This window comes from Panthera uncia (genome assembly GCF_023721935.1).
Source record: "Panthera uncia isolate 11264 chromosome B3 unlocalized genomic scaffold, Puncia_PCG_1.0 HiC_scaffold_1, whole genome shotgun sequence".
Lineage (NCBI taxonomy): Eukaryota > Metazoa > Chordata > Mammalia > Carnivora > Felidae > Panthera > Panthera uncia.
This window is the reverse complement of record NW_026057582.1, coordinates 47388603-47661905: the sequence shown is the minus strand read 5'-3', so window position 1 is coordinate 47661905 and position 273303 is coordinate 47388603. Positions and strand designations below refer to the sequence as shown.

At 41.4% G+C, this 273303-nt stretch overlaps 3 protein-coding genes and 1 non-coding gene across 4 annotated transcripts; 1 reads left to right on the top strand and 3 right to left on the bottom strand.

The window, feature by feature from the left end:
• The first annotated feature begins 34703 nt into the window (after positions 1 to 34703).
• On the top strand, positions 34704 to 64480 carry ABHD12B (abhydrolase domain containing 12B). The gene is made up of 13 exons (XM_049612793.1): positions 34704 to 34773; positions 39793 to 39920; positions 41051 to 41153; positions 42765 to 42884; positions 44819 to 44849; positions 48019 to 48064; positions 48171 to 48300; positions 48969 to 49006; positions 53097 to 53176; positions 61794 to 61876; positions 63101 to 63179; positions 63764 to 63882; positions 64007 to 64480. Exons 1-13 carry the CDS (start codon positions 34718 to 34720, stop codon positions 64032 to 64034), a joined length of 1041 nt encoding a protein of 346 aa, XP_049468750.1. The 5' UTR covers positions 34704 to 34717; the 3' UTR covers positions 64035 to 64480.
• A 55-nt stretch (positions 64481 to 64535) lies between these two features.
• Positions 64536 to 108550, bottom strand: PYGL (glycogen phosphorylase L). Its single transcript, XM_049612792.1, has 20 exons — positions 108112 to 108550; positions 102864 to 102965; positions 100099 to 100177; positions 96802 to 96905; positions 88485 to 88616; positions 84802 to 84913; positions 84251 to 84333; positions 81426 to 81569; positions 81104 to 81196; positions 80333 to 80479; positions 79832 to 79995; positions 79248 to 79362; positions 78618 to 78719; positions 78325 to 78472; positions 78144 to 78202; positions 77897 to 78038; positions 76272 to 76479; positions 67930 to 68064; positions 67429 to 67495; positions 64536 to 64883 (listed from the first exon to the last, which is right to left on the bottom strand). The coding sequence occupies exons 1-20, from the start codon at positions 108352 to 108354 to the stop codon at positions 64707 to 64709; spliced, it is 2556 nt and encodes an 851-aa protein (XP_049468749.1). The 5' UTR covers positions 108355 to 108550; the 3' UTR covers positions 64536 to 64706.
• A 13357-nt stretch (positions 108551 to 121907) lies between these two features.
• On the bottom strand, positions 121908 to 121990 carry TRNAQ-UUG (transfer RNA glutamine (anticodon UUG)). The gene has a single exon. It is a non-coding gene; the product is annotated as a tRNA-Gln (tRNA).
• Positions 121991 to 155166: 33176 nt separating this feature from the next.
• TRIM9 (tripartite motif containing 9) lies at positions 155167 to 180084 on the bottom strand. The gene is made up of 5 exons (XM_049614093.1): positions 179944 to 180084; positions 167896 to 168006; positions 166408 to 166561; positions 158505 to 158662; positions 155167 to 157311 (listed from the first exon to the last, which is right to left on the bottom strand). The coding sequence occupies exons 1-5, from the start codon at positions 180082 to 180084 to the stop codon at positions 157123 to 157125; spliced, it is 753 nt and encodes a 250-aa protein (XP_049470050.1). The 3' UTR covers positions 155167 to 157122.
• Between the last annotated feature and the right edge of the window lie 93219 nt (positions 180085 to 273303).

The window sequence follows — 273303 nt, the reverse complement described above, 5'->3', positions numbered from 1 at the left end:
GCCCAGCGCGCTCGGCTCCCGGCTCGGCCGCGGCCACCCGGAGCTTCGGACGCGGGGGAGGAAGCGCCGGGCCCGCGCGGGGAGGAGGAGCCAGGGCTACGCCGGCCGGGGCGCGGCTCCTCCTCCGCGGCCCGCGGCGCCAGGGCGGCCGAGGGAGGAGCGCCACGCGGTGTCCCGGCCCCCGCGGGGTCCGCCCCCGGCCCCCACCCGGACGGGTACGGGGCCACGGGTTCCGGGGATTGCTCAGGTAGCGGAAACACGGGGGGAGCCCGGTCCAGGGTTGGCTGCTGTGTGACGCTGGGAGGTCGCTTCGGGGATTTGAACTTGGAAAACGCAGGGTTCTAGGGGCGCAGGTGGATCGGCGTTCTCAGGTCGCCGTCAAGCAGGGGCTAGTGCGTCCACCCCTCCATCCCCTGCCCTCTAGCCTCTCCTTGCGAGCGCGCCGCTCACACCCCGCTCCGCCTGAGACACCCAGCCAGCCACCTCTGCGCGTGGAGGAAAGGCCTCCGCCTCCAGACAGCGGGACCTTAAGGTGGAGATTCAGGTGCCTCTCTTGCCCCCAGGCGGTCCTGGATTTCTCTGCCTTTGTGGAAGAGGGCTCCAGGGAGAGCGAAGAGCTCTAAGACTTCACTCCGAACTCTGGAACAAGTGTGATCGTCGTACCAGGTCTAGTCGGGCTTCCGCACCTGCCCACCATGTTCTCAGAGGCTCCCACCCGCATCAGGCCTTCCGCGGGTACATCCAGCCCTCAGTCACTAGCCACACAGGACGGAGATTCCTTGGAGTTGGTTGTTCTCCAGCCAGCGATTGTTCACTGTTTACCACCTCCTACCCCTACTCCACAGCTCCCCCAAATGCTCTCCTTTTTCACTCCTCCCGCCCCCATCTCTACACTTCTGATCTGGATGCAAACAGGATCTTAAACCCAAGCCAAGAAGCAGCAGCTGAGGGCAGGTGACATCCACTGTGCTCTCTCTTCCAACAGCAGAGTTCAATGTGTTGGCCTGGAAGAAGAAGCCGCCTGATTTATTATAACCCACAAGTCTGGTTATTTCAGCAAGAAACTGGAGACTGTTCCCTTGCTACTGAAAGAACGAGGGGTAGACAGGAAGGAACCTATCATTCAATGAGAACCCAGTGTGCTGGAAACTTAGCAGAAGTGATCTTACCTAATCCTCGCACCACCTTTAGGAGACAGACCTTATGATGCCCATTTTGCAGATGGGGAAACTGGGCCTCAGAAAAATTAGGGAGCTTGCTCAGGATCTTGCAGCTAGTACTTAACACAGCTGAGCTTCAAAAGCAGATTACATATGTGACAAAATTGCACCAAACTAAATACACAAATGAATATATGTAAAATTAGTGACGTTTGAATAAGGCCCTAGGATCGTATTAATGTCAGTTTCCTGGTTGTGACATTGTGCTACAGTTATTCAAAATTACCATTAGGTAGAAGGTCTATAAGGGATTACTCTGTACTATTTCTTAAAACTTAATGTGAATCTATAGTTGTGCCCTAACTAAAAGTTTGTTATTTAAAACATCTGTCTTGGGGCGCCTGGGTGGCTCAGTCACTTCACCTCAGGTCATGATCTCACGGTTCGGTTCGTGGGTTTGAGCCCCACATCAAGCTCTGTGACAGCTCAGAGTCTGGAGCCTGCTTCCGATTCTGCGTCTCCCTCTCTCTCTGCCCTTCCCCTGCTCGTGCTCTGTCTCTCTCAAAGATAAACATAAAAAAAATTAAAACAGTTCTGCCTTATTTTAGAACCAAACTCTCTTCTTTCAATACATACTCCTCCCCCCACCCTTTTTTAATACTCCTGTGCGTGCGCACACACACACACACACACACTCATGTACTTTGTGCACAGTTGTTGTATCCAGTAATAATTATACAACACACACTGTTAAGTGAATAACTAACTTGTTGCCAGAATACTTACGTAGATGTCATCTCATAAATAAGAGAAGAATGTTCATCGGGGAGGAAAACAGCCAACAGTCTTAGAAGGTAAGAATGAAGAGATGTATCTTTGTTTCACCTAATCTCTGCCATGGGAGCCTCATCCTACTGGTTCTCTCTCCAAGCATCCCTTTTACCTGCAAGAATCCTTAAGGTGTGGATTGTTCTTGGGAGCCACGGGTTGTGGGAGGTGGCATTCATTCCCTACAGAGAAAGGTCAGAATTGGTGGGGGTTGTGTGATTTGAGAAACACAAGATACTCTTTCTTAAGAGGAGTGAATGGGGCGGAGTTAATGCTGCGTCTAGAAACTTGAAATCACATTCAACCCCCAGCCTTGCTACAAAGGAGGGGAGAGTGTGAGGCATGAGGACTTGGTGGTGTAGCTTTGCAAGGACAATCCTACCAAGGCAGATAATTTAATACCATGTGCCTGAAATTTAGGCTACACAGGGTGGAAGGTTAATCTTGGTATGTCTAGAGTCACTGCAAAAAAGCAAGGACTTACCTTAGAACCTATCACTTAAGCTTTTCTCTGTTAAAAAAAAAAAATGAAGATAACAGCAGAAATGGTAGCTACATTATATACAATAGGAGGAAAAATGAAAAGAAGCATAAACATTTACCCAGCCTTTACAGACCACATTTCACTTTTATCTGTTGTAATTTATTTGCCTCTGATATTAACTCCCACAAAGAGCCTTGTTCAGGGACTCAGGATCCTTAAAGTATTTGTAGATGATGTTTTCGAGTGGCTTTTCTGCAATGTTTTTCAGTATTGGACTGGCTTTCTCAAGTGGCTAAAAGCTCTAAAAAGTTAACCAAGGAATAATCTAGGGAAGAGAAATTTATTCTGGTTTCTTGTTGAAGTAACTTTGTAATGAATAGTTTAGAGTCAGAACAACACAAATGAATTTTTTTTAAAGGAGAAAGAAAATTCAGGCTTTGTAAATTTCCCAGGATCTACAGAGTTATCTTTTTTTTTTTTTTTCCTGGGCAAGGAAAGCAGATAGTTGTAACCAAACTCATTCTACCCTAACCCAAAGTAACAGTTGGATGTAAGTTATTTCTTACAGCACAGTAAACAAACAACAACAACAAAAACAAAACACCTCTTCTGTCATGCTGTAGAACTCCCAGCTGCTTCTACACTTGTTTAATAAATGTTTTTCTTATTTCTCTGACCATGTGAACTAATCAGAACAAACTTCAGGTAAGTTGCAAAGCTGCCTCAGGTGGGGCTCAATGGTTAAAGCAGATTATCAGTTATAGTCCAAGCCAGGGACTGTCTGGATGAAAGGGACATCATATTGTCCCCCAAGAACCCAAGGAAATGGGTGGTGAAAGGAGGAAAGGGGAAATTTGGGTTCCATCCAGATATGTAAGTCAAAGGCTAGGAGAAAGTGTCAGTGGCAAATGGTGGTGGTTAAGAACCCAGGAAGACGCCAAGGAAGTAGACAGAAGGCAAACTGATTTACACTCTTGCCCCTGAAGAACCCTCATTTGGAATTTTGATTCTCCATTTTCCTTCATGAAATATATGAAAGAAGAGGATACATGGATTCAGCACAATCTATTATTATTATTATTATTATTATTATTATTTTAAAGTAAGCACTAAGTACATAGTCTGTGCCTACTACTGTCCTGGAAATCATGAGATATTCAAAAGAACCATCAACTTTGGCTCTTGCCCTTGAATGTATTATTCTCCCTTGGGGAAGTAAAAACATGCACGGAGAGAGTAAGGGAATAATGTGAGGTAGCACAGGATTCTAATCTAATCCAATTGGGAGGATATGCATATATAGCATGACAGGGAAGAGAGGGATGAGTCCCCTAAAACATGGCTTCTGTCAGGTCATTCAGCCCATGGGCTTCCGTGTCGGGTCCTAGATATCCTTCCTGGTAGGCAAGCATCCACTTGATCCCTGCAGATGAATGGATGCTCAGTGTCTCCAGACAACCTACCCTCCTTCTACTCAACTCTTACGTGCTCCCCTGTGAATCTCCTCTGTGCTGCTCTTTCTGCCCAGCTCATCAGTCCTAAGGAATATTTGATACCCTGTCTCTGTCTACTGTCTTTTAGTTGACCCAATGGGTAATGCACAGCAGGAAGTGATTATTGGACATGTGCTTTCTGGAGCTCATGAATTGAGCATTTAGGTGCTTTCCAAACACTTGGTTGGTGCTCACATGGAGAAGAGATGTTGCCTGTGTGCATGGCAGGGGAGGAGGTCTGCTCTTCACTTTGGCAAGGATCGATTTTCATGTATCTGGAATCTGGAAATGTTCTACTGTTCTAAAAACTATAAGTACCCGAAGATTGACACTCCAGCTTCACTCAAAGTAAAAGAAAATGAAATTCTAGTTTAAGAAACATTGGTGTTCTTTCCCCTCACAATCTCTTGAACACTTAGCCAACATGACATGACATTTTTACCTTTTTAAAAAAAAGACTTTTGAGTGGAAAATGATGTAATATTTTTTCCCAAGCAAGACTCCTTTAAGTTTTCTAGACTTTGATGTGCATCCAGAAGACATTGGAATCCAGAAACCTATATTTTATTATTTTTTTTATTTTTTTTAATGTTTATTTATTTTTGAGACAGAGAGAGACAGAGCATGAACGGGGGAGGGGCAGAGAGAGAGGGAGACACAGAATCGGAAGCAGGCTCCAGGCTCCAAGCCATCAGTCCAGAGCCCGACGCGGGGCTCGAACTCACGGACCGCGAGATCGTGACCTGAGCTGAAGTCGGACGCTTAACCGACCAAGCCACCCAGGCGCCCCTCAAGATATTTTTAAAAATCACCACCCTCCAAAACCTTGGGACACCCTCCCCCAATAGTATCTTAAAAATAAAATTTCAGAAGACAATAGTCTAAAATATACAATTTTAATACATAGCAACGACAGCCCTGCAGGCCGTTTGTTAATGCGTGCTCCCACAGCCTACCTGTTTTGTGCTCGGCTGTATCTGGGTCTGCAGGACACCCAGCAGAGAGAGGGCTAGGGGCCCAGAAGGCCTGTCCTCTGGGGATTGTGCAAGTGGTTCTTCTCCATCATCTATCCTTCATCTCACCCGCATCAGTTCCTGCCAGCATCCCAAAGACCAGGATGTTGCTTTCCATGATTAATCTCAAAGACCTTGAAGTAACTGAGTGACTGTTTGTCTTCAATCTGCACATTTTTCAGTGCTTTCTATTCTGAACCAGGCCAAAGCTGCTTGGGAGGAAAATGACCATTTCAGAAACAGAAAATGAGACCAATAGTAAGAGAGCATGGCTTCCAATAATGAGGACATTTGGGAGTAAACTGAATAATGAGGGCATTTTTGGATTGATGAGAAAGAAATTAAATATGCTATTACCAAAAAAAAAAAAAAAAACCACATAAATCTTTGATTTGTATTTTGTTTTCAATTGGGAGAAAATGGGTATGGGATGTAAATTAGAGCTCTTTCCACCAAAGTATGGAGGTGTAAGTGATGATAGATTTTATGGTAGTGAGCTCTGTGAGTCATATTTCAATCTACAAAAAAAAAATGCCATCTTAGAGGCTGGGGTTTTGGGGGCTACTGTGGAGATGCCCAGATACCACACCCAGACTTTAATAAAAAATAAAAATATATTTTTTCTGATTCTTGATTATTGGTAGGCTGTGTGATGAGCAACATCATCGGCCTATCTCTGGGTCCCTAAACTATAAATAAGATAAAAGAAAACAAGATCAGCAGAGAGAAAAATTAGGGCCTATTTTATGTGTGTCTGTTCAGAGGTCAAAGTCAAGAACAGGCAAATTCTGTGTGTGTGTGTGTGTGTGTGTGTGTGTGTGTGTGTGAGAGAGAGAGAGAGAGAGAGAGAGAGAGAGAGAGAGAGAGAGGCGGGGGGGAATAGGTAGGTGGGTGTGCTGGAGAGCTTCTGTTTGTCCCTCTGGATGCCCTCTCTGCCCTTCTCCACCTGCCCCATGACCTAAGAGGTCAGCTTAGATGTACTGCATGAAGGGGCCCTTTTGCACCTGGCTTCCCATTAGGTTCAGCTCATGGGGTCACTGGCAAAAGATTGGAGGAATGAAGGGGCATGAGATTGGGGTATTTATTTGGCCAGCTTGCCCCCTATAGGGTCTCTATAGGCTGGTTGCATCCCTTAAGACCACAGCTTCTGCCACAGCCCTCTCCACACAACTCTTGTCACCAGTTCTCCAGATATCAGTGGGGCTTGGTAACAGCACCCCCTGTTACCAGTTTCCAGGCAGGCCCTATCCTTGTTTCCCTGCACCCAGCCCACCCCTTTGTAATTAGTCTCCTTATTAACTATTCTCCAAATACCTAATTTGAGTTCATCCACTATTTCCTTCTGAGCTTTTGATTGATAAAATAGATATGCATACATTCCTTGCTCCAGAAACAGTGACTCTTCTATCTATCAGCACGAAATAACTTTTTTTTTTTTTATATCAGCATGAAATGAAATTTTCCACTGCACAGAATTTTAAGTCATTTCCCCAGAAGCAGACCCCGGGACGAGGATTTGTGTGCAAGAATGTTGTTAAAGAGATACTCCTTCATTCTGTAAGGGAGCGTGGTGGAGAAGAGAAGAAGGAGGGGAGGGAGGAGCAAGACAGGGAAAGCAGAAGAGAAGGACCCAGCCGAGGGTCCACTTTCAGGCAAAGCCCCAACCTCATCCGGATCTGGAGAGGAGCTCTGGAGCATAAACCACATTCCAGAATGTGCCCTGACTTGACTCAGGGGAGCTAGGCTTTCGATCTCCTGCACCAGTAAGTCAGGGACCCAAGAGCATCCAGGCAGAGCACCATCAATTTATAGTTCATATATATTCCCTGTAATTTGAAAATAGGGAGGGGAGACATGCTGATTATTAATTGGTTTAATAATGGAGTTATTAGTAGAGAGGAATGAGAACCACCTCCAGATACCAAAAAAGCTCACCGCAGATGCTAAGGGGACACATCCTTTGAAAAACACCACGTGGAATCATATAGTATTTGCTTTCAATGGACTCAGTTAATATACTTTAATATTAGTAAAAATCAAGACATGGCTTAATCTTCTTAAAAATCAGAGGCATCTTTGTGGGAATCTTAACTACCAGATGCAGGTAGTAAGTAGTTCTATGGTATGTGTGCGTGTGGCTGGAGGGATGGGGAGGGGGGGTGTATCAACACTTGCCATTTCCCTCTGAAGTTCCTAACACTTGGAAATTTGTCATAGCATCTTTTCTCATCTGCAGTTCAAACAGTTTTTTCCAGCAGGAATTCAGCTGAAGTTGAAATCACCATCTGGCATCTCATATTGAACCCGGTTCTTTGCGTGCCAAGAACTTCTTCTTTTGGCAATGACGTTGACTGTGATCTTTCGAAAATGTTTCCTGGGTTGGCAGTCTTGACTGAACAGAGCAAGAAGCCTGTCTTGGAATTTAGGAAGAGATATGCTGAGCAAATCGTGGCCCTGGGAAGAAAAGCGCAAGGTGAAAAGTTGAGCCTTAGGTTGTGAAACCCCAGAAGCCCTCTCTATCTTTTATTATTGAGCTAAAACCAGCTCAGGTGGAAAAAAAAAAATCTCAGCAATATGATCAGTAGCAGCACAAATGTTGCACAAGACCTACAAAAGGAGTATTCAATTTGAAGCAATAAATGTTATTTAAGACTTTCCAGGTGGGAGGTAACATCCTCTCTGCTGTAGGGAAATAGGACAACTAAGAAGGAGTCTCTTCTCCCAAGGAATTCACTGTCTTGGGGCTGGAGATGCATGGGTAGAAACAAGATAGACGATAGTGAGAAGGATAGCTGACGTGGTCTGCCTCTTCTCAAATGCCTGGGGACCCCTTTTTACCATTCCTGTTCTCCTCCATCAGCTCTGACATACTTTTGCTTCCAATGGCTTGCACCTATGGCTCTCCTGGAGTGGCTGCCCTTGAGTACTGTGTACATAGTCAGAGAGTGGGATGTGCTTGGGAGCTGAGTTGCTTACCAGTGACTGTTCGGTGTAGGGATAAAAAGGCTCAGCCGCCTGGCCTTACAGCAGGACACAAACTAATGTCCAGGCTTTCCCTACCGAATGAGGTGGAGAACTCCCTCTGGGACTCTGTCTAAAGCCACTCTTGCTCAGTCCCTTTCTCTTGTCCGTCTCCTTCTCTCCTTCATTTGCCAATCTTTTCAGGGAACATTTCCTTAATAAAACACTTCACTGCAAATCCTCCTCTCAGGATCTGCTTCTGGGAGCCTGACCTAAGTAAGACAGGCACTTCATAAGAACAGAAACAAAATGCTAAGACAGCAAAGAAGGACTGACTAATTCTGCCTGGAGATCAAGGACCTTTCCATAAAAGGAGGGTATTTGAGCCAGGACTTGAAGGGTAATTTGGATTTTGCCAGGCAGACAGAACTGAGAAGTGTCACAATAAACCTGAGGAAAGTACATATATGTGCAGCACTAAGGAAGGGAATGGTGGAGACTGATAGGACATGGGACTGCTAAGGAGTTAAGTGAAGATGGGTCTTGAATGTTATTAAGGAGTTTGGACTTTAAAAAAATTGGCCATAGTGAGTGATTGTAGGTTTATGAGCAGAGAAGAAACATGATACATCCTTTCAGAAAATAATTGAATGGAGGGGCGTGTGGGTGGCTCAGTCGGTTAAGCATCTGATTCTTGATTTCAGCTCAGGTCATGATTTCACAGGCATGGGATGGAGCCCCATGTTGGGCTCCACCCTGAGTGTGGGTCTTTCTTGGAATTTTCTCTCTCCCTTTTTCTCTGATCCTCCCCCCCTCCCAGACAAAGATGGATAAATAAACCTTTAAAAATTAAAAAATTTTAAAGAAAAAAATTGGATGGAAATATAAAGAATGGGTTGGTGGGGTAAGAGATAAACAATGGAAGCCAGTTGGGAGGGGTGATTGTCACAGCAATATTCTGGGTGAGGATGATGAGGGACTGACTTAGGGCATGAGAATGAAAAGGGAAGGATGGATCTAGAGGTTGAATGAATGGACTTATCAACTAACTGGATGTAAGTGGGAAAACAGTCATCAAAAGTGACTAAATATTGGTTTCGATCAAAGAGTGAATGATGGCGCCATCAACCAAGAGACAGAACCTAGGAGGAGAGAAAGATGGGGGAGAGAAATCAGTGAGTTCATTTTTAGATATGTTGAAATTGGATGAGACATCTGAAAAAATAATCCCTAATAACTCAAAGAAATTTGAATGAAATATGAAAATTCATCTGGGAATAAAGAACAAAGAAAAAAAAGGGATATTAGGAACAACTGGAATATTCAGAGACTCATGAAGTTCCAGTTCAAGGTTAGACCAAAGAAACACTTTTTAATATTAGCTCTCTGGATAGGAATCAAAACAACAAAATCAACCATAGAAACCTGGACACCTTTTAAGAATAAGAACACTTAACATTCACTGGTCACAACAGTGTAATGACTCAGTTTCGCCAGGATTTTATTTTGCTGATTAAAACTAGAGTGGGGTGGATATGGCTTAAAGATTAGATCTGATGTATTACATCTGTGTGACTGTTCGGAGCAATCTATGAAAGCAGAGCCCTATGATGCTGGCACTGAAATACAAGCAGAAAAATACCGCTTTCAGTGTTTGTGACCTATTATCTGTCTACCACAACATGTTGCTGGAGGAGGGACTCCTTAAGAAACAGTTCCATCAACTGACAGTGGCTATTTCCTTAATTATTGCTGTTCGTTTGTTTATGGGCTTGAGCTGATTTAAAAAGAAATAAATCAATATGTCCGTGAATTGTATTGACATTGCAAGCAGCACAATTAGAAGAAAAAGCACAAGTCCAAATTCTTAAAAAGTGTTTCAGTTTGAGGAACAATCTATATGAGTATAAAGTTGTTTCAAAAGCCAAATGAATTATAGGGCAACATAGAGGCTTCCTGACTCTGTAACAATGTTACATTTAGAGTCTTCTCTTTGAGAACCCTTGATACTTAGAGAAACTAACACATCCTTCTATCTTAGGTAAGATGTTAAAGATTTTAGAAACCAAGTTACCCATAGAAATGATACAGAAAGAGAAGGTAGAAAATCCAAAGAACAAGAGAAAGAGGACATTAATTGTATTTATTCATTCATTCTCTCTTCCTCCCTCCTTCCCTCTTTTCCTTCCTCCCTTGGTTTCTCCAGTCCTCCCTCCCCCACTTCCAGAAACACGTGAGGACCTACTATGTGTCAGGAAGTGTACTAGGAGTTAGAGACACCATACTGAGCAAGGGAGACATACATGATCTCTACCTTTGGGGATTTTAACTCTATCATACTTGATTTCAGATTCTGCATGTAAATAAAAGATGGTATCTCCTGTCCTTCACTCCTGTTCTCTCTCACCTTCATATTGTATATTAAAGCATATTAGGTTCACCCATTTTGGGGTTAGATGTGCTACCCATAACCCAACTAGGCTACCTTCATTTGGAATTCAACTCTCTCATTTAACAGTTGCGTACATTTGGTCAAATGACTTAACCTTTTGACCCTTCAACTCTTCATGTATTAAGCGTAGATAACAGCACAATAGCACATGCCTCTTGGGACAGTTGTATTACAAGGAGATCAATTCATTTAGAACTTAGAATGGGCAGTGGACAATCAATTGATGTTATCCATTATTATTTTTAGCCTGCACAGGAATAAATAGATGAAACAGGTCACATCTTTTAAAGAGCTTATAGTCTTGCTGTTGGAGACAGACAGGTACACAGATAAAGGCAATAAAGTGTGGTGGGTGAACAATGAAGGAAGAGTGTTTAGGTTGCAGTTGGTCACAAAGAAAGAGAGTGGTGAATTCTTTTGGTCAACTCTTTTCAGATGGATGTAATATCAATCCAAAGTAGTTTCTTATTTCCCTGACCCTTAGGTAAATGATCCTTCCCTATTAGATGCCTGTTTTGCTTGCTTTATTTGCCCATAGTTATTCAACTGTGAATAATTATGTGAGCACAAATGCAGGCTTTCCATGAAGGGAATTGTGGTCCCTCTTTATTTACACTCTGAATAAAGGAGCTTCCCAGAATTGGTAAAACTGGGTTACACTCTCCTGATTTCTTGTGTTCAGTGGCATATTTCTTAGAGAAATCAGAGTTGTTTTTGCAAAGGGAAAATTGGTCTTGTCTTATCCCAGGAAGCAGTCTTATCCCTCTTGCCCATGACTGGCTAAGTCATTTTCATGTGATTCAATTCTGGCCAATAGGACCCGAGGTAAGTTGGAGGTTCTGGGAAAGATACTCTCAATTCTATGAGACTAATGAAAGCAGACACTACTATTCTTCCCTGGATGTTGTTTGTCTGCATGTGATGGCTGATGCTGCTGTAGCCATCTTGTGACCATGAAGACAGATACTGCTGGTACCCTAAGGATGGAAAAGTAAAAAGATGGTGATGAAGTGGGTCCCTGAAGACATCCTTGAGCTGCTGGATTTACCAACGTGAGCCTTGATCCATCTCCAAATGTCTTGTTGTGTGAGAAAATAACCCCTTAATTATTTAAGCTGCTTTTACATGGGTTTTCTGTTAACTTTCAGTTAACTCCTTGTGGTAACTTGTCCCCAAGTATTTGGGGGCACTTCCCTGTGGGAAAATTATACACGTCCTCCCTTTTAAGCCCAGGCATGGCCATATGACTTGCTTTGACAAAAGGAATATGAGATAATAGTTAGATGAGTTAAAGAAGAAATGATGGATCATTTCCAAGTAGAAGCTTCAAGAGCCAACATATATTTTGTCACGCCCCTTCTCTCTTGCTCCTATGATCGGGGAGGCATGTTAAGATGTAGCCCCTGCCAATCTGGTTCCTCAATCACTGCAACAAGTTAGACCTTACCCCTTCTATGGGGGACTGTAGCATGAACAAGAAGTAACCTTCATATGAAGCTGCTGAAATTTGTTGTTACCACAGGCGACTCTAGTGTATTTCACCTGGGAAGCATCCTACAAGCTGTAGGGAAATGCCAAAGTAAAGGCAGAACCTCAACGTGAGGAGTTCCTGCAAAACACAGGCTCCCCTCTGTCGACCGTACACCCTTCCTGTTCAGAGAGATGAGCCTCAGAACAGTAATTTAATCCAGAGAATGCTTGAAAAATGTCTTCACTTCAAATGCATTATTCAGAGTAAATGAATCACAACTTATTAAGTGTCTCTTCTGTAGCTCTGAGTTCACCTCATCACTTTGCCCCCCCCACCAAGCTCTCCTGGAATGACCTCACCATGCACTCTCCTGACCACATCCACCTTCACGCCTTCCCAGGGGGCTTGGTAGTGGCTCAACAATCACATAGCTGAATTTTCGATGCACAAATACGGAACGAGGGTGACGCCTCTGTGGGCGGGACCGGAGGATGATGAGGGTGACAGCTAACACTTAACTAGCACCGGTTCTACACCAGGTACCATTCTAAGCTCAATTTAGTAACTCCCTTAATCCTCACCTTACGAGGCAGTATTCTTACCATCTCTTCTTTACAGATGAAGAACCAGAGGCCCAGAGGGAGAGAGAGAGAGGTTAAGCGTCCTGTCCAAAGTCACACAACTAAAACGTGGTGACACTCAGATTCAATTTCAGGCAATCTGGCTCCAGAGTCGTATTCTGTGATGCTTAACCAAGCCCTCGGCACGGCCGTTCTTGGAGAAACAAGAGGTTAAAAAGTCCAGGTGGGCTTCGCCTGACTGAAAACCCAGCTGGGTGATGTCTCACAATTTGCAAAGCACATCCAGGTCCTGGTTTTCCCAACTGTAACACGGCAATGCTTAGGGTTGCACCCTGTGTGAAGGAAGCGAGGCCCGGTGAAGACCCCAACATTGAGCCGGGCCTTGGTAATGTTATAGCGGCTGCTGTGGCTTGTAGGACAGGCCCCACAGGGGCAGAAGTCTGGGGCACAGGAAAAGTCCTGCACAAATATGAAATGACCGTTCGGGGATTTCTCTAGACGTCTGGGGTGGAAGGGCCTAGGAAAGGCTGTCTGGAGAGTCATTTTCTGGGAATCTACAGACAGAAAAGCAGCTGAAGTGAACTTGGCTCATTGGAAGGAAGGCTAGATAAGCCTTTTGGACTGGCTGATTTAAGAGGGTTGAGATGTATTTTCGCGAGGCCTGCAAGGTATGCATGAATATGCATATGGGTGAGGAGCTGGGGGCCAGGAGCTTGGCCCTAAAATTGTTTCAGAAAAGCTTTGGAGATGTAGCTCAAGAGGGAGAACTTAGTTTGGGAAAATGCAGTTAACTAACAGCAAGTCCTTTAGGTTGGTATCTCTAAAATCTGTTTCGAATTTGAACACGTGTCACCATCCCCATTATGGCCACTGCCAGCGCCCTACTTGGGGCCACCGCTGTGACTCTCCTAGACTTCTGCATCAGTCCGGCTGGTCTCCCTGCCTCCATTCTTGCCCCTGTCCCATCAGCCTGCCTCGCAGGAGACAGAGTGATCTTTAAAAGATCTTTAAAAGAAGGCAGGCAGTGCCTATGGCTGCTTCTCACTCTTAGAATAAACTCCAAACCTTTACTATGAAAGCTGTCTCTGCCTAACACCTGGCTCTCATCTCTCACCACTCTCCGCTGCCACCCCCCCCCCATCCTCCCCCCAGTCCAGCCCCCCTGGCCACACTTCTGTTATATGAACACACCCAACTCCTTCCTGCATTTTCCGCCCCCAACTGTCCGCATAGCTGACTCCTTCCCCTCCAGTGATCCAAACATCACTGTCTCCAAATTCTCGACCACCCTGTTCCCTGCCCCTCACCCTCTCTGGGCACCCTCTACACCATTAGCAGACTTCCTTCCTTCACGGCACTCACTGCTATGTGAAATGGCCTTGTTCATCCATTTGCTTATTTACAGGGCTCTTGCTAGAATCCCCTTTTAGCCTGACTGGGCCTTCTTCACCTCGGTTGTGGCTATATCCCCAGTGCCCAGATAAGTTCCCAGTGCACAGAGGCTATGCAAACTAAGAAATAAGTAATTTACATTTAATTTCCATCAGTAATACATTTCAAACAATTTACTTATATGCCCCAGTGGAAAAAAGAAGGAGAAAAAATTAATTTTATTTACATTTAATTGAATATTGATGTATTCTTTGGATGATGGCAATGAAATAGTGATATTTGAACACAATTTTGTGAGGTTAATCTACTCCTAGAAAATCTGAAATTACATACAGTTCAGGATAAATTAGTTTTACGTAGGAAATTAAAAACCCAGGAGCCAGGACTGATAGGTTCCTACATTTAAATATCATGAAAATATAAAATTTAAATACTATGAAACTATAAAATACAAGCTACAATGTTTCCATAATAAAGAGCTTATAGTTAGTAAGGGCAAGCGATACAATGTCAAAATCCAGCTAGCCATATGTTCTTTACTAATTTCTCTGAATAATATAATGGCACTGTATGTTTATTTGGAGTCCGTTGAAATATTAACATTATCCCTGTCTGGGTATTAATTACATTTGCCTCTTTGCCTTATTTCGGGATTAGATTCAGCATTTTTATATTTAAGGATTCTGAAAGGAAAGCTCTCTGGGCTATAATCACCTTCAATCCCCATATGACTAAATTTGGTCATATTTGCTGATTGTATAGACAGCCCTTTCTGAGAAGTAAATATTAATGCTGACTGGTTTTGAAAAAAGAACCCTTGGGGCACCTCTTCTTCTTTCCATTTTTAGACACCTCTGTTAGCTGCTTTAACACTCGAGTAGAAGTGTTTTTAAAGGAGCCTGTGAAGATTTGGAAAAGATTTTATTTTTAATACCCCAGATTGCATTCTCTGCATTTGGTTGGTTTTGTTACATGTGTTCCATCTGTCTTGGAGATATGGGAAACTCAGTCGGGAAAAAATGGAAAGGGCAAAATTGTTTCCCTAGCTCCATAAAATATCTAAAAATTACTTCACATGTAAGATCTGGTGCCTGGATTCCTTCACTTCTAACTTCTACACTGCCCAGGGGTAGTCTTCCCTCCAAAGCAGGAAGAGGAGAAATTGTTTAGTTACTCCCTTGTTGGAAAGTGTGCAAGGTAGAAAGCCTTTGAGAAAGGCTTCACCTTGAAAGATTTCTGCAAGACTTTATCATTTCAGGTGAATTTAATTAACACACAGATTGGTTCTTTTATTATGAATATCCTTAAAGTAAAATCCGCTTCCTTGCTGGCTACAGTTGATCTGGGATTTCTGGTATCTTTTTTTTAATGGTTCAGGCTAAGTACTGGATGAAAAACAAATCTGAAAAACCAAACAAAACATTTCTTTGCCTATCCCCAGCTGCACCTGACAGTGAAAGAAGTTGAAATCTTACTCCTCGCTGGACATTACATCCAATTTCAAGCTTCTATTATCTTTTTTGAAAGCCACTGCAGAATACCTCGTAACGTTTTTTGTTTTCTCTGAAAATCAGCTGGTTATGTTTGTAATTGGAGCACTTCATGGACAGGGTGTCTGGGAGATATAAGTGCTTTCATTCCACCCTACCATTGTTTAGCATTATTTTTATGCATTTATTGAGGGTCTTGGAGCCTCAGAGAGTGAATTTCTGGAGACTACAGCTCTTTTATGATGTGTGTAGCACTGAATAAAATATGGATTCTTCAGGATCATCTTAAAAGGGACTTTAATCTGGAGCTATGAAGTAACATTTCCTTGGTGTGTGTTTATCTGCAAATGAACAGAATCAAACATTCGACAAACAAAACAGCCCCAACTTTATGAGCCTACTGAATTGAGATGGTGTCAGTGTCCTAGTTTGTTAATTTGGGGAGGATCATGGTTTTAGCATTATTATAAATAAAGTCTATTAAATCAAACATGGACTCTTGGAGATGGTGATATTTAAATATCGTGTGATATTTCAATATTTTGCAGTTAGAACTCTGAGAACATAATAAATGACATTACATATCTAGCACAAAAATACCATGTGATATTTAAAGCTGGCTTTACAGTTTATAAATCATGGCTCACGCTGATAAATGTATACATTAGTGCCTAATGCACATAATATCAAATTTTCTCATATCCTATGACTCATCTGAGAGCTCTGTTCACTTGTCATCAAGATCCCCTCTCTTGTTACAAGACCTTGTCATCACCTAGAACTTCTTCACTTCTGACATCTTGAACTTTGAAATTCCACTGACCTCAACCCTATATCCTTCCTCTCTTACACCCCCATCCCACCCATCTTCAGTCTTACCAAGGTGTCTGGCCTTCACTCTCCCCAGAAAATGGCCCCCAGCCCTCTTGGTCTTAAGGACATTCTCCTCATCTGACACAATCTCCTTACTCCTTTGACTTAATGGCACAGCCAGTCAACAAATCCTCAACTTTGGATCCATTCATCTGTTTTCTTCGGCCCATGAGTATTGCCGGAGAAAATCACATACCACGCTAATACACATTCTGAATTTCAAACCTCAACTAGGCATTCAAGACCATCTAAAATTCAAGACCAATTATATGGTTCCCCGTAAAATCAAACTGACCTGGATAACACAAACCACAGATACTTAGAACAGAGCTGTATTGAATAATACATGTAATAATACATACAATAATATGTATGTATTATACATATATATAATAGATATATGTGTATACATACATATGTGTATACATATACATATATATAATACATATAATAATATATACTCAAAATATATAATAAAGTTCATTTTCTCCCCTGGATTTCATATGGGCCAAACTTTCCCCATTTTGGGGGTGTGTATTTCCTCTTATTTTCACTTTCTTTTGCAGTTTTCCAATAGATTATTTATTAAAGAGTTTAGAAGAATATTAAAGAATTTAAGATAAACAGAAGATATTTACTACATAGCTATTGCATGCTGAGCTCTGCTCCAGGTACAGGGATACAGCGGTGAGCCAAATAAACAGCTTTGCTCTCAGAGAGTCTGTATTTTAGTAGCAAGGGACAGAAAATAGACAAATAAGTAAAATATATACTGTCAGAAAGTTACAGGTGGGACGGCAGTGTCCTGGGGAGGCAGTGGAAACTGTGGGCTACGCTGTGGAGAGACTACTTCCTGTACTAGGTGCGAGGGTGAGCCAGACTGCCTGGGTTCCAATCCCCCGTCCCGCGCTAACTACCTGCGTGACCCGGGGCAAGTGGCCTAGCCTCTCTATGACTCAGTTTCCCTATCTGTAAAAATGAAGATTTTCTTAGTACCAACATCTTAGGGTCGTTAAGAGGATTAAATGACTGAAGACACAAGTAACATTTCCCCTGGTAGGCACTACATGATCGTCAACTTTGTAGCTGTCTCAACCATTGCTACAACCCCTCACCTTCATGGCCTGTGCCCTCTAGGCAGGGACAGAATCACCCTGAAGGGAAAGCTCCTTGCTTACAGAAGTCACTCGCTTCTGGGGCCCTGGGAGAGGCCTCAGCAATGTGCTTGCAAAAGTAAGATACATATATTTTGAAAGTAAGACATCTTAATTGCACTGTTTAAGATGCCACTGTGTTAGGTAGCATCGAGGTGGCTGTGGGCACTTGGGGATTCAGCTAAGAGGAAGTTAGGTGGGAGACACATTTGGTCTGAGTTTAGTGGGGAAACATCTATGTGTTTTGGTCACTTCTACATCAGTTTCAGTGAGAGCTTATCGTCCTGGTGTGGAGGCAGCTCCCAGGCTTCCTTCTACCCACTGTGCCATAGGTGCGAGGCAGGACATGGTAGAGGGAATGTGTCCCGTGCAGGCTGACAAAGGAGGTGGGGGCGGGGGGAGAGGGGGAAACAGGGTGCAAAATGTATAGAGCCAGAAGTTGGTCTATGGAAGTTGGTGTAATCCTCTGATATATAAAACCGTAAGTAGAGAATCCGCTTCTCAGGACACAGTCAAAACAGAAGTCCTTTCCTGTCAGGCACACACTAGATAAGGCAACATTAATAATTACCAGCACATTTTGATGGACTGAATGTTGGTGCCCCCACCACTTATACACTGAAGCCCTAACACCCACTGTGATAGTAACTGGAGATGGGACTTGGGGGAGGTAATCCAGGTTAGATGAGGTCGTGAGGATGGGGTCCTTATGATGGAGTTAGTGGCCTTAAAAGAAGACACCAGAGGGGTGCCTGCGTGGCTCAGTCGGTTGAGCGTCCGACTTCGGCTCAGGTCATGATCTCGCAATTTGTGAGTTCGAGCCCCACGTCGGGCTCTGTGCTGACATCTCAGAGCCTGGAGCCTGCTTCGGATTCTGTCTGCTTCTCTCTCTGCCCCTTCCCCCCTCATGCTCTGTCTCTCTGTCTCTCAAAAATGAATAAATGTTAAAAAAAAAAAAAAAAAAAAGAAGAGACCAGAGAACTTGCTCTTTTTCTCTTTGCCATGTGAGCACAGAGAGAGAAGGTGGCCATCTGAAAGACAGGACGAGGGCTCTCACTAGAGCCCGACCATACCGGCACCTGACTTCAGGTTTCCCGGCTCTAAAACTGTGAGACATAAAATGTAAAATGTCTGTTGTTTAAGGCACCCAGTCTATGGTATTTTGTTCTAGCAGCCCAAGCTAAGACATACATTACACTTTCTTTTCTTTTTTTAATTGGAATCACATCAGAGAGAAGTGTAATTCCTGCATTTGCAGAACAGAAGCCCTCGGCAGAACTACAAACAGCAAGTGGTCTGTGTGTAAAGTCACAAGCTTTACGCATCCCAACCATCAACGTTAAAAAAACAAATAGCCACGAACCACATCAGAAGAAATGCTGAGTTCTTCCTCTACTCTCCCTTTAGAAAATATTACAAAATTATTTTCATTTTAGAGATCGATCAGAGTTTATAGCCAAATATAATATTATATATATAGCCAAATAATATATATATAGACAAATACAATAATATATATATATATATATATATATATATATATATATATATAGCCAAATATAATATTATAGAGGCATGCCGGTCAATGAATATAGATCATACTATTTTCTGAATTTTATAGTATTTGTGGCATGTACCTGGGTTTAAAAATTTATAATGTGTGTGACTTCTTTTCTCATTCTAAATAATATCCACTTTGTCCCTAATTTTGGTTTTATAAATTTTGTGTTCTTTTTCTTAAATAGGCCCTCCTCCCAAACTACATGTATTTCAGGCCCATAAGCCCTGATCCACTTCTACCAGGAGGAAAGAGGAAGGAGGGAATGCCTTGGCTTTTTTTCCCACCTCATCCAGACTGAGCTGTGCATTCTGTTATACTTCATGTCTTCTGTCCTACAAGAGGAACACATGGTCCTACTCATTCCCTCCGCTTACAGCCTGATGGCCCCTGGCCTCCTACCCTACTCACCCACCTCTTCCGGTAGCTCTTTACCTCCACTGATGTCCCCACCCTTGGATGGCCATGTCCTTGCTCTCCACTGGCTCTTCCTTGTCACACCACAAGCGTGCTCACAAGTGTCGTTGATTCTGGCCACCCACTTCCTGCCCACCTCTGTTTTAGAAGTTTCCTGACTCCTTCCCTCTCTCTTCACTCTCTTTCAGTGTTTTGAAAGAGAAGCTGATATATATGGCCTTGGCTTCCTCATTCCTCACTACATTGAGATCTGGTTTCTTGCAGGTTTAGGGAACTGTCCCCTGGAGTCACCACTGCCAGACTCTGGCCTCTGATTGGTTCGCCTCCTATGGGGCCTCTCCAGTGCCTCTGCAAATGTCGACACCACTCTGCCCTGCATCCTCTCTGTCGTGCCCCCCGCCCCTCCCCAGGGCCAGTCCTTCTGGTTCACCTCCTTCCCCTCTGACCACTCCACTTGATCTTGGTCTCTTTGGCGGCCCCCTCTCCTCCCCGGGTTCCCTTAAGTACCTACCAGTGTCCCCCAGGCTCCGGCTCAGACCACTTGTGTCCCCATCTCCATGCTATTCCTGGATATGCCTGTTCATTCGGTAACAAGTCTCTGCTCTTGACTCTGCAGCGAGATTTCTATTCCCATGGTTGCTCCTGAACTTTGTAGCCACATTTCCAACTTTCTGCTGGAAAGATCCATCTGCTTCTCACATGCAACATCTTCATAAATGAAGACCCTCCTCCTCCTCCTCCTCCTCCTCCTCCTCCTCCTCCTCTCCAAACCTCTCCTCCCTCCGTGTTGTCCATGGTGAAAGGTGTCACCATCAATCACCCAGGTGTTCTTAGAGCCTCCTTCTTTTCCTCCTCCCCCCCCACCATCTCCAATCATTAACAAGCATTACTTATTTTATCTTTAAGCCAGATGTTCTTTTTTTTATTGAATCACTAGACCTCTCAGCAGTATGGTGAAGACTTTGGATTGCTTCTAGAATAATGCTTTTTAGAGAATAAAACAAAATCAAAGGATCAAAAAGGAAATAACTTTTTGAAATACGGCTTCTGAAATTATAAAAAGTTTTGATATGGTAATACATGTAATAATACACTAACAGTATTAAATACTTGGATCCAATGTCAGGTATAATTACCATCATTTTATTTTTTTAATGTTTATTTACTTTTTTGAGAGAGAGACAGAAGCATGGGTGGCATGGGGGGGGGGGGGGGGGGGGGGGGGGGAGGGGGGAAAAAATAAACAGAATCCGAAGCAGGCTCCAGGCTCTGAGCTGTCAGCACAGAGCCTGATGCAGGGCTCAAACTCATGGGCCATGAGATCATGACCTGAGCTGAAGTCGGACACTAAACCAACTGAGCCACCCAGGCACCCCTAATTACCATCATTTTAAAGTAATGAGGACCACAAATGATACTCGGGGATTCTTGGAGAAATGCGATGTGAAAAATCTGTGATTTCTTTTGATGACAAAGCCATACATACTGCTAATGTAATTTTCTTATATTAATCATCAAAGAATATGATAAATTTTAGTAAGAGAAAAGTAAAAATAAAGATATAGTGTTTCTCCCATACAGGTTTACAAACCCCTTGAGTTCTATCCAGACTAAGAAGACCTGCTTTAAAATGATCTCAGAGGGGCACCTGAGTGGCTCAGTTGGTTAAGCATCTGACTTTGGCTCAGGTCATGATCTCATGGTTTGTGAGTTTCAGCCCTGTATCCAGCTCTGTGCTGATAGTCTGGAGCCTGCTTCAGATTCTGTGTCTCCCACTCTCTCTGCACCACCCCCCCCCCCCCCGCCCCAACTCATGCTCTGTCTCTCTCTCTCAATAATAAAATAAATAATAAAAAATTTAAAAAAATGATCTGAGGAACTTTCCTACTTCCATTGCTCCTGCCACTGACCTAATTAGGGTCCTTCCTTCCACATGGAATCTCCACAGGTGCTTGATTGGCTCCTCCCCTTTCTTCAAAGCCCAATCTTGTTATTGCAGTGTTCCCAGCATGCCTGAGAAGAGCCCCCCTCCATCCTGTCACCTAAACTGGGTGCCGAGTATCAGGCTTTGTCTCCTCAGTAGAGCTCAGACTCGTCTATCTTCTCCACCCAGCTTGACCATCTCATTGGTCCATTTGATTGCTCACGGCCACCTCCCTGCTACCCTGGCTTTGCCTCACCAATCCTTCTGGAAGCACAAATCTCTCTAAAACCCAAATCAGATAATGACACCCTGTTGTTTCCAATCCTCTCCCGTCTTCACTATACAATTTGGGCTCCTTAGCCTCCCATGGCTTCTGCCCACCTTTCCACCCCGCTCCTGCAACTCTGTTCCAGCCAGCTCTCACTTCTAGAGTTAGCCAAACTGGAAGATAATTGAGGGTCAGAGCAAGGGCTCTGGAGCCAGAATACTTCAGTTCAAATGCTGGCTGCACCGCTCACGAAGGACGTGACCTTGAAGAATCACTCCATCCTTTGGGCCTCAGGGACCTCAGCTTTAATATGGAGCCGTAAGAGTGCTTGCCTCACAGAGTTCTGAGAACGAAGTGAGATGACACGTTTGAAGTGTTCAGAATGGGGCCATAGCATATAGAGAAGCAGAGAAAGAGAGGGACCCTGGTATTATTTCACGTTTCCCTTGTGGGGAATGACCTCTCTCATGTTTTCTGCTTGGCCAACTGGTCCTTTAGGACTCAGCTCAGGCACCTCCTCCTCCTGAGAACCTTCTGGAACATGGGCTGGGGGCCTGGGGGGGGGGGCAGGCAGGGTTCTGGGCTCCATGGCCCCTACCCAGCCATCACTTAGCTGCATCCCACAGGAGAATGTGTGGCTTTCTAGGTGTGGGAGGTGGCTCCCTCCGTTTGTAACCCAGGAACTGCGAGAGCCAGGCACAGGGCGGGTGGGTGTTCAGCAAGTGTGTAGAGGCTGAATGGATTAAAGAGAGAATTCAAATCAAAGGACAAAGTGTTAAATAAAGAGAAGCCAGTTCTCTCCTACTCTCCTGACAATTTGCTTTTCAAAGTATTATATACAACATGGACTTATTGTACTGTTTTTCTGCATGGTCCTGTCTGCAGTGAATCCCTCCCTGGCCAGTTCTGGGGCTCGATAGCATGAAGCTTCTGAAAAAGAGAAAAATGTAACATAGGGTCTGGGAGGTGTGGGGGGGGGGGGGCGGGGAGTGGGCAGGACTCTCCACCACCAGCCACTGACAAGGAAACCCTCAGGAAACAGGCATCCAAGGACAGGATATGCGCTTAATACTCTTTTAGCAAAGGAGACTACAACAGTAGGAGCAAGAATTTAAGCATATTTTTAAGAATGGAAGAGAAAAACCTGCTGTGTGGGGCCCTGGCTGAGGGCACGTCCAACATGGCGATGGCCCTGACTTTAGTTAGAGCTGTCCCCATTCTTTCCTTTTCAAACAGTACAAAATAATTCATGTCTTGGGAAAAGATGAAACAGTGCAGAAGGGGAGAAAGTAAAAAACAAAAAAACAAAAAAAACCCCCCAAAGCCCCCAAAACCAAAACAAACAAAAAAACAAAAAAACCCCAAACCCCAAACTTCCTATTCCCCAGAGGCACCCTCTGCCTCTGTGCAGATTCGCACCCCCAGGGAGGCTGACACTTGCAAGCATGCTCAAAACATCAGAAAGTGAAATCACGCCTGGATTTGTCCAGAGACAAACCGGATGGACATGTTACCACACTTTTTTTTTTTTTTTTTTTTAACAGCGGACAAAGAAACGATTTAAAATATAACATGTAAAGGAACCCTTTCTATCAGAGATGGCCTGGAGTATAGAGGCGCAGAATGGAGAGCAGGCTTTGGGGTTGGCCTGGAACCTGTGCTCTTCCTCGCGGCTCCCGCAGGAGAAATGGCCCCCACTCAGCAGGAGGAGGGCCTAGCATTTCTGGCGGGCGGGCGGGGACGGTCCCATTTAGAATGCCCCCCGGGGGCCGGGGGTCCGAGGTGGGTTGAGAGAGGGCCCGCAGCTTCAGGGCAGGGCTGGGCGCTGGGGCCTGGGAGCAGAGGCGGGGCCTCAGCCCCGGTGCGACCTTCCCCAGCCCCCTCTATGCGGCTACCAGCGCTCTAGCGACTTGACATTGTGGGAAGAAGGGAAGCTCAGCACCCGGAGGGCCGCGCTCCGGCGAGCGGAAGCAACAGTTGTGCGAAGGGAAGGGGAGACGGGGTGGGGAGGGCAGCGCTGGCGAGTCTAAACCTGCCGGCCTAACAAAGGCCTGGGGTGAGGCTCACCGAGGGGACCGTGCTGGGTGCTCCATGCGGGCAGTTCTGGGGCCACATGGAGAGGGAGCCCAGACCCTCCCTTCCGGGGTGTCATTCCCCAACTCCCCAAGGGACCAACCTGCCTTTTACTGTGGACCAGCCTGCCCTCAGTAAACAGCCCCCCCCCCCTTTGCTTCCAGGCCTCTCTCACTTGCACCCTGGCTTGGGGGGTAAAGGTGGGTGGCTGTGGTACCTTTGTTTACGAAATCCCCAGTCTGCAGCATCCAGGTTTCAGACAGGCAGGGATGAGATGAATCCTCTTTGGGGAGGCAGAGGTAGTGCGGCTGCGTTCCCTCATTTAAAAAGGAGCCCTTGGAAACCAATTTGCTCTAACGATGTTGTCAGCTCCAGTCCACCGTGGGTTCTCCACTAAGGCGGTCATTGTTACCTTCTGCACCGCTCCGGGCTTGCCTTCTGTGCCCTCCTGGGGTAGGAATATCTTGATCCACTCCTGGGGCTTCAACTTGGACCAGTCAGGAAGATGCTTGTCAGCTTTAAAATGCTCATACTCCTAAATGGATTAAAAAATAATATTTCTGCGTGATTTCCTACAGTGTTGGTTCCTCCCTCCAGGTTGGGAGGCAATAACCACCATCCCAGGAATTCTCAATAAATTTTTATTAGTTAAGCTTAAAAAATAATAATAATAATATTGTCGGGGTGCCTGGCTGTCTCTGTACAGAATGCAACTTTTGATCTCGGGGTTGTAAGTTCGAGCCCCACGTTGGGTGCAGGGATTACTGAAAAATAAAAAATCTTAAAAAAAAAAAAGAAAATTGTGAGTAAGCAAAGCAAAACATTTGGGAAGTGAATGAAATTAAGCGCTAACAGGGAGCAGAAAACATATGCTAGAACGGTAAATTCTGCTAATGTTTGATTTTAAAGTTTTTAGAATAATGTGTTTCTGTTTGGTTTCAATGATTTTAAACAGCTAGCTGGCTTCTCCTGGTCTAGAGTCAAACTTTCTGGCTCAAAGCTGTTCCCATTGTTCCTGCTCCTCATTGGCTCACTGCTGCCTCCCTGTGTCTGATCTAAAAATCACAACACCGTGTTCGGCTTCACAAATACAGGGTAGAACCCCCCTCCCCACCAGTCTATTAGCTTCCATGACAATAAATTACACAGGATTAAAGCGATACTTAAGTTTGTTAGCGTGAGCTGTACATACCACCTACCTTCCTTCCTCCTACCTTCCTCCTTCCTTCCTTCCTTCTTCCTTCCTTCCTTCCTCCTTCCTTTCTCCTTCCTTCCTTCCTTCCTTCCTTCCTTCCTCCTTCCTTCCTCCTTCCTTTCTTCCTTCTTCCTTCCTTCCTTCCTCCTTCCTTCCTTCCTTCTTTCCTTCCTTCCTCCTTCCCTTCCTTCCTTCCTCCTTCCTTCCTCCTTCCTTCCTCCTTCCTTTTTTCCGTCCTTCCTTCTTCCTTCCTTCCTTCCTTCCTTCCTTCTTTCCTTCCTTCCTCCTTCCCTTCCTTCCTTCTTCCTTCCTTCCTTCCTTCCTTCTTCCTTCCTTCCTTCCTTCCTTCTTCCTTCCTTCCTTCCTTCCTTCCTCCTTCCTTTCTTCCTTCCTCCTTCCCTCTTCCTTCCTTCCTTCCTTCCTTCCTTCCTTCCTTCCTTCCTTCCTTTCCAATTCATTGGGCCTTTGCTGGAAGGACAAATTTAATCCTTAGAGAGATTGGTTATGATTATATTATCAATGTAAGTCTTACTAATGATACCCCCTTCCAGAGACATCACATAACTTATCCATATCCAGTGATGTACATTATATGTTATTTGATACTGTTCAATAAAAATCCTACATCCAGGATGATTACAAGTTTGCACAAAGAGTCTCTGATGTGAGATAAATTCTGAAAAATGGCTCAAACAAATACACATCAAAATGCAACCTCCTTGTGCTCACCTGGTACCTTTGTCTTTAGTGAACAGATCAGATGCCCACCTTGATGTGAACTAGCTCCCTCTGTGGGTTTGTATTAAGCACCAGTTCTTCCCGTTTCTTGCTCATCCATGTAGTTTGAGATGCTTCTTGCTTCATAGAAACTGGGAGCCACACCGAATATCATGTTGTCCCAGATGGATTTTGGAAAATGCCTTCCATCCTGAGTAGATCAAGGAAGGGGCTGCTCCCTTTTGCAGAAGCATCACCTGCATGGAGGAAATTACCACTTGCTCCTAACGGTCACCCCAGATTCTTTCTATGCTGCAGCGGCGGCCTTAGTGTCGTCTCTCAAAGACACCTGCTGAAGCAACTTCGGTGGCTCCTGAGTGCTTGTCTTTCGATCTTACCGGTCTTTCACTGCTCAATACAAAAATAGCTCTGCAGGAGAAGACATGGGCTTTACCTCCTCCAAAGTAATTAAACAAATTTAGTGAAATTCAGTGCCCACATAGGATGCTGTAGCTCCCCTAAGGCAGATTGTCTTACACCCAACCCCATATCTGCTCCCAAAGGGAAGATGTGAAGGGCACGGTGTGAACGGGCAGCCAGTATTACTGAACACTTCAAGTTTGTGTTCCCACCTGGGTGACTTTGAACTTGCTCTTCCCTCTGGTTAGAACTCTGTTCTTAAGTCTTGCCATTAAGATCTCAAAAAGGGGTGCCTGGGTGGCTCAGTTGGTTAAGCGGCCAACTTCAGCTCAGGTCATGATCTCGAAGTATGTGAGTTTGAGCCTGGCGTCGGGCTCTGTGCTGACAGCTCAGAGCCTGGAACCGGCTTCCAATTCTGTTTCCCTCTCTCTCTGCCACTTCCCTGCTTGCTTTTTGTCTCTGTCTCTCTTAAAAATAATAAACATTAAAAATTTTTTTTAAAAGATCTCAAATAAAATAGTTTTTCTATGACCTGATTTCATTTTAATAGCATTTATCTGAATTTGTATCGTGTATTTGTTTGTATGATTATTTTTTTGTCTTCCCCCTCTAGAACGTCAGCATCATAAGAGCAGTGAAGTTATTTGCTTTGGTTAACATTGAATCCACAGCACTTAGAACAGTACTTAGCACATATGCTAAATAAATGCTTGTAGAATAAATAAAGAACAATGCAGAATTTCCCTAACTATAATCTTAGTTCTTGAGATCAGGGGCCATATCTTATAATTTCTGCTCTTCTCCTTAGAGCCTGGCATGGTATAAGTTGTACAGATGGTTTTTAATAAGTGCTTGTTGAGTGGGATTGCACAGGAGAAGGAATATGTGTGGAATCCTTAGGTGGGTCAAAGGCAGAGTGGGGCAGGACGCCACCTTTGCAGAGGGCACGATGGGCATACTAAGCTGGGAATGTGGCTCTTGGGTGTGGGGAAAAGGAGAATAAGGCGGTGGACCTGCAAGAGACCTCTAAACTTTCTCTTGTCTTGAGTTCTACTTTTCCATGATCATGCAGTTCAAAATTGTATAGATGTGAATCAGAGAGTGCCAGAGGGGCCAAAGAGAATGTATGTGATGGGGAGATTGGGATCTTGTGGCACTGGTCAGGTTGCTGAATGATTCCAGTTCTTCAATTTTTCATTCATCTTACAAAATACTTACTGATGGGAATGCAAGCTGGTGCAGCCACTCTGGAAAACAGTATGGAGGTTCCTCAAAAAACTAAAACTAGAACTACCCCAGGACCCAGCAATTGCACTACTAGGCATTTATCCATGGGATACAGGTGTGCTGCTTCAAAGGGACACATGCCCCCCCCCATGTTTATGGCAGCACTATCAACAATAGCCAAAGTATGGGAAGAGCCCAAATGTCCATCGATGGATGAATGGATAAAGAAGATGTGGTATATATACACAATGGAGTATTACTTGGCAATCAAAAAGAATGAAATCTTGCCATTTGCAACTACATGGATGGAATGGAACTGGAGGGTATTATGCCAAGTGAAATTAGTCAGTCAGAGAAAGACAAAAATCATATGACTTCACTCATCTGAGGACTTTAGGAGACAAAATAGATGAACATAAGGGAAGAGAAACACAAATAATATAAAAACAGGGAGGAGACAAAGCATGAGACTCATAAATATGGAAAACAAACAGAGGGTTACTGGAGGGGGTGGGGAAGGGGGGGTGGGCTAAATGGGTAAGGGGCACTAAGGAATCTACTCCTGAAATCATTGTTGCACTATATGCTAACTAATTTGGATGTAAATGAAAAAAAAAAAAAAAGACTAAGAAAAAAATACTTATTGAACACCTGCTTTGTTCTAGGTGTTATGCTAGGTACTGGGGATACCCGTGCTGTTCCAAACTTGACAAGTAATGTCAAACATAACAAGGATTCCCAATTCATACAGTCCAAGGTGATAGGGTTGTGTGTTAAACCCTATAGCCCTTCTGCTTAAAAACTGCTTAGCAGGTCACGTCACGATGCAATTCAACACTCGCCTCTCCATCATGTGCTGGTGGAGTTGCTAAGCAGTTTGTGACTGCCTGGTTGGGAGGTCTCCTTTGGGAGTTCCTATCCCTTTTGACACTTAGCAGTCAGGAGAGGGAAGAGTGTCCCTTACCCCCACCCTCAAGCATTCCTTTGTCTCACACCGTAGGGAAGGAAGAGAGTCTCCTGCGATATCAATTTTTAATTCGTTTTGGTGGGTGATGAAATTGATGAGATCGGCCGCATGGCCTCCTCTGTACATCTGTGTACCTATTCGTATTTATTACTAATTAAACTTCTATGTCAGTCTATGAGCCACAATGCTGATGACTGTATTTCTAAATGAATGCATGCAAATGTGCCTAGGAGCCGGACAAAGACAGTATCAAATATACTCATTAATAAATAATATCAATACTGTGCATCTGCAGGCTGAGATGTTTTTAACTTCAAAGAAGAGCTTTCATATCTATGATCTCATCTCACACTACATATTATTATTTAAAAACTCCTCTCTAGAGACAGGTTGTTCCACGCATGTAAAGCCGGGCAGGGTGAGGATAATGAAGACCCGCCTCAGGCTACCCGACATCACTCCGCAGGGCAGCCCAGCACTCGGGGCCCTCCAGTCTCGTGGGGTCTCTCTTGGCTTGTTTGAAAACTAAAGGCAAACATGAAAAAGTACACTCGTTTCAAGTGGTGCTGGGAGCACACACACACTCGGGGCAGGAACAGGGAACTAAGGAAGTGAGGCTACTTTCAGGACCGACTTTGGAGCTTCTGCAAACAATGAGAAACAGACAACTTCAAACTCACGTCAGGCATCCAGAAAGCCCAGAATTGGAAACCTCTAGTCTCCTGGGACTGAAAAGCCAGTTCCTGTTTACTCTATCTACAGCTGTGACCTTTTCCCTGTCTTCCCCAATTTCTCCAAGAGCGTGCCTTCATTTTCAGGAAGTTTTTTTTTTTTTTTTTTTTATTAACATATTTTCACCTAACCTTTTAAGGTTTTTCTGTTAGACTTCCTTTGGAGTAAAAACACCATGTCATTGTTTTCCTAAGGCTGGGCTGTGGTTATGGAAATGCCCTTCTCTGAAATTGCTCGGACATTTAAAAAATAACTCAAGGGCGCCTGGGTGACTCAGTCGGTTGAGTGTCCAACTTGGGCTCAGGCCATGACCTCACTGTTCGTGGGTTCAAGCCCCTCATCGGTCTTGCTGCTGTCAGCGCAGAAGCCTGCTTTGGATCCTCTGTCCCCTCTCTCTCTCTCCTTGTCCCCCACTTGTTCTCTCTCTCTCAAAAAATAAGTAAACATTAAAAAAAAATTTTTTTTTAAATAACTCAAATAAAAGTAAAAAACAAAACAAAAAAAAACACAAAAAACAAAACCACCCTGAGAGTGAGGCTCTCCCCCATCCCTATCTGTACGGTCCTAATACCAACCTGCAGTGTTTACACTTCACAAAAATTCAGGCTGTATCACCTTCCCTGGAGTGGACACTGTAAAGGTTGCTTCAGAATTTCCTACCTGGGTATCTGACCAGGTACTGTGGGTGGTGAATTCTTCCACCCTGATTACTCATGAAGAAAGAACTAACTTGTGATTGGCTCTTTTAATTCTTGCATTTTCAAGGGTAAGTGGAAGGACTAGTAACCCAGGTTACAACTACCAGTTGGTCCCACCTACTTTGCCGTCACTGCCCTGCCCCTTGGGCTGCTTTGACACAGGTTGGTTTCTTACCAGATACCAGGTGCCCTTTGAGAATTAGTCTCACTTTACCTGCTGCTGGTTTTTTTTTTAGTGTTCTTAAAAATTTTTTTCTTAAATGTTTTTGTTTATTTTGAGAGAGAGGGAGAGCAGGGGAGGGGCAGAGAGGCAGAGAGGGAATCCCAAGCAGGTTTCGAGTGTCAGCACAGACTCCGATGCGGGACTCGAACCCACGAACCACGAGACCATGACCTGAGCAGAAACCAAGAGTCAGATGCCCCTCGCCTGCTGTTTTGAATGAGTGTAGCCTTTGCGCGCAGTGGGCACTCAATCCATCCTGAGTGAATGTAGCTTAACATCATCATTTGGTCTCTGGGGGTCTGAGTGTCCTCTATGTAAAATGAGAGTACTGGCAAATGACTGCTTATATTTCTTCCAGTTTTAACATTCCATGAGGCCTTTTGGACAGCCATTTAAAATTACCTCCCATCACGAAAGCTGTTTCCAAGCAACAGAACAGTACTTCCTGACTCTTTGCCTGACCTCTCAGCCCACAAACATGTTTCTCACCGAGCCTACAGCATGATAGTATCTGTAATGCGTATTTATTTATTACCTAGTGATACATCTCAGGTTGTTATTTAGCTTTCCGGCTGTGTGGGTCCTGTCCTTGAGATTAGAGTGTAAGCTTCCCAAGCCAGATACTATCCAGAATGTGCTCAGTAAGTATTTGTTAAATAAATAAATATTACAACAAGGAATAATCTTCCTTCTGTCTACAGGGAATTCTGGGCTTAAGGGAGGCAGAAGAAATCAAGGGTGAAGCCCCAATTTGCGGTTTGGGAAACATGGTGTGTGATGAGGCTGCTCTTCAAGACAGGGAGTCCTGCAAACACGCAGGTTTGGGGCAGGGAGTAGAGGAGATGAATTTAGAGAAGAGCTGCATTCTATACATCCTTCTTGAGATTCTCAGAGAGCATTGGCCAGGCCAGGTAATTATTTTGAGACATGAGGTCCTGGCCAAAGGAACATACTTTGTGTTCAGCCCAAAGCTTCCCAAATAACTGAATGTGTGTGTGTGTGTGTGTGTGTGTGTGTGTGTGCTTTCATGTTTGTTTACTTTTGGGAGGTGGGGAGGGGCAGAGAGAGAGGGAGACACAGAATCCGAAGCAGGCTCCAGGCTCTGAGCTGTCAGCACTGACCCCAACTCGGGGCTCGAACCCATGAATTTTGAGATCATGACCTGAGCTGAAGTCAGATGCTTAACCGACTGGGCCACCCAGGCGCCCCTAACTGAAAACACTGGTATAACCTGCGAAGAGAAGCAGGGCTAGGAAGGAAGCCTGCAGACCAAGTCACCTTTAAGGAATGGCCAGGGGCATTTGAAGAAGAGCATCCAGAGAGGGACAAGGAGTTTTAACTGCTGGGCCTTCATCTGGGCCCAGTGCTTCCATAGGTACAGGGAAAAGGCAGAGTCCCAACTCTTGCCAACGGAGCGACAAGGGAGCCCTTGGGCCATGTCCTGGACCGTGCGTGGTTCTTGGGAAGATAGAAGGCACTTGAGCACTTCACTCCCAGGTTCAACTCTCCTATCACTCTCTCTTCTCAAAGAAATCACCCCTTCCACTAAAAGGAAGCTCAGAGGAACACTCTGGAGTTCAAACCAAGAGTAACCATCCACTCTTGTAACTGTAACAAATCAGGCTTTAAATTAGACCTGATGTAGGCAAAGACAATACAAAACTTTAAAAGCATAGAAAAATGAATGTTCTGAGTGAGTCACCTCACTCACTCACTATCATCTGGGACTGTCCTCAGACTTCCCTTTAATGTTTCATTTCAGCATCAACAGCATCAGTTTGTTTCTTTTGGTAATTGCCTATTGGCATATGGGAAACTGAGGCAAGGTGAAGACGTCGAGCAAGGGGGTGCACGGGGTGCTCATGCTGATGGGATTGAACAGTGGGGTAGCCATTTTGGAAGAGAGTTTAGAAGTCCCTCAAAAAAGTAAACACAACATTACCATATGACCCAGCAAAGGGCATGGGGTTTCCTTTTGGAGTGATGAAATATTCTAAAATTAAATAATGGGGAGGCACTTGAGTGGCTCACTCGGTTGAGCATCCGATTTCAGCTCAGGTCCTGATCTCACAGCTCGTGAGTTCGAGCCCCGCATCAGGCTCTGTGTTGACAGCTCAGAGCCTGGAGCCTGCTTCAGATTCTGTGTCTCCCCCTCTCTCTGCCCCTCCCCTGCTCATGCTCTGTCTCTCTCAGTCTCAAAAATAAATAAAAACATTAAAAAAAATAAAATAAAAAGAAGAAAATGCAAGGGGGATGAATACTTTCAAGATAAAATTTCTCTAAATAATATAAAATTAGCGAGTTGTTTGCTACTTCTTTGTTCCTCAAGTGCTTTGTCACCAGCAGTTTGTTTTCACAGCTGTGTGGCAACTGAGAGACAGTGTTATCTCCGATTCCTTTTTGCCAGAATACCTCTTTCTTTTTTCGTTTTTATTTATTTAGGTAATCTCTGCACCCCATGTGGGGCTTGAACTCATGAACCCCGAGATCAAGAGTTGTACCTTCTTCTGACTGAGCCAGCCAGGCGCTCCTCCAGAACAATTCTTGGTGGTAAAATTAATCTATCTCTAACTGAGATTTCTTTTTCTACTAGAAGCGTAAATAACATCCACCCATTGGTTTCTGAAATATGTGTACCAGGGGTGTCTTGTCATTTCTACAAAATCACATAAGACATGTTTACTGATATAATTTGTCCATACATTTCTTAGATTTCTTTTCCACAAGTCAGGTTTGTTGAGGTACAATTTATATTCGGTCAAATTCACCCTTGAAAGGTTTCCAATTCTATGAATTTTGGTGAAAGCTTACAGTCATAAAACCACCACCACACTGGAGATGTATACTTTTTCCATCACCCTAGAACGTTCCCTCATATCCCTTTGGACTCAACCTCCTCTCCCCACATCCAGGCCCTGTGCCCCCCTGACCTGAGTGCCCTTAGTGCACTCTTCAATTCCTATCCTGTGTTCTCGTGATTTCCTCCGAGATAAATCTCTCTACCGAGCAGGGCGCTGCTTTGTATCCCAACGTGGTACCAGGCACTTAAAAGTTGCCTAGCGAATAATGCTGAATAAATGAACGAATCACTTGTGTTTTAGATTCTGCCAAATCCAATCAGAGACTCTGCTCTCTGATTTCCAGGACATGCCATTTGAAAAGGGGCTATTAATGTCAGGGAAAGCTTTCACCTAGAGTTTTAATCTTTACAGTCTTTTTTAAGCACATTTTTTTTTTTTAAAGTTTATTCATTTTTGAGAGACAGAGAGTGAATGGGGGAAGGGCAGAGAGAGAGGGAGACACAGAATCTGAAGCAGGCTCCAGGCTCTGAGCTTGTCAGCACAGAGCCTGACGTGGGGCTCGAACTCATGAACTGTGAGATTGTAACCTGAGCCGGAGTTGGGCTCTTAACCGACTGAGCCACCCAGGCACCCCTCATCTTTACAGTCTTTTTAAAAAAGGGGCCATAGTGATTTCCAACTTCAGGGATTTGGCTGAGCATTTCAAACATTTTGCTAGACTTGGGGCCTACAACTTTTTGGCTGAACCAGCTTGTGGACCTCTATCCTCTCAACTTGAATAAACAGATGGAAATGCAATCTGGGACCAAATGCAGCTGCTGCATAGTCCTCCCGCAGTGCTCCCTGTCTCTGATCGCTCCACCTCCACATGGCAAGGCCTAGGGTCTCCTCCAGAGCTTCCCTAAACAGGTTCTATGGGATTCCAGACCCATTTTGTGAAGGACATCTGCTTGAGTGGGAACGTAACCTCCCTTACCATGCAGGGTGTGGGTGGCCCTGAGAAAACTCACCTGCAGGTGGCTCATCAGTCAGGCCCAGATCCCTTCCATCCTTCCTGATCTGATTCCTCTTCTGTCTTGATAGGACCCAGAAAATTGACATCCCCAGAGCAATTACAAGAGGCAGTGAACAAAATTCCTCCTTGGCTGGCTAGTTATAGGAAATGGCCTAGTCCTTGAAGAGAATGGCCCTTTCTTGAAAGGTATGGGTGCTTTTCTCCAGACTGTCCTACTGGACCCAAGCAGGGGGGTCCCTGTGCACTTTCTGGGGTTTGGCAGTCCTCCCTTATGCCCTTTGCCCCATAGCACAAGCACCACAACAAACAAACAAACAAACAAACAAACAAACAAAAACACATACACACAAGCTCCCTCCTGGGGAGGTTGCTCCTTGCCTCCAAGATGAAATCTTCATACTGGCATCAAATTGCATCTGATAGAGACCGCATTCCCTTCCTTCCTCCTTTGCCTCCACACTTTGCCAGGCGACTTCCCTGCGTGGCAATGCATTATGTAGGCCAAACCTGTCAAGGCGTGAACCCCTGGATACAGGGCAAGGTTCTGAGAGATGTTGCTAAATAAACCAAATGGCAAAAAGGTGTTAATTTTAGTGTTAATTGTGTAGTTCATAACCCTGTGGACCGATAAACCATTACTCAAGGGAAGGGGGCTGGAGGTGCGGGGGAGGGGAGCAGGGATGCTGGAGATGGGTAAGCTTCAGAAAAAGGTAAAAACAATAAAGACAAAGAAAAAAAAAAAAAAGAAGAGGGGTCAAAGTAGAGGAAAGCTTATACTCTTCATGCAGATCTAAAACTGTGACCATCAGATTTTTGCGCTATTACCACCATGATAAGAAATCTATTTTATTTCGTCGCGCGGGGCGCGCACACACATCCACAGATGTATGGAATACACTGGAAAGTAAAATCGTGCACAGCTAGCCCCAGGCGTGGGTGACTGGCTTCTCCAGCACAGCCGGGGGGCCGGGGTCACGCCGCCAGCAGCCGGAACCCCGAGGCCCGCCCCAGGCCGGCAGCCGACAGGGCCCCCGCGCGGGGGAGGAGGGCGGGCCGGGCGCCCGCGGGGGTGGCTCGGGCTCCCGGCCGGGGCTCCGCGGTGGCGGCTGGGCACACGGCGCGGCGCCGAGATGGACGCGCGGGACTGCGCGGCCGCGTGGTGGGAAATGGTGGCGCGGAACCTGCGGTGAGTGCTGGCCGCGCGCAGGGCCCGGCGCCCCGTTCCCCCCCGCCCCCCCCGCCCTGAGCCCCGGGGATGGGCAGGGCGCATCGGGCCCCAGGCGGCGGGCGGACCTGGCCCTGGGCCTCCCCGCAGGGTTCGAGGGCCCCCAGAGCCCCGCGAGCCCCGGCGCCCTTGGGCTGCATGATCCTTCGCCTAGGCGCCTGTTCGCACCCGCGAGCCTCTAGGGTTTGCTTTTTCAGGAGCTTACATCCCCTTGGGGTTTCTGAAATAGAGATTTCCAGAAAGATGGCTCAGGTTCCTCTACCGGTCTCTTACCTGCTTTGACCATTGTGCTAAAATTCCGGGCGGATTTTTAAAAAGACCAGTAATAGTGACAATACGAATCTACCATGACTCTTAGATGGCATCCACTTAGGTAAAGGCCTGTCTGTGTGGGCGGAAGGCCAGCTCCCCCAGGGGGAACTCTCTTGGATGTATTTAAAGAACATCCCTCCATAATGCTAAAAATGTATAGTGCATTGAAACCATACCTGTGCCAAGTTCTTACATCCTTTTAACTCTGAAATGTCTGTATCAAGTGGGTTTAAACTTCTTCTTTCTCCTATTTTAAATCCGTGGCTTTAACAGTAATGTTAAACTACCCTGAATCGACCAGCAATATATTGCCAGTCTCATTTGCATTGAATCCAGGTGTTGGTTAGAGACCCTGGACTCAGGAGACTCAGTATCTTGATTTGTTTTGTTGGGGTGGGAAGGTATTGGCATTTCTGTTCACCTTCCTTTATATTCCTATGTTTTGTTTATTGCTGATTACAAAATATCCAAGAGTCACATCCAGACACCAGGGACTTCACTTTGAAATGTGTGAGTGATGAAGACTAAAACCGATCTTGTCTCTTCTATTCCTTCTGGAGCAGAGAGCAGCTCTCCCCTGGGCCAGCAGTGTAGACCCACACTGACCATTAGTCAGAATATCCTGACTGATTACACTTTTCAACTTCACATTCCTGGGCCTTACCTCCTTGACATGGTTGTTCTGAAAAAGCTGGCATTTTCTGCTTTATCTTTCATGCTCTCTCTAGAGTTGACGGCTGATTATTTAACATTTATTTGGCAGAGAATCAAAGCTGCAGTTCATGCTTTTAGAGAACAATCCACTTTGTTGATAATGGAATGGGACATGGGGAATTGGGGACCCTCTCTTACTTGCTTTACTAATTACTAAAAAAGAAGTCTCAGAAGATGCTTCCTGAAAGAATAAGATACAAGCACATTTCGTCATCTCTACTGCTCTAATTTAAGACCTGCTGAGGCTGAAGCACAGACCGATATCCAGCATCCTGGATCCTTTTGTTTCTTGGAGCCAAGTTAGTTTAGATCCGCAAGCATTCACGGAGGGCTGGCCCTGTGTCTGGAACCGCTAGTCGCACAGGTTGTATTGTGATGTGTTGTGTGACTCAAGGAAAACATTTAATGAAAAGGTGTTTTCAGTGATTATTTTTTAATGCCTTGGGGATCTGTTTATTTTGCAGATATTTCATAAGGTGTAGTTGCTACTTAAGATAGACGGGTCCAGGAGAGTAAATCTTCACTTGCAATTGGTTTTCTTCAAACTAGAAAAATGGGAAATGTGCTCAGGAAAGAAGCTGAGGGAAGCCAGTGGGCTATTTCCCTCTTCGTTGCTCCCCATTCACCCCGAGTCTTTGCATTTCTGGATAATTTAAGAATACCCCCCGCCCCCCATGAGCAGGCTGGTAGACGGATTCATTCTTTCCACAGCACTGGCTGTCGCCTCCCCGTTGGGCACTAGTTTAGGCTTGAGCACAAAGAAGTAAATAAAACTGGCACAAATCCCTGCTCTTGTGAAGCTCACATTGATTAATTTTCTTTTCTTTTTTTCTTTAAAAAATTTTAAATGTTTTATTATTTATTTTTGAGAGTGAGAGAGAGAGAGAGGGAGAGACAGAGCATGAGCGGGGGAGGGGCAGAGAGAGAGGGAGACACAGAATCTGAAGCAGGCTCCAGGCTCCGAGCTGTCAGCACAGAGCCCGATGCGGGGCCCAAACTCACGAACTGTGAGATCATGATCTGAGCCGAAGTTGGACGCTCAACCGACTAAGCCACCCAGGTGTCTCTCCCATTGATTTTCAATTGTAATTCAGAAAAGAGAATGAAGCCCTTCTTCTCTACCCTGAAGCTACTAATACGCATTGCTTCCTTCTCCCGTAGGAGAGAGATCCACTTGCAGGACAGTTCTCGGACCCGAGCTAGACAGGGAGCACCGTAAAAATAGCACTATATGCCATGTGGTTCTCGTCAGTGGGAACGCAGGACTGATAGTGGGAAAACAACTGGAGAACAATTACAGGTCAAACTGAGGCCCAATTATAATTAGTGGGAGGGGTGAAAAGAGAGGGAAGGTCACCGTGGAAGGTCTATCTCAGAGAGAGGCTTCAACAAAGAAGAAACCCTTGAGTGGATTGACGGAAGGGGAGGATTTGGTCGGGAGGAAAGAAGGGAGGAGAACACAGATATAACTTAGGTGCTCGGTGATCAATTCATGTTGGCTGAATGAATGGGTACATGGGACGCCTGTGTGGCATTGTCTTACTATTTGGAATAGCTGTCTTGCCAAATGGGGTTAGAGTTGGGCTTCCTAAAGCTGGTGCCTCTGAGCGTGAACATGAATGATTCGCCCCGCAGCAACTCAGGTTCCAAGGTAAGAATGATCCAGTTAGGTTCTGTGGCCCCTGTGGGATGCTGTGCAGTTACAGCCACAGCTGATCAAAGGGCAGGCGAAAGAACACCAAAGCATCAAGGTGGCTGTTTGATGTGGCTGGCCGTTAGCGGGGATTGGGCTGAAATTGCATCCTCCACTCAAATAAGGTCTGTTAGCCACTGGTGACTTTTGATCCCCCGCTGATCTAGGGGAAGTCAAATTGACAACCCCTAGTTAAAAGAAGTTGCTGTGCATTATTGATGCTCCGAGGGATCTGGTCACTCTGTTCTCTTCCCGCAGTGCTTCTCACAGAAGTGCCTTGAGCTATTTGAGAGAAGGGTCCTGTATGAATTATTCTTTAAAAACAGAAACATATTTCCCTCTACTGCTTCTGCTTCCCAAGCACCCTGCTACCTTCAAAAGATAACTTAGCGGGAGACTAACAGGCAGGGTAGCGTGAGTTCAGAATCAGGAGAAAGAAAGCCTGAGCCAGCCAACTGGAAGGAAGCATAAGAATTCAACCTGTGTTCCGTTCTGCCCGTCTGGACTTGATCTGGGGCTCAAAGTGGCTTCTCTGGGGTGTTGGTTTCTTATCTCTAAAATCAGAACAACAATGTCCTCTCCTTCCCACCTCCTTCATGGAGGCTATTTTAAAGTATTATGAAACAATCATTTCCATTTTCTCCTTGCTGATTTTAGGCGTAGGCAGTTGCCTATGCCTGCTACTTGGAGGGCTACCCATTACACTTAGCCCACGTCTCTTTTCCACAGCCTGCAGAATTGCTGGAAATTCATTGGTGATGCATGATCTTCTCCCTTCATGCCTCTTCCAGACATATAAGCACTCTGAATTTTTAGTATTAACACGAGGGAGAATTTCTTTTTAGAGGTCTTTCTTTAATGACTTTGGAGTCAGAAGGCTCCTTGAGAACACAGGAACAGGAAAGGAGAAGAGTGTGGGAGGAAGAATGGACCCTAAGAAAGGCCAAGGGTGCAGAAGGGGAGAAGGCGAGAGTGGGGGTGGTCCTGAAACAACTTCCTCTAAGGACTGAATTTTGTTGCCAGAAGCCAGTCTTGTTCTTGAGGTTCATTTGTGCCTGTGTGGATGGCAAGCAGCATTCACCGGGACTGTGACAGCTCAATGGACATCTTCATAGAACTCTGGGGTCACACCGACCTGTGTACACGTGACTCGGCCATTCATTGGCTCTGTGGCATTGGGGAACTTACTTAAACTTTTCAGTCTCCTCATTTGCAAGTTGCAGGTAACAACAGCTATATTTTAAAATGCTCTGGTCTAGCAGAGAAATCAGGGTTGGGGGGGTGGGGAACAGTGCATCCAAAATGCTTTCCAGTCCCACAACCTCATGATTTGATACACTGAGCAGTCTTTTACATTGACAGAGTGAAAGAGGGAAAGGGATTTCTTTAATGGATGATGTGGATAAAAACTGGAAGCAGGAAGTGGTGACACTGACTTCCTGTGTCCCTCGTTTCTCAAAGGTAGGAGGCATTCAACTCTGATAAGAGATGTGGCTTGAGACGGAGGTGGCATTAGTGACCCCTCATGGACAAGTCCTAACTAACTTGTCTGCTGATGGCTCCTGGTTTGGGTGGTTTGTGTCATGGGAACAAACAGTAGAATAAACAAAATGTGTATGGCCTGCTGTGTCCCATTTCCTGACCAGGCCCCCGCCCTGATGCAGCAACAACCTCCAGGTACTCCCCTGCTCCCCACCCTGCTCCTCACAGCCACTCTTACCTGGGATGTCACGTCAGAAGTGGGGATTTTTCTTTCATTGGCTCATTTCTTCTTAAGACCCAGCCAGAAGACTGGGGAATCTGATGATTTTTCATGCACTGCTTTAGACTAATAATAGTTAACATACACAGCACTAAATCATGATGTGATCAAAGACTGTGGCACCTGTTAGTAGTCTGCATCCTATTTCCTGATGACTTTGGGGTCCAGCCTTGGTCTTCTTTGGGGATGCACTGGGGGAACGGGCCTGACCCTGGTGCATTCATGCCCCCTCCCACTTCTGTTCTGTGAAACCTGGGCTTTTTCAGCAGCTGGTTGGGGCCTTGATTTATTGCCTTCCTTTCCTATTCTCCTTAGTGCCCAGTCCTGATCTGTCCTAATTACCTACAATTCTGTAAAACATTTTGCTTTAATGCCAAGTCACCTGTAATTCCCAGTGTTAGTCTCTGAAATTCTATTTGGTTGTTAAGAGAAAAACCACACCAAGACAAAACTTGGACTAATTTTGAACACCTTGTTTTTGTTTCACAATATCTTTCAGATCCATTCCACGTTCCTGTTCAACACTAGGAAGAAAAATTGCGGCTCTGTACAACAGCTTTACTAGTAAACCGTTAAAAGAACACATTTTTCCTCCTTTGATGAACATGCTAATATTTTTTAATTTTTGTAAGTATATATCTTTCATTAATTTGCCTATATATTTTTTCCCAAATAAAGACCTCACTGCCTTTTAAGTTGTGACAATGAAAAAGGCATGTCAGCTATAATATTGTAGCTAGAGGAGCGTCTGGGTGGCTCAGTCAGTTTAGCATCTGATTTCAGCTCAGGTTGTGATCTCACAGTTCATGGGTTTGAGCCCTGTGTCAGGCTCCACACTGACAGTGTGGAGTCTGCTTGGGATTCTCTCTTTCCCACTCTCTCTGCTCCTCCCTCACTCGCACTTTCTCTCTCTCTCAAAAATTAAAAAAAATAAAATAAAATTGTGGCTAGATTTCAATGATCTGAAACCTGTTTAACACTGGCTTTGGGGTCTAGCATGAATCCTTGCAAACTGTTGGGGGGAGATGGATAGAAAAACATGGCCTTGTGGGTGGGGTTTAACTTCAGGAGCTCAGTCTTCATATTAGCTGGTAATATGGATACCTTACTGCTTGGTATATTCTCTACTTTCTTGCTTCTTCATTTTACCTGTACCCCTTGAAAGAGAGAGAAAGCAGAGAGCTGGGGTGGGGAGACACTGATGTGAGTAATCTGTTTTCCCATGTTTTTTCTACTGAGTGCTGTTAATTAATGTAACAGTGTACATTGTAACAACACAGTCCTTCCAGCGCACAGCCAATGCTCTCACTGCCTGGTCCCACAGGTATGTTGATTCTGGCCATCTCATGGTTTGTGGCTAATGATTAGATTTTATTTAGTGGAAACAGTAACGCTTGACATAGGAAGAATCCTCATTCCTTTCTTCTAGACCCTCTTAACTTTTTAGGGGGATAGTCTCCTTTGTTTTTAGCTTAAGACTAGGCTAAGGATTGAATAAACTCTATTATGGTCTATCACACTGGTGCTATTTTAAAATCTTGCTTTAGGGTTTTTTGTTTTCTTGTTTTCTTGTTTTGTTTTGGCACCTCTCCTGTGGGCTACTCCTAGTTTATAAAGTAAAATACTTTGCTAAGAATTTCGTGTGGTAGCTTGCAACTTAGAAACCATGTTAACCATGAGACTAACTACTTTTTTCGATAGTGATTAAAAGACACGGAATTTGATTTGGGGTGTTGATAATGACTTCTGCTTTCTAGTCAAAGCACCCTTTCTTGTGGATTTAAAGAGACCGGAGTTAAAGATTGCTCACACAGTGAACTTCTATATCAGAGTCGAACCTGGGGTGATTCTGGGAATCTGGTGAGTGCACTGAGGGACACTGGGCCGCTTCACGGATGTGGTTTTCATGTTACAAGGGCACGGGTGAGCAGCACGGTGTGAGTCACCTGTGGAGAGGTTGGTGTTTCTTGCTGTTCCATATACCTTCCCTTTGTACGGATATCTGACCTACCTGAATTTGCTTCTCACTAATTTTACCTTGGAGTGCAAAGTCTTTTGGATGTTGCTCTGTGCATTGGCTCTTTCACCGGGTCTGAAGGACCTGCCCTGCCTCACTCTTCTGCCTTATTCCACACCAGCCTTCCTACACTATTGCAGACCTGCTGGCCTCCTTGCACACCAAGCCACACTCTCGCAGGATATGCTCTGAGTGCAACACTTTGCTCCCTCCTTTCGGCCAGCTAACTGCCTACTCATCTTCAGGGTCTCCATTTCAATGGTAATTTGGTAATTTTCAATGAAGCCCTGCCTCATCTCCCATTTTAGGCCACCTGTGCTTGTCCTGTACGGCATTTATTCCCACGGTAATTCAATCAGTGCTTGTGCGATTATTTGGTTAATGCCAGTCTTCTTTACAAGACTGTAACTTTTGTAGGTGACTTTGTTGGTGGGTTTTCACTGCTTAGCACAGTGCTTGGCACAGAGAAGACACTCAACTGTCAAAATCATGAGCGTTCTGTTGTTTGTTTTGCTATGCTAATGTCAGTATTTTTTTCTGTTTGGTTCTACTGCTTGTTCTTGGCTGCCATTTTTCCAGTGTCCTGTTTTATGCTTCCTCTTCCTGAGTTCAAACGTGTGTTCCTAGAATGTGTGGAAACCAACATGGGTTCACATAACTTCTTCCTAATGTGCACCGTGTGGTTCAGCTAATTGTGCTGGCATTTGAAAATCTTTTTATTCTTTGCTCCTGCCCTGGCTTATCCAGCTGGCAGTGATGCCTGTCCTCTTGGTGCTGATGGGTTTGATGTCAGACTTTGTGCCCCTAAACGGTTGAGAGGACTGAAGATTTATCATTACGTAGCCAATTCTGCAAGTCCCTTTGTGACATGTCATATGGCAGGATTTGCGTCCTCAGGATTCGTTCACTGATTTAACAGGGTGGAGGAACTGGCGTTTAGGCAGGTGTTTAAAATCACAAGGTCACAGCTTTCTGGAGAACAGCTTCATTTCACACTAAAGTTCTTTTCTCCTACCTAAACTGGTTTCCCTTTAAATTCTTTCAACTTGTTTTTTTCAGCGAAACAAATAGCAGGTGACAAATACCTATTGTCTTTTACTTGTTTCCACCCAATGGACTTCATTTCAATGGACAGCACCTAAGATTCGCAGTCTGGGAAGATTAATAGGTTTAGGCATCAGAAGAACTAAAACAGCAAATGGTTAAAAGGGATTGTTTCTGTGCATGAGGGAGGTGGGGTAGAGTAGTGCTTTCTGCTGTAAGATGTTTGTGGTATTATATTTTAATTTTTACCAGGTGCATATAATACTCAGAAATTTCTATACATAAATATGTAGTATATATTTATACATATATAAACATATAAATCTATATGATTGACGTAAGGAGGGCTTCAGACTTTGGCTAGGAAAGCCAATTCCCTCTGTTTGTTAAAACCTTTCCTTGCTCTTCAGGCACACGGTTCCCAGCTGCCGGGGTGAGGATGCGAAGGGAAAGGACCGTTGCTGGTACGAAGCAGCCCTTCATGATGGCAATCCAATCATTGTTTATCTTCATGGCAGCGCGGAACATAGGTCAGTGCCTTTGCTTGGAGTTTTTTGTTTTTTAAAGAGAGAAGTAGCATTTCAGCCCCATAGGGGAATAAAAGGCAGAGCTCAGTTTTCAATTCTGTAAGCATGCCTCCATATAGTCTTTTCTCCTTTGTGGAAATTTGAGGGCGTTCTGGCAATAGGCTTCTCTTAAAAAAAAAACCCTACATATTCCATATGTAGAATAAAGTAGATCTTTAACTGAAAGACTAACTTCTAAAATTTGGATCCCAATTTCAAGGAAGGCAGTGGTTCCTTTACTCCAAAGAGTGTCTGAAATGATGAACTGAGCCCACGGATAACTGGAAAGGGAACAGGCATGAGATATGGGGAAAAGGAGAGCAATTTCCATATCAATGGTCTTCTCACAGAAGTACATGGAGATTCCTTAATTACCATACATCCTATTAATCAAATGCATGGACTCCCTATGAGACATCATCTGGAATTCTGACCACTGGTACTGGGGACCATCTGACTGGTTCTAGTCTAGCATACTGATGCCTCAGCCCACTCTCTGTTGTTCCATCCTTGCTTTGTAACAAAGAATGCCTCCCTGAAGTCCTGCTCCCTTTTGATGTGCTGCCAGAGCCTCCAGTGGGCCTGTCATCGGTGATGATTATCAGCTGTGACTGCATCGCTTTGGGTTGGGGGAGGGGTGACGTGCCTCAGAGACCTACAGACCCAGCTCTGTCTCTGAAGGGACATTGCACACTAAGTGACAAGCTCTGGAATCTGCCCCTAGGCTCTGTTGCCTGTGTCTTTTTTTCACTCTCTTTTTCTGTCTTGATGGCTTTCTCAAGACTTGACTTTGCACCAAGGGCTTTCAGGAGATGTCCATTTTAGAGAGATATTTACAGAGGCTTTCCATGAAATTCAACATCTTTCAACACTGTTTAACATTGTTCTGATTGGGCAAACTTGGGCACGGTGCTACAGTGTATGTATTTGGCCCACACGTTCATTTCTGCCTCTCTGTGTGAATCTGCTGTTATCCCAGATTTACTGGCTCTGGGGTGAGCCCCAGCTTCTTCCTGTTTCCTGCCAGAAGTCTCAGCTTGCTACCAGCAGTACTGAGCCAAAAGGAGGCCAAATGGGAGGTCACCAGGACCTTGGTGAAAATAGTGGTTCTAGACTTGGGACCCAGAGAAAAACCCCGGAGGGTCCCTGAACCTCTTCCACAAAATTGTACAGAAAATGTCAAATGTTAAGCTTTTTCTGGGAAATGGGCCCATAGCTTTAATTACATGTTTTAAGGGCTCCATGATCCACGGAAGTTGAAGACATTTGGCTCTAAAACAAAAATTCAAATGGTTTTTAAAAGAATCCTCTGCCTTTTGAATCATCTTTGTCTCCCTTTTATTAATAGAGAGTAGATGATATGGTTATTTGGGGGAAAAAGGGTTTCTTGTACCTTCGGGACTGTGAGTCTGTCTCCTTCACTTCATCTTGCACTTAATGGCAGGGTGAACAGGGTACAGGCACATCTTAGTTTAGTGAACATGGCTGTGTCATCCTTTGTTCTGAAAAGCCACTTTCCGGAACTGATTTTCCTTTAGCTTCTAAAAGTATTCTTAGAAATAAGTTTTGCTGTGTAGCAGTGAAAGGAAGTGGATTACCAGTAGTTAATCACATGCCTCTTTTGAGAAGCACTGGCCACCTGGGCATCCGGCACCCATACAGACTCACACAGCAGCGGTGGGGAGCCATCCATCATTCACCCTGACACATCCAAGCGGGCTATGACACCAAAAACCATTTCCCTTCCTCCTAGTTATTTACTTTCCTAACCTGAAAAAGAAAGGCATGAGGTCAGATGCCAGAACCATGATAGTGATTTTTATTGGATTTGTCTTGGTAATTCCTAATTCTTGCTTTTTTTTTAAATTAATTTATATATTTTTTTACCTCCTTTACAGGGCAGCTCCTCACAGACTTAAGCTCGTAAAGGTATGTCTGAAGGGGCCTCAAGGTACCAATTCTATGTCTTTATTTATTCCCTTTTGGGCTACAGCCACAGATCTTTCTCAGCCCTCAGCACGGATATCTACTGAGAGCTCCTGAGAGTGGGTTTGGTGTCTAGTGCTCAAAGTCCCTCACATGGGTTTCTCTTCCTGCAGTCACCACGGGGGATGAAAACAGAAGTGAACATCTCTGAGAACCAAAACACTTTCATAAATATATTACCTTCATCACCAGATGGAGTTGAAGACCTATTTGATTTTTCTGAGGGCTGGGAGGAGGGTTGAGAGAGTATATTAAATGTGAAAGTTACTCCTATGGGAAACAGCCCCCCCCCCCTTTTTTTCTTTTAGTGGAAGAGGATAAAGACATAGAATGTCTGCTTTTAAAAGTCATTCAGGGGGCACCTGGGTGACTTGGTTAAGTGTCCAACTTCAGCTCAGGTCATGATCTCATGGTTTGAGGGTTCCAGCCCTGTGTCAGGCTCTGTGCTGACAGCTCAGAGCCTGGAGCCTACTTCAGATCCTGTGTCTCCCTCTCTCTTTCACTCTGTCTTTCGTGCTCTGTCTCTCTCTCAAATATAAATAAACATTAAAAAAAAAAAAAAAAGTCATTCAGGCTCTGGCTTCAGTCCCATGAAGGGTTTTGCAAGTGAAATGGTGGCCACACTGCTCTTCTCGCTAGCCTGCTACCTGACTACAGTTTGTGGGGCGCGGCCCCTGCATTTCCAAGTGTGAGGGAGCAGGCTTTCCACTCAGCCATATCTGACTCATGGCTGGTAGGGCAGCTACCTGTTCATCTTCTCCCACACCCTGATTGGGTCACCTCTCCCTCAGGTGACCAGGCTGCTTGTCCAGTTATTGACCGCAGGACCTGATCTCTCCTCCCACATGCCCTCCCACCTCAGAGCCCTTTCCTGGCGTGACAGCGTTAATGGGAATCCTGCCAGGCCCAGCATGGCCAAGTGCCCCCTTCATCCTCCCTCCCTTATTCAGACAAGAAACTCCTCTCTTGTCTACTCCTCCCTGTCTTCACTGCCTTCTCAGACTGACTCTTGCGGAGGAGTGGTGGTCTGGATGCAGTTCTGCCTGGGATGATCATGTCTATTAATTTTTAGGTTTGCTTTCTACCCTGCACCTCACTCTCCACACTTCCTAGGCCAGATGGTGGTGAAGCTGATGTCCATGAGAACATGTGTTTTTCCCTCTCCCACTCTTGGCAAAGCTGAATTGTATATCCCCTGTGTGCACAGAAAGGAAAAGAGTCGTAGGTGTAGGTGTGAAAAGTAGCCAGGTCATGCTTGTGATAGTTGGGGTGGGAGGGGAAGGTATGATAAGACTTCTTCCCCCAGGCTGACCCTGGATACCTTGTGCCATGGTCATCATTTCCCAGCCTGACCAAACATCTTAGCCCTTCATTCTCTTCTTTGAATGGATGATTTCCTTTAAAAATTAAATCTTGGGGTACCTGGATGGCTCAGTCGGTTAAGTGTCCGACTCTTGATTTGTGCCTAGTCATGATCTCACAGTTCGTGAGTTCGAGCCCTGTGTCAGGCTTTGCGTTGACAGTGTGGAGCCTGCTTGGGATTCTCTCTCTCCTCTCTGCCCTTCCCCATTCACATATGTGCCCTCTCTCGCTCTCTCAAAATACATAAACTTAAAAAAATTAGAGCTTTACTATTGTTGTCGTTCCTCTCTTTCTTCTTGCCTTCCTTCCTTCCCTCCTTCTCATTGTCTCATTCATTCATCCATTCATTCATAGCTTCAGTCATTCAACGTGGCTGTTTTCATTAATTTGTAATCCACCTTACCGTCTTTATCTCTTTATATAAAGTTTTTATATAACTGTGATTGCATCTGCATGTAATTTTATGTTGTGCTCTTACTTAATACTACCTTATAAACATTGTTCCATGTTTTCCCATAGTTATCACAGTCACTAATTTAAAAGGTGATCATTCTCCATTATATTTATTGACAATTGTTTATTTACTTAACTATTCCACTGTTCTTAGATACAACATTATCTAATTATAAAGTCAATAGTCCCCCTGCTAAAATCATTTAAACAATATTGATAGAGAAAACTTTGAGCCTTTAGTTTATTCTTCTTTTGGAATTTTCTCCTAGAGATCAATTCTTAGGAGTAAGATCTGTTACTGTTCTTGAGTTGTTTCATCAAGTGGTCTTTCATTGTATAGTGATCACATGAATACTCCAATTTCCCCGGATGCCTAACTGCTCTGTGTCTTGGATAACTATTTTGGAGATATTACAAAGTTTCACTTTGTTTCTCATTATCAGTTGGATTTATATTTAAAGATTCCTAGTGAGATTCAGCTACCTACCTCTATGCAATGGCAGGGGAAGTGCAGTGTTTGGACATAAGCAGTCCCAGGTGTGAATCCTGGTTCTGCCTCTAGCCATTTGGGTGACCAAGAACTAGTTACCTAAACCCTCAGACTCAATTTCTTTATCTATAAAATGGGGATAACACCTACCTTTTAGGGACTATTGTGAGGATTAAAGAACATTTTCCATTTTTGTCCCCCTTTTCTCTTTGCCTATCATTGCAATTCATTTCATTTGAAATTATATTTTCGTATTCCTTCCTCATACATCCACTTGGGGCTTGGCAATGGTTTCACAGAATCAGGCAATCTGTTTATTTTTGATTGGTATTAACTCTTTGTTCATATTTAATATAAATATCTTCCCATTATTTGACTCCTCTGCTACAACTCTGTGTAGACCTTCTGTTCTCAAGGGAATTCTTGAAACAGACATTTACTATGTACCAAGATACTTTAATATGTCATTTCACGTATTCTTCCAACGATCCTGAAGATAGCCACTAGTGTTTTTCACTTTTCAGAATAATATTTACATATTCGGATGTTTAGTGGCTTGCTCAAGGTCACACAGCCAGTAAGGGGCACAGCCGGGGTGTGAGCAGGCTGTCTGACCCTGCTCTGCCCCCGCCTCGCTCCTTTCCTTTTGAGGCTGACCTTCTCACATTTGAAGCCAGGCAGCAGATTTCATCTATTCCCTGCCTATGAAACCATCACAACTAGTTTTATGGAAGTGTTGAGGAGGTTATACCACCTTTTCTGTTTACACCCCCTAATTAAAATGGTAACAGCTCCTTTGTCATCTAGGTGCTGAGTGACGGTGGCTTTCATGTCCTGTCTGTGGACTACAGAGGTATGTGTTAAGAACAGTATATAAAGACTTTTCAATAAGCAGGAGGGCTTTTGATGGCCCCGGTTTTGGAGGTAGTGATTCTGTGCTTGTCTTTCCTTACTTCCAGGGTTCGGGGACTCCACAGGGAAGCCCACAGAGGAGGGGCTGACTGCAGATGCTATTTGTGTCTATGAGTGGACCAAGGCGAGAAGTGGTACCACCCCTGTGTGTCTCTGGGGCCACTCTCTGGGTACAGGGTAAGTGGGGTCTGAAGATGGCTTTAGGTGGGTCCTTAGGACTTTGGTGTCATATCAAAGGCAGCAGTGAACAGAAGAAGGAGCACTGAGCCAGGAGAGGGGGCTCTGGTTTCTCTCACATCCCACATGTGGCTAGAGACAATTGCCATCGCAGATGCTAGTTTGTAATGCACGGGAGGGTGTAGCTCTATGGTCATCTGTGACACTGAAACCCATTCCAGAACTCTCCTTGAGAGTTTTATTTTTTTTTTTAAATTTTTTTTTTCAACGTTTTTTATTTATTTTTGGGACAGAGAGAGACAGAGCATGAACGGGGGAGGGGCAGAGAGAGAGGGAGACACAGAATCGGAAACAGGCTCCAGGCTCCGAGCCATCAGCCCAGAGCCCGACGCGGGGCTCGAACTCACGGACCGCGAGATCGTGACCTGGCTGAAGTCGGACGCTCAACCGACTGCGCCACCCAGGCGCCCCTCTCCTTGAGAGTTTTAAAGAAAAGGATTCTTAATTTAGGGCCACTGGAACTCCTTGAAATCCTATGCGAAATTTTGTGTCTGTGTTCTAGCGGAGGGTCCAGAGCTTTCATCAGATGCTCATATTGGATGTCTGTACTGTTTACTTGACTGTTAAGTTACTGCTTCACAAATGTACTAATTTTCATTGCTTTACAGAGTTGCAACCAATGCCGCAAAAGTACTGGAAGAGAAAGGTACCATAAAATGCTCACACGTTATTTCTTAGCTGGGGGTGGGAAAGTAAACACTGTGCACGCTCAGAACACAGAGATACCTCAAGCACCCCAACCTGAGACAGTTTCTGATAGTGTAATAAGCTTTTTTTTCTATTTAATACAAAATAACAGTTGCTCTTCAAGATCATGAAATTAAAAGTAAATGCTGAGGAACAGTTAAAATTACCTTTGAAAAAGCCCTCACTGTGAAGTAAATGTTACTATGGAGTAATTTGGATTATAGGGGAGGAAAAAATACATTTATGAAATAACAAGCAGGACTTGCTTGCTGCAGCCCTTCTTCCATCACGTTTATGTCAGTGTTTCCCAAAGTGTTCTGACAGCTGCCTGTATCAGAATCCCCAGAGGTGCTTGTTATAAGCACACAGTTCCTGGATCCTAGCTGTTTTCATGAATTAGAATCTCTGTGAATAGGACAAGGGGATTTTGATGTACGTTAAAAGCACGTAATCTCTTGCGTTATATCTTAAACCTAACTTGTCAATACAGGTCAGGTTGAGTTACATAACATTTGAAAGCAAGTCACCTGCTATACGCAGTCTTAGTTATGGAAATAAAGCAGATACTACTATTTCCTGCTCCTCTAAGTTCTCATAGCTCCCTGCACACACTTCCTGCACAGTGTTGATGATGCTGTATTTATCTGACCTAAATTCTCACACAAATGAGTACTTCACTTCTTAGATAAGCAATGACCTTAGAACACTTTAATTCCATTTACATTCCTGACTTATGAACTCTTGCTATCATGTATTTTAATTTCCTCTTTCTTACTCGCTCCATAAAACATTACTATTCTTATAGTATGAAGTCAGTATTTAGATTTACCCTTTTCTTTGCTTTTTACTACTTATAGCATTTCTGTGCTTTCATTTGGGATTTTTGTTCTGCCTGTCTGTGGTGAAGAATTCTCTCAGTTTGGGCCTGAAAATATCTTTATTTTATCTTCATTTTTGAAGGATATTTCCATTGGGCATACTTGGTTGGTAGTTATTTTATTTCAATACTTTGAAGACATCATCCATTTTGTTCTGGCTTTCACTATTCCATTGGGAAGTCAGCTTCCAGTCTTACTGCTGCTCCTTAATTTGAAGATAATGTTTACTTTTTCTTCTGGTTATTTTGAGATTCTTTTTGTCTTTGGTTTTCAGCATTTTTACTGTGATTTTCCTAGGTGTGGGTTTCCTAGTACTTATCCTGCTTGGGGTTCATAATACCTCTGAACTCTGGCTTGATGTTCATCCATTTTGGAAAATTGGTCATTATATCTTCAAATATTGTGCCTACCTCATTTTTCATCTTCTCTCCCCCCAGGACTATAATTATATGTATTTTTTTAGATCTGTTCCCATGTCCTGTATGTTTCCAATATTCTTTTCTGGGTTTTCCAGACATTTTTCTATTTGTGCTCTAGTTTATTTTTATTTTTTTAATTTTTTAAAAATGTTTATTCATTTTTGAGAGACACAGAGAGACAGAGTATGAGTGGGGGAAGAGCAGAGAGAGAGAGGGAGACACAGAATCTGAAGCAGGCTTTAGGCTGTGAGCTTTCAGCACAGACCCTGATGCGGTCCTCAAACTCACAAACCTCAAGATCATGACGTGAGCCAAAGTCAGACACAACTGACTGAGACACCTAGGTGCTCCTGTGCTCCAGTTTAAATATTTTCTTTTGACATAGTACACTGTTTACTATGTAATACCAAATTTTATTAAATATTAAAATTTTAATAAATATTTTACTATATTACAGTTTATTTACAAGTTATTTTAAAGTCCATATATCATAATGCCAATATCTAGTTCCTTTGTTGATCTGTTTCTGTTATCTGTTGTTGTTGTTTTGTATTTTTGGTCTCTTTATGTTTTTGTTTTTATTTGTTGTATGCCTAGTTATTTTTGATTAAATGTAGACATTGTTTATGGAAATTGTAGAGGTGATTTGAGGGACTAGGGATAATATTCCAGACAAAGTTACTTTTCTTCTGAAAGGCAGTTAAAATAGAGGGGAGATCACCTTAATTCAATCAGAAATTGAGCTGATTTGAAGCTGGGCTTCAGTCTTTATGACAGCTGGTCTGTTTCTAGTTCACCATTACTCCCAGGGTGTAGTCCTTTGAAGTCCCAACAAAAGTCTGAGAAATTTCTTGAGCCCTCCTTCTTGTCAGATTCTGAACTCTAATTTTTGTCCTTTTGATCCTGTGGGAATGCTGAAAGTTCTCTCTAGATCTAAGGCTCTATGAGCAGCCACCACTGTTGCTTTCAAAGTTTCAACTGCTTTGAGGGGAAAAGCAGCTCAAAATCTTGTGGCTGTTTTTCTTTTGTTATTGGCTCTCAAAATCTCATTGATTTAGTAGCTCTGAGATGCCTTCAAACATACACATATACATATAGTAGCCCTCCCTTATCCATGGGGAGTATGTTCCAAGACCTACAATGGATGCCTGAAACCACAGATAATACCAGACCCTATATATACTATGTTTTTCGTATATGTATATACTTATGATAAGCTTTTTTGAAAAAATTTTTTTAATGTTTATTTTTGAGAGACACACAGAGTATGTGGGACATGGGGGAGGGGCAGAGAGATGGAGACACAGAATCCGAAGCAGGCTCCAGGGTCTGAGCTGTCAGCACAGAGCCCGAGGCAGGGCTCGAACCCACGATCTGTGAGAGCATGACCTGAGCCAAAGTTGGATGCTTAACCGACTGAGCCACCCAGGTGCCCCTGATAAAGTTTAATTTATAAATTAGGCACAGGACACCTGGGTGCCCCAGTTGGTTGAACTTCTGAGTCTTGATTTTGGCTCAGGTTACGATCTCCTCGTTCATGGGATTAAGCCCCACATGGGATTCTCTGCCCCTATCCTACTTGCACTCTCTCTCTCTCTCAAAATATAAATTAGGCACAGTAAGAGATTAATAATAACACACTAACATATATAACAGTATACTATAATAAAAGTTATATGACTATGGTCTTTCTTAAAACATTGTACTGTATTCAGTTCCTGTGATGATGTGAGGTGATAAAATGCCTACACGATGAAGTGAGGCAAATGATGTAGGCATTGTGTAGTGTTAGGCTACTACTGACCTTCTGATAATATGACTGAAGCAGGATTATCTCCTTCTGGACCATACTTGACTGCAGGTAACTGAAACTGCAGAAAGTGAAATTGTGGATAAAGGGGACTACTGTGTACATATACAAATTCATATCCCCGTCTAACACACATTTTCTCATTGTTCTTAGAGGGAGTGTTGGCTAAAACAACCTAGTAAGCATCTAGTACTTTCTAAACAATGAGCTGCAGAACAATCTCCCTTCCTATAGTACTTTGCTTTCTTAAATTATCTAAGTCATGAAAATGTGGTTTTATGTTTTAGAAGAAGGTAATGGTTTTCAATTATCATGTGCATAGAAATCTCTTGGGGTGGGGGTGCTTGTTAAAAATGAGCATTCTTGGGGGTGCCTGGGTGGCTCAGTTGGTTGGGCACCTGACTTCTGCTCAGGTCATGATCTCATGGTTTGTGAGTTTGAGCCCTGCATCGGGCTCTGTTCTGACAGCTCAAAGCCTGGAGCCTGCTTCAGATTCTGTGTCTTCCTCTCTCTCTGACCCTTTCCAGCTCACATTCTGCCTCTCTCTCAAAAAAAAAAAAAAAAAAAAATTAATAAATAAAAATAAGAATAAACAATAAAAAATAAATGAGCACTCTAGGGGCACCTGGGTGACTCAGTCAGTTAAGCATCCAACTCTTGATCTCAGCTCAGGTCTTGATCTCAGGGTTGTGAGTTCAAACCCTGCCCTGGGCTCCATGCTGGGTATGAAGCCTACTTAAAAAAGTGTGCATTCTCCACCCCTCTCCTTCGAGATTTTGACTGACTCAAGTCTAGTGTGGAGTCCAGGAATCTGCATTATTAATAAGCTTCACAAATAATTTTGGCATAGGCAATTCATGTACAAGACCTTAGAACTCCTTATTTAAGAAAGGTAGTATTTATATATGATAGAGGAGTTACTTCTTTTTTATTATTTTCAAGGATTCCCAGTTGATGCTATTATCCTGGAGGCTCCATTTACCAACATATGGGTTGCAACTATCAATTATCCCTTGTTAAAGGTGAGTCTCTGATTCATCTTCACAAGATGTTAAAGTGTTTCCAAAGCTATTTCCACACACTTATGCTTATTAACCATTTTCTGGTATTATATGTTTCTAAGTTATTCTAACCTAAGACAAGTTATTAGCCAGTTGCTATTGAAGGAGGGCACAATGCTTTTGGATTTTCTAGTTCTTTTCTTTTCTTCTAATAAATTGAGACAGTGGCTTATTAAGGGCCAAAGTTTTTTTCCTCCTCTTCCACTAACTGTATCTTTTATCATGTAGTTTTTTAAATAGACTTGACTTAGGTTAGTTTATTACACTTTCTTTTTAAGGTGATAACATGCCTCTCATACATCATTTTTAGCCCTATTATTGTCAGCCATATATTTTTCATTATTTTATGATTAAAAAAAAAAGTCTTTAGAGAATTCAAGGAAACTACCAAATGGTTTTATCCCAAGTAGAGAAGACAAACTTCCCAAGAAGATAGACTTCTATCCCAAGTAGAGAAGACAAACTTCCCAAGAAGATAAAGTTTAAAGAATTGGGCAACAAAGTGTCATTTTTAAACCTGTCATGTAGATTATCCTAATTTAATATTTTCATTATTAATTTCATAATTCCATGCCTAATGTTCAATTGCTTAGAGTCATGCCTCCATATAAATGTTAGTAAATGAGACAGAGAAAGAGAGTGGTAGGATTCTCAGAGGGGATACATGACAACATGATCCAAATTTTTAGATTGTTGGTTAATGTCAGAAGGCATTTTAAGGGTACTTTAATTCAACTGCCTACTTTTGGATTTTTTTTTTTTTTTTTTACAATAAATCACCATAGAACTTTCTGAATTTGCTTAACTATTTCTGGAGAAGGTAGCTCATTACTTCCTGGGACAGCTAGTTCACAGAACCACATAATCTTGAGAATAACTGTATTATAAACTCCATCTCAATATAGGAATCTTCCCATTAATAGATGATACTGAATGCTGAATAATTTAAGATACAATAAAACACTTCCAATTGGTTTTAGACAATTAAATATTCATCTTAAGGTAACCACTAATGAGCATTTATTATATTACTCTAATTACTAATAAATTCACTAACTTGTAAGTATAATTCAGGTACAATCTTTCCATGTACTTTTGTTTCTTTATTGAAATTCTAATTTTGAAATCTAATAGGGAAACACACAATTTAACAAATAATTATGAACAGAACATCCGTGTAACTAACACTTAAGTCTAGAAATTAGTATCACTAGTACCCCAGAAGTCTCCTGTATGACATTTCCCAATCCAATAAGGCTCACCTTAGATATACAGTCCTTACACTGAGTTTTATGGTCATCATATCCAAGCTTCTCTTTATAGTGTTATTGCCTATGTGTGCCTCTCTGAGCCATATAATTTTATATAATTTAATTTATAACTTATATATTATATAAATATATAATTTGTATAACATTGAACATAATACCAAATAGTATATCATCGTATAAATATACTATACTTCATTGACCTGTTGTTTATGGACATTTGAGTTGCTTTCTCTTTGGGGTAATTAATAAAGTTGTTATGAATGTTCTTGAACATGTATTCTGCAAACGTGTATATGCTTCACTGAAGTATATACCCTAGGAGTAGAATTGTTGGATAGTAAGATATGCATATGTTCAGCTTTAGTAATTACAGTGCTAAACAGTTTTCCAAGGTGACTTTACTACTTTACTCTCCCACCTGTTGTGTGTGAGCATTCCAGTTGCTTCATATCCTTGCCCTTGTATGCATATCTCATTGTATTTCCCTTATGACTAACGAAGGTGGGCATTTTTTGAAGTTTATTAGTCATTTAGATATCATCTCTTGTAAGATACTTGTTTATGTCTTTGCTCCTTTTTAAATTGTCTTTTTTTATTTGTAAGATAAGTTTTTTTTATAGGATAACTCATTAGAAAATTATTTGTACTGCAAGTATATTTGCTTATTTTGCCTTTTTTACTCCCTGAATGATATCTTATGATGAAGAGATGTTCCTAAATTTAATGTAGACCAGTTTATCAACTATTTTTTACGGTTAATATTTTTAAGAAAAGTGTCCTGCCTAATAAAACTCTGGTTACCAAAGATTATGAAGATATTCTTCTATGCTATCTTACAGAAATTCTGTTTTACCTTTTACATTTACAGCTATAATTTACAGGTTGGTTTTGTATATGTACGAGGCAGTCCATGTGGATATCCAGTTTTGGTTTCATATCATTTACTAAACAAACCTTCCCTACCAACTCTACAGAGCCAATGTTTGCATATATCAGGGCTTAATATATATGGATCTGTTGGTAGATTCTCATTTTTCTCCCTTGTCTATCTGTCCATTCTCATATGAATACTGCAATCTCTTATGTACTATGGCTGTATAATATAGGTTTTTGTAACTGCTTCAGCTTTTTCCTTCTTATTGAATATTTGTCTTGACTATTCTTGATCCTTTGTATTTTGACATACATTTTGGTATATGCTTACCAATTTCTATAAAAAACATCCCAGGATTTTGACTGGAATTGCATTAGGTCTATAACATGGGTGAATTGATACTTTTCTAATATTGAATCTTCCAAATTATGAACATGGTATTTATAAATTTATGTTGACTGATTGAGGTTTTCTTAATTTTAGTTTTAGGTCAGGTTCTCCTAGAAGCAGAACCTATGGCAGAGATTTGATGTCACGATTTATTGAGAGAGTACCATAAAGGAGAAGCCTGCAAGGTCATTTGAATGAGGGTTGTAGGATAGGGAAGGGGAAAGAGCAGAACAAGATGTAACTTCAGGTAAAGTGTAGCTTTGGTCTAATCCACATGGGACTCTAAGCTGCGAATTAACAGGGGTGGTTGTTTCTGTTATCCCCAGGGTCAGAGGATAGGTTGGAGGAAGGTGACATAACCTTCTAGGGGTGATGGCTTTGGTTATCCAAGGCTAAGGAGAAGGGAGACAGCCAGTGTTTATAGCAAGAATTATTTTTTAGTCTTTTCAAAGAACCAACTCAGACTTTGTTGATTACCTATGCTGAATGTTTTCTATTTTATTAATTTCTGGTTTTACCTGAATTATTCCCTTTCTTCTGTTTTCTTTAGATTCAATTTATTATTTTAAAAGTTTCTAGGGATGCCTGGGTGGCTCAGTCGGTTTTAAGCACACAACTTTTGATTTTTGCTCATTCATGATCTCATGGTCATGGGATCAAGCCCTGTGTTAGGCCCACCCAGTGCAGAGACTCAAAACAAATAAACTTTAAACAAAATTTAAAAAGTTTCTAAGATGGTACTTGAATAATTTATTTCAGTATTTCCTCTTTTCTAATTTATTCATGAAGGCATACTCCACTGAAGCCACCCTTCAGCTGCATCCCACATTTTCAAATGTATTTTATTATTCAGTTCAAAATATTTTATAATATTGTGACTTTTGGGGCGCCTGGGTGGCTCAGTCGGTTAAGCGTCCGACTTCAGCTCAGGTCACGATCTCACGGTTGGTGAGTTCGAGCCCCGTGTTGGGCTCTGGGCTGATGGCTCAGAGCCTGGGGCCTGCTTCCGATTCTGTCTCCCTCTTTCTCTGCCCCTCCCCTGCTCATGCTCTGTCTCTCTGTCTCAAAAAAAAAAAAAAAAAAAAAAAAAAAAAATTGTGACTTTCTTGACCTATGGGTTATTCACAAGTATATTTTGTAATTTTGATACATTTGGGGATTTGGTTATGTTTGGCATTGATATCTAGCTTAATTCTATCATGATCTGAGATTTCTCTCTGTACGATTTCAGTTTTTGAAATTTATTCAGACTTGCTTTATGTCCCAACATATGGCCAATTTTGGTATATGTTCCATATGCTTGTAAAGAATATGTTCCGTTTTTGGCATAGTGTTCTATTTATGTCAATTAGGTCAAGATTACTCATGCTATTCAATTCTTCTATATTCTCACTGATTTTTCTCACTGGTTGTTTTATTGGTTACCCAGGGAAGAGTATTACAATGTCTCATCATCATCATTGTGGAGTTATTTCTATTCTAGTTCTGTCAATCTTTGCTTTAGCTTTTTTAAGGGTATGTTATTAGGAACATACATCTAGTAATAATTTAATTTTATATCTTCCATGTGAAATCGATCCTTTTTTTTTATCATGAAATATCCCTTTTGTTGATTAATAATGCTTCTTGACTTAAAGTCAACTTTGTCCATGTCCGATATTAATACACCTTTGTTTTGAATAGTGTTTGCATGATGTATCATTTTCTATTCCTTGACCTTCAACGTTTCTGAATTCTTGTATTTAACATATATCTCATTAGCAGCATGTAGTGGGGTTTTGATTTCTTTTCCAGTACTACAACCCTTGTCTGTTAATTGTAGTAGTCTAGTTAACTTAATGTGGTTATGATATATTTAGGTTTAAATCTACTTTCTTACTATGTTCTTTTCTATTTGTGTCATCTGTTTCTATTTGTGTTCTTTTGTCTCTACTGTTTTGCTTTCCCTGACTTGCCTGCTGGCTGTGTCTCCAGGGGAAAAGTGGTGTTGAATGTCAGTTTCACCTCTCTGAGATTCCCTCCTCTCTGGGATCTAGACCACTCAAGACCTCACTGCCTTGGTAGGTCTCTGACATCTTCACAGAAAGGTTTTTAAAATATTTTTTTTCCAGCTTTTCTAGCTGTCTTGGGCAAAAGGCTTGGTTTGTAACAATTCTATTATTAGAAATGGGGAATCTCCTAATATTTTTAAGTTTGGAATTTAATTAAAAATGTCATATAACCTTAGTTTAATAGGTACATTTATGGTTTAGAAATGTAGGAGTTCTGTAGTATCACGTTGTCTTTAAGAACCACAGCTCTGGCGTCAGACTTGCTGGCTTGATTTCCAGGGCTGTCGTGTAACAGCTGTATAATCTTGGACTAATTGCTTTTAAGGACTAAACACTTTATCTATAAAATGGGGGTAATAATAACCTATTCCAGATTACTGTGATAACTAGATAAATTAACATATGAAAAGCATCTATAATATAATAGTTCCCAGGACAAAGTAAGCACTGAGTGACCATTAACTATTTTTGTATCAGTGGAGTGCCTTTACTCTGAATATGACTGTTAAATAAGAACATGTAGGTGGCGTGAGACATACAAATAGAGTGAAAGGCATGGGTCCTCACTCCCAAGAACTTCCTGTCTAGTTGGGGAGACAGGAAATTAATAGTGGGTATAAAACAATGACAGGGATTTCCATATGTCACTTTGGAATCAATTTCATTACTCAAAATAGGAAGGCAGCGTGACACGGTGGAAAAAACAGCATGGGCTATGGAGCCAGACAGATTTGGGTTGAAATTTGGCTTCTGCCACTAACCAATTATGACCTTGGTAAGTTATTTCCCTGCTCTGAGTTTTCCCATTTTTATATAATGGGGTTGATACTGCCTACACTTGTTTAGAAGATTAAATTAAGTAAGATAATCATTGCAAAGTACCCAGCTGCTGGTGGGCACTCAACCAATGTGTGTTCCCCCCTTCCCATGTTTTCTATTGCAAAGTAGATTAAGGTAAGTGCTAGTGTGGGATCCAGAATAATAATTTCAGGGAAGGAAGAATTCAGGGAAGAGAAGGGTTTCGTGTGCAGGTATGGTCAGTGAAGGCCATAAGATAGGATCTAAGTTCCTTTCTTGAAGGTAAGGGAGAACAGTTAGCAAACACAGAGGGGAGGGGAGAATGTGAACCAAAGCACGTTGTGGAATGGGGCAACTGTGTGTTATAAAATACCTGAGAGTCATATAAGGCTTCCATGAAATATCTTGCATACTTGTCATCCTTTTAAATCCTCATAGCAACTCTCTGAGTTTGGCATCACTGCCTCTACTTAGGAGCTGAGTGAAATGGCGGCTCAGAGGCTTCCCCAGCTGTCACACACCCTATAAGAAGAGGAAATGGGACTCAATCCTACATCTTCTAACTCTAGGCAGACAGACTGGAATTGTGCAGCCTTTGGAATGAAAGATTGTGGCCAGATGTGGATGGGCTTGCAGTCAAGATAGAAGTTCCTTGTTTTAAGTAGCTTGTGTGGTAATGCCAAAGCTTTGTGACAGTACGTTTTGCATAACTGGTCTTTTAAGGATATTTATTTGGTGGCATTCCAGAAGACAGGAGGCAGGAAGACCAATTAGGGGCCCATCACTGTAGTCTGGGCTAGAGGGGATGGTGTGACCGCTGAGTCTCAAGGGTCTAAGTCTCCTTACCTCTGGCTGGTAAGGAATAGTGGGAGTAGATTGACTTGGGCCTGCTTTCTTTTTATGCCTTTGGACTTTGAGATGAACTGCTGAAGGGCTTCTCTTACTGAATTTCCCTCAGAGGAGTCCTGATCCCAGGGGTGGCAGAATCAGACGACAAACACAAAAGAAAAGAAAACAAAACAAGAAATCTTGCCCTTAGTTATGGGTAAGAGGAGGGAAAAGGAAGAAGGAACATGAGAGGGTGTATTAGGATCTCCAGGTTGCACCTGAATGCAAATCACTTGCCATGAGACCATGCAAGAAATGCAAGCCAAACAAATCCCATGAAAACATGGAAGTTTCCTGAAAACAGCAGGCCTACACCAAAATTGTGAAGCAGACGTTTGTCTGTACTGGACCCAGCGTACCTTTTCTGTACCACTTTCTCTATAGTGACGGGAATTATTTTTTAAAATCAGGAAACCACATTTTTTTAAGTTCATTACATTTAGAAAGATGCTGTTCTCTATCACTACAGTTCATAGCAAGAGACTACAGTAAATGATTTATGCTAGCTGGCAACTCTAATTTCTCCATACCATAAAGGGGCAGTGATATGCATAACCTAAAAATTGCTTCTACAGTGAATATCCTTCTTTTCTTTTTTAAACTATGAAGCAGTTGTTTGTCTTTCCTGGCCCCAGCCTCCCTATGCTGTACTCATCTCCTTCCTTTGGCAATGCCCCATTTATTACATTGCTCTTTCCTCCCCACTCCCCTCGTAGGCACAATGGAGGAATACATGTGATACTTTTCTGGCCTTTTCTCTTAGCAAATCTATTCCAAGGAATAAAATCTGAACGAAATTCAAGTCACACTAAGATGAAAATGACAGATAATAGCTTACCATTTACGCCAGGGATATTTGCACAGTAGATTCATTCCATCTTTAGCAAGTAGGTACCGAGCGTCTGCTAGGTACCGGGAACTTTTCTAGGTTCTGGGAATACCACCAGTTGGAAGAAAATGGTGGCCTGACCTCCTAGGAAGTATATATACTTGCTGGAGAGACAGAAGGCAAGTACACAATAAGCTGATTCTCAGGAGTGAGTAGTGCTGTGACAGGGAGTGACTGGGTGGTGGGGAAGCGGGGGGTAGGAAAAACCTCTCTTAACTGTCATCTGACGTGAGACTTGCATGATAAGGGGCTGTCATGGGAAAATCTGGAGGTCTTGAGTTGAGGGAAAAGATAGGCAGGGGTCCTGAGATGGGCTCAAGCCTGATATATTCCAGGAACGGAAGGCAGCAGGGCCTGAGGGTGGACAGGAGTGGGCTTAGTGAGAGGGCAGAGACACAGCAGCCACATTCTGTAAAGCCTCGAAGGCCAAGGTAGTGCCTTTCGAAAATGTGAAACAAAAGAGTGATATGACACAAACTGCACATCAAAACTACCACCTTGGCTTCCCCATGGGAAGTGGATTATAGCAGCCTGAGGCTAGAAGCAGGGAGCCACAACAGACTGCTGGCACAATCCAAACAAGAGGAGAAGGGTAGATTATGCTGGGTGACAGTGGGAATGGAGAGAAATGAATGCATTGGGGATACAGTTTGGGGGTAGGGTTAGAATTTTGTGACAAAGGTACAATATTGCTCAGGGTTCCTGTCTTTTCCTCATATTCAGTTGAGATGGATGTTTTTTAGGACATGTAAACGAATTTACTTATTGATTTAATAACAATGTGGTAAAAGCTAATTAGGCTAGCCTTCTATTTACTATAATTTGCCACTGAAGAGGAAATTCAGTATGTTTAGAATGATAATTTTTATATTTGGAGTCCTGTGGTCATTGTTAAAACCTAAATTGCCCTTTTAAAGCACTGCAACATTAAATTTTATTCAACAGTTTCTAATGTTTAAATCCTTTAAAAAATTATCTATGTATTGTATACTTTCATCAGAATTTTTGACTAATCAGAATATTCTGTTTCACACCTAAACCAGTAAATTATGTTCACCATAGAAGCAATTTTTAGATTATGCATATCACTGCTTCTTTACAAGTGTGAAGAAAAAGAGTTAGGGGTGCTATTTGTATTTTAAAGAAAGATAGGAAGCAAAAACAACAAAACGTTAACAGTGATTATCTGTGGATGGTGGGGATTATGTGTGATTTGTTTCTCCTTTCTTCCTTTTGGTATATTCCAATTTTCCTACAATGACACGAGTTACTTTTAAATTCATGAGGTTTTTTTTTTTTTTAAAGTTTATTATATGTAGTAAGTTGCTATTGTCTACATTACTAAAATTCATGTAGGAAACTAACAAATGACACAGATATAGGCCATGTTTTAATTTTTTTTCCTTTAAAAAAATAGATTTACCGGAAACTTCCAGGATTTTTACGCATGCTTATGGATGCCCTGAGAAAAGACAAAATAGTCTTCCCTAATGATGAAAAGTAAGCTAATGATGAAAATATGTCATTACTATATCTGTGGGATTCTGGGAGGGGGTTAACTATCATGTGACTTACTGAATGGGTAGATGAAAATTTTTAGATGGGCTAACGTGTCCACAAATATTTAGTATTTGATATTTTTCCTCATGTCTGATTTTATAACTTCACCAATTCAGTACTTTCTCTGAAGTCGTAAAGGGAGTTGTAGATTTAGGGTCTATCAGAAATCAGGACCTTTTAGGGGCGCCTGGGTGGCGCAGTCGGTTAAGCGTCCGACTTCAGCCAGGTCACGATCTCGCGGTCCGTGAGTTCGAGCCCCGCGTCGGGCTCTGGGCTGATGGCTTGGAGCCTGGAGCCTGTTTCCGATTCTGTGTCTCCCTCTCTCTCTGCCCCTCCCCCATTCATGCTCTGTCTCTCTCTGTCCCAAAAAAAAAAAAAAAAAAAAAAAAGACATCAGGACCTTTTAAAAGGAGCTCTGGGGTCTAGCCTAACATTACTTGGTCTAATGACCAAAATTTGGCAGGTTAGCTCTTGCAGCTGGAGAAGGTAAGAGTGCCTCCAAATGGGCCGTTGTTATCAGTCCTTTCTCTATGTCAGCACAACTGAGGGATCTAACCTTCCCAGGAGTAACAGTGAGTCACTGGGATGGGGTAGATGAGTATCAGAATTTGGGGAGTACTGTTTGAGAAAGTTGCTAGAGTGAGGAACAAGTCTTCTTCCTGCTGTAGCCTTTCTGAATTACTAAATCAGGAGGTTGACCAGGAAGCTGATTAAACTTGTTGATCACGTGTCCATCTGTACATTTATGGGGGAAAGTAAAACATTGCTACAAAGAGTTCTCTTTAGTCCTGTGGTGGTTCTTGTTATTTTTGGGTTTTGAGTTGTTTTATTTTCTTTTATATGGTCTTTTAATTAAAATATTCCAGAAATTATGAAATAAGGTAGAATAAAGAAAAAGATTAGGTCCTTTTAAGTATAAAAATTCAGTGTTTTTAGTATTTTTCTTCTTCATTATTTTAAAAAATCACATAGAAATAAGTTAAATTAATTAAATACTTAATTAAATTGTCTGAGTAAACAGAAGAGAGATAATCTTGCCTGGAAAGAAACAGTTACTATATGAAGTTTATTATGTACAAAGTTGTGGTTCCTGGGAGAGAAGGAAAGAGAGATCCTGTATTTTAAGGCAAACCTCAAGACTGTTCTTCTTCTACTTGTCCCTAGTGTTAAATCCCTGTCTTCTCCCCTTCTCATCATACATGGTGAGGATGACAACACGGTGCCTTTGGAGTTTGGAAAAAAGGTAAACTAAGCCCAGTGCTGACTGAAACATGCCATGCTTATTTCACTATTCTCTCATCTAGCCACAGTCTGATTAGAGCCCACAGGAGGGTCTCTGACATTATGAGGGACTCTCTCCACCCCTAAATAGCCATGCTGCCTGGCGTATACAAGAAGCATTAGTGTGCTGTGCTACTTAGCTGAAGGTGTGTTTGTGGTGGACCCTGGTTCCTCATCCATGCATCTGCAGGTATAGAAAGATCCCAGGCCGCTATGGGAACCTCCATGTAGTCTCTCCCACAGCAGCTCTAAAAATGGGATGTCAATAAACAGAGATGGTCTGTTGCAGTTCCTGTCCCCATGCAGGGAGGGTGTTGGCAGAGAAGGATGACGACCCGTCAGTGTTTCGCGTGAGCTGTGCAGCTTTCAGTTCCTCAGTTGTAGAGGCAACCAGCTGGGGGGAGGGAGTGGAGACTCCCTCGTCTCTGACTTAATGGGACTACCTCCCCAAGATGGCTGCTTCTGTACCCTCTTAGGAAAATTAAACTAGAAAAACACCACCTTTGATTGTCAGCCTTTGAGTCTCGGTCTTTCTGTCCCGTGCAGCTCTATGAAATTGCACATAATGCATACAGGAACAAAGAGAGGGTCAAGATGGTGATCTTTCCTCCTGGTTTCCAACACAACTTGCTCTGTAAAAGCCCCATGCTGTTAAAAACTGTGAGGTAAGAGTTGCTTTACTAAATGTGATTATTTTTCCCTTCAAGGCAATTAGGGCTGCTCTGGCTTACTTAGACAAGGAAGTAGAGAAGGCATGTGAGCTGACCTAGGTCCTTTTTTTTTTTGCAGAGATTTCCTGAGCAAGCAGTGGGCATGAGGGCTGAGAGGGATGGAAATCTACAGTGAAGACTTGGTCTGAACACCACTGATGATATATATTTTTTATGGGAAACTGCACCGGGCTGCTTGGATGAGCTGAAGTCACTGACATTTCTACAAGTCACCTGCCATTTTAGTAAGGAGGGAAAGCATGGATGCTAGGTGTTATTGAAAGTTCTCATTTACCTTATCTCAGTTTACTTTGTGGAACAAACTGAAACCTCACTGTAGAGAATCAGAATTTGGTAAAATTTGGATCCCATCTAAAAATGTGCAGTTATTAAACATCCTGGGGATATTTATGAATAAGGTGGTCTGTGGTTGGGACTTAAAAGTGTAGGAAAGGTGCTCCGATGTAGTTAAATACCTTGTTTTAGTTTAGTAAATTTAAATGGAATTAAAACATTTCAAGTATTTCCTAGCTTTTTGAATAGCACTGGGAAAAGTTCTAGCATGCTACTCAATCTGCCATCAAATAACAAGTTTTGGCACTCATGCAGCTCTTGTAAATTGACACTTTATTTTTAGCCCTAATACAGTCTTATACTTTCTTCCCAATGCCCAGAAATTCTTAGATTATTTGCTAACAAAACAAAACAAAATCAAAGAATGTTGTAAAAGTGTTTAAATCCAGTAAGAAGCTATTTTTTTTCTAGAGACAATTTACAACTTACTTTCCATTGGCTTTGTTCACCCCATTGCTAGATTCACTGGATAGGGAAATCTTGAGATCTGAAGGCTCCATGTTCCAAATGTCCCTGGCATATTCCTTAATTGTTCGGTCACTAGAGAATTTCCCTGCAGCAGCTATGTTTTTGAGTACCATTGTGTTCCAGGCCTTTGGATTCTGTAAACAACACATACATATATATGGCCCACAGCCTGAGTGCCCATCAAACTTTATGACAAACGCTAGGCCAAGTATACCCAAGCACATTTCATGGAGAAAATGACAAGAGTAAGTTGTAGTGAATCATAAATATATTTCTTTCATGGCTGAGAGCTAGATAGGGCATATTGTGCTTTTCTCCTATTTAGAATATATTTAAGAGTGAAAAAAAAGTATTTTTCATTTTAAGAGAAATCATGGATATAAATTCCCTAATTGGTAATTGTTGCTATGGTTACAGTGTTCTGGCATGCAAGCCATATTTCCCATGCTTTTATTTTTTATTTTACCTCCCTTTAGACAGAACATTCATTGTTTGCTAGATGCCATGTCAAGAGATTTAACCTGTGGCTGACATCATAGTTTGAAAAACTCTAGAATGACAGCTATCATGCAGCAAATAATCTAATGGGAGAATGTATTGACCTACTTCTCTTTTTTTGTTCTTTCTGAAGGAAGATGCTCCAGTAGATTTATACTGAATCCCAAATGTTCCATTGGGATTTCAAAACAGGATCAATTAAGGCCTTACCCTTAATAAAATATATAATATCCAAATTTTATAATTTTTATACAAAAGAATACAAGAAGCTATTTATTTTACACTCTCATGATATTGTAAAGAACTCTGAAAGTTCATTAAAAATGACCAGAGCATGATTCAAAGCCATTAGCAATGTATCATAAGCATTTAGAAGAAAAACTAAAACTTCCATTATTCCACAAGTACTGCAAAACAGAGTCTAAAATCAGTTTATTCAGGCTTTGAAAACTTACTAAAATAAGAGGAAAATAAAAACCTTTTTTCACTTTTTTAAACTATTTAAATTTATAATGAATAGACTTCCCAACATGTTTCTAAGCCTAACAATATGATTATTGTTAAGAGTAAAAACTGCAATTTGTACAAACGAACAAGAAAGACTGAACCAAATGCAGGGCCTTGAGATAGGCATCTTTGGATATGGGCCAGAACATTAGCAAAGAGATCCATTGTGCAAAACTGACATTCACATCTGTCCTTGCCCTTGTTCATATTTTCCTGTCTTGCTCTATTTATATTTCTTTTCCTCTGTAGCCATTCTACACATAGCATGAGTTGAGATCAAGAGGAAAGAGCTTGAGTTGGCCACTTTCTTTCGCCTGTTTTGAGTTCTTGGAGGCAGGTAGTGAGCCACTCAGCTTAAGGACTGCCCTTCCTTGCTTAGAGCCATTAGCTGGAATTTACTGTGGTCTGTACATTTTTGGGGGACTGGATATGATTCTACCAGAAGATAAGGTCTGTAAAGCAGCATGGGCTTTGATCTTATTTTAAAACCCCAATGGGACCCATGGGATAACTGTAGGAACTACCTGTCACCTGTTTTGGGAAAGGAATAGAAAGAAATGTTAGTGAAGCATGTTTTTGTTGGAAGTAGTCAGTCATGTGTCCAAAGGGCAGGAGAAAATTCTATGGAAACTTGCTGTTCTGCTGTATAAAGGCTTTTGAATTAAAGGGCAAAAATGGAGACTATATGAGCGAGGGAAACCATGCCCAGAAAGCTCAAGGGCATCAACCTCAAGAAAACCATCCTGGAGTCCTGGCACAGAGCCAGTCTCCTGTATCTACTCTTCTGTAGTTCCAGCAATTACTGAAAGTCTTTCTTATCAGAGATGATCAACCTCTCTATATTTACTAAATTTCCATTTTTATTAGCATTTACTAAATGCTCCTAGAGGGCTAGGCTATTTGAAGATGTATAACCTTGCATGTGAAGGGTTACTCACATGGCTCTAGCTTTTTTTTTTTTTTTTCTTTTTAATAAAGCCCAGTCTTTCTTGTTCCTTTCTTTTCCTTTTTAAAATTCAAACATGAAACCTCCCCTCTTTCTACATATTTGTATCGTACAGATAGCCCCACTCCATGGGTAGTCCAGGAGAGGTACTTATTGTGCAATTTTCCTGGACTAGGGGTCAGTCCTTGACCTAATTAACTGAGGCTCAGCCTGAGAATCATCTTAACAAGTTTTCAGACACTGATGGTGATCCCACCCACTACTGGGTCACCACCTCTCAGAGTGGGGCTGGCAGCCGTGTTTTGGAGAAGTTGCTCCCGGTGACTGTGATGTACACTTTTGGTGGTGAGCTCTAGTCCAGTGCCTGCCACCAAGGAGTCCCCAAAGCCTCTCTGTCAAATCAACGAGTTGGTAAAATGCATATTTAACTTGGCTTTATAATCTTAGCTTCCAGGCCATGCCTGCTATATGGTGGGTGTTCAATAAATACTGAATTGTGATATTTTTACTTGAATATTAAAAAATTCAAAATTACTACTTACATGTCAAATCTCAGCCTCTGCCTGAATGTGACAAAAGCCAAGTTTTGATTTGAATAACCTAGATAGTTGTCTCACTTCTCTTTTTGGATTGATAATGGGGCCCTATTATTTAGATTTAATAAAAAGAAACAAAAATTTTAACCATAGTAAACTGGGTCCTTTTATAGGTCTCATCAATGTACTTACCATGTACAGCTGGCTGACTTTTTCTTGACACTTGACATAGGCCTCATAGTCTGCAAAGACTTTAAACCTGTTTTTTGTGATTGGAAGGAAAACACAAACCAACAAAAAGCTTCATTAAAATATGTGTGCTAAGATTTTACTTAAAATTCTGTTTTACTTAATGTCAGGTATGGCTGGTTCACCAAACTTACATTTCAATTCACAAGAATTTTAACCAGCTTCAACCTTTATATGGTTCTTTCCACAGATAAGAATGTCAACATATGGATGTTTGTGAAAGCTGGGTATACCAGCAGAAAGAGAAAAAGAATACCAGATTTGTGGGTCTTGTTCTTAAACCTTCCTAGCTTGGTTAGTAGAGAATATCTAATATTTCTTTCTAAGAGTAGGTTAGCTTCTCAGATCACAGAGCATTCTAATTACATGGGTGTGTTACAGCTGGTTTAAGATATTCTTGTCCACTTTTCATGGCTGAAATACCATCTTCTTGTGGGAACTCACCTGTCATGATAAAATAGCATGTTGATTAAGTCTTTGAAGAGGTCCGGCTGTTTGGGAGAAAAGAAGCCATTGTCAATTTGATCAATCACAAGCTTCAGCTCTGGAAGTGCCTCATAATATTCTTTTGCATCATACCTGTGAGATGGGAGTGGGGATGATAAGAAAAAGGTTAAGTTAGTATATGTGATTAACAATACCCTAGACAGGTGACTTCCAGGGAAGATGATGCAACAGGAGGACCCTAAGCTCACCTCGTCCCACAAATACAGCTAGGTAACACCCACATTAGTGTAAATAACCCAGAAAATGACCCAAAAACTGACAGAACAGACTCTCCACAGCTAAATGTAGAGAAGAGGCCACGCCAAAGAGGGTGGGAAGAACAGAGACATGGTTGGGAACTAAAGTGACCCATGGGACTGTCTTTAGGAGGGAAGGATGCTGTGGGCATGGAGAGGGTAGAGAGACAGACTCTCACACAGAAGAACCCACATGAGGAAGACAAATCCCCATAACATTTGGCTTTGAAAACCAGAAGTGTTGAATTTTGTGAGTTCTTATAATCAGCGGGGATTACCACCTGGGATTTTAAAAATCAGCAGGCTGGCTCTGGGAGAGCAATAGGAAACCAAGTCCCTGACTTTAAAGAGATAGTACAGTAAACAGCTCTATGGAGATACAGCATGGAAGCAGAAGTTTGAAAAACACCTGAGGTAAACTGGAGGAATGTCAGTTTACTAATTTGAGAGCATGTACTAGAGGGGCAGGGGTCTTTGGGAGGCTTCTCTAGGAACAAAGGAGCTGGTAGGTGCTATTTCCCTTTCCTGTCCCCCAGCTTAGCCACATGGACACCTACAAGAACAACTGCTGTGCCAACACTTGCTCCTTAACTTGCTAACAGTGTGCCCAGCCTCCATGTTCCCCTGCAGATACATCTCACCAGCCAGTCTTCTGCTCCAGGTCCCCTCCCACAGCAGACCTGTGCAAACCTTGCTGGCACTGCCCACCTTGCCCCCGTGTTCTCCTGTGGTCCTGCTCCCTACAGTATGCTCTTGGCTGGAGCCCATCCAAAGTGGTGCCACAGGCAGGGCAGTGTGCAAGCAGCCCCCAAGGGGGTCAACACTACTCCAAAGTGACTTTTGCCCCAGGGAGAGGGAAAGAGAACCACATACAACAATCCAACTGCAGGCCCAGCAGAGGGCTGGGGGCAGACAGCTGGTCTGACTACAGTCCCCACCCATCAATAAAAGCTTCTCAGGGGACAACAGAGGGAGAGTACACTGCAGCTGCGACTACAGCTCTGGAAAATACCTGGTCTGACTCTACTCAAGCTCAAGGCAGCCCCAGACTGGCCCACTAATGACACAGGGACCAAACCCTGCCCACAACAGGCAAAGAGCCTTGCAGACACCTGAACTGGAGGAAAATGTGGCTCAGCCACAACATAAGGGTGTATGCAATACACACAGGAGATACCCCTGAAGTACCAGGTTCTGGTGAACAGGGGACACTGCACTATAGGGCACTACTGGACCTCTTTTTCACAAGGCCACTACTATCAAGAGTGGGAGATGTAAGTGACTTTCCTAATACATAGAAACAGACACAGAAGGTTAGACAAAACGAAGGACAGAGGAATATGTCCCTAATGAAAGAACAGAACAAAATCACAGCAAGAGACATAGGCAAAATGGAGATAAGTAATATGCCTGACAGAGTTCTAAAGTAATGGTCTTAAGATACTCATGGGAGTTGAGAAGAGTGCAGGACCTCAGTGATACCATTAACAGAGAGAAAACATAAAAAAAACAGCCAGAGATGAAGAACTTAATAACTGAAATTAAAAGCATACTAGATAGAATAAATAGTAGACTAGAGGAAGCAGAAGAAGGGATTAACTTCTTGGAGGACAGAGTAATGAGAAGCATCTTGTAGAACAGATGAGAGAAAAAAAAAATGAAAATAGATTTAGGGAACTTAGTGACTCTATCAAGTGTAATAACATTCACATTATAGGGATCCCAGGAGGAGAAGAGAAAGAAAATGGGACAGAGAATTTATTTGAAGACGAAATAGCTGAAAACTTCCTGAATCTGGCCAAGGAAACAGAAATCCAGATCCAGGATTCACAGAGAGCACCCAACAAAATCAATCCAATGAGGTCCACACCAAGAAACATAGTAATTAAAATGGCAAAAAAATAGTAGTAAAGAGAGAATTTTAAAGGCAGCAAGAGAAAAGAAAACAGTTACATACAAAGGAAACCCCATAGGGCTATCTGCTGACTCTTCAGCAGCAACTTTGCAGGACAGAAGGGAGTGGCATGATATACTCAAGTGCTTAAAGAAAAAAAAAAAAAAACACACACACACACACAGTCAAGAATACTTTATCATTCATTATAGAAGGAGAGATAAAGTTTCCCAAACAAAAGGGGGTTAAAGGAATTTATGACCATTAAACCAGCCCTACAAGTAATGTTAAAAAGGATTCTTTGAGCGGAAAGGAAAGACCATAAGTAGGAGTAAGAAAAGCAGGAAGCACAAAAGCAGTAAAAAAAAGTATATCTATGAAAATCAGTCAAAAGATCCACAAAATGAAAGGATGTAAAGTATGACACCATATACGTAAAATGGAGGGGGGGGGAGTGGAAAGAGTAAAGAATGGGTTCAAACTTAAGTGACTGAACTTTAATAGAGATGGCTACACGTGTAAGATGTTATATACAAACCTAATGGTAACCACAAATCAAAAACCAGTAATAGATATGCAAAAAATAAAAAGGAACCCAAGTATATCATTAAAGAAAGCCAACAAACCACAAGAGAAGAGGACAAGAGAAGAAAGTAACAGAGAAGAACTATAAAAACAACCATGGGGCGCCTGGGTGGTTCAGTTGGTAAGCATCTGACCCTTGGTTTCAGCTCATGTTGTGATCTCATAGTTCATGGGTTCAAGCCCCATGTTGGGCTCCCTGCTGACAGTGCAGAGTCTGCTTGGGATTCTCTCTCTCTCCCCCTTTCTGCCCTATCCCTGCTCATGCTTTCTCTCTCAAAATAAATAAACCTGAAAAAAACAATAACAACCATAAAGCAAGAAACAAAATGGCAATAAGTACATACCTATCAATAATTACTTTGAATGTAAATAGACTGTTCCAATCAAAAGACACAAGATGATGGAATGGACAAAAAAGTAAGACCTATCTAAATGCTCACTACAAGAGACATACTTTACACGTAAAGACACATGTAGATTGAAAGTGAAGACATGGAAGAACATTTATCATGCAAGTGGAAATGAAAAGAAAGGCAGGGTGCAATACTGACAGCAGACAAAATGGACTTTAAAACAAAGTCTGTAAAAAGAGAGAAATACTACATAAGCATAAAGGGAACAATCCAAAGAAGATATAACAATTGTAAAGATTTACGCACCCAACATGGGAATACCCAAATACATAACGTCGCTATTAAGAAACACAGGAAGTAAACAACAGTAATCCAATAATAGTAGGAGACTCTCAAACCACACTTAAATCACTGGATAGAGCATCCAAACAGAAAATCAACAAGGAAACCATGGCTTTGAATGACACATTGGACTAGATGGATCTAACAGATATATTCAGAACATTGCCTCCTAAAACAGCAGAATACACATTTTTTCAAGTGCACATGGAACATTCTCTAGACTAGATCACATGTTAGGCCACAAAATAAGTCTCAATAAATTTAAAAACATTAAAGTCATACCATGCATCTTTTCTGACCATAATGCTTTGAAACTAGAAATGAGCCACAAGAAAATATCTGGAAAAGCACAAATACAAGGAGATTAAATAACATGCTACTAAACAATGAATGGGTCAACCAAGAAATCAAAGAGAATAAAAAATACATGGAGGCAAATGAAAATGAAAATACAGTAATCCAAAATCTTTGGGATGCAGCAAAACTATTTTAAAAGGGAAGTTTAGAGCAATACAGGCCTATATCAAAAAATAAGAAAAATTTCAAAGAATCAACCTAACCTTACATCTAAAGGAGCTAGAAAAAGAAGAGCAAGCAAAGCTCAAAACTATTAGAAGGAAGGACATAATAAAGATCAGAGCAGAAATAAACAATGTAGAAACTAAAATAACCCAACAGAACAGATCAATGAAACCAGGGAATCGTTCTTTGAAAGTATCAACAAAATTGATAACCTTTATCCAGACTCATCAAAAAGAGAGAGAGAGAGAGAGAGAGAGAGAGAGACAGATGACTCAAATAAAATCAGAAATGAAATGAAAGAGGAGAAATACCAACCAATACCACAGAAATACAAAAGATTATAAGGGAATATTATGAAAAATTATATGGCAACAAGTTGGACAACCTAGAAGAAATGGATAAATTCCTAGAAACGTACAAATTCCCAAAAGTGAATCAGACAGAAATAGAAAATTTGAACAGACTGATTACACACAATGAAATTGATTCAGTAATCAAAAGACTCCGAACAAACAAAAGTCCAGGACCAGATGGCTTTACAGGTGAATTGTACCAAACATTTAATGAAGAGTTAATACCTATTCTTCTCAAACTATTCCAAAAAAATAGAAGATGAAGGAAAGCCTCCAAATTCATTCTATGAGGTCAACATTACCCAAATATGAAAACCAGATGAAGACATTACAAAAAAAGGAGAACTACAGGAGAACTAGTATATCTAGTGAACATAATAGATGCAAAAATTCTCAATAAAGTTATTAGCAAAACAAATCCAACATTATGTTAAAAAAAATCAGTCACCACGATCAAGTGGGATTTATTCCTGGGATGCAAAGATGGTTCAATATTCACAAATCAACCAACAGGATACATCACATCAACAACAGAAAGGATAAGAACTCCATAGAGTCATTTCAATAGATTCAGAGAAAGCATTTGACAAAGTGTACCATCTATTCGTGATAAAAACCCTCAACAAAGTAGATTTAGAGGGAACATACCTCAACATAATAAAGACCTTATACAAAAAACCAACAGCTAACATCATACTTAGTGGTGAAAAACTGAGAGCTTTTCCCCTAAGATCAGAAACAAGACACTCACCACTTTTCTTCAACACAGTACTGGAAGTCCTAGCCACAGCAGACAACAAAAAAGAAATAAAAGCCATCCAAATTGGTAAGGAAGAAGCAAAACTTTTACTATATTCAGATGACATGATATTACATATAGAAATCCCTAAAAACTCCACTAAAAAACTACTAGAACTGATAAATAAATCCAGTAAGATCACAGGATACAAAAATCAATATACGTAAATCTTGCATTTTTTTAAAGTTTATTTATTTTGAGAGAGAGTGTGTGTGTGCGTGTGAGCAGGGGAAGGGCAGAGGGAGAAGGAGAAGGCTCTGTCAGCACAGAGCCCAATGTGGGGCTCGATCCCACAAATCATGAGATCATGACCTGAGTTGAAACCAAGAGTCGGATACTTAACCAACTGAGCCACCCAGGCACCCTTAATCTTGCATTTTTTATACTAATAATGAAGCAGCAGAACAAGAAATTAAGGAAAACAATCCCATTTACAATTGCACCAAAAATAATAAAATACCTAGGAATAAACTTAACCAAGGAGGTGAAAGACCTGTACTCTGAAAACTATAAGACACTGATGAAAGAAACCGAAGATGATATAAGCCATTGAAAAGATATTCCATGGGCATGGATTGGTAGAACAAATATTATTAAACTGTCCATACTACCCAAAGCCATCTACACATTTAATCAATCTTTATCAAAATATCAACAGCATTTTTCATATAACTAGAATAATCCTAAAATTTGTAGAAAACCAGAAAAGACTCTGAATAGCCAAAGCATTCTTGAAAAAGAAGAACGAAACTGAGGTATCACAATCCTAAATTTCAAGCTGTACTACATAGCTGTAGTATTCAAAACAGTACAGTACTGGCACAGAAACAGACACATAGACCAATGGAACAGAATAGAGAGCCCAGAAATAAACCCACGATTATATGGCCAATTAATCCTTGACAAAGGATGCAAGAATATGCAATGGGAAAAAGTCTCTTCAATACATGGTGGTGGGAAAACTGGACAGCTACGTATGAAAGAATGAAACTGAACCACTTTCTTATACAAAACACAATAATAAACTCAAAACAGATTAAGGACCTAAATGTGAGACCTGAAACTGATAAAATCCTAGAAGAGAGCACAGGTAGTACTTTCTCTGACACTGGCCATAGCAACATTCTTCTGAGGCAGGGGGGAAAAAAGCAAAAATAAACTTTTGGGACTACATCAAAATACAAAGCTTCTGCACAGCAAAGGAAATAATCAACAAAACTAAAAGACAACCTAGTGGATGTGAGAAGATACTTACAAATGACGTACCTGAGAAAGGGTTAGTATCCAAAATATATAAAGACTTATACAATTGAACACCAAAAAGACAAATAATCCAATTAAATATGGACAATTAAAGGTGGCCAACAGACCCATGAAAAGTTGCTCAACATCACTCATCACCACGGAAATGCAAATCAAAACCACAATGAGATATCACTTCACACCTGTCAGAATGGCTAAAAATCAAAAATGTAAGAAACAGCAAGTGTTGACAAGGATGTAAAGAAAAAGGAACCCTTATGGACTGTTGGTGGGAACACAAACTGGTATAGCCACTGTGGAAAATAGTATGGTGTTTCCTCAAAAAATTAAAAATAGGGGCGCCTAGGTGGCTCAGTAGGTTGAGTGTGCAACTTCGGCTCAGGTCATGATCTCACAGTTCGTGAGTTTGAGCCCCACGTTGGGCTCTGTGCTGACAGCTCAGAGCCTGGATCCTGCTTCAGATTCTATCTCTCTCTCTCTGCCCTCCCCTGCTCACATTCTGTCTCTGTCTCTCTCTCTGAAAAATAAATGTTAAAAAAATTTAAAAAAAAAATTAAAAATAGAACTACCATATGATCCAGTAATTCTACTACTGGGTATTTACCCAAAGAATACAAAAACCCGAATTCAAAGGGATATATGCACCCCTCTGTTTATTGCAGAATGATTTACAAATAGCCAAATTATGGAAGCAGCCATGAAAAGAATGAAATCTTGCCATTTACAACATGGATGGATCTAGAGAATAATGATAAGTGAAATAAGTCACTCAGGGAAAGACAAATTCCATGATTCCACTCATACGTAAAACTTAAGAAAAAAACAAATGAACAAAGAAAAAGAGACAAACCAGAAAGCAGACTCTTAACTAGAGAGAATAAACTGGCTGTTACCAAAGGGGAGGTAGGTGGGGGGATGGGTGACATAGGTGAAGAGGATTAAGAGTACACTTCTCGTAATGATCACCAGGTGATGTATGTAATTGTTGAATCACTATACTGTACACCTGAAACTAATATAACACTGTATCTTAACTATACTGGAATTAAAAAACAAACAATAACAAAAAAGATACACTAGATACTATATTACCTGTAAAAAATGCACTCAGAAATATTAGCACTTATAGAAGCCATTATGGAGTTGAACATGGGTATAAATAATATTTGACTAGATCTTGAAAATTTCCCCCCTAAATTTGATTAGTTTCTTATAACTGGAGACCCAAAAAATAGTAAATAATAAATATAATCTAATCTGGTAAAATACAGTAAGATTCATTTCAAAAGGACTTTACAGCTCTAAGCAAGTATTGTATTAAGAGGACCAGTTGCTTTTTGGACCCACAGATCCCCCAAATTTGTTGTTCTTTAGCGGAAACTCACTTTTAAGGGCCAGGAAGTATATCCAACACCCTCCAAATTTTTGGATCCCTATTCATTTCTTTGGGCAGAGCTCCTTATTTGTTTTAATTCAGATTAAAAAACGTATCTAGATATTACGTGAAACTAGTATGATTGATTCGTGGGTGCTTCTGTATATCCATACCTATCCTCTACCACATTTTAGTCCATTTCCCTGAAATCTTAAAAGAGCACTCAGTGGTTTAAATTATAGGCAAAAATTTTAGGAACTGGCTCATCTTTTGATCAAAGTCAAAATCATAGATGCAGAAATGAAAGCTCACTAAGCCCAGATCTTCAGTGGCTGATAACTAATAGCAAGGACCTCATGTACCTGTGCCTTAGCTCCTTTCATGTTCACTTGCTACGTTTAATAAAACTAACCTGTGGCCAGGAGGCTCCTCTGATGCATGGGAGATTTTCTGTGGCCACATTTCATGTGACCCAACATCAACAGGATACCTGGGTGGGCAGGCACTCTCCTGGGGGTGGAGGGCACCCACCCAGTAAGGAGGAGCTGCTCTCTTACCCTTTCTTGTCCAAAGCAGCCACATCATCTACTCTCATGCCAAAGATGAACAGGTTCTCTTCCCCAGCTTCTTCTGCCATTTCCACATTGGCCCCATCCATAGTCCCGATGGTCAGGGCCCCATTCAGCATGAATTTCATATTGCCTGTCCCTGAGGCTTCAGTGCCTGCGGTGGAAATCTGCTCCGACAGATCTGTAGCTGGAATGACTGCAAGCAAGGCGTATTAAAATCAGTGGATTCTGTCTCTCTAGACCTGCTTGTATTGTATCTGAGCATTTATCTACCTGGCCTGTTTTGATCATTAAAGTACTACACGTACATCAAAATAAACATTCCTATGGTATACAGAAGGATGGATCTCACTCTTCCCCTGGACTCAGGCAACTGCCTTTATCCATTTTTGATGTGCTATCTGGGTGGTTATTGCCACAGTGCTAAATAACTATATGCTTATACTACTCTTTCTTGGACTGGAAACTCTGAAGAGTATCTACTGCTCTCTGCTATAAAAGTTGATATTACATTTCTCTCTTCTCTTCCTCCCAGTTTTTGTTATGGTTTTATTTTTATTTCTTCTGCTTTATAACTTTATAAAATATATTAAAACTTTTCTTTATTGAACTTGAAATTTCAGCCTCTCCTGACTCTCCCTTTATAATCTGAGGAAATTGGATTGTCTGCATTCCTTCCTCTTCTCACCTCCTCCTTCCCTCTTTCAGCCCTGAGCACCTGTGGTGTGCCTGGGGCTAGACACCAAGCCTCTGACCTTTCAGCCTAATTTACACACAAATTAGTATTGCCAGAAGGTCCCTTTTGACCATTTTGACTTCAAAGGTCAGGATGAATTCTCTGTTTTACTTTGAAGGCTTCTTTGTGGATTAGCTATATCTTCATTTGCATCTCTAGGAACCTGGCTCTTTTCTCTTTATGCATACAATGTTAAACAGCAACTTCAGAGGACCCAGAAATACCTCAAAAAGAGAAAGGTCTGTTTTCAGTTTGGGACTTGGGTGAATGCACAGTTGGCATTTGCAGGTGGATGGTGCTTTGTGAGCACATGATGCAAATAAGCAAAGGTCCCAGTGGTAGAGAAAGGGATGTTGGCTTTCTGCCAGCCTGACTTTCCCCACGTGGGAACTCCATGCGTGATCAGTGCCCATCTAAGCACAGGTAAGCCTCATGCTTTGCAGCCTGATGTCTGTCCTTACTCCTTGTTGTCATGTACACAAATGACAGCCCTTCCTCATTCCACGAAGTGACCAGAGGACTATCAGGGGCTGGGGAACTGGTGTTCTATTGCAAAACTGGAGCTGGGAATGGAAGACCTTTCCTTTACTTTGGAGAGCACAGTCTACACTTTGCCAAAACCTCAGGGTCACTTCCTCCAGCACCCAGCTCTGACTAGCTGGCAGGAAAATGCACTTGCAAATGTAATCAGTGATACTGACTTTAGGGACAGCAATCTTGTTGTGAGTTGGATCACCTTAAAGGCTCTTAGCCTAGGCCCTTATTCTTCTATCCTAAGTTACTGGCTTCCTGGGCCCAGCTACTTCATTTTTCCATATCATGTCATCTTTCTCTAGAATTTGTCCTGGCCCCGCATGATTTGTGATGAAGAAACTACCTTTTTCAGCAAGAGATACTCTGTAGTTCTCCAAGAAGATGACTTTCAACTTGCTTCCAACCATAGGGTCATTGTTCACCACATCTGCCACTGAAGTGATCAGCTTTATGATCATTTTGGCCATGTGATATCCTGGGGCGGCCTTGGAGAAGAATGTCAAACACACTGACAGAATGCAGCCATGATCAAGTGGAGAAATGGTGAGAGATCAGGGCCCCCAAATCCCCAGTGAATAGAATCAACTTACTTTGCCACCAATTATGACTGTTCTGGGCACGAATAACTTCTTAGGGTCTTTCTTAATACCTGAAAGAGAATGAGAAGCGGATGGAACGGAGGGCAGTTGATGGCTAGGGAGGCGAGACCTGCGCCAGCCAAGAGTGTCACTTCCACTTCCAGGGGGCGTGGTGGCCACAGGGCTGACTCACGGTTGTACATGGTGACCACGTGCAGGCAGTTCAAGAGTTGCCGCTTGTACTCGTGGATCCTCTTCACATGCACATCAAACATGGAGGATGGGTTGATTTTCACTTTGTACTCCTTCTCCAAGAACTGGGAAAACTTCAGCTTGTTCTCCTGTGGAGACAGTGCATGATGCCAGAGCCCTTTTGACTTAGAAGCATCAGGTTGTCTGTTTTTAAAAACTGGAGCAATAATAAACCATAATAAAAACTGGAGCAGAACAAATGCCGTGGAAAGAATCCACACTGGGAAGCCTCACCTGCTTCACGTTGGAGAGTTCTCGGAGAAAGACGTCATCACCCACGAAGCTATGTAGCTTTGTCAGCTGGCTCAAGTCTTTCACGTAGTCTTCCCCGATTTTCTTTCAGTTTAAAGATGTGATTTAATTAATCAGGATGGCAGTCAAGCCCAAATGAGCAGTTTCTGTCAGTCCGGTGAGTGCTTGTGCTCGCCTACAGCAGGATGGCTGACCTACCACATAGTACGCAGAATGGCCACACTCACAGAAGAGGCTGGCAAGGCCATGTGGGAAGAACACTTTGCTAGTATCTTAAATGTAGTTTCATTGGCGTTAAGTGTTAAAAACAGGAAACCTACCTAAACGGGGTAACACGGAACCCAGGTTCTACTAGTTATTTATATGGCCTTTGTTATTCTCTTTTACTAAATAGCATTACCATCTTTCATCTTTGTGTCATAGGAGTACGGTCAGCCAGGTATGTAATTTGCAGGCCCTTCCTTTACAAATCAAGAATTTCAAGATGGTTACAGTGGAAAATTAAGTCAAGCACAGAGCCTGTGGGACAGCACAAGTCACATGCTGGTGGCTGATGTAGCCGCCTGCTGCAGACTGGGTTCACAAAGTGCAAGGGCACCCCTTTCCGGTTACCTCTGCTATTAACTCTGCAAGCCCCGGGTTGCAGAGTAAGAGCCAGCGCCTTGGAGTGATCCCATTGGTTTTATTCTGAAACTTGTCTGGTTCTAGCTCGCTGAAGTCCTTGAATCTGGAGACAGAAGAGGCACATCACTGAATCTGGCTGCAAGAGTGTGTTTCTGCTACATTCAAGAAGCCAAGTGTAGGCTTCGCAAGATTAAAAGATGGAAGGAGGAGCTGGCAGCAGCTAAGGCTGTTATTTGAAATAGAAATCCATTTGCAATTCCAAATAATTACAAGAAAAACTCCACATCGAATCAGCTCCGTATGATTTCCTGGCTGGCACTGACATATAGACCAGACTTTTCAGCAGAATAATTTTGTGTGGGTTTTTTTTTTTCTCCTAAATCTAGAACTAGGATGGTTGAGAGAAGAAGGCATTTTTTCTTTTTTAAATGAATGTTACTTCGTGTAGAAGAAAATACTTCTGCACATCTTGATAGGGCCTTTTGTTATCCCCAAAAGCAAGCCTGCATCGACTAGCACCAGTGCACTGACAGAGCAACTTCAGACCCAGCACCACAGGAATGGACACTCACACTTGGGTCTTCACGATGTCTGAGTGAATTTTGGCCACGCCATTCACAGCATGGGAGCCCACAATGCAGAGGTGGGCCATGTTGATCCGTTTGCCTCCTTCCTCTTCAATCAGAGACATCCTTCTCAGACGGTCGACATCTTTAGGAAACAAGGCCGCAATTCTCTGGCCAAAGGAAGAGAAAGGCCTTGCTGGCCACTCAGGTTTAAAGCAACAGTGAGATAATGTCGTTCACTTCCCAAACAAAATCTTTGATGGAGCAAATACAAAACTTCACTCCCACAGACAGGGGTCGGGTTATCCTTAGGGAGATGCCATCCTCCATTTTAGTCTTTTCAAAAAGATGCTTTTAACAAAGCCCCACCAGACTTGAATACTTTTTATGTATCAATGATGGAAAGACGTTTGGGCCTCCAGTTCAGTAAGAGGGAACACTGTAGCTACCCTTAACATCTCAAGACCTCGTTGTCAAAAGGGCTATGAATCTCTAAAAATGACTTACATCTAAATGCTTCTGATTTATCTCATAAATGATTTGCAAATGTCGAGGAAGCAACTTTTCCACCAGGTCTACAGGCCAGCGCTCCAGGGCCTCTGGAAGCACCGTGTGGTTGGTGTATGCGAAGGTCTTCTGGGTGATCTCCCATGCCTGCAGGAAAAGGAGGGGCTTAGCAGCTTTCCTCTGCAAGAAAGGTGGCCCATCACACAAAACCAGACATTCCCTAAGCTCCCGCCAGTCTGCAATGGGACAGTTCATCTACACAGTAAGACACGCTCAATTCTACCAGGTTCCTGAATGGTCCAGAGACTGGGAATATGTAAGGGGGGGTAGGTGGGAAGCAGTTATTTGCAAAACTGTCTGATAAAACTGAAGACAATATACTGATAAGGTTTCTCTACTATCCTAACATGCCTTTTATTTATAAAATAAGCAAAATCTGAGGAACACAAACAAGTAATGTTTTCAATTAGCTGTGTTCTGAGGTTGCAGAGTTTAATTTAGAATCATTTTAGATGCAGAAATAAGGGCAAACACAACAAAAGTCTGAACTACCGAGCTGTGTCCCATTAGGAATGTATTTATTTCTTAATCTTACTCCATGTAAAGCAGTAAGGAGAGAGAGATGTTAGCACCAGGGCAAACTTATTTTTAACCACTGGGAGTTAGCAACAGTAACTTATTTTGAAAAACCGTAAAAGGACCTTTTGGCAAAATCTCAGAACCACAGATATTCTAGTTAATTGAGGGAAAAGGAAGCCAAACTATCCAGACCTTGCACCAGGGCAATTTTTCAATATCCACAAAAATCCTCATCAGCTCAGGGATGGCCAGTGCGGGGTGTGTGTCATTCAGCTGGATGGCAACCTGTGTGGGGAAAAAAGGCATCGGTGTGAAGGTGACAGATGGCCTAGTGTCTGCTTCTTTATCCTCATGCATGTCTGTGCAAAGCACCAAGCAAAATGCCCACCTTTTGTGGGGTGCTTTAAGCCTACCATAATTACTCAAATGTTTTAGCAGAGAAAGGGTTGTTAATCTAATAGGAAGTCCTGAGCCCTCAGTTGTCCCTCTCTGTGTTCACAGACCAAATACTTGCCTGGTCTGGAAAGGCATCAAATGTAGTCTTGGCATTGTCAGTGGAGCCAAACTTGGAGGCTTTGAAACGTCGGATGACATCTTGCAAGGTAGCAGCCACCACAAAGTACTCCTGCTTCAATCGTAGCTCCTTCCCTTCAAAAAACTTCAAGCCAGAGAGACTGAGTGAGAGTAGCTCACCCGGTGGGCATGGCCAAAATATGACGGGGATCTCCCGCCCAGAGAACTTTAAGACTAAAGCTCATAGGACATACGGTGGAAGATGGCAGGTTGAATGTCAAGCATTAGACTTTGTTCTTTCCTGAAACATTATTAAAATGACAGTAAAGGGGCTTAAAGAAGGCATACAAATAAAGGATGAAAGGAATGGGAGACAACAGTAACAAACTTTTTGAAGCTGAAAAATAGATGGATGAGTGTTAATTGGGCCAGAAGACCCAGGAAAGCTGAATTTTGACCTGGTAGAGGAGAAGAGCCAAAAAGCAGCTAAATTTATGTGCCAAATCCTCTAAAGGCTCCGGACTTGGCAGCAGTGGGTGCATTTGGAAGTGGGGGTGAAGATGCGGTAAAAGGTTAGTTGCGAGGGGGTGCCTGGGTGGCTCAGCTGGTTAAGTGTCCAGCTCTTGATCTAGGCTCAGGTCATGGTCTCACAGGTTTGTGAGATCCAATCCCATGTCAGGTTCCGCAACAACAGCATGAAGCCTGCTTGGGATTCTCTCTCCCTCTATCTCTGCCCCTCCCTCCACTCTTTCTCCTTCTCTCAAAAATAAATAAATAAACATTTAAAAATAAATGGTTAGTTGCAAGCCTAGGAAGCAGCTGGCCTCAGACTTCATCCCCAGTTCCCTCAGCTGAGCAATCTCCTTCCCCAACTCAGACAGAAGCTGACATTCTCTGGAGATGGAAACACAGGGTTCTCTGGGCTGGAGGGAAGCAGGTACAATCGAAAGCAGGGTTACCACTCTGTACTGAAAATGGGGGGAAATGGAGTTAAGTGAAAATTTATGTGCTGAATTGTTGAGACTCTAAGTTTTCTTCTCCCAATCAAATTTCAGAACACAGGCAGCCAACATTAATTCTGCGAGGAAAGAAGCTGTAAGAGCCTTCTCTTGGAGGTGAGAAAGATCAGAGCAAATAGTCCTGCATGGTCAGACCTCAGACCAGGGCAAGACCATGGAGGATGCGTCAGAGAACTCAAGATCGTGTCATTTTTTTTAAAGGTTATTTCTTTATTTTGAGAGAGAGAGAGAGGCGCCGAGAGAGAACGTGAGGAAGAATCCCAAGAAGTCTCTGCACTGTCAGCTCAGAGCCTGATGTGGGGCTAAATCTCCTGAACCAGGAGATCATGACCTGAGCTGAGATCAAGAGTCAGACACGTAACCGACTGAGCCACCCAGGAGCCCCTCATGACTGTATTATTGAGGAACTTAGGGAGCATATCTAAGATTCTGTACTTTTCTTATAGGTGATTAGAAGACTTTAAAGAGCTTTAAGCAAGGGAAAAAAATCTAGCTAGCAGAGGGAGGACAGTTGGAAGATTCCTGGAAGAGAGACTAATGTCTGGATGAGGGCTATGGCCAAGTTGGGAAGACAGAATGAGTTTGCTCTTGTAATTACAGTACAAAAATGATTTATTAACTTGTACTTAAAAATAGGCACGACCCCAAGAGCTACCTTTTACTCAATGAATTTAGTTAACTTTGCATCCCATGCTAACTTAGTACACTCTGTGAACTGCTAGAGATAATTACTTCCGAGTAAAGTTAGGTTTGGCCCCTACTGAAGCCGGAGGATGCATTTTAAGCCCCTTCCAGTTAAATAATTTGGGAGGCTGGGTTTAGCTAGGTAGTACTTGGAAGGATTCTTATATTAACTGACCACAAAACAAGACCACTTTTTGCTTTTGGGTCAGAGATTTTTCTGACATGCACTGAAGTCACAATGTTTCTCTCAAAGGAAAAACTATACTATAAAGTTTCTGAAAATACTACGGCAAACTTAATCCTCTGTAGAGACTATAGTTCAACACCAAGTGGACACCTGGTCTTAAGGACCATTTATATCCCAGTCTTCCAAACCTTCTTTTGTGCCACTTTTCAGAGCACAGTAGTAATTTGGTTGTTCCTGAGACTTATTATAAAAGAGTAATGATTACAGCTTCAAGAAAACAATTTCACCCGTATATAAGGTAGAGCTAAGTATATTTAAATCAACTGAGAATCCATAGTGGTCTTCTGTGATCCAGTTCCAAGTTTTTTAAAAAAAGATTTTTTTTTTAAATTTTAGCTATTTTTAGTGTAAGATTAGGAATAATCACCTATTAAAAAAAGTTTCAAGGGATGAATAAGTGGCATAAGAAAAATGTTTGCTTCTGGGTCTGCTCCCAGGTCCAGACCCCACCTTGCCTGAGGGCAGAAGGCTGGGACGAGCCTGTCAGCAAGGGGAAGAGGCCAGGCAGGAAACTTCCAGGGTCTCCTGACCCTGTGGAAGAAACTTCTGTTTGGAACTGAAGCAGTATTTCACCAGTGCTCCCTTCATCTTTTATATCCAGGCTTGGTTTTGAAATGCACATACATAACCTCCCAACTGGTCATGAGGTTACTAGTCAAGGGCAAAATACCCATTCTGATTTCATGAAATGTACAAATTTGTTTTCCTTACTTGGCGGGGAGCGGAAGGGAAATCTAGTAATTCAGGAGGTGACAGAGATTACTGTGCACTGAAGAAAAAAAATCAGTATTGAAGATGTGCTTTATGGGCTATAAAGGGGTACTTCTGAAATAAGCTGCTTCTGTTTCTACCGGGAAAGCAAGCTTGACCACTCACATTATCATTGGGATAGAGGACGCGGGAGATGTTCTCGGCCAGATTTCGGTCCAGCACAGCCTGAATGTAGTCTCCAACGTTAACTGGGGGGAAGGTTAGAAAAATGAACAAACAGATAAGCCAGCCACTGTTATCGAAGCCCCTTGACCTCACCTGATGCTTGCTGCATGCCATGTGGATGTAGGGATTCTACAATTCCTGAAAGTTCAAAAGGAATTCCATAGATCTCCCTGCTGTGATTTGCATGAGAGTCTAAGAGGGCCAGACAGAAGGACTGCTTTAAAAATGTCCTTGCATGTGCTCCATAAAATGGCTGCTCAGCCACTTAAGAGTTCTATCAGAAACTCAAGACTGTTCTCTCAAGCTCAATTTGATACTATTAATCAGAAAGACTACACAGGCATACACACACATATACAGAAACCATTTATGCCCCACTCCCCAATATCTTTGTTTTGTGCCATCTTTTAGAGTTCGTGCTGATTTGGTTGCTTCTGTGATCAAAATATTAAACATACACACACAGACACGAGAGCCCAGTCTGTACTCACAGTCTCTGAGGTTAAAGTCATTTGGCGCCCGAGCAGACCAGAGGCGCATGGTGTTGACGGTGTTGTTCATATAGCCGGGCACCGGGGTGTCATATGGCAGGGCCAGGACCACCTGTGGGATTAAACCAAAGCAGCTGCTCAGTTTCCCATGTGTAGGGACGTTGGCTGAACAATGGGATGTAAGTTAGCAACTGGGTTTCTGTTCCTGGCTCCATCACCAACTCAGACTGTGAGGGGCCCAAACCAAGATGAGGGTCCTAGGACTGGAGGGTAAGTTATTAGGGACCATGTGGAGCTTCCTCCTACTGGAGCAATCTGGGTGGCTGGAACCATCTAGGCTGATGGTCCCTGGAATCATGCCAAGTGTCCCTTGCCTTGATGTGGATGCAGATCTTTCATGTTTCAGAATAAGCCATTGCTCTAAAAATAATAAAATATGATGTGCAAAGTGACAAAGTGAATCTGTATTCACTAAAAACAGGAATAGGGCAATTTTAGTGTAGGTAATTCAATAGTCTTATTTCAAATATGGTGAAAATTAACAGAACAGAAACATATGCAGCTAGATTATAGATGACGTTTAAAATACTATGCTAGATTTTTCAAAGTTGCATGGAGAAGAGTTATTTTGGTGATGAGACCAATCAGCTGATGATCACCTGAGATGGGTGTTAAGAGGTGAGCTTTGGAAAATTGGTAGCTCAGTCTTTGTGGCAGTCATTGAGACTGAGAAGTACAGGAAGGTAACTGTGTTTCACATGAATTAAAATTTATGTGGGAAAAGACTCATTTCTATTCTGACTCATCAGTCAAGCTCTAAGGAAAGGCAATGACAGTTAGAGAGGGGGGGGGAAAACCATAAGAGACTTTTAAAAACAGAATAAACTGAGGGTTGATGGGGGGTGGGAGGGAGGGAAAAGTGGGTGATGGGCATTGAGGAGGGCACCTGTTGGGATGAGCACTGGGTGTTGTATGGAAACCAATTTGACAATTAATTTCATATTAAAAAAAAAAAAGAAAGGCAATGACAGACTGACTGGACTGAAGGGTGCTAGAGATCACTTAGTGCAACCCACTCTTTTTGGACATGACAGGAATGAGGCTGAGAGAGAAGTGACTTGCCCACAGTCACAGTCAATGGTAGGGGTGAAACCGAAACACAAAGCTCTTTAATGCGAGTTATGAGTGAATGAAGCCATATAGTCTGTATCAATCACATATATTTAATCATGCTTCCATGAATACCAGGACCTCGAAGTAATAAATCACCCTCCTTTAAATACCTTTTACCAGGAAAGACAGATCTCTGGAGATTTTTAAAGTACATTGTGATCCATCAGGAAAAGGTGGTTACAGAATGGGAGTGAATCTGGGTTGAAACAGGATTTGTCCTCTGATCCTTGAAGTGTAATTGAGGCAGCTGTGGAAATACACTCAGATATCCCTTCAGAGAACTTTAGGCAGAATTTGCCACCAGGGAGCTTGAGCCGCTGAGGCCATGCTTTCCTAGGGATGCTTCCATCATGACGGAGCTTGAGAGCTAGGACTTGGCTCAAGAGCAATCTTTAATCTCAGGCCCCACCAACCTGGCTGCTTGCTCTGAAATACACAGCCACCTGAGCTCTTCCCGAGGATCCTCCTTCTTTTCTCTTTTCTCTTCACAGGTGCCACACCTCCTCCAACTGCCCCCTCCTCTCTGTCACTATTAGCAATTGCCCCAATATGTCACTTGTACTTCTAATTCTCTCTGGTGTCTGCTTCCCAGAGGACCAGTGCTGACACACATGTGAAATGGATTGCTCAGTTTCCTGGAAGCTGCCCACAGCATGTGTATACCACGCCTGTCCTCATGCTCTCTGACCTCACCAGCTACAGACCTGCGGCTGATTTGGGTGATGGCTTCCATAAATCCATAAAGTGCTGCACAGTTTGGGCCAACTCACCTTATGTGACACCTGCCCCATAACCTTGCCTTTGTGGGCACAGAAAAATATATTCTTTCTAATTGAATGTCTGGATATATTATGAAAATGCTTAGAGGTGCTCTGTAAATACAAGGTAGCTCAACAGTGGGACCTCGTGTAAACAGAATGCTTCAGGACTGATTGTGTTAACTACATACATTTGAACAGGTCAGAAGTCACTGGAAGTTTTTAGACACCAAAACGTATACCAAATACTTGCTAGTTGAATACGAAATACTTGCTAGTTTAATACCAAATACGTGTGTGAATTCTTTGGGCATATTAATGATTGATTTGTTTACAGCTCTCCTGATCACATGTGTAACCAACTGCAATTTAGATTGTATTCTATTGTTCAACTAAATTTAGAAAAAGAGAAACTTATCTTGAAATTATAGTATTAGTTTATCCCTTATACCATTATACTATAATGACCTATTTTAGTTTCTAATCTATTTCATATGTTGAAGAAATTCATCCTCAGATAGAAAAATCATTTTTAAATAGTCTTATTTTTCTGAACTGCAAATAGCTCTACATGGATTAGCAGAATAAATTATCAGTTTAAAAAGTCAACTATAAAATGGGTGTTGGTTCTTCTAAAATAAAATGAAGCTTTTATTCATGGAGAATAATCCACAAACCATCTGAATTTAGCATTACAATACTGAACTTCATTCACAGTTTTGCTAAATAAAAATATCTACTTGGTCTTTACCATTTCCTTTAAGCTTTTAAAGAATGGCTAGTGACACATCGTTCCCAGCCTGAGACCATATTTATTAAGCAAATATCTCAAATGGAGCCTCCAAAGATTAGACAATGCAGTCTCGTAATAGGGGTTATTTATCAGGAAGTAAGAAGACAGCAAAGCACGAACCATCACTGGGGGTGCTGAGAAGTGAACTGGTCAGCAACATGGTAATGCTCCATATCCATCCATGAATTAAGTACGCTTGGATCGACACCAGCATTATTTTTCTAGAAGTGATTTTGCACAAAATAACAATTTGTAAAATTTTGTATTATTTTTCTTAACATATAAATGTTGGCATTCCTCTAAATACTTTAGTTTAAAAAAATTATTTTTAAATGTTTTATTTAATTTTGAGAGAGAGAGAAAGAGACAGAGTGTGAGCAGGGGAGGGGCAGAGAGAGAGAGAGAGACAGAGAATTCAAAGCAGGCTCCAGGCTCTGAGCTGTCAGCATAGAGCTTGACATGGGGCTTGAACCCACAAACCATGAGATCATGACCAGAGCTGAAGTCGGATGCTTTAACCGACTGAGACACCCGGGCACCCCTAATAAATACTTTAGTTTTAAAATATTTACCCCTGTGAAGTAGCAAGTAAATATATGGCAGTGAGGTGAGGAATGACATTTACATTTATTTAGTCTTGGCATCAAAAACTTTTTATAAAACTGGAGAGCTAGGCATGCTAGGATTACAGAATCAATTAATCTGATGAAGCTGATTGTAAAATGACCCTGATAAGTTACTTGATCTTGAGGAAATCACTTCTCTCTTGGTCTCAGCTCCCTTGTTTCCAAAATGAGTGTGTTCAATAAGAGAAGTAATGGATTTATTTGTAAAAATATACTCTTCAATTATTCAAAACACAATGTACTATATCAGTATCACATACACATTATATTTTATGCTATGTATCCACTGTGCTATACAGTACAAAATATTCAGCATGAGGACACTCTGAATACCTGGGTGTCGATCCATTTGGTGCCAGTCTTGGTGTGCTCTACTTTTCCATAGAAGTGCACAGGCAGCATGAATTCAGGACGGGCTTTCTCCCAGGGGTTTCCATGCCTGAGCCAATCATCTGCCTCTTCTACCTGCAAAAAGGACATGGCTTAGAATTTATTTTTCAGGAGGGATGCCTGGGTGGCAATTATTTAATGTTTAATAAGTAAACATTAAAAAAAATTGAAAAATAATTTATTTTTCAGGAGATGTGGACCTTCAATTATATCAAATCAAAAATATCTTTGACTAAATCAATGCAAGAATACTTTTCATAAGAAAGAACTGTGAAACTCAATTCACCTTTGTTAATGTATTACAATAATTTAGGTAATACATTACAATAATTTAGGTAATACATTACAATCATGTATTACCTAATTTAGGTAATACATTACAATAATGTATTGTAAATACAATAATACAATACTGTAAAATAATGTAAAAATGTTATGTATTAACAAGTATTATTGTTGTTAATTTAGGTAATACATTATGTATTACCTTAATTAACAACAATAATACTTGTTAATACATAACATTTAATCCTCATAGCATAACTCTATAGGATGGAACTATGATGTTTCCTTTTTTATTTTTATATTTATTTATTTTTAAGAGAGAGAGACAGAGACAGAGCATGAGCAGGGGAGGGGCAGAGAGAGAGGGAGACACAGAATCTGAAGCACCTGCAGGCTCTGAGCTGTCAGCACAGCCCGAATGCGGGACTCAAACCCACAGAGAGATCATGACCTGAGTCAGACGTCCAACCGAACGAGCCACCCAGGCACCCCTATGTTTCCTTTTTTAAAGAGGAGGAAATTATAACATCTGTCACACAGATGGTAAATGGTACAGCTGAGATTTGACCTTAGGTCTGCAGGTTCCAGAGCCTGTGTCTTAATATCTGTAAATATAATTGTCCAGCTTGAGGGATAGAGGGAGGCCATCCAGGAATGTTTATAACTGAATACCTGGACCTGATGGGTCCTAGATGATGGTTTCTGTCAAGATTCTTTTGCCTAGAATACCCAGAATCAGTTAAGAAATACTACTCATAGAGTAGTATAAGCCTGGGTGGCTCAGTTGGTTAATCATCTGACTCTTGATTTAGGTTCAGGTCATTATCTCACGGTTCGTGAGTTCACGCCTCACACTGGGCTCTGCACTGACATTGAGGAGGCTGCTTGGGATTCCTTCTCGCTCTCTGCCCCCCTCCCCCCCGCCACTTGCTCATGATCTCAAAAATAAATACAATAAAATAAAATAAAAAAACAATACTACTAATAGAAAATTCTCTTAAGAAAGCTTATTTCAATATAAGTATAAGACACTATTACATTCTGTAGTCTTTAATTTAATCCTTCATAATTGTGATCTGATAATGAACTATTAATTATGGTTCATTTTGAAAATAACATCTACTAATACATAAAGAATTTTTTGGCAATTTCAACATTTCCCCATGTGTTTATGTTAATTTATAACAACACATTTTTTTTTTTTAATTTTTTTTTTCAACGTTTTTAATTTATTTTTGGGACAGAGAGAGACAGAGCATGAACGGGGGAGGGGCAGAGAGAGAGGGAGACACAGAATCGGAAACAGGCTCCAGGCTCCGAGCCATCAGCCCAGAGCCTGACGCGGGGCTCGAACTCACGGACCGCGAGATCGTGACCTGGCTGAAGTCGGACGCTTAACCGACTGCGCCACCCAGGCGCCTCAACAACACATTTTTTATAAAAAATTTTAAAATCATAATTTGTATGATTTTAAATCATGTATGGACATGTATGTATGCACATCAAATTAATTTTGGTTTGCAACACACATGCCCAAACAAGAAAAAACACATTGGAGAGGGGGGGATGTATTTTTAAAGTAAAGATATCATTAGTGAAACCTTTAAAATACTATATATATATAAAAAAATTTAGTTGTGTTTTCACAAGAAAGGAAGGGGTAAGGGATTTTAGTGTAAAGTACTCATCAAAGAGATTACCCCAAATATTGATATTTTACCTATTTGATTCCTCACCTTCCCCTCTTAGAATATATAGCTTTATTTTAAGAAGATTTTGCTTATGAATTATGACAGACTGCTGGATGTTTCATGACTCTCACCTAAATACAAGTTCAATGCCTACCCCAGGCATACTGTAGAGAAAAAGAAATACAGTATCTTTCAGGTATTAGACAAAACACTGATGTCAACAGATAGACAAGAAAATACACATTCATTTATTCAAACATTGACTATGACTTTATATCAAGAAAGCCAGTAAGCTACCCATTAATACTAAGTACGTGCATAATGGTGAATCAAAAGGGGACTCAGAGAAACAACATCTGCAGGTAGTAGATCTGGGCGTGAGACAGACGCTAGAGGCAAGATGCACCACAGGTAGGGTGAAGCCTAGAGAAGGCTGGAGCTGGGTTTGAGCTAATCAGCTGATCAAACCTTGTTAAAATGCAAATTCTCAGTCAGTCTGGGAGGAGGTCTAAAATTCTGCACTTAAGGGGCACCTGGGTGGCTCAGTCGGTTAAGCATCCAACTTCGGCTCGGGTCATGATCTCATAGTTCGTGAGTTCGAGCCCCGCGTCAGGCTCTGTGCTGACAGCTCAGAGCCTGGAGCCTGCTTCACATTCTGTGTCTCCCTCTCTCTCTGACCCTCTCCCGTTCATGCTCTGTCTTTCTCTGTCTCAAAAATAAACGTTTAAAAAAATTAAAAAAAGATAAATAAAACTCTGCACTTAAATTTTTTTTAAAACTTTTAACATTTATATTTGAGAGAGAGAGAGAGAGAGAGAGAGAGAGAGAGAGAGAGAGAAACAGAGCACAAGCAGGGGAGGGGCAGAGAGAGAGACACAGAATCCGAAGCAGGGTCCAGGCTCTGAGCTGTTAGCACACAGCCCGATGCAGGGCTTGAACCCACGAACTGTGATCATGACCTGAGCCAAAGTCAGATGCTCAACTGGCTGAGCCACCCAGATGCCCCTGAAGTTCTACATTAAAAAAAATGTTTTTAATGTTTATTTATTTTTGACAGAGAGGGAAACAGAGCATGAGTGGGGGAGGGGCAGAGAGAGAGGGAGAACAGAATCTGAAGCAGGCTCCAGGCTCTGAGCTGTCAGCTCCCCCGGGCTCGAACTCACGGACCTCGAGGTCATGACCTGAGCTGATGTAGGACACTCAACCGAATGAGCCACCCAGGCGCCCCTGAAATTCTGCATTTTTAACATGTGTCCTGGGGCTCCATCCATGGTGCAACCAGGAGCTATGTGGTGATACAAAGTCAGTAACTGCAACTCAGAATTTAGACTTCCGCTTATTCTAGTCGGAAGAGAATATCAAAAAATGAAGTAAAAATTTAACAAGGAAACAGCTGAATTTTAGCAGCTGATAAGCTGGTTAAGTTAGAGTCCATTAGCTTGTGTTGACAGCTAGAAACGCTACACAAATAAATGAACATATCCACAAAGGATCAAAACATCCTGACTTACAAAACACTTTATGCTGCATTTAGGCAAGGGCAGGCTGGGGGTTTTCAAACACTGGTCAGTGTGAACACTGCTTCCTGTAACAGGAAGAAACCTCATTTCAGCACTGGAGATGGTTGTAAAACCCACCTGAAGGCATTAAACAAAATGGGACAATGAGGCAGAAACAGCTTTCCTCAAAAATCTGTGTATAGGAGAGCTGACAATGTATCTTCTGCTGAGAAATGCAGCAGGATCATATCGTTTTGCCCTCAAGCAGCGTGAAATGCTCTCGGAACAGATGAACTCTGGGCTCGTCACCACTGGCCCACTGCTGAGAAAGTCAGAGGCTGCATTTGCTCTTTTGAGAGAATATGAGGTGACAAGGCACCAGTCAGCAGATTACTCGTAATGCCATCAAATGTCGGTCTTTTTAATTTTTCCCTGAATAATGGCTGATTTCAACTCCACTGGGTTAACAAGTTATGTAAGAAGACAGAACTCCTAGCTTGCTGTTCTTTGTCTCGAACCTCTTCCTGATTTGGTAAGGAACCGGTTAATTATTCCCTCAATTTCACAAATCTTGTTTTTAGGGTAAATTGGCCAACATTTCATAAGCACAGGCTGGTCTGAACAGATCAGAGGAGAAAAGGGGAACTGTGGCCACCACCCCCACTAAACCCTCAGAAGCTGCAGAATGGTGATAAACCTCTTCTCTACCTTGCTTTCTTCCAATGAATCAACAAACTGGTCTGTAAATTTAGACTTCCATGTAGCCAGTGACCCCTGAACGCACCGACATGCTGAGTCATGTGGAGGGCAGGGGCAAGATAGAAGAGCTTTCATTTACATCCAAGTGGGCTGCTGGATCCGAACACGTGGGATCAAAGAGAGCGGAGACAAAGAAAGTGTGGGTCTGTGGAGGAAGGAGCGGTGCTCCTGTCAGGGGGTGGGGTGGTGAGGAGGGGGCACAGCCTCGACTTGGCATCTTCCTAGAGGAATGGCGCAATGGCTTCTGTGTTCCAGCCAGCATGGGAGCAGAGGTCAGCTCAGGGAGCTCTGTTAGTGACTGAACTGTAAGAAAGGCTTTCCCCGTCGACTGGGACACATGGGACATGAAGAACTAGTGAGCCAACAAACTTTGTTTTCTGATGGTACAACAAATTGAAAACTGTTTATGGGGGCACCACAAATTCAACAGTGGTAACTAGAATCTTGCTGGGCAATGTGAATTGTGCGAGAGAGAGAAGGGTTGATTCAACTCTGAGATACCTACTGTGAGCACCTTTCTACTCTGAGCTTTGGTATGGGACTGTTAAACTTTAATGTGAGGCTGTTCCAATTGTCTTTCCCTCCTTCCTCCCAGGGGCCAATTATTTTCATTCAAGACTATTACTGATAAAGTTTCAATGATCCCCATTAGAGTCTAAGGTAAGTCAAGAATTTTGGCAATAAAATTACTTTCCTGGGGTTTCTGGGTGGCTTGGGTGGTTGAGCGTGTCTGACTCTTGATTTGGCTCAGGTCATGATCCCAGGGTTGTGGGACAGTCCCTCTAGGGTCTCCACACTGAGCATGGAGCCTGCTGAAGATTTCTTTCTCTGTCTGTCTCTCTCTCTCCCTCAGCTCCTCTCCCCTGCTCTTGTACTTTCTTTCTCTTTCTAAAATAAAAATAAATCAATAAATCAAATTATTTTCTTTAGGGTATTCACAATGAACACTTTAGTACTGCAAATGTTCCTTGAAGAGACTTCAAAAACTAGAAGTTCATTAACCTTTAAAAATCTTCCCAGTGTGTGCCATTTTCTTCAGCCTTCTCCACTGCAGGAGCAATGATGTAGCTGATGTGTGTGGGGGCATGCCCATACCTTCAAAAGATAGGCTTTCCTGGAAGATACTTTTTTTTTTAATAGAAATAGCTTCTTTTTTAATGGTACGATGTATTTTATGTTTGCCCTTTAAAATCCCATCACAGTAAACAATGGATATGGTAAATATGAGTTTTTCTGACTCAGTTTCAAGTCATAGTGAGAGTAGTGATGATGGCTAGCAAGGTCAGCTTTGGAGACTTGCAAAAGTCATGTAGTGTCTCTTTCTCATGAACACTAGAAATATAAGCTTCCTGGATCTGACAGGAGAGAAAGGGAACGTGTCCTAGAATAAAGGCCATTTAAAAGTAGCAAAGGTACATTGAAAAGGGCATCTTTTGGGATGAGCACTGGGTGTTGTATGGAAACTAATTTGACAATAAATTTCATATAATAAAAAAAAAAAGAACACCTAATAAAAACTTAAAAAAAAAAGTAGCAAAGGTAGTAGGTATGGTTTTAAAACAGTGAACTTACATAAAATCCTGGGGAAAAGGCACTTGAAGAAAAATTGAGACTGATGTGCTGAGTTTCTCTTAAATTGTTCACAGAACAGTAAAGAGGTAAGAAAGGAAATCCTTATTCTGAGGTATAATACATGCTACACATACTTTCAAAGACTGAGACTGGATACTATGTATTGTTTGGTCGGGTTGTATCAAAATGTTGGTCACGCTAGAAATGCCTGTTAAACTAGGCTTCTCACAGTGTAACTCTAGATTACTTCACTGTGGAAGGGAGCCTATTATTTTGTTTTCTAACTTTTATGATTATAAAATTACACACGTCTTGTGAAATATGAGTCATATTGAAGAGCGAATGTAGGATACTAAAAGTGACCTGTAATCGTATCTCCCAGAGATAATCACTGTTGAAGCTTTGATGTATTTTTTCCTAGTATTTTTTCTTTATCTTTTTGGCTTCTTTTGAAAATCCATGATTCCACACCTCCTTTTTTCAACTAACATAAATAATCTCCCATTTTATTAAAATTAATCAAAATATATTAATAACTATATTAATATTATACAATACCACAATTTGTTAAATTATCCTCTTTTTCTTAGGCAAAATTATCACTTTTTTGAGTGCCTATTTGTGTGCCAGACATTGTAGATATCTTCATAATAGTTTCATGAAGCTGGTATCTCCATTTTATAGGTGAGAAAACTGAGGATCAGAGAGGTCAGGGAACCTAATCAAAGCAACACAACTCATAAGTGTAATGAGTAGCAATTAGGCTCAGATTAGAAATTAGATCTCAGTTATGGCCTTAATGGTTTTTTTCTACACAATGCTGCCTCCTAATTCCTTTAGGGATAGCTAAGGGGCGCCTGGGTAGCTCAGTCGGTTGAGTGACCGACTTTGGCTCAGGTCATGATCTCACGGTTTTTGAGTTTGAGCCCCTCATTGGGCTCTGTACTGACAGCTCAGAGCCTGGAGCTTGCTTCAGATTCTGTGTATCCTGCTTGTGCTCCGTCTCTCTCTCTCTTGAAAATAAATAAAACATTAAAAAAAATTATTTAGGGACAGCTAAGATACACTGGTCCTTAACAAAATTTGGAAGTGTGTCTTTCAGTATGTTCCCAATAGTCTCCTTCTGAGACTTTTTCCTTGGTGCATTCTCTCCTCACATGCAAACCTTTTAGTTCCTTCTTCCTTGGCTCAGAGTGTCAAAATACTGAGGGAGGGAGAGAGAATGGTGCTGACACTAAGCTTATTCTCATCCTTCCTCTCCCCTGGGATTAGCTCCAGCTGAGGTCCCCCCCATCCAACTCTGAGCACTCCGTCCTCAGACTGACTCATGGAAGTGTGGGAGGGGCTCCAAGAATGTGGGCTTTTTGAATTTAGTGAAATTCAGCATCTTTTTGTCAATGATGTGCGTGTAGGGAAAAGATAGGGAGAGAGAAAGCCTAAATCACACTTAGCATCAGAAAGACCGTCCACACCAGGGCTGATTGTAGGCTCAAAGAATTACCAAAGATAAAAGAAACTAGCACCCAAGAATCCAGTTTAGTTATATAAAAATCAAATGAGAGTCATTTGTATGGACTATTTGTGCAAATATCTGTGGAGCACTATAATTATATGTATTAAATATGTGCCAGATTTATTTGATTTAATAGTTATAAAATTGCCTGCTTGCATCTTATAAAAAATTAGAACAATGAACTCATCTATCTTATATGATAAACATATTAAGGAGGGCAAGACTGAGTGTAGAGAAAATCTGGGGATACAGACCCATGTTTGCCAGCAGTGTGATCTGAGGTAATGCTACTTAAGAGTCTCAGTTTTCTCGGGGCAACTGGGTGGCTGAGTCGGTTAAGCACCTGACTCTTGATTTTGGCTCAGGTCATGATCTCATGGTTTGTGAGTTGGAATCCTGTGTGGGGCTCTGTGCTGACAATGAGGAGCCTGCTTGGGATTCTCTCTCTCTCTCTGCTCCCACCCTGCCCCTCCCCTCTGCTCCCCCCCCCACCTCGCTCTCTCTCAAAATCAATAAACATTAAAAAAAAAAAGTCTGTTTCCTCACCTATAAAATGGGAACATGCTTCCTACCATCAAGAATTATAGGGGAAGATCATAAGTCAAAAAATGTATTCCTCCATCTTGCATGCTGCAGAGAATAGACATCGTACGTTGTAGGTGGTCCACACTCAGGTGTCAATGATAAATATTTTCAGAGTATTCTCATGAGTCAGGTACTATGTGAGGTGCTTATGGATCTGGTGCTGAATGATATTGGTAGGCTCTCTGCTCTTAGGGAACTCACATCCCAAAGGGGGAAGACTGATAGTTTTCAGTGATGTCAATTAAATGCCAGAGAAATTAGTAAAGCTTTATATTAACTGTACATTATAAATCACCCAGAATACTATGAAGGAGAAGTATTTTTAATAACAAAATTTTGAAAGATGGCTCACATACCTGCCATCCATCTCGGATCTTCTGATTAAAGATTCCATATTCGTATCGGATGCCATATCCATAGGCTGCAAGTCCCAAGGTTGCCATGGAATCCAAGAAGCAGGCTAAATTAAAGAGAACACAGGCAAAAAACAGAGTCATCAAGGTTAGTCCAAATTTCATCTTTCTTTAAAAAACACGGCAGCCAAAAGACATTTTCTCTAAAACACATTTGTATTTAAAAGCACAGAGACAGCTGTGGAGTGGGTATTCAATTTTTTAAAAATAACATTTTAAAATTGTTGGCATTTTTTTTTAGAACAGATAAAGAAGATGGCCTGCCTTAGATATATCCATTATTGTGTCTGTCACTCACACTACCCTTTCTAAGGGAAGCTGTCTCTACGGCCCCTACTTGAAAAGATGGCCCTAGGAGAGTATAATTTACATGTTACCATCTAAACAACTAGCTGGACATCTGTGGTAGCCTCTCTTTCTGGCTACTGGAATTCCAATGTTGTTCAGATATCAGGTGGCCATATGCTTCAGGGAGGCTGGGCCAGGAAATGAATCTTGCTTTGGTCTAAGCTTCTAAGCCAATCATGGGCACACAATGACCTACAATCTAAGGAGAGGTGCTAGGAAATCTGCAAGATGCAGTGAAAGATTTCTTTGCCCCTGCCATTTATTTTTTTATTTTTTTTTCCATGAGAGGAAAGCCAAAAGAACCACAAAGATCTGACAGAATCATGCTGTTGAACTAATCTTGGGACGGCCCAACTCCTGGAGTCCTTGTTTACTGACAACACATGTCCTTGTTGGTTGAACAAATTTTTGCTAGATTTTCTGTTACTTGTGGCTAAGAACATTAATGACAGAACCTCCGATCCAAAGCAGCCAATCAAAAGACTGAGTAGGGATCTATGTTGTGGCCAGGAGCAACCTGGGGGGTTACACTAATCTGATTGTCCCTCTCAGGAATTTGAACTGAGAAATATACAGAGAATGAGGAAATGTACAATAGGCTCTAAAACCTTTTGAAAAGAACATTTGTAGATCAAACAGAAATGGACTGAGTTAGGGTCATGCTGGGGCCCTAAAATGGAGAATCCACAAAAGCCAACAGCCAACGCCTTCAAGTTACTGTAACATCACAGTGGTCTTCTAGTCCCTATGTTCATGTAGCCTGACTCTCCCCCAGTTTCTGCTCTCTCAGAGCTGTGGCCACTTGTCTTTTCCTGGGTCACTCTCAAATTATTCTTAGAGCTTGACCAGAATGGGGTCCCAACCTTTTCAGTCAGGTAAAAATGAGGCTATCTAATGAGAATTACTCAAGCCTCATTCACCACTTCATTCTTTGACCTTACATCCTTATCAGGAGCTAGGTCATTAATGTCAGGCACAGAGTGGGGTTAACTCAGCCAACAAATAGGCCTGGGGCTTTACATGAAAGGCAGGCTGGTTGTCATTCTTAGATGAATATGCCACTGGTTCTGCTGGTCTTCCTATAGCCCCATGGAAAGCCTACTAAATTGTCCAATGGTTGACTTTATAAGGTAGTAAGTATCTCTAATACTAATAGCAGTATTAACGAACACTGCAACTAATGTAGTAAGGATTAAATGCTGCAAAATACACACAAATGGATTTCCCATAATTTGAAAGTGTGTGTAAAATTAAGAGTAAAATCATTTCGAAAAAGAAGAAATGGATTATTTTTCATAGAGCACAATCTGATACATACATGTATGATGGTACATTTCTATTACTCAATTTAAATTTCACATGTACATTGTATGTTAATTATACTAGAATTAAAATAAAAAAATAAGCAGTGACTGGGTGGCTCAGTCAGTTAAGCATCCGACTCTCGTTTTTGGCTCAGGTCATGATCACATGGTTCATGAGATCAAGCCCTGCGTCAGGCTCTGCGCTGACAGCGTAGAGCCTGTTTGGGATTCTCTCTCTCCCTCTCTCTCTGCCCCTCCTCGACTCTCTTTCTCTTGCAAATATAAATAAACATTAAAAAAATAAAAAAATAAATTTCACAATACAACCTCATTGTAAAAAAACATTGAAACATTACAGATGGCATCAGTACCCTCTATTTTGCACTCTTCTCTAGGAAAGATCAGAGGGAATATTTCAAACTCCAGACTTTTTTCCCTATGAATTTATACATATACTTACAGAAAATATTTATTTTTTTAGTGTTTATTTATTTTTGAGAAAGAGAGAGAGAGAGAGAGAGAATCCCAAGCAGTCTCTGTACTGTCAACACAGAGCCAGATAAGGGGCTTGAACTCAAGAACCATTAAGATCAGATGACCTGAGCTGAAATCAAGAGTCAGGAGCTTAACCAACTAAGCCACCCAGGTGCCCCAGAAAATATTTAATTTTTAAAAAACATAAATAGTATCACACTGTGTTACTTTTAATGTCACTTGGGGTTTTTTTCCTTCCCCCTGAGAGGTCTACCCAGAGAAGTATATACAGATCAATTTTACTGTTTTTATTTTTTACTGTAATATTTTTACTGTGTGTGTGTTTTTTTTTTTTTTACTGCAATGTACATGTTCTAATACTTACTCTTATATCAATGGACATTAGGTTATTTCTAATATTTTGCCTTAATAAACAATACCGTAATAATTTTTTCACATGCCTCCTTGTGTACCTGTTTGAGCATATCTTTAGAGTAAATATCAGGAAGTTGAATTGCTTGGTCATAGGGAAGCATATCTTTAATTTAATGGAGTTAGTATTTTTTTAAATGTTTTCTTTTACATTCGTTGAAAAAGCATTTCCTAGATAAAGCACTCAAATTGCGTCCAAACAAAAAAAAAAGATATTAATGAACTAAATCATACCAAAAATATAACAAGTGTATCACTGCCTACTAGTCAGTCAAAAAGCGAACTGTCAGGTGCATAAGACAACAACACGATGGTTAAACAACTGAGGTCATACCTCCCAAGTATGGGATTCAAGCAGCTATGGACAAATAACTGTGAAGTAAAGGGTCCGCTTTGGAAACCCTTCAGCGCACAGGAAGGAGCTGGTTAACTTTGGGGTTTTAAGCAATGTCTCCAAGGGGTTTAAGCAATGTCTCTTTTGTTCAAGTTCCCTTCTCTACTATTTGTGTAGAACTGATCAAACCATAGTGCAAACTCAAAAACAAATCCATCTATAACCAGCTCACACCTTGCACTCCTCCTACAGGGCCTTTCTGGTTCCTGTAAGCATGGTCTAAGGTACGCAGCATCTGAGAAGCCACTGACTGTCCAGACAACAGAACACACTCACCACGTCACTTACCAGCAAGCCTCCCAAGACCACCATTGCCAAGCCCGGCATCTTCTTCAATTTCTTCTAGCTCCTCCATATCCAATCCAAGCTAGTGATGAAAGGAAAACACACTGGATGCAGATACAAATGCAGGCCATTTCAGAAAGCATAGTCATTTCCTAAAGCTCTGGGTCAGGCACCTGGGTCATCTGTGTACTCCATTCTGTGGGCACCCTCACAGAGTATTCTGGCATCAGATGCCCGCTGCAGATGGTGGCGACCGCAGATGCATACCACACAAGATGGCACAGCAACAGCTCGGGGAGGAGGGGAGGCTCCAAATGTCCATTTCTGGCTCTGTTACTTCTTAGCTACCTGACTCTGGGCAAAGTAACTCTCCTTATACTTCTCTTATTTCAAAAACGAGGACAGGGCCCCCGGGTGGCTCAGCCAGTTAAGCGTCTGACTCTTGATTTTGGCTCAGGTCACCATCTTGTGGTGCGTGAGATCGAGCTCCACGTTGGGCTCTGCACTGAGTGTGGGGCCTGCTTGGGATTCTCTCTCTCCCTCTCTCTCTGCCCCTCGCCCCTCATGCGGATGCATCCTCTCTCTCTCACGCAATAAATAAATAAACATTTTAAAAAATAAAAAATGAGGATAATAGTATCTGCCTCATTTAGGGCTGCCATGAATTAAATGGGAGTATACAAAGCATTTAGAATTACCTTGAACAGATATTTCTCAATAAATATTAGCTACCCCTCATTTTTAAAATTATTTTTTTGTGTGTGCTAAGAGGTAAAACCTCAGGAATGGTCCAGTGCCACTCTGATACTAACTGGGCTGAAGGACTTTGAAAACTATCAAAAAGTATGAGGTCAGACCTTCTGGGATGAACTAAAGTTCATCTTTTCGTGACCAGAATATATTTACTCAGTAGGGTCAATGGTTGTTAACCCAAAACCAGTTACTGAGTCACTGCTCAGGAGACCTGGGGTCAGATAGCAGTCAGGGAAACAGCCCTGTGGGCCAACTGGTAAGGGCCAAAATCCTCTACTTCTTTCTGTGGTGCGTAAGGGACTATGGGAGGCCAATGAGCCTCTGTGACGCTGGTGATAGATGGAACTGGTTCCCAACCAGCTCCCTGACCCAGAGCATTTGGTGTGCACAGCCAGAGGCCACTGTCATCAGCATGGACTCGTGTCAGAATTGTGCAGCCCTGGAGATGACTCTAGACCGTTTATCTTGCAACGAGGAAACTGACAGATAAATTAAATGACCTCTTCTATGTTGACTAGATAGTAACCTAGCCCATGCTTGGCTAATACTGGTTTGTTGTGAAAAGGACTGTATTCTTAGCTAAAAGTGATGCAATCCACAAAATCCAGAATTATTTAAAATGGAAACATAATTAAACATATTTACAAACATCCATAAAAATTAAAAGCATGAAGTTGATGCCCAGGTTTTCATGGAGCCACCTACTTGGATCCCCACCTTTATCCCAAAAGTGGCTTTCTCACACCAGTGTCAATAACTAAATCTTCTCAGAATTCAAGAATGGCTTTGTCTGTTTACTGTTGAAGAGGTTTTCAAATTTGCTCCCTGGTGACTAGAGTTTACTGGGGTCCTTGTGCAAGCCAACAACACAATGGTTAAGCAACTCAGGTAATACCACACAAATATGTGACTTGAGTAGCTGTGAACAAATAACAGTGAAATAAAGGAGAGGCCACTTTGGAAAAAACCTTTCTCGGTGCTAACGTCAACATTCAGGATGTTTTCAATTCTCAAAATGTAAATCTAAAGTAGGCTGTAAACCTTGAGTAGCTTGACAGGGGTTACTTTACCCACCTGCTTATGCAAGGGCGGGGAGGTATATTATTTTCGCCTGCTATCAGGGGACGCAAAGAAAGGGAAACAGGGGAGCTGCAATGATTCTTTCATAGAAAATACCTCTCGCACGTGAAGGAAAACAGTCCTTAGTGACAGCAGCTGGCCACATGAGACAATCCCATGCTAAGGAAAAGGAGTGGTTTGAACAATCTCTCATTTAGAACGTGTCTTTGCAAATACACATTTCTCCTTTCAATCACATGAAAAGGATTAAAAACTGTTTGTTTTTTAGCGTGGAGATCCCTGAGGCTCTGGGGAGAAACAGTTAAATACATTCATGAAAACAAATTAGCATATTGAGTTTCAGACCTCAAGCTCTTCATTTAAGGAGGAAGTGTATTTTACATCTCATTAAGCAATAAAGCAAGTATGTCAATGCAATTTTAAAAACCTATTATTTATACATGTTGCCTTGATGTATGAATAATAGGCAAACTTTGATCATTTTTAAAAGTAGACACGAAGGGCTCAGTTGGTGGAGCGTGTGTGTGACGCTTGATCTCAGGGTTGTGTGTTTGAGCCCCACAGTGGTGTAGAGATTACTCAAAAATAAATTCTTTAAAAAAAAAAAAGTAGATAGGAGCCCAAAGTAAAACTTGTGATTCTGATAGCAGGGGCTCAGGTACTTTTAAAAGGCTTGTTCAGATGCTGATTCTTAACATGTAATTTGTAATGTGTCAACTGATTGCAAAAGAAAATTCTCATGAGGCAAAACCAGTTCTCTTTGTTTCTCTTAAACCAGAGATCTCCACTAGTTTATATTTCTAATTGTAATAGCCACAGATAAAGAAACAACTTTTCACTTTTTTTTTTTTTTTTTTGGTGCTATGCTCCCAAGTTTCCTGAACTGAACTTGAAATTTAAGGGGAGAGAAGCAAAGATATATGGAGACAATGTACCTGGTAAATGGCCTCATCACAGGCATTTTGCAGGCCAAGGTTGATCATGGTGTTCTGTAATGTTCGGCCCATATAAAATTCCAAAGAGAGGTAATAAACTCTCTGAAAACAAAGAGAGGTCATGTTAATGCTAGAAGGCCAACCTTACTTGTCAACATAAAAGCACAAAAGGTCACCAATAAGAAACAAACAGACAAGACTACTTTAATACAAATTCAAATGAGACTCTTATAGAGGTATGAAGCGCTAAATAAAAGCATAACTGACAACTGGCTTTGAGAAAAACCATTTTATACCCTATTTTTGGCAAAGTAGTTTCTATGCCTAGGGAGAAAAAAAGCAAACTCATCCAACTAATCAGATTCAGTGTTTTGTGTGTGTGTGTGTGTGTGTGTGTGTGTGTGTGTGTGTTTCCTTCCTGTTCATAAACCTCATAAATTAAGCTATGTTTTGGACAGAAGTCAGACTGCCACAGCTCATCAATCATTTGTAAAATACTTATAGGATGAGAGTCAGGTGGGGTTGACTGTTAGCATCTCGACTCATCCAAGAAACGTAAAGATTAACTCCTTCAAGATACACCCAAAGGCTAGACTATAGCCACTTTGACCACTGCAAGTAACACTGCGATTAATTATTTTAGGATACAATTATTCTTGAAAGGCTATGATCTGGCAATAACAAAAGATTACCTCAGGTTTATTGGGGTTTGTTCTTGATGAGGTGGGGAATTTCTCTAGCGACTTAGAAACTGTTGGCCTTTGACAGAAAGCCAGGTAAATACTATTTGAGCTGAATGTGAAAGGTGCAAAGGTCAGAGTTGCCTGAAACCTTTCAAAGTACAAGCGCAATTTACTAATTAAAAAAAGAGAGGAAGATCAGTGAATAACTTCATCATCCCCTTTTACGATGCCTTACTTTCCATATCAGTTCCCCTTTTCTTTTTGGCCAAACGCAAAACAACAAACATCTATAAATGCATCACTATAAAGCACTGCAAATTTTAGGAATTCTTTCATTTCCAGACAGGAAGAAGCAGAAAGAAAGTATTTGGTCAACCTGAAAACATAAAAAGAATATACTTCAACATAACAGATTTTTATTATAATATTTAACTCATTAGTTACACACATATATTTAGAATAAAATACTGTATGAAAATTTCAACTTAGAAATTTCACTTTTTGCCACTTTCATTTAATGAAACAATTGGCTTTTAAGTGTTCCCACGGATAGTCAATATCCATATCTTCGTGGGTAGTATAATGCGATCTTCCAGAGTATATCATCATTATTTTTATCCCAGTGGTCTGAATATCTATAAAGCTGTTATTAGCTTATTAGATGCCTCTGTGTGAGTTGGGAAAAGGTATCTTTCCTGAGGCAGACACACACCAAAGAGGTGCATGGTGTCACTCACCCCCACGGATGTCCATGAGGCTAGTATAGCACAGGAAAGAACGCCTCAAGCCACACGTATCATTTGCATAATGTCAGTGCAGTTTTCCCCATTCTTCCCTGTACATTCATTATTTCAATAAAACCACAATGTATTATTGCTTTTCACATTTTAGTGATGTATAAAAAGCTTGTTTGCAATTGTGAGGTCACACCTGCAGATGACTACATGTGTTCACTTTCTTTGCTTCCCTTTTAATGAATTAGCATGGACTTAAGACATTTCAAGACATTTCAAGGTCTTCCTAAAAAAATGTTGTTGCTTAAAGTAATTGAAAAAGCACCTCATTATATGACAGACTTTACAAGCACATGAATTTAAAGTGATTTCCTGTTTTCTCATAAATAACTTTCGGCAGGGAGGAAACCTCATCTCCTATTTGGGGATATATGAGACCTTGAAAAATTGAACTCTCTCCAACCTGAGTCAGTGGTCTCTGAACACTTAAAACATACTCCTGGTAGTAAAATATTTGAACATCTCCAACACACCTTAAAAACTGGGTACAGGGGCGCCTGGGTGGCGCAGTCGGTTAAGCGTCCGACTTCAGCCAGGTCACGATCTCACGGTCCGTGAGTTCGAGCCCCGCGTCAGGCTCTGGGCTGATGGCTCGGAGCCTGGAGCCTGTTTCCGATTCTGTGTCTCCCTCTCTCTCTGCCCCTCCCCCGTTCATGCTCTGTCTCTCTCTGTCCCAAAAAAATGAATAAAAAATGTTGAAAAAAAAAAATTAAAAAAAAAAAAAAAAAAAAAAAAAAAAAAAAAAAAAAAAAAAAAAAACTGGGTACATGCACTACTGTTACTGACATTTTATGTATATATTACATAAAGTGGACATTTTCAAAAGGCTTATAAAAAGACACAAGAACTAATATTTTAAAAATAATATTATTTTTATTTCTAGCATCAATCAGAGGAGCCGGGTACTTCTGGGAAGACATATGAACAGGTGGCAACACAACTGACTTGCAGGACAGGTAAGAGTTGAGCGTGGAGACACGTGGAGGGAAGGGCAATCGCACATGACAGGTGCACTGTGGGCAGAGGCCCAGAAGTGGGGAGTACAGGGCAGGGACAGGGACAGAAGATTGGTTTGGTGGGAAAGCAAGGTAGGTCCAGGAGAATAATGGGAGATAGGATAGGAGGGACAGATTCATCTGGACTGAGAAGGACCTTAAATGCATGACTGTGACAGGCAGTGGGGGCCATGATATCTGAACAGAGGGCAACATGTGTTCCTTTAGGAAGCTTAATTGGGCTACAGTGCCCAGAGGGAGATGGGATTGCATACCTAGATGCCTCCAGGAGCCAGGCAGGGAAAATAAATGTGTAATGGAAGTCACATGAAACAATGAGGACTCCTGGGCCAAGAACTGGGGTGTGTGTGTCCTGCTCGAAGGCACTGAAAATTTAACTGCTTACAGTTGTCTCGCTGGCCAAACAAAACACAGTGTCTAGCCACATTCAGCCACACACTGCCAGCTTTACCACTCAGTGGAAAGCAAGGTAACCGCTCAGAAGTCTACTTCATACACCAGGAGCCTGGGCCTCAAGCTCAGAAAAGGGAGAATGCAGGGGAGTGGGTAATTTCAAGAGGACCCACGGGAATCAGCAGAATTTGGCAACTTGTTGAATGAAGAATCTAGGAGAAGATCAAAGGTGAGTCTACAGCGTTGTGTCTGGGTGACTGCCAGGAGGGCAATGCCATTAAATTAGAAACAGAAGATAGGTCAGGATTGGGTGGGGGTGGGGGGGGTGATGATTTGAGTTTGAGGAAATAGGAAGAGATTTAAGTATGTATGTTCATTGAGCACTCAGAAATGTAGGAATGGAGTCTGAAAAGGAACTCAGGCTAGAGGTCCAGATTTGGGATTCATGTGCATGGTTCCCAGAGAGCAGGGGAGACGGGAGAGAAGCTTGGACACATTTACTGGCTCCATTCTCTGCTCTAATGAGGCCAGGGATCTCCTGTTTAGGGGAACTGTCACAAAGGAGATACTTTATTATTTTTGTTCATTTTATTTTAGAGAGCGTGAGCATGATTGGGTAGAAGGGCAAAGGAAGGGAGGGAGGGAGAGAGGAACAGGGAGAGAGGATGAATCTTAAGCAGGTTCCACGCTCAGCACGGAGCCTGACAAGGAGCTTGATCCCACAACTCTGGGATCATGACCTGAGCCAAAATCAAGAGTCAGATGCTCAACCGAGCCACCCGGGAACCCCTGAGGAGACAGTTTATTAACACGTGTGGAATGAATCTTGTTTGCTGTTGTATCCCCAGTGTATCATTCTCAGAATACCCAGTGTATACCTGCACTCAGGGCCAGTGAAGAAACTAGCCAGAGGACAGAAGAACAATAAAGCCAGATAAGGCCACTGAAGGAGAAACATACAAGGTCAGTGTATTCTATGGTGCTAAAGGCTATGGAGGGGTGTGTGGGGGGTGGGGGTAAGGTTCTAAAATATGGCTCATTGCCTCACTCTCCAGCTTAAAAACTTATAAAAGTATTTTTAATGGGAAGTCCCAAGCTGCAGTCCCTTCTATGCAAATAAAAAGATACAATAAATAGAATACACAAAGTGCTTTCTAAGATTATATTTTAGCAGTTGCCACCTTTGGGTAGAGGCCTAGGCTTCTGGGGCACAGAAGCATTTGAAAGCTTTGTTACAGCTGCAGTTTCTTACTATGAGAATTTCTTTTGCTCATTGGTTCTTTGGAGTATTCTTTCTTTTCATGCTTTTACATATTGAAAATAGTCCTAATAAATGTTTATATGCATTTCCCACTGCCTCCTGGGTATATTCCACTTTCACCCTTTCCAAGATGCCTCCAGCCAGTCTTTCCAGTTTCCTCTCCAATACTTACTCACACCCACCTCGTTATGCACAACACAACACCTCTCCCTGCCAGGTTCCTTCCAACCTTGGCACCCCACCTTCCTAGGTTGGCCAGGTTGGCCTGGGTTGTCCCTCTGTGCGCCCGAAACCTCCCTAAGGACCCCTGCATTCCAGCCCCCGCGCAGTGGACAGGGGTAGTCTGTGAACACCAGCAGCTCCTCGGTAGGCCTCAGAGGCCAGAGCACGTCCTGGCCCTTTGCCTCCAGCCCGCAGGAAAACAAGGAAGTGCAGGAGCTCCACACCCCACTCACTGGTAGGAACTGCTGGGAGCCAGCGGGCAGAGCTCTGACTGCGGGGGCGGCACCCTTGCCCCTCCCTCCCCACCTCAGACGGGATGAGAAGCCCGGGTCATCCACGCATCCCCCAATCTAGCCCCTCCAAAGCCTCTAGGGGCAGCGAGGCACCTTCCTTCATCTCCTCTTTTCTGCCTCCTCTCCACGCCCCCCCACTCTCCCAGTTCACATTCCCCTTTCACGGCCAATTTGTCTCCCCTCTCTAAACATTAAACTTAGCCAAGGCAGCGCTTTTGTTCATTTTGTTCGGGGCCGCCTGGCCCAGAACTGTGCCTGGCGTGCAGGCAGGAGGCGCCCGAGACCTCCTATTAAACGCAGATGAGCAGAGACGTTCCAAAAAAGTTAGTGAAATAAGCGGGCAGCGAGGGTAACCTGGGCGGTCGCCCACTGGGCGGTCGCCGGAGCCCACGGGCGCGGCGGCTCGGGTGGGGCTGGTGCGCGGCGCCGCCGCACCCGGGTGGGGCTCTGGTGGAGTGGCGCAGTGCCGTCCCCTGCCTCCCGAACACGTCAAGCCCGGGCTTCTGGGGGCACTTCCCCGCGGGGGACGGGGGCAAGAACGGGGTGAAGAGGGTCACTCCGGGGGCTCCTCCCGCCGGGCCGGTACCTTGGGGCACTTCTCGTAGTAGTACTGCTGCGTGCGGATCCAGCGCCCCACCAGGTGGTCGCGCACCGTGTGCGCCAGCGCGAAGAAGTAGTCGCGGGGGGTGGCCACGTTGCGGTCCTTGACCAGCGTGAAGTGCAGGTGCCGGTTGAAGCCTTTCTTCAGCTCGGCCACGTTCTCCACGCCCACGATGCCGCGGATGCTGATCTGCCGCCGCTTCTCCTGGTCCGTCAGGGGCTTGGCCATGGCGGCGGCGGCGGGGGCTGAGCAGCTAGCGGGACTAGCGGCCTGGCGCCGGAGGCAGGACCGGCGGAGCGGGCTCCGCGCCGCGCGCCGCCGCTTTTGAGTCTGAAGAAAGTTTGGGGTCCGCCCCTGGGCGCGGCGCCGCCCCGGGTCCGGCCCGCCGGCCGCGGGGCGGAGGGAGGACCTGGCCCGCCCTGGACTCCGCGGCCTCCGCGTCGGGGGCGTCGGGGGCGGGGCGCGCGCGGGACCCCTGCCGGCCAGAGTGTGCGCACCAGCCCTGCCGGGCTGGGGCGGGGTGGGGCCGGGGCCGGGGCGGGGGGCCGGGGGCGGGGCCGCGGCGGGGTGGGGCCGGGGCTGGGCTGAGCCCTCTGGGCGGTCCAGGGCGGGACCTCCGGCTGGTCACGTAGCCACTCGGCGGCTCGTTTCCGAATGCAGGAATCCGGGAGGACGGCAGGTGTCCTGTCAACCCACTGGAGATGCTCGGCTTTAGGAGGACGTCTGAAAGCACGTTGTCGGCAAACTTTTGTTTTACAGAAGTTTACCTGCTGTGTCGTCATTTCTCACCTGGAAGGGGTGCCACCAATAAGCATCTGAAGGGATCAGCACGCCTTTACTTCAGCTGTCCCGTCCCACTTGTCAGTCTGTGGCATTGCCCCACCTTGGATCCCAGACTTCAGAAGGAAATCCCAGGGTGCCTCTTTTGCTTTCAGCTAAAAGGACTCAAGGATTCGAATTTCTTGACTCCTCAGACCCACGTTTGCCCTGGCAAGAGCCCCCTACTGCTCATCTGTAGAGACAACTTAGTAAGAATCAGAAAGTCCTGCGTTGGACCTTTGGGCTGATGAGGCGGCAGGAGCTTTTACGTTAGGCCTCTTGTTTGAATTACCTTTTAGTTTTTAATTTTTTATTTAATTTTTTATTTTAGAGAGAGAGAGAGAGAGAGAGAGACACAGAATCCAAAGCAGGCTCCAGGCTCTGAGCTGTCAGCACAGAGCCTGAGGCAGGGCTGAAACTCAGGAACCTGGAGATCGTGACCTGAGCTGAAGTTGGAAGCTTAATCGACTGAGCCACCCAGGCACCCCTGAATTACCTTTTAAAGGAAGGTGGGGTGCAGTAGGGAGAAAAGAAAAGGGTCTATGTGTGGAAAGTGAAGGGATAACTCACTGAGCCAGTTGCCGTGTTAACAAGTTGCCCACAAAGCAGTCTGTGTTAATCTGTAGTACAGGCTGATCTTTGCACACTGTTTGCCTCCAGCTTGGGTGCTATTTGTGTGTGTGTGTGTGTGTGTGTGTGTGTGTGTGTGTAAGCCTTGGAAAAGGCAAACACGTGCTGTTTTAGGATGTCATCAGAGGCTTTTGCTTCTTCAACAAAGGGTGGTGTTAATCTATCAGACTCTATCAGAAACAGTCCATTGCCAGAATTGCCAGCAATGACTTGTGCTATTCCTGCTGCTCAACTACCGGTCCCCCGCGGGTGCTATGATGAAATGGCACTTGTGAATACCTGAACAAACTGTCCGGACCTCACAGGACAAGTATAAGTTGCCCATTGTCAGAAACGAACGTTGGGAAAGTGAGTTAATCCACGTCTTCAGAGAAGCAGATGCTAAGACATGATTAAACGTGCAAAGATTTTATCAGGGCAAATGCCTGTGGGAGAGAAAACGTAGAAGGAGCCAAGTTAGCCTGGGAGAGTATCAGACTGTGAGGCTAGTTTGACCACCTCCCCCCACTCTGTACCACTGAAGGAGAGAGGGAGGGAAGAATGAGAAAGGACATCCCAGGCTGCCCTGAAGTCCTAGGAAGAACCAGCAAGGCCACAGGGCTGTTCTGGGGCCAAAGTCAACTGTCAGAGGTGGCCCTGTGCTCTCTGAGTCATCGGTGGGAGCATGCCCCGGAGGCATGGCCCCTGCACAAGCACAGCGAGGCTGTCCAGGAGGTCTGGGGCCCTTGCTCAGTTATGTTTTCTACAGTGGGAGGTCTCTGAGGCCCATTCTGGGGGCCACCACAGAAAGATTTTAGATAGACATAGATTAACAGTCAGTATGTTTCTAAATGGAGACGATTGTGTTGACATTCCACTTTCGGATTCATCAAAACTGCAGCCGGCGTTTCCTGAGGGCTCTGGCAAGGTGCTTAATGTGCATTCCCTCATTTAATCCTTTCACCTGCTCTGTGGGCAAGTTGTAGCTTTCTTCCCATTTTACAGATGAGGAAACCGAGGCTTAGGGAAAGTAAGCAGCTTGCTCAAGACCACTTGAATAAGGGGCTGAAGAGGTTTTCAGTTCTTTGCATGTTGTTTTCCCTCTTCTGAAACAGGGTTTGAGATCTATTTTATACACCTGAATTCTGACTGCCCTTCAGCTGACCTACTTACCCCATCCATGTGGTTTGCTTAGTACTGTTCTCTGGCCTTTTCACCTACTTCTAATCAGTTTTGAAATTCAGGGATATGTCAGAAGTCCAAAGTGACCCTGCAACAGGTCACTTGCACTCTGGGGATGGGCAGGATAAAGGTGAGCTGAGGTTCATGTTCACTGAGCTTATTTAAGTACATTCCACTCAGTATATTTAATGTATGAGTCTGTCAACCAAGGCTACTACCTAGGCTCTGCTGTTTTAAATATTTAGTAAGATGACTGAGAGCCCAGACTTATTATACTGTTGAATTCCCTTAGAATCTGTAGACAGCACGGCTGACCGAATTGCCATCTCTGTAATTGTCTGTGACTGTGACCATTCACTTGCTACCTGAATATATTTGGCTTATCCTGAAGCAAGTGAGTGTTTCTGGCACTTTCAGATCCTGTCATATTTGATTTGCTCATTAATACGGTAGTTTGGCTTGTTAGGTGTGGCCCAGTGGGAGTTCCCGAAAAGCCAGAAATATTTAACAATCTGTCTTCTCCCCATCCATCAAATCACTGATGGTCTTAATATGCCTGGTGTGGAATATGCGAGACTGGAGAATCACTTAGTGCCTCAATTTTGACTTCTGCCAAATAAGACTAAAGCTCTCTGTCCTGTTCACTCCACAAAATGGCTAAGCTCAAAAAAGGTATGCATGGAGAGATACTAGGCTATGTTAAAAGCATTCTTAAGATGTAAACTTTGGACTTGGGATTATGTTTGGAAATATTCATCAATATATTTTTTAATGTTTTTTTAAAATTTATTTTTGAAGGAGAGAGAGACAGAGGATGAGTGGGGGAGGAGCAGAGAGAGAGGGAGACACAGAAATTGAAGCAGGCTCCAGGCTCTATGCTGTCAGCACAGAGCCCGACGTGGGGCTTGAACTCATGAACTGTGAGATCATGACCTGAGCCGAAGTTGGTCGCTCAACTGACTGAGCCACCCAGGCGCCCCTATTCATCAATATTTAAAAAAATTATTTTTAATGTTTACTTTTGAGAGAGAGAGGCACACAGAGTGAGAGTGGGGGAGGGGCAGAGAGAGAGTGAGACACAGAATCCAAAGCAGGCTCCAGGCTCTGAGCTGTCAGCACAGAGCCCGACTCGGGGCTCGAGCCCACGGACTGTGAGATCATGACCTGAACCGAAGTCAGACGCTTAACTGACTGAGCCACCCAGGAGCCCCTACATTCGTCAATATTTCAATTTTCTCCTGGTAGTTTGCCTTTTCCCCATCTCCCTTGAGGAGCTGCTCTAGCACCTGTACTTATAAGCTCTGAGGAAAGACGTGAGCCTTCCTGGTTTGGGGGATGCATGAAGAGGAAGGGCTAAGGGCTGAGGAGACTGGGGCAGGAGTGAAAAGATGACATATCGGGTATGGGGGAGTAGAGACGTAACTGATCTTGCAGCAAGGAGCCTGGAGCCTGCTTTTCTGGGGAGACAGCAGAAAACCCAGGTAGTCTGAGTCTGTGAAAGCAGTCTGGGATGTTGCTCTGCTTTCTTGGAAGATCCAGGGAGGTAGCAGGGCCCCAGGGAGGATGTGGCTGCTCGGAGGCTTTCAGTGGTCCAGGCTTAGATGTGTTCACAAAGACTCTCCACCCACCAGGAGCCAGGCTGGAGACCTGTGCGAAGCTGATTCAGAGAATACGGGGCGGGGGGGGGGGGGGGGGGGAGGGGGGGCAGGGGGATGTCAAAGCCTGAGGCTTCCATCCCCCACCCCTTCCACTGGTGCCTTGGTCTCCAAATGAATGGACCAATTGACCGAGATCACATAGATGAAAAATAAAGCTGCATTTCTCATTTAACTGAGTTTATATACTGCTGTGTTTGCTTTAGCCTCTGGTATTATTCCTAACGCAACAATGCATGTTTCAGAAAAAGCTTTACCTTGTAATGGGAATGAATGAGAAGATTAATTCTGAGAAAATTTTGCAAAGAGATATGAACAAATCCTGACAAGTGAAGGGAAGTGAGAAATGGGCTAAGCACAGGGTTTCAGCAGATAATCATGATGCAACATGCCCTGGGGACAGCATCCCAGTAACCTTGGCTCAGGCCCTTTGTCATGTGCACACCTAGGTGAGCTCACATTTTGACTTACCCTTTGTGTGTGATTGATTAATTGTAAGCATTAACCAAATAAAACATAGACCGTAAGAAACTGTGGTTCCCTGAAAACCTCGTGGTTCTCCTGTACAAATATTATTGGGTTTTAGAATTTTGTTTCTTTAGAGGTTGATCTGAGAATCACCAACACCAGGTTCTCAAATGCCAGATATTTTAACATTTCTGAGCTGTGTAATTACCAACCTTTAAATCTCTATCAGTAAGGTGTTTAGATACTGAGGGCTTAAAACATGTAACAGAGAAAAATAGTTTCCTTTTCACTTGATATTTTCAAGGATGGGTTCTGGGAGTTGGGATGCTATATTGAAAGCTGTTCTCATACACGAATGCACGGCTTTTCTTTCTGCATTTCTTGTTGTCTTCTACGGATTGTAGTTCACAAAGCATAGTTTTGCATAGCATAATCTATCTCTGTTTTTCAAATTCAATATTTCTAATTTATTGTTTTATTAGAAAAATATTTAAGTGCCTACTGTGTATCCAGCACTGGGCTGGGCACTTGAGATACATCTACTGACTATAGAGTAGCCAGATGCATTGTTTCCCTGGTAGTCTGTTTTCTGGGAACTACCTTCCTCTCTTGATCTGCTTCTCACTCCTTTATATTTAAGAATAAGTCTGTATACTTATTGTGGGAGTGGTTATTGTACAACTGGATCCAGGTTGTACAACCATGACTACGGGACTCCCTTATGGTCATGTACCAGGTGAAGAAGGACCTGCAAGTATTGGCCAACTTGGAAAGTCAACAAAGTAATCATTGAATGAGCACCCACTGTATACAAGGTACGGTGTTCACGGCTAATGGTACAAAAAATCGAGGCCACAGTCTCTGCCTTACCAAGAACTTTAAACTATGTTAAGTTACCACAGTCACATGAAAATACAAGGCAGAACAATGCTAAAGGAAAAAATAAAATAGCCAGAACCTTAAGTGCTATCTAAGTTCACAGGAAGGAAAGAGCAACTTGTCTTTGTCTTGAGGTCAAATGACAGCAGCTCTTTCTCTTTCTTCCTGGAAGTTCTATCTCCTCTTCCACCCTCTTGAATGATAGTATCTTAGTCATGGAATCATAATACACTCCCAGTTTAAGATGAAAACATGAAGTTTCACCTCACTCATAATTTTCATGACAAACCATCTTTCACGTTTTTGAGGATAAGATTTAGTGCGAGAACTACAGAGACAGGCTCACACCAGCAGGTGGAGGAATGTGCCGTTTGAACTTGACCTCTCAGGTTACCCAGTGGTTCTGCAAAGGTTGAGATTGCAATTTTAATTACTGCCTTAGTTCTCTTTCTTTGTTCCAGATATTTCTGCACCAAATACCCTGAAAAAATACCCATATTCTGAAGAAGATAAATCAAAATTGATTATTTTCGTCACTGGGGCCAGAGCATAAAGTTTGTCCCTTTCAAAATCGGAGATGTAAAATATTGAAATCTAAAGAAACAATTTATTCTGAGACAGAATATTGGAAAAGTCTTAAAATTAAAAAAGAAAGCATGGGATCTTAACATTCTTTTTAAAAAAAAATTTTTTTTTTTTTAACATTTATTTATTTTTGAGACAGAGAGAGACAAAGCATGAACAGGGGAGGGTCAGAGAGAGAGGGAGACACAGAATCTGAAACAGGCTCCAGGCTCTGAGCAGTCAGCACAGAGCCCGACGTGAGGCTCAAACTCACATACCTCGAGATCGTGACCTGAGCTGAAGTCGGATGCTTAACCGACTGAGCCACCCAGGCGCCCCTAACATTCTTTTTTTAAAAAAAAATTTTTATGTTTACTTTTGAGAAAGAGAGAGAGAGTGCAAGCAGGGGAGGGGCAGAGAGACAGGGAGACACAGAATCTGAAGCAGGCTCCAGGCTCTGAGCTGTCAGCACAGTGCCCCATGCAGGGCTCGAGCCCACGAACCACGAGATCATGACGTGAGCTGAAGTCAGATGCTTAACTGACTGAGCCACCCAGGTGCCCCAGGATCTTAACATTCTTATGCTAGATTTAGGACACACCTAAGTTGGGTGTGCTAGTAGGCTTCCCAGTCAACTACGAGTTTACAGGATTAGAATGGCAGAGCAGAGGGGTCTCCACTAGAGAGGTTTTCAAGGCTATCTGGGCATGTCTGAACTGATAAAACAGGCCTGAGTGAAGTCAAGTGCCCAGGGGAGGTTGAAGTCATCTGGGAGGAAGTCAAGTCATGCCCACTGTGGGGTTCAGGTGTATATGAGCATGTCTGGCAAGCTGTTGGTGGTAAGGTCTGAGGAGCTTCCTGGGTGAGAACTCACCCTAAGGGCAAAAGGAATCTGGTGATAAGCTTGAGCCAGGAGGAAACCTTAGTTGTCAGAGGGGAGCAGTGTGTCTGACTGGGACATTGTAGCAATCTCTTGATTGTATTCTGTAGTCTAGCTACTTAGAAGCATGTGCTTCATTGGGACATAGAGGGCTATGGTAAAAACGGAATGAATTTTTGCATTAAGCTTTATACAAAATACTCAGATCCCAGAAACACTGTTTTCCCTTCCCACTTGAACAGGTGAGTCATTCTCTTGCATTTCACTCCTGCACAGCTTGGAGGAGGGTCTGGAAAAACTGCTTGCTCAAGGGGCAGAGGCGGTTGCCAGCAGAATTGGGAGCACATGGAGACACCTTCTGGAGACTTCCAGAAATACAGGACGTGTTATATAGGGGCTGGAGGTTTGGTAGCAAGAACCAGGGACATTTGTGTTGGAGTTAATGGGATGTCCTCTGACTCAGAGGCTTGTTAAAAACTGGAGAAATAGGCATTACAGATACACTATTAGCCAAGTTCTTAGAATGATAAAACATCTACTAAAAGAATCTTCATAACTGTGTCTCTCTTGATGTATAAGCTTTTTTTGTAAAACCCCTTTTCTTGGGCAATATTTTTAAATTTTTTCTTTAACGTTTATTTTTGAGAAGAGAGAGACAGAGCATGAGTGGGGGAGGAGATAGAAAGAGGGAGACACAGAATCTGAAACAGGCTCCGGGCTCTGAGCTGTCAGCACAGAGCCCGGTGCAGGGCTTCAACTCACGGACTGTGAGATCATGACCTGAGCTGAAGTCGGACGCTTAACTGACTGAGCCACCCAGGCGCCCCTTGGGTAATATTTTTATAGCAGTAAAACATATGCTGGTGGATAAATCTTAAGTTTATATCACAACAAATTTTACAAATGAAAAACGTGTGCACACCCACCTAGACTGATTTACAGAACATTATGAACAGCTTAGAAGTGCCCCCTGGGCATACTTCCACTCTCCCTCCCTAAGGGTAATCACCACCCTGATTTCCAATATTGCAAATTACTCTTGCCTCTTTTTTTTTTTTTTTTAATGTTTATTTATTTTTGAGAGAGTGCACAAGCGGGGAGGGGCAGAGAGAGAGGGGGACAGAGGATCCCACTGGGACTCTGTGCTGACAGCAGAGAGCCTGATGGGGGGCTTGAACTCACAGACTGTGAGATCACGACCTGAGCCAAAGTCAGACACTTAACTGACTGAACCACCCAGGCACCCCTCCTCTTGGCCTCTCTTAAACTTTGTATAAACGGAACCATACAGAACATCGATATTATGTTTCACCTGTTTTACTCAATACTATGCCTGCAAGTTTCATTTATGTTCTTGCCAAACTTCATGTTTTCATTGCTGTACAATATTCCATATATGAATGTAGCACAATTGTATTTATCCATTTTACTGTTGGTGGACATTTGGGTCGTGTCCAGTTTTTGGATATTATGAACAATGCTGCCATAGAGATATCAGAACCTGTTTTTCCTGCACACATGCCCTCATTTGTCCGGATCTGATATATAATTTTTAATGGCATTTTTTTCCTTCCTGATGTAGAAAACGTAATTTCCTGATGTAGAAAATGTGCAGTTCTCCTGAAGTAAAGGGATTGAAGTAAAGATGAAAGTAATTTGAAGAGAAGGCTAGGAAGAAAGCACTGGCATTACTTAGACTAGCTGGGTACTGATACTTTTGAATACTCATTTGCTATCATAAGTTAAAGTGGCAACAATGTGAACTATGTCATTGCTCATGACAAATTTAAAAATAATTAAGATAGGGGTGCCTGGGTGGCTCAGTCAGTTGAGCATCCAACTCCTGGTTTCAGCTCAGGTCGTGATCCCAGGGTCGTGGGATGGAGCCCTACATCAGACTCTGCACTGGAGTCTGCTTGTGATTCTCTCTCTCTCCCTCTGCCCCTCTCCCCCACTCTCTCTCTGTGTCTCTCTAAACAAAAAAATAAACAAAAAGCAATTTGGGTAGCTTTCCACTGCTACCTAAAATATCTCCTCCTGGAAGCTCATTTTTAATATTAGCCTTAGGAAGATAAGCTTAGAAAACTAATTAAAATTACGAAAAAATATTTCTGTCCATCAGTGGAGATGGCTAGAAGTTGGTGGCAGCACGGATTGTGGCATTTACCCCTGTAGGCTGAGAAACATCAGTGGGTCTTCTAATTGTTTTATTTTTAGTTAATCTGTTTTGCGTGTTGACCTTTGTGTTTCATGAATTTAAGCTATGAAGACTGGATGGAAGGAAATAGCACTAAGTTTGGGTCCCAGGAGACAAATGTTTTGTGCTGTAAGCCTCACTCAGAATCTCTGTGGCGAAAAATATCCCTGGGGTTAAAATTACCCAGTAGCTCTTGGTCCAACACTGAAAATTCTGCATCTAGTCTCTAAGACTGTCACTTGGATTTGTTGAAAACTAATATTGTTTCTACTCACTTTTTAAATATAAAACTAGCATGTGTTTATTCTAGAAAAATTGGATGGTGTGTAAAAATATAACACATAAAAATCTCATGTAATAACATCATCTTTTGTTAATATTTTGGAATATTTACTTTCAGTTTTTAAGTTCCCCATTTTTTTCCCATAGTTATTTTATTCAGTGCGTGTTTTTGAAATTTTTCTATGTACCGATGGTACAACTGAATAGAACCAGGGGTCCTGCAATCTCTTATAGGTTCTCCAAGACTTGAGCTTACCCAACAGGATCCAGAACAACTCCAAGACCAGAGATGATGGGGCTGGAAAGAATGACCTCCAGGAAATGGTGCAGGAAAGAGAACATAGCAGCCTGAGACAGCTGTCCTTAGAAAGGCTTGCTGGTGGGGTACCTGGGTGGCTCAGTAAGTTAAGTGTCCAACTCTTGGTTTTGGCTCAGGTCATGATCTCACGGTTCGTTGGATTGAGCCCTGTGTCAGGCTCTGTGCTGACAGCATGGAGCCTGCTTGAGATTCTCTCTCTCCCTCTCTCACTGCCCCTCCTCTGCTTGCACACGCTCTTTCTCTCTCAAAATAAATAAATAAACTTAAAAAAAAAAAAGAATGACTTACTGGCAAGTTTGGCCCTTGCTCAGCAATGGAAACTTAGATTTCAGGAGTTTTCTTACCATTCTCTAACTGATAAGGATGGTTTACTGTACCCAGCCTAGACTGTTTGTGCAAACATATGTTTCTGGTGAACACCTGTTCTTCTGAGAGTCTGGAATTTTGACACGTGGTAGGTCCCTACATGGGAAGCCTCCAATAAAAACTTTGGATACTGGGTCTAGTGAGGTTCCCTGGTAGACAACACTTTGCATAGGTTTCTACATGTGGTTGTTGGAAGAATTAAGTACATCCTATGACTCCACTTGGAGAGTTATCTGGAAGCTGATTCTAGGTTCTTTGGGACTTTGCCCCAGCCATCTTTTTCCTTTGTATCCTTTTGTTGCCATAAACTGTACCTGTGAGTATAACTACATTCTGTGAGTCCTTGTAGCAAATCACTGAACATAAAGTTGGTCTTGGGGGACCCCTGATACGGTGACCCACTGGGAACTTAAGTTACCAGATGAGTCATTACCTCTCCTTTCATGGTGAACCTTAGGATAAAGCTGAGGATATAAGTCCTTGAGTGGGTCTCCTCAAAAGCCATGCTCCAGGGGTAGAGATTTGGGCAAGATAAACGGTTTAATGTCCCAGGTAACTTATAGCCACAGGAGGGTTGGAGAGACTGAACCTGAGGACTATCTATCTGTTCAATCCACATCCTCCTCTGCCCTGAACAATTCTCTTGCTGGAGAACAGTCTCACTGGTTTAAAAAAAAAAAAAATCGCAACTATCAGCATAGTTCAATATACCCTCAGCCCAATATAATGTCCAAACATTTAAGGAAAACCAATAGTATGATAGGCATGGATTCAATAGACGGAACCGACTCACAAAAGAGAAAGAGTTAATACAGGAAGCAGAGGAAATCTTAAAAATAAGTACAAATACATAAGAAAATTGAGAAATTTTTATTTATACAGTTCTCCTTACTGAGAGCCCTGTACATGATAGAAGCAATGTGTTGCTTGGCTGCTGGATTATTCTCAATAAATCCTGGGGATTTTGCTTTACTCTCCAATCCCCAAATCACTTGGTCTCAAGCGCTGAGACGCTTCTCACTTAAAACTGGCACTAGTTTATGGAAGCTAAGAAGTGTCTTTAAAGACTTGGCACAGAGGGTGGTAATAGAAGAGAATTATGTCACAACACAGGAAATATCTTGAAATCAGTTGTCAGACATCATTGTGCCCACAGACCCTCAGAGACGGTCAGAGGGAGTTGCTTTCTGGCTGCTTCTTTCCTTGGGTCCTATTCTGCTTCCATGCTCTTAGACATCATCCTTAGAGATCAGAGTGGCTTTTTCTAGCTCCTCTTTCCCTTGAGACCCCTGACTACAATCTCTGGGATGCCAGCAGGAAAAAACAAGTCCCTTAACATGCAACAGACCAAGAAGCAAACCCAAACCTACCTGCACAAAGATGAGGACTCACATTAGTGCACAGAACAGCTTAGTTCCATATCCTCTCAGTCATCCTTGCTGGGCTGGGCTGGGCCAGAGCTTTCCTTTTACATAATCAGACTTTCCTTTAAAGTATTTTATTTATTTATTTTTAAGTTTATTTATTTATTTTGAGAGAGACAGAGGCAGCACAAGTGGGGGAGGGGCAGAGAGCGAGGGAGAGGGAGAGAGAGAGAGAGAGAGAGAGAGAGAGAATCGCAAGCAGGCTCTGCATTGACGTACAGTGCCCTATGTGGGGCTCGAACTCATGAAACCGTGAGATCAAGACCTGAGCCGAAACCAAGAGTTGGACGCTTAACTGACTGGGCCACCCATGTACGCCTCCCTTAAAGCATTTTCACAAAAAAAATGGGGAAAAAAGCAGTTTTCCCCCAAGGCAGTTGTCTCCAGTGTCCTCAATGCAACGGTGGCTGCAGCTTAAAAAATTCTAGTCCTAACTTCCTCCCTTTTGTTCTGCTTCATGAGGAAAGATAATTTTTGTTGTCGAGAATATTAGTCAAATACCCTCAATGTGGCTGGCCTCTGAAGATTTTCCTGCCTCAGCCCTTACGTGCCAGCATCACCTCCAGGGCAGGGCACGCCCTCTGCCTCCAGCTCTGGGTGTTCTGAGAGGTACAGTCCTGAATGGATGCAAAAAGAGGAGGTGGGGCCCCATCGAGAGCAACAGGGCATAGCTCCTGGGTATTATTTTGTGCAGGACCTGCATTTCTGAGCTGGGTGCTGATAGTGGGGTGACTCGTGCTCCTTTTCTGTTCTTCCCAAGCGCCCATGTGTCTCTGTCTTAAGGGCTGGAGCCTGTTTAGTTCACTGCATTCTCTTTGTGTCTTGGCCACAATTATGTTTCACAGGCCAGTATCCTTTGTGCTGACATATGGGTCTAGATTCCTTTTGGGTCCTGTCAAATGGTTGACAGGGTTTCTTTTTTTTCTTTTTTAATTTTTTAAAAAATGTTTTTATTTATTTTTGAGACAGGGAGAGACAGAACATGAGCAGGGGAGGGGCAGAGAGAGAGAGGGAGACGCAGAATCCGAAGCAGGCTCCAGGCTCTGAGCTGTCAGCACAGAGCTGATGCGGGACTCGAACTCACGGACTGTGAGATCATGACCTGGGCTGAAGTTGGACGCTTGACCGACTGAGCCACCGGTTGACAGGGTTTCTAATGCTGTTGAAACTTTTGTATTTTAAGAAGCTTATATGGATATCTTAGTGGGAAGTTGTAAGAAACTATTGGAGATTATTACCCTGATGCAGCAGTAACCTGGAAATTGTAGGTTGGGAGATTTGATTAACGAGGGAAGTGGAGGAGACATTGAGCTGAGTGTGGCCCCTGAGGCAGGGATGGGGTAAGTTGCAGTTGTTGGAAGCTGTCCTACTTTGGGTCCTGTATTCCTGGTGAGGAGGGCCGAACAGGAGAGGAAAGTGAGAGGTTACCAGAGCGATACCTTGTTTGCTTTGGAATTTTGCCTGGTGTTGGCTTTGGTCTCAATCCTTGTGGTTACTAGATGGGAAATAAAGTCTAAAGAAGAGAACCTTTTTACACCAGCTTGGTGATCCTCTGAGAGCGCCAAGGCCAAGGGCCAGGGTCTAGGGAGACCAGATTTCTATCAGAATTTCTCCAGGTCCTGGACATAAACCTTTTTAAAATTAAATTTTGTTTTATTGTGGTAAGGACATTTAGTGTGAGATCTATTCTGTTGACAAATTAAGTGTATAACACAGTATTGTTAACTATAAGTACAGTGTTACGTAGCAGATCTCTAGAATTCATTCATGTCGCTTAACTGAGACTTAATGTCCACTGATTTGCAGCTCCCCATTCCCCTATCCCCTGGCCTCTGGCAACCACCATTCTGCTCCTTGACTCTGTATTTTTGCATCCCCATTTTCACTGCAGCATTATTCATAATAGCTAAGATATGGAAACAACCTAAATGTCCATTTGCTGATGAATGGATAAAGAAAATATGGCGTACACACACAATGGAATATTGTTCGACCTTAAAAGAAGCACATTTTGAATTTTTTTATATTTATTTATTTTTGAGAGACAGAACGAGACAAAGTGAGACTGGGGGAGGGAAAGAGAGAGAGGGAGACACAGGATTGGAAACAGGTTCCAGGCACTGAGCTGTCAGCACAGAGCCCGACGCGGGGCTCGAACCCACAGACTGAGATCATGACCTGAGCCAAAGTCAGATGCTCAACCGACTGAGCCACCCAGGCGCCCCAAAAGAAGCACATTTTGTAATGTGAGGCAACACGGATGAACTTTGGGTACATTATGCTGAATGAAATATGCCAGTCTCAGAAGAGACAACGCTACATGGTTCACTTACATCAGTATCTAAAATAATGAAATATTTGGACAGAAACCGCTTTAATCTATTCCAGGAAAAGAAGACCTAAGTCCCTCTAATCCTCCACCAGTGTCTGATTCCAATTGCCAACACTTCCTCCACGTCTTGTGTGCCATTCTCATGAATGGAGGGAGCTGAGAAGCTTGACCAAGATCAAGCATTAAAGGAGTGTCCATAGGTTGTTGTGGCTGATTCACGCAGATAAAGAAGGGCATATTCAGTTGTTTCCTACTGGAAGGATGCTAAAGAAGGCACGGTCCCTGTCCTCAAAGAATTCATTCACATAAAGTATTTTTCCAACAAACTAAAAACTTGAAAACTCTTTAAAATCTACTTTTGAGGATCCACAAAACACATGTCATTTTAAAACTGGAGTTGTAATTTGTTAGGCCACACCCTGAGCAGAACAACTGTATGCAAGGGAGGAAGCTGGGCATCCCACTGGGGGTACATATAGATTAGTGCTTCTTTCCTATTCAGAAAATGGAACAGATGGTTAGGAGTGAAGGCCCCAGAACTGACATGTGGGGGTTTCCTTCCAAGCCCAGCTCTATCACTTACCAGCTGCGTGACCTTGGGCAAATTACACAAACTGTATTTGCTTTAATTTCCTCACTTTTATTTAAAAAAATTTTTAAACACGTATTTATTATTGAGAGACAGAGCATGAGCATGGGAGGGGCAAAGGGAGAGGGAGACACAGAATTCGAAGCAGGCTCCAGGCTCCGAGCTGTCAGCACAGAGCCTGATGGGGGGCTCGAACTCACAAACCGTGAGATCATGACCTGAGCTGAAGTCGGACGCTTAACCGACTGAGCCACCCAGGCACCCCAGGTTTCCTCATTTTTAAAATGGGGATTAACAGTAATGCCAACCTCATAGGTTTGTTCTATAGATTAAGTGAGCTAGTAGCTGTCAAGTGTTTAGAATAGTGCTCAGTACCCTGTGAGCACAGTAACAATGACTATTGTTACTTGCCCTAAGACACATGGGTGTGAACGATACTCAAAGAATGAAAATCTTGTGAAGTTATTCAAGGCCAAAATCCCTTGCAAACGTTTTTCCCCTTCCCCATCCACATTATAAACCTAAGAGCAATGCATATTTAATTATATACTGACCATTCTGCATTGCCAGGATGGACAAGAGCTTAACCAAGAGGAATTCCAAGGAAGTGCTACATTAGGCCATATATATTATTTTTTCACTTAATCCTTACAAGCACCCTTTCGTGTAGGTATTATCTCCGGTTTATGACAAACTAAGGCTTATTGAGGTTAATTACCTTGTCTAAGTTCATATGTGATAAAGAGGTTGATGTGTGCTGGGAACCTGATTTTTGTGACTCATGACTCTGTTGAGACAGATTTTCAGATCAGCAAGACCCAAAGAATGGTTAAAAAAATTTTTTTTATCAACTATGTGGATCTTTATGTTGTGAGAAAAAATTCCCAGTTCAGTTTTGAGTAACTTAGAGGCAGGGACTTCTTGTGTTAATTGCTCAGAAAAGATGTAGAAGGTAAAATTGGCTCTGGCCCCAGATTCAGCCGAGTTGTGGAAGCTCTGTTGTTTTTTGAGCTAAATCAGTTGAGCATTTAGTATTCTGAGACATAACATCAATACTGAAGAGAATGTCCCCCTTCCCTGTTTATTCTCTGCAGAGATTGAAATTGAGCCACCTTGCTTCCTGCCATTTCTGAAACATTTGTTTTTGTAAACAAACAAACAACAAAAAAACCACTGCAGTATTTAAAGGCACAGACGTAAACAACATTCATTCACTCAAATCACTGCATAGATATAACCTGTCACTTTCATTTGCTCTTTTTGCTGCTAGCACCCATCCCCACTTTTCTAGAAACAGCACTCAGATTGAATGCCGTGGTTTGAGTTCTAAGTCATGATGTCCTGCCATCCCTCAGCCAAGTGTCAGACACAGGACCCAAACAAAATCACACTATCTTTTTGGAATCAAATCTTGAGCAGAGAGAAAAAGATGGGAAAGAGCAGGAGCGTTTGAGCAGCATTTGTGGGGCCTGGAGAAGGCCAATGGCTCATCAGTTTCTGCTCAATATTTAGAGCTGCTCTGGTTCCCATCTTTCGGAGCTACCATTGTAATATCTTCTGTCCGTGCCTTTAGGTCAGCCCAAGTTCCAGTTTTTGTAACCAGACTCTTACCTGCTGCCTCTGGCCTGCGGGAGCCTCCCTGGTTTGGCCCTGCCCACCTCCTGGCCTCACCTGGCGCTGCTCTCCATCTCACTGCAGGTCAGCTGTACTGCATTGCTTTCTAGCTTCTTGGACCCAAGGCCCTCTGCCATTGCCCATGGCTCTGCAGCCCAAATACCATCTCCTCAGACAAGTATTGACCACTCCAAAACTTTCTATCTCATGAGCCGGTTCAATTTCTGGTCTTAGTATTTAAAATTATCTCGAGCTTGGGCACCTGGCTGGTTCAGTCAGTTAAGCGTCTGACTTCGGCCTAGGTCATGATCTCGTGATTCATGAGTTCGAGCCCCACCTCGGGCTCTGTGCTGACAGCTCAAGGCCTGGAGCCTGCTTTGGATTCTGTGTCTCCCTCTCTCTCCACCTCTCCCCCACTCATGATCTGTCTCTCAAAAATAAATAAATGTTAAAAAAAATAAAATTATCTTGAGATTTATTTATTTACTTATTTATTATTTGCATTTCCCAATTAGAATATTGGGTCTAAGAATATGGAGACTTTGTCTATTTTGTTCACTGGTATACCTAGTATTTAACAGTGTTTAGTGCTTAATAGATCCTCATTAAATATTTATTGAATGAATGAGTGTGTTGTATGTGGTGCACCCTAGGCAGAGCAATCACAGTGTCCTATAATCAACCAAGTGGTTAAGAGCACAGGCCCTGGAGTCAGGCTGTTTGAATTGTAATCTTGACTCTGCAAAAATTCTAAATGAAGTACTAGCAAATCGAATCCAACAATACATTAAAATAATTATTTACTACAATCAAGTGGGATTTATTCCTGGGCTGTGGGGATGGTTCAATATCTGCAAATCAATCAATGTGATATATCACATTAATTAAAAAAAAAAGGGTAAGAACCACATGATCCTGTCAATAGATGCAGAAAAAACATTTGACAAAACACAGCATCTTTTCTTGATGAAAACCCTCAATAAAGTATGGATAGAAGGAACATTCCTCAACATCTTAAAAGCCATATATGAAAGACCCACAGCTAATATCCTAAATGTGGAAAAACTGAGAACTTTCCCTCTAAGGTCAGGAACTTGACAGGGATGTCCACTCTCACCAGTCATTCAACATAGTACCAGAAATCCTAGCCTCAGCAATCAGACAACAAAAAGAAATAAAAGGAATCAGAACAGGCAAGGAAGAAGTCAGACTTTCATTCTTCGTAGACAACATGATAACCTACATGAAAAACCTGAAAGATTCTACCAAAAAACAACTAGAACTGATACATGAATTCAGCAAAGTTGCAGAATATAAAATCAACATAGAGAAATCGGTTGCATTTCTATACACCAATAATGCAGCAGCAGAAAGAGAAATCAAGGAATCGATTCCATTTACAATTGCACCAAAAGATACTTAGGAATACCTAGGAATAAACCTAACCAAAGAGGTAAAAGATCTGTATTCTGAAAACTATAGAAAACATGTGAAAGAAATTGAAGAGGACACAAATAAATGGAAAAATATTGCATGTTCATGGATTGGAAGAATACTGTCAAAATGTCTATACTACCGAAAGCAATCTACACATTCAACGCAATCCCTACCAAAATAACACCAACATCTTTCACAGAGCTAGATTAAACAATTCTAAAATTTGTATGAAACTGGAAAAGACCTGAATAGACAGGGTAATGTTGAAAAAGAAAACCAAAGCTGGAGGCATACAATTATGAACTTCAAGCTGTATTTACAAAGCGGTAATCATCAAGACAGTATGGTACTGGTACAAAAACAGACACATAGATCAATGGAACATAATACAGAATCCAGAAATGAACTCACAAACGTATGGCCAACTAGTCTTTGACAAAGCAGGAAAGAGTATCCAATGGAAAAAAGACAGTCTTTTCGGCAAATGGTGTTGGAAAAACTGGAAAGCAAGATGCAGAAGAATGAAACTGGGCCATTTTCTTACACCATACACAAAAACAAACTCAAAATGGATGAAAGACCTAAATGTAAGACAGGAAGCCATCAAAATCTTAGAGGAGAAAGCAGGCAACAACCTCTTTGACCTAGGCTGCAGCAACTTCTTACTGGACATGTCTCTGGAGGCAAGGGAAACAAGAGCAAAAATGAACTATTGGGACCTCATCAAGATAAAAAAGTTTCTGCACAGTGAGGGAAACAATCAACAAAACTAAAAGGCAACCAACAGAATGGGATAAGTTATTTGCAAATGACATATCAGATAAAGGGTTAGTATCCAAAATTTATAAAGAACTTACCAAACCCAACACCCAAAACACAAACAATCCAGTAAAGAAATGGGCAAAAGGCATGAACAGACACTTTTCCAAAGACATCCAGATGGCTAACAGACACATGAAAAGATGCTCAACATCACTCACCTTTAGGAAAATGCAAATCAAAACCACAATGAGATACCACCTCACACCATCAGAATGGCTAAACAATTCGGGAAACAATGGATACTGGCGAAGACGCAGAGAAAGGAGAACACTTTTGCACTGTTGGTGGGAATGCAACCTGGTGTAGCCACTGTGGAAAATAGTATAGAGGTTCCTCAAAATGTTAAAAATAGAGTTACCCTATGACCCAGCAATTGCACTACTAGGTATTTATCCAAAGGATGCAGAAATGTGGATCCAAAGGGGCACATGCACACCAATATTTATAGCAGCACTATCAACAATAGCCAAGTTATGGAAAGAGCCCAAATGTTCATCAACTGATAAATGGATAAAGAAGATGTGGCATAAAAATACAATGGAATATTACTTGACGATCAAAAAGAATGGAATCTTGCCATTTGCAACAGCGTGATGGAACTAGAGTGTATTATGCTAAGCGAAATAAGTCAGTTGGAGAAAGACAAATATATGATTTTACTCATATGTGGAATTTAAGAAACAAAACAGATGAACATAGGGGAAGGGAAGGAAAAACAAGATAAAACCAGAGAGGGAGGCAAACGATAAGAGACTCTTAAATACAGAAAACAAACTGAGGGGTGATGGTGGGGTATTGGGTGGGGGGGATGGGCTAAATGGTCGATGTGCATTTTAAGGAGGGTATTTGTTGGGATGAGCACTGGGTGTTATATATTTGTGATAAATCACTAAATTCTATTCCTGAAGCCCTTATTACACTACATGTTAACTAACTTGGATTTAAATAAAGTAAAAAATAAATTAAAAAATAAAAATACTAAAAGAAATTAACAGATTTTATAGGCTAAAATAAAGATTATACAAGCTGTTGTTAGTGGGGGATAAAAACAGAATCCTTGACTCTAACATTTGCCTGCTGGGTGACATTAGGCAAGTTACTTAAGCTCTCGGTGCTTCAATTTTTATCATTTCTAAATGTTAATAATAAAAATGTATAAGTAAGATGAAAATTAAGTAAGCCTCTTGTACATTGCATGGAAAACAAGGTGATTCAATACATGACCACTAATATTATTAGCGTATTTCTCAATTGTAACAAGCTTTTGTCAGAGATTGTAAGATGTACCACGGACTTCACATTAACTCTTTTGGAGAAAACCACAACCAAATATAATGTTAAATGCACCCAATTTTAAAAAACCTAATTTACAACATCATAGATTTATCTCTACAAATACATGCTGCCTTCCTTTTCAGGATGACAATCACAATTGGGTCTAACATGCCTATCAAGTATGGCCATTGGCTGTTACATGTAATGTAATGGTAACCGCTGCTGGTGATCTGGACCTTGTTAGCATCTTTGTGATATAGCAGAATAATTTAATCACATGTTAAAGAATATTGTGGGTTATGTGGGGTTTCATTAGTTTCTTTGCATTTCCTTTTTGGCTACCTTGTGTTGTTGCGGATAATTACATTACAAGTAAGTTTAAGTAAAGAGCTTTTCTGGGAAGAGCTGAAAGCTTTTGATAGATTTGGGCATCTGAATGATAGTTTTTGACACATCAGTTGGTCTTAACAATTGAAAATCTTATAATCTGTTCTCAGAATTTTGGCAATTTTTACTGCTTTCAATCACAGCATCCAATGTATGGTTAATTTTGTGCATACACAAAATTTTGTTCTATGTTGCATTATTAGTGGAATCTTTAAAAAGACCTTTTAAGTGATAATTGTAATGTGGATTTAAATTTACCAGCTATTTGTACACGTGAGACTAATATAAGACTGTATGTTGACTGTAGTGGAATTAAAATTTAAAAATAATAAAAATAGATAAATGAATAAATTCACCAGCTATCAGTGCAAATAACTCCACAGAAGTAACAGGTGACGAACTGACCCACATCATGTGAATTTCCTAACCACAGAGGGGGTGAAAATTGTGAGTGGATGCCATCCACTCGTTCTCTGCCTTCTTGAACCTGACTGCACATTAGAATCATCTGGGCAACTTAAAAGATTCCCACATCCTCAGGCCGAATCCCAAACCAAGTAGTCTGATATCACTACTTTTAGAGTTCTTCAGATGATTTCAATGTGCAGTGGAGATTGAGGACCACCCCTGTACCAGTGGCTGGTGACCTTCTTTTGACACATGTGAGATGTATCTTCATTGCAGAGATGTTAAAGTGTGAAAATTAATTAAGAAAAACAAGAGATCTAAGAAAACAGGGTATTATTATTGTTATTGTTAGCCCAGCCCCAGGAAGATTCAGACCATGAAAAATAACATATTGGCTCAGACCCACTTTGTGGAAAAACCGATGTTCCTTTGTTGTCCTTTATTGCACATTTGATAGTTCCTACTAGGAATGTGTCTGAGTGATTGCCTTTCCTTTAGTTACTACCAAAGACCTGACAAGAGGCTTAAAGACGAAGTCTGACACTCAAGCCCTCTAAAGAAAAAAAAAAAGGAGGTGTAGAATGCATCAAATGCTCCTTGTCAATGAGCATTAGATGCACCTGTATCCTGTTCTCTCTTGTCCCCTTTGAGTTCGTTTCGGCATCCCAAATGCTCCGGGACTGGACCTCAGTGCTTCCTCTGATCCAGTGGTATCCTCTCTCTACCCATCCCCAAGGCATGGAGAATGGATCTCAGGTTCTTTTTAACATCAGGAAAAAGTGTCCCTCCAAGTTGGATGATGGCTGAGCAGCTTACAGTACGTGTGATTGCAGGTGTTAACTGCACTACGTTTCTAGGATGGACTGATTTCTTTCCAATGGATATTTGCAGTTTTTTCCCACAGGTCTATCAGGTCTGAGCATATCACTATACCTAGGCATTAAAGTTTGCATATTTGCAGAGCCTATTGTATTGCCAGTGACGAAACTAACCTCAGGAGAAGCTGCAATTAACCTTCACCTGCTCATCATTTTAAGCCTGCCAACCGAGAAGACGGGGGACTTATTTCTTCACATCTGACAGCCACACGGCCCACCAGGCAATTAGGAAAATATATTGAGTGGAGCGGTCTTTTCACAGATCACATGTGGAAATCAGCATTACAGAAGGAAGTGTTAGGATCTTCATTTACCGCAGACGTTGTGCTCATTATAAACTCATTAACTACTAGGTTGAAAATACAGTCCAGAAACAGAGTGCAGAGTAGTTCATATTTAATACTTTCATATTTCCTTAAAAGTAGTTTGTTAAATGGTGGCATAGCAATAAATCAATACAGTCAATAAGTCTGTAGTCCTAGAAGTAGGTTTAGACAGGAGAAAGATGGGCCCAGTTAATTAAAGAAGGAAACAGATGGGTATGACATATAGGCAGGGGTAACAAAGGAGGGTTCAAAATGTAAAATATAAGTTGTGGAGGAGTTTTAGAAAATGGATAAGCTTACTGCATAAAGTAATTTACAGTGACATAAACCTCCTTGAGAAAGATCAGATGAGTATTTGTAATCTCTTCTGGCTTAGTAAAGTTTTAAATATTTTATGTTTAATATCTTAATATCTGGGTTTTGATATGATTAAGAATATAGCTTTGCTTTCCAAATAGCTGACCAACTTTCAAATATTTTTCATCACTTTTGAGTAATTTTCATTCCCTCTTTTGTGATTCTCTGTTCAACATCTATTGAAATCTCTGTTTCTGAGTTGTAGTTGATTTGAGTAATAGCCGGCCCTTTTGATTATTGTGGTTTTGAAGTCGATTTTAACGTGTCATGTGAATTACCTTACTGCTTTTGCTCAGAATGTCCTTGCCTACAGTCTTCCATTAATTTAACAAAAGAACTATTTTGTCAAGCTCAAGAGATAGGCATTGCCTCCCAAGAAGACGATTACATGAATCATTGTTGATATTCAGTTGGGATCTTAGGAATAAAAAAGGGAGGGGATGGGATAGTGGCATCATGAACAGATTGCACACAAATGAATAATACCTACCACTTCATAGCACTCATCGTGGGCTAAGTGCTGCTTAGAGTGATTTACACATATTGTTTGATTTAACCCCCAAAACTATTCTATTGTTATCTCTAGATTATAGAAACTATGGTTGAGTTTCCATCGTGTGCTCCAGGGCACACGGCTGGCATACCTTGGAGCCAGGGCCCAAATTCAGACAGTCACCGCCAGATGCTGCTCTTGGTCACTATACTTTTTTCCTCTCAGGGTCGTCTGATAATGCAGAGTGTAGAGGTTACTTAATAATTAATACTCACATTTAACATGTCTTTCATCTCGATTGCACGAAGCACTTTTACATGCATGATCTCACTTTGTGCCCCTTCCTTTGTGCAGAACGTATAGAAATGCATGGTTGGACATAGTGTCCTTACTAGAGAATTTTAGCCAGGGTTGAAAACCACTGGTTTATACTTTCATGAAGTTTCTCTTATCAAGGTGGTTTTTTGAAGCGTTATGCTTTCCTTTATTGTACACATTGCAAATTGTGGCTATACATCACAAGATGGTTTGTAAGTTGTTAGCAGGTAATTAAAATTTAATATTCAACCATGCTTATTGATGGCATTATAATTTATTATACTCATCATTAGAGAGTTTCAGGGAAAAATATTGGAGAAAAAAGGGCAAGAATTACCAACCAAAATATTAACTCTTTTAGACTTCATGGTGAACGTTTATTTTTACCTGGTGCGAGAAGAAAGAAAAATGTGAGCAAGATTCGTAACCACTGGGGGTATGTTAGAGCTATTTCTAATTGCTTCCTTAATGGCAGTCAGGGTTTTACTCTCCCCACCATCATGGCCCTCAAGAAAGGGGCAAGTTAAAGTCCATGTTAGAGAGGTTGAGAGTGAAATGGAGAGGCAATCTTCACCAGATGGGGAGAGGAAGCAAATCAAAGCCCTTCCACCAACCAAGGGAATATGGGGGGCGGGGGGAAGGAAAGGAAAGGAAGGGAAGGAGAAAGTAGGGTCAGGAAGTCTGTTCCTAGGCCCTCAACACCCCTTCTTCGGCCTTGGGCTTTATCTCAGAGGACAGGCTGGGGGAAATAGGAACAGACTTGGGTGTAGCTGGAGGGAGGGGATAAGGAGAGTCCTGGTCATGTCCAACACGGCCCTTCAGCCTTTCAAGTGTACAGCTCAGTGATTTGTGGTACAATCACCAGGTTATGTCACCGCTAATTCTGTGACATTTAATGTGTACCTGAAGTTTTTCTTAGTGCAGTGGTGGCACCGTGGAGCAGACAATACATCCGAAAACTAGGCTGATCTTTCTGTGTGTATTTAATTAGGTGCCTCCACCGTACAGTCTTATTCAATCCCGCAAATTCTGTGTGTGTCCGAAACACTGGCTCTTTGGATAAAGACAAGGTTTAGGAAGCCTCAGTTGCCCGTGATGTCTTATGTCAGACCCAACTTTCCATAAACGCCAGTATCTGTGGAAGTAGCTGGGACATATATTTGAAAAACAGATGTGGGTATCGTTAGCATGTTCACAGTAGTCATAAGGTAGTGTGATCCGAGAACCTCCTTAACTGCTATAGTTCCCTTGATTCATGATCAAAACTCCTGGTTCAACAGAAAGTCCTCCTTTCTTATCAGTGAGCTGAATAGATGAGCAAAAGATTAATGCACCCATTAAAGGCAGAAAAAAGGGATTTCACTTCCAGAAAATAGGATGAGATCTTTGCAAATCACTTCATCATCCTACGAGGCAATGCCAGGGATCAGAATTTCCATTAACCTTAGTGCCATGAGAAGACTAGAAAGTGGCTAACGGGTTGCATTAGGTAGAGAATAGAAGGAAAGAAAACCATGAGAGCAATGGGACCCATAGAAGAAGAAGGAAGTTTCAGGGTACAGGGCGAGGATGTGGGGAGACCTGGGTGAACACAGAGCAGGAGCTGTTCCAACTGCCTAGTGTGCTGCTCTGAGATGAAAACCAAGGTCAGCCGCTTGCAGGTGATGTTTTCCTTTAAACAAAACAAAACAAAACTAAACAAAACTAAACTAAACTAAACAGGGGCCCTGGGTGGCTCAGTCGGTTGAGCATCCGACTTCAGCTCAGGTCATGGTCTCGTGGTTTGGGGGTTTGAGCTGCGCTGACAGGTCAGAGTCTGGAGCCTGCTTCAGATTCTGTGCCTCTCTCTCTTTCTCTCTCTCTCTCTCTCAAAAATAAACATTAAAAAACAGTTACTCTTTAAAAAAATTTTAATGTTTATTTTTGAGAGAGAGAGAGAGAGCGTGAGCATGAGTGGGGGAGGGGTAGAGAGAGAGAGGGAGACACAGATTCCAAAGCAGGCCCCAAGCTCAGAGCTGTCAGCACAGAGCCCGACGCGGGGCTCGAATTCACACACGGTGAGATCATGACATGAGCCAAAGTCAAACGTTTAACCGACTACGCCACCGGGCAACCCCCCCCCCCCCACCGACCACCTCAGAAAAATCAGTTCATTTTAAAAGGGTAATGACAATAATACTGTTGTGATTATTTAAAAACAACTGTATGGTTCAGCCAGTCAAAGCAATGTTGGAGGCACCAGGTTTGAAAAAGTCAGTGACACTGTATTTTGCAATACACGTTTATGGCCTTTCTCAGGAGCAGGCTTGTTAAAAAGTAAGTCCCCGATATTTGGAGGCAGACCAAACAGCATCTAAGTTCTAAATGTTTCACACCAAATTAAGATTCAGGAGGTGGGTATCACCAGGAGACAGTGCCAGGGCTCCCAAGGAAATCAGATGAAGAGCAAATATTTTCAAGAGCTCGGGGGACTTTCTAATTACACTCGGCTGGAGAAATATCGTTCCAACAAAGGTGAATTGTCATCCCAACTAGGTAAAAACCACGACATTCTGAAGAGACATATGATCTTCCCTCATAAAAATCTTTTATTGGCACACCAGAAATATCCATTTTTTTCTAGTACAGTAGCTGTATGCATCTACAATGGCCATTCTGTGTAAACTACGTGTTACAAGTCACTAGAAATCTAATTAGCAAGATGAATTTAATAAAGAACAAGAGTAATTATGAGTCTACAGCGGCCCAGCCTTCGAGTCTCATTGGAGAGTAAATCAAATATCAAACTAGTGTTGCCCTGCAACAGAGTTTTTCTGTAGCCAAGAAACCAAGATGGACGTAAACAGGATAGCACCCATTCAATAAATTAGGTACGCTTAACTAGAAAAACACTGTAACTGATAGAAATGACCTAAATAAAGCACGAAAGGAAATAATCAGCTATTTACATATATTATTTTTTGCCAAAACTTTAGTTTGTTAGCCTTCCCACCTTACCTCTTCTATTTGTTATTCTTGTTTTTTCATGGTGAATTTCTTGGCTCACTGGCAAATGCTTAGGCAACTGATCAGGACCTCTTTCCCTGTTCTCCGTTTTCTAAAACTTCATGGCAAACTAAAGAATCTGAAAGGTAACCTGTGCGAGTCTATCTCTCTAGAGAAGTAATGAGAATTATTGTTCTGTTCTCAGTCACAGCCATGACGCACAATCGCATTTTTCTTCCACACATTGTTTGAACTACTCCAGAGAGCTGGGTTGTGCATGGTAGCAGAGTGGACGGATTGGTCATTTGTGACAGGCACAGGTACACATGGAGACAAGCGTGTTTATCCTGAGAATGGGGGTGCCGTGGACTGCAACTTCAGATCCCCCATTACTGAAAATGGGGTCTCTCTCTGGTTGCTTTTGTTTCACATTTATTTTTAAGGCTTAGTGTCATTGCAGCATTAACAAATAAGAATGCTGACGTCATTTCTGTCAAAGAAGGGCTCTGTGATGAATGGCAGCAGGTACCATAATTAAAATAGCGTTGTTGAAAAGGCATCGAGTTGGTATGTTTCTGCCGCTATGGCCAGAATGTGTAGATTTTTAGCATCGCTCTTGGAGATCTGAGAGATCTTGCCAATGAGCCTCTTTGTCCCTTGTTTATTCCCTTTCTAGTACTTATAACAATTTTGTAATTGTTTTATTTTCAGTTTGCTTTCCTATGAGAATATAAGCCCCAGAAGGGCAGTAACCACACCTGTGTATTCACCACTGTGTCTCCAGTGTCTAGAACAGTGCCTGGTCCATAGTAGGTTCTCAATTAAAAACTTGTATTAAATAAATGAACCAAATCATAAATCTTCTGGTCTGCCTATGTCTAGAGACTTTCTAGTTTGACTAGATGACCAGGGTTTCTGGCCTATCCTAATCATCCTACGTCCTGTGAACCTCTGTGTAGCCCTATGGCTAATATTTTTGTGCTTCGATGGATAGTATAACTTCTCAATGCTGCATTCGTTCTGCCCATCTCTCAAAGACTAGCTATGCAGGGCTAACTCTGCATGAGAGATAACAGGGCAAGAACTTTGTAGGAGGTAAACTGCAAGCTCCAAATTCAACTCATTCTTCCCCGGCTCTCTTTACAACCTCTTTGTCAGAAAGCTTAAGAAAAAGGTCATCAGGAGAATATTCTCTCGGTGGTACCAGTTCAGTTAGTCACCAATAACATGATCAGAAAAGAAACAAAATAGAACTCACCTACATTAAAAGAAACTTAAGTTAAATGAAAGCAAAATCTGGGAGTGGAAACTAAGTGACACGGTGGGCTGTCTAGGTCCTTTGTTGCTGGACGCGGAAGTGACGGCAGGCATCAGAGCAGGAGGGGGGTTGGAAAAGAAGGGGTGGAGCTGTGGGGTGTGAAGACACGGGGGTCCAGCTTTTCTCTCCTCCTCCCCCTCTGCTTCCGGAGTGCTCCCTCTGCATGCTGGCTGAGCTCTTGCTGTCGCTCTCTCAGGCAGAGGTGAGGACGGCCCGGCCCGTCGTCCTTAGGCTATTGATGCTCTGCTGGAGTAGAAGTCGGGGACTGGGAGCCCGGTGTGAAGCGTGACCTGGGGGACGAGACTGTGAGTCCTGGAGGCACCGCGGGAACCCTCCCGGCATGCCCCTCCCCAGGGCACAGGGCATGTGTTCCTAATTCAACAGGGGCCCTGTTGGTTTCCTTTAACGTCTATTCTAGTAGACGTTAAAGAGAATTCTAGTAGAATTCTGCCTGTGCGAGGAGCCTGGCCACCATGGTGGGCTCCCAAATCCTGGAGACACTTGATAATATGGTTCTCATCCATCTGCCTCTTTTAAGGATCCTGGGAAGACCGTGTTCCTTATGACCGAAGACACAGGCATTGATCTGCAGGTAGCAAAGCCTGTTGGCGAGGACGCAGTGACACTGCCAAGTCCATGGATAGAGAACAGGTGAGCAGACAACCCTTCCCTTACCACTTGTCCACTAGTCACTCCCAGGAGGGTAAGCCTTTTGTATGGGGAACGAACAGGTGATTGCCAGGTAAGAAGAAACATGGGCACTTATACGGTTTCCCTGGTTCCGTGCAGCCTTGCACTTCAGTGGGAAGCTGCACGGATGAGGCTGGAACTGTTCCATGCGGGGCTGTCATCCCTCCCCTTCTTGTCCCTGTCTCCCCCAGCCCAAGAGTCTTTCTCCAGATACTCAGAACATCCCGGAAACCGCTGAAGAGCATTGAGTGCCATACTCCTGGGAAGGGGAAACAGCTGAAAATGTGGAAAACTTCGAAGGAGGTTTTTCTAAGACTCACTTCTAGGGCAATTTATGGTTTTCTTCCTTCCAAGGTAGAGGCTGACCTCTGAGAGATTAGATTTCAGCCTCCCAGAAAACCCGGTCTAGTCGCAGGAAGAGAGAAGGGCAGAGGTCACTGGGTTGCAATCACTTTTACTGCACACACTGATAAACGACAATTTTTTTTTTAATAGTTCCCGAGATTGCAGTTCTGAACAGAGCAAAAATCACCTGCAGTGTTTTGATTCCCAAGGCCTATGTACCTTAAGGCAGCCGTCTGCTGAAAGAGGTGCACAGCTGATAATGAGAGCTCCAGGTGAGAAGGGCAGGGGCAGCCCCTCAGGGCACCCCACAGCTCTCTGATCTTTGCCCCAGCCGTGGCCCCTTGGTCCCACCTTGCCCCTGTGAGGCCCCTCATACCTTAGAAACTTTGTCCTGGTTGCTCCCTCTGCCAGGAAACCTCCACACGGCTCGCTCCCCACCCCCCTCCAAGGCTCAGCTCACCTGCCACAGCAATAAGACCTACCCTCAGACTGCAGCTGCCCGCCCGGTCCAACCCCAGCACTCTCCACCCCCTCGCCCTGCCCTTGGCCTTGTCTCCCTTGCACTTATTGCCTTCTAACACATTATATAATTAACGTAGTACTTTGCTTATTATTTCTTCTATCTCCTGTAACTCTATGAGGGCACAATTTTGCATGTTTTGTTTTCACTGATAAACAACAATACTTACAGTAATTATAATAATGGTGCCTTACGTATTAAAGGCACCCAGTAGGTGTTTGTTGAGTGAATGCATGAGAAGAACCTGTAGTTTTGCCATTTGCAGTAAATCCTAAGTAAGTGGCCCACAGGCAGGGATTGTTTTCTATCCCTGTGGCATCTAATAGAACCGAGTAAGAGTGCAGAGAAGATGTTCAGGATTTCTGATAATGGTGCTAAAACTTCAGTCTCACACCTTCACTTCTGGGGTGCTTCTGGCGCTCTGCATAAGTCATTCCATCTGTTTTCATTCCAGCTGGTTCAGGGGTTTCGTTCCTACTAGGGATGAATCTAGGCCTCGGGGACGATCAATAGCAAACCATGAACAGAGTTCCAATTCGCTGTTCATTAGACTGCATCCAGGCTTAACGAAGGGGCTGATGCTGATCTGGAATCATCTCAGTTGTCACCGTTGATCCCTTTCCCCTCTCCTTTCCTCCGTGTCTTGGTCTGGGCCTTACACGGTTGGCTTCCCTGTCTCGGGGATCAATGTACTGCCCGCAGGCAGCCTTTGAAGCAGAGCGAGCAGAAGCCGAGGTGACACCCGGGGGCGCGGTGCTTACCTGCACGTTCCTGTTCAGGCTGACGGCCGGGAAGAACAGGCCTTCCACGTTCTCGAAGGCTATGGGCCCCTGCTGTTCGTCGTTGATAAAAAATGTCAAGGTTTTCCGATTTAAGTCGAGGAGCACCCCGATGGTGGCCCCCTTGGTGATTCCTCCCTCAGTTCTGTGAGAAAAGAAAACATCACGTGTCATCATTCTAGAAGCTCTCCTTTTTGTGCCAAATGTACAAACCCTTTTGACTAACCAGTGTTTCTCGACCTGTTTAAGAATATCGTTCCCCACATCCGAGGAGCATCTTCAAATATCTTTTTTCCTTAATCACCCCTCCTCACATAAAAATTTCATATCACAGATATGCTGCGTATGTTTCTGTGTTGTGTATATATCTGTGCTTTGTGAATGAAAAGAGTAACATGTTTTGCTTGCCCCCAACCCCCACACTAATTTTCACTCCCTTGGGGGGAGATAGCGCCCCCGTTGAGAATATAGAGTCAACCACACTGCTCTGCTGTTGCTGAGGGTGAACTCTTTCTCAGAAGGTCTCTACCACTGAACCACAGCAGCAGAAAACAAATCAGTAAAGTGCAAGAAAAAACAAAGTAGGCTTTGGGCTATCAGAGCTCTACCTACAGCTGTGCTGTGTACTTTGCACAAATGGTGTGGCTTGAACATCAACTCCAAAATGACTTAATTTGAAAGTCAAAATAAAGAGTCACTTAAGCTAAATCTAAAGCATATGCATGAAAAATTGGATTTGGGGCCTTATGCTACTCATTAAATAGAAAAAATCATTCCGGAAAGATGTTAATTTTTGGCCTGTTGAGTTTGAATTGAGAAGGCTGTCCATAAAATGACAACATCGAAGAGGATTCTCCCCTGCAAAGTGAAACAATTATGTTGTAGAAGATGGAGTGGTTTTCAAGAACCTGCACTGAAATGTCATTTTAAAACAAAGTATGTCTTATGCTTCAGTTGGTGGTTTCTCAAAAGTCATTAACACGGATGACCAGATTTGTCTTACTGGCCACTTCCCAACTCTTTGAGGTCTAGCAACATTGAACTTCACCCTGATCTCAGCAGAGCATACAAATTGGTAAGTGTTGTTCCTCACCACCGGCATGCAGAATACAGACTGTACATAGCGGTTAAAAGACAGGCTTGTACGTTGCATCTTGTTAATCACAGCTTCAACAATGACAGCACAGGCGACGTGCAGTCTGCACGCAAGCAGACGTGTTCAGCTTCAAGAACGTGTGTTTTTTTTTTTTTTTTTTTTTTTTTTTTGCATAGTGTGACACTTGTATTATTCTTTACTCCTTTACTCCAAAATAAAGAAGCTAGAAGGGAAAAGTAAGTGTGCTACCTCAGGGAATGGCATCAGGAATCTAGTGACTGAGGGCTCCCCCACATGTAAATCACCAAAGGTGACCACTCATCTACATCTAGAAGGATTTGATATCAGGCTGCAAGGGCATGTATGTTCACTTTCAGCGATAGTGGACAACGCACACCTGAGTGGAGATGTATAGAAAATGTCTAAGGGAGTAGGAAGTGGAGGTCCTAAGAATCCTACTGGCTGGAGAAGGAGCAGAGATGATGTATCCAGAAAAAGGTGAGACCATGGAGCCCACCAGCCTACCACTGCCAGACTCACTTTCCTTTTGATCTGACTGAATAGAACTCTATATTTTTTTTCCTTGAAACACCAGTGAGAGCGTATCTCAGGGAAATCTTTGAGAATAAGGTGGATGAGGATCCATGAAAGACACCTCTCTACTTACACAAACCAAATGATAAAGGAAGTGTAGGGGGAAAATGTGTAGCATAGATTAAATTATAATTGCTTATGATTTGCTGTTAGAGGCAAACCTAAGGAGATTTCTATGTTCTCTTTCCCCAGCAAACAAATCAAATTTATACGATAATAAGACAGTCCTACCCAAAGGAGTAGGTGCTAAAGTTTCTCAAGTTACCCAAACTGACATCCATAAGATTTAGTTTAATGAATGGCTTCTATTCTGGGCAGTGGTAGTAATAATAATCATACCAAGAAGAACAATGGCTTCTGTTTTCAGATGCCTCTGATGTGACACATTTCCCCATATCTATCTCATTTAATCTTGAGAACACTCCCACATGAAAAAATATTATTATCCTAATTTGGTGGATTTGGAGATGAAGGTTCAGAAAAACTCAATGACTTTCCTGGGAAGTTGTAGCTCGGGATTTTAGAGTCCTGGGATGTTTTCCTGAAATGGATATGCATTGGAATCCTTAGTTTCCAGCCATGGTGGAATAGAACAGTGAAGGGCCTAGGAAAGTGCTCATGTCTCTGGCATTATGCAAAACATCATATATATATATATATGCATGTATATATATATATATATATACACACACACACACACATATACATACATACATATATACATATGTATGTATGTATATGTATATATACATGTATATGTATATGTGTGTATATATATATATATATATATATACACATAAAATAAACACTGAGATGGAGAGTGGTAGAATTCCCGTGCTACCCACTGAAGACCACCTGCCTGGCTCCCTTAATGTCATCTCTTTAACAGGACTTTGAGCCTGGGCTCTCGTTTTTGACCAGAAGCCAACGTGAAGAAGGCTCGGTTTGGGGGCCGCTGGGTACCTGTTGGTGTGCGAGTTGTTGTGCATGAACCAGCTCCGGTTATTGTCCACATACATTGCCCAAGCTTTGTCGTCCTTTCCTAACATCACATCCTTCATCACGTCGATGCGAGCCACGCCGAAGGCAGGGTCAGGGTGGTTGTCATAGCGGTCTACAGTTAGCTCCCAGTAGTGGACGCCCTTGGAGAAGCCGGTCTTCCCCAGCACCACCCGGTCATCGTAGCTGCTGCAGGTCACAGTCAGGTTGTCATTGGAGAAGATGATGTCAGAGTGTGCCGAGCCGGGGTCGAAAGCAAACCAGGCCACTGGGAACAAGAGAAGGGAGTGCGGTTACTAAGGCAGACCCAGCGAGCTCTACGCCGCAACACGCTCCTGCGCGGGTGAGGAGTGTCGTGTCCCGTTTTCATGCTGCCATGCAGGAAGGAGGCTTCCGGGGCCAGAGGGGGCCCTGAGTGAGCAGACCGGGGGCATGTCCTGGGAGGTGGCACTGTCTGCACCCAGAAGCAGACGGAGGACACAAGACCGATTCAGCAGGGGTTACCTGACTCAGACTGCACTCCCAACCAGGTGATCCGGGAGTGAGGTGGCATCGATTTTGGAAGGTGCAAGTCCCTTCACCCGGTGACTGGGACAACAGTACACCAGAGACATAAAGGGAGAGGGTGCGCTAAGATGCCTGTGTAACCCTGAGGCGGGGAGGCTAGGATCTACAGTCCTAGATGGAGGAGGGATAAAACACACTGAGTGAAACCAGCAAATATCCCTTCGGCAGAAGTGCTGAAGTCTAGTCATTTTGAAAACTTCCTTAAGCGGTATTGGAAGCTTAAAGGCTGCGAAGCTGTCGGCAACATGAGCTGATGTTCATGAGTGACTGTGACTCGGACTTAAGACAGGTTGCTTTCTTTGTACCTTAAAAATAACAGTTTGCATGTTACTCCTGACCCTAACGTGTAAACTATTTTGCTGGAGCAGCAGGTATTTTGGACATCGGGTGAACACAGAATGACATCTTTGAACACATCATTATGACTCGAGTTCTAAATGCCGCCTACCAATAACACACTCTGGAGAGATGTCATTGCTGATTTACTGAACCTGTGAGCCACCTCACATGCACTTTGGTCTTTGCTATTTGTAACAGAATAAGGTTATTCCATACCTGCCAACAGCTTTTTAATGTCAACTGTTGTCATTCCAAGTGAAAGGCATGGGAGAGAGAAATAGGAAGCAAAATTGACATTGATAAGAAAACAGGTCTCTTTTGATAGGCTAATACCAGAAAAGGACTCAATGCAGGACACTGCAAACATTACAACAGTTGGTCTGACTGGTACCTTTACCCACGTGAGCGCTCATAAAGAGTGCATTGGTGTTTAAGAAAAATGGGGGGAAAGGTAACCTTCTTCTAGGTATAAAATTTAGAAGTACATTTTTCCAAGTATTTGAGAAACTTATAATAGGATTTTAATGACAATTAGACAATTTTATTGACATAAAATAAGCTGCCGCCATTTATTTGCTGAAGGAGATTGAGCATGCCAACCACAAAAGTAAAAGATGACAATCACAGTAGGTGTACTTGCCTAATTGAGAGTAAGGTGCAGATTGTGTCTCAAAATTGCATCCTATAAAGAGATACTACACATCAAAGCTATGAAACAGCAACCAGGTTGATAAAAATTATTTGTATACAACGAAAAAGCACCAGCTGAAAAGAATCACCAGAGGCCTGATTCATGAAAAACCAAAGCCCTTTTTATATTTGTTTAGTTTTCTGGATAAAAACTGTTTCTCTTGCTCTTTCAAAACGAAAAGTACATCTTTCTTTTTTCCATTTAACAAATCCTCCTCCAACTGATGCTAAACTATACAGCTTAAATTTTTATCATCTCCCCACGCTCAACCTTTCCCACTAAAATTTCCATTTTAAGAAGGCTTGCTGTTTAAAATGAGAAAAATGTGGGGTGGGAGGGAAGCTAAACAAAATAAAATACAAAATAAAAATGAGAAAAATTCACCCAATTGAAATGGAGAAACCAACAGATCTTGATAAAACTCTGTTCCATATTACTTGTCCGTGCACTTCTAACTCTGGTGATGCAGGAAGGCCTTTGTCGTGACTTGGGCCCAAGTTAAATGACACATATATGTATAAATGAACATGGAATGTAACATGTATGTTAATAAAAGCATCTGATAATTGTTAATAATGACATGAATTAAATGTAGTAAAACAAATTACTTCATCCCCTTCTCAGATCATTTTGTTATATTAGTTCTTCTTACCGAAGGGAGGGGAGGGGGCCCTGGTGGAGGTACTATGGTCTCAGAGACATATTAGAATCACCTGTGGAACTTTTTCACCCCCTCCAAATCTTAGAAGATTTGGATACCCTCTAGCTACTCCATGAGAAACTGGGTTGGGGGGAGGAAGCAGTCTAGTTTTAAAATGTTCAAAGGTGTATAAACTATAGTTTCAAGTCATGTTGGGGACTGAACTGGAAAATGCATTTTTGAGGAGCACTAGGGTATCCCCTAGAAAGGATCATTTAATTTTTTTTAAGTCAGTAAGACCCTTATAAAGTAATTTCTAAAACAATCAAATGATGATACACTGAATTCAAATAATTTTAGAATTAAGATAGCAACTTACCATAAAAAAAAGGACTAATGATTAAGTTAAAACACAAAATTGAAAGGTTATGACCTTACTTTTGGTTACTTTATTTTACTACGGGATGAGTTCACAGACAAAAGAATCAAGAATCATCTTCTCCCGACTCATGGCTGATTTTTATGTTTAATTTCCACCAATTATCACTTAAATTCCTATTCATGGGTTAGAGCATAGTGAGTACTGACCACAGGGGTTTGATTAAAGCTGAATCGCCTATCCCACTTTGGAAATAAATCTGTAGAATCCAAATAGGGCTTTTGAAAATTTTAAATGAATCATGCCTTGTGCAAGTCTTTTTCAAAACAAGTTCTCTGAAATCTTTTTACACTATTTAAAACATACCACCATACATTTAAGATTCAACGATACAATGAGCACAATGCTGTGAAATACAGCCATCACATCTCCCCAAATCCACATTTCATTTTATTCTCGAGACAGTACGTGTTACAAAGACTACAACAATATTTCAGTACATTGGACACAGGTGAAAAGAGTTCCATAACAAAGCATGTCTTGAAAGCCAGTAGTGCACAGAAAAACAATAAGAAACATACAAGCACAAAGAAAAAGGTCATTTTAAAGGGAGCTTGAAGTCCCTGCATCCTTTTTGCACTGTCATGCTGTGGCCTTCTTCATTCCGGGATGTGGGATGAGCAAAAAGAAGAAAATAAAAAACAAAAGAGACCTTTGGAAATGTGAAATGTGCACCACGTGTATCCACGATTACAATATAGTCCTGAAGAGATCAAATAGGTCTGCATCTTAGATGTTTTCGGGTTCTATTTGCTAGACAGAGTTGATTGCACAGTAACGCATGTCTAGCTTCCCTGAAATCAGCCTGAAGCCCTGTCACAACCTGCTTGGCTGTAGGAAACTTGGGGGAAGCCAGCCTTTTCCATGACTTGGATCTTTGGGCCTTAGGCCAGTTAAGGGTTTCTAATTTGGCTAGTGATGATCCCTCCCCTTCGCTAGGGAAAAAAATCAGCCATGAGCCAGACCGTCCTACCAGTGAGCACTGGCTTTTGCAGAAAATACTTTCACTTTCTGCTCTCTGGTTTGCCCGCTTTGTAGGATGCATTCTGTTGTTGGTGTGTTTTTACTTTATTTTTCCAATAAAGATCTCTTGAGTCTATGTTTAATCAGACCACTATGAGCTGGATGCACTGATCCAGTCTCCCAGACACAGCTGGTTTCCTGGATACAGCAGGGTTGCAAATCTCCAAACGAAGGCCACAGCCTCCACTCAGCCAGCCTATGCCGTGCGATGCCACTGCATGTGATGACGGAGCGGGTTATCCGTGGCGGTACCAGCTTGTGCAAAAAGAACCATTTCGCTCGTCACTGTCCAATGCCATTGTACATTGACCACAGCTCGATGGTTGGGCCTTACACCACACAAACAAGAACGCCACAAAGCTCCAGCATCCAAATGCTCCTCAGACCGGAAGCAGGCCACAGACATAGAGACTAGCTCATTGCCCTCTCCATGCACATGAATGGCAAGAACAAAACAGGTATTCGGAAGATGCCATCAAGGCACAGAGAGATCAAGGGGAAAGGTCAGACGAGCTCAGCTCACCCGGTGCATTGAGAGACTGCAAAGAGGAATGCAAGCTCAGCTGGTGGGGTGAGGGTCGGAAATCAAAGTAGGATCTCCCGGGAAAGCTGGGTTGTAGATTAAGGGTGGAGGAGAAAGGACTCATTCTACGGAGCGGCAATCTTTCCGAAGGCACTGGAAAAGGGAGTGTCTGTTCTTCTGAATCTGTGTCTAAATGTAAGATCAACGCAAACTAGAGATCAGAAATCTGGTACCTGCCCGTGCACGGTTCCCCAAGACCTGCCTTACCAGTGCATGTGCACAAAGCCTCATCCATCCCGCAGGTGCCACGAGGCATTTACAAAACCAACGTGGCTTGGGGCTAGGAGGGCACTCTCAGCAGCCAGGACTCAAGAGCACGGGACACCTCAAATATCACAGACAATTGCTTTCACTTCTCCCAATTCTCAGTGGTAGAGACAGTATCTTGGAAGGTTCCCTTTTAATTCAATATTTTAGAGTTGAATTTAGAAACTTTAGAGGTAGATTTTACCCATTGATGACCAAGAGTAACACTTTACCCCTTTTGGCTACCTTGGAAGGAAGTTACTACCTGTATAACAATGGCCTCTTAAAGGGTTTTTGTTTAGGAAATGATGATTTTTTTTACCCACTCTTTGCTTTTCCATATTTTTCCCTTTTCTCTCTTATGTATATATTTCCATTTCTGAATGGACAAGATGATTTTTCTTGTGTACTAGCACACAAGACCTGCTCTTGAATAGGATAGGAAGATAGGGCTGAGCAAGTAATCAGGGAAGGAGCCTTACCTTTGTTTCCGAATTAAGATCAGACCCCAGCAATGCCACTTGACATCTCTGGTTGTCTAATAATAAACAAACTGGGGCAGTGGTAAGGTGCGTTGGTGGCAAAAATGTCTTTATTTTCAGATACTTGGGTATGGCATGAAGGTCACTATTATATTAAATAAAGACTTATCGATTATTCGACCTGGTTTTAGAAGGGCTTATTAGATAGTTTCTCTAAATTGCTAAAATCACTCCTTTCTCTTTTGTCAAACAAGAGCTGGTTCTATGCAGCAGGGTGGTCTGGTCAGAGACAGATATTTTATCAATTGGGGCCTTCTTAGAACATAGTTTGACAATAATAATTTAAGAAATAGACACGGTACAATGGTAATATTCTCTGTCCAAAAACACCAAGCAACCATCTTTTCATTGAAAAAATAATTTTGTTTTTGTGGCCAGAGGATGTTCCTAGGGATACTTTTCTGGTTTGAGTATGTCAGCATGCTTCTCATGTTGAACATACCCTTAGCCTATCAAAATACTATTGTGGACATGTTCAAGCCAAAATAACTGAAGTGTGTGAGTGTGTGTGTGTGTGTGTGTGTGTGCGCGCGTGCATGTGCATATAACACGATCCTATTTGCAAAGCTCAGAATAAGGGGATTGGCTAGTTTCAGTTGAAACTGCCAAGAGTCAGTCCCATTTTAGTTTCTGAATTTACAATATTAAAATTAGCTTTTCGGGCTTTACTCTTATCCTTGGGGAATTTTCTTTTTAAGAAGTATAAAAAGATCCCAGAGAAAAGGAATTGCTATCTATGGAGTTAAGGTGTTGTGTTCCCAATCACAATGTATCAAAATTTCTTCAACCTAAACTTCATATAATTTCGGTGATTTGACGTACGTGGTCATTTCTTGGCTCAAAAATGTTAAATAAGAAATGATTCTGATTCTATAATTGTCTCAAGGGGGAACTAGTCTTTAATGGAAAAATTTTGAAATACAGCACCACAAACTGACATGGGCTTCGTTTAGGAAGAGAAGGCCATATTTATGTCAGTAAAAGATTTTTCATTAACAAGAATTTGCTTGGAAATGTATTTTTCACCAGGTGGTAGCAATCAATTCATTATATTGAAAATACTTGTTGCTTTAAAAATTAAGGGAAAGGATATACAGAGTAAAATGAATTCCAGAGTATATTGAAACTCCAGGTCATCATCTGAAAACCAAGGAAGAGATGTATACTGAATCCAGATCACAGGGACCATACCCAAGCCATCATGAATCGTACTCACCTTTCCTATTCTCAGTACTGAGTTGGTGATGGCACCATTCTGTGGGGTGGGGGCTGTGAGTAGCTGTGGTCATTCATACAATCAACAACTTGACACTAAAATAGTTATTGCTTTTCTATCCTCTTATGTGGGTCCATTATATTGATGACCCAATTTTCCTTGACTTCTCTCACTCTTGAACTATGCCCTCTCTTCAGGCAAGCTTATTTAATATCCAACCATTCCATCTCTGTCTTTTTTTCCCCCACCAATGGCCTCCCATACTCTTCAGCTGGGCTGATGTTCTCTAAGGAGAGTCTAAAAAAATTTCTTACCTCGTTGTGAAAACTTTCCAAATGAATTACAAGAGAGAGAGTGTTTTCCACCTGATCCCAGCAGGCCTAAACAACAGTGCCCCTTTATGCCCTTCCCCATGGGCACATAGTACAAATGTTTGGTCAGTTGCCTCTAGGTCATCTATGTTACCTGATGTTATCTTAGATTACAGGAGTCTTAGAGGAGGACGCTTCTTTCGGTAACGTCTAAGGAGCAATCATCATGCTTCCCCTTGAGATATCCTGGGTGGAAGAACTCATTGCCTCTGGGCAGCCCCTCTCCAGTTTACAGTTACTGCTTATATTGCTCTGGATATTCCTCTTTGGGATCTTTACTCATCAATCGTAGCATTACTATCTGGGGCCAAGATAGTTTTAGTTCTTCAAGTATTTGAGGGCAGTCAGCAAACCCCTTTAAATCTTCCCTTTTCTGGGCTAAATAGAATCTATTTCCAACCCTTGTTCTATGGTATGGATTTCAAATCTTTACTTTCATTGTCTTGCCCCTCTGGACATATTCAAAAACATGAACCAAAGACAATATGACAATATTGGGAACAGTATTGCCACTCCCCGGTTTAGCCAAATCACACAACTCACAATGAATATACACACAGCTACGCAGGAAGGATGTACATCCTCCTCCCTCACCTCCTCTTGAAAGCACAACTATTGAGATCTGGAGAAAGTTTCTTAGTCATCAGTATTCTATTAGCCAAGACAAATAGGAACAAAGTTAATCTTTTTTTTTCCCCCAAAATACATGATATGGAAGCCATGTTTCAGATCATAGCTAATATGCAGGATCATTATTATTATTTTTTATTAAAAATGTTTAATGTTTATTTATTTTTGAGAGAGAGAGAGAGAGAGAGAGAGAGATAGAGAGAGAGAGGGAGAGACAGAGAAGCAGAGAGAGAGGGAGACACAGAATCCGAAGTGGCTCCGGGCTCTGAGCTGTCAGCACAGAGCCTGATGTGGGGCTTGAACCCACGAACTGTGAGATCCTGACCTGAGCCAAAGGCAAACGCTTAACTGACTGAGCCACCCAGGCACTCCACAGGATCATTACTATTAATTTTTAATGTATATATCACTAGAGAAAGACACATAGCGCCTTAAAAGATTTTTAATTTCTTGTCATGTTTCATTCTATGCAGTAATCTGTCTGCTGAAGAGTTTTGCTGAGTAAAAACAGTTTATCAGGAAAGACCAATGGAAAGAGCAGTAGAATGTCAGCTGAATACTGTTATGGTAACTCTAGGCACAGCTGAATCTCTGGGGTGGAGACTGTGGTCATAATGGGAATGCATCAAGACACAATTTCCATCAATTCTATCAAAGACCACCATTTTCCTCTTGCCCTTGACTAGACTGTTTTCCCTTCCCACCCAGCATTAGCTGGATTCAGGAGTTGAGGCCTCTGTTTTAAAGAAGCAGTTAAGAATTATCAAAGCAAAGATCAACTGGGGATCACACTTATTATTTAATGACTTTTGGGTTCAAGGTGAAAAAAGAATGTGTAGGTACTGTACTCCTGTTTGGCTTAGTGTTTATACTTTTTGTTGCTGTTGTTCATTAGTTAATATTTACCGAACACCTACCGTGTGGCAGACATTGTATTAAAACTGAGCAGCTATGAAACATGAAGTTGGCAAACTGACCACAGGAAAAATAATAATTTAGAGAAAATCTTCTAGAGGTAGAATTTCTTGACTGATTCCAACATGTACAGAGTACAAAAGATTTCTGTAGTGTGGTAGAATATTTTGGAAATATTTCTCATCAGTCTTTGACGTATTATTTTTGGAATTCAAAGAGGAAAAGCAAACTGACAGGTCTTCCTTATGACAGTGTATGCTAATCCAGTTTCTTTGTGACTGGTAGAATTCTTGGTCATCTTTTTGTCTGGTAGCAAACAGCTTCATAACTTGGACAGCCCTTGGGTGCTGGGCTGACAAGACAGTTATATTTCAAAGCACAGTAAGGCAGAATATGTCAGTAAGAACTGCACAAATGGCATTAAGCATGAGTTTCAGTTCAATTATAAACCATCTGTAAAATAATTTGCCTTCTTTAGGAGACAAAGAAATGAATGAAGGAGGCTGAGATTCCTCAAATGATCTAATAAGCATCCAAAGTCACAATTATGTCCAACTGGCACATAACTTACAATGAAAGGTGGTATTTAAGCTCTCTTAAGTGTGGCATTAATTGCAACTGGGAAGTGAGAAGCAAATACGTTTTGAAAAATTCCTTCTAAGGGAAGAAATGAAATAGTCTCTTACCACTCCTGGGACAATTGCGTACTTTGTCATCAAATCTCCACTCCAATTTAGAATTATATCATGGAGCTATTTATAAGTAACTACCACCAGAAGAACAAAAAATTCCTATATTTCAAATAGATACAAAAGATCCCAAAGGACTAAACTGCTCTCCAGAGTGTCAACTGCAAAGCATATTCCCCAAAACCAAAGACAGGGTCTGGATCCAATTCAGTTCTATGGAAAAATTCAGCAAATTCCCTGGGATATCATGCATGTTGTCAACATTGAGAGGAACAAGGTATCTCTCTTTTCTGGGTTCTGAAACCTATCATGCTTCTCACTTTGGATTTTGTAATATCGACCCGAATTTGTTCAAGTATGATTTACCTACCTTGAGGATTTTGTCCTGGAAATGCACATTCTTCTAACTAAATAATGTTTTGGGAGCTCTGATGCTTTGAGTGAGGAGAAATAAAGCAGAGGCATAGGAAAAAATGTCTCCAGTGGACAATATACTTCTCCCTATATGACCCTTTATCAACTATTTTCTATTATTGTTGAATTCTCAGTATCATAGGCAGATCTTTAAGACCTATTAAGACCCTTGGAGGAGGGGGGAGGTGTCTATGCCTGTTCATAGCATTTTCTGAAACAGTTAACAGATTTCACAAGTACTTTTGAAGACAGAAACCATATAAGAAAACCAGGGGTACAGATTGTAAAGAACTTATAGGTTATCTGCTCTAAGTCTCTAGTTTTGGAGACAAAAACAAAAACAAAACCACCCCCCTAAACCAAGAAGCCTCCCCACCCCCCTTCCCAAATACAACAACCACAAAGCAAAAACCCCTAAAGTCCAGAGAAGTTAAGGGACACATCCCAAGTCACACTGCCAGTTGTGGTAGGACATGATAGGGACCTAGGCAGGATCAATTCTTGGGGAATAATACCTTGGGAGTGACAAGGCCATTGTTTCTCTTTTGTGCCTTGGAAATGCACAAAAAGGTAAAGTCTATGCCACAGGCCATGGGCACATGCCAGTGGTCTCAGAGGTGGCCAGGCTTTGTGCAGATGAACCTAATATATCATTCTCCAAATCCTGCACCATACTGTGTGAGGGTGAATCTTTCTTCTCTGAACGGAGCAGTTTTGGGGACTGGGGTGGTTAGGGATTGAAAGGCAAACACATCATCCTCCCCTTCGGGATTTTGGTCATGGGGAGTGGGTGAGCAGAGAGTTTCCTGTTGTTGTTCTTCTGAGATCAGATGAGGGTCCTTTTCCCTCACAAGGTTACAGCTTCTCTGGGGTGGAGGGGGGCCGGCGGTTCAAGACATCAGGATTTAAGAGTGCAGTACTTACATTGGTCCAAAGTCACTATAAAATATCTTCAAAGAGATTCTGGACAGATGCATCTGGGGCTACTCTGGGGTCATATTCTATTTCTACCACTGAATATTCTTTGGATTATTTCCTTTAATGTGCAGGAGAAGGAGCTATCACATTAGAAGGGGGAATATGATGCTAACAATCCAATGCGGGGGCGGGGGGATAGACATTTTGATGTTATGAATAACATCTTCTATGCCCTCTTTTAGAAAGCATTTTCTAAGATGTAATTTTAAGAATCTTAACCCTTTCATTATCATTACACAAGACAATCCTGAAAAGTGTTGAGGAAATGGCTCCTGTGGACATTCAGCTAAGAAAATGCTGGAGAGCATCCTCTAAAGACTGAATCTTTATCACTATTTACCTTCTCTCTAGTTTTCTCACAATTGAAATCTGGAGGGTTGAGAGCTTTTGTCAAGAAATGGCTCTGTGGTTTCAACTGCACAAGAGCTCCAAGACCCAGACCTCATTTGGTAGGATCTTTCAAGGACCTTGAAAAGGTGACTCTGACATTCCTTTTTTTCCCCCAAGCAGCGACCTGTCACTGCCAGCCAAGAGCATACTCTAGTACCAACAGAGGAGAAGGGCCTCTCTAGGGAAGCACTCACTCCGGGGAGGAAAGAGGGGGGAGCTAGTGGAAATGCAGAGACAGAAGAAAAGGACAGGACTTGAGTAGGAGCTTGGATATGACGTTGGAAAGGACAGCCTCTTCACACCTCCTTCTTAAAGGACGAATGTTATTTTTTTCACCAAAATTCTAACATGACTGTTTGAAAGTGTTAAAGTCCATTTCTGGCTGGGGTTTCTGGATGAATAAATGAGACAGCTATGCAATGCTGTTGCATTTTGACAAGATGTTTCACACACTTAGCAAACAGATTTAGGATAGGGTTCCCTCTTTCCTCCCTTTTGGTTGAGCGCAAATAGCACTGTTCTAATGTCAGCACCAGAGTGCACTACACTGGGCATTGCAGGCCGAAGGCCCGGGTTTGACATATCACTTAACCTCTGGAAGGCTCAGTTTTCCCAAATGCAGTGTGAGATAATAATGCTAATACTTCCTCCTAGAGTGTGGTAGGATTCCAGTCCTTGGAATCTGTGAATACATTACCTTACTGTCAAAAAGAACTTCACAGATATCATTACGTTAGGGATTTTGAGATGGAGAGATTATCCAGATGGGCCCAAGATAATCACAGGGCTCCTTATAAAAGGGAAACAGGAGGTTCAGAGTCAGGAAGAGATTCAAAGATGCTACACTGCTAGCTTTGCAGATGGGGGAAGGGGCCAGGAGCCAAGGAATACAGGTGGCTTCTAGAAGCTGGAAAAGGAGAGAGAACAGATTGTCCTCTAGAACTCCCTGAAGGAATGCATCTCTGCTGTGAAATCCACTTAGGATTCTGACTTCCAGAACTGTAAGTTCATAAATGTGTGCTGTTTTAAGCTACTAAGAGTGTAGTGATTTGTTAGAGCAGCAACAGGGAATTAATACACAGGGTAAATGTGGAATATTGCAGCAACAGAACAGGAGAAGGGTTTAGACATGACATTAGCAGTGGGCACGAAGGTGTAGTCTGGAATCTAAATAGCTGTCTTAGAGTGAACAGAAAAAAATTCCTAGTTTTTCCTCAGAAGCTTAGAATGAAACATAGAATGGATAGTTTTTATACAATTCCTCCACTGGATTTCAGTCTCCTAAAAATACTTGCTGGCTGTCGTGTTGCTGTCATTTTTCATGGACTCTTTTACTGGACAATGTAGAAATGAGGCAGTTTATTGCAATAGTTTTCTCAGTGTATTTTGTACTGTGATCCCATAAAGCCTTCTGAGAGACACCTAATGCTCATTATGAAGGGTTCCAGATAATGTACTTTTAAATGTTAGATGGAAATATTTTTAAAATTCATGTGTGCTTTCTTCCTTAATCAGAACCCAAGCCACAGAATGCTCTCTTTTGACTCCCCCCTCCTCTGGGTCTGTTCTCAGTTTTCTGTTACCTTCCCTGATCACCAACCCTTGTCTCTTCTAACGTGAAGATCCTAGTCTGCTGTGGTCGTCCCAGCTGGGTCAAGGAGCTCTCGGACTTGTGTGTAAAGTAAGAGTAAGCAAGAACTGAGGGAGACCAGGGGCCCTGCTGTAAAGACACAGGAGTGTCTACGCCTGAACTTTGTTGCCCGCCCCCCCCAACCTTTTTTTTTTTTTTTTTTGCCAGTAAGAGGTCATTGTCACTTCTTGATTGTAAGATGACCATCTAGATTTCAGGGTGGATATCTTAGTTCTAGAAAGGTGAGATACCATAGTTTTCAGGCGCTCTTGAGTCAGGTGCCATGGAGTTCAGGAGGGAGGAGGGGTGGAGCCTATAAACTCCAGGGCAGGGGCCATGTCTCATGCATCTTTGTGACCCTGGGCCCAGCACAGTGCCTGACAAAATTGAGGTGCTCAATTAATGCTTTTGAATGAGTGAGGTTTCTTTATCATAGCCAGCTCAAGGCAGACTTTGAAGTTTTTGCCTTGCATACAGTTATTCCCTGTGTTTGGATTTCTGTCTCTCTACTCTCTGGGAAGTCTTCTCTCCTTTTTAGATTATATTCATTTTCCCTGCAATATGTTGTAACATATTCCATGTAGCTCTTAGATGTAAAACAATTGAGATATTATTTCCATGAAAATATAAATTTCAAAAGCCCTGTTTGAGAAACACTTACTTTTAGGGGGCTGCTTGTTAGTTGAAATTAAACTCCAAATAGAAGTAAGGTGATCTTAAAAAACGGAAAGGCTCATACATTTCTGGTGTAAAATCTATCTGGAAAGCAATTTAGAAACACAGATCAAGGGCCTTAAAAATGTTCCTACTCCTTGGTCCAATAATTCTAATTCTAAGAATTTGTCTAAGGAAGATAATCTCTTTACACAAAGATTTGTGTTGGAGAGTATATACTGAGTAAAGAGTGCCACCCTTCATGTTCTAATTTCCCCGAAGGACTCCCACCTATGCTCAGACTGTGTAAAGCAATTCGCTCGCAATTCTCTCCTCTGAGAGGTGGGTCAGAGAGAGACCCTCTCATTTCAGCCAGTTAATAGTTATTTGAGCCCCAGGAATGTTACCTTCGGTCTATTTCATTTTCTCTCCAGATTAAAGAAAAAGAAAAAGGTAAGTCTGTTTAGTTAGGTAAAGGGAAAATAGGGAAACATCAATAGGAGGTTTTCCTATTCTGTTCTCAGCCTTGCCTAGAAAATTTTTTTTTGTTTCAGGAGGAGTCTCCCACATAGAATAAGCCTCAGAACTCTGGTAGGAACAAGGCCCTATTACATAATGGCTACTCTTTTGCAGATAGTTTCAAAGACTGTGACACAGCCATGGTGGCTATTAAATGGGTTACTTTAAAAATATATACAACTGGGGTTGTGGTGCTTATTTTAAAATTTCATAAAGATTCTTAATTGCTTACAGTTATATTTCTTCTTCAGTCGGGGGGTAATTTGGTTTAGATCTGCAACTGGCTTTATTTGCATGGCTGTTTTAGGTATATTTCCAAGAACTCTGCTTTCAGGGAACTAACCACATTTGAATTCATCCAATAATGCATTTTCCTTTCCTTGTCTCTTTTAATAACACATTCTTTATCATTTCCATTGAATTACATTATTTTCATTGTTTTCCCGATGAATCCCCCCCCCCCCCGCATACAAATTATGTCTTCCTACTAGTCCTTTTTCCTTCCTTCGCAGGGTTTATAATAACTTGTATGTACATAACTAGCCATGTGTCTGTGTTTTTCAGGACCATCTCTCTTCCTAGACTGTAAGCTCATGAAAGCAGGGACGACATCTACTCAACCCTCTAAACTCACAGCGTAACAGACAGTGAACATTTACCAAACACTGCCCAATAAATACACAGAATTGCTGTCAGAAAAAATGGTCAGCATTTCTAACAATGTGGACATGTGATCTCCCCTGCATAATGTTACCTGTAAGTCAGCAGATGGTTTTATGACAGTTCGAACAGTATAAGTGATAAGTGATTTAAACCTCGGACTAAATGCATGTAAATACAAGTCAGACTTGCTATCACATATGAAATAATACCCTTCTGTAATACAGATTTTTGTTTTGAAACTTGGAAAGGGGTTAGCTCTTGCTACGAAGACCGCACAAGATTTGTTACAATAGAAAGCTAAAATGAACCACCACATCACCCCCAATAGCAGCAAAGAAAAAAATGTTTTCCAAAGCAAACCTTTCCAGGAGCTGTAGGAAGTAAGATTAATAGAGGATAATACAAGTTCAGTTAATGTATTGATCTCTGTCAATGGCATTTTTCTCACTGATTTCTAAAAAAAAAAACCAATATATATATATATGTGTGTGTGTATGTGTATACATATACATATATATGTATATGTATACACATACACACACACATATATATATATATCTACATATGACTCTTTAATTCTCTAGGTTTTCTCTATTACAAGGTTGATCAAATCTTTTTTTTTCTTTTTAATTGGCCATTCATGATATTTTTTTTCTTGCTTTCTAGACCTTGTCTCACCATTTGAATGGATTAGAATGAGGGAGAAACAAATAGAACAAACCAAAGTTATGGAGAAAGTATGTGTGTGAACTTTATTTCATCATGAGAAAATCACTTCTGGGCAGTAACAGAGAATACTGATATCTACAAGATGATAAGGTTTTCTTTGTATTTAGATACATACCTTATATTTGTACACAATATATAAAATTCATGGAGGAAATTAATTTCTACAGTACAGTTTCTTTGTTGGAAGAGGACTTGTTCCGTTAGTTTCTTTTAGAAAATGACCCCCAGTTCTGTGACGGGGATCGCAGTTCCAATCCTGGAATTTATTAGACACCATAATCTTATGAACATTAAGAGAAACTGAGAAACTACATCCTCCTGCAGGATGAAAAGAGAAACGTGAATGCTCAAGCTGCTATGCTAATAACTGATTTTAGCAGAAGAATATGATTTCCATGATGGATTATGAGTAGAAATAGGAGGTCTCATGACACATATTAGCAACATTGCTGCAAACTGGCTCCCTGCTCTGATGGCATGCACTTCACTCTTCAATCAAACCGCCTTGTACGCCTGGTACGCACGTGGGAAACGAGGCCATCATCAGGAAGGGCCTTCTGCCCTGCATCGAGGCAACTCTTGAGGGCTTTAGCATTTAGCATGGTGCTTTGGGAAAAGAGGCAACTGCTCTCAAGCAGATAGGTCATCCCAGAGAGAAGTTGCTAACGTGATCATTTGGGAGGCTGCCGCTGCCACATCCCCATAACCCGACGAGAATAGGTCACGCGGCCATTTTCCCTTCAGCGAATCCTTCTCTTTAAATACCGTCCCTCACAGACTTACCCCTGCTCCCCAGGCACGGTTTGTATGGCTAGGGACCTGCCAACCTTGCTGTGGGATTTGAAGTTGTGCTTGTTTTTAACCATGTGAACCATTTTAAGGGTGGCTGGCACATGCCAAGGTCTGTGGGACGTGGGAAAAAAACACCACCACAGTTCTTTTAGCTAACATCTTGAATTTGAACAAAATCAACACAATTATAGTTCTGCAGACGGAGGTCATGGGGGAATGCCGGTGGGGGGTCACTTCTGTGATTAAAATGACACCCAGGGGGTCTGAAAATGCTTTGGCACCAACCACAAATACCTCTTCATAGGTTTAATTTCATGTGCTGTGATTGCTTTTAAAATGAAAATGTTAAAAGCCTCAGAGGTTATACCCGGTCATCAAATTCAAGCCCCTCTTCCAAGGGGAATGGCTTGCCTTTGATGGCCAAACTATTTACAGTACAGCCAAGAAGCGAGTGTTCGCTAGAGAGTGACCTTGTGTGGTGGCCCTAAGGTGGCCTGACCAAGCCTAGAGGGACGGGCAAAGGTGAAAATGGCGAGGTAATGCGGAGTTGCTGGTCACTTCCTGTTTGGTGCCCACAGGAAGCCTCAGTCCAGGCGCCGCCGGCCTCGGCTTTGGGTGAGATGGAAGCGGTCCGTGCTGGGGAAGCCAGGAGTGGCCAACAGGCCCTCTCTGAACAGCTCTAGCACCCACACCCACTGGAAACATGTTCAGTCACACAAATCCACAGCTGGAAAGAACCTCGGTCCCACCCTCAGAAACAAGCAAGCACTACAAAGCAATTTAGAATCATCTGGGCAAAACTGGCAAGTGATGTGTATCGTGGAGAATGGGAGCCTGCCCTAGAGCCTAGATACATTTGTGTCACACACCGGGGTGGGGTGGGGGGACATTCAGGCCTTCATTTTTCAGCTTCTTCAACTGCAGCTTATTTAGAATGTTATCAAAGGAAGCCGACGCCCCAGGCCATTTGAACTGCTGCTGTGGACTCTTTGGTTTGATCACATCCACATACCATGGGCTCTCTAACGGCAGGAGAGGAACAGCGGCCTTGTGCCAGAATGCAGAGCAAGTCATGGAAACACTTGAGAATGTGGGCAGTGGTGGGGTTACCTCCGGGCTTGTCAGCCATTTTAGATGCCTCGAAGTTCTCGCTCTGAGGGATACTGCTGAAGGGCCTTACCCTCAGACGTTTGGAGGACCAGGGTCTTGCTGTACTGGCTGACTCCTGTTTTGTTGAAGGCCTTGATGCGAGCGTTGTATGTGCTGTTGAAGTGAAGACCGTCCACGGTGCACATCGTCTCCTTTCCAACATACACTTCCTGAGGGTCAACAAATAACAGGCCACCGTTTAACGCCATCTCCCGTGAGGGGTTGGGGAGGCACTGTCGCTCAGAGGTTAGGAGCAGGCATTTTAGTGTCAGCCTGATCTGGTTCAAATCCTGTGAGATCCTAAGCCATTTAATTGACCTCGTTTCGTCTCAGTTTCCTCATCTGTAAAACGGGGACAGTAATGCCCACTTTATGAAGTTGCTATATGAGCATATATGGAGGTCATGTGTGCAAATTGACACAGTGCCTTACATTTAGCATGGGCCTCACACCTTAATGAATGCCACTTACTAGTGGCTAGGGCTTAAAAAATTAAAACTGGGTGCTTTAGTTAGCATTATGCATACTATTATTAGCTTGGCGTTTATAAATATGTTATACCTACCGAGCTCTTTATCCTTCCGTGAGATTTTTAAAAACTGGTTTGAAAACATGAGGGTGGTCTCTGCTATGTTTATAACTCCACTGGTAATTTCAGAAACTGTCACAAAGACTACCCTCAAAGTCACAGGAATATCGGTTTTATCGTGGTACAGAGGGAAGGGGGAGGAAACAGGGGCTGGAGGAAGAATGACATTTCAAAGGCTTAAAATAAATCGTAGCATAATGCATCTTTAGCATAGGTTAGGCATGTGCCTCCCTCTTTAGCTGTATGCTTTGCAACATTATGCTGATGTAATGAGTAAAAATAATTTGTATTCCAAGCACAGCCTTAAAATGACGACTGTCTGGTGGGATACTAACACGACTGGGGTTGGGGATCCTGGCATGCTGAGAATTGCATACGGGTTGTCTAACTGACTCTTAACAAAAATGCATAAGGTACATGTTAATATTATCCTCATTTTCCAAATGAGGGGGTCCCGAGGGCTCAATGAGGCGAGAAATGGGCAGTCACACAGCTAAATGGTGGAGTCCGGATATGGGTGCACGCAGTCTGACCCCAGAGCTTACAGCACTGCATCCGCTTTCTCTGAAGAAGCGTAGGGCAGTTTCTACTCAGAGACTCCATCATCCATCTTTAATGGTTCAAGGAGAACACAAGCCTCAGTTGAAGGGCAGGCAGGCCCTGCCAGGATGGTCTGGCTCTAGGAGACATGGGGAAGCTTGGCCTGAGACCCCACGGTGGGCTCTCTGAGGTGGTCAGTGGCCTTGGTTGACAAGTAGCAGGTTCTCTGCTTACCCGAAACTGACCACCGTTGCCGTCATCCAGCTCCAGAATGTAGCCTTCGGCAGGCACCGTGGACAGAGGTGGCTGTTTCCAGGACAGTGTGGCGCTGTTGTTGTGAGTGCAACACTCCTCCAGCTGCAGGATGGGGGTTGCTGGGACTGGAGAGGAAGCTAAACAGAAATTAGTGTGACCCTGGTTTCTGTTGAGCTGCAAACATTTCGGTGTCTCAGAATGTTAACATCCCCCTGATCAACACGTGGCTCCACTAAGTAGCTGGCCCAGGGACAACCTGAACTGGATCCCTTCCGGAGTCTCCAGGAGTGAGGATGGTTCCTGAGCTGCCGTGCTGCCTTCTCCCAAGCTGGTGGTGGGGCTTCCTACCTTAACTGGAGGGGAGACAACTGCTCTGTTCTCGCCCCCTTGAGGACTGAAGACATCATCCCCAAGGGACACGTTTTACATGGGGGATGGGTTTCCGGTCCAGACCGCTAAAGTCTATTTAACTCACAACATGGCTGAAAATTTTATCATAAAATTTATTCTGTGCCTTGACCCCCCAGTTTATAAACTTGGAACTGCCTTCCGAGCAGTAGCTCTGAAACCATCGTCCTTCTAAGGTTCTATCCCTTTTTTTTTTTTTTTTTTTTTGTTTTTAAACCAGTGATTCTACTCAAGTCTTGTGTGCATTAAGTAGTTATAACACTGGCTTTTGAAAATTTGGTGCCAAGTGACACAAAAACAGTGATTTTTGCCATTTCGAAACTTCTGAGGAACTTGACCTCATTCTTTCAAGGTAGCTACGCTAGCTCAAGTTCACTCTTTCCGCGGGCGTAGAACCGCCAACTGTGAGCCTGGAGAGTAGTATGGGAGCAGAAGGGGCCTGGCAGGGGAGGGTCAAGGTGTCCTCATGACTTTGTGAGAATCTGCCACAGTATTACTAGTCACAACATGCCCCTGTCCCCATTTTGAGCCGAGAGTCTTTTCTATTACTTAAAACTGCAGAGTGGTTGAGGCTTCAGACACAAAGACGTGGAAATGTTAGGTAACACATAATCCCAGTTCCTAATATATAAACTCAGTATATGTATTTGGAAACAATGTTTTTATGAACTGCTTCAAATATTTTTCAGCAACAAAACATTAATCTTTAAAGCACTTTAACAATAGGGGGGAACAGTTTGGACCACACCCAGGGACATTTAAGCGAACAAATGTTAATTGTACGGCACCTGGTATGCTGTACGAAGATTGGACTCTGTGTCACACATTGAGTTACACGCTCCCTGCCATCACCTCAACCAAAAAGATGGCTTATTTAATAGCAGTTGAAGAAGCAGGTTCTATGGTAGACAACGTAGAAAACACAGGCAGTGACCATAACACAAGAAATGGGAAGGTGAGGCAGGTCAATTATACGTAAGAAAAGACTGTGATACAATAAAACCATGCCTGAGTGACTAGGTCAAACATAATTAAACCAAAATTATGAGCAGTTAATGGAGGTGGTGAGTTTAGGAAGGGAAATCACGTTTCAGGTTTCAATGGCATGGAGTTCGGTTGGTCTTAGGAGAGACCAGTGGCTTCTGCAGCCTTGGAGGTCCCAGAACATCTGGAAATGGAGGAGAGGAAATGAATTCATTGCCTTGTTCAAGAAATAGACTACAGGACTGGATGGGAAGGGGAGGAGAGAAAAGATGTAACTCCTCATGATCATCTACATATAAACAGGCATCACCTAACAGTTGTAATTGGAGGGCTAGCTTTAGGTTATCATGTATTAGGGAGCTACTTTGTCATTAAAAGGTTTTTGTTTATAAAAACAATAAATTTTAACATATTAACAGTGGAGTAGATTATAATAAGTTTGAGCAAACTGTTCTTCAAAGGGCTTCTAGAGACATGGAATGATTTTCCCCAGGGATATTTGCTGTTAGTTATCCTCATTAATCAGCGCCTACCATAAAATAATTCCTTGGACTTTCTTTATTTCATTAGCTGCCCTATCAGTCTTCATTTTCCCTTTGTTCATGTTTCAGGCAGCTTACATTTCATCAATTTTCAAATCAAAGAGTAACATCACAAGATGGTTTCAACTTGAATCATGCAAATGCTTGCAATGTCTCTGATAAGAAACTCAGATTTCCTTGTATAGGCATAGGTATAATTAACAGATTAATTGAAACACATGGTGTCACATGTAATTAAAACATGGGAACTTCATTTGTAATCCTCAGCGGATACACTTTAAAAGACCAGAAAGATAATAAAAAGTCTAACCAGTCACTAATCTTTAGATTTTAATATTGTCCAGATTTAAACAAATAAGCACACAAAAGATCAAGCTGAGGAAGAGAAGGAGGGAGGGAGGGAGAGGGAGGAGAGAGAGAGAGGAAAATGAAGGACCACAGAAACATTTGCATGTCTACATCTATTTCTCGATGTGCTTCAAATTATTTTTTCTGTTTCCTTATTTACTCCAAAGTGATGTTGCCTATAAAAGGCAAATGTGACAAAATTACAGCCTCATTAGTAAAGACTAAGGCTGACATTTTAGCAAAACAGATTTTATAGTGGGTGTTATATTACCCTATTTCACTTTATTAGGTATAAAACAAATGGTCTATAAGAATCCAAAGTATTTTCAAATTAACTTATTATTTGTGTTTTGGAAATGGATAGCATCACGGTTCCTGGGCTGAACTCTAAGAAAAGTTTTATTTTATTAAAACTGCGTCACTGGGCTGCTGTAGCCATCTCAATCTTAACACTTTCATGATCATTCTTGGATGTTTATGTTTTTCCTAGAGAACTAGTTTCCCCTGCCCTGATCAGAAGACTAGTGCTTAGCATTTTTGTTAACCATAAAACGAAGTCTCTGGCTAAAAATTCTCTTCTTAGTTACAAGGAACAGCTATTCTTACTGACCTCCTTGAAGGGGACCTCCTTGAGCCTGGGCTCAAAATGAAATTCTGCAACAGTGTGTTCTTAAAGTTTTCAAATAGCCATTCTGGTTCAGATTATAGCTTAGTTTTTTTTTTTATAATCATTTTTTTTTTCCAGATCCTTCAGATTGTGAACACTCACAACTAGGCAGAATTCCTCTGTGAAAGGTCATAGGACTATGATGAGGACATGTGAGGACATATGGCCTCCCGCACTGGACATGAAAAATAATGGCAGGGGCTGCTTTTCGAGCACTTACTGAATGCCCGAAAGTGTGGTGAGAGGCTTTCCATGTAGTCACTCGTGTAATTTTCACAGCACCCCAACAGTAATGGGTACCATTATTATGTCTATTGTGTAGAAGAGGAAACTGAAACACAGAAAGTTTTCATGGCTCCTACCTAAGTGGGAAAGCCAGGATTTGAAGCCAAGCAGACTGGCTCCAGGGGCTGTATGTTTAAATTGTACTACACCGGTGTGTAGTAATAGTGTACTACAGGGAAGTCCCCAGCCTAATTCCAGGAGGAATGTCTCTTTTTGCTTCCTGTAACATCCATGAGAAAGTTCCCCAAGACTTGCTGGTATAATTAAGGAAATATTTCACCACACATAGCATAATGTAGCAGTTGGTCAAATGTCTATGTTGTTCATCTGAAACTAATGTAACATTGTGTGTCAACTATACTTGAAAAAATTGCAGAAAGAAAGAAACAAAGAAAGAAAGGAAGGAAGGAAGGAAGAAAGAAAGAAAGAAAGAAAGGAAGAAAGAAAGAAAGAAAGAAAGGAAGGAAGGAAGAAAAGAAAAATATTTCACCATAAGAGCTACAGTGGTTGGGAATGCAAGTCTACTGAATCATCTTGTCTGAATGTCCTTGGTGGACCGTCACTCCTTTTTACGGTAGCTGAACTATACGAGTGGCATCTGAGTAAAATATAGACTTTAGAGGGACAACAAACCATTTCTGCAAAGCTCTCATTCGTACACTGTTAAAGAGAAATGTGAACGTAGGTTTTGAGGACAAGCATTTCAGGCCTCCAAACCATGAACAGATCACATGCATGAACAAATTACATGTGAGTCAGCATTTGTGCTCAACCCTATCCCCACCAAACAAACCTCTAGGTGTTCTTTCTCCATGATTTATAAGAGGGTCTGTTCACATCACACTGACCCTGCCCATGACCTTGGTGCATAATCAAGGCTTTTACATTCAACATGAGTTAATGAAGACAAATGTGTTCTTAGGTGAGAAGAGGCACTTAAGGGATTAGCAGCCATCGCTCTAAGTGCTAAAAAGGCTTGGAAAACATTAGGTCACTGTGTTATCCTGGTTCAGAATGAACATGCTGGCATTTCATTTTAGTACTGACTCATGAACCTTAGGATACCTTGTACACTTAAAACAATTCTGGGCTAATATTTTTCTGGAGATGTTTGAATAAAGAAGGTTCTGGCATTCTCCACTTAGATTTCTTTCTTTCTTTCTTTCTTTCTTTCTTTCTTTCTTTCTTTTCTTTTTATTTATTTTTGAGACAGAGAGAGACAGAGCATGAACGGGGGAGGGTCAGAGAGAGAGGGAGACACAGACTGTGAAGCAGGCTCCAGGCTCTGAGCTGTCAGCACAGAGCCTGATGCAGGGCTCGAACCCACAGACTGTGAGATCATGACCTGAGCCAAAGTCGGAAGCTCAACCGACTGAGTCACCCAGGAGCCCCTCCACTTAGATTTCAATTGCTTGAGGGAGATGTAGAATAAGAAAGAGCAGATCAGTTAAATCCTTGGCTACGAGAATAATTTTAGGCAGTGCATTCTTGCTGAATAGTTGCTGGCCTAACTAGAAACATTTAAAAACCAGCAACACACCTATCTTGAGTCATAAGTTTAAATGCATATTTTAAGTAGCTTTGAAGATCTTTTAACTTTCTACTGTAATCCACTTAGTACTATTAGAAAACATATTAGTAAGTACACGTACTGTATCAATGGTCAGATTACTTTAGCACCATTCTCAATGCTATTTAAATTTTGGCCATTTGTGCATGGATTCTGGGGTACAGTTTCTTGAGATATTTTTACTGACAAGCTGTGAAAGTGCAGTTTATTAAACTGACCAAGAAGAGCCTAAGGGAAAAAAATGTCTAACACTACACTGGGCACAGTTGTGTATGTTGACAGGTCTCAAAAAGGCCGGTAGGAGTAGTTTTAACTATAGCTAGCTAAGATCTGTTGCCTCATGACCTTTTGGCTTTTTCTTTCCATCAAAGACATCTGACAGGTAAAAATTATTTAGAGTCTATAGAGGACTTGGCTCTCACTGAATTAATTAAACTTAATGAGCACAAAGCAAAGCATATAAATGAGCTCTGTAGAAGGACACTAATCAGAAGTAAATTAAATTAATAGGAAGTGTTAAAAAGAAAAGGAAAATGGAATAATCCAGTCTCATGCCAAATGGCCTGTTATATGAACTTCAGAAATAACTGTTTGGGATAATTTTGCATTCCAGGTGAATTTTTGCTGTGATTGTGTTCTGCGTTTTGATCTTTACAGTGCTTGGTATTCTCTGCCGTGTGTACAGACTTTAGTGGAGCGTGCACACAGCCATGTTCACGCATATTTCTGTAGGCAGCTTTACATGGCTGAGTGACGTTGCTTTAGGAATGTGGTCTGTGACACACAGCACACGAATCTGCAGTTCCCATACCAGATGAAGGGCCTGTTCACTCCAACACAATTGTTCCCATCCTGCCAACTGGCCTGGACTCCACTCTGGGCAGATGGGCGTGATTCAGAAGGACAGCAAATGGGGGAGGAGAGGGCTTGGTCAGGCAATGAAAGCATTTGAAAGCCCTGAGGCTTTTACCCTCTGCCTGTTCCATCACCAAGGCTAATTGGGTTGGTTCATTTTTTTTTTCCGCTTCCACCAAAAGCCCTTCCCTTGTCCTTTGGGACATATTTTCTCCCCTGAGCTGTTTTGTGACATAACCTTTTAATGATTTTACATTATTGGGAGAACTAGGTACAGAGAGAGGCTGATTGAGGGGGATTTACCCGGGGCTCCCTATATTACTCTGATGGCTGTATTTCACAGGTCACCATGTGGGTGTGAAAGAAAAAAAATTTAAACAGTAAGAAAGACTCGCTGTAACAAAAAATTAAATTTCTGAAATTTAAGAGAGCAATTCAGTTATTCCTTGAAGAAGCCAGTTCATTACACAGTAACATTATAACACAAACTGGAAGTTGTGTTATAATGAGGACAAGTGAGATTCCGGAACCTCACTCCCTGGTTTTGAATCTCTGCCCTGTCACTCCCAGCTGTGTGAATTCAGGCAAGTTATCCAGTCTTCCTGTGCTTCAGTTTCCTCAGCTACATACTAGGGCTGTGAGAATAAACTGAGTTAATTCACGTGAAGCACTTATTTGGTTTGGTAAGCAGTCGGCAAAGGCTAAACATTTTTATTACTGCACCAAAGTGCTTTTATTTACAATCTTTATAGTACTTCCTCCAAAAATTAATGAAGGCACCATCCCAAAGCCATACATATTAAACAAAAAGTGAGAAAACTGAAAATAAAAGAGCAAAAATCTATTAAAGGGATGAGAGAGGTACTTGTACAAGGTACAGGGGTGAGTTTAGCTGCATGATGGAAGCTACAAGCGTATAGCCTTAAAACTTGCTGGGTTAGACGGTTTTCTGTCTAATAAAAGGAAGTATGTAGATTTTTCTTAAAAAACCAAAAATTTTAAAGTGCTGGATTCTAAGTCCTTTATTATGTGGATGCTTAAATTAGGAAAAGCAGAGAGCAAATACATTTCTTCAGTTTTAAAAAAATATTAGAAAACGACAAAATTACAGAGATGAAGAACAGAAGAATCCAGGGATTGGAGGTGACAGAGGGGAGGGGCATGGGTATGACTGTATGGTGATAATGGGGTAGCATGAGATCTTTGTGGTGATACAGTGGTTCTGTATCTTGACTGCAGCGGTGGTTATATGAGTCTTCACATGTGACAAAATGGCACAGTCATACATATACACTGTACCAATGTTAACTTCCTGGTTTTGATATGCTAATTATGCAAGATGGAACCATTGATGGAAACTGGGCTAAGGGTATACTGGACCTCTCCTTACTAGTTTTGCATCTTCTTGTGAATGTATAAATAGTGCAAAATGAAAGTTAAAAAGAAGTCAGAATATTGCCCAAATGGATATTACCTACACAGCCATAAAAATATTGTTGCATGGTTGGCTTTTTATTTTTCTTTGTAAGAGTAATTTTAGGTACTTGCATTTCCCATCAGCCACCCCAAAAACATCTCAGAGAGATCTTGCATATCCCTGTATCACATAAGCCAACAAGTTTAAAAAGTTAAAACTTGTCTCAAATTTTCATTTTCCTTCGGTAACCAGGCTTGCATTTTCCTGATCAGTTTTGGCAAGCCAACTGGGATCCTCTCAAAGTCCCACTGATTTCATGCTCAGCCATTTGCTCACTACCTATCCACGTGGAAGCAGTCACTTCAGTTCTCAACTGCCTTGATTCAGTAACTGGGTTACTTTCTGTAACAAGATTTTATTTATGTACAGTGATGCTGTCTCTATCTCCTTAACTTTTTAACGTCAGCGATCCCCTGATATTAGGCTTGTGAAATTTCTAAGACTCTCAAAGAGGCAAGCATTGAGTTTATCTGAATTTATCTGACTTTCTGAGAGTTAGGTCCCACTGCTACAACCATATATTTCCTTTATGTGATAAGATAGGAGCCACTCTAGATTTCTGTACCATTAACCAGAAGTGTGTGTGTTTACTTCCTCACCCCTTAGGTGATTCATAAACCTGGCAGCTGCCTTTTTTTTTTTTTTTTTTTTGCAGCAATCTGGCACAAAGCCTTGATCCTGCTTCAAGCACCAGCACCAGTATCCACCCGGGATGTTGCTCTGTTTAGGGAGATGCAGGCACATACCTTTCATCTGTACGAAGTCGAGTTGGTGAATGGATTGCAGCAGAGGGCTGTTGTCCAGACTCAGGTCAAAGTCCGTGGTCATCCTGGGAGTGAGCGTGCCTTTCCCCCACTGATCCTCAGTCAGGTGCACTCTCCTTATGAGGGCGTCAGAAATCTAATCACATCAAAGACCACAGCCTAAGAAATATAACACCACACTGGACACAGAACGCTGCTCCTCCACTCTCTGGGAGCTTTACCAAACCACTTTGGGACTCATACCCTTCCTGTCTCCGTGTAGGCAGTGAGGAGTCTCTTCTGATAAGAGTGACCCATGCAAATCTCGGTCCTTTTGTGAGTCAGAGGGGGCCACTAGAAATAATTAGCAGCTGTTAATTGCTCTAATAGACAACCCTGGATATATGCTCATGCTATTTATGACTGATCATAATATGTTGGTGATCAATTAATCCTACTAGCACCAACAACCCTAAGTTTCTAAGAGGAGGTGTGGGTTTCCTGTCAAAACTTGGAAATGAGGGTTTTTTTTAAGTTTATTTATTTATTTTGAGAAATAAGAAATAATTATTTTGAGAAAGTGGGGAAGGGGGAGAGAGAGAGAGAGAGAGAGAGAGAGAGAGAGAGAGAGAGAGAGAGAATCCCAAGCAGGCCCTGCAACACCAGCACAGAGCCCAATGTGGGGCTCAAACCCACAAACTCAAGCCGAAGTCTCAACCGACTGAACCACCCAGGTGCTCCAGAAATGAGTTTTATAAAATAGTAGAGAGGCTGCATATGGTAATCTGTAAAGTGGAATTTCTTACACTTTAAAGCAGATCATCTGACTGTATCACTTTATTCTTTGATAGAGACCTCTTCCACTTCTTGTATTTAATCTCCCTCTGTCATTCTTGGCCAGTTTGACAGAATGTGAGTTGGAAGGATAATCTATGTATTCCTTAATAAAAGGTCCCTTAATCATTACGATCAAAACTTAAGTAAAATTCAGCTGACATCAGCACATCTCATTAAAACAATACTGAAGAAATCATGAGAAATCCAAGCAATGAAAAACCTTCACTTTATTTAGGAAATCACTGAATAACTGGCCAGTAGGAACTGTCAAGAAGGTAGAAGCCTTGCATATTTAGACATTTCTAGCTGACCAAATTGTCCAAGAAATTAGTGGAAAGGGACTCAATTCTTAGGCAAGTCAGTAGCTCTGCTTTGGGGGAAACTTAAAGGGAATTACATTTTCAAGATTAAACATGAGCAAAAACAAATTTTAAAAAGCCCACGCGCTGCTCAATCTTGTAGCACATGGGGGCCAAGGCTTCCAACAAGTCAATGGAGTTTTGCCGGCACCCATATATGCATGGCAGTCTGAAGGTGGGTTTCATTGTGGAGGGGATCCTGGCTCTCCAAGAGCTGTTAGGAGTCCACCCTGGCATCGGAGACTCAGTCTCATGGGACATTGAGAATCTGAAGTAGAAACTAGCTGGCACTCACCTGTAAAAAGCCACTGGGATCATTTTCCTTAATGACCTCCAAGCAGTACTCCATGAGACCTGTGGTCTGGCGCAATTTCACTGTGCAGTGAGAGATCTGATCTCGAACCACCTAGGGTTGATGAGAGAACAGAGTGGTCCAAAATGGCAGAGGGTAAAAAAGAAGCAAACTGGGACATTAGAAAGCTTCTTCAAACCATATTCCAAGAGCATCATGGAATGGAATAAATGTATGAGAATATTTTGTGGCAGTGTCTGCTGTGGACAATGGCTCCAGAAGACAGATTGTATAAATGCTTTTATTACAGGGACTGGTAACAACAGGACCCATCAGAAAGGCATGCAGATGGTGGAAGCCCAGGAAGCTGGTTACTCTGGTGCCTGAAGGGACATCTTCCTAATTCCCCCTTCTTTCCGTCTTCTGGGAAGCTGATACTGTGAGCTGTTCTAAGTGGGAGGTCGCTGGGAGTCTACAAAGGAGCTGCGTAACCCGAGGTGTGGCTGCAGCTTCTGTTCTGGGAACAGTCACCCACCTGCTCCCACCCTGTGCCTGTCTCTTCTAAAGAGCAGATGTCACCATCCGAACCAGTTCCTTCTCATTCTGATTCTTTTTCCTGAGGGGGTGGTGGGGTGAGGTTAAAGGTGAAACTTGCTGAAAGACAATGAGCTAATAACCACAAGTAAGCCAGAGAAAGACGGATGCAGAATTAAGTTTTGAGAATAACCCACTTAGAAGCAATCACTGCCTCATTTGGGAAAGCAGTTTTAAAGGCTCTCTATTTACCATGCTGTGAGTCTGGTTTAACCTAGAAAGGCCTCTCTCTGAACATGCAGTTTCTGCCTCTGGGAAGTTGTCTTTGCCCAGTGTCAAACACATGACAGTCCTTGAAAAGTTTCTTTCTTCAAAGATGTTCATTTTCTGTGTCCTCTGCTCAGTGACCCAAATCCTGAAGTGGTTTCTGAAGCTAGAGTTGAACAAGTGTTTTCTAGGAACCTCAATTGCTTACATCCTCGATATTTATACTACTTTGCAAAAGCCTCAGAAATATCCAGCCTTCTGGATTTTTACAAATAATAACTAAAAGGAGTTTTAATATTAATTATTGAAAACCTTTTTCTTTGTTCCTTCTTTTTAGTTTTGATTATACACCTTCCATTAAAGGATGTTTCATTTACTTTCAAAAGCAATTGGAAACTACACCAAAAAGCAATCATCTCATCACTCTACTGAAGATTTTTAAAGGATTTTGATATTTCCTTTCAGGTTTTATCCTTGAGCTAGATATATGTATAGTTGCGATCGTAATATGTGACAATTTTACCTCCTTCCCACTTAGCACTATACTATAGTCATTTTACATGTTGCCACCATCAATAAATGTTACTGGCTACATAAATATCCCACTGAGTGGGTTATCATAATTTATTTAATCATTCCTGTTCCTCTATTTTTGGACATTTAAATTCCTCCTAATTTTTAAAAAGTTCATTTATTTATTTTGAGATTGAGAGAGAGAGCACACGCAGGCATGCACGTGCGAGCAGGGGAAGGGCAGAGAGAGATGAAGAGAGAGAGAGAATCCCAAGCAGGCTCTGGGCTGTTGGTGCAGAGCCCATGCAGGCACAGTCCCACTAACCGTGAGATCTTGACCTGAGCTGAAATCAAGAGTTGGACGTTCAACCAACTGAGCCACCCACGTGTCCCTAAATTCCTAATTTTTTGAATAAATTCATCCATTTATTATTGCTGGTCTTTGTTTCTAATTTTTTTGTGTGTGATGAAACATATATAACATAAAATTTACCATTTTATCTATTTTTAATTGGATAATTATATGGCATTCATATTGTACTCAATACATTCATATTGTTATGTAACTATCATCACCGTCCATCTCCAGAACTTTTTTATTTTTCCAAACTAAAATTTTGTACTCATTAAACAATAACTCTCCATTCTCCCCTCCCCCCTGGACCCTGGAAACCACCATTCTACTTTCTGTGTCTATGGATTTGACTACTCTAGCGCTCTCAGATAATATAATATCATACAATATTTGCTCTTCTATGACTGGCTTGTTTCACTTAGCATGATGTCTTCAAGGTTTACCCATGTTGTAGCTGGCGTCAAAATTTCCTTCTTTGTAAGACTGAATAATATTCCATTGCAGGTTTACACCACATTTTGTTTATCCATTCATCTGTTGATGGACATTGGGGTTGCTTCCACCTTTTGGCTATTGTAAATAAAGCTGTTATGAATATGGCTATGTAAGTATCTGTGGAAGTCCCCGTTTCACTGCTTTTGGGTAGATAGCCTGAAGTGAAATTTCTGGATCACATGATAATTCTATTTTATTTTATTTTTTTTAGAAATCATTATACCATTTTCCACAGCAGCTGCACCATTTTATATTCCCATCAGCAGTGCACAAGAGTTCCAATTTCTCCACACCCTGTGATACTTATCGCTATCTGGTTTTTTTTAAAAATAATAATAGCCATCTTAATGGGTGTGAAGTGTAGCTCATTGTGGTTTTGATTTGCATTTCCCTAATAACTAGTGATGTTGAGCATCTTTTCATGTGCTTATTGGCCACTTTATCTCCTTTGGAGAAATGTCTATTCAAGTCTTTTGCCCATTTTTTAATTGGTTTTGTTGTTGTTATTGTCTTCTGATGCACAAAATTTATACATTTTTGTCTACCTTTTCCTTTGTTGCCTGTGCCTCTGGTGCAATACCCAAGAAATCATTGCCAAATCCAGCATTGTGAAGCATTTGCCCCGTGTTTCCACTTAAGAGTTTTATAGTTTTACTTCTTACATTTAAGTCTTTGATCCAATTTGAGTTAATTTTTGTATACGGTGTTAGGTAATGGCCCGACTTCATTCTTTTGCATGTGGATAGCCAATTTTCCCAGTGTCATTTGTTGTAAATCTGCCCTTTCCCCATTGAATGGTCTTGGAACCCTTGTCAAAAATCATTTTACCATATATGTGTAGGTTTAGTTCTGGGCTCTTTATTCAATTCCAGTGGCCTATATGTTTGTTTCCATGCCATACTACACTGTTTGGAATTTTGTAGCTTTGCTGTAAGTTACGTAAACAGGAAGTGTGAGAACTCCAAGTTTTTCCTTTTACATGATTGTTTTGGCTCTATGGAATCTCCTAATTTTTTGACAGATGATTTGTTATCACTTTTTAAATTTTAGTAAAAGAAAAACAAAAAATAAAATGTAGGATTTAAAAATCTCCTTATCAGAATTGGCGAAAGAAACCAACTTTGATGTGAAGACTGATTTTGACAGGTAGAAGGGAGATCAAATTTAAAATTCACTGGTTGACTTATTTTCTTCTGGCATCTAGTATTCTGCTCAAGGGATGGAAATTATTTTATTTTATTTTTTAAACGGAAAGTTTAACCTTTTTAACAGAAGGTTAAATTTCTACTCCTTAGTGGGGAGAAAACCTCACGCATAAGTGAAACAAAAAATGCAGGACAGGTGACCTAAAGCTAATCTGCTACTTCTCTCTGCTATAATAGGCTTAAGTAAATTGTTCTCAGAAAATGTTGTTATATTTTGGTAGCCAGTGCATCAACGCCTCTAGCTAGCAGAAACCTCAGCAGTCATCATTCACTAACCAAATGGCATCTGTCCTAGGACTGTGCAGAAGTGACTGGTGCTCCAGTCTGAATAACAAGCACGGATTAGGTCTGGGCATTGTAACCCAAAGCGAGTTAGCTTTTGAAGCAAAATAGACTTGAATTGTTGTATTTACTTTCCAGAGCATTCAGATCAATGATAATTTTATGACTGAAAAGCTGAAATAAATACATTAATCAGGCCTCATAAAATTCTGTTTGCTTCTACAAATTTCTTCTCAAGTAAGATTTATTTGATGCCAAAGGAGCTGAGCATTGGGTCTCTCTGACTACTCTTAGGAAACTTCATTGTTGCAGTGCCAAAGAGTTGGTGAGTTTCAGTGGGGGTTTGCCATTGCCATTTGCCATTTGCTCCTGTGTTCCATGGTTCAAGCTTCTTGGAAGGACTCACTATTCCTGAGCTCCTGGCTCTCAACTCCCACTGTTGCAACAATGGATTTGGGTCCATCATTTTACCTGTTAATCAACCACTTCACAATGGTCACAGTAGCCAGTGATAAAAATCACTGCTTGGGGCACCTGGGTGGCTCAGTCAGTTAAGCATCCAACTTTGGCTCAGGTCATGATCTCATCGCTTGTGGCTGCGTTGGGCTCTGCGCTGACAGCTCAGAGACTGGAGCCTGCTTCGTTCGGATTCTGTGTCTCCCTCTCTCTCTGCCCCTCTCCTGCTTGCATCCTCTCTCTCTCTCTCTTAAAAATAAACATAAAAAAATTATTTAAAAATTCACTACTCAAAATTAAACTTCAGGTTTCCCAGAGGCGGTACTTTTGGATGTGTTGCAATTGACGTCTAGTTTTTGAATTAATTTGGCAAGATTTTCCATCTTATGGAAATTAGCCAAATAGTTAGATCTTTTAAGAGTATAAATATTTTTTCTTCAATTGCGTGTCTTTATCAGCTCTCTCGTTACCTTCTTCACTCTGTGTTATTTCTACTATTTACTATTATTATTTATTTTACATTATATTTTTGTATGGAAAACAATCCCTAGGAAGTGAGGCCATGTCACTTTTTCTTTGGGTTCCACATTTCTGTGCAGTTGCTTGGATGCTCCGGAGAAACCGTTGGCAACGTGTTTGCTGCTGGCTGGAGTTAAGAGTTCCTTTTCTCAGGAAGGAAATGTGCAAGTGACAGGAATGACACAAATAGGGACTGGGAAACAATCTTCCTGCTTTCATCTGCAGTAAAGCCTAAACTAGCTCTGGGACAATGAGTTAATCTTTAGTTCATGGTTTCAGAGAAGGCTTTCACCATTTTATTAGCAGTCCCCATCTGTTCGGGATGGCAAGTCTTATTGCTTGCTTGAACAGCTTTACTTTGCTAAGTGGCAAATTTATGAAGGTCATTCCTTGGGTCAAGATATGTCACTGACACTTTGGAAAGGGGGAATTGAGCATTCCCTCTGAATGCTTGAACTTTTTTGGTAGCATAGAGCAATCCACGAAAGCTTATACAGTATATAAGTGTAAGATTTTGTTCTATCTACAACTACATTTTTCCATCCCATCTCTAGTAGACCAATCTCCTCCCTCCACTCAGCTCAGGTAACACAACCAGCAGCAAGAACTGAAGCCAATTAGGGTGAATTTCCTTATTTTATCCAATTTGACCTCGATACCCTTTCTCTACCTCTGTTCACCTCTCCCATCTTGCATACGGCTCTTTAAAATTCTTTCTTTCTTTCTTTCTTTCTTTCTTTCTTTCTTTTGTTCTTTCTTTCTTATTTTTAATAAATACTTTCGCTCATAGTATTTTCGTTCGTCCTGGAGTCTGGAGAGATACCACTAATGAATTTTTAGTCTAAGTCAACACTAACATTCTGTCTCCTATTTTAAGAAATTTGTTCTTAAATATATCCCTTCCCATCACAGTTTAAAACAGTTTCTCCCAAGTATAAAGTAACCTCTTTTTTTTTAATGTAAGGTACAAGTACTTTCAAGATGCAAGCTTGAAAAATGTATTCTTCACAGGTCCTTTTGGTCAATGGAGGAAATTTCTATATGCACCATCATTCCTGAAGCAAGATGACTAACTAATGCCTGGAATTGACTCATTTGTGAGTTACAGGTGAAGTGCTTTGGCCACGAGGTTCAGCTAATAAAATAATGAATTCTCTTTTTCTCCCCCTAGGGTAGAATTTTATCTTCTATATTATCACTATATTCAGTGACACTTAGAGGCATTTATATTAAGGGGGAGCTTTTTAAATTTCTCACATGCCACCATTCTCCCACATGGTTAGAGGCAAATATTTCCCCTTTCTCTTGGTACCACTCTTCTGTACGAGTGTTATTAATTACTCACATTGGCAACTAATCATTTCAAAGACAGTTTCTTGAGGCTTTGAGTTTTTCATCAAGAAAAGGATCAGTTAGCCCTATCAAATGAGTAAGACATGTACCTGTTTTGAGAAACGCTTGAGATTTTAACAGCAAAACTGAACTTTCCATTCCAGAAATGTAAATGTCACCAATAGCCTCATCAATAAACGTTGGGTGGAATATGCAAAGAAAGCATGCTCTTAGTGTGTAGAATACTACATCCTTGTACAGAGAAGTTAGTGAGGAAACACAAGTCATTTGGAGACAGAAGCATGGTGGTGCGGACCCATCCACACAGGAGGACACTATTTATGCTCACCCGCAGTGGAAGTGATGCATACAATGTGGTGTTTCCTAGGCTGTGAGGCTCAGGGAGACTCACTAGATTGCCATCTTCAAAGTATGTGTTTAGTGCCCTCTGGAGGTAAGGAATGTCACTCATGTCTAGGTTCAGGCAAAGGGCGTCAAAGGTCTGTGACTGCCCTTCATGGACGTTGCCAAAGCGGGTACGGGGTGTTCAGGAGTATGTCCCGTAGCTTTGGTGAGCTCCAGCTGTGTGTGTGGTGCCCGGTGATTCCACGGGCACCCTGGGCACTCTGTTCTGTATTGTCCCTCTGTGACTTCTGCTCCTACGTGGTAGGAAGCAGAGGATCACAGAATTTGCCAAATGAATTCCCCCTTAATGATAGGCTTATAATCAAAAATGATTGTGATTAAAATTTTAGGGTTGGACCCCTAATGGCAGCCAAAGGTTTCAAGTGTTTTGGTGTGCCCGATCTTTCCAAATGTCTTGACTGTAATGGACTTAACAGAACTTGTTGCCAGTAGTTTTACTGGGATTGTGCTGATTATTGGGTTAAATTTGTTGCTTTTTCTTTCTCTTTTATTTTTATTAAATTTTTTTTTAATGTTTATTTTTGAGAGAGAGAGAAAGAGAAAGAGAGACAGAGTGAACATGAGCAGGAGAGGGGCAGAGAGAGAGAAAGAGAGAGGGAGACACAGAATCTGAAGCAAGCTCCAGGCTCTGAGCTGTCAGCACAGAGACCGATGCGGGGCTCGAACTCACGAACCATGAGACCATGACCTAAGCCAAAGGTGGACACTTAACTAACTAAGCCATCCAGGCACCCTGATTTTTCTTTCTAGTAAAGTCTGTAGCCCGTTAAATCATATCTGATTATTTAAACAAAATTTTGTGGACTTGGATAGGTCTGTCTTCCACCCTCCCTCCCTCTCTTTCTTCCCCATCCCCCACCCCAATCTAAATCAAGGGTTACTTGTTTGTTTTAAGACAATGGCAAATAGCTTAAGTAAGCAATTCGACAAGCCGGTAATATCCCTAGTGTAAATGTGTACTCTTAATGTTATGACTGTATAATTTTTTAATAAACATAATGGGAACATGATACGCAATACATGGTAAATAACAACCAAGATAATTGTCACCATAATGAGAATGATTCTAACAAGATCCAACAGTACACTTGGATTCAAAATCAAACCTGTGTATAGTTACAATTGGGATGTGTTGGCTGCTGTAAAAACAGTACACTTTATCGTTATCCCTCAGCACACTCGCTCCATGATTTTGTTGGTACGTTCATTTACCGGCCACACATGGAAATTAAAGCCTAGATTTTTGGGGGGATATTTTTGAATAACTATAACTTTTTTTCTTCCCAAGAATCTTAGAATTGAAAGGTGACCAAGAAGAAACCTGTCACTTTGTTTCGCACACATATGAATTTACTCTAAAATACTGGAGCAAGTATGTATTTAAGATCATTGTGGAATTACTTCAAATTCTGAGCGTTACATAAATAAAAATAATTCTCTGATATTTCTTTGGGCCTACCAAAAGAAAAATGACATTGTCAGTTTCCCGAGAAAAGCACAGATCTCATTAATGGCACACTTCAGTGTTGTCACAAATTCCCTGTGAGGATCGCAGATGGTGAGGATACTCTAAGGTCCTATTCAGGTCAAGAAGGCCCAGAAAGGATGTTAACAAAACATATAGTTCATGTGGCACCTGAGTGGCTCAGTCAGTTGAGTGTCTGACTTTAGCTCAGGTCATGATCTTCTGGTTCATGGTTTCGAGCCCCATGTCGGGCTCTGTGCTGACAGCTCAGAGCCTAGAGCCCGCTTCGGATTCTGTGTCTCCCTCTCTCTGTCCCTCCCCTGCTCACATTTTGTCAACAACAACAACAACAACAAAAAAAACCATGTAGTTTGAACAAGACACCCAGGGGTTCCGGTTTACCGTGCTTATTGTGGGGATATCACCCAAGTAGTCTCAAAAACATGAGTTAGTAATATCCCTTGGAAGCTCAAAAGCAATTTTCCCCCGTCAGTAGCTTCTGACATTTCATTAGTTCACCACATCCTGAAAATAGATATGTGGCTCCCAGTGTTTTTTTTTTTTTCAAACCAAAGAATAGTATTAAGAAACAATATTCCTAAAATACGGTCACAGCTGCATACATATGTCTCAAGCCACTTTCCTAGGTCCAGAGACAATCACGCCTGTGTATAGACTAATTCTACACCACATTCTCTAGTATTATGGAAAGCCAGTCCCTTGGAGAACTTCTTCAGTGTACTTACTAAGTGATACCAGGTTTCCAGGCATTCTCTCTCAATGATAACAACAGTAATAGCTAATATTTATTGAGGACTGTGCTAACGTGCTTGGCAATTTCCTATGATGTGATGACTGCTTCTGGCCCGATTGTACACACAGGTGAAAGAAACTGAGCCACAGGCTTGCCCACAGTTAGAGATCTAGTAAGTGAGAAAGTGTGTCCTCACACCCCATTCTCTGTGACACAGAATCTGGGCTCTTTACCTCTCAGCGCCAGCTTGCCTCAGAACCAGAACTATTCAATCTGCTCAAGCAATCAGTGCTTTCAGAGAGGGGCATGAGGAGATTATAAAGACTGTCTTTATACACACTCACTTTCCAGCATCCTTAGCCTTTTGGATTGCTCAAGGAGAGAAAGTTGCCAGAAAAATACACACACAACTCTCCTCTTTGTCAGCAAAAAGCAGGGCCCCTAGAGAACTCTGCCAAAGGGAAGCGGAAGACCATAAGATTATCCTTGCCGGACTATGAGTGATGGGTTAGCCAACAAAGACAGAAAGAAGTACTGTGCTTGGCAAGCGATGTCTATAAAAGGCCAGTCTTTTCTCACAAATCTGAGGAGCAACAGAAATGACAAGAAAGGGGAAAGGCAGGAGGGAGAAAAGCAGAGGGAGGGAAATTGGAGGCTGCATCAGTAGTCACGGCGTCGGCCCTGCTGGCTGTTTTTAGAAGCAGTGACATACAATCCACTGGCAACAGCAGAGAAACAAATCGCTCGAGACAGAAGACAGAACAGCTTTCCTGCCGTGGGGGACAGCCAGCCACCTGTCTCCTGTTTCCGTGGCCCTATGGGATCAGGGGCAGGGAACGCCGCCCAGGGCAGGGTGGAATGCGAGCAGGCAGCTGCTGCTGCTCAGTGTCCCCGGGCACACCGCTGTGCCCTGCTGGGGCAGGTCGCCAGGTTCCTCTGCAGTCCCTCCATTAACTGATTTTCGCACAGTCCCCTACAGCAGAGGCAGCACTGAGCAGAGGCACCTGGGGGGGCTTTCACGCCCCTCTGCTACCGTTTGACATGGAGAAGTGATACTTTCTCAATCCTTGATTCCCTTTTCTGTCCAGGTCACTGCCCTTTTGTCTCTCCCACGCAGAAAACCTGGAGTTGCGGCTACAGTCACTATGTGGTTTATCACAAATGGTTCACTGCGTTCTGCTTAAAGATACCAAGAAAGTGTCTGAAATGTCTTAAAAAAGAGATTTCCACTGAGAACAAGTTAAAATCTGGTGGCTACCTACTAAAACGGTTGGTCTACTATTTAGAGAGAAAATCCAGCTGTCCAGCTCATTTCCTGAAGATAGCTGTGGTTTTATTTTAGGTGGCTCTAGTATTCTGAGTTCCACCATAATAATAAAAGTTCCGGGTTTCTGAAGAGTGTTACATGAAGGGCAATAGCAACAATCGTTTAGTAATGTCAGAGCAGGTGACGGAATCAGGTTTGAGTGCATTCTAAGATGAACCTAAGAGGGTTTTCCAGTAAGAGCCACCACCAAGAAACAGCAATGGCATCTCTGGAAGCAGGGTTATAATCGCCAGCCTCGCTTCACTGTCTAAGCCAACAGGCTGAGGCTCTCTGAACATTAGAGCCCTGTGCACTTTTCTTTCCAAACTCCTTCCTGGTTCAGATTTAACTTCAAGGCACACAATTTTCTTTATCAAGGAATCTACAGTACCTCTCCTTGATAAGATTGCACTGCTGCTCCCTCATCAGGAACATGTGGAGAGACATGGCCCTGATACAGCACCCAGGAAGTCAGGCCAGCAGACTTCATCACAGGGCAGAGCCCTCAAGGGCTCTTTCTGGACTTTGTTGCCCCAGCTCTGCCGTCTGCCTGATTGAGTTCCATAGGCCCTCTCAGAGCGACACCTGGGCAAGCCACAAAGGCAGGGGAGAAAGGTTTATATTCCAGCCACATTATTGCTCTGACTTTGGGGCAGGAAGAAGCAGGTGTGTGGCTCTAAATGTTTTGCAGCAGGTGGGCAGCGGAGGAGGGAGCCTCTTAGAGGAGGAAGCTGGAGTTGGGGTTTTCTTACTTTTGGAGAAAACTGTTAAGCTTCCCTGGGGAGAGGTTGTTCTTTATCTTGTTGCCTGTCTCCCTGCCTTCTGGCTGAGCCCCCTGGGGCTCCGGGTCCTGGTGTGTGGCTGGGGCATAAAGTTGGAAGGTTGGTGACTGCTGCTCAGGGCTCAGCATTGCCAGTCTTGCTGCGGGTCTTGCCCAGGTCTCATGCCCTAGTTGGCAACTAGTTTATTGCCTTGTTTCTGGTACCCATGAAATGGGTGCTGGCCCTGTTTGATGAAGCTTCCCTGCCACTAAGCTTGAGCCCCAAATCTTGCAAGCTGTGCTCTCTTATTTCTTCATTTCTCCCTTGGTTTTCCTACTGGAATCCCATTAGTTTAACAATGGGGCCTTCCCCTATTCTTCAGGGACTATAGCCTGTTTCCAACCTGCTGGGGTATCTGAGGCTCACAGGGCCATTCATGAGCTCACGTGAGGTTGTATCCATTGCCTGCTGCCCACATCATGAGCTCCCTGAAGTTGGCTGCCTAACCCCAACAAAGGGCCTGTGGTCAGACCTTACCTCTCCCTCTACCCTAACGTCAGGCCAACATTGTGCACCTCATATCCTCTACCCACTGGTAGTTACCCTGGGGCTTACTGGCCATGCATGTGGACCTCTGCTGACTGCCTACTTCTGGGCTCCCTCCTGCGGGGTTGTTCCCATGTCTCCAGCCTGCTCTCACATCTTGTTGTCCTGCTCCAGTGAGGGAGTGGATGGGGTATCAGATGTCTCCAGGAGGACCAATCCTTTTGCCAATAGGGCCCACACTCATAATCAATCAACTCCACTGTGCGATGACAAAAGTCTGTGTAGCCGTCCCGTCACACAGTTCACTTCAGAAGTTAAGAAAAACCTTGTTTGTCTTCTGGAAAGCATGGTTTCCATTCCCATTTCAAAAATACCTTTTGCCTCGGTATGGCCACTCTGGCCACCTCGTCTAAAACTTCAACCCCCTTTCCTAGGACTTCCATCCCCTAATCCTTATTATTTTTCTTAGCTTTTTTTTTTTTTTTTTTTTTTTTTTTTTTTTTTTTTTTTTTTTTTTTACTAAATATTGCGTATTTTACTTATCTTGCTTACTGTTTATCCCTTCTGGTGGAAAATAAGCCTCATGAGGGCAGTGATTTTTATTTATTTAATTGTGCCTACACTCAGAGCAATTCTTGGCCCAGGGGAGTCATTCAATAAATATCACTGAGGTAAATGAGGGAGTGTGTGGGGAATGAAGGGATGCTTGCTCCTTGCTCTCCAGGCCACTGGCCACCAAGACTGTGGGCATCTGGCCCACCCATCTAGCCTGTCCATCCCGGCCCTGGGAGCCTGGCTCCTTGGCTTTCTCCTCTCCCCATGGAGCAGCACTCACCTTCAGCTTGTGCTCATGCTCCTTGTTGACACGTGCGAGCAGCTGGGCTTTCCTTCTGTTGAGGGCATCGATGAGGGCATCACACTGGGCCACCAGGCAAGCCTCGAACTCCACACTGTTCTCCTGCATGAGAAAGCACATCTCTCAGCCGCAAAGCACCTGGTCTCCTTGGGCTGCAGGAGAAGACAGAGCTCCCCTGACCATTTGTGGGGTGCAAATCCCTGCTGAAGGAGATGAAAAGGAACTCTGCCCACAATGCACATTTCACGTTGTTTCAATACCTGGATACATTTCATTCTACAGTGATAGTGTTCACTTTAAATTGAAAAGGATAAATATTACTTAATAAATTTATCAAAAGGAAATCATACCCACAGTTTACATTATATTGTATAAAATAAAGCTTCAGTTTGTGGAGTTGAACATGAATCTTTCTGAGGGCTGGCGGATGTCTGCTTATGTATGGTGGAAGGTGGCATTCAGAGAGGCTGGCTGCCTGAGCAGGTGGGGTATTGTAGAGGCATGAGAGCTAAAGAATCATTAAATTCAAGAGAAGAGGGAAGAAAGAGGACAGAAGTGGTCTTCAATATTAATCAATAATCCAATGATAATAGAACTTTACAAGAATAATCATGGGCAAAAGTACTTGCTGCTTTCATTAAGGAAAGCAAATAGTTAATGTACATAGACAGTCAAGAACAATTGACTTGACTTCTACCCAGCCCTAAAAGTCAAGCCACGAACCAATAGCTTGTGAGGGAACACTTACCATGTTATAAATGAATTATAGCTTCTCTGTGATGTTTACATTGAATGTTGGATCTAACTATTTTCTTGATTTAAATCTGTACATGCTATAGCATTTCTTTCAAGCAATTCTCTCCCTAAATCATAAGCATTCATTAATGATAGTCCTTTCAGTAAATCACATATGTAATTTTGATTGTCAAGTGATAATCTGAAAGACAGTTATAATTTATAGCAAATGAAAGATGAATACTCACACATACATGAATAGCATTGAAAAAATAGCACCCAACTGAGTCAACTGTAAGCTCTAGGGGGCTGGCAAGGAAGGAACAGCTTAGCCTATCAAATTTTAATTTATTCTCTAAGTCATAAAGAACTATGTCTCTTAATATAAGGATCTACTGATAGGCATTTGAGAACTTTTTAAATGCAAGATCTTCTTCATGTAATGTGTTATATTAGTAATTGCTTGACTAGTGCCTTCTACATGCTAAGTTTTGGCTTTCCTGGCAATTGTTTTTGAGTACTCAGAGAAGTCCTCTGGAAAACGTCATTTAAGAGGGCTCTATGTCCCACACAGGGTAATATTGGGAGGATGAGGGCAGCCCTCTTGCAGTTTCTGATTTAGAGCAGAAGGAAAGCTTTGCTCTGATGAAGAGGTGGGGTGCAGGGCAAAAGCAAAGAAGGGACTGACCGATCACCTCTGTTGTTCTGGAAAACAGAAGAAAGTGTACAACTGTTAGATTGTCAGGGGATCAAAAGTTTTAACATGAACATGCGTGGAAAAAAGAGTGAGGAAATCAATATAAGATGCTTTGAAAGCCTGGCTTACCTTTAAAAAGACCATTCTACTTTGACATGTGTTAAATATTAACTAGGAAAGCCAATTTACTGGAGGCTAGAGTGAAGGTTATTTCTGTGAGGCAAACCTCAAAACATAAGAACAGTAAACAGTGTAGATGTTCACTAGTTAAGCATCTCATGCAGTTTATGGTTTCTCCCTTTAGCAATAGTGGAGAGCTCACAAGCTCTCAAATGCTGGCTGATCTTTGGGTCATTGTGTCCAAACAAAGCAATCTGAAATTATAGTTACCAGGGGGGTCATGGTTGGAAAACACTTAAGTATCTAAGTAGAGAAGAAGCATTACTATGGGCAGGAAGGAAGGAAAGAGTGAAGGAAGGAAGGAAGGAAGGAAGGAAGGAAGGAAGGAGGGAAGGAAAGGAAGGGAGGGAGGAAGGAAGGAAGGAAAAAAGAGAAAATGTGACCTGTTTGTTATCATCAGATAAGATATAATTATTGCAAGGTGTTTTGGGAACCTGAAGAGTTTTAAAAACTCAACAATAATGACTCTGAATTCACAAAGAGGCCTCTTTCTAAATACGCAGTAGTGGAGAATTAGGACCCTAGTGCCAAAGGTAGCAACTATTTGGAAAACTAGGTTGTGTTGCTGGCTTGTTGGCAAAACACAACCACCTCGAGAAGGGGTGTGTTTGAAGTTGGCCTGTATGTGTGTTTGTATTAGAAGGGACAGAGCAGAAAAGAATAATTGGAATTTCTCCACAACACATTAAGGTAGAAGAAACAAACTCCCTGCTACACAGCTACATCTTAACCCACGGAGTTTGCTTTCTGTCTCAGGTGCTGGCAATACCTGGATCTGTTGGACCATGTTGCGGAGCTGCACCAGAAACTCCTTGGCTTCTTTGGCCCTGTCTGACAGTCCGTTCAGCGCCTGGGAGAGCTGGCTCTGCAAAGATAAAGAAGGAAGCCAGGGAGCTGTAACCACAGGAAGTAGCAACAAGGTCTTACGGTGTTGTTTTGATCCAAGACCCAAGAGTTCTCAAGCCCCTCAGATTCCTCTTCTCAGAGCTTGGGGCAGTTAGCCAACATCTGTATATGAGGATTCTGGTACTAATGGCATCCAGGCACCTTCCACAGGCTCCTGAGAAGTTTCTCCTCTGAAGCAGTGAAAGCTCCTGGTCATTGCAAAGGCCCTCACCAGCTGATACCTGCCTGGAAATTCCACATGTCATGAACTAGTTAATTAATTCAGCAATAATTTATTTAACTTAAAATTAAAAGCTAAAGTGAGTCAGAAGATATGATGATTATCAAAATTATTTAGGCCAAAGTGCTATTGGTCTGGCGTTGGGGCAGGAAGAATACAGTCAAGAACAGGATGAAGGAAGGAAGGGTTAGAGCACTGGTATGATGCTCTGGGGCTACTTCAGTGTAATGGCACATACAAAACCCACAATCACATTTTTTTCATCAAGGTCACCTTCCTTCTCCCAAATACAGCCCTGTTGCCCTAACTCCTGTCCATTCCTCAACCAAGGAAGACTCTCATCCTAATTTTCCACAGTGTCCTGTCCATCTGGAATGAAGTTCTGCTGGGGGCCATGTGTCCAGGTAAACACTGGCTTTCCCAGCCTCCCTGTCTGCTGGGGTGGCCATGGGACATACTACTAATTGATGAGACTCAAGTGGAAGATGGCTGGGGGTGAGGAGGGGTCTGAGAAAGCTCTTGCTTTTCTGCTAACATGAGACCAATGTGGCTGGTACAGCCTCTGCCCTTTTGTTCCTGACTTTATGGCAGATGTCTTATGACTCTCACTGAGAAGGCCAACATGGTAAGGGAGGAGGGGTGGAAGAAGAAAGAGCCCGGCTCCATTGGCATCATTGAGCAGCTGAACAACAGTTGAGTCTCCTACCACTAGGCTTCTTGTTTGTGGGGAAAATTAACTCCTTGTTAAGTTCCTGTTTGGGATTTTTCCATTACTTTCAGCATTGTACTTAATGCAAAATTCCTTCTGCTATATCCTTTCATCTCACCTGTAAATTACAGAGACAAACTCCTTTCCCACAACACCTTCTTTAAAGACTAAAGCCCACTCTCCTTACCAACACAAAGCTTCATCCCTCTCTCCTCTCAGTAAAAGGGCAGAATCTTAAAATTGTATCTCTTGGTCTAATGAATGTTTCTCTTTCTTTTTTCTCTTCAATCCAGTACAGTTAACATACAGTGTTATATTAGTTTCAGGTGTGCAATATAGTGATTCAACAGTTCTATACATTACTCAGTGCTCATCAAGTGTACTCATAAGTGTACTTTTAATCTCTTTCACCTTACCATATGATCCAATAATTCCACTACTGGGTATTTACCCAATGAATACAAAAATACTAATTTGAAAGATATCTGCACCCCTATGTCTACTGCATTATTGAAAATAACCAAGATATGGAAGCACCCCAAGTGTCCATTGATAGATGAATGGATAAAGAGGATATATAGGAGATATATCTATATCTATATCTATATCTATATCTATATCTATATCTAGATATATAGAAGATATATACACAATGGAATATTACTCAGCCATAAAGAAGAATGAAATCTTGCCATTTGCAAGAATGTGGATAGATCTACAGAGTATAATGCTAAGTGAATGTTCTTTTTATATCTGCCTTATTAAATACAAAGTTAGGCACTGGATCTCTTTAAAAATATGCATGTCAAATGCTTGATAGAAATAATGTGGGGAGATAGAAAGAACATAGGCTTTAGAAGGGTTCAAATTCTGGCTCTGTCCCTTACTAAATGTGACCTTGAGAAAGTTACCTCTGCCTGAGTTATTCCAAAGCAAACAATGGGAAGCATAATAATATTTTGTAGTTGGGTTATTGTGAGGGTTTAGTGCACTCACCAATAGGAAAGCTCCTGCTAGTAAGGGTAATGGTTAAGGGAACTAATCCAAATTCATAAATTCTGCCAGTCAGTGGCTTTTCAAACTTTACACATGGTTTTACCTCATCCATAAAATGAGAAGAATATTACTCTTCTCGGGTGTTATGGGCATTGCATGAGATATTAGATTAAAGCTCAGAACCTCTCTGGTGCATGCTGCGTGATTAATCAACATTGGCTGTTATTCATCTTCTTCCTTCCTGCTCACAAACACCTGCAGACTGGGGAGAGTCACAGGGCAGATTCCTGGAATGGGCTCTGCTCATCCCTTGTATTTTGATTTATGTACTCAGACTCTGGGAGGCTAGACCAACACAGCTGAGGAAGAAAAAGCACAAAGTGAGCTTGCAGTGCTGGAAGGGCTGCTCAATTATTTATTACTAGTCCCAACTGCACCTATAATTTGGGGTGAAAGTTTTCTCCTCAAGAACTTTTTCCAAGAGCTGAGGGGATGAGGGAGAGTAGTAGGGTCTCATTTAGAAGAGAAGGCAATAAAATGGGAGAGACATATTCTAAAGGAGACATTTTTCATTGTTACTTTAAACTCACTTCCCTTCTTCTGAATGAGCAAAAGTTTGCTGGCTACCAGTTTTCTTCCCTCTTTTTAAAAATTTTTTAATGTTTTTATTTATTTTTGAGAGAGAGAGGGAGACAGAGCAGGGGTGTGGGAAGGGCAGAGAGAGAGGGAGACACAGAATCTGAAGCAGGCTCCAGGCTCTGAGCTGTCAGCACAGAGCCTGACATGGGGCTCAAACTCACGAACCACAATGTCATGACCCGAGCCAAAGTAGGACGCTTAACCGACTGAGCTACCCAGGCACCCCGTCTTCCCCCTTTTATGATAACCTATGCCTTAGTAACCACATTTGTATGTTGGAGTACAGAAGCCAAGTTCACTCATTTATACAGAACAGATGCGACCTGATTTGTTGTATCCCAGGCTTGCAATTAATTATACAATGTAAGCTAGATCTGACACCCATAAAAAATTGTTGACCAGGTACTGCTATCTACTTAGAAAAAAATTATTCTGTAGTATACAAAGAGTGCTGGCCTCATCCACTCCCAGGTTTTGATATGGCAAAGCAATAAGTCAACTGGAAAAATCAATTCGTTTGCAGATTACCTTTCTTTGTGTCTATATTCAGTCCCAAGAATGCCTTCTACCTGGCTAACGATGGTTCTGGTATTTGATAAACAATTGCATTGTAAGATAAAGATCTAAAAACCTTTCTCTTAAGCTTTGCCAACTTGTAGAAATTTGAGCAGGAAACAATGAAAAACCCTGGAAACTATTTATCATTAGAAAATGCTCTTATTATAAGGATTTATGTGTGCGTCGCTTTTATAGGATAGTTCTTTGATCACATTTATAAGCTAAATCTGATGTAGAAGAACATTATTATTGATTGATTTTGTTTCCCAGATGCATTTAAATTCCTGCTCTGGGCTAACAGAAATGTTCTGTATTCAGGACCACAGAGCAGCCTTGTAAATTTATACCAGAACACCAAAGATGCAAATATTTAGTGTGTGTTTTCGTTACAGCCTCCCTGGCTGTATATGTAGCCGTTAGAAGCGGTTTTTAATGCCTAAGAAATGACATTCTGATTTCCTGGATATTTGTTTTCCAATTTTCTGAAAAGGTGTCACGTTCAGAAAGTGAATGAGAGTGGGGAAATGATGTAGCCGTGGAGGCACTGACAAATTTCCAGGCAAGATCTCAGAGCGTGCTCTGAATAACCAAGATCTCCCAGAAAGAAGGCAAGTTGCTCAGAGCTTGAAGGAGAGGAACAAAGCACTCCGCCTCCTCCTTCCTTCTTCTGCTGCTTTGTCCCTCCAACTTCCACCCAGATTCCCTACACCTTCCAAAGGAGTGGAGGTTATAAGGGGTCAGAAGCTCAACCTGGAAGCCCCGGGGGGAGGACAGTTCACAACCCATTATTACTTAGGCTCAGCAAACCGGTATGGGATTCAGTTCATCCTGACCAACTCCTCACTTGCCCGAGCATCTGCCCAGCTGCCAAGGCACGCCCACGCAGAGGAGGGTGCCCTGCCATGAACATGATTCACGTGTCACTTCCTCCCTCAGTTTACTATGAATATTGGATGGAGACAATGGGGACAAATGAAAGGAAGCTTCCTAGCTGTCTGCAATCTGAAGTTACGGGCATGGGATGGGTCAAAAGGGTCAACCAAAGAATTAGTACAAAATAGATGAGGTGACAAACCAGCAACAGTGGCTTGATGGCCCCTGTGACCCTGTCACAGTGCACACCTCCTTCCCAGGTACGAGGGTCAACACAAAATGCAGGAGCAAAGTGATGATTGATGCCATGTGATTCTAAAGTAAGGCCCCTCGGAGAATAACAATTTTTTTCTGGAAGAAATACTGTTTTTTTTTAAGTCTTACTACATTATTGACATTATATAATTAAAAAGCAAAGGCAAGAAATTCTAATAGTTATGATATATTGATTGTTTCTTATTATCAAGGAACTGATGGTTGCTTTTAATGTGTATCCTATTTAATCCCAGTCACCACCCTGCAATTTTGCAGAGTCTCAGAGAGGACACACATGGGTTTAGGTTTTATTTATCTATTTTTTTAGTGTTTATTTATTTTGAGAGAGAGAGAGAGTGGGGGGCAAGCAGGGAAGGGGCAGAGAGGAGAGAGAGAATCCCAAGCAGGTTCCTTGCTGTCAGGACGGAGCTGGACATGGGGCTCGATCTCACGAACCGTGAGATCATGACCTGAGCTGAAACGAAGAATCAGATGCTTAACCAACTAAGCCAGCCAGGCTCCCTGAGTTTAGGCTTTACAACTTACATACAAAAGAGTAGGAACACAAAGCCTAGTTGTCTGACTCCAAAGTTGTCCTCTTTGCTTCAGCCGCCCAAAGAAGAGAAGTCTTCTCTCACTCATGCAGGAAGAATAAAAACAACCTGCAGTGAGAGCATGTGAAACCAAAGAAGGTGATTTGGTGGGGGGATTATGATTGATTATGAGGGAATTTGATTATACTTAGCAATCAGATAAGATGTGAACATGACCTGTAAGCTCTGTGGAGGACAGAAGGGAGGAAGACCTTACACACCTATAATCTAACACACTGTTCCATATTATCCCATTTCTGTTCCTCAGTGCTAGATCTGGACACACAAGTACACAAATATCCACACCAAAAGCTAATGCATAATGCCATTTACCTCCTTTTTGATAACAATTTAAATCCAAACATTCTGTTTTCGTCATTCTTTAAAGCATAAACATGGACCAGAAATGCTGTTATTTCACCAGAGAGCAGCAACTGAATGAGATAGGGCAATGGGAATTAATCTGGCAGTGGGGTTAAGAGGACAGACTTTACAGTCAGATGGACTTGGCTTTAAATCCTAGCCTTTTACTAGCTGTGTGACCATGGACATATCACCTAACTGTAGTGGATATTGTGGTGCTCTGCCCAGATTCCCTTCTAAAGGCTGGTGTGTTCTTCTTCCAGCTGCTGGGAATATCACTGTTGATAGATGGCACTAGGTGTTGTTCTTGCCTCTGGAACTGCATTGCTCAGTGCTGTGCCCACATCCAGGGTGTCCCATGAATGACTGACTGGCCTCCTTGCCATGATCTGAGAACAACCCTGAAGGGCCATCCCAGCTCTAGAACTCCCTTCAGACTTGGCTGAGGCCACTGCAGGTCAGGTTCATCCTCTGCTCAACCCTGGCCTTCTCACTTCCTCACAGGTGGACCTACTGAAACCCTGAGCAGGTAACTATTCCTTCACAACTCTCTGAGTCTGTGTCCAGGAGGCCCAATTTAAAACACTAAGCTTGCTAGGTTTCAGTTCCCCCACCTACAACATGGGGATAATAACACTACCTCCGTCGTAGGACTGTAGTGAGGATTACGTGAAATCATGTATTCAAAGTTCCTCTATACAACACCTGTGAGCATTGTGTAAGCATGTAATACTTATAAATAATTACTATTTTTATAATAAGAATTATGTTAAAATATACATGCATAAATCATTGGAACATTTTGTTATGCCACATGCCCCAGTTGGGGGTTTGGTCAACTACGATTAGTCAAACAGTGCCCTAGATTGTAGTATTGTTCACAACTATTTGCCCCCTCCTCATTTTTGCCATAAGACTTGTGGTGTCTCCTGTAGAGGGAGCATGTGTTCCTGCCCCGTTCTTATTCTTGGCCATGTGATTTGCTTTAGGTTAAAGAAACGTTGTGATTTTCTGCCAGCTCCTTTGCTCTTCTTGTCACACAAATTCAATGGCATGTGGATAAACTGGCTCTTAAAAAACACATTCGATTTGTAATATTTGCTAATTTCAAAGGTGTTAATACATAGTTGGTTTTAGGCTACCAACACGACATTACTGAATGTGGAATTAGAAGAGGTGTGTGTACTATCAACTCTTTGGAGCAGTGTGCAGGTACAACGAGGTACCTGCATACCTGCTACCACTGGGCGTGTCCCACACAGTGGCTGTGGGCTTCAGAAAGAAGACATATGGAACAGAACTTCAGACTACCTCCTACGATAGAATATGAGCAAGGAATAAACCTTTGCCTCTGAGATTTTAGGGGTTGTTACTGTAGCAAAACTGACTAATACAGATAGCAATGATAAACTTTTCCTTTGTGATTTGATTCAATCAATTTTCATGGAATTTGCTGTGGACCAGCCACAATGACTCATGCTAGGAAAACAATGATAAAGAAAATAAATACAATCCCTTCCCTCATGAAACCATCACTGTTCTGAAACCACCACCATTCTGAGCTTAACAGTGTCCATTTAAAAGTTCTCTCTTATGGGCTCTCTATTGAAGCAGAAGAAGACTAGACTATTCTAACAACTAACAACAGAAATGTACCTTCTCCACCTCTCAGGGCAAATGAGAAGTAGCTGCTTTCCTCGCCAGGCATAGCCAGTTCTGGCTACAGTTTGAATTCCAGACATATACTCTGCACGGCCTTAATCCACCCAACTTAAAATATTTATCTGCCTTAGACAGGAAACTCTCAAGCTGGAGATGCAAATCAACATGGAGGGTTTCTTTCAGCGAACTAGATAGAAGAGCCACTTATCACCTTAAGGCACAGCAAAAAAAAAAAAAAAAAAAAGAAAGAAAAGAAAAAGAAAACAACAACAACAACAACAAACAAAAACAAAACAAAACAAAACAACAAAAAACCTGTTGCTTTGCCCAAAGTTCATAGCTTCTTGGGGGGAAATCAATTTGCCATGTCTCTATGGCTTTTGCAGAGTGCTGGAAGCAATGAAAGAATTCATGTAGCAACTGTTGCCAGGGAAGGCATGAAACTTTAATAATGCAGCAAGCCTATAGGCTGCATGGTCAACATCACCCTGCCCAAGGCTCTGTCAGAGAGCATGCCTTTCTATGGATATTCAACACACGTGATATGTGTGTTGTTAGGCAGTTACTAAGTATTTACAGCCAAGGATCAAAAATATGCCTTCCTTGGGCTAAGCCTTCATGTAAATATTGGATTTTACATCCCAGAGATTGATGACTGGATAGATCTCCTTTGTACGTATGTTGCCTTTTCTCTGGGGAGAATTCTAGGGCACCCGTCAGCAGGCTCTGAGTCCTTTCCCAGAAAGCTGTTTTCTTTGTGGATCCCTCTGGCTGCCTGAATGTCCACACCAGTCTGCCATGCCCTTCCCGGTGGTATAGCATTCTGCATTGTCTGATACTACTGGGGAACAGTTTGAAGATAAGCAAAACAGATTTGAAAACAATAAAATTTTAGTTCTCTATAGTTTTTAAGTGTCCCAGAGGTAAACTTTCATTCTTCAAATGAAGGTTTTTCTCTAAACAATTAAAAACATGTTCTTAGAAACATATATGATGAAGTGAAAAAAATCACTGAACTATTTTTTTATATAGAAATGCTTTCATTGTGTTCTTTCAGAGACACAAGTGGTAAGTGCCAAAGCTGATGACCATTATTTGTTCTTCATGTTTCTAGTGGTGAGAACTAAGTAACTACTAGTAGGAGCAAGACGTTTTTGTTTCAAGAAATAACTCCCCACCCTGCCCCCCAACCCACCCCATGTTTCAAAACCAAACATGCTCCTCTCAGAAAAATCAGAAAATAAAAGACTTAAAAGAAGAAAAAAATTATGTCACCAGATACATTATTTTTTGAATTTATTTTTTAAATAAAGCTTATTTATTTTGAGAGAGAGAGCATGATCAGGGGAAGGACAGAGAGGAAGGAGAAAGAGAGAATCCCAAGCAGGCTGTGCACTGTCAGCACAGAGCCCAATTGGGGGCTTAAACTCAAACCATGAGATCATGACCTGAGCCGAAACCAAGAGCTGGACATCCTAGCACCCCACCAGATACATTATTAATAGCATTAATAATGAATCCTTGATGTTTATCCTTGGAGATCTTGTGTACATTGATAGGCAAATATGTATCCCTCTATGAACAAAATTGGAATAATGTCATATACCCATTCCTGTCTTGAAATCTGCTCTTTGCACTTGATATGATATAAATGTTTTCCCATCTGACTAAAAATATGCTACTTCCCCCTTTGTGATAGCTATCTAACACTTTGATAACATTTACTATGTGCCCATCACTGCTTGTAATGCTTTGTACATATTAACTCACATTTTACACACACACACACACACACACGCACACACACACACACACAAACACAACAGCAAAGGTGGGTACTATTATTGTTCATAATTTTTGTAGGTGATAGAACTAAGCAAGGGAAGTTATGTGGTCCAAAATCATTAAGCAGGAGTGCATGGGTGGCTCAGTCAGTTAAGCATCCAACTTCAGCTCAGGTCATGATTTCACGGTTCACAAGTTTGAATCCCGTGTCCGGCTCTGTACTGACAGCTCAGAGCCTGCAGCTTGTTTCAGATTGTGTCTTCCTCTCTCTCAGCCCCTCCCCCGCTTGCTCTCTCTCTCTCTCTCTCTCTCTCTCTGAAAAATAAACATTAAAAAAAACTGTTAAGGAGATGCTGTGACCAGAATCTAATCTGTTACCCACTAAACTATGACCACTAACCCAATGTATAGATGCATCCTAATTGATTTAACTAATTTCCTACTTTAGGACATTTAGTTTGCTTTCATCTTTTGCAAAGAATTTCTGACATGGATTTCATGAAGAAAATCCTTCAATACATTCTTGATTATTCTCATTTCCCGAAATGAAAATTCACATTTACTTATACTAAATGTTATCATATTATCAAAATGTCCTTGAGTGGTCATTCAATTTACACTCCTGATAAAGCTGATGTGAGTGATACTTGCCTATATAACTCACTGAAAATATCATTTGGGGGCACCTGGGTGGCTTAGTTGGTTAAGTGTCCAACTCATGATTTCAACTCAGGTCTTGATCTCACAGTTTGTGAGTTCAAGCCACGCACCAGGCTCTGCACTGACAGTGTGAAGCCTGCTTGGAACTCTCTCTCTCTCTCTCTCTCTCTCTCTGCTTCTTCCCTTGATCACGTACTCTCAATCTCTCACAAATAAATAAACTTAAAAAAAACCCACAAATATTATCATTTGTATTTGTTTTCATGATCAGATAGGCAATGAATGAAATCTTACTCCTAAAATTTGCATTTTAAAATTACAGGGTAGTGGTTTCAAAAGCTTCTTATTGATCTTTTCCTAGGTAAGGTGAAAGTTCCCACTGGTATTATTTGTAAAGCACTCATGAGAGGTCCTAGCCCATAGAGCCCTACTAGTAATGCATAAGTGTTTGTTCAGGAATTAGTTTCTTCCTACTGTTGATGACTATTGGTGAACAAGGCTGGCCTCAAAACACTTGTTTGCTTACCAAGAATGCCTGAGGGACCAAAAACTGGAAAACAACCTGGAAAGTTTAGGTGGCCTTCCAGAGAAGTGAAAAGTCGTGGCTTAGTAGTTTTAGTAGAATTCGGTCAGAATGTCTGGTTCACAAAATCTCTACTCTTTAGGGGCGCCTGGGTGGCTCAGTCGGTTGAGCGTCCGACTTCGGCTCAGGTCACGATCTCGCGGTCCGTGAGTTCGAGCCCCGCGTCAGGCTCTGGGTTTGATGGCTCGGAGCCTGGAGCCTGTTTCTGATTCTGTGTCTCCCTCTCTCTCTGCCCCTTCCCCGTTCATGCTCTGTCTCTCTCTGTCTCAAAAATAAATAAAACGTTAAAAAAAAAAAAAATTAAAAAAAAAAAATCTCTACTCTTTAGAAGTTATAATCCTTATTTTGTGGACACATACATGTACACAAGAGCTTCTGTAAACATTAAATGGGTATAAAAGAAGAATATAGTCTTTGCTTCTAGGAGAGAATATATATAATATAAAGATAATATGCACAATATAAACTTTTGTAACATAATTAAACTTGTTAACTGGGTTATTCAGATACTCTATATTCTTGCTTGTTATTTGTCTCTTTGACCTACAATATTTTCAAATAAATATGTGATTAAATTTCCCACAAAGATTGTGCTTTGACTGTATTCTCCTTTATTTCTGGGAGTTTTTATCTTATATAATCTGTGGCTTTGCTGTCCTATATTCTTTGTACATTGATTGTACCTTTTTTTTTTTTAATTTTTTTTTTCAACGTTTTTTATTTATTTTTGGGACAGAGAGAGACAGAGCATGAACGGGGGAGGGGCAGAGAGAGAGGGAGACACAGAATCGGAAACAGGCTCCAGGCTCCGAGCCATCAGCCCAGAGCCTGACGCGGGGCTCGAACTCACGGACCGAGAGATCGTGACCTGGCTGAAGTCAGACGCTTAACCGACTGCGCCACCCAGGCGCCCCTGATTGTACCTTTTAACGTTAGACCACATCCGTCTATGTTTCACTTAGGTCTTTTGGCTTTGAACTTCATTTCATCTGATATTATTATATATACCCTCCTCTCTTTCTCTCTTTTGTATAAACTTCCTCATCTTTTATTTTATTAAAAATTTTTTTTAATGTTTATTTTTTTGAGAGAGAGAGACAGAGAGCAAGCAGGGGAGGGGCAGAAAGAGAGGGAGACACAGAATCGGAAGCAGGCTCCAGGCTCTGGGCTGTCAGCACGTAAGATCATGACCTGAGTTGAAGTTGGAAGCTTAACTGACTGAGCCACCCATGTGCCCCCGTCATCTTTTATTTTAAAACTACATTTGTTTTTGACTCAATCTGATGCTTTTTCTTTTACCTTATCATAGGGAAATTTGGGCTATTTACATTTATTGTATTAATTGATATAGTTGGCTTTATTCCATTTTTATCATATATGTTTCTATTACCCATCTTCCTTTAAATTTTTTTTTTGGCTTTATCACATTTCCTTTAATATCTTAAAGTACTAATCAGCTAATTTGGATATTTTGCTGTTTTTCCATTTTGCAAGCTGTTACCTTCCCATGTTTCATCACATGTAAACCTAGATTTGTCTATAACTAAGTCAAAATTAACTAGTAACTTTAATTCTCCTACCCCACTACATTCCCCCAAATGCTTCACTTAATGTTTAATAATCTCTTAGAAATTAAGAAATATCATTTTAAAGAACTCCTGGATCAAACAGAAAATTAAAACTGCATTTACAGGTTCCTATATATTAATGAGGAGAGTCAGTTTATGAAATATATTGCTTTATTTAATATGATGTTTTTGGGCTAGCTAGGCAACTCAAACACTTTACTACTGCTCCCTCTAGAAATACTGTTCTTAATGGAAAATAAAAGAAATGGATCATAAAAGAAAGAGGTGGCTTTTTTGTACTTAAGTGCTTCTATCCAGGATGGCTCTGATTATTCTTAAGTTCTAAGGGTTCAAAATTTCAGAATATTTTTTTAATGAAATCTCAGCTTACTTGAACTTACCTTAGGAAAGCTATATTTTTCAAAGGCATGGGGTTATTAGTAGGCTGGGAAATGTTAAACACAATATCTGAATTTTAATTCTGACCTTAAGACCCGAGTACACCACTAATGCAGACATTAGCACAGATTCTTTATTTTTTTTTAATTTTTTTTTACGTTTATTTATTTTTGAGACAGAGAGAGACAGAGCATGAATGGGGGAGGGGCAGAGAGAGAGGGAGACACAGAATCGGAAGCAGGATCCAGGCTCCAAGCCATCAGCCCAGAGCCCGACGCGGGGCTCGAACTCACGGACCGCGAGATCGTGACCTGAGCTGAAGTCGGACGCTCAACCGACTGAGCCACCCAGGCGCCCCATAGCACAGATTCTTTAAAAACAAAGGGCACACGAGGAGACACCACTACACACCTACCAGACTGACAACACCGAGTTCTGGTGAGGACGGGGAGCCTCATACATTGAGAGTGGGAGTTAAAATGGCAAAAACCACTTGGGAAAACTAGCTCTTTCTAATAAAGTTAAATATATACCTACCCTACATGACAGCATATGTCCACAAAAGGCTTGGATACAATGTTCCTATCTATTTTATTTATACTAGCCCCAAAGCTGGAAACAGTACAAATGTCTATTAGTGGTAATATGCATAAATAAATTGTGCCTATTCATACATTGGAATGAAAAAAATTGTGTATATTCATACAATGGGATACTATTTGGCAATAAAAAAGTACAAGCCAATTTATGCAAGACATAAATAAAATTTTAAAAATTATATTGAGTAAAAGAAGTCAGACACAAGAAAGTGCATATTATTTTTATGTAAATTTCAAGAATAGGCTATTTCAAGAACTAATCTATAATGATTGAAGTCAGGAAAAATGGGGAGAACTTGAAAGTAATGTAAAGAAATTCTCTGACGTGGAGATATGTTCTATATCTTGATTGGGGTGGTAATTATATATATATGCATGCATGTATATGTATGTATGTAAATATAGACATGTACATATATATGTTAAAGTTTATTGAGCTGTCAATTTAAAATTTGTATACTTCATTGTAGACAATTTATGCTTTTTTAAAAATGGATATTTTTGATCCTGAATAGCCAAAGCAATCTTAAGAATGCACAAAGTTAGAGGCATCATGCTCCCTGATTTCAGACTATATTACACAGCTATAGTAATCAAAACAGTATGGTATTGGCATAAAAAGAGACACACAGATTAATGGAACAGAATAGAAAGCCCAGAAATAAATTCACACGTACATGGTCAAGTAATTTGCAACAAAGGAGCCAGGAATTTATAATGGAGAAAGGACAGTCTCTTCAAGAAATGGTGTTGAGAAAACTGGACTACTATTTTACACCATACACAAAAATGAACTCAAATGGATTAAAGACTTGAACATGAGACCTAAAACCATAAAACACCTAGAAGAAAACCTAGGTGGTAACCTCCTTGACATCATTTGTGGCAATGTTTTTTGGATTTGAGACCAAAAACAAAGGCAACAAAAAGCAAAAGTAGATGTGTGACTACATCAAACTAAAAAGCTTCTGCAAAGCAAAGAAAATCATCAGCAAAATGAAAAGGCAATCTGTTGAATGGGTTATATGAATATTTGCAATATGTGATATATGAATATTTGCAAATCATATACCTGATAAGGGGTTAATATCCAAAATATATAAAGAACACATACAACTCAATAGCAAATTAACAAATTATCACATTAAAAATGGGCAGAGGATCTTAATAGGCATTTTTTCCCAGAAGATACAGAAGGCCCACAAGTACACAAAAAGAGCACTAATAATCAGGAAAATGCAACTCAAAACCACAATGAGATATCACCTCATACCTGTTAGAATAGCTTTTTCAAAAAGACAACAAATAGCAAGTGTTGGTAAAGATGTGAAGAAAAGGGAATGCTTATGCAGTGTTGGTGGGAATATAAATTGGTTCAGCCAATGGAACACTCTAAGGGGGTTCCTCAAAAAATTAACAATAGAACTACAATATGATCCAGCAATTCCACTTCTGGGTATTTATCCAAAGAAAATGAAAACACTAACTTGAAAAAATATATGCACCCTCATGTTCATTGCAGCATTTATTACAACAGCCAAGATATGGAAACAACCTAAGTGCCCGTTAGTAGATGAATGGATAAAGAAGATGTGAGATATATACTCAGCCACAAAAAAGAATGAAATCTTGCCATTTGAGACAATATGGATAGACCTCGAGGGAATTATGCTAAGTGAACTAAGTTGGAAAGAGACAGAGAAATACCATATGACCTTATTTATATGGTAGAATCTCAAACAAAACAAAGCAAAACAAAACAAAAAGACCCCCAAACTCATAGATACAGAGAACAGATTGGTGGTTGCCAGAGGGAGGGGGTAAGGGGTGGATGGAGGTGGTGGGTGAAATGGGTGAAGGGAGTCAAAACGTATAAACTCCCAGTTATAAAATAAATGAGTCATGGGGATGTAATGTATGCACAGCATGGTGACTATAGTTAATAATATTGCATTGCACATTTGAAAGTTGCTAAGAGTAAATATGAAAATTTCTCATCACAAGAAAAAAATTTTGTAACTACGTGTGGTGATGGATGTTAACTAGACTGATTGTGGTGATCATTTTGCAATATATTCCTTATCATTAATATATCATTAATGATATATTCCTTATCATTATGTTGTCCTACACCTGAAATAAATATGTCATATATCAATTATACCTCACTAATAAATACATAAATAGGTTAAAATAATGGACATTTTTTCTTCAAAGATGAATACTCCTTATATAATCAATCTCTGCTTACTAAGACCCCATGCTGTGTAGAAAAAAAATGTTTGCAGATGGCCTTGTTTTTTCAATTTAATCTCTGAATTTAAGTAGATATCTACAAAACCCTCAAGCATCTTGTAATGGATCCATAGAAATATTTCACTCAATTTTGTTTCATACTTGATATTGGGAACTGTCCACTTACAGGCTGTTATTGTCTTGGATCATTTCATGCCCTTCCCCTGGTCATCATGGCACTTTTCTCCTGTTGCAGAAGAATTCCACTCCGCCAGTATCTTCGCCCACTCTCAGAAACGTCCTGTCCTTTGGGAAGGCACAAATGCCATCAGGCTCCTTACACACATGTGCCCTTTTTAGTCAACTCATGATGTCATAAGTTTGTAGGAAGAAGAACTCGTGTGTAGATGTTCTTGGTTCCCTTACTTTGATTATGAGCTTGAGAAGTATGTGATCCTTTCATCTTGATAATAAATCTACATATTCCCTCTCTGACAGTCCTAACATTTAATCTATAAAGTCCAAATATAAGAAAATTAAATTACCCTTAACATAACTCTCCTTTTCACTACTATTGCTTTGATTACTCTAGGAACACAGTAAAACACAATGTTTTTCTAATAAATGATTCTCTTTGGCAAAAGAGAAACTCTTTGGGATATCTTAGGTAGCATCTAAAGCATATTTTGGTTTTTCTCTCCCGAGTATTGAAAGATTTGTTAGAATTCAGTATATATAGGTCAATTCCCATCCAACATAAAATTAATAGTGATCATAAATATCATTCAGGAAAATGGATTGAAGCCATGTCTGATTTCTTTTCACCCTTTCCCTCTGCATCTCTGTCAATCCACCTCCATGCAAGTCAAGTGCAGCACCAGCCTAGTGAAAAGGGAACGGTTTCCATGACAACGGATTTTCGCTCTGCTAGTTAGAATCTAAGATATGACTCCCACAGAAATAAATCTCACCATGGGAATTGGTTGATTTTGTAAACGACTAAATAACTGTGCAATCATGTCCAAAGAAAAGCCTGTTCAAAGCTTGCACGAGCAAGGGGAGGTTATGTGAGGTGACTGCTGAATCTGCCGCTGACATCACACGGAGCGCGGTGCTGGGAAACGCCTGTTTTGTGCTGCAGCTTGTTCTGTTCTGCACCCACCAGATGTGGGTTGTACAGCCTGGCCCTCTTGTGAATTTCAATGATGTTTTAATTCCAGGTGGAGGGAATAGATTTTAGAGCAACCTCATAGCAAATGACAAGTGTTCACCCCCAAATGTCTTTCCTCTTATATCCAGAAACTATTAGTTCCTTGAAAGGACACGATTCCCAAAGCTATGCTTAAGGCATCCAGCATGGTGTGAATTTAATTGCTTATATCTATTTCTCTGTTAAATTAGTTGCCGCTAGCGTACAAAAATGCTCTTTTCCACTATCATTTTCCCTTTTTAGCTGTCTGTCTTATTTTATTAATTATAAAATATATAGAAACACTTCCAGATTTTTAATTTTCATTTAAAAACCTGACATGATGCCAAGTGTTTCAAAAATGTTTTATGAACATATTTTCCTAATAACATTCATGCAAATTATAATGGTTAATTCTGATGTGCAAGACAAAAATTGCTATCAACCTACTGGCATATAATTCAAGTGAATTCCATTGCTTCCATTCCTGGATCCAGTAAGCCAGGTTTCCTTCTGAACAGCGGGGCTTGCTGCTGAAGCAGGGACTTCTGTCAGAATGAGGTGGTATCTTCAGCAGGGATGTGAAGAGGGAATGAATGTGTGTCTTTGAATAAGAATACTTTGGAAGTATTCAGGGCTGGAATGAGGATGCACTGCAAAGTGCAAATTTAATAGCTAACTCAAATCCTTCCCACCCCAGCATATGGATGCATTCATGCTCAGTGAGCTGGTTTTGAAAAGTCAGTGCAAGTATGCGACCAAAATCCCTTAGTACCCAGCCTGTCACTGTCCCTGCCCAGCAGAAGATAATTATGGCTAAGTCTGGTAAAGTCCGCATCTCCATGTTGTGCAACTTTCCTGTCACTTCACGCTGTCCCCTGATGCCCACTTGCCTTTTCCTTCCTCCTTTCAAAGCTTAGGAAGGACCTAATGTCAGTCTCTTAAGAATGATGGGCCAAGTAGCCCATTAGCCGCTCAGTGAAATTCATGAATATTAAATTTTTATCTAAACCAAAGATTTCCCTTTTACATTTTTCATCTCTAGTTCTCAAATGAAAGATTTTGTAGTTAAGGAAATTTTCAATAATGTGTAGAAACGTGGGGACAATTTGGCTTAGGAAAGGGGACCTTGAAATCGCATTAATTTTACCTTGCTGGCCACAAAGGCAAACCCGATACTATATTTTTAGGATGAAGTTTCTTTTCTCCTACTTCTCCCATTGGGCATCTTGTCCTTAGGGCAAAAGCATCCCTCTGAGGTCACTGGAGGCCTAGTCTTATTAGTAGGTGGGGGTGGAGGAACTGGTCCATTCATCATGAGCTTTTCCCAGGACCTAAGCCCAAGATGGTACAGACATGCCAGCATTTCTTCATGCAGACCTGTCTACAACCTTCTCTGGTGAACAAAGGGCTAGCCTCCTTCCCTGCCTCCTATGATATATAGCCTGGCATAAAACATGATCTAAGCTTATAGTTAATAATGGCAATGGCATAACTTACTTACATGAGGTCTTAAAATGGATACATTCTCTCTCCTATTGTGTTTCTACTCCTGAATTTCTGACAAAGAATGTTGTTAGTGGAGTGCATCGATTTTATGGCAATTTTATGGAGTGTATCTTCTTGAATGTCTTATATTTGGAACGTCACCTTTTGCCTATTTCTAGTTATATATTTCAAATGACAGAACTCAGCTATGCTAATGGCTAACTGATGACAGGTATGGAGAGAGGCAAGGTGTTGGGGACGGTAGAAACCAGACTGTATGGAATATGTGGTCCCATGAGCAGAACACAGCTGAGACATCAAACTTTGGAGAGGAACATCCAGAGGGAGGAGACAGGGAATGGTGGGGACAATGGAAAGAGGATGAAGGTAAAGAGATACACACAGGGAAGATGGGGAACAAGTTAGAATCAAATATAAGACCATGTGCTGTGGGAAGGAGATGCCATGATCTCCAGAGCACTCTTGATCATTTCTATCTATGGCCCCAAAAGCTAGGTGATGTGGCCTCAACTGGGGCTAACCCGAGGAACCAGAGGGGATCAATGCCACAGAGGTTATAAAATCTGGACAGGTAAACAAATATTAGTACTTATAGCTTAGAGATTCCTTATCTGTTTCTATATGGCATGCAACCACAGTTAGCAGAACTAGGCAGCTCACTATATGAATGCTTTTCAGTTCATGGTCATACAATGAAACCAGAAGTGGTAGCTTCCAAGTGTGTCAAGGTAGGTTGAACTACACCCCCTGGAAGCCCCTCTCCTGTATGTGTAGTTAGGGTGGGCCACAAGAGAGATTCCTGTAGGAGATCTGGAGGGAGGAAGTGAATTATCAGTCCTTTTGTAGCTCACAGACAATGTTATACCTGCTGTCTCAGCCAGTTGGCATGCAGCAGCAGCTAAGCTAAGACAGCATCTGCTCCCCTCTCCCCAGGTCCTCCCTTTAGCTTCTCTAATTTTGGGGGCCAGGGGTGTGTGTGTGTGTGTGTGTGTGTGCGCGCGCGCGCGCGTACGCGCGCATGCGTGTTTAGTTCTATGACAAAAGGCCTGTGTGTTTAGTTCTATGACAAAAGGCTCCAGATTCTACATGATACCTGCATGACATCACCAAGGTCAGAAGCAAGAACTGACATGGGTTTCAGTCAAACCTCATGGGCTCCAACTTGTGCTTGTGCATTTTAGCCTTTGCTAACTCTGCCCTGTGAACTTCAAGCTCTGGGATCAGATGTGAAGTTGACAGCCTTATAGACACTGCTTAATGTATCAGTTCCCCCACAAATGTATAAAAATTCTTGTACCAAATCCATCTAAGTAAGTAAGTAAGTAAGTAAGTAACAATACCTCCTAGTGGAACTGCTTCTTTGATTGGATCCTGACTGATACCAGAAGGTAAGAAGGGTTCTGAAGACATTTAATTCTAGCATAAGCAGATTAAGTCTTCTTTAATGACCAAGAACACTGTGCATATAAGAATCAAATCAAAGCGTGAATTGAAAACCACTGATTCACACCCATTAGGATGAGTATAATAAAAATGACAATAACAAATGTTGGAGGATGTGGAGAAGTTAGAATCTCATACATTGTTGGTGAGCATGTCAGTTGGTGCAGCCACTTTGGAAAACAGCTTCCTCAAAAAATTAAACACAGAGTTACCAAAAGATCCAGAAATTCCACAAGAATTGAAAACATGTCTACACAAGAATTTGTACAGAAATATTTATAGCAGCATCATTCATAAAGCCCCAAAGTGGAAACAATCCAAATATCCATCAACTAATGAGTAGATAAATGAGATGTGGCATATCCTTACGATAGAGTATTATAAAGCAATAAAAAGAAATGAAGGACTCATATATGATATAATATGGATGATGTACTAATTTGGATGTTCATTAGAAAGAGGATAGTGGTCCTGATAAGATCCTTCTAGTGATCATGATTATAGCAAATTATCCACTGGTAACGTTCATTGGAAAAGAAGCAAATTGCAATATAATAGATGGGTTAAAAATTAGGCTTTACAATGATAACATTTTAGAAACGGAGGACAGTTTAGTGGTTTCCAGGGATTAGGGAGGGGGTTGGAGCAGGTTGAGGGGGTGACAGAGGAGGTATGGGTTTAAAAGGGCAACATGAGGAATCTTTGAGGGGTTGGACTTATTGCTTATATTGACTGTGGTGGTGCCTATATAAACTTCCACAAGTGCTGAAGTTGTATAAAAGTTAACATACACACACATGAGTGAAAGTAAAATTGGGAAACCTGAATAAAGGTGGTGGATTGTATCAATGTCAATACCCAGTGATATTGTGATATTGTATTACAGTTTTAGAAAATATTACCACTGAGGGAAACTGAGAAAAGCATACACAGGATTTCTCTAAATTATTTCCTATAATTGTATATGAATCTACAGTTTTATTAATTTAAAAAGAAAGAAAGAAACATCATTTCAGATATGAAAAAACTGGAAAATATTCTTTGTCTCCTGTTCCATGATAGAAAATTAAAAAACTTTTCACTCTCACAGAAAAACAGGGTGATTCTCACTAATAAAATTACTTTTATTTGTTTATTTTTTAATGTTTACTTATTCTTTTTGGGAGGGGAAGGAGGGAGGAGAGAGGGAGAGATTGAATCCCAAGCAGGCTCCATGCCTCACGTGGAGCCCTCCATGGAGCTCAATCTCACAATTGTGAGATCACGACCTGAGCTGATATCAAGAGTTTGATGCTTAAGTGACTGAGTCAACTGGGTGTCCATAAAATTACTTTTAAACACAAGGTAAAAAAACCTCAGTCTTTGGAACCAGATTGCCAGGGAGTAAATCCTGGCTTTACCACTTATTATTTGTGAAATTTTGGACAAATTAAATACTCTGAACCTTAATTTCTTTTTTAGTAAAATGGAATAACAATAGTACTGACATCATCAGGTTGTTGTGAAAATTAACTGGATCAATATATTTACAGTGTTCATAACAGTGCTTGGCACATATTAAGTGCTGGTTCTTATTACATGAACACTATGATACCACTGATATAAAATTCAAAAGTAGGTGTTATTAGGATAGGAATCCACACATGTACAGTAAGACTATAAAGAAATGCATAGAGGGGATAAATACAAATTCAGGACAGAAACACCTCTGGTAACAGGGAGGGAAATATCCCTGGGAAGGAATACAAAGGGATTACCATTTATCTGCACAGTGTGCAATTTCTGGGGCACCTGAGTGGCTCAGGTGGTTAAGTGTCTGACTCTTGGTTTCAGCTCAGGTCATGGCCTCACAGTTCATGAGATTGAGTCCCACATTTGACTCTGTGCTGACAGTGTGGAGCCTGGTTGGAATTCTCTCTCTCCCTCTTTCTCTCTCTCTCTGCCCCTTCCCTGCTCTCACTCTCTCAAAATAAATAAGTTAATTAAAAAAAGAGAAAGAAAACCATTCTGTAGGATGATGAAATCATGGGACTGATTTATTATCAGAAGTGCTTCAGTTAGGAGCAAGAGAGGACAATGAACACTCTGCCGCAAGCTATTTGATGGGCAATTAATTAAAATATTCATGACACACCTAACATGTGCAAGGCACTGGTCTAGGCCCCGCCATACAAAGGCAAACAGGATAAGGCACATACTCAAGGGACATTTGGTCTCGTATAGGAAAGACTTGCACATATGATCTGTCTCTGGTAAGAAAAATGGCCAAAGAAGGGTACTGACAAAATGCTGTGGGGTGAACCTGATATTCTTTTTTTTTTCCCCAAGTAAGAATAACACACCACATCTTAGAGAATGAGAACAACACTTTCAACAGAAATCTATAGCTTTTAACAATGTTTTATATAAAAATATTTTTAATGGAAATATATAGACATTAATAAAAAGCTATATTTCATTCTAATTTAAAAAACCCCTAACATAAGAGAACAATCCATTCTGAGTATATATATATATATTCTTATGTAATTTATTATTAAAAAAGATCCCCTTAGCAAATGTTATAACCGTGCAGTATATGCCTTCATTCAGACACCGAAAGGTAACATTTTCCTTCCTGATTGATAGCTTGCTCCAAGATGCCATTTCCTAAATTTTACTCACACAACATGCTGTTGTTAATGTTAGAACAATGAATATCTAGTTTTGCCAAATTAAATCCCCCAACTGTTGTGCAGTGCAGCAGTTTTCAGAATTAAAATGGTTGTCTAGTCGCTTATGGAAGAATCACTGCATGGCAATCTTTGCCTTGTTAATTAACATTCAATTGTATGTGATGTAGAGGCCATGCTGAACACCTTGAACCCTGTCCCTGAAGGCCAGTCCTGAGAATTCTCATCTTACTGATCTTACAGACAGGAGCTATATTCAGTGCGACAGTCCAGGAAGAGAGTCACCAATCCTTTTCCCCAGTGAGTATGTTATCAACATGAGTAAGCCTTCTCTTAGGCTTTCAAGATCTCTCTTGCTGAGAAAGATCTCACTGTTAAGAAAGTTCCCACATTTGTCTGTCTGCCTATCTATCTATCCATCTATCTATCTATCTATCTATCTATCAAAGTTTCCTGTTGAGTGTGTCCTATGTAAAAATCATTGCCTTCTTGGTGGGGTACAGAGACCAGTAAGACCCAGACTTTGCCTCCAAGCTCCTGGTGATCCAGGAGAGGCCAGGCACACAAACTATTAAACATAAAAAGGGGTGCTACAATTCTGGGAGAGGTGTGTGTACAGGGTACCATGGAGTCAACAGAAGGAAGTACCTGGTTTGACGTGGGTGTGGGTTGACTTCCAAGAGGAGGCAAGCTAAATAGTTGTAGCATTCCCAAAACAGGGAACACAGTGAGCAAAGGCCTAGAGGTGTAAGATGGCCCAGTTTGGCCAGGAACAGTGAGCAGTTCAGCATGGATGTAGTAGGGCAGTGAGGAGACATGGTCCAGAGATGCCTTGATGCTTTCTCTGCTTCCCATAGCAAGCACAGCCCATCTGATCAAGTCATTGCTAAATTTCTTAAATTAGTGAGCATGGGTGTTATTCTTGGTTTTATTCTGCTGGCTTTCAGAAAAGCTCTGACCTATCATCTCATCAGCAGTACAATTTACCTTGTACCCAGTGACACCCAAGGCAAGCCTGCCTTTAAAATATATCATAGAATTCTATTTACCTTGAAGTTTTAATCCTTTGATATAGCCTCATTACGATAGCACTCCACTATTTCTTTTTTTTTTTCAATTTTTTTTTAACGTTTATTTATTTTTGAGACAGAGAGAGATAGAGCATGAACGGGGGAGGGTCAGAGAGAGAGGGAGACACAGAATCTGAAACAGGCTCCAGGCTCTGAGTAGTCAGCACAGAGCCCGACGCGGGGCTCGAACCCACAGACCGCGAGATCATGACCTGAGCCGAAGTCAGACGCTCAACCGACTGAGCCACCCAGGCGCCCCAGCACTCCACTATTTCAAAAAGCCTCAAAGATTGTTGATTTTGGCATGAATGATGAAGAAACTCAAAAGCAAATGGCTGGTTCAGATTCTGAATCCACAAATTAGAAGTCATCCCATCTCAGTCTTATCATTTACATTAACATGGATTATGTGAGCATGATTATGGACCTTTCTTATTCATTTATCAAGACTGAATAGATGCTACCAGGTTCACTATAAGTTGAAGCGATGTGAATGCTTCTTGGCAGCTAGAATCTGTGCAGGCAGTGGAGTCCTGCCAGACACATTCACTGCAGTGCTTCCACCACTGGTCAGAGCAACCTGGGAATGGCCTGCAGAAAGAATCACCATCAGTCTGTTTTTTCAATCATCCATTCAACACACACACACACACACAGACACACACACTGAGCACCTACTCTGGAGTGGGTATAGTTCCATGAACTGGAGATAGGAGATTGACACTGTTCCATACACTGAACAAAATGAGTTCTTTCCCTATGGATCATCTCTACTTCTGTATTTATTTATTTATTACTAGACCTCAACCACAGCCTTCTTTTTCCCCTTCCACCTCTTTGCCTGTAGGATGTACTGTATGTAGTCATGCACTTTGTATTAATATATTAGAAATCTACAAATCTGTTTTGTACTTTTTATACTGTTGGATACTTATAATCAAAACTTTTACTAGGGTATTGAATAAATTTAGTCTTACTAGAAAATAAAAAAAAAATGAGTTCTTTCCCTTAGCGATAGGTGTCTTGAAGAAAAACAGAGCAATTGATATGATCTGATTTACCAGCTATACAAAAGAGTTATAACCACTTAACCATAGGAAATCCTCCCCTTGGAAGACTATATTTTCCAGAGATAGCCATATCTATGTATCTATCTCTTCCTAGATGTACTTGTAACGATGTTTCCTCTTCCTGAATCTGGAGAGACTCTTGGAGTATGACAGAGGTGATCTTATGTACCTTCTAAGGCTAGGTCATACAAAGGATAAAACTTCTGCTAGCTTCCAATCTCTCTCCCTCTCTCCTTCTCTTCTCTCTTCTCTTCCCCTTTCCCTCCCTCTTTCTTTCTATGGATGTTTACCATTGGAAACCAGCTGCCAGGTTGTAAGGAAGCCCGGTCTACCTGGAGAGACCTATGTAGAGAGGACAGAAGCTTCCTGCAAACAGCCAGCATCAACTGGCTGGCCATATGAATGAGCCTCCTTGGAAACTGATTCTCCAACCCTACTCAAATCTTACAATGCCTTTGATACCAGATAACATCTGATTTCAATCTTAGGACAGACTCTCAGCCAGAATTACCAGCCACTCCTGATTCCTGGTGCAAAGAAACTGTGAGAGATAATGAATTATTTTTAGTTACTAAGTGGTGCCTAAGAGCTAGATCATGTAGGGCCTTGTAGGTCATGGTAAGGATCCTGGATTTAATTCTAATTATGGCGAGTCACTGGAGTATTTTTTGTAAAGAATTGATATGCTCTGATTTACCAGTTACAAAAAAAAAAATCATAACCAGATAACAAAGGAAATCCTCTTTGCCCCTAAAAATTTTTTATATATTTTCTCTTTCCTCCTATTTCTTTGTGTCATCTTTTCCGTCCTTGTCTCCCTTCAATGTCTCTCTAGCTCCTTCTTCCCACTCACTGCTTATAGCCCCTCTCTGTTATTCTCATCTTCTCCCTCTGTGACTTGTCCAAGGCCACTCAAGGAGTGTGATTCTCTTAGCGAAACTGACTGTGGAGGAAAGATCAAACAGGAATTTGGTTTGGGTGGGGCGGAAGCAGGCAACTCTGACCTGGCAGGCCTCTGTTGCTCATTGAGGTTGGAAGATCAGAGATTTTTACCCAAAGCACCCAGGAAGAGATGCATTCACATAACTTGCCAGTGTGGGTGTACTTGGCAGAGAAGTATAATACAAATAGCTACATCATCCTGAACATGAATTGTGAGGTACAAATGTGGGCTCCCTGAAGACAAAGATGGCAGTTAGATAATCCATACTTAAAATCTTTTAGCTTTTTATTTTGAGAGAGAGAGTACAAGCAGGGGAGGGGGGCAGAGGGAAAGAGAGAGAGAGAGAGAGAGAGAGAGAGAGAATCCCAAGCAGGCTCCATGCTCAGGGTAGAGCTCAATACAGGGCTCTATCTCATGACCCTGAGATCATGACCTGAGATGAAATCAAGAGTTGGACACTTAACTGACTGAGCCACCCAGGCGCCCCTTAAGTCTTTTATATGACAGTCATAATGATCCAGGTACTGAATTCTAATATCTTCATCTATCTTGGCATTAAATTAATTCTTTCAATGCATATTTTTCCAAAATCATTAATATGGTGAAAAAAAGACCTATAAATGCTGTAAAGCAAACTGCCAACTCCCTAATACTTGAAAAGACCCTTTAAAAATAACAAAAGAGCCAAGGTCTGTAAACAAGATTAGAAATTACTTTTTAGTTAATAATGACTTCTCAAAACATTTTTACCCCCTATTGTGTATCTGCTGAATTCCTTTTCTCCTGGGAATTAAATGTGATCATCACCCCATCCCTCAGCATTTTGGCTACTGTTGCTATTAGCAACACTTAACTTGTGTTTATTCCCTAAGGGCTTGATTCTGAATGGGAAGGAGAGTGATTCCGATTTTGCCTGAAGCAGCACCATTGAATCAACGTGTCATCAGTCTTCAATGACACGAGTCCTTGATTTCAAAGTAGGAGTTTTGATGTAGGCACAGAGGCGGCCAAGATTATGACACTCAGTTAGCTGCTGCCACTATGCACTCAGACTCTATTACATAAGCAGATTTCTTCAGCCCTCGTTTTAGACTCCACATACAGACATTATTGCCAATACTCTATGTGTTGAGGGTTAGAATTCGGCAGTTCACGCCACTTTACTGGTGCACTGTATAAGCCTCATACCTCATTCCTGGCACTGACAGAGGGAACATGTCACTTTAGTACCTTTAATTTTTTTTTTTTTTTTTAGTTTATTTTTGAGAGAGAGAGAGAGAGAGAGAGCGAGCGAGCATGAGCAGGGGAGGGGCATAGAGAGAGGGAGACAAAGAATCCAAAGTACATTCCAGGCTCTGAGCTGTCAGCACAGAGCCCTACGTGGGGCCTGAGCTGTGAGATCATGACCTGAGCTGTAGTCGGACGCTTAACCGACAGAGCCATCCAGGTGCCCCTAACTTTAGTAACTTTAGAGTAAAACAAGAAAACTCAGAATCAAAAAGAATCTTGAAAAATGCCTTGCCCAAAGCTACTTCATATTTATGAAATGTTTTATTAATGATAATAAGGTAAGCTTGATTTTAGGTACTTTCTTAGTATTTACCAGATATTACCAAATTCTTAAGAGTCCCAAGAGGAGTCAAGTTTATAAATACTCATTTGCTTCCAAGGTCCTCAGGGTAATCCTCTGCTTCTCTCAGTATTTTCTTTTAAGGAGTTGAGTCTTTGTGGAGGGGTGTGTGTGTGTGTGTGTGTGTGTGTGTGTGTGTGTATGTCTGATGACAGGGAAGTGATACACATGCTCACGGACAATTGTGGAAGGACATGTGTGTGTGTCTGATGATGGGGACATGCATAGTGACAATAGGAGATGCTTCAATTCAAATGTGGAAAGTTCTTTCAACACTCAGTTTGTAGTGCACACTTCATGCTCTCTGGGAGTGCCTCAGACACACAAGTTCAAGTGCCAAATTGATCAGAACAGGTATTGTTATGGATGGGAGGGGTTACAAATTGTCATTCAAAGATAAAGACTACAAAATGTAAAGGGAATATTTATGGGCAAGGCCTACAAGGTTCAGCTTCCCTAAAACCTTTAATAAAGGAAATTGTCAATTTAATCAGCTGCCATCTCTAAAGACAGATGAATGACCAACCTGAATTTTAAAAATTCATTATTTTAAAATTTGATATAATTGAAATCCAGAGACTATCACAGAATTTATTAATCTTTCTATAGAAATCATTTTGACATCATTCTGAGGGTATGATTTATGACACACAGAAGAGAAAGAATTGAATCTTATACTCATTTGGTTTATTACGGTGAAGCTACAATAAATCATTTCATTAAGTCTAAATGCCATCAATTTTAAGAGGCACCATTATTTTATGTTCCAACAAGAAAGAAAAGAATTGCCAATGTTTTAAACTAAAAACTAATCTTTTCTTATCACGTTGATTGTAAGATGTATCCTGATTGTAGACATGATAATATGTGAAAAATAAAATGTGGTAGGCAGACTAATGGTCCCAAACATGTCCACATCTGGATCCCTAGAATGCATGAATAGGTTGGGTTACATGGCAAAAGGAAATTAAGGTTGCAGGTGGAATTAAGGTTGCTAATCAGCAGATGGGGAAATTATCCTCCATTACAATCACAATGTAATCACAAGGGTCCTTAAAATGGAAGACAGAAAAGTTAGAGGGAGATGTGATTATAGAAGAGTATTCAGAAAGAAGTAAAGTTGCTGGCCTTGGAGATGGAGGAAGGGGCTATGAGTCAAGAAATGTGAATGGCCTCTAGAAGCTAGAAAAGGCAAGGAAACGGATTTTCTCCTATAGCTCTGCTGTCACCTTGATTTTAGCCCAGAGAGACCTGTATCCGACTTCTTACCTAGAGAACTATAAGAGATAATTAATTTGCACTGGTTCAAGCCACTAAGTTTGTATAATTTGTTATAGCAGGGATAGGAAACTAATACATATACATCTTACAATCCATGATGATAATATAACTTGTGCAAATTTGAAATTGTAATATTTAACTTTTACTAGATATATAAATTCATGAGAACTGTTCAACTATTATTCATAAATAAATAGTTTTAGACAACCCTGAAAAGCTTAATTATGGCACTCCTCTGCCTTAGGGGACAACTTTCATTAGCATGTATAAATTATACAGTAGGATGTATGAATTGTCAATTGTATGTCCAAAGCCCAACCTCACTACTCAACACTCCTTTCATGCCTCTGATTCTTTTTTTTACTTCTTGGTTTTTGTTTTTGTTTTTGTTTTTTTTTACTTTTATTGCAGACATGGAAAAGAAAGCTTTTACAATGGGACAAAAAATTATGCTTATGCATTCATAGTGCTTGATCCAGCTAAAAAGTCAGAAGATCCCAGAAGTATTAAAACCTCTCTAATCAGGCCAGAGATTAATTTTATACTTATGGGGGCACCTGGGTGGCTCAGTCAGTTAAGCATCTGACTTGATTTCAACTCAGCTCATGATCTCACAGTTCATGAGTTCGAGTCCCACATCGGGCTCTGCACTGACAGTGTGGATGGAGCCTGTTTGGGATTCTGTCTCCTTCTCTCTCTGTCCCTCCCCTGCTCGCTCTCTCTCTCTCTCTCTCTGTCTCAAAATAAATAAATAAACATAAAAAAATGTATACTTAGTGAATCTTTATGATGCAATGGACTGAAAAACATTAATTGGCATTTATTAGGTTTAAAAATTTTTTGAATATCAAATTCTTTGCTCGCCTTTGGTCCAGCACATAATACATTAATTCTGTACAAATGCATAGTTTGCAACCATACTACCTAAATCCAAAGCTGAACCTCTAACAAAACAATAAACAAACTCATCATGAAATAATCCCCAGCACCAAATATGCCACATTCTAGATCCCAGATCTCATAATCTCCACATGTAAAACTTTGACATTAAACAAATGAGTCCAACATTTTTCAGGCAGTATGGAAATGTCACTTCACATGTGCACAACAAGCTATCCGTCAGAGAGCAAAGCCCTCTGAATACAAAACAGATGACGCAGGCAATTTGTTTGGATCAACAGCTCAGCAAACCATCAAAAAAGACTATGCCAGTATTTTGCTTTTTTATGCCATTATCCTTCCTTCCAGTTTCACAATTCCAGGATCTTCACTGCAAATGGTCCAACATCTTGATTATTCCAGCAACCAGTTTTTTTCTTTCCATTTCTGTGTTTCTTCTATCATTGCTGTCTTGTCATATGGAATACAATTTGCCCAAGCTTTTCCCTTACCTCTTTCAAATCGAAGGTATGTCCAGCTTCAGGTATTAAGAAGCAAGTATTTATTAGGGTGAAACAGAGATTGAAGACAATTATCTTGTACCTACTAATATTCATCTGGCTTACCTTAGCTTCTGCCTATCAGATAGGAGAACAAATAAATGAACTCGTCTCCTATTCATTAACACAACCATTCTGGAGCCTTTTACTTTCTGGAGCATTTGGGTAGCCAGCATAGGGCCTCAGATATATTCTATCTGTATCACCACTGATGCCATACTCAAAACTCCCTATCACCCTTTAGTAAAAATTGCTCACACTTTCAATGGGCGGCCATGACAGCAAATTACAGAATTAAAATGTTTCTGTCTTCTAAAATAACTCAAATAAATTTACAAATATTTATAAATCAAATATTCCTTTAGTTGTCTTCAATGATGATGGTTATAATGCAAGTCATATTATTTCCCCTTTCAGATGAAAGGAAAGGATTTGTTTTCTGAAAGTCATCACAATTAACATTATTAAAAAGAGCTCCTTTTTACAGTAATATTATATCTGCTAAAATAAAACACTAAATGTAAGATACCGCTTTGTTATTTTTGAAAATTTTTCTTAGGTTTTTTTCATCTTTACAATCTGCTTATCAGCTGTCGGACACACTAAAAACATTACATCCACAGGCAGAGTTACATAGTATACTCATCAGCAGTTTTCAGGAAGTATGAAAATCATGTGTTATTTTTGTTATAAAATCCAAATCATGATCTTCTAATCTGATTTATTCACCTTTCTTCTAGTAATGTACTCTATTGATTTAAAAAAATAGGCCACACTTATAAAATATGTAAGTCAGAAAAATTTTTTTGAGACTAAAACATTTGTGTAAGACTAAACCTCTCTGGAATTCAAGTAAGAAAGAAGAGGTAAGTGGAAATGATGCCCGGCAGAGCCAACTTGATACACAAGTTTATCCATTAAAGATCACTTAAAGATAATTTACTCAAAGGAGAGAATTTGGGCTCTGATTCCATGCTGATTTACTATGATTTTAAGTTAAATTCTAATAACCTTGTTTATTTACTTCTACATCTATAACTCATTGAAGGTAACACTTCTATAAAAAGATTACAGAAGAGGTAAGAGCTGATAGCCTGTCAGTAAAGAGCCTGAAAACCAAGTGAAAATGAAAAAAAAAAAAGTCTCCTGGAAATCCAGGGGCCTTGGCTAGCACAGCCGACTGAGGATGTTCCTATATTACAGTACAACACGATTAGACACTGGGACTTAGAGCCCAACAAGAGCTTAGTCCAGAATAACCACTTAATGAGTACCCCTGGGTATGCAGGTGCTGCGAGCCTGGCATCTACAGAAAGGAAAAAGTTATTTCTGCCTTGCCTACTCCTTCATTGTCATTGGTTGGGAAGACAAAGTGAGATCATACACTTATTAGTTAGGTTATTGATTCAGTTGCATGCGAATTCTCTCTACCAGAATAAAGACTGCATTTCCTAGCCTCTCTTGCAGCTGAGTGTGCCATTAGAATGACCTCTGGACTCTGGATGTGAGGGGAAGGCATCCTCCAGGAAATGCTCTCCCGTTGCCTTTTCCCACTGTGGTGAGAATGCATGTCAGGTGGTGAGCCATCCTGACCCACAAGGAGGATGGACAAGACCAGAGGCACCTGCATTCTCAGTGACTGCTCCAGCAGCAGACACACTCAACTCAGACTCTTACCTGAAAGAAATAAAGTTCTACCTTGTTGAAGCCCCTTCAATTCAGCTGCCCAATTCAGAATGACAGATGCCCTAAAGATTTTGGATGGGATTTGCTATAAGGTGTTTGAAGAATAATATGTGTGTGTGTGTGTGTGTGTATGTGTGTGTGTATATGTGTGTGTGTGTATATATATATATATTGCTGATTTAGAAGCTTTCATGGGTTACATTCTAGAATTCTCATGTGATCACTTGCGTTTTTCTTCAGGAACCCTTGGGCTGACCACAGAGTTCTCCAAGTTCTCTAGAGCAGGTCAGATTATGTCAGTAAAGGAAGAACCGATGAAATGGAGGCTTAGTCAGCCAGGCCGAGGACCAGACCAGTATCAGCACAAATCCCCACCTTGGGAAATCAACTCATTCCTCCAGGGAGGAAAAACCGTGAAGAATAGAGATGATCAGAGAGCAGAGACAGGGCAGAGATTTTTCATTTCCCCTAAATGCCACTTCTACAACTTTGCCTCATGTTACCATGGTTACCACATGACTTTTGAATTAATTTCTACAGAAACAGCAATTGTGGCCTAGCACAGCATAGCAGTTACCCAGGTGCTCTCATTATTAATAGAACAGGCTATCCATTAAAAATACACATTATATATTTTCCAACATTTGCTTTTAATTGTTCACCAATATTCAAATTGGAGGCATAGAATCGGGGACACAATGAACAGAATGGGGAAAAAAATATAGCCCTAGTCCTTTACTATGGCTTTGAACATCTAAACCTTCAATGTAGCTTTTTTAGAATATTGGTTACTAGCAAGGCCATTAAAACCACGTTCCAAATAACACATTAAGTGGCAAATATAGAATAAGTTTTTGTAAAAGAAATGTTTTATCACAACTTGGGGATTTTTACAGGTCTTTCATTCAAAAAGAATTCTATCAAACTAGAGTACACAGATGAATCATCTCCTCCTACCTTGAACACATCGGAATTTGTGATGGGTTTTCTAGCTTTCTGTTTCTTCCTTCTATAAATCAAATTGCACTTGGCTGTGAAGACAATATTTCATAACCATTTCTATCATATTATTTATCTGTTAAGAATCTAAATATTATTTTTTTGTTTGGTCAATTCTCACTCCCTTAGACTACGCTTTGGAGTCCTTTATCAGTTCATCGTCCTGTTACTATCTAGTTAACCTCTTTACCCCCTCAGTACTCTGAGGTCAACATCATAACACTCTCTACCTATATCATACATTTCCTATTTTTTAAAAAAATTTTTAAAATGTTTATTTCTGAGACAGAGAGAGACAGAGCATGAGTGGGGAAGGGGCAGAGAGCGAGAGGGAGACACAGAATCCCAAGCAGGCTCCAGGCTCCAAGCTGTCAGCACGAAGCCCGATGCGGGGCTCGAACTCACAAACCATGAGATCATGACATGAGCCAAAGTTGGTCGCTCAACTGACTGAGCCACCCAGACACCCCCATGCATTTCCTATTTTTATAGAACCATACAGTACGAGGTTTTTGTGTGTGTGTCCACTGCTTTTACTCAACATAAAGTTTTTGAGATTCATTCATATGTATCACACATTCATTCTTTTGTATTGCTGAGTAGTATTCCATTATGTGGATATTCCACAATGTGTCTATCCATGCTCATATTTATAGACATTTGGGTTGTTTACAGTGTAGGCTATTATGAGTATGACTACCATGAACAACCCTGTACAACTCTTTTGTGGGCATTTATTTCTCCTAAGAGTAGTATTGTTTATTCATAGCATAGATATTTAACTTTTTAAGAAATTGCCAGTTTTCCAAAAATCATTTTATTCCTCCACCAGAAATTGATGAAAGTTCTAGTTGCTTCATATAGTTGCTAATATTTGGTATTTTCAGTATGTTTAATTAGAGAAACAATTATATAAATATAAAACAATGTATAATATAAAATGGTATCTTACTGTGGTTTTAATTCACTTTTACTTGATGATTAATGATGTTGAACATCTTTTCATGCGCTTAATTGCCATTCCTAATTTTTGGTAAAATGTCTGTTCAAGTCTTGTCATTTTTATTTTATTTTATTTTTTATTTGAGTATAGTTGACATGAAATGTTACACTAGTTTCAGGTGTACAACTTAGCGATTTGACAAGCTTGTACACTATGCTATGTTCACCACAAGTGTACTACCATCTGTCCCATTACATCGTTACTACAATGTCATTGGCTGGATTCCTTTGGCCGTGCCTTTTATTGCCATGACTTATTCCTTCCATAAATGGAAGTCTGTATCTCCCTTGAGTCTTGTCATTTTGAAATTGGATTGTTATTTTTTTTTATTACAGGAATATATATGCCAGATTCAAGTTCTTTGACACATGTTTTATTTTTTCCTCGTCTGTGTCTTGGTGCTTTTTGATTTGTAAAAAATAAATTCTTTTACATTTATTTAAATTCAAGTTAATTAACATACATGTAGTATTGGTTTCAGAAATAGAACCCAGTGATTCATCACTTACATATAACACCCAGTGCTCATCCCAATACAAATGCCCTCTTTAGTGTCCATCACCCATTTAGCTTATCACCCCACCAAACACCCCTCCAGCAACCCTCAGTTTGTTCTCTGTATTTAAGTCTCTTATAGTTTGCCTCCCTCTCTGTTTTTATCTTATTTTTCCTTCCCTTCCCCTATGTCATCTGTTTTGTTTCCTAAATTCCACATATGAGTAAAATCATATGATATTTGTCTTTGACTGACTTACTTCAATTAACTTAGCATAATATGCTCTAGTTCCAGCCACATTGTTGCAAATGGCAATATTTCATTCTTTTTGATCACTGAGTAATATTCCATTGTATATACATACCACATCTTCTTTATCCATTCATCAGTGGATGGGCATTTGGGCTTTTCCATAGTTTACCTATTGTTGATAGTGCTGCTATAAACATTGGGGGAAAATGTGCCCCTTCGAATCAGAATTTTTGTATTTTTTGGATAAATACCTAGTAGTGCAATTGTTGGGTTACAGGGTAGTTCTACTTTTAATTTTTGGGGGGAATCTCCATACTGTTTTCCAGAGTGGCTGCACCAGTTTGCATTCCCAACAACAGTGCAAAAGTGTTCCCCTTTTTCTTCATCCTTGCCAACATCTGTTGTTTCTTGAGTTGTTAATTTTAGCCATTCTGACAGGTGTGAGGTGGTATCTCATAGTGGTTTTGATTTGTATTTCCCCAATGATAAGTGATGTCAAGCATCTTTTCATGTGTCTTATTAGCCATCTGGATGTCTTCTTTGGAAAATTGCCTATTCGTGTATTCTGTCCATTTCCTCACTGGATTGTTTGTTTTTGGGGTGTTGAATTTGATAATTTTTTTGTAGGTTTTTGGATACTAATCCTTTATCCGATAAGTCATTTGCAAATATCTCCTCCCATTCTGTTGGTTGCCTTATAGTTTTGCTGATTGTTTCCTTCACTATGCAGAAGCTTTTCATCTTTTCTTTAAAAAAATTTTTTAATGTTTTTATTTTTGAGAGAGAGAGAGACTGAGTGCAAGCAGGGGAGGGGCAGAGAGAGAGGGAGACACAATCCAAAGCAGGCTCCAGGCACTGAGCTGTCAGCACAGAGCTGGATGCAGGGCTCGAACTTGTGAACCGAAGATCATGACCTGAGCCGAACAGAAGCTTTTTCTCTTGATGAAGCCCCAGTAGTTCATTTTTGCTAAATATTTTGAAATTTTGATAAAATTAATTTATATATTTTTCCCTTTATGGTTAACACTTTTTGTATCCTAAGAAATTTTTGCTCTTTCCAAACTGAATATACACTCTCCTATGTCTTCTAGCAGCTTTATGATCCTCATATATACTGTTAGGCCTATGATCCAATTCAAGCTATTGTTTATATATAGATTAAGACTTGAGGTTTGTATTGTTTTTATTATCTATCTATCTATCTATCTATCTATTTATATTTGTATACTGGCATAATTTATCTTACTTAGGCTTCTGGCATAATTTATCCTACTTAGGCTTCTGTTAGCCTTTTTGGATCCATGGCTTAAAACAATTCTTCAAATATGGCAAATTCACAGGCATCATCTCTCCAAATATTTCTTCTGTCCCATTCCCTTTCTCCACTCTTCCGGGACTCTAGTAACATGTATGTTAGACCATGTAATATTATCCCACAAATTTCAGACCCTCTATTTTGATTTTTTGTTTGATTGCTTCCTTTCCCTTATTGTTCCTCTTGGTGTTTTAGTTCAGATGATTACTTCTTCAAAGTCACTGATTCTTTCTTCTACTATGTCCAGTCTGTTATTAAGCCCAATTAATAAATCTGTTTCATGTTTTGAGGGGGGGGAGGGGCAAAGAGAGAGAGAGAGAAAGAGAGATAAAGAATTCAAAGCAGGCTCCAGGCTCGGAGCTGTCAGCACAGAGTCCAACACAGGGCTCAAACCCACAAACCATGAGATCATGACCTGAGCTGAAGTCAGAGGCTTAACTTGACTGAGCCACCCAGGTGCCCTTGGAATAGCTTTTATTGAAATTACCCTTGTACAAGTATCAGTTATAAACCATAGGAAAAATACGCATTTAAAAAAAGTATTTGAAGACACTGGAGAGCAACCAAAAACAGGCACAGGTAATTCCTTATTCACCACCTCCTTCTAATCACTCCCCAATTCATTTTACTATTTTATTTGAGTCTTAACACCTGTCTTTACCAAGTATCAAATATATTATTTATTTGAGTTTGTGTTATTTCTGTTTCTTCCAACAAAATATAAGTCTCATGACAGCAGAGATACCCTTGTTTATTGCTGTATCCCAAATCCCTAAAAGTTACTGACAATGGTAGGTGTTCAATACTTGCTGAATAAATGAATTAAAGTTTGAGTGGTAATCAAAATTTATTATACACCAAAATCACCTAGAGGGCTTGTTAAAACACAGATTTCTGGACCCCATCCCCAGAATTTCTGATGCATAAGTCTGGAGTGACACTCAAGAATTTGCGTTTTTAACAAGTTCACAGCAGATGGTCTAAAGACCACACCTTGAGAGCTGGGCTAGTATTTACTGAGTGCCAGCTATCTTTTCCTATGCTAGGACCATGAGGAGTAAGACGAAGTAAACACAGGACATTGGCTCCCAATAAGCACATACTCTAGTTAAAAAAATAAAGAAACCTTATATGTATGTGTGTGTACACATACAAGCAAACACACGTGTACATAGAATAAAGTCAATAGATGTGAGATGTCAAATAGGCAGCATTAAGTGGTAAGATCAATAAGATCTCACAAGAGGAAGGTACAGTAAGAATAAATATCATGTGACATTTATTAGGAGCTTCCTATATGCCTATAATAGGCCTAGTATTTTACATGGAAAATAATAGTTAAGTGTCACAACAACCTTGTATGTATTATTTTTAACCCCCATTTAAAAAATCACAAAAATAAGGTTCAGAAAGGTTAAGGAACTTCTTGAGAATTGTAACCTGTATCTCAAAACTCAAGCACTTAGCCAGTCATTGTTTTGCCACCGTGGTGGGTTATAAGTTGAGAAGAATAGGAAGGATGGGACATTGGGTAGAATTAGAAGAGGAGGAATTAGAAGAAGCGAGCCTGTGATGCAGAGCCAAAGCTTAATCCAGGGTTCCTGGCATTCTAGAACACCTGTTTATTCTCCTGCCATGCCTCCATGCTTCTTCTGATAAGATTTTATAAGAGTTGTTGGGTGTTTAGCAACGATTTCTGTTAAATGAAGCATTGTTTAACATTTTTGAGTGAGGACTGGGATGGTATGAGGTTAACAACATGGTAAAAAAAAAATTAGTGTCTTGGAATATCAATTCAGAGTGATGGTCTGATGGAAATAGAAAGGATAAACTAGTGTGGGGTGCCCAGGTAGGAGACAATTTCAATAGTCTAGACAGGAGGATATAGGGGACTGAGGTAAGGTTTTTAGTAAGAATAAAGGGAGTGCTGAATATAAGAACTGATAGGTTTAGAAATGGAATACATCTGAGAAAGGGAAATATCCAAGTATTTGGAGGATTCATGCCTGGGTAATCAGGAGAGTGGCAGTCTCAGGAACAGAGAAAGGTTGAGTCATAGGTGCCTTTATATGGTTCATCTGTCTCAGTCTAGACCAGTGGTTCTCAATTGGGGGTGATTTTGCTCCCCAGGGGCCCCTTTGGCAATATCTGGAGGAATTTCTGGTTGTCACAGGTGGTAGGATGGAAAAATAGATATTCTACTGGCACCTAGCCAGTGGAGGCCAGGGATGCTGTCAACATCTTACAATGCATACGACATCCACCACCCAACAAGAAATTACCCAGCCCCAAATGACTCACTATTGACACAGTGCTGAGATTGAGAAATTCTGCTCTAGACCATAGGGACAAATTGTAAACCTGAGGCCCTCAGGGCAAGTCAGACAAGGTAACAAGATGTGTTTAGTGTGTTCTGTGATGCTGTTGTTTTTAATTTAAACCAACATTTAAAACCAAGAGAGTTCATATTAAAATGATCCAGATGGCAGGCTTCTCTTGGAAGATGTGCCAACTCTGGCTCCAAATTTCTCCTGGGTGAGGCCCGACTGTAACCGACTAACTGCACCTTCCTCGGTTTGCCAGTCTCACAACTCCAATTTTCTCTCCTATCACTGAGACCAAACTCAGCTGCCATTTATCTTTGCTTTGCACTATTATTTTTCTTATGGTACAACAGTACAATCAATCCTTATTATTTGCAGATTCTACATCGGTAAATTTGCCTACTTCCTAAAATTTATTTGTGGCCTGAAAATCAACACTCACAGTGCTTTCATGGTCATTCATGGACAAAGCAGTAGAAAATCTGAGTTGTCCAATGCGCACGTCCTAGCTGAGGTACGTGCGCTTCATTCTTGTGTCAACTCTCATACTGTAAACAACTATCCTTCTCAGGTGTATTTAGTGCCATATTTTTTTTTTGCATTTCTGTGCTTCATTGGTGATTTTTCTATTTAAAATGACCCCCAAGGGTAGTGTTTAAATGCTGCCTGATGTGCAAGAAGTGCAAGAAAGCTGTGATGTACCTTATGGAAAAAATGCATGTGTTAGATAAGCTTTGTTCAGGCATGAGTTATAGTGCTGTTGGCCATGATTTTAATGATAATGAATTAACAATATGTATCAAATAAGGAATCTATAAATAGAAAAACACATAAAACGGGGTTATATATTGATCAGTTGTCAAAAATGTGACGAGAACTCACAGGAACCTAACCATAAATTTCCCCTAGGAGCAATGGTTCAATATTTGCTAATTCAGTGCTCTTGGTGACTTCATACAATACAGCTACCTTGGATAATGAGAATAAATGGTATGCCTTTTTCAAAAGTACATAAGTCAAAGTTAGACTAAGGGCCACATGTTACTTGAAAACTGAGACAATGTGTTTCTTTCTGAAGGTGAAAACTATTGCTGTCCTGGACTAAATAGGAAAAACTTGCTTGTATCATCTGGTCCCTGTAGGCATTTGACTCACAACCTTCGGCGTTTGTTGTTTTTGTTTTTGGCTGAGATCGAAGATGTCTTGAACCAGGATAGAAAATGATGAGTCAGAGATTCAGACAACAAGAACCATCATATAAGGTAATGTAAATAATCTTGGGAACTGTAACACACTTACATTTTGGGGCTGCTGCAGAAGATGGAATAGGAGTCATACTGTCTAAGAAAGTGATGGCAAGTAGGTACCATCTCAGATGACAACTCTGATAGATTGGTATTGGTCTCCCAGTGAACTGTGTTAAGAATCTGGGGCTGCATTTGGGTTACACCTGGACTCACTGGGAAAAGTGCTATGGTTGACAATGGTGGTTGCCATGGGCCCAGAATAGAGGAATGGCAAGGTGCTTTATATTTGCCAGTCCTGGTCTCAGCAATGTGAGGAAGCACCATAAAGGGACAGCATAGGGACAAGAGAAGCAGACTGCATGGAAGGGAAATTTCTCCTCTTCCCAGTTTTGCTCTGGGCTGCCCAAGCCATGTGCAGTGAAAAGGCACATGTGGCAGGACAGGCAGGCCTAGCCTTTGGGGGCAAATGCTGGGCCTTCAGGTGATTCTGCAAATATCCCCAATTCTTTCTGGAACATTTTAAGAAATTTCTTTCCTCTTCTTCATGGGGAGACTTAACTCTCCTGAAACAGTAGTCTTAATACTTTATCCTATGTTGTTACATGATAAGAAATAATGAAGGAAGTAAAGCAATTAGGCTTCTATGAAAAAACTGTTTGGTGTGTTTGACCCACATTCGATCACCCAGGAAAAGTTCCTTAATCTCTGAAATTGTGAATGTTCTATATTCTTGCCATAGAATCAGTTTTGGATGAATAGATTGCACTCCTGTATCTAAATAAGGATTTAAAAAACTAAGAAAGCTCACACAATACATAGGAGGAATTCAATTTTTAGTGAACATGGTTTTTTAAAAAAGGACTTACAGATAAGAAACAAGGTTTTTCTATTGAGATAATAGAAAGGAAAATGAAGCGTTACCTCTGGAAACTTTAAAAAATTCACATTTAATATGAAATCAGAATTACTTTTTTGAAGTAATTGAGGTTAGAATTTATTTTTTTTCTTACAGACTATTTGAATAGCTCTCACTTTCACGTAAGAAAGAATGGCTCACTTTTGAAAATGTATTTGCATTTGCACTGTTTTTTCTTAAAAAAACCCTTCTCTCTAAAATTACCTTACACTATTTTGAAGTGAAGCTATGAAATAAACCCAAAATCTGGTAAAGACCTATAGAGAGCAATGTACAGTGTAGGAGAAACTCTGAGTTGAGAAAAAAATTACACAAGGAAACAGAGTAGGCAAATCTTTTCTGGTTAGCGCCTTTGGCCCACAAGTGGCTTGTTTCATAACTAGGGTTTGTTTTGTTTTTGTTTTTAGTATTTATAGGTAAAAAAAGAAAGAGCAAAAATAAGGTAGACAACTCAATGGAAAAGTGGGCAAATTTCTTAGACTCCACATGAAAGAGGATATTCAAAGGACCAGAAGACATACGAAAATGTCCTCAATACGTGGTACTCTGTGGTTGCCACAGCACTGTGGTACTGTTATATACCAACCAGGATAGTAAAAATGGAAACAATAGCAAATGTTGGTGACAATGAGGTTTACTACTGGGGGAATGTACTATGGCATCACCATTTGGTAACACTGTTTGGCAGAATGTACCAACGCTGAGCTTATAAGCGTACTCTATGACCCGGCAATTTCTCTCCTAGAGATAAAACCGACAGAATCACTTACATTTGTGCACCAAAAGACATGTACTATAACGTGTACAGCTGCACTACTCGTAATAGCCAAAACCTGAAACTGCCCAAATGACCACCAGTGGTAGAACGGATAAATTATAGAACATTCCTAAAATAAAATACTATAAAACAATGAGAATGATCTAAGACTACATGCAGTAATGTGAATGAATCCAACAAACACAAAGATGAGCCAAAGAAGGGGCGTATGGGTGGCTCAGTTGGTTGAGTGACTGACTTCAGCCCAGGTCATGATCTCACAGCTTGTGAGTTCGAGCTCTGCATCAGGCTCTGTGCTGACAGCTCGGAGCCTGGAGCCTGGTTCTGATTCTGTGTCTCCCTCTCTCTCTCTGCACTACCCCCCCACTCTTCACATTCTGTCTCTGTCTCTCTCAAGAATAAATAAATATTAAAAAAAAAAAAAAAAGATGAGCCAAAGAAGCCATGTTGAAGGGCATGCTGAATACTTTCATGTAAAATACAAAACCAGGCAAAACTAACATGCAGTTAGAAAGCAGGGTACTTACTGGTTACCCTTGGCAGGGATGGGTGGACTGTTGGCTGAAAGGGAGCATGGGGAGGGCTTCCAAGGGCTGATAATATTGTTTCTTGAGTTTTGCTAATTACACAGGTGTAATCAGTTTGTGAAAATTCACTGAGCTGTACATTCATGATTTCTACACTAAAAATTTCTGTACCATATCTTTTTTTTTTTCTTTTTCCAGCTGCAGGCTTAAATAATTTTAGAAAACTTTCAATTTGGCACTTCCTCTGGTCTGACATAGAGGAAAAGACACTAACAATAAGTGGTGGTGTGCTGGAGCTGGCTTGTTCTGACTCTCTTCTCAACTTCAAGGTCAGTACCTTCATGTCAGGGTAGCTGGAAGTCACCCTTGGCAAATGCTGGAAATCAAGGATTTGCATATTTGACAGCACACCACTGAATCACAGCAATGATAATGAAAACAAAAACCCAAATATCTATTTCTTCTGCATAAATAATAATCACTTGAAATAGAAAGAATTAGGAACATACCTTATTCCCTTTAGAAGTTTAGCACCCAACTGACTCTTTCCTTAAAATAAGGAACTCGAGGGGTGTCTGGATGGCTCAGTTGCTTAAGGGTCTGACTTGGGCTCAGGTCACGATCTCACAGTTTGTGAGTTTGAGCCCTGCGTTGGGCTCTGTGCTGACTCCAGGCTCAGAGCCTGGAGCCTGCTTTGGATTCTGCTTCTCCCTCTCCCTCTACCCTTCCCATGCTCATGCTCTGTCTCTCTCTGTCTCTCAATAATAAATAAATGTTAAAAAAATTAAAAAAAAAAAAGGAACTCGAAGTCAGGTTCACATCAACACTTAATCTTCAAAATCCCCGTGATGGGGGTGTGAGAAGGCATAAGCATTATTTACCCATTTTGTTTCCATCTTTTACCTTTCTCAGTAGAATCTTACCTCTCATTTCAGGAATAGTCAAAACAGCTTGTTTATTCCTTCTTGACCACCCCCCTCCACCCCACACTTTTCTTCCTCTGCAAGGAAGTGACAATGAGTATCATCTGTAGACAAGGGTCATTACAGGTCCACCAGTGGGTTGTTCCACCCAGGATGGAGAAGCAGAGGCCAAAACTGGGCAGCAGGTGCCTCTCTCCCCACTTAGCTGCCTCTGCCTATTACACCTGTCAGTGCCCTCCACGTGGCTCTGGAGACCCGGGGCACTGCCAAGTCCTGGGCAAAATGAGGGGGATGGAAGGAGAACGCTATCTGGTCCATCTGCCTTTGATTTCCAAATGGTGAAGCCCCAGCCGAGAAACTTGAAACAAGAGGAAAATTAAAGTGTCTCTTTACAAAGGCACAAGCAGCAGGTAGCAGACAGTTTTATCCAAGAAACTCTTCTCAGGAACTGGGCCAGAGAAACATCAATAAATCTAGATCCCATTAAATTCACCACTGACAGGGATCTTTGCTCTCATCTAATTCTACACCCTTACCCTCTACATGAGAAGCTGGAGGTCCAGGGGAGTCAAGTGGGTTGCCCAAGAGGTAGATACAGGATCAAAACAGAGGTCCCTAGCTCTGTTTTTTCTATTATATGTGGCTGCCAGTATTCTCAATTCCTTGATGGACCCCCACCACCACTGTTACACCATGTTAATGTTGCTGAAATTGGGATATATCTTACAATTCTTTTTAAAATTCTTGTTCTTTTTGGCTCTTTTCTAGAAAACAATTTAAAAGGCTGTTATTAACTTGTTGGTGTCCTGGAATCTAGGCAATGTGGCTTTACAACAGATATTTACATTTGAAAAGTATATACCAAAGGTTTCTTTATACTGAAATGTCTTAGTACATTTAAAATATGGTTTGGTTTACATAAAATGTTTAGGAACACATGCCTACTTGGGGCTGCATTTCAGAAGCAACTTGTTGCCTGCCAATCTTTCTTCTATTTTTTCTGCCCTCCTTGAAGTTGCTGCCCAAATTCTCTGCAAATACCAAGAGGTGAGTGAGAGACAGGAAGCCTTGGAGCAGGCCCTGGGCAAGAACAAAGGACAAATACAGACGGCTGAGCTGCCTTAACTCTCAAAGCTTTGGGGGGAGGAATCTGATCTATCTGAATTTCTTATTGCTCTTGGTCAACTTCTGACAAAACCAATGTGATGGTTAATTTTGTGTGTCAACTTGACTGGATCATGGAATGCCCAGATATTTGGCTACACATTATTTCTGAGTGTGTCTGTGAGTATGTTTCTGGATGAGATTAGCATGTGAATTGGTAGACTGAGGAAAGCAGTTTGCCCTTCCCAGTGTGCACAGGCATCATCCAGTTTATTGAGGGCTTGAAAAGAACAAAAAGTGGAAGAAGGGAGAATTTGTTCTCATTAACTGATTGTTGACCTGGGACATTGGTCTTCTCCTGTCCTCGAATTGGGAATTATGCCACCAGCCCCCCTGGTTCTCAGGCCTTCAGACTCAGATTGAACTATGTCACCAGCTTGCCTCTGTCTCCAGCTTGCAGATCATGAGACTTTTCAGCCTTCAACTGCATGAGCCAATTCCTTATAATAAGTCAATATGTAATATAAATAACACAAACATAATATATAATTACAAATTACAATATAATTTATATCTATGTCTATAATTTCAAGCCCCACTTCATAGGTAACAATAGCACACATTAATCATGCACACATTCTGGCCAAGCTGTGTTCCAAGGGCTTTGTGTCAACCATACCTTTCATCCTCACAACACTCTTTGGAGTGATTTTTAAAAAGCAAATTTTTAAAATTCTAGTATAATTAACACATAGTGTTACATTAGTTTCAGGTGTACAACACAGTGATTGAACAACTCTATATATGGTCTGATAATTGTCTCCATTTTACAGATGAGAAAACTGAGGCACAGAGAGGTCAAGTAACTTACCTAAGTTCACACAGCTAAGCAGTGGAAAAGCCAGGTGCTAAATATAGGCAGTGTGCTTTAAGGCCCATGTTCTCAACCCTTCGCTGTGTTGTCTGGATTATAGTGGACCCAGGAACAGACCCCAGCTTTTTGGGCCCCATACCAGTGAGCTGCACAATAGCATGCAGGCAGTCCACACTACAGCTTTCAGCCTCTTGAGCCTGGCTCTAGTCCTCTGGTTCTAATCCTTTTAGTACTTGCAATAAAAGGGGTTAACCAGAGACCAATTTTTGCATTTCTGCCATGCTCATTCTATTTCCTGTTACCTGATTCTTGCTGTGAATCTTAGATTCTCCAGCCTTATATATAGAGTCAAAATGCTTGTCATCATTTGCCCTCAGCCAGCAAGGCACTGATGTGGCAACTTCACAGAGGCTTGCATGATGGATTACTTTTAGGAGCAGGGAGGAAGGAGTCTCATGCTTCCTGTAGGAGACATGAGAGCCTTGACAGGGTGTTTTAAGGTCGGAGGTAAGGTGTTCATTGAGCGTCAGACTTAAGTTCCGGCCCTCAGTCTCAGCTTCAATATACACAAAGCCCTCCTAACGCAGTTCTAATGATCCTTGCTATTAAATCAAAGAAACAGTTCATGGTGGAAAACACTCTGATATGAAATCACATCTTACAGCAATTGGTGCACACAGCAAATCCTGTTCTAGCAACAGCTGTTCCATGACCTTGGTTTTAACATTATGAGAACAAGTTCTTCTTGGAGTGCTTGGGAATTGAAATGGTCACACGCCATTATCTGTGTAACCATTATCCAGTCCTCTTCCTGGGGCATAAAAGTGCTTTGTTTATGTGTTCAAACTGGAAATCTCCCTTACTGTGTGAATTTCCCCACTTGAGCAGCTGAATAAACCTGGAGCACAGGGTCGGCTAAATAGACAGTGGTCTCATGCTATACCACCAGTATCCTAATCTTGAATCAGCAACAGGAATGGCCTTACTCAGCCCACATTGGTTCTTGCAGTAATTACAGTGAGGATGGAGTTGTGAATACAGATCATTTAAATTCCTTAACATGGCTGGGAAGATTAACAAACAGCAGGACAGGAAGGAATGTAGTGGGCTTAGTATATCACTGATAAATGTAACTTAATCCCGGAAGAAAATCATGAGATATGAACAAATAAATACTAAATGAAATTAATTTTCAAATATAATATTTATGGGAATTTTATACCAATCTCTTCAGATACACATTCTAATTAAGGAATTTCTCTAAAAACACTGGCTTAACTTTTGAGGGCTCTATCTCACAATAATAACCTTTTGTACATATAATTTTAGAAAACTTAATAATTGACCATAACCTAAAAGCCATCAGCATATGCAAATTAAGTAATATAAACGGTAAATTGATGACACTGTTCTCATGTAAGTAAATAGAAGACCTATGGGAGTAAAACTACAATATAATTGAAGTATTTGGCTCCACTTGGAAGAGAGTAATTGGCCAGTCTCTGGCTAGCCTCCAAATTGAGTAATAATCTTCTACTAACTAACTCATTCCTTCCCTGTTTTACAGATGAAATTTGTAAATTACTTCTTACTTTCTGCCTTCAACGTAAGTAGAACTTCCAGGTTCCACTAAATATCTTATCATATTACATTTCAGTGGTGGCTATATGTCAACAGATTCTGTGTTGGTATTTGGCTAAATCATTTTATGGCATGTTTCAAATGAAAAGAATTATGTGAGTGCATTTTTATACAACCTAGATGTATATGTTATAATCTTATTTTAACATTACGGGTGATGGGCCAAGTACATTACAGTAATCTATTTTTGGGATCAGTGCCAGCTCTGAAGCTGCTACCCGTGAGGTATGATTTGAGGAGCTGTCAGCACTGGGTCCTTCACTGGGAAGGAAGCCAGCCAGGAAAGCCAGTGTCAGGCTGGAGGCAGAGGATGCACAAGCCAGAAGGGCTGGGCAGAGAGACACTCCCAGAAGTTGCTCGTCAAGAGTCTAGCTAGGGTTGGGTGAAGAGAACGGATACACAGAGGTCAGAGCAAGGCATGGCGATGACCAAACAAAGGCACATACGTTGGAACCAAAGCTGGGCTTTCAGACAGGTAGGCAGAAACCAGAAGATTCACAGGAGACCACTGTGGGAGGGGAGGGGAGAAATAGAGAGCACTGGTGGTCAGTAAGGTGCCAACAGAGTTGTCAAGTAGTGTACTGGAGCGGGAGAGAAGAGCAACAGGAGACTCTCTTTTGCTTCATCCTATAAACTTCTTTTGTGCTTTTGGCTAGGGCAGTACCCAATCAGACAACCAATCCAAGGGGACAGCCATGCTGTAATGCTTCAGTTCTCTGTGTGTAAGGGACAAAACAAAGCTTATTTTCTATAAATTCTTCCCTTTCCAGTTTTTATGCTGAAACTCCTCCATTGGATTGATCCTTTGAGCAAAGGCACTGTCTATTGAGGGCCAGTATTAAAAAAAATATATCTTATTTATAAGGAAGGAACGTTAATTCAATAGTATAGAGATACACAATTTCCCCTTAAAGAGAGAACAACACAGTTAAGATAAACTTTGATAGTTGTGATCATGCAGTATAGAAAACCGTGATTATAGTTATCTGGGGGCACAGGAGAACCTCTAAAAGAAAATAGGTGTTTTCATTGACCTTCACTGAACACACACACACACACACACACACACAGAAGCAACTGAAAACGGGTCCTGGGATGTTCAGAATTCTTAATATAAGTTCTAAGAAATCAACATTTTTTGTTTTTGTTTTGTTTTCTTGTTTTGTTTTTGATAATACATGCTGTGTGATTTTGGTAATTTACTGAAGTGTTCTGGGATTTACTCCTTTGATTTTGGAGGGGGTTAGAAAGTGATCTCAAACATCTAGTGTCCCAATTCTATCAACTCATAACTCTCAAATAGAGGGGAAGAATCCACCATCTTGACACCCTAAGGTGATGGTAATTTTTTTAATACCATGTTGATAACCTATAAGTAACAGAAAACATAGTACCACTGAAACTTAATAATATATGAGTGAACATCACCACCAAAGTTGGCACAAGTGTAACTCAAGTTGAGGAGGAGGTACGGCCACCATATCTAGGTACCTTGATAACCAAATTATTTCCTCCTACTACTTTTCCATGTTTCCTATTCGTCTGGAGCCAATTCTGAGGCAGAGCTCAGATAAGCTCTACCAGAATTGGCTGATAGAGGTTATTGGGCAAGAAATTAGCAGCAGGTCCTGGTGGGCCACAGTCTTGACAAGTTTTTCCTCATACTCAGTGCTGTGTCTGCTTTTTACTTTCTGTGTCTTTGAGAGAAGAGAGGCTCACATCGCTGTCCCTTCCATTTTAAATGAGTGAATAAGTGTCCAGAATATATAAAAGCTCTCTTACAACTCAACAATAAGGGAGAAATAACCCAAATAAAAATGGCAAAGGATTTGAATAGACATTTCTCTACAAAAGATAGAAAAACAGCCAATGAGCACATGAAAAGATGTTTAATATCACCAGTCATTAGAGAACTGCAAATCAAGACCACATGAGATATCCTTTTGCAACCACTAGGATGGCTCTAAACAAAAAGTGTTGGTGAAAATATGGAGAAATTGGATCCCTTATATATTGCTGGTAGGAATGTAAGATGGTACAGCCTCTTTGGAAATCAACAATCAAGGATATTGTCAATGCTAGAAGCATGGACTTTCTCTTTGGTTTCATGTATTTTTTAATGTAAAATATTTATGTGTTGATTTGCCAACCAACACCAATATTTACTAGTATGTTTTAGATCTACATAACTGGACTTCACTATGAATTCAAACTTTTCTACAACATTTTTTATACACAATTTATTGTTAAGTTAGCTAACATACAGCATATACACTGTGCTCTTGGTTTTGTGGGTAAATTCCTGTGATTCATCACTTATATACAACACTCAGTGCTCATCCCAATAAGTGCCCAGCACCCATTTCTTCCCTCCCCTGCCCCCCCCCCCCATCAACCCTTAGCTTGTTCTCTGTATAAGAGTCTCTTATGGTTTGCCTCCCTCTTTGTTTGAAATTATTTTTCCCCTTCCCTTCCCCTATGGTATTCTGTTAAGTTTCTATGAGATAACCAGAGCAATCAGAAATCTACGTCCTCCTCATGCACATGGATTCTACCTAAGTCTAGGTAGAAAGGTGACAGTTTTGAACTGTAACAGAAGGGTAGTTACCCTAGGTGCCCTTGCTTATTATGCTTATTGAAGCCAGCCTGGAAATTCAGTGCTTGTCCAAGTTTCTGTATTCCATATTTCTTGTCTCTCAAAATAGAAAGTTAGAGAAAATTTTATTTAATGCTGAGCAATATTTTCATTCCACTACTAGAAGATTTGCTTCCTTAATGGCAGAAGGTAGCCAGATAACACGAGTTGAATGTAAACATCAAGCTTCTTCACACTGTATTGAGCTGTGTGTTGGAAGCTATTTATATTTCCTTGCTAAGTCTGGCCAGATGATTGATGGTCAATGAAATCAATAACGTCTGCTTGTTAAAAGCACCACAGATTTATTCGCACCATGTAAGATTTATTAGATTGGATGGGAGTCCAACTTTACATTTGATTTTTTGTGACTAATGCTCTTGGGATACCATTTCATAGATGTAGGGGTGAGGATGGCACAGGCAACACCATTTTATCAAGTTACCCATTTTATCATGAACCTGTGTCCAGGTGATGGCATAAACATCATCAGGAATACCAGGTAAATGTACCACATATATCTATAGTAAAATCACTTGTTGGCTTTTTGTAGTGATGAACAGAAATTAAAGTAGAGGCAGCAAAAAAGGATAGAATATAGAGTTATTTTCCTTTGGCTTTGGGTGAGCTGTAATTACAGTTGAGCCTGCATATTTTTGACCTTCCAAGCATTTTCTCCCTACAGAATCAAAAAGCCCATTAAGAAGACCTGCCTTAGGAAGAAACTGTTTAATCCCCCCATATTCACATTTACTTCTCTCTGCAACCTGCTTTTTCAGAGATTAGATAATGTCTTAGACTGGCATACAGCATAGGTCAGAGCAGCATGGCCCTGTCCCGGGCTTTTCCTGGAGCACGGGAGAGAGTAGTATTTGGTGTCAAACAGTTGCTTCTTAAAATGCAAGCTGCAAGCAAAGTAAGAGTAAAGAGAGGGTGAACAAAAATCTCAATAAAGCTGAATTGATGCTATCTGGCTGGAAAGGCAGCTTCACATGAATAAATCAGCAGTCAATGAGAATTAACCATCTATGTGTACTGGCTAATGACAGAAGGTGGCTATTCCCACACCAAAGAACAATGTTAAGCATTCTACTTCTGAAGCTAATTCTTTAAGGAACAGTTTCTTCTTTGACCAGAGCTATTAGTATAAAATGCACAGTTCTGGCTCTATGCAAGGCTTATAAAAAACAAATTTTATTTGGCAGTGCTTAAACCCATTCTTAAACAATAGGCTTTTCCAATTCATATATTCCTTTTCATACTTATGGAAAAGGCAGGCCAGGTGTATATTCTCGAAAAGGAATGTATGTATTTTCTTTTAACCACCTCAGCAAAAGGTCCAAGGAAACAGAGCAGACACCCGCTTATGGGTTTAAGCATAGTTTTGTGTTTTCCAAGATAGACTTGTAAATGTTTTAGAGCTGCAGAAATAAAGATACTTAAAATGCCAAAAAACCTCAACTTAATCTTTTATGTTATTTCTGTCTATAAAAATTTTAAGATGATTATTTTGTTATAAGAGGACAATGAATCAGTGACTGAGCTGATAGAACCCCACTGCCTGCCTGTTGCTTGATTGGTTCGGACAAGGAGGCGGGACAGAGCCCTCCCAGGGTAATCTGGCCTACTCAGTGCACCTCTGATGGTCTGGTCTATGGAATACTCAACATATTTGTCTTTCCTTTCTCTCTGCCCCATATTTTTCTTTTAAAATATACTTTATCACCAGGAAACTTAGGAGACAAATGACTTAACTGCTCAGTAATTTTCATACATGAGAACTAAAGGAATTCAGTTATTTGTTTATGCCATTGTAATTTGCAGCATCATAAAACAGTGCTTTATAGGACATGTGTTTCCTGTGATTATCAGAGGGCAGGACAGATAGCAGTTAAGTACATGAGCTCTGAAGTCAGACAGCTTGGATTCAAACCCTGGCCCTGCCACTTACAGCTGGTACAACTTTATAATCTTTCTGTGCCCCAGTTTTCTCATAGGAAGATGTGTGAATTCTGAAGATTAAGTGAGAAAGTGCTTCGACATGGCTTAGAACAGTTCCTGTCATGTAGTAAGTGCTCAGTAAATTTTAAACAAAAGTATAAAATAGAAGGTTTTCAAATTTAATTACTATTGTCAGACTAATATGAAAAACTTAAAATATTAGAATATTTGCTAATCATTCATCTGTTAATTGACTCTTTTCTTCATTAAACCTTTTCAAATATCTATTAAGTGCATTAATGGAGGAAACAAGGGCATATTAATAAACTTTGAGACTTTGAGTTAATAGGGCCCAGTGGAAGATTCTAACATATGCAATTATAATACATTGGGGGATGCTCAGTGTTGGAACACAGAGATGGGAGCTGTGGAGGGGCATGGAAAGAAGACAGAAGAGAGTTTGGGAACACATTGGGAAAGGGAATGAGACTGATGGCTGGTTCAGACATTCAGGTGCAAGTGAGAGGTGAGACCATGGAGTAGATGAGTCTCTAGAGACAGGCAGGTTGAGGAAGAGAGAAGAGTCAGTGATGCTTATTTATTCATGATTAGAAACTCAAGACAAGTTTTCTTGCTTTTTCATCTTAAAATGAGTCAGTAAAAATGAAGAAAAAAACTCTACAGTTGAGGGAAAAAAAAGTGTAATTAAACCCAGCTGGGGTGGGAGTGGCGCAGGTGCAGGGGTGACTCTGGTGGAATGAGAGCAGCACTGAGCTTCCGGCTGGCTGGTGGGTTGGGGCTGGTGGGAAGGTCAGGGCCAGCTCAGCTGGTCTGAAGGTTGAGTTTTAAAAAATGCCGGAGGGCAGGGCTGCTGGACTGGGAGACGGCTCTGTGGGGAAACTGGAAGACCATGCGGGTCGAGAAGGAAGAGGTAACTTAGGCAGATGGGAGTATGGCTGGATCCGTGGCCAAAATGCTGCACCATAAGCCGTCACTGTTAACAAGATGACAACGCCAGGGCTGAACAAAAGTGAAGTGAAATTGTGATGATTTCCCTGACGATGTGTCAAGTGCATTCTGTGTATTCTGCTTGGGTTTTTCTGAATAATCTCACTCTGAGTTTCAGACAAGGGTCCAGTTTGGGGTTGGGATAAAAACTGCTGTGAGAACACCGCAGGGAAGTGTTTTTGGTTTTGAGATGTCTTTTGGGATTAATTAGACACACTGCTGACAAAGTCTAGATGGTCTCTAATAATATAGGTACACTGCTGGGGGCCATTTTATAGCTAACTCTTCTTCCAAGGTTACAAATTGACTCCAAATGTCATTTTGAAAATATTAGCAAAGCCTAGAATATAACAGTCAAGCACTGCTCTTTTAACTTTCATAAATTGTTGTGATACGCTGTCACAGAAGCAACTTTAGAGTTTAAACTTTTAATTACCGTTTTTTGCTTTACCATAAGTACTTTAAAACAATCTATTTATGTCTACCACAATTTAATGACAAACTCAGTCAAATAAGTCACTTGGCATCATGTACACAATGCCTAAAAATAGTCAAAGTGGATCAAAGCCATTATTTCTAGTTATATTACATTAGTATTACTGATGCCTAAAATAATTTTTCAGTTATTTACAATACAAAGGAAAGCAACATATACTGAACATATGTATATAAATACTATAAAATTTACATTAATTGCTTTTACCTCTATCTTTAACTTTAATATTTAAAGAATAACATAGGGGTGCCTGGGTGGCTCAGTTGGTTAAGCAGTCGACTTCGGCTCAGGTCATGATCTTACAGTCCGTTGAGTTCAAGCCATGCATCAGGCTCTATGCTGACAGTTCAGAGCCTGGAGCCTGCTTCAGATTCTGTGTCTCCCTCTCTCTCTGCCCCTCCCCTGCTCAATTCTCTCTCTCTCTCTCTCAAAAATAAATAAACATTAAAAATAATTTTAAAAATAAAAAAATAACATAAATTTAACTTTTTAAATGTTCATTTATTTATTTTGAGGGATAGAGAGGGAGAATCTCAAGCAGGCTCTGCACTGTCAGCATAGAGCCAGATGGGGGGCTTGAACTTATGAACTGTGAGATCATGACCTGAGCCAAAATCAAGAGTTGGCTGCTTAATCTACTGAGCCACCCAGGCACCCCAAATTTAATTTTTAATACATGTTTTAAGAATTAATACAAGGGGCGCCTGGGTGGCTCAGTTGGTTAAGTGTCTGTCTCTTGATTTTGGCTCAGGTCATGATCTCACGGCTATGAGATCAAGTGCTGTGTCAGGCTCTGCACTAGGCATGGAGCCTGCTTAAGATTTTTTCTCCCTCTTCCTCTGCCCCTCCCCTGATTGTGTGCTTGCTCTCTCTCTCTCTCTAAAAAAAAAAAAAATCAATATATGGTTTAAGGATAGTCTTATTTGGAACAGTTATCCATAGACTAGAGTTTTAGAGTAGTCTACTCTGCATACACAAGAAACTTACTTTGCTACTGGCTTATCATTGTCTAGAACAGTGTTTCCCAAACTTGTTTGGCACTAAAAAAGAGGTTCTACAACTTAAGTGTCCATCAACAGATGAATAGATAAAGAAAATGTGGTATATGTACACAGAAGACTATTATTCAGCCAAAAAAAAGGAAAGTCTGCCTTTGGCAACAACATGGATGGACCTTAGAGGTTATAAGCCAGAGAAAGACAAATACTCTATGTTCTCACTTATATGTGGAATTTAAAAAAGCTGAACCCAAAGAAATAGAGAATAGAATGGTGGTTGTCAAGAGTTGGGGATTGGGTAAATGGACAGATGTTAGTCAAAGGGTACAAATTTCCAGCTATAACATGAATACGTTCTAGGGATCTAATATAACATGATGACTATAATTTACAATACAGTATTATATACTTGAAAGCTGAGAGTGTAAATCTTTTTTTTTATGTTTATTTAGAGAGAGTGAGAGAGAGACAGAGACAGAGAAAGAGAAGGGGAGAGAGAGAGAATCCCAAGCAAGATCCATGCTGTCAGCATAGAACCCAATGTGGAGCTTGAACCCATGAACCGTAAGATCATGACCTGAGCGAAACTAGGAGTTGGATACCTAACTGACTGAGCCGAGGCACCCCCAGAGTGTAATTCTTAAAAGTTATCGCCACACACATACAAAAGGCACTTGTGTGAGCAGATGGATGTGCTAACAAACCTTGTTGTGGCAATCATTTCACAATATATACATGCATCAATTCATCACTTTGTACACCTTTAACTTCCATAGGCTATATGTCAATAGTATCACAATAAGGCTGGAAAAAAATGAAAAAATAAAGTTTCCAAAGACAAATAAGTTTAGAAATTTCTAGATTAAATCAAGCAGGGTTTTTTTGCTGCCAAATGGGTCAGTACATTGTTATAATAATGTACAATGTGGACCATCTGGAGCATATGTAGAGTGGAGTGTCTCAAAATTATTTAATCACAGAAACTTTGAGGGAACGCAGTTTGAGAAACTCTGACCTAGAGAACGGGTCAAAGCAACATGTATGTTTTCAGAGGTTTCTTGACTTTGGAAAAAAATAAAATTGATTATTGATTTCAGAATCTCCCTGTCCAGCCTGTTGCCCTTGACAGTATCATCACCACATACACCAAGTAATTTAAAGTTGGTAAAAAGGAAATTTCCTTACGCTTCTTTGTAAGAAACCCCTCAATAAGAATAGAGGAAAACAGCCAATAGACTAGTACAGACTACACAGCAGCGAATGGGTAGACAGTGTTAGATTAAATATCACATGATTCCTGCTTCATTAAATCAAAAGTGCTTTCCATTTGTATATTTGTATTTGTTTGTATTTTTGGCATCAGAATATAATATTCTAGAGACAATATCTAGAATGAATAAGAATTAGTATCTTCAAACACAAATGTTCACATGTGTTAATTTGTTTTTATAAGTTAGGACTTCTCAGTTGAAAGTGGCTGAAAACTGACACAAACTAGCTAACGCAAAAAAGGAGGGAGGTCTCTTGGCTCAGTAACTCAAAAGGCAAGAGGGGTTAGCTGGCCTCCTCAGTCATGACAGGTTCCAGAAGCTCAAATACTGTTCTCTGAATTCACTCTCCATTTCTCAGCTCTGTATTTCTGTGGGTTGCCTTATTTTCTTCTACTTATGGGGTAGGTGGAAGAGGCATGGATATAGACAGCTTCTGGCTTTTATTATTCTAGCTGAATAATATTAACAAGCTCAGAGAAGAGCAAGGCTCTCTGTCCCTGACTCAGTAGATACAAACCTCAGAAAGGACGCTGATTGGACTGGCTTGGGGCATGTGCTAATCTTTTAAATGAATCACTTGGGCCAAAGGGATAGGGTGTCATGACTGGCCAGGCCTATGTCACATGCCCTCCCACCTGGCCAGGTAAGGCAGGGCGTTATATTGGCAACCCCACCAGAATCGCAGGCACTGGGCAGCGGTAGGAACTGGTGGTGAGGGAAGCATTTAACTAGGGCAAGAAGAATACTGCCGTTATGAGGCCAAAAGACAAAAAACACAAAACACTGAACTCCATGGTTACTAAAGCTCTTTTTTCCTTCTATGAAGTAGCTGCAATTATTGACATGAAACTATATGAATTTATTTTTCTCCCACTCCCAACCCAACTACATACTTTAAAAGAGGTACCCAACGTTAGTACAAAATCATGCTTTGGCACCTTCTGTGCTCCTTTCTCCACTCATACATAAGTCAAGTCAGAAACTGCTTTGCTCTGATGTGGCCACATTCACCATAACATATAATAGTAATAACAACACACATCACTTTGGTGGTGGAACGCTGCTGGGGAGAGGAAGCAGCGAGCTACAGCTGCGGTGTTCGCTATACTTCTCTGTCTTCTTTTTCATCATCATCAACTCTTGCTTCACCTTCAAAGCAGCTCAAGAGATTAGTGCTGCAGCTAGAATGCGGAAGGTCCAAGGAGAGCAAAGGGGCTTTCTTCTGCACCCAGAAGGGTTTCCTCTCAGACTGCACAAGAGGTACTAGTCAGTGCCTCCCTGCCCCCGCTGCTCTCAAAGGCCTTCTGCCTGGAGCTTTCCTCTGTCCATCAGGACTGGGACTGGGGGTGGGGAGGGGGGATGGGGAGTTGAGGCACTCGCCTCTGGTGTAGAATTTAAGGGAGTGCCAAAAACCTCAGTCATCAACATTAATACTATTTTAATGCAGTATTTTTTAAAAATAAAATTAATGCAAAGAATCTATGAAGAACAAAAGGTCAAAATATTAAACAAAGAGAGGACCAATACTACTGATATTTCCTGTTGACACAGGCTCCAATATGGCTCAACATGGCACTGTTACTGACCTTGCCTTTATTTTTTTAAAATGTTTTAAAACGTTTATTTGTCTTTGAGAGAGAGACAGAGTGTGAGTGGGGGAGGGGCAGAGAGCGAGGGAGACACAGGATCTGAAGCAGGCTCCAGGCTATGAGCTGTCAGCACAGAGCCTGATGCAGGCCTCAAACCCGCAAACCGTGAGATCATAACCGTGAGATCATAACCTGAGCCGAAGTTGGACGCTCAACCAACTGAGCCACCCAGGTGCCCCCCCGACTTTGTCTTTATTTAAAATGTTGATATGTTGTCCATCATGGATTTTTTTGCATTAATTTTTATTGTTTAAGATATTGCATTATAATATTTTGTATCTTGATTACTGAGTGTTTGAAATTTTTTAAATGTTTATTTATTTTTGAGATGGAGAGAGAGACAGCATGAGCAGGGGAGGGGCAGAGAGAGAGGGAGACACAGAATCCGAAGCAGGCTCCAGGCTCTGAGCTGTCAGCACAGAGCCCGATGCGGGGCTCGAAATCACGGACCGCGAGATCATGACCTGAGCCGAAGTTGGACGCTTAACTGACTGAGCCACCCAGGCACCCCCGAATTACTGAGGTTTGGTGCTCCCTTAAATTTTGCACGTAAGGTGAGTGCCTCACTCTAGTCTTCTGCATCCACCTCACCAAAGGGGTGGGGTCATGACCTGGAGCACCATCAGGAAATACCTCACTCAAGTTGAGCTAATCAGATTCTTTCTCTAAACTTGAAAATGGAAAGAGACAGAGACTCTATCCAGATGACAGTGAACACTTGCACTGAAATGTCATTCTGAGTTGTGGCTGGAGGACTCTTGTCAGGCCTTGTTCAGGCCAAAGAGGACCACTGTAAGAGACAGAATAAGGGAGTTGAGCATGTGGCAGATTTTATTATTTGTCCAAAATATCCTCTGCCCCCCTCTATAGGGTCCTTTTCTGATGCCTCTTTCTGTTGGAAGAGTGTATTGCCCGCAGCAGGGACATCAGGCATGGCCACATGACTTGTCTTAGCCAATGGAATATAAGCAGAGGCGAAACGCCACATCTGAGTAGAAACTTCAGGTGCTATTGAGTAGTTCTGCTTTGCTGTCTTCCCTCTATGGTAAGGTTGGCATGTTCCAAACATGCTGTTTCAGCTGAAGTTCAAGAATAAGAAGATGTGGAGAAGGGCCACAGCTGATTCTCAGTGGGCACTGAGGTAAGAAATTATATACTTATGTTATAATTCACAGAAATTAGGAAATGGCTACTGTAGCATAACTTAGTCTAACCTGACTGATACAGAGAATAAACTTAGTTTCTAGTTTTTCAGTTTGTCCTCCTTGAAACTTGATTTTGTTTCATACCCATGAAATCCTCTGAGATCACTTAAGTGGGTGTTCTGTTCCTTATAACCAAGAGTCCCTGATAAAATTGATAACAATGATATTATTTAGAACGATTTTGTTCTTTTTACCATGTAATGGGTTCTTTCCTCCCCTGTGCCAAGGTTGAGTTGTATGCATGCACACACTTTGAGAAATGCTTAGATGAGAGAATTTACTGCACTGAAAGTAAGGATAATTTTTGACTGTGTATTATTATTAGTCAATAACAGATAGCTATGATAGTTTTCTCTTACTTTATGCAAACTGCGACTTAACCTGAAATTTCAATTAATAGCATTGTTTCATGGTATATACAGGAAGAACAATTTCTGCTACTTCAGAGTGATAACACTATCTTCACTGGAGAATCTGAAACAATGGAGTCCTATTAATTATCATTTTAGCTTTGTTATTGAAAAATAAAATCCCTTTGTTTACTATATACATAAATCTTTGTGTAGTGTTTTCATTCCTTGAGTTTAATTCAACTGAGTATTCTCTGAACCGCCCCCCCCCCCTACCACCCATGAGGGTTTGGCTCAGTCTTTCAGGCTACCCTCAAGAGAAGCCTTTTACTGCATCCTGTGCTCTGAAAGGAGCGAGCAAAGTCTCCAAAATTAGGGCATGAGATTTTTATGCAATAATTGTTGACTAGTGAGACAGTAACTTCTGTTTTACACAAAACTTTCTCTTGTGCCAAACTGAAATGAATAAACATTTAAATTAGTTTTTCAAAATATTTCCACAAGTATAGTTTTGTGGGTAGGAAGCATAGAAGTTGTAAGACTTGCTTCAAGCTCTTGGCAAGTAAGTGGCAGCATCAGGTCTGGAATGGGATCTCTTGTCATCTAGCTATTTCTATTATGCCTTGGTACAAAGAACAACTGGCTTCTCTGATACATTCTCCTCAATATCTGTAACACTGTGCACAGAATGTTCTGATTGTCCTAGAAGTAAATTCTAAAACTATAAAAAACATGAATATCTGCTACCTATTATATTTACCATAGGAACATCTAGATTATACTGTGTTTACTGCTTATAGTTAACTGAATATCATTTTAGTTATATTAAATGACACGCTCTGCTACACACATATTTGATGAGATGCCAACATACTAAAAAGCAGATATTTGTTTTCCAGAATAGTTTGAAAATCAAAGCACTGACAGTTTATTTTAAAATGTAGCCTAAATTGCAAATTTTCATTAAAAAAAGAAGGTAAGAGAAAAATAACATTTGAAACAAGATTCAGAGTAGATAGTATAGAAAGGAAAAGAAAATCCTTGCTCAACTGCACAAATACAAAAGAACAGTTACAAATATATTACTGATTCAGTGATTGATAAAATATACCAAGAATTCAAGGAGGATGTTAGATTTAGAAATGTGAATTGCTAAAAATACAAAGCAGTAACAGTGGTTCCAATTGCCTATTTGAAAGTCTCTACAAAATTATTTTTTTGTGTAGCAATTCTTCATACCAGCCTAACTTGGGTAAAATAACATAGCAAATGCTGGTACTAAATATAAATTGTTACCAGACATTTTTCTTATAAGGCAGTATTATTTTTCATGGATTTTGAAGGCCATACACATGTGAGAAGTATTTTAATTTGGTCAATTGACAACTAATGAGATTCAACCAGTTGTTTTTAAAGCCTCTAAAAATAAACTTCAGCCATTTTGTCTTAATGTGTAAGATGATGATTTAGTCCTTGAGGGAAATACTTATTCATAGAATTTTAATCACTAGAAATGACTAACTAATACAGTAGAACATTAATGAAAACTTTCGGGTCTAGTAATAACCTGTGTTGATAACTACTTGCCTAACTTTGGGAAAACTACTTAATGTAATTCTTTGCTTTCCATTGTTTTGAAGGGCATAGAAATTCTGGCCTATGAGCTTTTGTGGAAACAGAGCATAAAGAGACTATATGGGAAAATTTAGTATTAACACATTAATTACTTTATTAAGAAGATAAGATGGGCAAGTAATGCTTGTTGTTCATCTAAGATGATAAGCAAATGTTAAAATCTGTCATCTTTGTGCCTTATTTATTTATTTATTTTTGGCAGTTTAATGATCCTGAGGTTGACTGAACAAAAATTATACATATTCACTATTTTGGAAAAAATGTGCAATAGATCAGAGAAGAAATGTTCTCCCTGCCCCCCTCCCCCCCGCAATGAACTAACCTTCCTTTTCTAGCCTGCTTATGTCTCAAGGTCTTTGACATTATTGGTTTTTTAACAGACATCCAAATTTCAACTCAGTCCACACCAGTGTCTACTCACAAATTCCATTTCTCATAAAACGAATGATTTAACATTTCAAATCTACACAGGGTTTGACAAAGATGAAAGGTTGCTTTTGGTCTTAATGGATAAAGTATATAGGCTCTCCGTCACAGAAAAATAATGCTGTGGTTTGACCATCCTAATTAGCCTGTGACTCTAAGTTCTTTTTTCAGACAGGGCGATTAATTTCTTAGTTCCAAGGGTAGTTTTGAAGGGTAATTTAAAAGAGGCTGTAGTTAGCAGTTTAAGAGTGAAATCATAACATGAAGAAAAGATTGGCGGCAAACTAAAGTTTTGAAAACTTTGAAAATTAAGTATTGTTAACAATTTTAAATTGAAGTGTCTTCAAAATAGTGGCATGTGCCTAGTAGGGCTCAGATTTGTGCTGATTTAGATTTTCATCAGTACACATAAGATGTAATAGGTTACATGTGAGAACACAAATGACTGTAAACACAGGTCACATTCAACTAATACTGAATTGAGAAAACCTCCCTGATGGCTGAAAACAGTGATACCTTATTTCTTTTCTTGTTGTAAATAAAATATCAATGTTCCAGCCTTAACCCCATCGTTTCTCTCAAAGGCTAGTCTTTCTGGTCTCCAAGCAATGCTGGGAAATCCTTAGTGGGGCACAGAGGAGGCCTGAGCACCAACTTTACTGCCCTGCCTGATCCTTGGGCTTGCAACTCAATGATGTGAAGAAAATCTCCTTACAACAATCCTGAACTCCTGTCTTACCCTTTGCATCTTCAACAAAGTGAATTATTTAAAATTAGAATGGGGCACCTGGGTGGCTCAGTGAGTTAAGCTACCAACGCTTGATTTCAGGGCAGATCATGATCTCAAGGTTCCTGGAATTGAGCCCCAAGTCCAACTCTGTACTGACAGCAGGGAGCCTCCTTGAGATTCTCTCTCTCCCTCTCTCTCTGCACCTTCCCTGCTCACACTCTTGCTCTCTCTCAAAATAAACAAACATTTTTTTAATCTTAAAAAAATTAAAAGTGCAATTTATACACATCTCCTCAAGAGTGGTTCCCTTCCTTCTAAGCAGGGTGGGCATAACATTATCAAGATCTTTCTCCTCATGAAGCTTATTTTCTAGTGTGTGAGGAGGGGAGCAATAAATAAATACAAAAATAACAGGATAATTAAAATATACAGCATGCCAGTTAGTGGTGGCTGAGAGGAGTGGCGGCAACTGTGGCCAGAAGGGTCTGGCAAAGGTGACACGTGAGCGACAATCTTAAGGAGGGAAGAGAGTGAGCCATTCCATTACAGGGTTTTGGGTAAGGCTGTCCCAGGTTGAAGAAACATCAAATGCAAAGGCCCAGGGGCCAGAAAGGTGTCTGGTATTGGTTAGGGGACAGTGTAACTGGAGCAGAGGGGAAGAGTGGGAGGAAATAAGGTCGATGAGACCGAATGTGAACAGGTCAAGCAGGTCGTGGTGGGCCATTCCAGGGCCCGTCTAAGAAATGGACGTTTGGAGGATTCTGAGCAGAGGAGTGGCATGACCTAAATGTTGTTAAAGGCACTCTTCTTGAAGCTAGTTTTGGTGGAGGCGCCATCAAAAGAGATCAGAAAGATAAATCCGATGGTAACAGGTGCCTCAAAGCTTGCTAGGACAACTACTGAAAGGGGAAAAGGGTTGAATCCTGGACCAACGGATGCGTGGTGGTTGGGAGCACGGAGTACCCTGGGAGACGCACCTGCGCAGCTTTCAGGCCTAGACCACCCAGAAACCTCTGGTCCTGCTACTTCAGCCCCAGGTCCCTAGCCTGGGGAGGGTCAGGGCCCGAAGCCCTCAAGCCTGGTTGCCGTAGCCACCACAGGATTTTTCTTTCCCCTCGCTACACTCCCCACTCCTGGGAGCAAAGCACCAGGTCCCGCATCCGCTCCAGCGCAGACTCCCAAGTTTGGGGCAGCGCAGACTCATCAGTATTCCGCCCGCGGAGTTCTCCCCGCCCCCGCCGCGAATCACCGCGCCCGCCTATCCCGCAGCTCCAGCCTTTCCGCGTTCCGCGCCGCCTCACCGCCCCCACCCGGTCCCTGTGGACCGCAGCCTCATCTGCCCTGAAGCGTTCCTGGCAGCCCCGGGCACTGGCGGGGTTACGCCGCGCTTTCCAGCAAGCTGGCGGCGGCCACAAGCTGCGCCTCCGCAGCGGAGAGGGGGCGCCCTGTGCTAGGCAGCGCCCCCGGGGAGACCCGCTCTAAGGCATCCCCGCAACAACTCTAGGGATATTCAACTCCCCAGCTCTCGGTTTAAGGTCCCCCTGCACTTCTGCAGTGCACCAGACGGGGGAAGCAAATATAGGAGGACCTGCATTGCGCCCCCGCTGGGATGCACTTGCGCAAAAAGGAGACCGTCTGCTGCAAAACCGGAGGATCCGAGGCGCAGGGAGTTAGGGGTGGGTTTTTCTTTTCTTTTCTTTTTTTTTAAGGACTCACCTTGTGCAGTTTCCACATGGCCCCCAGGGCTTTGACTTCGTGGCTGGAGTGTTTGCCCTCCTCCAAGCACTGGTAGCACACAGGCATCTTGCACTGCACGCAATACATGCTGTGGTTCTCCAGCTCGTGATCTGTGCAGGTGGATACCTTGCGCGGGCTCAGCCGCCGGCTCACGCGGCCCTGGGCCGGGGGCACCAGGCGGTGCTTGGCTAGGGGCCCTCGGGGCGGGTGGCAGCGCAGGCGGCACGGATCGCAGTAGAAGACATCGCACTGTTCGCACATGACGGTGGCCTCCTTAGGCGCCTTCTCGCAGAGCTGGCACTTGAGGGCTGCGGCTTTGCTCTGTTGGTAGCGGTCAATCACCCCTTCCAGGACGCGGTTCTTGGGGAAGCCGCGGAGCCCCCGGTCATCCAGTATGAGGCTGCGGTGGCACTGGGGACAGGTGATACAGGAGTTGCGGGGCACCGGGGCCAAGGCCGGTGACAGATGGGTGGCCGGTGGCGGCATAGCCGGCGGGAACACGCGGACGCCGTTGGGGGACTTCTGGCACGGCGTAGTGGGGGCACTGGCGAAGCCCCCGTAGGAACCATAGCCGCTGTCTGCTTCGCTGTACAGGCTCATCTTGTCCAGGTCCAGATAGTCATAGTCGGAGACCCCAGAGCCCGAGGCCCGACGGCTCTGGGGGGACTCAGACTCCGGGGTCTGTACCAGGATGTTGCGGGCGCACGCTTGACATAAATTGTGAGAGCAGGGCAGGATGATGGGCTCCCGATAGAAGGAGCCGCACACAGGGCATTTTAACTCTTCTTCCATCTCTTCCATGAGGACCGGGCTGGGAGCGAGGCAGCAGCGGCTGCAACGGTTGCCTGAGCTGGTGAAGCGGCCGACGGCCTCTCGTCTCCAGCACCTTGGCCAGCGGCGGCTGTGGTGGTGGCGCCTTCCCGCGTCGCCTGGGCACCGACTCCCGGGGAGGCGCTTTCTCTCCAAGCCACTCTGTCTGTGAGCCAAAGAACCGCGACGCCGCGCGCCAGCCCCGGACCGCCCCCTCCTAGTCCCGCCCTGCCCTGTAAACAGCGGCCCATTGGACAGCGGCGAGAGAGCGAAGCTCTCATTGGCCACGCGCCCCGTCCTTCTCCTCTCTTCTGCAGGCCAGGGGGGGTTTCGTAGCGGACTCTGAGGATGAGCGAGTCTTCGCTCCCGGCTGCAGGATCTCGGGAGGGGGCCGGCGTGCGGAGGCGAGGGCCCGGGAAGGAGGAATTAGGCGGGATGACTCATCCTTCGCCCCGCTTCCTTCCGACCTCCGGTGCAGTCACCCAGGAGCAGGGGGCGTGAGAAACCCCTCCCCGCAGCGAGTGGGCTGGCGGAGGGGGCTGGCGCTTCTCGCCAACTGTCTTGTGTTTGGCTTCCAGCTCTGGTGTCCGCGCCGACCTACCACCAGCTAGGGCCGCGCGACACCGAGGACCACCCTCCCCGCCTTCTCTTTCCGCTGCTGGCAGCCTGGGCTGGCGCCTCACCCAGGCCTGGATTTCGGTACCGCAGCCGGGCTCTTCTCCACTCCAGGAACGCGGTGCAGCCCGGCCCCGGCTCTACCCCATCCCAGGCGTCTGGCGTGAGCCCTGGGAAGCGCTTCTTTGCTTCTTTCACCCTCAGTCCCTGGGTTTTAAGAAGGGATTAATAATATTAATTTCTTAGTGCTGCCGTGAGACTGAAAGGCTCAGTATGTTAGTTAAAACCTCTGCCCCCTACCTTTCCCGCTTTAAATTCAGGCTCGGCCCAGAGGCTTCCCAAGCCGTGGTGTGAACCCTAGGGTGCGAACGTGCCTCTCTCCTCTCCTCACTCTCCCTGCCTTCCAAAGCTGTGCTGTCACCCTGCTCTCAGCGCCTGGTTGTGCTTTCGCGAGGCCAGCAGTACCTTTGGCTCAGTTTGAGGCAGGTATGGGTTGCCTATTTCTCAGTGCCCACAGTTTAGTAACTAGCTGCAGATGAATCACTGTGTCACTGCGGAGTCTCCGTGTTTGAATCCAAACAGCATTATTCAGTGTCACGTGGCCTGAGCCTTTACCACAGCTTCAGAATGGTGGGTTCTTTCCGTTTCTTCTTGTTTCCTCCAGTGAAGTGCGTGGGGGTGCTGGTGGAGGGGTGCGGGTAGGGGATGGGGGTTAGTTTTAGTGTTAGTCCTCAAATATTAAGCCCCCTTCTTCTCCCTGTCCCCAAACATTGATGGAGATATCTGGTCCTGTCCCTTGCCCACAGAACTGTTAATTTGATTAATGTAGGAGGAGGAGGAACCCTCCCCAGCAACCCCCCCCCAAAAAAAAAGAAAGAAAAATCTTTGAGTCAAGTGACATTCTGAGATAGCCGCTTTTTGAAATAGTACATGGCTGCCTTTTGCTGAGTAAATGGCAAAAACTCATTCCAAGGTTTAAGAAATCTTCCATTTTTCATCTTCCAAAAAAAGATAACTTGATTATATGCAGCTACGTTTATAATTTAAAAGCACTTTATTGCCCAGTGAAAAATGGACCATAATCCTGCCCTTGGAGCAACAGTCCAATAAACTAGGTTATCTTTCCAATACCTTCAGTTGCAATGAAAATAGCATTTGATTATTGTTTGCGGGGGGGGGGGGGGGGGGGTGGGGAGTTCTCATTGTTATTTAAAGTTACACTAATCACAAATACCATTTGATTTATTTTTAATCTGGTTTTTAACTAGCTTAGTTCACAGCATCCAAAGGCATATGTACTCCTGTTTACAGACATACAGTTTCTTCATGTGGGCTTGGGACATTATCTGTATCTGCAGGATTTATCTAATTTAAGGGTCCCAGAAGAATTTGCTAACACTAGTTAATTATTAAGAAACTGTTAGAAAGGAGTGTCAGTACCACTCATAATTTACAACCCTTTCCATGACTTTTGTATGCATTTGCCTGAAAGTCAAAGTGGCCTTGGGCCAAGGCTATGGACATTTCAAGGCAAGCAGCTGTTACTCCTTTTATGAGTTTGAACTTTGCTTATCATAGTATACCATCTGCTATAGATTAAATGTATCTCCCCAAAATTCATATCTTGAAATCCTAACTTGCAAGGTGATGGTATTAGGAGGTGGGGCTTTTGAGAACTGATTAGGTCATGAGAACAGAACCTTCATGAATGGGATTAGTACACTTATAAAAGTGGCCCAAGAAGTCTCCCTTACCCTCTTCCAGCCTCATGAGGTTACCATGAGAAGACCACCATCTATGATGGCATCTTGCCAGATGCCAAATCTGTGGGCACCTGATCTTGTAATTCCCAGCCTCCAGAATGTGAGAAATACATTTCTATTATTTATAAGCTATCCAGTCTGTGGTATTTTGTTTTAGCACCCCAAAAAGACAAAGACACCATCTAACAGGTCTGCTTATTAGCAGAAAATGTATCCTAAGTTAAAAATAAAGGATAATTTGGGGTGCGTGGGTGGCATAGTCAGTTAAGCAATAGACTCCTCTTGATCTTGGCTCAGGTCATGATCTCAAGGTTTGTGAGTTGAAACCCCACATTGGGCTGTGCACTGATGGCACGGAACCTGCTTGGGCTTCTGTCTCTCCTTCTCTGTCCCTCCCTCTCCTGTGTGTGCTCTCTTTCTTTCTCTTAAAATAAATAAACTTAAACATTTTTTTAAAAATAAAGGATAATTTTAGGAAATGTCTGAAGTGTCATACACTGTTGGTTTCACAGAGACTCAATAAAATACAGATTTATAATATAATCAATACACAAAGAATTGAGCTATTACACAATATATTGAGATGATTTAATTGTTAGATCTATTTGGCCAGGAATTAGCTAAACCAATCCCAGGAGAGCTGTTAAAATGACTGTAATTTGTTAAGTGTTCATTTTGTTCCAGGAAGTGGGTTTATTTATTTACATGGATTACATAGTTCAGTCTCTGATAATAAAAAGAGGTGGGCATAATCATCTTCATTTTAAAGATGAATAATCTGAGGATAAACAAAGTACTCAAGGTCAAATATTGATGAGGCTGGGATTTGAATCCAGGCACATGTAATTTTGCTTCCTTGCTCATTCATTCAAAAAATGCTGAGTTCTCACTCTGTCAAGCTCTGTGTGTAAGAAATACTCAAAATGATATTTTTTTAAAGTTTATTTATTTGAAAGAGAGCACACATGAGAGGGAGGGGCAGATGGGGGCGGGAAGCAGAGAAAGAGGGAGAGGCAGAGAGAGAGGGAGAGAGAGAGAATCCCAAGCAGGCTCTGTGCTGTCAGCAAAGGAGCCTGATGTGGGGCTTGATTTCAGGAGCCATGAGATCATGACCTGAGCCACCCAGGCACCCCCAAAATGATCTTTGTTAGCTTCTATACTATTCTGTTTACCTTCTTGGCAAGTTTATTGTTTTTCTTGAATTCATTTCTCTACAAATATTTTCTAAACTTTTGAAGATTTTCCCTTCATGTGGCCATAACGTACTTTAAAGTCCTCCAATGAGCTGTGTTTAAAAAGAAATAAAAATCTGAATATAATTGATGGTATTATAGAAATACTGTAGGGAATATCTTCTCTCTTCCAGCTGGTGATCAGCCCATGCCCTGAAGCATGAGGATTGAAAGCTCTGTAATTTTATCATTCCTGGGGTGACTGCAGATGTTCTCATTTGTGTAAAGTGCCTTATTATACTCTGAAACTTACTAAAGTATTCACCCAAATGATGTTTTTTAGTAATGGGTTGAGCACATTTAAAATGTACTAGCAGCTTTTCCATTTTTTTTCAAAAACAAATGCTTTCCAATGAAAAATTTAGGTGCTTTCCTACTTAATTTTTGACTAAAGTGCTTGATTTTTGACACAATAATCTCTTTGATTCTAAAGAATGAGCACTCAGAGAAGAAAGAAGTCTCTCTCTTCTCCCTGCATTCTCTCCTAAAGCCCTCAGTCCTTAGTTGTAAAGGGAGGAATCAATTAAAGGAGCTCATTATAGGCTTTGGCAATTTAAGATTCTTTGACACATAGATAAAATACTCTGTATTTACTTTGTGATTAAGGACTTGCTGATGGTGGTTTGTAAAAATTGCACTATTTAAATAGTGATGTTTTTATTTCAGAAGAAATTCTGAGGAAAGTCATGGGGTAATTTAGCCCATTAACATTTAATTTTATATTTGTAATGTTTGTGCCATCCTTTAATAACTCCCATATTTATTTCTTATTGATATCCTATTGCCTTTCAAATTACACAAATATTACAGTAAATTAAGAGTGTTTTGCCCATTTAGTACTACTATATTCAAATTCTGTAGTATTCCTAACTATAAATTACTAATAATGTAGAAAGGGTAGACAGGAGAATCTGGGAAGATGGAAGTTTAATGAATCTGGTATCAAGGTAAGAGAGTTGGAGGATAAATCCAGGAGGCCCGATGTGTGAATAATGGGACTCCTAGAAGGAGGAAAAGGCACAGATGGAGGAAGAAAATCATGATTGAAAAAGTAATTGTCCTGAATTAAGGAAAATATGTGAGATTACAGATTGAAAGGGTTTTAGAATTATAGATGACATTGATGAAAAATTACCGAGCTATATATGGACATAATTCTTGAACTCCAAGGGAAAAAGAATATCTTACAGGCTCCTAGAAAGAAAACTTAATTATAAAGAAGAAATAATCAGATTGGCACTGGACTTCTCTGTACAGCCTTGAAGACATCAAGAATGTGAAATAAAAGAACTAGCCTATGACCCAGCAATTGCGTTACTAGGAATTTATCCAAAGGATACATGAGTGTTGATTTGAAGGGGGCACATGCACCCCAATGTTTATAGCAATGTTATCAACAATAGCCAAAGTATGGAAAGAGCCCAAATGTTCATTGATGGATGAATGGATAAAGAAGATGTGGTGTATATATATACAGAATGGAATAGTGCTCAGCAATGAAAAAGAATGAAATTTTGCCATTTGCTACAACATGGATGGAACTAGAGTGTATTATGCTAAGTAAAATAAGTCATTCAGAGAAAGACAGATATCATGTGATCTCAATCATATATGGAATTTGAGAAACTCAACAGATGAACATAGGGGAAGGGAAGGAAAAATAAGATAAAAACAGAGAGGGAGGCAAATGATATGAGACTCTTAATACAGAGAACAACAGGGTTGCTGGAGGAGGGTTTCCAGGGTGGGTTAAATGGGCAATGGGCATTAAGGAGGGCACTTTTTGGGGTGAGCACTGGGTGTCATACGTAACAGATGAATCACTGGAGCCAAGACTACACTGTATGTTAACTAACTTGAACATAAATTTAAATACATACATACATACATACATACATACATACATACAAGTGAAATAAAGCCCACAGCCTACTAAAAGCAAAAAACAAACACGAACAAACAAACAAACAAACAAACAAAAACCATCCTAAGTATTTCATAGCCACCCGAGAGATCACTTGATTGTTAGGTTAAAGAATATTTGCAAGAATATACAGAGTGTAGCACTCACATATTCCATCTGAGAAAAATACTTCAGAAAAGATTTTAAACTAAGTAACAAATGACTCCTAAGATGGTAATGGTAAGGAGCTAGTGGGGAAGGAAAAGTACCCTGAGGCCCTGGTATTACTTGAGAAAGAGAAGAAATGGGAAAGGTAGGAACAGAATATTTTGGTTGGAGGGGTTACTTAGCATCTTTTATTTTTCGCACAACAGTAAATAAAAAGGGGCATTATGAGGCATGCCAAAGGAAATATAATTATTGATATAATGGAAAGTACGATAGAACTCACAATTAACAAACACTGGGAAAATACTCTGTGAAACTCTATGACAACAAAATTTAAAACCTAAAGGAAATGGGGGCACCTGGGTGGCTCAGTTGGTTAAGCAGCTGACTCTTGATTTTGGCTCAAGTCATGATCTCATGAACTGTGAGACTGAGCCCTGAGTTGGGCAGAGCCGGCTTGGGATTCTCTCTCTCTCCCACCCCCCCCCCCCCCCCCCCCAACTCAGCCACAAGCGTGCACTCTCTCTCACTTTCTCTCTCAAAATGAATAAACAAACATTTAAAAAATAAAATAAAAACTAAAGGAAATGAATGCTTTTTCTGTCAAAAATATTTTGACTTAATTAGTCCTTCAAATCCAGCATCAATGTAGCATCAGCTTTCTTTTGTGCTAGCTGAGTAGGTATTCTCAGAATTGGATACCTTTAATATATTTTTTTAATTTTTTTAATGTTTATTTATTATTGAGAGACAGAGAAACAGAGCATGAGCATGGGAGGGGCGGAGAGAGGGAGAGACACAGAATCTGAAGCAGGCTCCGGGCTCTGAGCTGTCAGCACAGAGCCCCATGCAGGCCTCAAACTCACAAACCGGGAGATCATGACCTGAGCTGAAGTCGGAAGCTTAACTGACTGAGCCACCCAGGCGCCCCTGGATAGCTTTAATATTTTTATGCAAATTGAACCTTTGGCTTTTTGTCAATATGTCAAGATAGATTTTTCTTCCTCATATATTCCTCGTACTGAAGAGACAAAGATATTAAATTGAGCTCTTAAATTAATGGATTCTATGTAAGTTACACAGTCGTAATTTTATACCTGTAAATAGTACTAGATAGGCCTTCTACCATAATATTCCAAGAATGAAGATAGCAGAGGAGTTTAAAAAGAACACTTTTAAACAATCAGTTAATCTACCATGTAAAGTTGCTGTAAAGGATAATGTATACAGATTTTCTGTTTGAATATTCTATTGTAAGCATGCTAACACTATTATGTTTCTATTGGTTTTGAATGGAATGACATTGCAAAAAGCAAAAGAAAAGAACCTTCAAAAAAGATGTTAATATGTTCTCAAAGTGGAAAGCTTGCATAGACCAATTTCCAGAAAAGAGATTTGAAAGGTAATTTCAGATTTATCATTAAAAAGGATAGGACGGTTGCACAGATGAGTTCTAGTTAACTTTTTAAAAACAAGTAATTTCAATGTTATCAAGATAATATAAAGAAAAATACAGAATGTTCCCTGATCTGCTTTATAAAGCCATCATAACTTTAATTATAAAATTTAATAATACAGTTAACAGATAATGCAATAACTAAAAAAATACTATAGGCTAATATCACCTAAGTAATAGATGTGAAAGTGCTAAACAGTACATTACAAAATAGATTTTAACATTGTTTCAAAAGATTAATAAACTATGACCAAGTAGGGATTTTCCCAGGAATCTAATGTCAGTAAAACTATCAACACCATTTATTACATGAAAAATTAAAGGGGGACAGTTCCCTCTTTGGGCCATATGGGAATAATCCTCCTTCCATCAATACTAAAAGGCAGGATTAATTATAGGAAACGACTATGGTCAGACATTGGATAATAGGCAGTGTAGCACTGTGATTCCTGAGAGAAGGCAAAGAGGTGAGTCCTACCGTCAGCCGGGCTTTCTAACAGATGGTAATTTCTAGACTGTGGAACAGGGAGGAGGAACCCAAACAAATCCCACCAATCTCTCTGAGTTGAGGAGACAGACAGACTAGATTTGGGGAAGGTCAAGGAAGGTACAATCTGCAGAGAGGTATGAGTGAGACAAAGAGTTTCAGCATAGAGATTTGCTTGCGTCTCTGACTGAATACAGTGTGTGCACGTATAGGGTGAACCTCCACCAGTCGGCTGGGTGAAACAACTTCTGAGGAAAGAGCAATTACTGGAATTGTAATACAAACAATTTTCAGAGCACACACAGGACCAGGAATCATTTATATTCCCTTCAGTCAGAATGAAGAGAACTCACTGGATATACAAGATACACAAAAATCAATCATACTAGCAATGCACGACTAGCAATTGATATTAAAAACTGTAGCATTTATAACAGCATCAAAAAACATGAAATTGGATTAACAAAATATGTGGAATATCTATACATTGACAACTACAAAACATTCCGGAGAAAAATTCAAGGCAACTTCAACAAATGGTGAGATTGCTATGTTCACAGATTGGTAGTCACAATATTGTGTAAGAAGCAATTTCTCCCAAATTGATCTATAGATTCAATGCAATTCCAACTAAAATTTTCAGAGGACTTTTGGGAATGAGGGGTAGAAATTGACAAACTGATTTTAAAATCTACTTGAAGATGCAAAGAAGCCAGAATACCCAAAAGTGTTTTGAAAAATATCCTACTTGAAAGACTGATACTAACTTATTTTAAGATTTACTGTAAAGCTATGCTTAATCAACATGTTGTGTCTGTGACTTAAGAACAGACATAGATCTCTGAAACAGAAAGAATCTAGAAATAGAATCACATACCTATGGTCAATTAATTGTAGGTAAACATTCTATGGAAGCTGTATGGAAACGTGTATTAAAGTCAAAATAACCATCTAAAAAAGTTGAGAAGTTCCACTCACCAATTTCATTTCTAGGAAGCTATGTTATAAAAAGGATTGATATGTAAGAATATTATAGAATGCACAGAAAGATTGTAATGGGAAAAACTTAGTATGCCCGACTCCACAGTGGCTTCTGTCTCCTTTGCTGCTGTGACCTATAGGTTAGACACTTCTGTTTAGTCTTGTACATACATATGTTAACCATAAAAGGAATTTTGCTTACAGCTACGATCTGCAAGGCTGTTCTTTACCTGAAATCCATCTCCCCAAGCAGATGCAGAAGCATGTACAAAAACAACAACACTGCATTTAAGGTTTACAGTAAGGACAGGACCAGATTCCTGTATGCAAAGATCAATTGACTAAGGACAAACAAGTTATATGACTTCCCTTGGACCCTTGTAGGCACCTATGGATGTCAACTACTTTTGATGCTAGTCACCTGCCACTTCCTCCTCTTCCTAACCTAAGAGGCTTGAATTTCATGCCGAGTTAAGGTGGTACTTTAGGACAATAGTGCACAATCTCTTTGATTTGCTGGATTTCTAAATAAAGTTGCTTTTCACACCCCAACATCTTGTTTCTCAACCTACTGGCCTGTTGGGCAGTGAATGGAACAAGCTTAGACTCACTTACAAGATGTTCAGATTGTCCCTAAAGTGGGGGGTGGGGAGCAATAACTTTCACTGATAGTGTAATGTTGAATAAATTATATTGCATCCACACCATGGAATATGAAGACATGAATTTGTTAGCATTTGATTTACATGGATTTCCATCAATCTTGTGGCTTCAGAAAAGGAAGGTACACAGAGTGTACACAAGATGATTTTGTTTTTGGGAGGTTGACAAGGACGCCTGCTTAAAATACCTATGTAAATATGTTTGCATATGATTATATAATCACATGGAAGCTTATTAAAGCATGTACATCAATTGTAAACCATGGTTACCTAAGGAGGTCAGGGGATGGTCTGTAGGTAGAGATGGAGGGAGAGTATGGAAGTCATTAAAAACGTATCAATTCTATTTCCCCAGCACATAGGATATCCCACTTATGTAAACAAAGTTTATGAGTGTCTTATGTACTTTATACACACACATACATTTTCATTGTTCCAATTTTAGTATATGTGCTGCTGAAGCCAGCACCACACACATACATTTTTAAAGAAAAATTACCTAGATGTATAGATAGTGACATATATGGTTATCCTAATATCCTGTCAAATGAAAAGCAAATTGCAGGCTAATGTGGACATTATGATTCCCTTTTGTTAAAAACCAACCAGTTCTGGGTGCCTGGGTGGCTCAGTCAGGTAAGCGTCTGACTTCAACTCAGGTCATAATCTCACAGTTTGTGGATTCCAGCCCCACATCGGGCTCTCTGCTCTCAGTACAGAGCCCATGTCGGATCCTTAGTCTCCCTCTCTCTGCCCCTACCCCCCCCCCCCAAAAAAAAAAAAAAAAATTAAAAAAAAAAAAAACCAACCCACACACCACTGGGTATAAATATATTCACTTGAATGTATATGTATGAACAAGAAGAAAGGGTCAGAATACCATATTATCAACACTGTTTCTGAGTTCGGGCTGAGAAAGGAGCAAAAAGAGAAATGATTGGCTTAGTCTTTATACACTTTTGTACTAGGTTATTTCAATGTTTGTAACAAGCGTATGTTACAAATGTGTTATAATTTGGAAAGTATCTAATAAATAATTTTCAGAAGAATTCTGAACTAATTTCCAAAGGAGTGTGAGCATTTCTCCTTGGGATCCCCTTTCTCCTAGCTAATCTACATTGTCACATATTAGAATTTGAAAGCACCTCTTATATTCCTGATCCTGTATTTTGGAATTCTACTTTCCATATGCTATTATGGTGTTAATCTGACTTTCTACCACTTACTTTGTCTCTATTAGAAATCACAGCTACTTCCTCCTTAGAACTTTCAATACGGTTCCAATGCCGTTGTTTTTTATCATGTTCTCAGGAGTTTTCTTCCTGGTGAATTTCCCTACATTCTGTAAGTTTTCAAATATTTTTCTTTACCTTTAAGAAGACGATAGTTTGCTAGAAAAATAAATTTGCTGGGAGAATCCTTTTTCTTTAGGTGTTCAGTAAATAGTGTCTCTAATGTGTAAGTCTCAAAGTCAGAAGTCATTCATACCATAATTTATTTTCAATTTAGCCATTACCACTTTTGGTCATGCTAGAAGACACTGAGTATAGGAATTTGAAAATGGAAAGACTGAGTCCATTAGCTGGTGGGGGGGGGGCTGCCTAAGTATAAAGGGTAAGAAGTGTAGTAGAGGCCAAATTAGCCAATATGATTATACAGAAGCTAAAGTTTCAAAAAACATGATGGTGTGGTAGACATTACCAGTGTCTCACAATATTTAGGGAGCCCATCCTTCCTGGGCATATGGGAAACTATTCATCCCACCCCTTTGTTGTTAGGGAAGAGTTTGTGACCAGTTCTGGCCAAAGAAATGTGTACAGAAGTGGTATGTTTTATTTCCAGACAGGGTCAGTTAAAAAGTTCCTGCACAATGTTATGGAAAATGTGTTGAGATTTTGTTGAACCAGAAGATCAAGTCTGCCCTGATTACTGAATCACCACATGGGAAAACAGCTGTCAGAACTGTTGTTTCACTGCTTGGAGAACAACTTAGGAGAAACTAACTTTTGTCATGTTAAGCCAGAGACAGGAGGGCGATGTGTTACTGTAACATAGCATAGCCTATCCTGACTAATATAGTATAGTGAAGGGAGATGAGGAGAAGACACAGGCCGAGACCAGTCACGAGTGTGGTACTCGAAAGAAACAAAGCAGCTATGTTTCTTCTTAATAGCTTATGTCATTACCGTTCCCATTAGGCCTAGCATTACTTTGGTTTCTTAATTACCTTGCATGCTCACAAACCTATTGGTGTCTTTACAATATATTTAACTTTTCTTGGTGAGCTTACGGGTGCCTTTTTTCCTGGCATTCAAAAGACCAAAATCAAATTATTCAGTTAGTCACATTTTAATTACTTACATATTCAGCTCTTGTGGCAGATGCTGTTGGTGCTCTTAGCATGCACCTCTTCGTGCTGAAGGCTGCTTCGTGCAACAATCTGAGTTTTTAAAGGATTTTTCTAGCTGAGGGCGTGTGCTCAGTGAAGACACAGCCAGCAGGGCTAGAGAGTCAATACCTCTGGAAGCAGCCCCAATAAATGATGCTGGGTAGGTGAAGGTTTTGGCGGATAAATACACAGGTCCCTAACATCTCTTGGTCTAGATAATTTTGAGGCATGTTCCACATTGTCTTCCAGAGTCCCCGTAAGCTCAAGATGCCCAACGTGGCCTGATAATATCTTGTCTTTCTTTATGCACTTCCTTAATAGTATTCCTTGGGATCATCCCCCAAAGAAAACTTACACTTAAATTCATGTCTCTGGGTATGCTTCTCAGAGGAATCCGAACCCAGATAACCATTTTGTGTGCATAAGCAGGCCATGAACGGCAGCTTCATCTCATGAAATTGTCATTTATCCCTCCACTTGTAGTGACGCTCTGCCCATTCTGCCTTTTATACCACCTAATTTCAGCTGCCAAATTTTCACTTGGTTCTTTTTAGTTCCTATCTCTTTGTTTATATTCGCATTCTGTTCATGTATCCTTTTTTTGTTTTTTGTTTCACTTAGTTGTCTGTGTTCTAAGCACATTGAACTTCTTTAAGACATCTATTTTGAATTCTTTGTCAGGTAATTCACACGTTTCTTTATGGTCAGTTTGTGGAGCTTTTTGTTATTGTTGTCCCTCTGATTGGGCCATGTTTCCCTGTTTCTTTGCATGCCTGGTGAATTTGTGTTGTTGTTGTTGAAAGTTACATATTTGAAAAAAACAGCCACCTCTTCTAGTCTTTAAGGGAAGTTCTGTACAGAGGAAGACCTTCGCCAGTTAGACTGGGCAGAGATTCTGGGGACTTCTGAAACTTTTTCTGGGGATGTGTCTTTCCTGTTGTGCATGTAATTTTCCAGTCAGAAAGGTTTGCTGGTTTGTTAGGAGCTTGTAATCTCTTGCTCCTTCTGGTGTCTGTTTGTGGCACTGCAGTCTCTACGGTGCTGCAGCAAGCCCCAGAACTCTTTTGTTCTCTGTGTCATTGCCCTGCCTCCCGTCCCCCAACCCCAACGCATGCCCTCAACTCCCAGCATCCAAACAAAGTAAACTGGTTCCATTGTCTTTCCAAACCAGGTGAGACAAAAAACAGTGTCTTGGGCGACTGGAACATCAGAGGCACATTCCACTCTTCTCTCTCTATTCTAAGAGAGAAGCCCTGCGTCGGGCTTTTTCTTCCCTAAACTGTACCAGCTGAGGTGAGGGGCAAACTGCAGATCGAATGCAGTGGTTTTCTTTACCCATTTTAACCCAGCTGTTCTTGGCTTTGCATTCACCTGGGGTATCAGGTTTCTTAAGTAGTTTCTGGAGTTCTCCTAAAGGCATTTTATTCCATCTATTGTTGTTAAGTCAGTGTCTCTGTATGGCAATGAGGGCTGGAGCTTCCTGTTCTCTTTCTGACATTATTCTTATCTTCTATATTTAAACAGAATTTATTTGTGTTTCCATCCCATAGAATATCATTTTCTCTTTTAATCTTTAAAAATCATTCAGGAGATCACAGAATATATAACAAAAGTGCCTGTGTTCATTCAGGACTATATAACCTATAGGTTATATACATCCACATTTACCATCTTCTTTGTTAAAACTCTGCAAAATAATCCTGGCAGGCATGTTAGTTTTAAAGGTACAGAAACTGGGACTTAAAGAAATCTAGTGACTTCTCCAAGCTTACAAAGTAATGATCAGAGCCAGGATTTTAAGCCAGGACTTCTGATGTCCAGTACAATTCTTTTTTTCCTGCATTGAGCTAGTAGAAAAGAAACAATAAAGTTATCATTCATATATTTTTTAATATTGGTAAGGTAAGAGAATTTGTAAAGATCCTGGACTTGAATATGAAGATTTGAATGGACTGATTCTTTCAACTTGATCGTTCCTTGAAGATGGGAATCATAGGTTCTGGTTCTCAAGTTAGATTTCTAAAGACTGTATGAGCTATATCATCTTGAATAGGTCCTGTGCAGATCCTGTACCCTGTGGGCCCTAAATTTCTAAGTCTTAGGAATGCCTAGATGGTTCCTTGGATCCTTTGAAGCTCTACAAAACTTTGGTTTTAATAGCTACACTATATTTCTGCAAAAGAGGAAGAAAAAGAGAAGGGAATGAAGAAAAAATAGGAGGAGGAGGAGAAGGCAAAGAAGGAGGAGAAGAAGGAGGAGGAGGAAGATGAGAAGGAGAGAAATCTGCTATGTAGTCTCCAAGGAAAAGACTTACAGATCATATTCTCCCAGCCCAATGAGAATCAGGATAGACTCTAGGACCCACTTAGTACTTAAAACATCCTGTACAAATTCATGTGATAAGCAAGTGGTTTTTACCACTTGCTACATGATGACATCTAAATGGGATAAATTAGAGCCCAAACTCATTTCAGAGAGGGTAACTGCTCCAATATGGCTATAGTACTATTAGCCATTTATTATTAATTCCTGTTCTTTGATATGATTTTTAGTCAATTTCTCAAGCAGAAAATAACTATTTATATCTTTAAGTAAAAGTTTAATGTAATAAACACATTAGTTTAATATTTAAGCAGATAAGAAACATAATAATATCTTTGGTATGGTTCCTAATTTTTCACTATCACCTTCATATATTTGATGTTCTCATGACCCTGCAGAGTAAGTGACTTTCTCTTTAAAAAGCAGAGTCTCTGGAAGGTTAAATAGGGTGCCCAGGGTCATGCAGATATCCTTGGAGTAGAACTCAGGTCATATGTATGTGTAGCCAAACCAACCTGTAAGGCGACATTTTGTCATAATTTTTGGAAGCAGCATTCTGCTATGCAATGTTTTCTCAGCTTCAGTGACATTTATGGAGTAGTTACATAGAAAAATGAGATACCAATTTTTATGAACTGGTTAATATGTATTGCTCCATATTTCTCTTCCTTGATGCTACTAATGGATACTATATTAGACTGTCTTTATGCAGATTTTTGAATAGTTTCATTTATTTCTGGTTTTTGAGCCCTAGGTTTTTCAATTTTACTGAACTATTCCTGACAAGAGACTGAATGAGCAAGATCATTTTCCTTGCCCTAAATCCATGATTCAAATCTCTTTGAATTGCTTATAATCACCTCGTAATTGATTAACTATTAAATTATTTTATAACACTTCAAAAATTTGCATGTACATTTGGTTCTTCAGTGCAACCTCCAATTCTCCTGGAATAATTCCTTGTGCAGTATTAATGACAAATAATTATTTATAGATTGAATGAAAATCCTCTTCCGTATTCTTACAGATTCAAGTTAACTGTAACGTGGGGTTTTTATCTGAGTGGCATGTTTCTTTGTGGCTTTGAAAATATCTGCTTCTCTAAAATGGCAGTTAAAAAATCTGAGTAGAGATAATTATGGGCTTAATTATAAAGAATAATACAGCCAATTAAAAGCATTTACTGCTCATCTGTTGATTATGAGAGACTTGAGAAGGGCATCCCTGACCTCTCCTAGTTAATGTTTTGTTAGAGAATAAGACAAAAGTCACTCATGATTATAGAAGACCATAGATGCCAGAGAAGGGTTCCAGAATGTCATAAAGGTCAGAGGAGGAGGGTAGCATGTGTGGGTGAGGTTATGAAGCCTCCACAGGTGGGATTTCAAAAGAAAGAGCTAGGGTAAGGAAGAACATATAGTAGGGTACATAGTAAGCAGAGAAGTTGGAGCTTGGGGTTTTTGAAGATATAATTTATAGTAAAGGAGAATCAATCCTGAGTTATTATTTCACTGTATGGAACACAAGAACATATGGATGGAAGGGTCCATTGGATTTTTTCCAAAAGGGCAAAACATGTCAATGAGTCTTAGCATCCTCTGAAAAACTCAGAATAATTCCTTCTAGTGAAAATCTGATCTTTTTCTAGAGTCTATACAGGAGAAGGGGAATTTAACAATATATTTTTTAGTGAAAAAATAATATATGCTTATTGTTTAAAAAGTAAACAATTTAGAACCAAGAATTGAAGTTTACTTTTTGGGTACACTCTTTTATTATAGAACAAAGGCAGCACCACATAACATTTATTCAGATTACTCAAATAGCACAGTCTTCTCCCTTCGAGTTCCTCCATTCCAGTTGCCATGTGTAGTGAAAAAGCATGAATATCGGGATAAGACAGATCTGGATGTAAATCCACTTACTAAGCTGCAAGGACATGGGCATAAATTCCATGAGGACCTTTTTCTGCTCACTGCTATGTATATCCAGCATCTAGAACAGCACCTGGAATATGCGTGCTTCATAAATACTTGTTGAGTGAATTAACAATCAACCTCAATTTCCTCATTAATAAAGTGGGGAATGTAATACCTAACTTAAAGAGTTGTATTGAGAAATTGCATAAGAAAATGCTAAGGGAAGTGTCTAACAGTACCTTTCACGCACCAGGTTTCTAAAAACATGATATTCTTTACATTCTCCGATCAAGGTGCACCTAACTATATCTTTCATTGATTAATTCCCTTTTTACTTTTATGACTGTACAGGTGGTTTTTAAGACTATGTGGCTTGGGGCACCTGTGTTGCTCAATTGGTTAAGTGGCTGACTTCAGCTCAGGTCATGATCTCATGGTTTGTGAGTTCAAGTGCTGCATCAGGCTCTGTGCTGACAGCTCAGAGCCTGAAGCCTGCTTCAGATTCTGTGTCTCCTCTCTCTCTGCCCTCCCCCGCTTGTGCTTTCTCTCTCTCTTTCTCTCTTTCAAAGATAAACATTAGAAAAAAAAGAATATGTGGGTTAATTTCAGTAGGTCCAAGAACATGATGAAAAATGTGTCTTTACATGGATTGGGAAAACAAAACATTTATTGGCTTTGATGCTTTTTGCTGGCCCAGTCAGCACCTACATTGAGAGAAATGGAGACAAGGCTCAGAATGACAGTGGGGTGAATCAGTGATTTTCTCCTCTGTGCCTGTGGGAACACCAGTGGGTTCACTTGTTTTCAATGACAGGATCAACCAATTTAGTTTAACAAAAATGAAAGCAAGCTAGTTGAGCTAGACTTTTGCCGCTCAAGTTAGAAATAAGTCAATCAAGGGCTTGTTCCCTTTAGTCAATACAGATAAAACTCCTATACTGATAATACCATAGAATTTTATGAAACTTCAATCCAATAATACGTTTGCCAAGAGCTGTGCTATATGCTAGGGGTACCGTGAATTAAAAAACTTCATTCTACTTTTAGATTCAGGATGAGATTTGCAAGTGACAAAGATGATATAGTGAAGCTTTGCCTCATGTTTATCAGTTGACTTTTGAGAACAGTTTAGGTAGGCCATCAAAAGTGACTACTCTTAGGCCCACGGTTGGATAGGCCTCTGAGTAGTAGAGGTTGGCTCAACCTTAAAAATTAAGATCTTCACCCACCACCATACATACTCTGGATGGCCAGTCCAACCTCTGGCCGAAGAGTAAGAAAAAGTTCCTTTTCCCATCCTCATTGCAAGACCCACTTGTGTTCCTGTTCGAGAATGACTGTCGGTGGGCTGTCCTTTTCTGCCACCAGAGATTGACAGGGAACCATCCATTCCCTTTAGGAGTAAATCCATATCAGTCAGAGCTTCTGGTCCTAGGTCTGGGAAGTCCAAATAGTTGATAGTACCTTTCCTAAAGTCTGGCTTATTCCATTTTTACAAAGTCCTAGAATGAACAATACTTTTCAAAGACACTACAGTCTAGGGCTAAACTTAGATAAAAATCTTTGATTACAAGGGCAGAAATAGATCCAATACATTATTAAACAGAAGACTAAACATCTCGATTGGAAGTATGTGCATTCCAGTTAATATTGAGAAGGCAGAGTTTTCTGTCAAACAATAGGTATGTGTTTGCTTAGGTTGATGATTTTAAGACAGACAGGAAGGAAGGAAGGAAAGAGGGAAGAAAAGAAGGAAGTTTCACTGATGTTACCACTGCTAAAGACAAAAGAAGCTTTCTCTTTTTTTAAAGATTTTATTTATTTACTTAGGACAGTGAGAGTGGGGGAGGGGCAGAGAGAGAGACACTCCGAAACCGGCTCTGGGCCTTCAGCACAGAGCCCCAGGAGGGGCTCCATCTCATGAACTGAGAGACCATGACCTGAGCTGAAACCAAGAGTCGGACGCTTAACCGACTGAGTCACCCAGGCACTCCAAAGCTTTCCCTTTTATTTATTTATTTAAAAAAAAATTTTTTTAACGTTTATTTATTTTTGAGACAGAGAGAGACAGAGCATGAATGGGGAGGGTCAGAGAGAGGGAGACACAGAATCCGACACAGATTCCAGGCTCCGAGCCGTCAGCACAGAGCCCGACGCGGGGCTCGAACTCACGGACAGTGAGATCATGACCCGAGCCGAAGTCGGCCGCTTAACCGACTGAGCCACCCAGGTGCCCCCAAAGCTTTCCCTTTTAAATGACACTTGCCTCATTCAAGTCTTCCCATCACCTGCACAGGGGATGATGAAACCTCGTGTCCTAAGTATCTGCGGTTTGTCAGTGACTGCACTCTCTGAAGGTGTACAACTGAGCTACATTTTGTGTTTTCTTTGTCTCTTAATTGGTTAATGGGTATCTACTACATGCTTACCAGGAGCATTGCATTATATTTGTTGCTTTTAATTTCATTTTTAACTTCTGCCTTTATTCCTTTAGCTACTATTCCAGGGGATTCTGTGACTGAGCTCATCGTAACTGCAGGCTCTAGTGGGTTCTTTCCCATGTACAATAACAGATCTGCCTGTGAAAGCATGGGAAGATTTTACTGGGTCCTGCAAGAGATGTTGCAGATGTTCACGGAGGCTGTCATATCCAGCAATCTCCATCCAAATTCCTCCATGAGACACTGAAGAAAAAGAAGTCCAGAGCATCACAACATTATTCGTTTCTATATTCTGTCACCAATATAGCCTAAAAGAATTTTTAAAATAGAACACATTGACTGGCTGATAAAGTTGATGGACAAATTACAATGTGAAGAAAGGAGAGACAGTATAGTCAGGTCGGATTCAAAAGCTGTGGGGAACTGCTGAATCAAAGACTATGGGTGTGCACTTGCAAACCAAGTTTACCCATGAAGAGCTAAGCTCGCCTGGGGAGGGAGTAGGGTCACCTGAACAGGCAGAAAAGCTTCTTGGCTACTGAAGGATGCAGGACAAAGGAAATCAAGCGAGGCTCTGGTGTACCATGAGATTGTAAACACAGGGAGGCTAAGCTGAATCAATCTATTGATTGATCGTTACTTAAGAAAAGCAGAAAACAATTTAGTGTTCTGCCGGGCCCAACGATGTAGCGAGCAAAAATATACGTGCAGTGAAGTTTCGGTTATCCTGTGTGACTAAGCACAAGTCAGTCTTTCTTTTCTCCTCTGCTGGACAATGTGGAGGTGACACACTAACGGAAGTGAAGAGAACATGTCCCCGTGATCATTTGTGTGCTGTTGGAGAAGTTGGGAAATGGTTTTCTGCAAGTCTTGTGTACATAACCATTCCCAACGGAGAATTTCATTTCAATTCAAAGAAAGTTATCTTGCTCTTATTCTTCTTGAAGGGGAAATCAACTACAAAACAAGTCTAAAGAAAAAACAAACAACTCAATGTTTTGTCTGTTTTTCTATTGTTAGGCTACTTCTTCAAAGATTTTAATATGCATTTATTTGGGTCAGTTCTAGATTTGCGGAGGTACTGATTGGCAATCTAATGATGTACCCTTTTTTTAATGTTTATTTATTTTTGAGAGAGAGAGAGAGAGGGGCGGTGGGGGGGGGACGAGTGGGGGAGGGGCAGAGAGAGGGAGACACAGAATCTGAAGCAGGCTCCAGGCTGTCAGCACAGAACCCAATCTGGGGCTCGAACTCACTAACTGTGAGAACTAATGATATACTCTTAACAGCTGTGCTCTAGGAACTCCCAGAGGCCAGATATGAGAGTGGGACCCAGATCCCCCCCCTTCTCAGCCTTTCTACCCAGGATTTCTTGAGTCTGTTGCACAGTGTGATCAGCTGTATTGCACAGGGAAATAGATAAGAGATAGATAATTGAGAAGGGGAGGTTGTAGTGGGCTTCGGGCACCAGAGGGTGGAGGGGGGCATAGTAGAACATACAGCTGCAGGATGGGGAACATTATGGACTTAGGATAAATGAATAGAGACATTTCCTGCGAAAGTTGGAGTAGAGAGACAAAAAGGGGACACCTCACTGCTACTGGCAAGGAATGGCGGCGATAGAGTGTGCACACTAGGGACAAAACTTAGAAGAAAGGCTACATTGGTTTTGCATTTTGGTGTTACGTACCTACCTGGTTCAATCTCAGCTTTACTTCCATTAACTGATTAAGCTTGTGGGAAAGCCTTAAAATGTGCAGTTGATGCTAATGTGCTCACTTCTAAAATCCTAGAACCCAGAGGTCCAAAGGGGCTCTATGTCTGCTTCCTGATGCAATGCAAGGGAATGTGACTTATTTGTATTGACTGCGTAGAACGCCTTGTGGATAAATGGTTTTGAGTGATCTGTTTTATAACCTTTTTGTGAAACTGTAGGGTAGGGGATATAGTATTAATTTTAGTGAGGTCTTCCCTTCCCTTATCAGAAGTTTTGATTGCTAGAAGAACCATAGATTCTAAAAACAATTTAATTGTCAAAATTCAGAATTTTTTTTTGAAATTTAATGGGTCTGGCCTGAAACAATAATTATTACATAACTGTTCCACAAGTCAAGACATTTGTCTTAAAGCCTACATTTAAGTGTCTTTCTCAGAAAATTAATTAGAAACAAGCTGCTTCAGTATTAGTATGAATCATTTAATAAACTATGTCTAACTATAATCACTGATAGTTCTGTAAGCTTAAAATTTATTTCAAATGGAAAGTTGGTGAAGACTCATCTCACCTCCTTTGTTGCAGGATAGACTCTGCTTATATTTTTCCACAATTCTTATCTACCTTCTTGAAGACCAAGGCCACCTGTAGCTTGCAGTGCCATCTGTATGGGAATTGAGGGTCCCTTAGGAGTGAGAAGCCCCCAGGGAAGCATGATCCAGGAATAAATGTTTTATGAGTATCTACTATGTAAAGACAAATGATGGTATAAAAGTACTGATCTCATCGATCTGTATCCAGTTAAAATTCCAGTATAAAAGTAGTAATGGTGGTAATAATAATACTTGACAAGGTACCAGGTGCCATGAAAGTACTATGCTAACCAATAATGCATACTGTCTCACTTAACCCTCACAAGCACCCTATGAGTTTGGGATTGTCATCTCTATTAATAGTTGAGAAAGCTAGGGGCGCCTGGGTGGCTTGGTCGGTTAAGCGTCCGACTTCAGCTCGGGTCATGATCTCATGGCCGTGAGTTCGAGCCCCGCGTCGGGCTCTGTGCTGACAGCTCAGAGCCTGGAGCCTGTTTTGGATTCTGTGTCTCCCTCTCTCTCTGCTCCTCCCCTGTTCATGCTCTGTCTCTCTCTGTCTCAAAAATAAATAAACGTTAAAAAAAAAAATTAAAAAAAAAAAAGAAAAAAAGAAAAAAAAATAGTTGCGAAAGCTAAAGTTCAGGGAGCTGTCTACCTGAGATTTCACAGTTACTAAACGCGAGAGTTGAGATTCTAACATAAATTTCACTGATTCCAAATCTATTTGTACTTGTTTGCTAGGACTGCCATAACAAAATACCACAGAGTGGGTGACTTAAACAACAAGGATCTATTTCCTCAGAGCTCTGGAGGCTAGGAGTTCAAGATGAAAGTGTCAGCAGGGTCAGCTTCTTCTGAGGCCTCCCTCCTTGGCTGGTAGATGGCTGTCTTCTGTCTCCACCTTCAAGAGGTCTTCCCTCTGTGCCTGTCTGTGTCCTAATCTCCTCTTCTTCTTCTTTTTTTAGATTGTATTTATTGAGAGAGAGAAAGAGAGAGAGAGGGAGAGAGAGAGAACACAAGCAGGGGAGGGGCAGAGAGAGAGAGAGAGAGAGAGAGAGAGAGAGAGAATCTCAAGCAGGTTCCACACTGCCAGTGCAGAGCCTGACAAGGGGCTTGAACTCACAAACCATGAGATCATGCCCTGAGCCAAAACTAAGAGTCAAATGCTTAATCAACTGAGCCACCCAGGTGCCCCTAATCTCCTCTTTTTTATAAGGACACAAGTCATATTGGTTAAAGCCCACTCCAATGACTTCATTTAACTTTAATTACTTCTTTAGAGGCCCTATCTCTCACATACTGAGTTACTGGGGGTTAGGACTCCAACACCGGATTGGTGGAGGGACACAATTCAGCCCTAAGTCTTTAAGCGATGAAGTCTGTATATTGTCTTTAAGAGGAAATATTAAGCCGCTAGGCATTTCCACTCTGGTATGAATTATCTTTTCCCCAACTAATTTCTTAGGGGAAGATTTCAATGATGAAACTGATGGAGAAAGTTGGGGCACTGGGTCCTTCAAGAAATGAAGAAAACCCACTGAAAGTGGGAATAAGAAAGGAGACCTGGGGGTGTGGGGAAGCTGGCATCTCCTAATTTGCTTTTTAGGGGAGGGCCAGACTTAACAGAAGTAAGTTAAACACAAGCCTCACTTTCTATTTTTATGTCTATAGTTCATCTTTCTAGCTTCTTTACATTTTTGCTCTGAAAGTATTATTGCTATCCATCCAAGCCAGCAGGCTTCTCAGCTGTTGGAAAAGCTCCTTAATAATCTCATTGTCACTTCTAAAATGGTACCAAAAAAAAAGTAATAAGCTGCTTGATTCTAATTTAAAAATAAGTTATTAAAAACTGTAGTCCTCTGTTGATATTGATTGGAACCCAGAAATTGTTAGGAGGTGTTTGGAATACTTAATGAGAATTCAAAGGGAACCAATCATGAAGGACATTTTTTTTCCAGTTTCCATCAGAGCTCTTACATCTAAAGAGATATATCAGAGAGTAAATCAGAGCAGTGCTCACAACTTGCCTTCTGATAGTCCTGTTTCTATAACCTCTTGGGAGCCAGACCTAATGGGAGGAGGTGGGGCCTTCCCCTCCACTCTCATCTATCAAGAGCAGGCTCTCCCATTACTATTCTTTCTCCCACATTAGTGGGTTTGTTCATGGGTGTATACTTCTGAATATATCACTTGTCCAGAAGCAAAATTAACTACAAATCTCCTTTTTGGACATCAAGCTCAATGTTAATAATCCTGACAGCCTGTTAAGAGCTTCCTAAATCAGGAAGGGCTAATAGGCCTCAGTCTGTACACCAACACTGAATGATTGATTGGTAGTGACCCTCTAGGAGACAGTGGTGTTACATGAAGGTTGTGAAGCCATTCTTTTTGTTTTTTTAACAGAAAGAATGGTATAATCAATTAGTGGGGTCCACCATGGGAGAGGGACTGGCAGCATAAGCATAAATGATCTTCCATCATTAATAAATTCAGAGCTACAATTTATTGACAGCTTGCCTTGTAGTAGGCCCTGGGCACAGCACAGTACATTCATTATCTCAGTGAATCTTCACAACTCTGCAGAATAGGTGCTTTATGTCCCCTTTGTTAGGGGGAAGAAATTCAGGCCTAGTGGGATTAAATAATTCGCCCAAGATCACCCAGCTGCTAAGAGCTGGCACAGGAATTTGTACCCTCGCAGTCATGATATAGACTCCTTGAAATAGTACACCAAGTGTGTGGATCAGGATTTGAGCTGAGGTGGTGCCACAGACAGAGCTACAGTGCCCCAGTCACCATGAGAATACAGGGCACCACCAAGGGCCAGGGCACCCCACTTCCTTGGATGTGCCCTCAGTACAGCCCTTCTAGCATGGAGATGGGGGAGGGGGGTAGGAGTGAGGTTGGCAGGGAGGGCGGCCCGTCTCCCCAGAGTGAAGCCCACACTATGCCAAGCATCTAGGGGTGCAGCAGATTTGTCTGCCCTGTAGGAGTTTGAGCCCAAGTTGAGGGGGACAGGTAGGAAGTACAGAAACACGTAAGATACCTTTGGGCCCAGGTAAATGTGGAGATACTTAAACAGGCTTACTGGGTGGGACTGGGAAGTGGACTACTTTAGTGAGGGATGAAGGCCTCTGGGGAAAGAAACTGAAAGGCAGAAAGGAGACAGTGATGGGGGGATCTGGGAATACACACCCAAGACAGAAGGAGTGACAAATGCAAAGACCCTGACCTACAAGGAACTTGTCCTGTTTGAAGGAAAAAGCCTCATTTATTTGCATTACCTTGTTCAAGACTAAAGACATGGTCGTGCTGCAGGACTGTCTGGGATTCCCCTGCACAAAACCACTGGGTGGAGAAGACAGAGGCAAGAGATTTGCCCTCTCTTTTCTCTCCTCCACCCTCTGAGTTATGTCTCAGTGCATGTAAATCAGTGAGGTCACACGTGCCAGAGGCTTCAGCTCTGAGAAGGACTGAATTAATTTGCTTGGAGAAGAATGTGAATTACAGCACGTCTTACAGAAAATGTGTATTGATAATATAATGGTCACACATTGATCAAACTAGTCATGGAGAGAATCCCTCAATTAACACAAGAGAGTTTATCCTTGTAGAGAATAGGTTAGAAAATTCAAGGAAAGGGAGGTCATTGTCACTAGTCCTGCTACATAAATCACATATTTCCCACAAAGCAGACTCCCTTTCTTCTAAACCAAGTGAGCTTTTGAAATTCAGCTGTGGAGGGATGGATACCTCAGGTTAATGGATTTAGAGTGAAATTATGGGTTTTTTCTTGGAGTCTTTTCCCACATTGATTTGATTCACATTAGTTCGTGTATTGTTTTAAAGTAAAACAATGTACATGTCTTTCATAATTATTATAGATAAGACGATTATTGGCTAAAAGCCTGAAGTTGTCTTTGCAAAGTGGCTTAGCCAAGCTTCCTCTAAGACAAAACTTCTGGCATTGTTGTCCCACATGCTTATGCTTATTTAAGAAACATTCACCAGGCTCTACCTATGCACCTGACCATACATCCAAATTCTATGCCAAATTCTTTTGGAGATAAAATGACAAGCAGAGAAGTCATGGTTTCCACTCTTGAGAAACTTGCATTTAGTTGGGGGCCTGGTTAGATAAGTACTTGAAAGGGCAATTAAAAAAAATGATAGTAGCTAAAAATTGTCTGGTACATTATGGTTTGTAGATTTTCTTCATATACCTTTGTTTCAGCCTCACATTGATCTTTTGAGATAGTTACTAATATTATGCCCATTTCACAGATGAGTAAAATGAAGCCTAGAGAGGTCAAATACTCAAGACAACTAATATGGGACAGAGGCAGGACACTGTAGTAGTTAAGACCTCTGGGGTCAGAGAGATAAAGTTGTCTTGGCCTCAACTCTTACTAGTTTTGTAAACTTGGGCAAGTTCCTTACGTTTCTAAGACTCAGTCTCCCCATTTTTTTTTTAGAAGGACAACCTTCCATTAAAAATTTTTTTTTTTTTGTGAGAGACAGAGTGCAAGTGGAGGAGGGGCAGAGAGAGAGGGAGACACAGAATCCAAAGCAGGCTCCAGGCCCTGAGCTGTCTGCACAGAGCCTGACACAGGGCTCAAACTCATGAACTGCGAGATCATGACCTGAGCCCAAGTCGGAGGCTTAACCCACTGAGCCAGCCAGGCACCCCTCAATCCTCCCATTTGTAAGGATAACAGTAGTATTCACTTCCCATTGTTGTATTAAGTGAAAAATGTATTGAAGGTGCTTAGCGCAGGGCTAGGACCACAGTACGTGCTCGGCGAATGTAGACGTCACTATGAGGAAGTGGCAGAGTGAGGGATGAATCCCAGCATCTCCAGCCTCTCAGTGCAAGGTCCTGCACACTGTGTGGACTCCAGCATCTTTCTGCTTAGGTCCAGAACATGGCCCTGCCACTTATTTACAAAGGTGACTGGGGGCAAGATACTTAACTGTCCTGTGTCCCTGTTTCCTCATTTGTGACATGCGGCAAATATAGTGGCTGCCTCACAGGCTGATGTGAAGATAAAGTGATTAGTTACATATACTTCGAACAGTACTTGGCACACCGTGAGCTCCCTAAAGGAATTCACCAGAAAGGTTGAAAGACGGGGGTGGGGCGAGTTTATCCAGGAAGGCTTCTTCCAAGCAGCACTAGCCACATGCATCTTGATGGGACAAATGCCAGCACAGCCTGCTGATCCTCCACGATGCACAACTGGGGGAGGCGTCGAGGCATCCTAGCTAGATTTGCAAACCTACATCCACCGCTTCTCTTGCACCTGTCAAAACTACAGGGGCTGCTGAGCAACAAGAAAAACCTAACTTGCAATAAAATCATTTTTCCCCCCAAATTCATCTGTCCACACTTGAAGGTGGCAAAACACATCAGAGAATTCGCAATCCCGCATGGGGGTATGAACTTGTCAGCTTGTTCTGTCAACAGGCTTGATGTCTGAGCAGTGTTGTCATCACAGAGCTACTTGTTACCTGCCAGGCTTGACTGCTTCCCTCCCGAGTGGCAACTGGAACTGGAAGCTTCACTAATGGAGAAGAAAGCTTTACCAAGCCCTGAACACAGTTAAAAGCCCCAGACCTTGACTTTGTGAAGCGGGAGGTTTGGTCTCCACACTCTCAGCTGCGTTTGGCTGCGCGGCCTTGAGGCCCTGGCCCTTTGTGTTATTCCCCCACCTTCACTTTTCATTCCCTTCCTCTCCTCCAAGGCTGTCTAATGGGGACAGAAGTCGGGTCAGCTTTGTTTGCCACTCAGTGAAGTATTTGTCAGATCAAGTGACTGTTTATTGTACGTCTATCAGGTGCTTACATACATGACCTTGTTTAATACTCAGCAACCCCCTGAGAATTTGAATATTGGCCTGCTTGATGACAGTGTTCAGTATATGTGCTGCCGCAGCAAGCAGGACGTCAGAGTATTTAAACCATCATGCGGACAGTTTGCTTCTGTTGTCTGCAAGTCATGGGAGTTTGGGTTTTGTAATAGGGGACTGTTGTTCAGTGCTGTTTTTTACATTCTGGGCAACTAAAAGGGATGAAATGTAAGCAAACTGTAGATTACATAAAAAAGAGGAGAAAGTAATCCTAGATCCAGAAAGTAAATTAGATGAAACTCAGTGGCTTCTCATAAATGTCATTCAAACAGGTCTTATTAAAATCTGACTGGACAATGAGAAGACACAGGTCACTGGCCTTGGGGTCAGACCCACACAGGATCAAATTCTGACTCCATATGTGGCCTTGGGTAAGTTATCTCATTTTTAGAGAGACTTCATTTCCTCAACTACAAATCAAGAGATGACAATAGTACATTACAAAGTGGTATAAGATTAAATAAGCTAATGTATGTAAAGTACCAAGCTCATGGTTACCACTAAGCTATATTTCCCTCTCTTTGAATCATACCTATCTTTTTTTTTAAAGTTTTATTTTTAAGTAACCTCTACATTCAATGTGGGGCTCAAACTCATAACCCTGAGATCAAGAGTCACATGTTCCATCTACTGAGCCTGTCAGGCACCCCTGAATCACACCTTTCATTAGTGGATACAGAAGGGGACCTTCCCAACAATTCAAAGAACCACAACATGAATGTAATTTTATTATTAAAAACAACAACAAAATTCTTTTGCCATGACCTGCCCAGACAGTTTTAAAAAAGCCACTTAACAAAGGAGACTAGTGAGGCAAATATATATATATATAATATATATATATAATAAATATATTATATATATAAATAAAATAAATAAATTTATAATAAATAACTATAAATAAATATAATAAATAAATATAAATATAATATACTTATATATAATATATATTATATATATAAAATATAATAAATATAGTATATATAAACATATATATTATATATATAAATATATATATATATGTATATTTAATAGTGGTATTGCACCATTGAGTAAGAGGGATTTGGGGCTGTCATTACAGCCTTTTCAGTTAATTTTCTGGGAAACCATTGCCAAACAGCAAAAAGAGATTAAGGTCAATTAACAGAATTTTCAGTTTCTTAGAGGAAGCTCCATTGGTATATGACATAATTGCCAGAAGTGAGTGTAGGTTTTGAGTATGGCCAATGGCTTCAGGAGATCCAGGTTGGACTTAGGGAACGCAATGTGAACTTAGGTCATTTTGCTCTGGAGGGTTCTGCGTTCCTGTCTCACTGATGATACGCAGTACCAAGGTCGACGATCTTAAAAAACAAATGATGCAGATGTAAGCATCTTCTCGTTGCTTTTTAGATGTAAAAAGGGCATATGCACAAGCCACTCATTGATAACCTAAGTATCATAAAAAGTCACTTGGGAATAGTACCTTTTCCACAGACTGGCTATGAGAATAGTTATTTTGTAAACAGCTCTTTTAAAGTTGTTCAATCGTAGGCAAAAGAGTAAGTGAAAATGTCAATTAATGTCCTGGTAGAAACAGAATCAAACTTTAAAACAAAGATATGATTAATGATGATTCAATAACTGTTTTTCTTTTTTTAGAGTTACTGTTTATCGCTTCCTCTTGGCAACTTCTTCCATGTCAATTTTAGTAATGACATATGGATAAATTATCAGGCTTCATCCATTAGGTAAGTGTGATTTATTCTTCAGTTTTTTTAAAACAAATGGCTTGGTGGTTTCCACAGAGGGAGATGTTTTGCTTGTGTTAAATGACTAATGGTACAATTTGTTTTACATTACAAAAAATGGAGAGTAATTGACTTGAGAGCTTGTTTGCAAAGGATTTTTGAAGAAGCATTTCATCTTCTGAGAATAAGGCATGAATGAAGGTCCTAATCAATCCTCCTCTGTTTTGAAAAATTGAAGACTGTTTAAGGGGGAAAAAAACCCAGAATGCAAGGAAAAGAGATTTTAGGAAAAGCACTGAGCAGAAAAAAAAAAAAACAACAACAAAAAAACCTGATGGATTTAAAAGTCTATTTTCCATAGGCTTTTAAATGTATAAAAGTGGGTTAAACCAATTTGTGTTACACAGCATTGTAAAAATGCTTCCTTAAAGTTTTTTCAAGATCAGAATAAAGGCATATTCATCATTGTCTGAAAGACTCCTGCTTTACAAAAACGAAACAAAACAAAAACAAAACTCAAAACTTCTCTTACCACGGGTGATTGGTTGTGGGTACATCTCTTCCTCCTGTATTTGAAACAAGTTCTGTGTCAACTGAGATCCTTACTGATGGAACTGG

What these genes read in the sequence shown, in the direction of transcription:
- ABHD12B (XM_049612793.1), top strand. Translation starts at nt 34,718, where the DNA reads ATGGACGCGCGGGACTGCGCGGCCGCGTGGTGGGAAATGGTGGCGCGG. An exon ending in CCTGTCTGTGGACTACAGAG is followed by an intron (nt 48,065 to 48,170) that starts GTATGTGTTAAG and finishes CCTTACTTCCAG; the next exon opens with GGTTCGGGGACTCCACAGGG. An exon ending in GGCCACTCTCTGGGTACAGG is followed by an intron (nt 48,301 to 48,968) that starts GTAAGTGGGGTC and finishes ATTGCTTTACAG; the next exon opens with AGTTGCAACCAATGCCGCAA.
- TRIM9 (XM_049614093.1), bottom strand. Translation starts at nt 180,084, where the DNA reads ATGTGCTTTCTCATGCAGGAGAACAGTGTGGAGTTCGAGGCTTGCCTG. An exon ending in AGCATGAGCACAAGCTGAAG is followed by an intron (nt 168,007 to 179,943) that starts GTGAGTGCTGCT and finishes CATCAACCCTAG; the next exon opens with GTGGTTCGAGATCAGATCTC. An exon ending in CGACTTCGTACAGATGAAAG is followed by an intron (nt 158,663 to 166,407) that starts GTATGTGCCTGC and finishes ATTTCTGTTTAG; the next exon opens with CTTCCTCTCCAGTCCCAGCA.
- PYGL (XM_049612792.1), bottom strand. Translation starts at nt 108,354, where the DNA reads ATGGCCAAGCCCCTGACGGACCAGGAGAAGCGGCGGCAGATCAGCATC. An exon ending in TCCTCTATCCCAATGATAAT is followed by an intron (nt 81,570 to 84,250) that starts GTGAGTGGTCAA and finishes TCTGGCTTGAAG; the next exon opens with TTTTTTGAAGGGAAGGAGCT. An exon ending in TTGCAGAGTTAATAGCAGAG is followed by an intron (nt 78,720 to 79,247) that starts GTAACCGGAAAG and finishes TTAAACTGAAAG; the next exon opens with AAAATCGGGGAAGACTACGT.